Raw genomic sequence first — 288358 nt, 5'->3', positions numbered from 1 at the left:
CGCTGATTTGAAGTATGCCAAGCACTTCCCTCTTGCAGGATTTCCAGACTATTTGTTGAGCACCTTTTAGGTTTTGGTACTAAACCGCATGCAAAGACTTTACCAATGCCTTTACAACTTGGAATGCAATCCACAAAAAAAAAAGAACACACTCATGGGAAGAATTAAGAACATGGCACGTAGCTGGAACTGAAAACCAACAGAAGCAATGTAAAAGAGAAAGGATTTGCTTGGCTTCTGGCTTCAGGTGTAATTGTCCATCGCTGTAAGGAAGGTGTAGCAGCTGGGGTAGCTGCCGGTGTCAGTGGGAATGAATGACATGGTTTGTGGGTACCAGGATGTACTGGAGTACAGAGCTCAAACCAGAAAAGTTATCATCTATAAGTCTCACCCCAGCAGTACATTTCTTGTAAGCAGGCCATGGTACTACAATTTAAATCATCCAAACAGCACCACCAACTGCAGACCAAGTCTTTTTAAACACATGAGCCTTAGAATGGTACCACACATGTGTTTAGGTCTTAGTGGCATGGACAGCCACTTCTGGCTCTGTCTTCCCTACCATCAAAACCTCACCTCAGAATCTCTCCTGTAGCCCAGCTAAGCCTGGTACCTGCCACCTACCTTTATGTCCCATTGCTGTTTTGGACTTCATCCCTACATTCTGATCTCTGTGTTTGTTCCCAGGTACTACAGTAGAGCTTTCCTCACTTCCCTGGACTCATAAGAGTCTCCACTTCTTTTGCAAATCTAAATAAATTGGCAGGTCTACTGACTTCACAGATGCTGACGTTAAACTGCCACTGCAATCTTTCGGTCCTTTCTATGAGTGTGTTCTTTCCTACCAGTTATGTTACAAGTAACAAGGACCTTGGGAAAGTTTTGCATCCTTCACAGTCTCAAGAACCTAATAGGTGCTCAGCCAAAAGTCTGAGGTGAATTTATGTTTACTAATTATTCATCTGTGATATTTGAAGGAAGGGCAATGGAAGAGAAAACTTGAAACACATAATTCATCATCTCTCCCATTGTGTTTGGTTGCAGAATTTTAATTAGAATGACTCTTAGTGTCACATATGACTGTTCAGAAAAATCACAAAGGGATTTTAGCTCATAATTTGCTTTGTCTGAGACTGACAGCAACCATTTAATGGTGTTAAAGCAACCATTTATTGTACCTCAAAAAACTACTTTTGAACCCTGTTCATTAATGCTTAGCACATCTAGCTGGGAAGATGTACCAGAACAGTACAAATCCGACAGTCCATTTTTCACTACCATTTTTCTTCATCTACTGTAAAACAAACAGGAATGTGCTCAGCTGAGTTTACTCTTTTAGTGAAGCAAGCCTGGCAATAGTGGAATTTCTCTAAAAACATCTGTTTCTTCAAAACCTGCAGAACATATTATATCCAAAATCCTTGCACCTGGGAAATGGAAAATGAGACAGAAAGTCAGATTTAATGGCTGAAATTTTGGAACTCTAAAATGCAGCAGACTAAATCGTGAAAGCATCCATTAGGGGGTATTTATTAGAATCACTCAGAGTAAGTTCGGCTTTACAAAAGACTACACATTCTTATTCTATACTACTATACTACACCAAGTCCTTAGAATTTGAATATTTAACAATCATCATTTCATTGCTGTGTCGTATTCATGATGCAGTACAAACAGCATGCAGCCCTTCTCGTGTTACCGCAGTGCACAATGAAACCTATGCTGGAGTGCTTGCTGCTTTTCACATGATTTTGTCAGTTTCACAAACGATTTTTGTCAGGTGGGCACTACAACTGATTTTACACATTAACATACTGTAAAAAGCTTTATGCTGTTAATTTGGGTGTCCCTGGCATTGCCTGCTCTGCTCCAATGCCAGGCAAATTCCCAAGATAAGGCAGCTCAGACATGGGCCTCCTTACTGAGAGTTTCTTTTGTTTGTCTTTGGTTCTTCGATGATGCATCAAGTTCTCCTCTCTTCTACCCAAGCGAAGACTGACACCATCACAGCAGGGGATTCCTGTTATTTTGTTTAGTAACAAAGTTCACTCTGTTGCTGTAAAGCTGTTATCTGATTTTCTAAAGTTCATAAACTAATCTGCATGTTGTGAGAGGAGAGAATAGCAGAGACGTCTATAAGAATTCTCAGAGGAACAACTTCTACATCTCCAGGGCACTTTGGTTTGATTTCCAATAAAGATAAACACTTGTCACCCCCAAAGACTGTAAATCTCCTTAGTAACTGAGATATGACTGAGAATACACCAGGAGTGATGAATCTCTCCAGCTGCCAGGCCTAGGTGGTTAGTTTTGTCTACCTGGTATCTAGGTAATGTTTACTGCCCTAACCCTACCCACCAATCAACTCAGGGCCTGGAGTTGGAAATCCCCTATAAAAGAATAAAGGTTGAGATCAAAGCATCATTGTTAAAGATGGTACGGATTGCTCAAAAGATGCCAGTTCTTTTATGAGTTTGATGACTCCCTACTCTGATGCTACGCCCAAGCATGACATGGCACACATAAGCATGTGCATAATGTATAAGTCAGGATTCTCTAGGCAAGCATAATTAGTAGAAAGAATGCATACACACATACATACATACATATTATATATGTATGAATATATATGTCTGTGTATTATGTATTTTATTTATATATATATATATATGACGGGAATTTATTAGACTGGCTTCCAGGCGGTGATCTGGGTAGACTAACAATGACTAGTTCATAATGCAAAGACCAAGACATCAGTAGTTGTTCAGTCCATGAGCATGGATGTCTCTGGAGTCCCAATCTGGTGTTGGAATTCTGGAAGATTTCTGGAAAGCTTCTGGCCTTAAATCCTAAATAAGTTGGATTTAATACTGAGTGCAGCAACAGGTTAGAAGATCCTGCCAGCAAGCATGAAGGCAAACAAGCAAAAAGCAAATTTCCTTCTGAGTTCTTTTCATGTGCAGCTCAGATTTAGGATCTGTCTCCTTGCTTCAAATGATCTGATCAGGAAGATCCCTCAAAGGAGTGTCCAACATCTCCATCTCGATGTAGCCAAGTTGGCACCTATGACTAGGCATCACAGAATATGTCTCTGCCAACTGACCTACTGCCTTCAAAGTTTTTCTCTGGAGACTGAGAACAGCAAACAGTCGCCAGGCCTTGTCTAGGTTGTATCCACAGTGTAAGAAAACTATTTCCTTCTAACCAGACACTTTACGCCATCGTTGTCAGGAACAGATAAAGGAAAGCTAGAACAAGCGACTATGGGAAGCTGCTTCGGGAAAACCACTTTTTGCGAAAATGAGGAAAAGAGAAAAGCAGTGTCTTACAACAAATGGAGCCGTCACCCAGAAACACATGCAGCTGCCCAGGGGTCAGTCCTTAACCCCTCCACAGCTGTCATCCTATGAAAGGGGAGGCATGGCTCCATCCTGTGGCTTTACACCCATTGCTTCTGGTAACTTCTGGGTAAAGAATAATATAGAAAATATGTGAAAATTGGAAGATATGAACACCTTGGGACCTTCTTTGTCTAAAGAGACTTTTATGTTTTCTGAATTACACTAATAAGCCTGCTTTATCTGATGCAGAATGTGAGACTTATATGGGTTGTTTTTAGTCAGTACAAAAAGAGAAGAAATGGGCTTTCTCAGTATGTTCAAGTATGAAAGGAAGAAGGGACAACATACAACTGCAAATACAGCTTATAAAACTGAACACGTCATAAAACAGGGCAGTAAAAATAACAGGCAGATGAACTGAAGAAGAGGAAAGGAGTTTATACAGCTGGACTCTAAGATAGTTATTAAAGCTGACCCCCTTCTCTAGGTTTCCTAGAGACTGCGTCAAAAATAATTCTCAGCATCTGGAAAAAAAAAAAAAGAAACTTCACAAGTATGAAATCCAGTCTCTTTAGGTATTTTTGCTCTATTAATTCAGAGTTTCATTTTCAAAGTTGTGACTTCTTAATTTAGAGATTTAAGGGAAGGAAGCTTTTCAGGTCCAGATGCAGCAGTGTGGAAGGTCCTCCTTGACTTTAAGCTGGAAATCTCTGGGAGCTAAGGTAGCATTCAGGCCACCAGGGGGCAGTTTAGAAAATTATCCCATCATAGCCTCCAATAGCATCCCAATGGAACAAAAGATTACACTAAGTCTACTCTTTATTAAACTGCACCTTGGAGTCCTGCACTATCGAATGGTGCCCTTCAGTACTGGAATTTACCTGTTTATTATTGGTCTCCATAGAACTGAAAACAATTATCTATTAGGACAAGCTTAAAGCCAAACATTTTTAACCAATCCTGAAGGAGGAAAAAAGGTTATGTCTATGTGAATGAACAAATATTGTGTTCCTAATTTGCTTCTTGCTGTGTAGCATTCAATGACGCTGAGTAAAATAGATTAATTTCTAAAGGTGATTTAGCATTTAATATACACAAAATGATTAATTGGTAAATTGAGATGGATTTTGTTTTGCATTCTAGGTGCCGCGGACTAATGAGACCAATTTACTTCGAGGTTCTAGGATTCCACAGTATAACCCTTAAATCTCCATGGGAATACTAACATTCCTAAGGACTAGAGACAGATTTTCACTGCCTAAAAAGGGAGGCTCCAGGAAATGCTTTTCAAATTGCACTATAAATGAATTACAGTGGAAAATGACTTAAAAGCCCAGCTTTTAGGTTAGCTCTGCCACTTTGTTAACGTGTCAAGTGCTCTGCAGCCCGAAAGACTGGTGGGCACCGTCTGCGTGGTGTAGGCGCTGCCCTGCAGCCCGAAAGACTGGTGGGCACCGTCTGCGTGGTGTAGGCGCTGCCCTGCAGCCCGAAAGACTGGTGGGCACCGTCTGCGTGGTGTAGGCACTGCCATCTTGAGGTTCTGTTGACCGCACTGCTGTAATCTGCACCACACTTGTAAAAGTCAATATTCCTCTATTTGACAGTGAGGGAAGATGGACATTTTATCTGTTTCTTTTCTGCTAAAGAATGGGGAATTTGTTTTAAACGTAACCATTATGTTCAGAATTCTGTATTTATGCCCACTCATTCCCAATGTTTTCGGAAATATATCCTGAAAACAAGATGTACAATCTTCCCACCTTGACTGATCTAATGGGAGCTCACCAAGGCCAGCTGGACTGGGAGTGATGGAGCATGTGATCAAAACGGACACTCTGAATGTGGCAGGCAATGAAGGCTGACTGAGAAGCCAAGGACAATGGCACTGGGTTTTGATTCTACTGCGTGGACTGACTTTGTGGGAGCCTGGTTTGTTTGGATGCTCACCTTTATAGACCTGGGAGGGGGGAGGACCTTGGACTTCCCATGGGGCGGGGAACCCTGACTGCTCTTAGGACTAGAGAGGGAGGGGGAGGTGGGGAGGGGGAGGGAAAAGGGAGGTGGGGAGGAGGTGGAAATTTTTAATAAATAAATAAATAAATAGCAATGTTCCCACCTTTGTGCTAAGTGTTCAGGAGGTGAGATCAGTCTAGTGACAGGGATGTTCCAGAAGTAACTGACTACAGTCCACTTAACCAGCAACTACAAAAACGAAAGGAGCCGATGTATGAGCTGTTGGGGAACAGGGAGTCATGAGAGTGATGCTCACACTGCATACCTAGTAGAATTAGGGTTTCCTGGACCTAGTGAGAAAAGGATTCTGGGAGGAAATACTTTATGCAAAGATGGAGATAACTTTGACTAAGACACACTTGAGGACTGTGTTTGTCTTTCTTTATCACTGTGAAAAAAGTACACAAGAAAACAACTGAGCAGAGAATTTGTTTGAATTTCCGTCCAGAGACGCTTGTCTCATTTGCCATGAGACGAAGCCTCATGACAGGGAGGTTGTGGTGTGGTCAAAGTGTTGCATCTTCTGGCAGACAGGAGGGACAGAAGGGAGGTGTCTGGGACATGGTGTCCCCATGAAAGGCGTATGTCAGCAACCCACCTCCTCCTCACCACCCAATCATCCACTCAGCTACGGATCAATCCACTGATGCCATGAGAGTCCCTCCTGATCCAGTCAACTTCGCCTCCCAGGACCAACCCACAGGAGCCTGTCTACACCACAAGGGCTAAAAGGAACTAAAGGAGGAAAGTGCTAATGGAGAGCTCGATAGGATTAGACAGAACAAAAAGTGACAGTCAGGGCATAGTAGTTTGCTCTCTGGTGCTGTAATAAAACCACTGCCTAAAGACAAGATAGGGAAAGACAGCATTATCTGGTGTACAAGTCCAAGTCGCAGTCCTTGACTGTGGGGAGTCAGGACAATAACTCCAGCACAGCCCTGGAGACAAGCAGTGAAGCAAGTGTCCTGGAAGGCATGCTGCTTGCTGGCTTGCTCCCCAGGCTCACATTCAGCTGCCTTTCTTTTTATTTATTTATTTTTTATTGATTTATATTGAGCTCTACATTTTTCCTCTGCTCCCCTCCCTGCCTCTCTTCTTCCCCCTTCAACCTTCCTGCAAGGTCCCCATGCTCCCATTTTACTCAGAAGGTCTTGCCTTTTTCTACTTCCCATGTAGATTAGAACTATTACCTTTCTCTTTTTTAACATAACATCTTTATTAATTCTTTGGGATTTTCACATAATACACCCTGATTGCACGCACCTCCCAGTCCCTCCATATCAGCACCCCCTGTGACACCTCTCAACTTCAACGAAATAATAACAACAATAATAATAAACAAGCCCGATTTGTGGTACCTATATACTCACTGGAGTCAAGCTCTCCTGACCCTTAAATAGAACTAAGTCCTTCTGCTTCTGCAACCCCACCAGAAATCATCAGTTGTGGAGAGCTATGCCAGCATCCTTATCACACTCTTTATGAATTCTCTTCAAGGCTGTTACTCTGCTTTGTGGGGTCGAGGGTGTTACAGAAGCCTTCCAGGTCCCTCTTTCTCAACTGTGCATCTGCAGTCATCAGTATCACTGCAAAAGTAGTTCTTCCTTGCCCTTTACTGTCAAGGAGAGCACAGATCATGAACTTTCACATGATCTCTGGCGACAGCACAGACCATGACCCCCCCCCCCAACTGCAGTAGCAGTGCAGAAGCAAATAAGGCCTTCAGAGACAGCCCAGACCATGGACATTTACATGGCCTCAGATGGCCACGCAGGCCGCTCACATCAGTATGGCCTGCAGTGGCAGTACAACCTGTGAACATCAACATGGCTTCAGGAGTCAGAACAGACCACAACCATCCATACAGCCTTCAGTGGTAGCGTACGCCACAAGCATCAACACAGAGCCCTGTTACAGCCGGACCTTGGACCCAGACGTGGCCCTCAGTGGCCAGCCACCTTTCTTATAACTTTCAGGATCATGCGCCTAGTGGTAGCCCTGCTCACAGTGTGCTGGATCCTCCCTCATAAATCATTCATCAAAATATTTGCAATTTCCCACAGACTTGCCTCCATGTCCGTCTAAAGGAGGCATTTGTGCCGCTGATGTTCCCTTTTCCCACATAACCCTAGTTTATGTCAAGTTGACAAAAGGGGCTGGGAGTGAGCAGCACGGAGTGAAGGGAACAGAAATTCGGGGCACTGTGGAGGTGAGACTTGCTTTGTAGGAGCTAAAGAATGGAGAAGCTTGGAACATAAGAGTGTAAACACACTTTGGAAAAAAAAAGCCACATTCCACATTTCTACCACATGACAGCTAACATAGGCCCAGCATTTTAAAAACTTGGGTAAACAATCACATAAAAATTTAAAGATGCTTCAAAACGAAAGAAGGTTGGGGCTGAAGAGATGGCTCAGCAGTTAAAAACACATACTGATCTTTACTTATTTTTCTTTTTTTTTTTGTTTTTGTTTGGGGTTTTTGGGGGGGTTGTTTTTTTTTTTTTTTTTTTTTTTTGAGACAGGGTTTCTCTGTAGCTTTGGGACCTGTCCTGGAACTCGCTCTTGTAGACCAGATTGGCCTCGAAGAACTCACACTGATCTTGTTGAGGACCTGAGTCTCAGTTCCCATCACCTATATCAGGCAGTTCACACTTGCCCCACTCCAGCTTCAAAGAACCTGACTCCTCTGCCCTCTGGGGATACCCGCACACATATGCACATCTGCACATGCACATACACACACACACACACACACACACACACACACACACAATTTAAATAACAAAAATCAAATTCTTATAATTTTTAGTAAAGATGAAAAAGCTGTGACACACTCCCATACCTCAATGATTTTGTTCTTAAGGTTTATACACCTGACAAAACATTTAAAATAGTTTAAACTAAGATACATCCTTGGAGGAGAAAAGAATGGACTCCACGTTCTGAATTTCAACTCCTTCTAAAGCCCTAGATGACGTGGAAGTAAGACAATGCCTTACAGATTCCTTTGTGCATACATTCCTTTTCTGCCCCCATCTCACCAAGAAGGTAAAGGAGTCCCTAAAGCCACTCTGCCTTCCCTTCAGGACTTGACTGCAAGAGCAAAGGTGCACTGGGAATTAGAGAAGCCTCAGAGGTCGCTAAGCAACAGCTCTGCAACCAATCAGTAGGATAAACATGCGGAAGGCATTCAGTCCTGTGGGAAAAAATAACTACAAAGTAGCTGGAGGGCAGAGGGACTGTGAGGAAAGAAGCCTGGGAAGATCGCAAGAGAGAAGTTATTGCTGTCATTAGTAGAGCTCAGTTTTAGGGACCATCACAACGATGGTTTGCTGCTGCTGCTGCTGCTGCTGCTGCTGCTGCTGCTGCTGCTGCTGCTGCTGCTGCTGCTGCTGCTGCTGCTGCTGCTGTTGGTGTCATTGTTATTGTGGCTTTGGTTTTAGGGGGTTGTTTTGCTTTGTTTTTCTTTATGTGAAACCACACAGGCAAATGTCTTCTCAGCTTGGCTGAGGAACTTAGCCGCGCTCTGACAACCGTCGTGAGTGGCAGCTTGTCCTCTCCAACAGCTTTTCAGTATTGAGGAAGGTCATCCCTTTAGATATTTCCCTCAGGCTAGAGTTAATTATATTGAACAAGAGCCTGGCCTAGATGACAGTCAGGGCCTCCTAGATATCAGGGGATTTTATGACCTCTTACACATCAGGAAACCTGTCACCCATGAGTGCAGCTAACATCCCTCATCAGACGTTAGACCCAAAACACATACATCAGTTCATTGCGTTTCAGGTCCGTGATACTAGCAGGGCATGTGGTGCAACAGAGGATCTGGGTATCACTCACGGGCATGGCCTCCAGAAGACAAAAATTAAACATACCTTGTTATTGACTTTTTGATCTTGCTCACATAAGCACAACTCTTCCTTCCTTGGGTTATAATAGCCCAGCATCTCCATGAGGCTTGGGATAATTCATTAACATTAAGCAATTTCAACACCAGTCCTGGGGAGAAGGGTAGAATGCATAATAGTATTGCTGTACCTGTACTAAACATAGCCCAAGATAAGAATCTTAGCCAAAGAAACACAGTATATATATTATATAAATATATATTTGTGGTATAGAAAAATGAATGACAATTATTATAAATATCCACATGGATCTTCACACATGCATGCATGCATACACACACACACACACACGCACACACACACACACGCACACACACACACACACACACACAAAGGGGTGAAGATTCTTTGAGATAGCAAAATTTATTTCATAAATTACTTGAGATTAAATCTCTTTGACCCAAAATAGTCCTCAAACTCCTTACAACTTGTTCCTTTGTATTAGAATAAAGTGCTTTTTAAATCTCTCCTACATAGTCAATGGTATTGCGGGATATCCTGCTGTGTGCCATGTACCAGTAGAGGCAACTGAGGTCTTGGTGAGAGGGACCACCTTAAAACAATGACTCGGGGTCCCATGGCTAGAGTACAGAGAAGAGGAAGCCTGGAAGAGTTCTCCACCTTTCTGCTATTGTATTTCTCCACTGCAGCACCCTGCCCCAAGCAACTTAGGAAGAAATCACTTCCATGAAACAGAAGGCCCAACAAATCCAGGTATCACAGACTCAATCAAGTGTCATACCTAACTAAAGTTCTGAGAGTAGAAATTATCTCACCAACTCAATGCTCAGGGCTAAGCTAAGCTTGATTTATCTTTCTTTCATGTTTATTATACCAGTTCATTCTTCCTAGCTATACAGTCATAACCAGCGAGAGTAGAAGAAGCACTCTTTCAGCCAGACCACACAGCCTCTCACTCACCGACTCAAACCCACCCACTTTGTGGTTGGAATGTGTGGGCATTGTGGGTACAATGCCATAGTATAAAATTCCTCAAAGGTATGCCTCACCTGTTATCACTGGGATAACAGACAACGAACATTCGTTCAAGTTTCAAATTGCCTAATTTTATATTTGAAGAAAAGTCTCCATAGTAGACCTAAAATGTCATAAGGATTCCTATCCTGTTTATCTCCTCTCTCTCTCTCTCTCTCTCTCTCTTTCTCTCTCTCGCTCGCTCGCTCGCTCTCGCTCTCGCTCTCTCTCTGTCCTAAAACTCATAAGTTGCTCATCAATATCATGCAAAATACCTTGATATAGGATCAAGAGAATTTTTAAGGTTTATCACAAGGTAAATTAGTTTACTTGTGTTTATGTGTACAGGTGTGTATGTGTGTGTGTGTCTTCATGTGCTCAAGTAAGCACATAAATGTGTGTGTGTGCACATGTGAGGTTCAGAAGTCAATCTCCAGGTGACTCTTCTGACGCTGTATAGGTTATTTTTTGAGACAATGTCTCTCACTGTTCTTGAGTCTCACTGACTATGCTTGATTGACTGCCTTTGGGGAGCCTTCTGTCTCCACCTCCCTAGGACTAGGATTATAAGCCTGTGCACCATTCTGGCTTCTAAAGTAAATGTTTGGAATCAAACTCAGGTCCTCATGTTTGCCTGTTAGGACCTTACCAACTGAACCACCCTCCAAATCCAGGAAATTTGAACACCAATTGCTATGTGTTTGGCAGGGAAATGAGTTGACAAAGAAGTCTTAAAAACAATGGTCAATTTTAAGATAAGAACTTATAAAATCACTCATTTTTTTAAAGTTAAAAGAAGACCAGAAATTATATAAGGAAATGCTATGTTGTGTGAATATAGTCAGTCGTTTTAAATCCTTAGGCCAAGGAAAGTCTGATTGTTTAGAGAATGGTAGGACTGTAGCCAAATGGTTTTTGCATCCCATAAAAGCCTAACCCAGCTCCCACAGAAAGCACTTCTACACCAACCATACAGTCTTCCTTGATGACCCTTAGCAATAGGGTGTCAACATCCAGTAAGAGAGTCAGCCTGTTATTGGGGCAGTCAGTTGCCTAGTGTATTGAGAACACAGAGGATTTCTAGGAAGCCAGGGAATCTGCGATTAAATGGGCAGTCCCAGGCCAACTGTGATGAGTCAATCACTCTATCATCACAGTGGCCCATGTTACTACCCAATCCAGGCCTCAGTTCTACCCACTGTCCCCACCCTTGCTTAGTGGGAGAGAAATAAATACAGATCCCTGTGGTAAATCATCAGATCCAATGACTCCAGTGATTGCCTGGTTCTACAAAAGTCCTCCTACATGTTTGTAGCTTTTCATTACTGCTTCTCATACAGCGGATGTTTCCAAAACTGAAAAGTAGGAACATAGTTCCTGAGATGCACATGTCTTAAAACTGTCTTTCAGTCTGACCGCCTGCCTCATAGCAGCAAGCCACATTTAAACGGACCTCAACAGACACAAGACAGATGTGGCCAGTGCATGCAATTTGTTTTGGCAGTTTGAGCACAAACTTAAATATGATAAATCCATCCTGGTTTTTTTTCTCACTCACCTCCCTTCTCTGAGTGGATCACACTGATAAAGTATGATTTAAGTACTTTTTTCAGTAATCCTAATAATTGACCCGAGGAAATTAAAATAATATTTTCCTGTTCTACTTGTCATAAACTGTTGAAAAATCTTTCAAAACGTGCTACCGTGGGGAAAGAGAAATTTTATACACATATTATTGCTGAAATTTCCTGGTTCTTTGCCTCCCAGAAGAGCAATGCATGAAATATTTATTCAGAAGTGGAAATATTAAGAATTAAATGAGTTTAAAACATCCTAATTATTTTATGGGCATTTCTCCACTGCTTAAAGAATCTCCAAATTATCTTTAGCTCTACATAGGCTGTATAGACTAGAATATTTTACTCAAAAAGGAGAAAAACTCTCGAATACCCAGTTTGACGGATCTGACTCTATTTAAATAACTGTCAGGATGAAGTGACTGGCTTAGGGTTGAAGAAACAAAGTTAAATGTGGTAAGGAATTTTAAGCTTCGTGAGACCAGAAAACATTCAGTATTTCACTGAGCAAGCATTTACTCATCGCTTAGAGTATGCTAAGTGCTTTTCTAAGTGCTCCGAACAACACATCTACCTTCAAGGGACTTCTGTTCTAGCAGGAGTTAAGGATGACTTCCTGCTTCAAGGGGATGGAAAATGAAATGAGGGAAGTGAGGACAAGCAGAACAAGCTTTTGTTGTCTTTTTAAGACTGTAACACCTATATGAGGGCCTAAACTGAGGGAGGAAAACTATGCCTCCAACGGCATTGCCATGGATTTTGTATGTCTGTTTGTTTGCACCTCCCCAGATCTATGAGTGCTCAATCCTCCTCCACATCTGTTGCTGGAACTCTGGAATGTGGACCCAGTGATGTGCTCTGGGAAGTGACCTTTCAGGTGCAGGCAGCACCGACTGCTCTGACATACTTATTCTTTACTCCCTCCTCCATGAAGCCTTCTCGTCTCTGAAACCCTGCACCACATTACAGAGAAAGCTTGAGAGAGGCTCTGACTCCCCCGCTTTGTCTTATTCCCAAGGCTGACCTTGCTTCTAGAGATGTGGCTTGTTTCCATTTGTCTTCTTAAATATAGAAATGTGGCAACTGAGCTCTTGTTCCCCCCACCCCACAAGACAGTAAAGGCTATGACATAAAGAAAACCTCCAAAATGAAATCAGGACATGATACTGGGCTTGAGTAATGGCCCCCAAAGATACTGCCAGGGTCCCAAGACTTGAAAGTGTAAGTATTGCCATCTGTGAGAAAACACATATGATGAAATTAAGAATCTAGAGATGGGAGCTTTTCCAGGATTATCAGAGACACACGAAAGATAACGCACATCCTTGGAAGAGGGAGACAGAAAGAGATTCAGCCTACCAACACGAAAAACACTGTGGCCATGGAGACAGAGAACGATGTGTTGAGACAAGCAAACACAGAACAATTATAAGACGCAGACTAGATTCTTCCCTAAAGCCTCGGGGAAGCTCAGTTTTCCTGAAATGTTGGTTCAGCATCATGATTCTCACTTCAAATTTCTAGCCTCAAAAATTGGTCAAGTGTAAATATCCATTGTTTGAAGCCACCGGGATTGTGGCAATTTGCCATAACAGCTACGGGAAAATGATTCATGGGGTTTGGCAAGCAGGTGAAGAGAGCTTTTTGCAAGGATGCTTCGGTTAGGGTGGAGTGCCAGTGCCTCAGTCAAACCCAAATCTATGTGGTAGGACGAAGGAGATTGGCAGATGTAATTAAAAGCTCCAAATTATTTGAACTTTAGTAAAGCTATTACTCTGGTGAATTAGCTCACCCAGTTGGGAGGATTTAAAAGCACATATGAGGATTTTCCAAGAGATGGGGAAAACTCTGCCATTAGGGCCATCAGCCTTTGTCACGAAGTTCTGCGATCTTGCTGGCAGCCTCTGAACTATAGCTTCAGTTGGTGCAATGAGGGCCTCAGCTTCCTCGGGCTGCCTGTGTTAAAACCTGACTACAATCAGGTGTCCATCCTTCACTCAGCTGACATTCTGGCTGCCCTGTATTACCTAATTTTCACAACAACCTTAATAGGTAGGGATGAGTACGATTCCATTTTATAGGGAAAAGCACTTATACTTAGAGGGTCAACTGAACTGTTCAAGGTCTCAGAGAAGAAAGAAAGTAGAGTTAGCATACAAGCCCAGGCTGTTTTATCCCAGAACCCACTTCCCACCCATACTCAGGTCGTAACTCCATCCTAATTACAGTGGGAAAATAACCTCAGGATTTCTGATCCTTTTATTAGGAAGAAATAGCAAGCAATGACTTGTCCACAAGGAACATAAGCTCCATCATCAATTTGAGACACTCAGAACAGAGCTGGATACTTTAGAGGAACCTTGCTGTCGAAGTTGTTCAAAATGGTCTCCACCCTTCTCCCACCAGTGAGGTCACCTGATGGACTCTCCGTGTTGCACTTATTTCTTGGAACTGAACAGGTACTGAAGACAGCAGGGGGTGGAAGAGCCTGATTTGAAGACGCAGAACTTTAGGAGACAACGCTGGGCTTCCAAACACCTATCATTCTCTCGTGTTCATGAGAATGGAAACTTCATTAGCATTAGCCACTGGGTATTCACTAATATCACCATGTAGTAGGAGGCCACTTGTTCATTCCCGGTTGCCTAGACCATGACATAATCACACAGAAACCATGTTATTTAAATCATTGCTTGGCCAATAACTTAAATGTCTTGCTATCTAGCTCTTATATCTTCGGTTAACCCATTTCTATTCATTTGTGTATCGCCACGTGGCTGTGGCTACATAGTTTCTCATTGACTCCACCTTCTTTCTCCAAGCATTCCGTTTTCCCCACTTAGCTCTATTCTGCCTTGCACAGGCCCAAAGCAGCTTCTTTATTAACTAATGGTAATAAAACACATTCACAGCATAAGGAGAGAATCCCACATACTCATCAAAGTAAGATTTTCATATCTGACATCATACAACTGAATAGAAAATTGGCCACTATAAAAGAAAATGTATGGTTCAGTTGAGAAGCTGGTAAAAATTTACTCAATATTCTTCATGCTAGAGAATTCAGCATAGGCTGGTAGGTTCTAAGGTGGTCAAAGGTAAAGATGAAAACTTCCCAAAGAGGAAGAAGGGCTTTAAGTGGGGGAGTTTTTTCACCAAACTAGTCCTCCCTGCATGGTGGCAAAGAACATGGACTTGGGAAATAATCAGGGCAAGATTCCTGGCTCAGATCATTCAACACAGAACTTTGGAAAATTACTTAAGTTCTATACAAAAATATAGCATGACTGATTTTGGTTTTGCATCATTATGTAATACAGTTTATTTAATCAATTCATTGTAAAGAACATAAAAATTAGCAAAGACATTTTCAAATCTCACAGTACCAAGACAACTGACACTAATGTTTGCTTGGACAAGTCTGCCTGCCTGTTTCCTCCCAAACTAACTTCATCAGTTAAATAGATCTGAAAACAAATAGAGTCTTCCTCAGAAGTGGTGGAGCAGACACACAAGATCAGTCAGGCAAAACATTCAGCACAGGATGTAATTAACGATGCTCCCCTACATACATTCACAATGGTGTGAATGGCCATTGAAGTTTGCTGTGATGCTCTTTGGCAAGAACAGTTCCCCATCCCAGGCAACCCTTTGGCCCCAAGCCCACGGGGATGGTTAGTCAGTACCCAAGGCATCAATCCACAGGAAGAATAGGGCACTGTCATGTTCACAGGAGTGCAACTACACTAGGCAGCAGACAGTGGCTTTAACCACAGGCAGTCATTGTGTGGGTGGCTTTAATTCACTTGCATTACTTGACACAGGTCTGTTTGGTCCAGTTGTACTAAATAGGGAAGTCTCAAAGTCAGCAATCAACTCCAGAAAGTCACCGTCCTTGCCTAGAATTATCATTCACCCAGAAGCAGTTCTGAGCTCCCTTCCTTCCTGCTCACGTCCTCTTAAAGCTGAAGAAATGAGTACAAGCTATCTTTGGACTCACCAAAGCATTTACCTCTCTCAAGAAGCTGAAGAAAGGCTAGGCATTTAGCACAGGACCACCCCCAAGGACCACTGAACCCCAGCTGCCTAATCAGGCCTGAAGGTGTCAATCCAGCCCCACTTCGTTCCGCCTTTGAACCGCTGCCCTCCCTGTGCAGACACAGCACGACACGAGTTCCATCATCATAGTACATGTTCTGCTTTCAAAAAACTCAGCCTGGTTCTGAGTCTCTCGGGATTAGAAGCAGCAGAGATTAGAAAGGTGTTTTCTTCACCACCAGGGAACTTTCTTCACAGTGGGGGCGAGGGAGACTTCCCTCTTGAGAGTTACATGACACTTTGTGAGCCTTCCCTTGAATAGACTACTCAGTGGAGACATGCTGATAAATGTTTCAATGAAATTTCCTTTAGCTACAATGTATCTTGGGCTTTCTAGTTAAAAGCTTGGGCCTTCTATCATCTAAACAAGAACTAGTCAACTTCTTGTGAGTTATGGTCCTTCATCTCCCTTGCTTCCCCATTATTTTTCACTTGGCTTCTCTCAATTACTCTTCTCTGTGCTCTCCTCAATATCCCTAATTATCTTGCCTCCAGTGTATTCAAACCTTTGGACTAACAAGTGCTCGGAGCTATTTGCTGCCTCCTGGGAGACCAACTGGAAAGTCATCTAGTCATTTGGCTCTAGTTATATTTCAAATGAACCCTAGAAAAGCTGAGACCAAGTGAAAGTCTCCAAGAGTCTCTAGAGTCCTGATTACATACCCTTGAGTTTATCGTGCTTATGTGCACGCATGAGTGTGCACACACACACACACACATACACACACGCACGCACGCACGCGCGCGCATGCACAAACTAAGGTACAAATAGCATTATGTCAACTATAAAAACAATTTCATTGTTTCCTTGTCCTCATCTGATCATGTAAAATGTCACCATCTGACAAAGGCTACCTTCATCATCATTTGTGGGGACCTGCTTTTATGAGCATGTGCAAATTCAGCAAGGTACAACATAGCTTTTCAAGGCATAGTGCTAGTCCTCTGTTCCTGATATATCCTTGATACTATGGCTTCCCAGAAGATGCATGAATCCCTATACTACAACAGCCAATACTGACAAATGGTTGCTGCTCCATAGTGTGGGATCACCTGACCATCACTGCCAGGCCCATCTGAATGTACCAGATAGAAAACATTGCAGTGAAACACCTTGCTGGTGTTCTCCTCTCCTAATATAGTTCTTCTATGAGTCCATGGAACTGAGCTAGCCAGACATCAGAGGGACTGGCAGCCCATTCTATGTCTTCACTACCCAAATGACCAAATATGTGTGAGTGGGCCAATATCTTCATGTGCGGATATCCCTTGAGTTCTGACCCTAGGTTTCACCTCAGACATACAGACCTTCAAAAAGCACCTTCATGTCCCATTGCCTGACAGTCATTTCACCTGCCCCAGGCATGGACAAAAAAAAATAGTTTGTGCATCGGTTCTACTACATTGCTCTGGGACAATGGCCTTTTATCCTGTCACTTGTATTATTTTTAATAAAATGCTGATTGGCCAGTAGCCAGACAGGAAGCATAGCCAGGGTAACCAGGCAGAAAGTAGAGGCGGAGCAACAAGAATGCTGGGAAGAGGGAAGAGCAGTCTACAGACTTGACCCAGCCACAGAAAATATACATACTAAGTAGGGCCCAAGCAATACCTATATCAGGATTGGTACCACTGCTTACCAGGCTATGGTTTTGACCAATGCCTCTCAAACCCTCTGCATACTACCATTTTCTCATCACAAAATGATAAGGGCAGTAGGCCTTGCTGCACAAATGTCGGGGACTAAGAAAGACAATCCGAGGGACTTACGCTGAGCTCAAAAAACTCAAGTACAAGAGCTCAAGAAGTGCATACTACCATTACTTAGGTGTAATATTTCTCTTGATGGAACAGAACTGGGTCAATGATGTCAATGAGAAGAAATGAGCTAGGTTAAAGCAAAACGGCATTAGAAAAAAAGCAACACATGAGACTGGTTGAAACTTTCTAAGGCCCATGAACTGGAGGTTTGGCTCTAAATTTTAAAACCATAGGAAAAGAAACCTAAAATGATGTGCAAAACTTAATTGGCAAGGGATCTCTAAGCCCTGATAAGAAATTTGAACTTCACTTCAGGGCTATTTTAAGCAAGAAAATAATGTAATCCAATGTTCATTACATATGTACAGTATTTTCTGTTGCAAGTCAAGTTCTCCCAGGAAACAACATTAAGTTGCATATTAGCTTATAGGGTGATTTGGAATGCCCCTCTATATGCTTTGAATATGTTTTATTACCATTGGTTAATAAATAAGATTATTTTGTCAATATCCAGGCAGAATAGAGCCAGGAAGAAAATCCAAACAGAGAAACAGGGTAAAAAAAGGCAGAGGTGAGGGAGACACCAGCAGTCGCAGGAGGAGGAAGATGCCAAAGCATTACAGCAAGCCAGAGAGTGTGTGCTGATACACACACAGATAATTAGAAATGAGTTCGTCTATGTGTAGAGGTAGCCAGTTAAAAGTCTGAGCCATCAGCCAAACAATTAAAATTAATATTAAGCCTCCACTTATTTCTCGAGCAGCTGAGGGGATGCACGGATTATGGGGGAGAAACCAGTTCAATGGGACCAAGCAGGACACAGAAAAGAATTTCGGCTACAGTAGGGTATTTGTAAATGGGTGCCCAAGGGATCAACTCCTGATTGGACATGGGAGGAAATCAGACTGCAATGCCCTCTGTGTAATGCCACACACAATATGGAACCATTTCAGCCATGTCCCAATTTGGGGCTGAAGTCTAGGACATTAGGCACTGCATGACCCATCCTTCAGTGAGAATCACTCTGAGCAAAGGGACTGGTTTTAGAGGAAACAACCCAATTATCAGGGGCAATAAGTCCTCCATGGAAGGGGGATCTGGGAAAAGCATGTGCATGCCCAGTACATCTTTCCAAATAAACACAGAGAATGGCAATAGCATACCAATCAGCCAGGAAACTGAGCTGAAAGAGTCCTATATTCCTGTATGCATGTCAGTATAACACACACACACACACACACACACACACACACACACACACACACACACAGTGCCTAAAGCAGAATTCCTGGGAAAACGCTTCATCCTTTTATTTTGACTAGGTGCATCCAGTAGTCCCCCATGCCTCCCCAGACTTTTTGAGCCTTTCCTGCAGAGACTATTTTATTTATTATACCTAACCACACCTGCAAAGAAAATCAGCCCAACCATGGAAAAATGAGAAGCTCGGCTAGGGATCTTCAAGGCTCCTCCATATATTTCTTACTCATTTTCTGCGGCAGAAATCTCCGCTTATAAAATTCTTACAGCTCAATTTGTCTTATGTCGTTTTTTCAGTATTCCCATTTTTTAAGTACACACATCCACACGACAAATCATCATTTTTCTCTGATTAATGTGCTCAATTAGTGTCAATATTAACTTGTGCTGCCTGACCCATAGCAGTGAATAAGCAGACACTTCAGCTGGAGGTACCTAAATGTCCCAGTAGTAAATTAGCCTCTCACCAGCATCAAATGGCTAGCGTGGAGGAAGACTTCTTAATGTTTCTTTGCTTGTGATAAAGAAGGCTCAATGAAGCTGATTCACTGAAGTTTGCAAGCTTATCAGAATAAGTAATATCACAAGTGACAGCTCAGAGGAGTGGGACACAGCACCAGTGTCAGAACTAAAATTCCAGACAAGATTGAACTAGACCACAGACCTCAGGAACAGACACTGGGGAGTTGGAATACTTTGAAGACAAGATACCCTCTTCCTTCATTTCTCCAAATGAGGAGAAATTGAGATCAGAAAGGCAGAGTTGATGTCTCAGATGTGCAGTCTGCTCGTGGCAGAGATGCAGGGCAAGTTTCTTGGCACCCTAACTAGGAAGAGTAGTGATGGAGCGTCAGGATATTTACCACAGTTGGAAGCATTTCAAGATACATCTCAGCAGGAAGTTCTCAGAAATGTATGACGGTCGCTTTCGTTTTATTTTATGACTCGCCAGTCAAGTGCTGACCCCACAACCACCAACCCTCTTCTAGTGTATGGATTATTTAAATCTTGGACATAAAGACTCATAAAAAGAAGGCTACTATGTCAGAGAAGGAGAAATAAATCATCCTGTTCCATACAAGACCCAACAGGATGCATGCCCCCACTCACCCAGGCCTTTGAAGAGAATAACCTTATCACTTAGAAACTGAAATTAATGTGATCATATTTCATCATCTCACCCTCTACTATTTCTACTTTCACAAGTGGTTGCTCTATACTGATTACCTGTTCTCATCTCCAAATTAGAAGGTTCAAAAGGACAGAGATGTATGCCTTGGTTGTTCTTCTGTACTCAGCACACAATAAAGTCAAAAAAGAATATGTGTTGAATACGCACATGATAACTAAATGGGCAATTAGAAATCATGATAGTTATTAGCTACTTTGTGTACCATGCTTCTTTGTCTAACCATCAAGGACATTTTTCTGCTTATTCCTGTCTCCTCTCCCCACTGCTCCTGGTCCCCTAATCTTGTACATGATATTTGTGTTTCTTCCCATTCTTATATAACTGGCCAGAGACAGAACTAAACTGAAACACTAACTTTCAGGACTTGTATCTCTCTTCATGTAACCACACTACTTCATATGCCCTCTGAGTAATCTTTTTTAGACATGTATGTCTATTCACATGGTATTTCTTTCTATAAATATATACCCATAATAATTTCCATAATGTGAAAAAAAGAGTAGTCTCAACAATACTTTTGTTTTGTGGGCCATGAAGTCTTACAACGTTTACTAGGAAAAAAATTAAAGCCATCAATAAGTGTGAGAAATGCTACCTACTTTGTGACCCCAGTGGACACTTACAATGTCCTTTAGAACCTTGGGCACCAGGTCATTAAAACTAATTTCATTTTGATAGATCCCATTTCACCAAATTTATGTGATCAAAGGAAACTTTTCCTGAACCAAACATCCATTCATACCACTTATAACTAATATGTCAAGGCACAGTCGAGGTAAAACTGAGACAATAATGTTGTGGCAACTCTTTTGGGAAGTGACTCACATAAACCCTGAGGCTGCACGCAGGAGAAACTTCCACCTCAAGAGCAAAGCTACCTCAGCTCTGAAAGTACACCAGGTTACAACCTTAGTACCTGAGACAAGGGTCAAAATCCAGGCAGAGGGGTAATTTGCTGACAGAAAGGCAACAACAAATCCAGCACTGTCTCTTGGTTCTTAGCCATGATCCTGTTGGGCTAAAGGTGATACTTGCTTGGATCTAGGACTCTCTCCTCCTACTAATCCTTTGGAAATCAGGATATAGCCCAAAAAACTCAAAACCAAGTGGGCTATTATCTTGAAATTTGGACAATGTGTATAATGTGTTTTATATCAAGTGATTATTTTTAAACCAGAACTTCCTATTTCCAAACATCTGGTTTCCTTTCCTAGAACTGCAAAGCAAATGAGTCTTCTAGATTCACAACATATATGTGATGTTTTTAGAACATCTCAGGCTCTCTCCTCCTCTTTTTAGATATGACCTGGGATGTGCTCATCAACTACTATGTGCCACATCTTCTCATCTGTAACATAACTTGTTCTAGGACTATTTATAACATGAGAAGTATTCATACTGATGTCTAGTATGTGTTTATCAATAAAATAGCTATTCATTTACAGCCATCAGTCCTCGTCATTGTTGTACTTACTCTCCCTGGGTGACTTAGTTTCCAATTTTTTACTTCAAATATTCCCTTCAAATGGAACAGAAGTAGCATCCCTCCTTTAAAGACTAAATATCAGAAATCATAGAAAAATTATATATAAGTTAAATATGTATACATACATATATATATATATATATATATATCCTAAGATTTAGGTCACTAGTTAGTAAGAAAGGAGACAAATGAGCAATTGCTTGAAATGGCTATGAAATTGTAAGAGCCTTAAATAATAAATTAATTTGTTTAAAGTTCTCTATAATTGCCAGTTTCTGCCCACAAGATTCATTGGCACCTATAAAAAAATCACAATGGTAGCAAAATGATTGAGTGTAGTCAGATTTTTCTTTGGGTCCCATCTCAAAAAAAAATGACATGGAGAATAAATTATGAAAGCTAGGCCTTAGCTTAGGCTTGTTCCTAACTAGTTCTTATGACTTAAATTGACCCATTTATATTAATCTATGTTCTGCCACATGGCATTACCTCTCTTTCATCTTACACCTTTTTTTCTCTCAGTATCTGGTTGGTGACTCATGTTTCTCCTTCTCAGAGTCCTCTCTGTCCCCAGAAGTCCCACATAACCTCTTCCTGCCTAGCTATTGATCATTCAACTCTTTATTAACCCATTCACAAGGCACCTTGGCAAAGATATATCTTCAGATTGTACAAGAAGATTATTTCACAACAGTTAAGAGCAGAAATTATCTTTAATCCATTATCATCTTTCAGCATTATCTTACTATTCTCTTCAAAACAAAACAGAAATATCCAAATCTCTACCATGCACCATACAGTGGCAATAACAGCCACCAAAAATATTCCTTGGAATGCTAATCTTCAACAATCATGCTGATATCTTGTGTCTGTACTGACCATAAACAACACTAAGCTACACCAAACTAAGCATGCAAGAGGACCACAAACTAGGCCAACATAATATGACCCTCGTGAGGCTCAGAGTCTACTCAGGGAGAGTCAATTAAAACAAGATATTCTAGCAGTGGCATAGAAGCACAGATACCATATTTAAATATATCTGTTTCTATTTGATGAATAAGCACAATTACCTGTCTCGCAGAACCAGAAAAGGCAACCACAAAATTTTTTGAAAGATCTAATCATATTAACCTCTCCTTAAAATGGCATATGACCAGTAATTCACTTTCTCCACCCAATTCTCGCCTTCAGGGAAAAAGTGATCAATAGAATCCATGAGACTAGTGTGCACATTCTATCTTCTGCATTGATGAAGCACTGATATGGTATGCTGACGATCTAAAGTAAGTCTCCCAAGGTCACATTCAAAGAAGACCTTTTATGTATTGTTCCATGGAATGCAGTGCACTAGTGACAAAGGCTACATAAGATGTTCTCGCTCAAGGGGAAATAGGGCTAACCTTCAGATTTTCAAGTCCTAAAAGAATAGTGAAAGGAGGATATGATGACCTTATTTTCCACACCAAAAACCAGGACACAGAATCTAACAAGGGATCTTTTTTTCACTTCTGGGAATTAAACTGTCTGAGAGATGTAGCTTAAATGCCAAAACACTGGCATTTCTGGGACATTGATGGTATATGGAAACAAGAGAAAAAAACAGTTGAAATCAAGACTGCCCTGGAAAACTCAAGAGATAAATACTTCCCTAGGAAAATGTGCATAAATGACCAAACCTTAAGGTCTATGGAGGTTAAAAACAGAGATTGGTGGGTTTCATGATTTCTGAGTTCAAAGAGTGGCCCAGTGGAACCTGATCGTCATCAGGTGCAAAAAGAAAGACCAAAATTGCATTCTGTAATATAATTAACTGTCCTAGTTTTATTCCACTTATCATTCTGAGAGTGCTGTGTACTTCGTAATGAAAATAACAATATAATACACTAATCAACTGTTTAAATGGAAAAGAGTAAACAGCCATGTTTTCTGACAGGCTCTTTTAGCCCCGTGCATGAGAGGGCCACTGAGGTTAACTAGACATGAGGCATAGGCAGGCAAATGTGTGCAGATCGTGAGGACATTCCTCCTACTTTAGTTTCAATACAAACAGAAACTGATTAGGACTAGCAGAGTGCCCAAGCCTCAAACTTAAATTCTCAGGAGAATATCTCATCGTCCTTCTTGTTTTTTTCATACCAGTTCACTCTGATTGTGACTCTTGTAGACGATGCCATGAGCAAGACTCTACTCTACCTACTGTTGATGTGACTGTAGACAGCTTAGCACTGTGACATAATCGGGCAGAATCACCCCTGAGAGAAAGTTACAAATGCTTAAATGTCAAGGACAATTTCATATCTGTCCCTGTACTCTGCGTTCACTCAGATATTCCAGGGGTTCACACAGGTCCCTGCAGGAGACACCAGTCATGATTTGAAAAGTGGTGTTGCCTGTCCCTTCATCCTTGGAGTGAATGATGAACTCTGAGCTCTGTTCTTGCAATATATGGGCTGCTGTATCTCCTCACTTATTCCCTTTAAAATTACCTTTTAAGGTACAATGTGTATTGTAAACTGTTCATACCCAATTCATATTATCTCATCCCTTCTAAGATGACATCAGAACAAAATTCCCACGTGTACCTGTATAGATTCTTGTCACTCACTGTCAACTGACATGTCCTGGCTTCAGATCAAACCCATTCCTCTCTAGCCTAGTGTAACATAGGTCACCAAGAGATAAGGCCTACAGAATTAGCCCCGACCAGTGATGCATGAAAACTGATAGACAAAGATTTTCAGGAATGTGTTCTACACAGTCCCACAGAAGGTTCAGAATGATAGTGAGCCCCAGTTGGCTACAATGATAGCATGCTCACAAATGTAACCTTAATTTTCAGTCTCTCTGTGTCATTTCCTGATTTTTTGGCCCTAGTTTTCCTGTGACACATGCATACACACACACACACACACACACACACACACACACACACACACACCCCAAAACGAAAAAACAAAGAAATCCAAATTTGCACTGCAATTGTTTGCCAAAAGAATACTTTATTTGTCATCCAAAATCTGCTGACATCAGCCCACCTGCTGCAACTGCTCTTACCATAAGGTTTGTTTTGACTGATTCGGATCATAATCCAGACACCCTAATATGCATCGTTATCCATCATCTCCCATAAACTGTCTTCTTCCCCCACGTCTTGAACCCCCTGACTTTTCTTAGCTCAGGGGCATCTACAGTGATCGTGCTAATGTGACGTATAGAAACACGCAGCTGGGGCCCAAATCAGACTGTGGCACTCTGAGCTTCTGTTCCCTCATTTGTCAAGTGACAGCATTAGTAGGACTGCTGAGAAGCTTGAATGAAATCATTTCGTAGTGTTTAAAATAAGTCACTTAACAGGTGCCCAGTGAATGAGGCATGTGTGACACCTTGGGTAGGTGGCAGAAAAGCTGAGTACCCCTCTCCTTATATAAATCAATTTATGTACAAGGCCTAGATGCTTATCCAGCCACTGGAAGAGCCAGTGAGAGCCACCAATAAGCATTATTCAGATTATGCACCTAAGAGATGAATATTGCTCCAACCCTCAACTTTTGCAATCTCTGTGGCTGCACCTGACTCAGAAGTATACATGCTAGTCTTCTCCTTTCCAAGCCTAATATGAGTGTGACTCCTGACAACTTACTTCTACTGTAGAACCTTGAAAGTAAAGAGCTTCGAAGTAACTTCCCTGGATTTTTCATGAAGTAGCAGTGATATAGTAAGGACAGGTGATGCTAGGTTAGCCTCAGATACATCAAAATATTTGATGCACAATGAGCGCACCATAGAAGCCCCAGTTCACACAGAGCAAGGAGGGGAAGTCTGACAGATTTCTAAGTATGAACCATGTCTCCAACTTCCAGTGTTCATCAGATAAACTTTTTCGGTTTTGGTTTTTCAAGACAGATAAACATTTTTTATGAGTATGTGTTTTCCCTGCACGTGTGTGTGTGTGTGTGTGTGTGTGTGTGTGTGTGTGTGTGTGTGTATACACACATCACATGCATGCCTGGTACCCTCAGGAGTTGTAAGAAAACATCAGATCCTCTGGAACTAGAGTTTTGGACAATTGTGAACCACCTTACATAAGTACTGGTAATCTAAACTAGGTACTTGTTTAAAGAAGAGAAGCAAATACATTTCCATCTCTCCAGCCATAAAATTTTAAATGATTCAACTGGAAACACCACTCTATTAAGCAGTATCTTGAGTAATGTTTCAGTCCAATCATCATGTCAAAATATAACATCTTGGCAATAGATCAGATATAATAAATATTTTTGCTTCCTTATCATTAAAACAAGCATGTCAAACAAATCAACTAATGGGTTCTTTCATTATAATGACTCATGACTATTCATTTCTTGTTCATCTTAACAAATGTCCTAGGGAAAAATGAAACATTATATGTGTATCATTTTCATCATTTTAAACCAATATGTTACTGGGCAGTGGTGGCACATGCTTTTAATCCCAGCACGCAGAAGGCAGAGGCAGGCAGAGAGTTCGAGGCCAGCCTGGTCTACAAGAGCTAGTTCCAGGACAGGCTCCAAAGCTACAGAGAAACCCTGTCTCAAAAAACAAAAAACAAAAAAAGACAACAACAACAAAAAAAAAACCAATATATTTAGATTCCTTTAGTTGGTATCTCAGCTACAAGAAAGTTTGGTTGTCTTTGTGCTCTCTGTGTTGTGAACTTTGCACCTAATAGATATTGAGCAGTTACATGTGGCACAGAGCTAGGTAGCTCATATGCACTTTGTTATTTAAATTTCTTCGCTGCCAAAGGAATCGTACTGCTCTGATGATTTTCTGATGAAGATACTGAGATTCCAAGAGTTAAACTGCCCAGCCCAGGAAGCCACTCTTCTAAGAGAGAAAACGAGAATTTAAAACCTCTCCACAGAGACCAAAGCCCATAGTTTTAAGTGCTATCGCATGCAATTCTGATCACAGTACAAAGAAAAGACTGTCCACATACTCTCATCAAAGAGAAAGAGAAAAAGGAGAGGGGAGGGAAGGGAAGGAGAGGAGGGGAGGGGAGGGGGGAGGGTGGGGAGGAGGGGAGGGGAGAGGAGGAGGGGTGGGGAGGAGGGGAGGGGAGAGGAGGAGGGGTGGGGAGGAGGGAGGGGAGGAGATCTATTTTTCTATTGGTTTTGATTCAACAGGAAGCTCATGCACAAAAATAAAGTATAGTCTCATTTATTCTAGGTTTCTGTCATTTCCAACTTGATTTTTCATTCCTATGCTCTTGCTGAAATGTACATGTACAATCCTGATGACTGATGATTGATCATTGCATATTATTAAACAATGCCACATAAGTATAGGTCCTGTCTTTATGTTTCTTAATAGTCGTCTACTTGAAATCATCAACATGTAAAACTGTCAGAGAACAGAGGAAATACTAAGAAGGAAGAAAGAGTCCTCTAATTTCCTGGACAGTTTAATATTTTCCTTATAAATTATTAATTTCCTGATTACTATGCCTATGACTCATGCATATCCAGAGTGTTGCCTCTTAAAAGTATGGTAAGAGAAAAGATATGCATTGTGACTATGTGATAAATAACGCACATTGATCATAAGCACCCATTTCGAAAACCCACCAGAGATATAGATCTGACTTTAAAAGGGAGTCTGTTGCTGATGGGGCAGAGTGAGTCACCACCTTCAAGAATAATGAAAAGAAATGCAAACTACGTGGGTCTCGGAGCATCCCAGAGACCGATGGAAAAGTCTGCGAACTGAGTGGTGTCGTGAAAATCAGATTCCATCCACTTCTATCACTGAGCTGGCGACTTGTAAATCATTAGATAAACCATTTAGATGAAATTGATTGGGCTCTAGGACATCTTGCCTGTCATCAATAGCAAGTGTATCTACAGAAACTGTATTCAAGGAGTGCTTGAAGATATAAGGAGATGCTATCTAGTGACCTTGGGGGAAAAATGTAGCTGTTCCATCCAAACAGTTTTACTGGAGAACCCTGTCACTTTCCGGTATACTCTCCCTATATTCTAAACGTGTTACTCCAACACATTATAGATACATTAAATAGAGAACTGCTTTGCCTCTATCCTCTGTAGCATGGACCCTGAACAACTGCCTTTTTCAGCTTCCAAGCTATAGCTCACTTTAAATTTACCTTGTTCTGGGTTTCACACTCCATCTTAGCCCTTTTCCATTTTCCTTGGACTCCTGTAACCGCTTCCTGTCAATGCTTGCTTTCTCCTTAGCTTATAAACTCTCATTGTACTGCCATTTGACCTGGCACTTTGCCCCAGATGGAACTTCTGCTATTCACACCAGCAGCTAGACTAGGTCCTCAAGGCCCACCTGAGAATCTAGTCTACTGACAGACCACACACTTAGCTGTGTTCTTGGTCATCCATGACCGCAACTCCTTGAATATGACTTCTGGGAGTTCTATGGCTGAAATCTTCCATTTCCCTTTATGTTTGCCTATGATGGATTTCCTCATTGTTTTATGCAAACTTTATCATGTTCAGTTTCTAGATGAACCCTTAACTTTTTCAATCACGATATAGTTCTCTTGTGAGTTTTCGCACTCAATGGGACTGTGTCTTCACACAAAATGGGAATGTGTCTTTCCCGCTGATTGAAAGATCCATCTGTGCCCTGGTCTAATAGACCATATTAGTCACACTATGTACATTTGAATTGACTCGTCAAACTTTCCAGGGGTATCAAAGCATCTCTCTGAGATCCATGGGGACTGCTCAAGTCTACTTGGGTCCTATAAACTCAGAAGCTGATTGTATTCTGTTCTTTTCACAGGATTCTTTAGAAAATACACATCTTTAACCTGTTCCCTGTTAGATACAAATTTACCTAACACTAGGAGTGTTCAATAAAGACATAGAGGAATCAGGTAGTTTGTAAACCTTCACACACACACACACACACACACACACACACACACATAATTTGATTAGAGTTATCATACTTGGAGGACTGCAGGTTGCCAGATAAAAAGCCCAGTGCCAAATGTGTAATTCCTCCTTTTAGTTTGTTGGTTCAAAGAGACCCAGAGATCGCAACAATAAAAACTATTGTAATTTTCCTTGTTTGCCCACCAGAACCTGGTGATAAAACCCTGTTCCTAAAGTGTGGTGGTCTGAAATAAAATGGACCCCAAAGGGAAGGTCAGTATTAGGTGTGGCCTTGTTGGAGGAAGTGTGTCTCTGTGGGGATGGGTTTTGAGGTCTCTTTTGCTCAAACTTCCCTCACGGTGACTTTCAGTTGACTTTCTGTTGCCTACAAGATGTGGCACTCTCAGCTCCAGCACCATGACAACCTGCACGCCGCTATGCACTCCATCTTGATAATGGGTTGACCCTCTAAAACTGTGAGCAAGTCACCCAATTAAATGGTTTTTATAAGATTTGCTGTGATCATGGTGTCTCTTCCTAGCAATAAAAACCTTAACTTGAAAATATGAAGGCATGAAGATACCACATATTTTTGTTATACAATATGGAGAAATCAAGCTGCTTATGACCTGGGAACTTCCTCTGAACTAACTTTCATGACATTGAAAAGCACTGTGCAAGTTACCAGGGAGTAAAAGTCATCAACAATCTTATCCAACAAAGAACCACACCAGCTACAATAATGGTCATTCTAGCAAGCCTATTGATGCAATGTCAGTATGACTGTACTGGGGTATCTAAATGTTTCCGATTAGCTCTAAGGCCCACTGCAGAGGAGGAATTCATGACTATTACTGTAAATACGTCCTAGAACCTGTGATTTTGTAGATCACAGATTCTAGAGGTAAACCTACTGCTATTATTTTCTGCCACTGACATTTTATAAAACTGCCATCTACATATGCGTTTTTATACCCACATATTAGTGCAGATTTCAGTCATCATCAGGGAAGCATCTTTATGTAGTGGAGGACACTGAAACACACAACTGATCCAAGTGGTCTGAGGAATGAATGCCAGAGGTTGGGGAGGACCAGACAAAACCAGTATCTTCTGGACATGATAGGACCAATGCACTCATGAGTTCATGACAGCTGTACCTGCCTAAATAAGACCTACACAAATAAAGACAGTCAACACTCCAGCATGGATGAGAGACAGGGACAGGATTCCCCCACTCCTAGCTAAGAAGGTACGAGCAGTTAATGACTGCAAGGGGAAGGAAAGTCAGTTTTCTTCAGGATTATGATCTCTGGTAGACTGACTGTGCTCCAGAGAAGAGACCCACACTGATGAATAGATGGAGAGCATTAACTAAATTCAGTGGGTTACTAAAAATTTCAACAGAAAACATGAAACTGAGAGAAGGATGTAAGAAAAGGGCTATCAGGGAGAAGCCGTAGGAATGAGGGACAAAACCATCAAAAGACATTTTGGCAAATATGAATTTCTCAAAGGCTAAGTTAAAATATATTAAAATTATTTTGGGTACCCTTTCTCAAATATGAATGTTTGTATTTCACCAAAACTTTAAAAGAGGTAGCAGGCCAACTTTAGTAACTAGAAAGACAGAAAAATCCCTAAATGTCTTAGAAATTTAACAAAAAGATCACTTCTTTTTCATAAGGATTACAGTCTAGATTTGCAGTTATTCTTTTCTTGGTCTGTTTGATCATGTCATGATCATTCTTCCATACAGAGCCTGCTTGTCTGGCTCCTAACACTATCCTCACCCTGCTGCAGATTATTTCGGTGCCTTCATGTCATTCTTGTGCCAAACCAGTGCACCTTCCCTACTTTTAAAGCCTGGCCTACCAAAGAAGCACATTGTAAATAACACTTTATAGTAGACACCACAGCATCTCCTAACTTGGTGTCTGCCATTAGCCTTGCATTTAAAACTAGAATACATTTGATGGTGGTGGAGGAGCTTGATATGGGCACAGGTGTAATGTTGGAAACGACAGAGAAATAACTTTCAGAAACAACAAAGAGCTGCTGGTTACTTGTGTATGAACCTTCTCTGAAAGTCTGGCAGAGCTTCATACAGGCCGTGAGTACCATGTAGTCAGAACTGTAAAATGGAGCGTCCATAGCTTGTACTTGAAAGCATTCACTGTGAGGAATTGCCTTACCTGCTGTAACCAGCTGAAGTACTTCACCTTGTCCCTCACCTGGACAAAGTCAACCCAGTGCCTCCAACAAGTGTAGGCTCCCAAAACATTACTAGTGTTTAAGCTAAAATTTGTTGATAGAGCTATATTTTCATAATCATAATATAATATACTGAACGCATATCTCTTAAAATAATCTTTAAATAGAATCACAGTCTTACTGAATCACATCAGGTCCTAAGGCAACAGCAATGCCATCTTGTGAATCACTCTGCATTAACACTATAAAATCTGGCACAAACTCAGAGATTCACTTGAAGGGTAAACTCAGAGAATCACTTGAAGGGTACAGATGGAGCTTTATGGGCCAGTTCAACAGGATACATAATTCCATGGTTTAAAAAAAATTCAAGTGAAACTGTTCCAGGAAATATTCTCTTTTTTTTTTCTGGTTTTTCGAGACAGGGCTTCTTTCTCTGTGGCTTTGGAGCCTGTGCTGGAACTAGCTCTTGTAAACCAGGTTGGCCTTGAACTCACAGAGATCTGCCTGCCTCTTCCTCCTGAGTGCTGGGATTAAAGGTGTGCACTACCATTGCAGGGCAGGAAATGCTCTTTTCTGGGAATCTGACCACAAAGAAACTAAAGCTTAGTTCTCCTCTACATTGGAAAGAGATATTCTCTGATAGAGAATATGGCATGGCTCAGACACACATGGGAAGGAAAATAAGGTATCTACACCAATCTAACCATGCATGTTAGTCCTAGGGCCTTCAGTAGTGGCCTCTGTGGAAAGAATCTTACCATCCTATACACAAAGTCCTATTGAATCTGATCTCATCTGAACAAACACGTGATTAACATTCACGGTAGCACAACAAGTGGAAGAGAGATTTATAAATACTGATCTGTGGCAAAGGTTGTCAGAAGCGTGCCTCTTGGAAAAGACTACAAGATGAAGATTCTTAATCAGGAACTCTGTTGAAGTGTGTTGTAGTCTGCATATGAGGAAGAAGAGCAAAGTGATATGCAGTCACAAAAGGAGTTTGTCCTACTTTTAAAGGCAAGGAGCTTGTACAAACTCTTAAAGACTTTTCAAACAGAGGCAAAGAAGTCCATTTTTTTCATAAAACATGACTAGCCACTGAAAGATGAGGTGTATTCCCAAGAGTGGAATTGCTGAGTCCTGAGGGAGGTTGGCTCCCAGTTTCCTGAGAAACCGCCACACTGATTTTCACAGTGGTTGCACAAGTTTGCATTCCCACCAACAATGGATTAGTGTTCCCCTCACTCCACATCCTCTCCAGCATAGGATACCCAAGAGATGCCCTATCATACCACAAAAGCATTTGTTCAACTATGTTCATAGCAGCACTATTTGTAATAGCCAGAACCTGAAAACAACCTAGGTGCCCCTCAAGAGAAGAATGGTTAAAGAAGGTGTGGAACATATACACATTAGAGTTTTACTCAGCGGTAAAAAACAATGACATCTTGAATTTTGCATGCAAATGGATGGAAATAGAAAACGCTTTACTGAGTGAGGTAACCCAGACCCAAAAAGAGTAATATGGTATGTACTCACTCATAAGTGGATTCTAGCCATAATTAAAGGTCATTGTCCCTATTATTCGTGATCCTAGAGAAGCAAAATAAAAAGGTGAACCTGAAGAAAATTATGTAGTTTTCCTCCTGGAGATTGGAAGTAGACAAGAGTGCCAGGCAACATTGGGTGCACGGGGGCGGGAGTGGATGGAAGGGGAGAGGGTTAGAGAGAAGGGAGTAGGGGAGGATTAGGGAGAGCTTGGGAGATTGGGATGGGGGGAAGGAGGAAGGATGGATATGGGAGCAGGGAAGTATATATCTCAACTAAGGGAGCCATTTTAAGGTTTACAAGAGACTTGATTCTAGAGGGGTTCCCAGGTCCAAGGAGAGATCCCCAGATTGTTTCCTGGACAGCAGAGGAGAGGGTGCCTGAACTGGCCTTGGCCCATAACCATACTGATGACTATTTTGCATATAACCATAGAACCTTCATCTGGCGATGGATGGAGATAGAGACAGAGACTCACATTGGAACACTGAACTTAACTCCCTAGGTCCAAATGAGAAGCAGAAGGAGGGAGAATGTGAGCAAGGAAGGCAGGATCAGAGGGAACCTTCACCCGATGATGAATGGAGATTGAAACAGAGACCCACATTGGAGCACTGGACTGAGCCCCCAAGGTCCAAATGAAAAGCAGAAGGAGGGAGAACATGAACAAGAAAGGCAGGACCGCGAGGGGTGCATTTACCCACTGATACAAGGGGACTGATCTAATGAGAGTTCAGCAAGGCCAGCTGGACTGGGACTGAACGAGCATGTGATCAAACCGGATTCTCTGAATGTGGCTGGCACGGGGAATGTCTGAGAAGCCATTGATAATGGCACTGGGACTTGTTTCCTCTGCAGGTTCTGGATTTTTGGGATCCTAGTCTGTTTGGATGCTCACCTTCCTAGACCTGGAGGGAGTGGGGAGGAACTTGAACTTCCCACAGGGCAGGAAATACTGACTGCTCTTAGGGCTGGAGAGGGAGAAGAGGGAGTGGGGGGAATGGGAGGGTATTGGGAGGAGGGGCGGAAGTGGAAACTTTTATAAATTAATAAAAAAAAAAAGAAAGAAAGATGAGGTGGCTCTCTTCAGCTAAGGACAGTTTCCAAACAGGAAGGCTTTGAAAGCAGACATCACCAACATTTTCAGAAGCTGGGGGATTGGATGCCTCATCTTGAAAGGCAAACAGGAGACCCAAGCAGCACACCACAGTATGCAAGACATCAAAAGCAAGTGTAGAGCAGTTTTCATTTCAGGGTTACAAGAAGGGTCCAATTATTTCTCTATTACACAGCCCAACCTTAGAACAGTTAGGCAGCTTTGAGACTCTAAAATGAATCACTGCATTTCCAATTGGAAAATGTAAGTTTCAGTTAGTCAATACAACTAATTATCTTTCTTTGAAGGAGATTTCTCAAAATACTCCTCTCAAGAAGTTGGAAATAGGCTTGCGACAGAAGTGAGATAAACTATGAAGCCAGTTCTAAATAGGGTAGTTTTCCTTTCTTGTCAGGATTTCCCTAAAAAGACATCCTCGTGCATATGAAGCCTAAGGGTTTCTCTGCAATAACCTGACATTGCTGATAATTTTTTCTGTTCTTTTGTAAAAAAAATGTCTAGGAAAATCAATTAATAATGTTATTAAACAGAAGCTGTGTCTGTTTCTACGATGAATCTTCTTTATGCATTATCACCCAGCCCTCAAAACAACTTAATAAGACACAGATTATTATTGTCATCATTTTCCAAAAGAGAGAACTAATTTACAGAAAAATTAAAATAATCTGCTTAGTCACATAGAGTATATATGACATAGCCCAAATCCCAAAAAATTCTACCCAAAGTATATGTATAGACAAAGTTATTCTGGGTGACCTTCATCTGTCCTCGTAGACAACCCCCGTCCTTCCTTCTCCATCTGCTCTGTATTTAACATCAGTGACTTCTATGATTTCCATCACCTAAGTCCCATTATCTTCTTGTATTCAGTTCAGTTGACTAACAAACATTATGAGCAAGAAATCAGAATGCAAGAAGAGTCTAGGCATGGAGTATGCTGCCTGTTTTTACTCTGTTCAAGACCACGACTAGCAATCACATCTTTTCTCAAGCAAAGGTTCCTTCTGTGCCTAGAGATGAAACTGGGTTCTGATAAGAAGTCCTCCTCTAAACCACTGTTGTTACTTCTGCGATAATTCTCCAACTCTTGCTCAGTTCCCTTAGCTCTCCCTGAAATTTTATTCGATATGTTTAAGTTTCTTCTTGGACCCGAGCATGGGTCTCAGAGACAATATCACATGATGTCCATATAAAATACTGACTTAAGAATTGATGATTGCAGCTGGGCGGTGGTGGCGCACGCCTTTAATCCAGCACTCAGGAGGCAGAGGCAGGCAGATCTCGGTGAATTCAAAGCCAGCCTGGTCTACAAGAGCTAGTTCCAGGACAGGCATTAAAGCTACAGAGAAACCTTGTCTCAAAAAAAAATTGATTACCATTTCTTTCTCATTGATAATAATTATAGATACAAAATAAACAGAGCAAAGCAGGTGAGTAACCAACCTAGCAAACAGTGTTGGCTCAAAGGTTTGACTCACCACTCCAAGGATTTAGGTGGAAGGATGATGTATGTGAACCCAGAAAGATGGAAATATAGGTGGCGCCTGTCCATGAACCTACTCAATTTGAGGAAGGTTAACTTTCACTTTTTTTCTTGTGACCATTCATTTCTTTTATGAAATGATCATTCATTCATTTATGAAGAGCAATTGTTTCTTACCAGTCTCTTGTCTCTTTAGTTTAAAATTGTATTTATTTTAGGTAACTGACCTTTTTAGATGAGTTCCACCACCTCTTTGCATTCCCTTCTCAGGTATAAGGCAGTGTGATCTGACGTGACATCGTGGGGTGGAATGGAAAAAGTTTTCCTATTCTGATTCAAATGCTTTCATATGTTCATTATAGCTGCTTCAAAATCTGAGAATTGGCATCAATATGAATGAGAGATTCAAGTAGTCAGTGCCCACTGACCTCCTCCTAGGCGCAATGTCAGTGTAAGAACACTCTGTTGTAGTCCACTTCACATCCCCGAGAAACCCTTCTACCAGGATAACATGGAATTATGGGTCAGAAAAGTTTCTTGATATCCTACATGTCAATATAGGCTGAAGGAAGCCTAGGACTGACTCTATTTTATGTCCATTGCCTGAGCATCTCTCCCCTAGCCCCTTTTAAACTTAACTGGCTGGGAGACCAGCTGACCTGAGAGATTATCTAAGAAGCGTTAACTCTTGTCAACTAAGCCAAATGTCAAAGAGTCAAAAGATATGAGTCCTACTCTAGGACTTCATCACTTTTAAAACTTTTGTCACCTTTTAAACTCTGTGTTGCCCTTCTAACTTGGCAGTAGGGAAGTCGAAGAGAACATGGTAACATCAAGTCTAACCACTGTCCTTTCCTGGCTGCTTTGTCAGATTCTTACTCTCAACACAAAGTTTGCCGTTGCCTGCTCCATAACTGCTAAGCGCTCTCATGCCACTATTAAGTCTCATCTTTCCTCCCACAATAGCCGTGTCTCCTACCAGAGTCTATGATTTTACTTTCTCAAATTTCAGTCCCCTGCAGTTATCTGAAAATATTAGACCCAAAAGTTTACATTTATATACTGTCTGACTGGTATGATTAAAATCTAATACCAATCCACTATGTTCCCCCAGGGTATGACTCACTGTTTTTCCATCATATCCACCCTATATAAGTTCTTCAATCAAGAAAATCTCTCAGATACCACACTGATTACGTCAGTGTCTTGGTTGTATCTGATAACACTCATGCACTAGTAATATGATATCTGAAAGCCTATGTGTGTCATTGCATCTTATTTCATCATGTAGGCAATATATCATCTCTCATTAATTCAAGAAGAAAGACAATGGGACACTTTAAAAGAAAACCACACCCTGAAAAATGTTATTATGCTATACTGAAGTAATTAACATTTAGTTATTTTGCCAATGTCTTACTATCTCTAATTTATATGGTTTATTATAATGTGGATATTGGAGAAAAAACATTCTTTATGGATAGTTACTGGACAGTATCAAAACCTGAGAGTCCTGACTATATCTCTGCTAAATAAATCAAATTTTTTCAACTCACTGGTATCTTTCTATGTCAATACATGCTATGGAATAATCTTCTTCATGTACTATGAAGATTTGTCACTGTGATTGGTCTAATAAAGAAGATGACCGTCCAATAGTTAAACAGGATAGAGTTAGGCAGGAAAGCCAAATTAAGAATGCTAGGAAGGGCAGAGTCAGGAGTCACCAGCCAGGTGCATAGGGAACAGAAGATGAACATGCCATTCAAATAAGGGTAGTACCACATGGCAGAGAATAAATAAGAAATATGGCTTAACTTAAAATGTAAGAGCTTATTATTAATAAGCCTGAGCTATTGGCTATGCCTTTGTAATTAATATTAAGCCTCTGAGTGATTATTTGAGAGTTTTGGTTTTCTTTGTTTGGCTGTTTTTTGTTTTGCTTTTGATTTTTTTTGAGGGGGGTGGCCTTTTCTCAAGATTTCAGAACCTTTACTTATAACAAATAGAATAAATATAACTTATCATAAAAAAAAGGAAGCTCACTTCAGTAATAGAGTGAAGAAACCTGAAAGGACCATGACAAAAATCTTTCATTAGTACATAATATTTCCATGATTGCTGGTGTCAGGAAGGAAAAAGTTGCATTTGAGGTCTAAAGTTCCCTACTTGTCAGATGCTATTGCCCAGATTTTTAGCTCCACTGTTGATTGGAATGCTGCCTTCTGCTTCTCATCCACCAAACAAGTGGAAAAGGAAGCAGACGGGTAGTTTATAGGCTGCAACAGCATGCTCCAACTAGAGTGCATGAATGAGTTTGTAACACTGAGATCACAGAACTCTGAGCAAGCTAAAAGGTCTGTTAGAGCTAATGAGGCTGTATAGATGATATCCCAGTGGGAAAATGAGGCAAATCTACATGAGTCATAAAATAGAATGCTACTCAAATACACTTTTCAAGCCACAAACAAAATGTTAGCTTAAAAAGACTCTCTGGATGAGACCCAGAGAACGGAATTCTGAATCTCATATTTTACAGGATGAAGGCTAACCAGCTCTCCAAGTGAAGGATGAATTAGATGTGTTTCTCCTAAGCACCATCACAGACACCTGCCACTCTGCAAACTAGCCAATAGGGCTAGTTCATCACGCTTTTAGATGCAACTTTCAGGCATGTCACTTATAATAGAACACTTGATCCTGCTATATACTGGGATCAGAAATATTATTTGGGATTCCAATTTTGTGTGTATTAAAAAGAAGTTACAGGTTGGGGAATATTCGGACTATTAATATACACAGGGTTTTTATTTTGTACAGTTATTCTCTGTGACAAAGAGATGTACTTGCTGGAGAAGCATATTCCTGGAATTGGCCAACAATGCTCAGAATTATTTTTTTCATATTTAGAACCATTTTGGCCACTCCATAAGATGCAACAGTCCAATTAACTATCTCAGGTTCCAGGACATCCACCTACTCATAGGTCAAGCTACTAAGATAGCAAAAATGTGTAAATGGGAAATACAGAATGCAAAATGCAGCAACCAAGTGATTTTCTATATCCTGTCAAATGTTGAAAGAGAGGGATATCAAACCCAACAAGGCTACTTGAGTGTCAAAGTTTATGACCTAATAGCTCTATAAGCAAAATTTAGTAAACAGATACAACTAGGTTAGAACAATATTTTGGAGATCTTAAAGGAAATACTGTTACTAAGGTTATCTGAAGAAGTGTGCTTAAAAGAAATCCCACACTAGCTCAAAATTGAGAAATAGATGGTTATTTATTTAAGGGTAGACTCACAAATTAGAATCCTCTGCTTGATGGAGAGACGAAGCTGAATCCAGCAGCCGGAAAGAGAGCAGACACATGTTCTACATTGGCTTATATAGTATAAGAGGCCACACCCCAGAGGGTGGGTAACCACAAGCTGTAAGACTTCCTACAGCAATTATCCATTTCCCCCATCCCTTGCTGTTACCTGATACTTATACTGATCCACCTCAATCATTTTTGGTTTTAGAAAATGCAGAGGTGCTCTAAGTTTTTATAAGTTTGTGTTATTTAGGATTCTTGGTTGCAAACAGGGTGATTCATTGTTTAAGCAGATGTTAACCACACATTAAAGGATGCAAAATAGCTCAGCCAATCACAGAAGAACTGGAGAAATAGAAGAAGAACTCTTAGGCAGAAGCAGTGTGGTCCGTAGTATGTGGTCCCTTTATTTAAAATGCTACTAGGTTCCCACATAGAAACAAGAAGGCTCAGAACTGGGCACAGCAGGCTTTAGCACTTTCATCTGACATGACCACTGTAAGAATTTTCAATTCACTATAATTTAATCCCTCATACCATGGAAAGCTAAATAATTTTAAACTCTAAACAAAAAATCATTTGCTTAAATCAATAAAAACCTTTCTCCAAGTGTTGGAATAATCATTTTAATTTATAACAGAAAGTCATCAAAATTATATAAAACCATTAAAAAACTAACAAAAAAGAATTAAACAAATATGAATTAAAATACATATAAATGGGCTGGAGAAATTACTTAAGCATTAAGACATATAGTGCTCTTGTAGAGGACCCAAGCTTGATTTCTAATGCCCACCACTGGATGCACACAATCATCAACTCCAGTGATTCAACACCCTTTTCTGGACTCTCTAGGCATCTGTTCTCTCTCTCTCTCTCTCTCTCTCTCTCTCTCTCTCTCTCTCTCTCTTTCTCTCTCACACACACACACACACACACACACACACACACACACACAATTTTTATACTCTTTTTTTAAAGAGAAAAAAAGATAAAGCAGAAATTTAAGCTAAGAGTAATTCTTACCACTGATCTTTAAAAGTTGTGTTTCCTAGCAGCAAGGCAAAATGGGGAAGTCAATGTGTTACATGATCCCCCTTGCTTATTAAAGGCACTTACTGAGATTTCTAGAGAACAAGACCTACTTCCTAGCCTTAAAGCCAGCAGAACTTAGAACAAAAGTCCATTGAACAACAGCAAACTGGTAGTGTTATTTATAATGATTTTGCAAAAGCTTAGAAACACACGCATTCTATTTATGACCATATTCTCTATTAAAGTTTAAGGGATAATTTTAAACTTTAGTCTTGTGAAGGTGTTTTCAACTTCTGTATAATACATTTCAGTAGGTGGCTTGCTCATGAAGCGCTTTGATACCATGATGAAGCCTAAAGGATCTGATAAAAGATCTGTCTCTAATACAGAAATGGCAATTCTCTCTGCAGGACTTTTGATGAGCAACTCATTACGGTAAGTAGCAATGACATAATTCCATACAAGTTGTCAGGAGATGCTCAAGTTCTCAAATGAAGGTAACTTCTTCATTACACTAAGAAAATGGACCAATGCTGTATTCTGACTTAGATACAGCAGTTCACTGTAGAAGAAGAAAAAGAGGGGTAGAATTTGTGTTCTTTCTCCCAAACACTCATTTTGAATTATGTCAAACTCTCGAATGAGAGTTCAATGATCCTGGCTGGAGTCCTGAATACAAGAAATGTGACAAGGAAGCAAAACTGGACAAAAACAGGCAATTCTAAGTCTCCATCTTCTTGCTAAGTTCCATGGCGCTGGTGACTTGACCAGTTCACCCAGACCAAAGAAAAAGGGGACAAGGCAGTGGCTGACATGCACATGCTCTTCCATCAGACACTATGTTCTTTAACAACTTGCAGATCCCAGTGACTTCAAGCAACAACAGTTATCTCAGAGTTCTTTGGCTCAGAAATGTGGTACAATACTAATTTGGAGTTTCTGACAAGGCTGAAGTGTTTCAAGTCTTACAAGGAAACTGGTTCACTTCCAAGACCACTCATGCTGCTGATAGGATTCAGGTCTTCATGGGCTTTTTGTGAGTGGCCATCTAGTGGCACCCTGTGGCTCTCTGTCATAAAGATTTCTCCTGTGGCAGCCTACAAAACAGGAGCTGGATTAATCTGTGCAAGGAAGGAGAAGTAGGGTCATAACGGAAGTGAGTTAGCATCTTTTGTAGCTTCATGTTAGAGGTGACATCTTCTCACCTTTGATTTAACATTCTTCTTGTTAAAGATAAGTAGCTAGGGTCAGCCTATTATTCAAAGAGAGTGCATAAGAGTGTCAACATCAGTATGTCTATATCACTAGCCAATTCAGAAGCTGTCAACCACAGGCATAGCTCCTGCAGTCTAGAGGCTAAACTCAATTGAGTCAGAAAGACCAGAGTAATTGTCATGGATCACAATACAATGTAAAAGGAAAGAGTCTTCATATAAAATGATAACAATGAAAGCACTTTAACACTGTAGATAAGATACAAGAGGTAGTAGACAACTTATTTTTATACCCTCAATAAGTTGCTCTTATCCTTGAACCAATTGCAGCATAGGCCCAAGAAACGGGTCCTCCCTTTTGACACTCAGGAACTAGGGCAAAGGCTCCCAGAACAGGGTGTTCATCGACTCCCTTATGAAAGATTCTTGAAGTGAACAAAACAGGAATTACTCAGAAATTTATCATCCATTGCCATCCCCTTCTTAGTCCTGTGTCAGCCAAACTAGTATGATTTGACAATGTATTTTTTAATTTTTAAATAAAAAACAAGTATTAGTTGAACATCTGAAAACTACAATACTATTAAAGGCATTTGAAAATAGGTCACTGAAGTTGGATGTTACATGACCATCAAGTCGTGGTCTGCTAAGCAAAGATCTAAGCTAGATCACATCAGCTAGGTGTACTGGTAATACAGCCCTGTGCTTAGGAGGCAGAAGTAGATGTAGCTCTCTGAATCTGAAGTTAGCCTGGTCTACACAACAAGTTCTATACCAACCAGAGCTATAGCACGTAACCCTGTCTTAAAACAACAACAAAAGTTAAACATCTTTCGAATGAGAGAGCCAAGCCAAACTGGCAGCAGAGTGTGTGGAGTTTGGGTTGAATTGTGACACTGGAACAGATCTAGAAATAAAAAGTCTAGAAAACCAGTTCATCTAACAATCTCAGCATGGCTTCAAGGTCTCATTAGTTTGGAAGAAGATTCTTGGAACAATGAAACAGTAAACTACAAGTGGACCCAGGTGACCTTGTTTAGGCAAATCATTTGCCCCTCTGCAGGTTGGAGACATGTGTCAAAGAAGCAGAGTGTAGCATCCCTTCAAGCTTTGTTATTTTCTGTACCCTTCTGAATAGTATGCATCTAATTCAATGGCAATCTTCTCTCAATTCATCTCATCTCATTCTTGGTTTTCAGACCATTCATCTTGTATCTCAGAGAAACAATATCTTCTCACCAAGATTTGGTCTTGTTTTTAAATAGTCTTTCTTAAGCTAGCGTCTCATCACATTTTTGATTTGCACACTATCAGGCATTTTCCATACATGTACTAATCATTTTTGTCTCTTCTTTCAAGGCTGGTCTATTCAGGTCACTAGCCCAACTATTAACATTTTTTAAATGAAATTGTCTGGTGCCATTTAACAGAAAATTTATGTTCTTCTGTCATTTGTATAGAAAAAGAAATCTTCTCATATGGTCTGTTAATACAAATAGAAAGATTCCATCTTACACCTGTAAGAATGGTCAAGATCAAAAACACTGATGACAACTTATGCTGGAGAGGCTGTGGGGTAAAGGGAACACTCCTGCATTGCTGGTGGGAATGCAAACTGGTACAATCCCTTTGGATCTCAGTGTGGCAATTTCTCATAAAATTAGGAAACAACCTTCCTCAAAGCCCAGCAATACCACTTTTGGATATATATCCAAAGGATGCTCAATCATGCCAAAAGGACATGTGCTCAACCATGTTCATAGTAGTATTGTTTGTCATAGCAAGAACCTGGAAACAATCTAAATTCCCCTCAACTCAAGAATGGATAAGGAAAATGTGGTACATTTACACAATGGAGTACTACACAGCAGAAAAAACTATCTTGAATTTTTCAGGAAAATGAACAGAGCTAGAAAACATTATTTTGAGTGAGGTAATCCAGAAACAGAAAGACAATTATCACATGTACTCACTCATAAGCGATTTTTAAACATAAAGCAAGGAAAACCAGCCTACAAATCACAATCTCAGAGAACTTAGACAACAAAGAGGACACTGAGAGAGACTTACATAGATCTAATCTACATGGGAAGTAGAAAAGGACAAGATCTCCTGAGTAATTGAGAGCATGAGGACCTGAGCGGGGGAAGAGTTGGATTGGGGAAAGGAGAGACAGAGGGGGGAGCAGAGAAAAATGTAGAGCTCAATAAAAATCAATAAAAAAATCTTTTTTAATTTATTCCTTGACACAGGGATGGTTCAAGAGAGCATTGCTCAATTTCCATGAGTGTGTAGGCTTTCTGTAATTAGTATTGTTGTCAAATTCTAACTTTAAACCATGGTGATCCAATAAGACACGGGGTTACTCCATTTTTTTTTTGTAGCTGTTGAGGTTTGCTTTGTTACTGAGTATGTGATCAATTTTAGAAAAGGTTCCATGAGGTGCTGAAAAGAAGATATATTCTTTTGCATTTGGGTGCAACATTCTGTAGATGTCTGTTAAGTCCATTTGAGTCACGACATCTGTTAAGTTCTCTTATTTCTCTGTTAAGCTTCTGTATAGTTGACCTGTTCATTAGAGTGAGTGGGGTGTTGAAGTCTCTTATTCTTAGTGTGTGGGGTTTGATGTGTGATTTAACCTTTAGTAATGTTTCTTTTACATATGTGGGTGTTTTGGTATTAGGAGCATAGATGTTAAGGATTGAGACAACTTCTTGATGGATTATTCCTGTTATAAGTATAAAGTGTCCTCCTCCATTTCTTTTGATTGATTTTAGTTTGAAATCAATTTTGTTAGATATTTTGTTTGAAATCAGTTTTGTTGTAGGATAGCTACACTTGCTTATTTCTTGGTTCACTTGATTGTAAATTCTTTTTCCAACCTTTTACTCTGAGGTAATCTCTGATCTGAGGTTGAGGTATGTTTATCGTATACACCAGAAGGCTGGATCCTGCTTTCATATTCATTCTCTTAGCCTGTGTCTTTTTATAGGTGAATTGAGTCCATTGATATTAAGTGATATTAATGACCAGTGGTTGTTAATTTTTGTTATTTTTTGGTGGTAGTGCATGTGTGTTTTTCTTCTTTGGGATTTGCTGGTGGGAGGTTATCTGTTGCCTGTTGTTTTGTGGGTACAGTTAGCTTTTATGGGATGAGATTTTCTTTCTACTACTTCCTGTAGGGCTGTGTTTGTGGATACAGTTGCTTAAATCTGGTTTTGTTATGGAATATCTTGCTTTCTCCATCGATGGTTATTGGAAACTTTGCTGGATATAGTAGTCTGGGCTTGCATCTGTGGTCTCTTAGTGTCTTCAGCACTTCTGCCTAGGACCTTCTGGCTTTGATAGTTCTCATTGAGAAGTCAGTTGTAATTCTGATAGGTCTGCCTTTATATGTTACTGGGCCTTTGTCCTTTGTAGCTCTTAATATTCTTTCTTTATTCTGTATCATTTGCGTTTGGATTATTATATGACAAGGGGACATTATTTTTTATTTTTGTTTTGTGCTTGTTTTTGTTTTTGTTTTTGATCCAGTCTAATTGGTGTTCTGTAAGCTTCTTGTACCTTCTTAGGGATATCCTTCTTTCGGTTGGGAAACTGTTCTTCTATGATTTTTTTTAAAATATATTTTCTGTGCCTTTGAGTTGGAGTTCTCCTTTTTCTATCCCTATTATTCTTAGGTTTGGTCTTTTCATAGTGTCCCAGATTTCCTGAGTGTTTCGTATTAAGAATTTTTTGGATGTAATGTTTTCTTTAACCAATGAGTCTATTTCCTCTATAGTATCTTCAACCCCTGAGATTTTTCCCCATCTCTTGTATTCTGTGGATTATGCTTGCCTCTGTAGTTTCTGCTCATTTACCCAGATTTTCCATATCCAGAATTCCCTCAGTTTGTGGGGTTTTTTGTTGTTATTTCTTTCTTTGTTATTGATTCTATTTCTTCATGTCTTGCACCATTTGCTTCATGTGTTTGATTGTTTTGGGGGTTGGTTTCTTGGGTTTCTCTGGGAGATTTGTTAGTTTCTTCCAATTTTTTGTTTGTCTTTTCCTCCATTTCTTTAAGAGGTTTTCCATTTCCTCTTTAAAGGTCTTCATCATCTTCCTAAAGTTATGTTCAAAGTCATTTTCTTCTGCTTCTTTGGGGTTGGGATGATCAATTCTTCCTGTTGTATGACCACCAGGTTCCAGTGTTATCATGTTGTATGACCACTGGGTTCCAGTGTTATCATGTTGTATGACCACCAGGTTCTGGTGTTATCATGTTGCTTTTTGGGTTCTTTGATGAATTCTTGCATTGTCGCCTACCCATCTCTTCCTTCAGTTGATGCCAGCAGTGTCTTTGTGTCATGGTCCATTCATTGCAGTGGCTGTCTGAGTCTTTGAAACTGTTCTTGGTCTGCTCTGTACTGTCACTCTCTGTGTCTCAGGGAGCCACTGAAGTCTCTCTAACCCCCCTCCCCCCCCTTGGCCTGCTCTCTTGGTCTGCTCCCTTGGTTTTCTTTCTTGGTTCACTCTGTGCAATCACAGCTTGTACTTCAAAGTTCCTCTCTTGGTTCTCTCTCATGGTCCTCCCTCTTGATCATTTCTGTGTAGTAGCAAGCTGTGTTTCAGAGTTCCACCGAGGTTGCCAGGAGATAGGTGAGTTTGGGGATGGAGTGGGACTTGTAGCTTGCAGGGTACAATGTATAAAATGGAGATATGGGAGTAACCTACCTACAAGAAACCCTCCTGCTGGCCAGCTAGAGATGCTGTGGCAGGTATGGGAGGGGCCGGGTTTTGCCCTAGTGTGGAGGGCCTAGAGAGTGGGGTGTCCCACCAGGTGGTGGTCAATCACCTCATGGTCTTCTCTGTATAATAGCAATCTGTGTTTCAGAGTTCCACTGAGGTTGCAGGTGGAATAGGCAAGTTTGGGGGTAGGGTGGGACCTGTAGCTTGCAGGGTCTGATAGATAGAGTAGGGGTGTTGGAGCAGCCTGTCTGCAGGAAAACTCTCCTACTGGCTGGCTAGAGAAGCCAAGGCAGGCTGAGGAGCAGCCTGGGGTATTGCCCCTGTATGGAGGGCCTAGAGTGTGGGGTGTCCCACCAGGAGTCTGGTCACTTACCTCTTGGTCCTCTCTTTGTAGTAGCAGGCTGTGTTTCCCATTTTAGAGTTTCTTACCAGAAAAGCAACTGATAGAGAAGTGATGATACAGATAATTGGAAGTCAGGAGACTGAATCATTTCACATGAATACATACATCAAAATATTGTGTTGTGAATTAAATACATATTGATTTTATCAACTATATATCAATAAAACTGTTTTAAAAATAAAAGTGTGTGGGACCAAAATCTTACTTACTTACACCATGGTGTTAAGAAAAGACACCTGACCTCAGTGGACTCTGAGGTTGCCTTGTCTATAAAATGAGAAGAGTTTTATTAAAGTATGCATTATAGTTCTGCCAAGGTTCTAAGACGTGCAATATAAAGACATCACCCCTTGAAATAATCAATAGTAGTGTCTACCCAGAGGGTTATTGTGAGGATCAAATGAACTCTGTGAAGGATCTTCCAGACATCCACAAACATTCAATTTTTACTGGAGGAAATTCAGGAGATAAAATAGGTGGTGACAAAGAGATATTCCTCTACTGATAAAGCTTACAGTGTGGTCTGAAGATGAATGAATACGAAGAAACTGTATTCACTTAGACAACACTAAGTACTAAGAGGAGGATGTAGCTAAACTCAGCAAAGCTGTCTGTGTAGCTGGGGACACAAAGCTTCTTTGAAGAGGAGAGCCATGAAGGGCCTTACTGAAGAGATGACATTTGAGCAGTGCCCTGAATGATAGAAAGGACCTGGCTATAGAAGGTCTAGAAGCATCACAACCCAGAAAAATAAGCAACAAATGACATTTCAATGGGGTAAAAATTCGACTTCTGGAAACAGGAAGAAAGCCACTGAGGCTGAAGCATGATGAATAAAGGAGAGGGTTGTGCAAAGGGAAACAGACAAACCATAAAACTGATCACAGATATCCTCATGCACTGAGAAAGAGGACATATTAGATAGTGTTTCGTCACTGTGACAAAATATTTGAGAAAAACAACCCAAAGTAGGAAAGACTTGTTTTGCCTCCTACCTCCAGTTCATGATACACCAGCTCCACAGTTTCTGGGGAGGGGTAAAGGACAAGATGGCAAGAGCATGTGGAGAGCCAAAGTTGGCTCTCTTACTGTGGCCAGGAAGTAGAAAGGAGGAGGAAGAATTTGCAGACCAGACACACACAACACAGTCACAATTCCAGCAACACACTTCCTCCAAGACCCAACTTTCTAGTTTTCATCATTCTCAATAATGGCATCAGATTATTAATCAATCAGTGAATGATGAAGTCAGAGCTCTGCTGATCCAATACCCCTCAATGTGTGAATCCATCACCTGATAATCAAGACTTCAGCACATGAACATTTGGGGGGAATATTTTTCACTCAAATCATTAACAGTGATTTACTATTATACCCAGCTCTAATGTTTGCTGGTGGAGGGCTTTGAGCAAGTATCCAAAATAAAACATATACACATTCTTGTAGCTTCTAGGGAAATGAAAGAGGATTAGTAGACAAAAATGCAAAGCAGGCTATGGTCCAGAAAAGAAAAAAGGGCAACTCTGAGATAAAGGGGAATGGACAGATCCCATTTCATATGGGATGTGAGATAGAATGTGGAGGAAAGAAAAAAAGTAATATCTGGTTTGAAACTTGGTCGCGTGGTAGCATGTGATGTCTACTGAACAGAGACACAGCTCTACTTTGAATGTGTTAAGTTTAAGATTTTCTTCAAGATTTTAGCGCAATTTTAACAATGTATATGATTCTGAAACTCATAAACTGAGCTGTTCTGTCTGAATAGAAGGCAGTAGACGTACTCTCCTGTGTCATTTATTTTTTTCTATATGATTATTTTAATAGTAGAGGCACAAATGCTAAGAAATGGGGGCAGGCAAAGTTTATATTTTAACAGTTCTTAGAAAATAAATGTACTCAACCATATATTAATAATAATCCATAACTGTATTGTCTCAGTCATGTTGGTGTGCTTTTATTGATTTAAAATTTTCTAAGTTTCAAAGTCAAAATCTGAGGTTACTTTGACAAATATTTTTGCCAAAAAAATTTTCTATAATCAAGTCTCCTGTAAACCCTACAGAAATCCCCCAGATTGCTCTCTGGACAGAGGAGAGGGTGCCTGAATCGGCCGTGGCCCATGACCATACTGATGTATATTTTGCTTATCACCTTAGATCCTTCGTCTGGCGAAGGACGGCTATGCAGTCGGAGGCCCACATTGGAGCACCGGATTGAGCCCCCCGAGGTCCAGAGGGGGAGCGGAAGGAGGAGGAACATGAAAGACGAAATCAGTACTGCGAGGGATGCTATCACCCACTGATACAAGGGAACGGATCTGATGAGAATTTACCAGGGCCAGTCGGACTGGGACTGAACGAGGACATGATCTAGCCAGATTCTCGGAATTTGGCCGGATTCTCTGACTGTGGCTGGCCCGGGGTCTTTCTGAAAAGCCATTGACTATGACACTGGGACCTGTTTCCTCTGCATATGCTGGATTTTGGGGATCCAGTCTGTTTGGAAGCTTGCCTTCCTGGACCTGGAGGGAGGGGGAGGGAGCTGGAGCTTCCCACAGGGCAGGAAACCCTGACTGCCCTGGGGGACGGAGGGGAAGGAGGGGGGGAGTGGGGGGAGTGGGAGAGTGTTGGGAGGGGGAGCGGAAATGGAAACTTTTATAATTTAATAAAATTTACAAAAAAAAATTTCTATGTATAAAATAACACTTACTCTCTTTAACCTCATCTATACAGCAGAGCAATAGCCATTGATTACTGGCTACCCATTTGTATTTTATCTTAGCAGTAGTTGAATAATGATTGAACAATTCATCAATTTTATTGAATTAATTGATTCTTTAAAAAAACATAGCCTCATGTGATTGAAATAACCTGGCCTAAGAAGAAAGAAAATACTGCTAATTTCCCAGAATGCTTAGCTCTATGATTTCGTAACTGAGATAGGAATACCCTGCTATTGAAAGTGATGTGCTCCAAAGATAGCAGAAGTCTAGAATAAACCCTTTAAAACAGTTTTGCTTTCTTTATAATTTAACAGGGAGGGAAAGGGCTAAGGAAACAGCTACAGTTCTATACTAAGTGGAGGCCATCTTTGGGTTCGGCTGAAATAAGATATTATGTTACCAAGAAATAGAACAATAACAATAGACTGCTTTGGACTGTTCTGCTGGACAGACCCCTGGCAACTCCCAAGAGGCTACAGTGGCTAATCACCTGCAGTCTTTTAAGGGTAGTTTTCTCAGAGAGATTAGGAAATTCATGCAAATTATCTCCTACTATTCATAAAAGACAGGGTTTCATAAGCTGAAAACCTTCAAGTCCAAACCTGGAAAAGGGTCCAGAACCCCAGTTCATTTCTTAAGTGCTTCTTTATTATCATAAAAGATAAAGAAAAAAGAGAAAGTCTGCTCATACATTGCAGCGTTTCCTGTAAGCCACTCTTGCAGTTTGTGATATGTAACTGTGTTCTTTGTTATTATTCAGTAGCAACCATTCTTCCTGAAAGACAAAAAAGGTGAGGCATTTAGGGAGCAAAGAGACTCAGACACATGCTTCAAACATGCTGCACTGTTTTCAGATGGCTCTTGGCTGAGCTGTGCTGTGTCTTCCCTTGCACCCTCCCTTTACCCACTAAAGTAAGGAAACAGCAGAGATGAAAGAGAAGTCAGTGGTAGAAGAAAGGATGAGTCTGGCTTTTTTCCACTTATTTGAAGGCTGAACGCTCTAAATGTGATGCTTTTTTTAAAAAAAAACTCAGGGCTTCAGCAGGACTGGAGGGAATGGAAATGAACCAGATTTTATTTCCTTTTAGAAGAGCCACATAAAGACTATCTCATAACCTTCTATCATGAACTCAACTATAAATAGCAAAGTCTTGCCCAGTAATTATGGAGTTAAAATGCTACAGAAGACAGACAGTGCCTGGACCCCTGCCTCCAAAATACTGGGTTTTAAGTAATGGTTTTCCATTCCCAAGACACACAGTTTTTTTTTCCTGTTCTGCATACATTGTATTATTAATCTTATTTCCTGCAAAAGAGCAACTCTGAAATTGTTCATTTTGAGATTTTTTTATATCTTTGTATCTAAGCTATATCAATCATATTACAATATTGCCTTTGGGCAAAACCTGATCTTCTACTTTATTTACTCATTTATTACTTAGAAATCAATTCGCTAACACATACTATATAATGAGACTGTTTTGTCATATTCATATAAGCTCCTAAATAGCATATGGCTTAATTATTTAACTTGCAACTATTATAAATAGTTTGCTACATTGTATACTACCTTGGGGAATTTGAGGTTAAAGCATAATAGCATTATCAATTTTCATTTAAGTTGTTGTATATTGCTATAGTGCGATCATTTTTAAAACCATGTAAGATCTTACACAAATAAATTTTCATATTTCTCTCAGTGGTCATTAAGTTTCTTCCAATTGTTGTGATAATTAACAGACCTGTTACTAAGTTTCTTCTAAAGTTAAGCCTTCTGCAGGACTTTGCGTAAAAGTTCTTTAGAATAAAACTGTGCTGTTTTATGACATTGGACTTTGTGTTGATTTGGTTAGATTTACTCAGTCAGTATTATACTATTCGCAACAACAACAAAAACATTAAGTAATTAGGGAGCCAAGCGGTGGTGGCGCACGCCTTTAATCCCAACACTCAGGAGACAGAGGCAGGTGGGTCTCTGTGAGTTTGAGGCCAGCCTGGCCTATAGAGCAAGTTCTAGGACAGCCTCCAAAGCTACAAAAAAAAAAACCCTGTCTCAAAAACAAAGAAAGAAATTAGTATATATAGTTTATGCCGCAGCACTGCCACATGGATTTCACTTCGAGCACAAAGACAAGATGAAACCTCTCTCTGCTTTGTGACTCAAGGTGGTATTAATGGTCTTAGTCTCTGTTCTATTGCTGTGAACAAGGTGAATCTGATAAAAAGAAAGCATTTAACTGAGGGCTTGCTTGCAGTTGCAGAGTGTTAGTCCATTATCAGCATGGTTAGGATCAGACAGGCATGATGTCAGAGCAATAGCTGATAGCTTTACACCCTCAGAAAGCAGTGGGAGGCATCATAGGCTTTTTAAACCTCCAAGACCATCTTCAGTGATACATCTCATCCAACAAGGCCACACCCATTCCAACAAGAATGTAGCTCCTAATCCTTTCCAAACAGTTCCACTAATCTCTAAAACCAAGCATTAAACATATAAACTGATGGATAGCATTCTCACTCAAACTACCATATCCCAGATACATGCTATAATACATATCACCATGTGTGTCTCACAAGGTAACATGTGAATGCAAATTGGAATATTGAATGGATACAAGTCAACAATCAGAGACATAATACAGTGATTCCTGCTTAATTCTGGGACAACTTTGAGGTTCTTTGTTAATAATCTTACATAATGATATACAAGCTATAGTCTTAAATGTCTACATGGTATGAATCCACACATACACTCATTTAATTATTCCAATGGTAACGTTTAACTGAACATACTTCTCACTTTTTAATTTTTTCAGACTCTACACAGAGTTGGGGGAAGTCAGCGAATAGGTCATAGTAACAGAGCAGAAGCAATAGCACCAGCTAGCATTCCAAGAGCACTTGCTACCTTCTAACTTCTGCTGTATGCAGCTCTTATTTGTTTACTAATACTGTAAACAAAACAAACCATGAAGCATCATCTTTATCAATGTCATTTATTGATACAAACAGTAAGACACCAAATGTTAAACTCCCTTCCCCTGACTGTACATCTAGCAAATTACAGAAGCGGGATCCAAAGCCAAGAGCTCTGCCTCCAAAGCACATGCTTATATCACCACTGTATTTTATCACTGCAGTGGTCATTTATTCCTTCAGGCTATAGCCCCCCATGGACCAAACCATGCCGTGAATTTGGATAAATTGTTTCCCTCTTTAGGGTTTACTGAATTTTCTCTTCTAAAGAAAGATAGAAGTAAATTTCAAGATCTCAACCATACCTCAAAGCTATGTTATTCCATGCCTTTAAGTATTTTCAAGATTTATATGACTATCATTTTTTCACTTAGTCCTAACCAAATTAACACATGCATATAAAGAGTTGAATAATTAAACATTCATGAGGATTATGCAATGTTATCACTACTCTTAATGTCTAGCAGTCTTGCCCAGAAGTCATCCGTCACAAAGAACACTGCCCAGTAAAGAGCCAGAGGAAGAAAGAAGAGTGTGGAACAGGAAGGGGCTGGAGCTCAAATACTGAAGAAGAAATCAAAAAACTGGGGGACTCCTGCTTGGGGTCTGTGTCCAGAAAACACCTTGTTAACTTACCCAGAGACCATGGAAACCACGTGGAACTTGTCTGCAGCCTGCTCAGCATTTAAACTCAATTCCGTAAGCATATTTACACTGAGTGGCTATTGAAATCCCCCAGCTGTGGAATCCGGAAGCCCCAAGCTGTATTTATGTGGAGGGCTGCTAATCCCTGATCCCAGCTCTTCTCAAGTCTGTAGAAACATTTTGTCTCTGTAGACAAGTCCTTGTAAATCTCTCCTTGTCGAAGGATTTAGTTCACTGATTGTCAGCCATGAGCTACTTCATAAAACAACTCACAGAGGAAAAGAGCCTTCTGCCCTGCCTTTGGCGGGGAGCTTGTTACACTAGATAACCTTTTAATGACTGCATTCCATTTTAACTTGGCTCCAGAGAGAGAAACTAAAAAAAAAAAGGAGAGATCCTTCCTTAATACTGCACTTTTTTCATATTGTATCTACTGCGGCAAATTAGAAAAGATGGATGGAGGTCGCCTTGTATCCTGGAATCCCAGGGCCATATAACATAAAAACGAGCTGGGTACTCACAGATAAGATGACATTTCAGGGCTAAGGAACCACTGAAATATGAAAAGACAAGGTTTCTAAACTGTAAGCAGCACCAAATCCTGCTCAAACTTGTTTTTATCACATATTATCCTACAAGATGGAGGCTTTAAAATTTGTTGCTGTATTTGGCAATGATTGTCCCTTACTTTAATAAATGGAAATTACTATTCAGCAGAGAAATGTTGGATTAAGAGAGTAGAAAAAGCAAATGACTGGGCATATTCTTAAAACATTAATGGGTATTTTAGGCTGTTCTTTCTAGAATCAAGAAATTAGAGGGGGCTATTCTCTCTTCGAAAGCAGGGGAGGTGACAGCAATTATTGACTGATTCCAAACACAGTAGGGTTACAATAGTATATTTCATTTCGATATTTAGTTGGAAGACAGGAGTGAGTGTGAAAATAAAAACAGAGTTTTAAGGATGCAGGCAAGAAAGAATGGTTTGTTTTGTTGCATTTTGGCAGTTTTGCAGTTTTATTAAAGCACAGATTAAATGTGCATCTGAGCTTTCTGTTCATTTTCTTCCTGTGCAGCTCAGCACTGGGGTTGGCTATGCTTCTCTTCCACTGAGCTGCTTGCTCCGCAGTGACTTTGTGGTTCTTGGATATGCTGGTCTTGCAGGAGACATGGGGGATGCCCTCAGCACAGTAAGATCTGGGGCTCAGTAACTAGCAGCACACTCCCACTCCTTGACCTCAAGGACCAAGAACCTGTATGGCAGCCAGCCTTGAGTCATTTCCACACACCCTGTCGTTGCTATCTCTGGGTTTCTACCAGTCACACTATGATTTGCAATCTACCTGGTGCCAGTCAAAACTAATGGCTCCTCTTTGACCGCTCTTACACATCCCAAGGATTCTGAGGATGTGATGCTGAGGAAGAGGCAACTACCTCTTCAATAGGCAAAAGTCACTCTGAAAGTCCTATAACACGAAATCTAAATGAAAGATATGAGATGATAACTTCAAAAGGGTTCCATCAATTTTCTTCATCTGTTCTTCAGTTGAGGGGCATCTAGGTTGTTTCCAGTTCCCGGGTATTCTGAAGAAAACTGCTGTGAACGTAGTTGAGCAAGGAGATGGAGCACCCTTTCTGCACGTGACCAATCTTAATGCAAGGGGAAGTGCCTAGTCTTACTGCAACTTGTTCCGCCATGTTTGGTTGATCTCCACGGAAGGCCTGCCCTTTTGTGGAAAAAAAAAAAAAAAAACAGAGAAGGAGTAGATGTTGGAGTCTGAGGGATTGTTGAGGGAAGGATTGGGAAGAGAGGAGGAAGGGGAAACCGTGGTCAGGATGATGATGATAATAATGGTAATAGTAATAGCAATATAAAATAAATTCAATTAAAATATGGTATTGTGTGCTTAATTTTAAATATTATAACCAACCTGAAGTCACCTGGGTCAGGACATTAAGTAAACTTCTCCATTCCTCTACATGAAGTGAGATAGACAAACTCCCTTATCTAGTTAGGACAGTGCACACTCCTTCCTCCACAGATGGCAACTCCCTAGGAGTTCTCTGTGTTCACCTCAAAACTGGATTGTGTCAGCTTTTGCCCATTAGCATCATTGTATAATCTAATTAATAACAATGTAGTTTGATGACAGTGGGAAAAACCAGTGGAGATTTTGAATTTATATGATAAGGTGGAATTATCAAATTATACATAAGGGGTGTATTAGAAAGGCAACCACAAGTCCTCCCTCAGTATTCTCTCCAAGTACACACACTCCAAGAAAAATATGGGGAAGGAAGCAGACAACGTTTCTGCACTCGGTTTGCTTCTCAAAGACCTCAAGCAGGGATCAGCAAGTGTTTTCTCTGAGCGGCTAAGGAGCAAATGCTGTAGTTTTCACAGGCTCTGGTCTGGGGACCATGGGATCCAGGTCACTCAACTCTAGGAACAGACTGCGATGATGCATAAGTAATTATGCATGGCTGTGTTTCGCTGACCTTTATTTGTGGATGCTGGAATTTGAATTACATGTGAGTTTTACTTGTTGCAAAATATTATTCTTTAAATTTTTTCAGTTGTTTAAAATTTTTTTAAAAGTCATTTTTAGTTCAAGGCTGCTTGGAAACAGATGGCGAGCCGCATTTGACTTGGCCTATAAGATGTGAAATCCTTATCTTGAGTCTGTGCACTATTGGGAAAAGCAAAACACTGGCAGGCTTAGAAGATGCATTTGGGGTATGCTTTGTGTAGAGAAAGATGAAGAACTGGATCCGGTGATGAAGAGTTGGATTCGGTGAAAACCAACTCAATGATAATATACTATAGGTGTATCTAACTGTTAATGTGCAACTGGATACTTTAAGTTAAAATTGAAAGTCAATGTACCATTACTCATATTTCGAGTTTTATACCCCATCACAGTGAATAATCTATACAGTTCTGTGTTTGATGTCTTAAACTGGAGAGACAGGGACTGTGTCTGCTTTGTTCATGCTGCACTCCTTGCACTGTTACACTTACATTACTGGGAACAATTAATCAATAAACATTATTAGAAGCAGTTACTGAGTGACACACGCAGCGCTTTCTCCATGCTCCACGCTGTATGAAACCACAGCCTCTGCTTTCACGAGCTTGTATTTAACCAGATAAACACACAGCTAAACAGATGGTTCTTCCAAAACTAAATGTTTAGTTCAACTACTGTGCAAGCCAATAGTTTACAAAATTAACAGCTTACTGGAAAATACTCCCTCCACAACATATCAGTCACAACTGATAGAACTCTTTTTCCTCTTAACACGGCACAAACAACAATGCATTCAGTTTTCCCTTTGCCTTCTCTAGTCAATACTCAAAGAGACAGAAAGAGAGAGGGAGAGAGACAGACAGAGAGAGAGAGAGAGAGAGAGAGAGAGAGAGAGAGAGAGAGAGAGAGAGGGAGAGAACAATTGCTACTATCCTACTAGCACTTTTGGTAAAGACTGATGTGCTGAATGAAATACCCCACGGCTCAAGCTCTATGAGCAGCTGAGGCTTAACACCTGGATCTCACATCAGATCCATACCCTAACTTCTGGAACCTATGAAGCTAAGCACATAGAACACTGGAGAAACTCCAGCTACCATTGCTGGTGTCATTAGTAGCTTTAAAGATGGATAGGGTCACCACCCAGGCCACACAAGTAGTGTCATCAAGTATTAAAGGACCTTAGTCCTGCAACAGGAAAGAATTCTGTCAATAACTGAGCAAGAAAATGTATTATCTCCTAAGATGTGTAAGGAAAAAATGTAGTCCTACTTGTACCTTGTTTATGGTCACTGGGGCTCTCTTGATAAAGAAGAGTCAGGTGGACTCTGTCCTACAGAAAGTGTGACAAATATGTGTTGTGCTAAACTGGTAAATCTTTGCTCATTTGTCACAGCGATCACTTCCAACTAATACAGGCTGAGAACGCCTTTGAAAACCACTGCCCCATCTGTGGAGAAAGATATTTATGCCAAGAAAATTGAGTCCTCTGTGCCAGGTAATTCATTTAGCAATCTCTCTAATGATAGTATTTTTAAAAGAAACTTGTAATGTTAATTACCACCTAATTATTTCAAACAGGGTGTAATCATGGGCAATATTTCTAGAACATGCAATACAATTAAAGTTACAAAGTCACTTGGATTATGTGAGCAAAGCAATCAGATGATAAATATCATCTTGCTAAATCAAAATTCTCACTTAGACTAATAATGGATTAATCTGCATGTAAATCACATCACCAAATTACAACTTCTACTTGACATTCTGTCTGCTTTCAGGGGTTGGGGGAAGAAAAGCACACATTTTCCTAACAGTAAGAATTGCATTATGCACTTGAAGAAGCATTTATTGTAATTCCCCATGCTGCGGCTTATGTCTCACAACATACATGACTCTCCGTTCATTGTTGAACCTGTTTGTTTGACTTAATGTCATCTCAAGATGTCCAAAAAGCACTATTTTGCTCCACAGAGGAAATAATGGATGACTGTTTACTTTCACCTTGGGATATGTTTTTAGAAGTTTCCAGGTTTCTGCCTCTCCTGAACTTCTTAGTGGTGGTAGTGTTGTTTCTTGCTCTTATTTCTCACTATCACAAAGGAGACCCAGGGACAACTCACACAAGTCATTACTCAAAATGTCAAGAGTTTGTTGAGGAGATAGACATCAGAGGTGAACAGCAAGCCTGTTTGGGTAAAGTGGGAGATAAGATACACAGAATACTGTGGGTGACAGAACCTAAAAGAAAAAGAAGAAAACAAGAAAGGACACTTTGAAGTCTGAGGCCATTTCTAAAACTCTAGAGAGGATCAGAAACTACATGTAAGAAAAGTCTCATTTGTATTCTTTTCTGTTTGTTGGTAGAGGGATTAAAAAAGATTGAGTTGAGTAGGTTTCAGTCTTTCCTAGAAAATTTGGAGGCATTGGAGCATTTGCACGACCTGCTCTCTCTTGCTTGTTCACTCTTCATCTCTCCCTCTCTTTTCCCTCTCTCTCTCCCTCATCCCTCTCTCAAAACTATTTAGTGCACAGCATGCTGCCACCAGCTCTCACAACTCATAGGATAATGTTGGCATCATCATTTCCAAATGCCCATTCACAGCTGCCACGTTGGTAGTTTGAAAGTATTTATAGCTTTGAAAATATGCAGCCCCTACCAATCAGTATACTTATTTTTGGAAATCTGGTAATTATAGATTTTTCTAAGAGACAATATTAGCCCAGGAGTCTTAGTTTGGGTCATCCTTACTTTACCTAGTTGTCATAGCACCAACTCTGACTGTCCTACTCAAAGAACAATCTACACAGTGCTTCTTTGTACACCCCTAGTTTCAGATGCCCCCCTCCAGTATTAGAAGCACTCAGGAAGTCATAAAATTGACTAATGTTCCTATCTTAGCAAACCACATCAGAAACTGGAGATCTCTGAATACATAAAGGATTGTTTAAGTCTGCAGGTGATGCTAATGAGATGTTGAAATTCAGAATCATTCTCTATTCTCTTTTCTACCTTGTTCTTCACACTGAGTACCATTATCTAACATAAACAATGTATGTATTTCTTACCTGCTACAGTGTAGGTTACCTGAAGTCATGGGATAGTGTGATTATTCAAGATGGATCATTTAAATCTAGTATTAAGCCAGACACACAGCATCAGTGGAAGCATATGTGAAGAAAGAAAAGATGAAATGAAGGAGGGGGTAGAAAGGCAGGGCCAAAATGAAGGGAAGAGAGAGGAAGAGTTGGAAGATACAGTGTTGTCAATTTTGAATAGCTTGCTTCTCTGAGGTGATGTTATAAACTGATTTACTACTTCTTCAAGAAACTCTAGGAAAGAGGGAAATTTGACCTACTAGAGATACTGGCCACAGAAACCAACTGTGGGTGCCTTAGAGTGGCATGACCATTTGGGATATACAACATCAAAATAAAAGAACTTAGGTTCAATGTACAAAGTGACAGCTGTTAGCCAAGCTCTAACTTTTCTTCTGCTCTAACACAGACCAGCCTTGTAGTTGGGTTCTTTGATAATTAGTGGGAAGGGTTCTTAATATGTAGGATGAAACAGTACAGGAAGAAGTATCATGGTGTTCAACTTCACAGCAGACCGTTCACATGGTCGATGACATGCAAAGCATCCCCTGGAGTCAAGTGGTACACAGACATCATGATCCGCCTACTGATCTCTGAATAAGAGAGCAAGCTGGAATGTGAATTAAGAACAGAAGAAAAGTGTAGTTGCTGATGATCCCAGCTGTTATTCTTTTGGTCTCTGGTCCCTTTAAGGGACAAGCCACACCCACTCCCAGTGACTTCTGACCTCTTGTTGCCATCTTGTCCTTTTTTTGTTCTCTCTCTCTTGGTGTATGCACACGTGTCTCCTCTCTCTGTCTCTCTGTCTCCCTCTCTCTCTCTCCTTTAAGTAATAAATGTTTAGCTTTATGTCTATTTATTATTCTTGTAAGCCTTTTATCCACCGCCTGCTCACCCGCCCGCTTGGGTGACTCTCCCGGCCGCATGGCAGTACCAGCCTGTCCTGGATGAGCCATTGCTCTGCCACTCACTGCGGGGAATCCGCACCGCTCTGGCAGCCGTCTCTGCCAGGGGCTCACGGCTGCTCTGTGAGCCCGCTGCCCGGAGATCTTGGGCAGGCCACTCAGGGAGCATGCCAGCATCTTTTAAAGAATATTACCAGCAGTGCCTCCAATTGTAACACCTGATTCTGTGTTACCCCCTTGGTACAGTTCCCGCCACTGTACCATATGCAAGCCGGGCAAGGGCCTGGAAATTGAAAGAACACACAAGAGACCTGGGTCGTTCGAAAGGAGATCAGCCAAATGCTGTTTATTCAACTTTGGGGAAAATCTTATATACCTAGCTGCTGCACGAGGATTTCCCCCAGGCAGATGGGAAACTACCATACCAAAGATGAAACAATGCCCTACACCTAATCACCAGGTGGGGCAGAGGGAGCACAGGAACAAATAGAATGTTTTAGCTGGCTGGCCAGAAACTGTCCTCAAGATGCACCCCAGGAGCAGGGGCAGACCTGGGCCCTACAGAAAAGTGACCAAAGATGGGAACAGTAAGTAGCAGGGAAAGTGTGGCTCTCGGGAATTCCCAGGAACTGTTGCAATGGGCTTGGCCTTCTCAGTCAAGTGGCCTGAGTGGAAAGGGCTTTTACTAAGATGATAAAGGAAAGAACAACTTGAGAAAGATAAAACCTCGTGTTACACATGCTTGTTGAAAGCAAAGCCATAAACACACAGACTGACCCAGACTAATGTATCTGCAGCACGATTCATTTCCGAAGGAAAGGAGTCCAAACAATTAGAGGAGTCTAGTTTACAATGAGGAGATATTGAAGGCCAGAGTCTATATCGGGATAAGTGGGGAACTTTATGAAAGGAATGTGTGCACTCCAGAAGTCAGACAATAGCTTCAACATATGTTTTTGTATATTTCGTTAAACAGATAAAGATTTCATTTTTAAAGTGCCAAATACTAAATATTATGGTGATCTCCAGATTCTCAAAAACTTGTTTATATGTCCTGGGAGCTGGAGATTCATAGCAGAGTCAGTGGGTAGTGGATGGGTGGCTTAGCAAAAATACCAGACCATGTGTCAAGAGTTGATCTCAGGTACAGAACATTTTTGTGCACTTTTTCCATATCTACCATTTTACAGAGAAACTGACACACTCAAGGAGCACTAGGTAAGAGGAAAGCCAGCTCAACCTCTAGGAAGAGGCAAAGGAAGGCTGGGAGCTCTGGAATACACTACTCCAGGTGTTTGCGAAGGAGTGGCTCTGGTGAACAAGCTTCCCCACAGCCGAGGCAGCAAAAACGTTCCATGAATAACAGAATCCATATTAGGGTTTGGATCTCTTGAGCCTCCATTTTGTTTGTTTGCATCTGTATTCTTAATGTGACCTGATTGTTCTTTCTTTGTCCTGGATAATCCTTAAAGGAGCAGCAATTTCATTCTGTATTTGAATTAAACAATGAAAGAATAGCTGGGTCCACCCCCCTTGGATCTTGGGAAACCTTTCAGAAGGTAGGGAGGAAAAACTGTAGGAGCCAGAGGAGTTGAGGACACCAGGAGACTATGACCCACAACTAAGCAGGGCTCACAGGGTCTCACAGAGACAGAAGCTGCAATCGCAGAGCCTGTGTGGGTCTGCCCTGGGTCTTCTTATCTATGCTATGGTTGCAAGCTTGGTGTTTCTGGGGAACTCAGAACAGTGGGATGGGGGTGTATCTGACTCTTTGCCTGCTCTTAGAAACCCTTTCCTCCTATTGGGTTCCCTCATCCAGCCTTAATATGAGGGTTTAGTCATAATATGAGGTTTTTAGTCATATTGTATCTTGTTTATGACATGTTCAGCTGATACCTCTGGTAGACCTGCCCTTTTCTGAAGAAAATGGAGAAAGAGTAGAGCTGGGGGAGAGAGATTATGTGGGGAAAACTGGGAGGAACGAAGGGAGGGGAAACATCAGTTGAGATGTATTGCATGAAAGAAGAACAAATTTTAAGAAGAAGAAAAAGAAATGTTTCCTCATGCTGTGTGTCTGAGATAGTTAGGTAGCCTGCAGTGGCTTGAATAGCCAGAAGAACTGGTTGAAATTAACAGATGTGAGAGAAGACAAATTTACAGGGTATCCTGAGATGTGCGCAGTAGTCTACCTAACGTCAGCAGGGGGTGGAACTCTAGAAGAAAGCAGAGAAAGAATGCCGGATTTCCAAAAATTATAAAATGGCCTGTAGATGCACTAGGAAAGGCATTCTCCTCCATAAATAAATAAATAATAAAGTTAAATTAAAAAAAAACGAAGAGTTAGGTCCTCAGAATAAGACCTTAAAACAGCAGGAAACAGCTATCCGGTCAAAGAATTAGAAACCACTTCAAGATGGCCGTAGTTCACATGGACCCTTACCTACCCACTTCTCTCAGCACCCTGAACTTACAAGAGTTACCAGCTAGCTAGGAAGGAAGAATGGAACTGATGAAAGGAGAGACACAGAACTGCAACAGCCTCCGTCCCCACTAACCGATCACCAACCCGAAAGCAAGTTCCCACTGCAGGCAAGGAGAGAGTGTGACAATGAGTTTTCATTCTTTGATATTTTGGGCTTGACTTTCTAATGTCTATGCTCAAGCCTCATAGCTCATGTCTTATGTGACCTGAAAATTTTTCTATCACCTAAAACAGAAGTTAGAAATGTCTTAAGAATAAAGAAGCTGGAAATCTTTTCCTACCAGTGACCTTTCCAAAGGATTATTGGAGACAAAAGTTTGATTTGACTTCAAGTCCGCTCATCAAGATATTATCCATGCCCAACACTGCCTGGGTGACCAAGAACCAGAGACTAGATAGCCCAGTGACCCATGGTAAAACTAAACACTACTAATCTAAAATAATTATCAATAAAATGATTCCTGATGATATTCTGCTACACTCACAGGTCAGTGCCTTACTCAGTCATCATGAGAGGAGCTTCCTCCTGCGCCCGCAGGAACAGATGCAGAGACCCACAGTCAGATATTCCACAGAGAGTCCTTGAAACACACAGCTGTAAATGGTATTCCTCCATCAGTTCCCTCCCCTCGGAGTTCAGGAAATCCCTCAGAAGAGGAAGCAGAAAGAGTGTAAGAGCCAGAGGGTTTGGAGGACACCAAGAGAACAAGGTCCTCAGAATCAACTAAATAAAGCTCATATGAACTCACAGAGACTGAAGCAGCAAACACAGGGCCTACACAGGTCTGCACCATGTCATCTGCATATATATTATAGCTTTCAGCTTAGTATCTTTACGGTACTTCTGAGTATGTGAACAAGTGGGTCTCTGGGGTCTCTGATTCTTGTGCTCGATTGTGGGGTTCCTTTCCTTCAGTTGGGTTGCCTTGTCCAGCCTCAGTATGATGATTTTTGCTTTACCTTATTATGTTTTTATAGTATTTGCTTGTTATCTCCTAGAAGTCTGTTCTTTCCTAATGAGAGACAAAAAGAGAACAGCTCCAGAGCGGAGGGAAAGTGGGGGTACCTGGGAAGAGTAGAGAGAGGGAAAACTGTAATCAGGATACACTGTATGAGAAAAAAAGAACCTATTTTCAATAAAGGAAAAAATAAAGTCATTTAAAATATATTTGTGCTACATTATCATTAACCCTGTTGGAAGACTGTGCTACATTTGGGGACACCTGATCTCCCTTCACAATTATTTTTCCAACAGGACAAAGGTTGAATCTAAGGAAACAGTTATTTTCCCACTGACAGAAGTGTGTTATTGGAAAAAGCTTATTCCTGTACACTGTGACAAAGCCAGAATCATCCTGCAGCGATCTTGGAAAGCCAACTCTACAGAATCTATTGGGAGGATGGTAGACTCTGAGAGGAATTCGCCGGGAGAAGCAGGTGGCCCTTTAGAACCACTAAGATTTATGTGTGTGGAAGAAGTTGTTAAATGAAAATTGAAATAAAAGACCCATTCCCTGTCATGTCACACTAAGAAAATTAGCAAGAATTCATTGCTAGAGAGCCGAAGGTTATAACATAAATACATACACAAAGAGAATAAGCCCCAGTTATATTAGGATGTGGTTTGCAAAGATGATTAAACCTATGATCAAAACTAGAAAAAGAAAGCCTCCCCCCTCTTTTGCTGGGTAGGGATCAGTGAGACATTTTTCAAAATAATATAGAGAGAACTCTCAATGGAAGAGTAAAGCCCGAAGCTTAAAAGTAAAAATCTATATTCCCCTGCTGTAATATGCTCAGTGAAGTGGAGAACCAGGGACAAAAATGGTAGAACTGGAGCCGATGTAGAGGAAATCAAAGAGCTACTGAGAGGTTTGTATGGGCAATGTGAGACCAGAAAGGGGGAAGCTTAGAAACTCAAAGCCTTTGCCCACAGTGTCTTAAACCAGCAGGATCAAGGACACAGAAAGGAAAGAGGGCCCTGCAGAAAAGGACAGGTGGACACAGCAAGGGGAGGAAACTCCAGTGAAGTTTGAAAATGAGGAAAGGTGCACTCCGAACTAGCTGAAGTGGCGCAGAAGTGAGTCCCGACAACTGCTCCAGAATAAAGGTGGTTTAATCTGGGGCAAAGACACACGCGCGATTACTTCAGGTGGAAACCGGTGTCCAGTAACACAGAAATGCAAAATCTTGGGAGGACATTTGAAGTTGTGAATGATTTGAGGTTGGGGAGAATTTAAATATGGGTGCGGGGCTGATGCTTTCGCTCAGCAGTTAAAAGCACTTGTTGCTCTTACAGAGGGCCTGTGTTCAGTTCCCAGTATCCACATGGCAGATTGCGAACATCTGCAACTTAAGTTCTAGGAGATTCAATGCTTTCTGCTAACATCTTCAGGTACTAGGCAAGCATATGGTGCACATTCATACATATATGCAGGCACAACACTCATACACATAAAATTTAAAAATATTAACTTTTTCAAAAGCAAATTAAATTTAAAAAGGAGTGTGATGTTAAATCTGGACTGTCAATAGAATTTAGAATAACCATGGAAACAAGTCTCTCGTCGTGTCTGTGAGGGAGTTTCCAAATGAGTTAGCTCAGGTGGGAAGACACACCCGAAATGTACATGGCACCAGTCAATGAACTGGTGGCGTCCCTGACAGACTGAAATGAAGGACAGTAGCTGAACAGTATCCGTCAGTCTCTGCTTGCTGACTGTGGGTCCAGGAGGACCAGGCACCCCAAGCTCCTCCTGCCATGCTTTCCTGCTACACAAGACTGTGCCTTTGAAACAATGAGCCAAAATAACCTTTCTTTCTGTAAAGTAGCTTCTTACCAGATATTTTTAATACAACAATAAGACAAATAACTAATCAAGTAGAGCACATGCATGACCTTTTGGAGGTCAAGGGCATCAGGAATGAAACCAAAAGCTTCGAAAAGGGTCAACAAAATTGAGAGAGCTCTAATACAGCTGATGATGGTTCCAAAACTATGAGCCTCAATAAGATAACAATTAGCAAATAGATGCTAGATTAAGTCAATTAATACAAATGTTGAAAAAGTGCTGAGTTTCTCACTGCAGCAGACCAGCTACTGGAATCCAGCAGCTCATTGAAATTTTCTTCTGCTAATGCTAAAAGAAAAATTCTAGGAGAAAGAGAGGTGACTCAGCAGTTAAGAACACTGGCTGCTCTCCTGGAGGTTCTGAGTTCACTTCCCCACAACATGGCATCTCACAACCATCTATAATAAGATCTGACGCCCTCTTCTGGTGTGCAGGCATACATGTACACAGAGCACGTGAACTACATAAAATACATAAATAAATACAAAAAATACATACATATTTTTTAAAATGCAAATCCTAAAGATTACCTAGTACAAGTTCAATTCAATACCTTAAGTTAAGTCCTAATGAAAATGTTCAATGAGACTGAATTCGGGGGAATTATGGAAGCCTTTTGAGGGAAGATTATTGGCCATACTACTAATAAAAGTTGAACTAAAAGGCACAATGAGAAGGGATACATATTGTTTGCGGCTTGTAGTATTACATACTCTTTCAGTTGTTCATTCCTCCTTCATTAAGGCCTGATGGGTAACAAGAATAATAGCGTATATTTACCCAATCGACTGATGCTGGGTTTGACAAGCAAAGTGTGGGTGGAATTAGAGTGTCTAGTTGCACAAAGCTTTCAGAAGCATCTCTTTATTGACCATCTCTTAAGAACCTGATGTAGTTCATAAGAATATGGTAGGTGCTTCATTCGGTAACAATATGGAAAGGCAAGTGGCAGATCCAAAACCCACCTGAAGCCAGCCCTACTAGCCAAGTAGCAGCCTGACGTAGAAATGTCTTACCCAACCTACTGGCAGTGAGGAAATTTATTTACAACATAAATCCATTTTTGTAAGAATTCCCAGAGTTTTAAGGCACTTGTTACACAGCATTATTATAGGAAAAGTTTGCTAACATAATAATTAAATTTATTCCAAGCTGGGTGGTGGTGGTGCACACCTTTAATTTCAGTTCTCAGGAGGCAGAGGCAGGCAGATCTCTGTGAGTTCAAAGCCAGCCTGGTCTACAAGAACTAGTTCTAGGACAGGCTCCAGGCTCCAAAGCCACAGAGAAACCCTGTCTCGAAAAACAAAAACAAAAAAAAAAAAAAGTATTCCAAGACTAAGGTAAGGTAATCCAAGTTTAACGCCAAGGTCCTAAGACAAATACTCTTCTTATTCTAATACTCATTCCAAACTATGCATGCATACATTAGTCAATATAATTCTCCAAACTTCATACATAAATTGTAAGGATCAGCAGCATGACAAAGAATAAATATTACAGCTGACCACTTTTAGATCTATAGAAAATGTCAGTTTCTTATACACTAAAGCCTACTGCAACTCCAAAGGCCAAAGACTTTATAGCCCAATTTCTGTTCCTTCCAAGAAATCCCCTTAGTCTCAACTGGAAGCAACTCGGTAGAGTTGAAATCCCTTTGGTAAACGCAGACTGAGCCGTTTTCCACTGGAAAGGAACCTTTATAAGAAGTTCTGAAGTCGAATTTGCCCATCCTTTAATTTTCACAAATTCACGTTGTATTTCTACACAATAATGGCAAATACATCCTAACTCCTAGCATAATTATAAAACAATAGTCCCTAACTCAGTACTTGGAGAACTCTCTCTACAAGAGAGTCAAAGAGGTCTCCAAGAAAGGAGGAATAATAGACACTCCTTTTGGATGTTGGAGTTTTAGATTTCATTATATGTGAGTCTACACTCAAGCAAAGAGGATAGCATTCTCTCCTTCAGACCTCAGCCATGAAATGTTCATTATAATTCTATAATTACCACAAGTGGAGAACATAAGACGTTCTCCAATCAGAGAACAACACACTGTTCAGGCCTTCTTGAAAAGTTAGTCCTAAGTCACAATCTTATTTTATTAGACGTGGTTTTCTATCCTTTTTAGTAGATTTAAATCATCTTAGCTTTCATTTTCCCCTTAAGCCCTGTGTCTGGGCAGCCCACTGCTAGACTGATTATAAACTCGGGCAAATGAGTTATCAAACATTCACAGCTTTGGAGCTAAGATTTCAAACATATTTAAGCCTCTAAAATTCTTCCTCCTCCTCACATGATTATTTTCTGGAGAAACATGTCCAACAGATTCCTGACCTAGCTGTTTTATATGTCTGGAAGATTATGGCCTTCAGAGTGCAGCGGGAGCGAACCATTACACGTTTCAAAAGTGGAGGCTTTGCCTGGTTTTGAATAGCCAAAAACTGGATAACAATTTAATAGCAGCAGAAATACTTTCCTATGTCATTTCTGTCCTCTCAGCACCAGCTGTGCTTCAGGGGTAACGTTGTCTCTTCGAGTTCCCTATATCTTTAAGAAAATTCAGCCATGTGTTTGACAGTTTGTTTTGTTTCTCTATCAAGTACAGCACAGCCATCCTTAGCAAAGAGAAACTGGTGTTCCAACTGCACCCAATCCTTTCAACTGGCCTATGAGCTTTGAGAGTCCTCTACACTTAATTCCCCTTGTTTTACACAAATTTAAACCATTAAGATACTGAAATCATTTGGATACTTGATAATGCAAAATTCATAAGGTAACAGCCAACCCAAAGGTTGGGTAGATAAGAGGACACTTGAAAAGCAGAAAGAGAGTGATGAAAACTACAAATTTTGGAGGCATTGAAAGGCTATGCATGCAGAGTGCTTTTTGCCTTTAGGGTGAGAATAGACTGTTTAACAGGTCTATATATTTAAATAAAACATTTGAGAATCAAATATGGTAACATGACAGTGCTTTGAAAAGTATAAAGCATTTTTATCAAAATAAGGGACTCGTATAAGTAGCCATCACTATTCAATAAGATGTCACTGTACAATAAGATAGCAACTGTATTTAAGGAAAGATGTGATCAGAACTGCCAGCCAACTTTGCAGAAAGCTCTAGGTGAGTGAGGCTAGCCTTCCTTTCCAGGTCAGACCAGCGAGAGTAAACTGGCAATAATTTCAATGTCGACGACTTTGGCAAACAAACACTTTGTCAAAGATAAGACAAGGTTTTCCAGCCCCAAAAGGGAAATGCCACCTGGTCCCTGCCTCTGGCCTAAATTTAGTCGACAGAGAGCTGCCTTGTGGGTTCAGGGTAGAGAAAAATAATGGTGGAGCTCAAAGCTGTCAGAGCTCAGCGCCAAATGACATTCACCAGCTGCGTCTACACAAGGACCTCCCAGTTATGGCCGAAAATAAATCAGACCCTCTGATTCTGAGGCTTCCAGGACTCATGGGGTCGGGCTGGAGGTGGAGATGACCTCCCGATAATGGGGACATTCATCACCACCCCTTTGGGTACTACCAGACCTAGGATTGGATCACCCTCCCTAATCTGTTCTGCCAAGCTACTCTGTGAACCCTGGCAAATATTTTTCAGAGACTCAGTTAGAACAGATCCTCAGGGTGTTCCATGCGCCCTGCGTTCTTTGATGGATGAAGGGAGCACTTGCCAGGTGAAGGGACATCCAGAAAGAACATCCACCAACCCGGGAGCACTCGGAAAGGGCCCAGGGAGAACAAGTGTCCATCTCCAAAGCCGCAGAATGAGAGCCTGGTGGGAAGGCACGGTTGGCCTCCAGCCCCTCCTGGTGGGAGGAAACCACGAAGTCTAACACGACATGCAAATGACCTGCTTTGGAGTCAGCAAATCCATCCATCAGAACTGCTGTGGAGAAATCAGCTGTTCTGGAATTCAGTAGCCGTGTTTCTCCTTGGGATTGAGAAAAGGTAGCCAGGCTAGGTGTAGACGCTCCCATGCCTCCACTGTCTGCGCTCCCCTGCAAGGGCACTACTGAATGTTGGAACTTCTGTTAGGGAGAATCAGCGAGGACTGCACGCGTCTATACTCTCTTTTTCTTATGCATTGCATCGGAAGGTAGACCTTTCGCACAGCACCCATGCACCTGGCCAGTACGAATCAACCTCCAAAGTACTCCATCTCACAGAGGGTACACAGGAACTTGCGAATGCCCTTGGGAAACATGAGAGATCATTCGGGTCCTCACTAAGAAATCCGGGCAGAGACTTTCTACGTGTTCTTACCTCTGCTTCAGGTTTGATCCATGAAGACCTATGGTTTACCCTATTGGTACAATGTCAGTATACTAGAGAAATTGAGATTTCAGTCTTGATGCAATATTTAGGAAGCAAGTAAGCCTAGTTAAATGTTTTCATTCTCTAAACTCTGAAAAAGTAAAAATAGTAATAATTATCTTGCCTGCTTCCTCCCCAATAGAAATATCAAATGGAAATTCCATGACAAAGAGTTTTTTTTTTACTTGGAAACACATCTAAAATATTAGTGAATATAAAAAGGTTTATGTTATTTCTTAGACTACAACAAATTATACCTAAAGATTATAATAAAATAGAAAGAGAGAAGTGAGATGAAACCTTCCCTCAAAACTTATGCCTCTGAAGGTAGTTGCTATCAGTATTGAACTGAAAGTTTATCAGAAACCATGACATTTATTATTGGAAAGCCCATTTGATGTACGGTGTCTTTCAATTCTGCTGTTTCTCTGTTTAGTTTTTGTCCAGATAACCTCTATGTTAAAGAAATCAGAGTGTTGAAATTGCCCATTATTGCTTAGTTATAGTCAATTTGTGCTTATAATTCCAGTAATATGCTACCTATGAAATCAGGTGCACCAGAGTTTGGCGCATATATGCTTAGAATAATAATAATGTCTTCCTGGTTGTTTCCCTGACTTGTTTTGGTTTAAAGTCTGTTTTTTTTTTTCAGATATTTTGGTCCAGGAAAAGGACACTTCCTTAAGTAAACAAGAATTTGAATTCTTTCTCTGAAAAGCCACATAGAGTACTATTTGGGAATTACAGTATTGACTTTCTGGATGTTTCTGGTACATCACAGGGACTGTTTGCAATTTATCCTTTGTAGTTGAGGTCTAGTGATAGAAAATATAACCTAAATTGCACAAGAAAAGTCAAACCAAGGCAGCCTGATGAAGATCGTCTCAATACACTAGCGCTACAGACCTTCTTTGCCATCAAAGAGGCTATTTTCTGATGCCAACTTTATACCAATTTCAAGTAACATGCAATGTCAACAACGTCCTTTGTTGAATTTGATCTGTCACAGAAGTGACTCAGGAGATTAATTACTGGTTCTCACTCCAGTCTTCACACTGCCATGGTCAGCTCAGGGACACAACTGAAGAAGCATCTATGAGCTCCAAGGAGAACATTCCCTTTCTCTCCGGGCGTCACCAGGCTTCATCTATTCAGGATGTCCCTCTGCTCTGCCTTACAGCAGATGTGACACAACTTAGAGTCTTCTCATTCACAAGCACTGCTTAGGAAGTAAGCAGAGGGAAAGACCTCTCCTTCACGGGGCCAGAACTCAGCTGACAAGCTGAATGAGCCACCTGATCTTGCTGTCAACATTGGTTCTCTTCTCCATTTGCCAAAAGGACTTTCTCTGCTCTGACGAAAAGACGCCATTTTCTCACCACAATATTCGACCATCTTCAATTCAAAGCCAACCTACTTTCACACCTTGAGGTCTTAAAGCATCAGTTTACTGAGGAGTCAATGGTCCAACGCTGGATGCTGGCCAAGGGCTGTACTTTATCTCTATAAGCCTGTTTTCCAATGGTGTGTGCTTTGGAACAGGTACCTAAAGAAGGACACACTCAGGTTCAAACCAACACTTACCCTCCCCGAGAACAATTCCATCTCATGAGTCACAGAAATTTGTATCTAAACAATGTACTTGCAAATTACTGTTTTCAAGGCATTTGTTCTTCTGCTATCTCAGCCTGTCACTTAAACTGCTTCGTTTTTATCTCACTTCATCAAGTACAAACATTTAAAATTCCTTGAAAGCAAATTATGTGATACTGTTATCTGTAATTAAGGTATTGGTAGGGTTTCTTTATCAGTCATTAATTTAAAATATTTCAACACACACACACACACACACACACACACACCAGAACAATTATCAAAGCAAAAAGCAAAACAACATAAAATATGCATGGTCCTTATCTCTAGTAAGTTCCATACAGGACAGATGACACTGGCAGAGATGAAATCTGCAACAGAGTCACAGATAATTTACTGTCACCAAGACATTCAGTGTCTATACCTTGGTACCTTGAAAGATAACAAAGAAGAGTAAGCCCAATAAAGCAGGGATATTATGACAATTATTTAATAATCACGCCACAGGAACAGGCAATAACTATCAAATTTGGCAAGGAGAATCTGTCAGGGTAGTGTCATGAGGTGTTTTCATCAGCTGGACTTCATCTGTTGACTGATGTGAAATTAGGATCATTCTATATTTTTTGCATCACTAGACTTCAACCACAAAGGTAAATTGTGAACACACTCCCATAATATATCAGAAATATTCATAAACTCAGCCAATATTATTATTCCTAATGGAATCTGTCATAAACTTCTCTTTCTCCTGCAACTTCTTCCAATTTTGGTCCTTCTGATCACTAAGACAGCCTTTATAGCAAGGAGGAAAAAGAATGAGTCTCTATGCTTTTACTGCCTGAGAATCTATTTCATCATGAGGTCTACAGTATCCAAAAAATGTTTATAGCAGTCCTTAGACAGACATCTGAGCAACCAATCTGCTTTGAAGGACAAAGTTCGCCTAAATTTTATCTTACCTATTAGCAAACTTACAGAAACATCCAAGGAAATACCAATACAGAAAATGGAAAAGCAAAATAGTTGCCGTACCAAAGGCAGAAAGGGTGACCAAATAGATGATGCCTTGCTGATATTCTGTCTTGACAATAACAACATCAGATTCTTCTCCGAGAACTCCGCTTGAAATGAAAAGCTTCACACAGTTAATATGGGACCTCTGGGTGGCTGCAGCTGTTGATACATTTCAGTGTTTCAAACTTTGTCTCTCTCAGATCCTTGGGTAGTTGCTACTAGAGGGTTGTGTTGAGTATGCTCATAAAACAGTCACATTCAAGGTGATGGGGCTATGATAGATTACCAAGGCCAGCTTGACACAGAAGAGAAAGATTAGCTTGGATGTCAGAAGCTTGGTAGCCCTAAAAAATGGAAGTTTCCAAGCACATAGTGTAGATACAATGCCAGAAGGAGCATGATTGCTTGTGTAAAGGTTACCATACATAACCTAGGCCTTCAGGGGACAAAATTTCAGTGTATGATCTAAGAAGCAGTCAAGCAAGCAATGTGGGACACTAAACAACAGAATCTTGGGGTCAAAGAAACTAGAGGCTTTGGTGTCTTTAAGAAACAATGCATGGGAAGTTGCCCAACCTTGAGCACTTGAGGGCAGTGCTCCAGAAATCATAGAAAATTTGAGTGCCATGCAATGCACCTGTAATCCCAGCACTGAGAAGCCAGAGACAAAAGACATTCAGTCTAGCCAACAATGAGCTTCATATTTAGTGAGAGACCTTGTCTCAAAAACATAAGGTGGAGAGGGCAGTGTAACATGAAGGGGCCTACTTGTTGGGGTTTATGTCCTACCCAGTTCCCCACAGACAGCAAGCCCCAAAGAAAATCACACAGAGATCTCCATAAGTTATAAAACTGATTGGTCCGTTACCTCAGGTTACTTATTAGCTCTTGTAGCTTATATTAACCCATAATTCTTATCTATGTTAGCCACATGGCTCGGTACCTTTCACAGTGGGGCAGGTCACATGTTGTTTCTTCAGTCTGAGCTGGACTGGGAGGAATGGGCTTCCTTCTTCCTAGCATTGTCCTGTTTTCATCACCCCACCTCTACTTCCTGTCTGGTTGACCCACCTATACTTCCTGTCTAGCCAATCAGCATTTATTCAAAACATGATTGACAGAATACAGACAATTCTCCAGCACCAGGGTAGAGAGATGGCACAGGAGTTAAGAGTACTCACTGCTCTGCCAGAGGACTTGGGTTTGTTTTCCACCTCCCTTGTGGTGACTAACAACTGTCTCTAATTCCAGTTCCAAGGGAACCAGCACCCTCTTCTGGCCTCCACAAGCACTCCATGTAAAAAGCACATTAGCAAACACAAAGGCAAAACACCTACCATGTAAAATAGATGAAATCACTTTTCAAACAAAATGGAGAACAACCAAAGAAGATACCAGACACAAACCTCTGGCCTATACACGCAGAGAAGTGTACATTGGTACAAACACGTACCCACAGAAAAGGTGGTGCTAACTCATGGTCCAGGACAATGATATACAATATAAATATATGCTAGCCACATCTGTGGCATCGAAGTTTCAGTGTTGAGCCTTTAAACCAGGTAAAGCTTTTCTAATTAATTCCCTTTTTAAAAACATATTCCATTGTGCGCAAATCATCAGAGGGTTCAGAGCAAAATTCAAAAAGCTTTAGATTCATGGAAGTGATGCAGCAGCTGGCTTGTCAGGCTATGTGGTGGACACAAGGGGAACCATAAACTATGTGATAGCAACAGCATTACAAAACAAAGGAGGAACAAAAGACTACACCCAGGGCTCTGGTTCTGATCAAACGTGCTGATAGCAGGGGGAAGATAGCAAGAGTACGCCGAGGGTATCAATGTCACAAGCTTGCTAATAAGACACATCAACAACTGCCTGCTTACTCTCTTCTTATTTGCAGGAAAAAAAAATATGTGATTCTTTTTTTTTTTCTGAGAGGATCTGAGTTGTTCCTTGCAGGATAATAACATCAGGAAGGCTTTACAGTACTCAGCTGGATTAAATCTTTATTACTTTTCTGAGTGTTCACCTTTTTAAAGTGGTAGAACTTTACACGTTACACCAGGGACCTTCATACAATGAGGATTGCTATTCTTTCCTAGTTCTTTCCCCACATCCTGCCCCCTCAGTACCATCTCTCCCCTATGAGAACAAACCAGTCCCCAGTATCCGTGAGGATATCTGACGAGATCGCCAGGGAGTCAGGGTGCTGCAAACAGACAACACGACACTGGACAGAGAACAAGCTTCCAACTTAGTCCTTAATCCAACTGAATCTGAATCCCACTCTGTGAATTATGATCTGGAGAAATGGGTAGTTTTCTGAGCTTCACTTAGCTCAGATCTATGGCTCATGATCTATGTGAGAGAATGCCACCAAGATTAAATGAGAATATGTTTATAAAGACCTCACACAAGACAAAACCAAAAGTACTCTACAATGAGCACATTCTCATAAACAATAAATATCTATCAATGCTTAATGGTTGTCAATCAATATTCTATAGGCTACTGCAACAGAAAAGGAAATACTGTTTCAAATATCAGCAGCCAGAGCTTCCATTTCTTTATATACATCCTCAAAGTGTCAAAAAGAAAGCCTGTGCCTTCCCTGATGCCTGACCTACAAATGAGACACAACTTCTGAAGCCCCCTGCTAGCACCTGAAGACTCTCTGGTCCTGCATCTCTATTTTCCTTATGAGAAAATTTAGCTTCAGGAAATAAAATTGTACTGCAGTCTGAGACACAAAGATGAGTGAGATCAAGTATGGTCTTCGACCAGCTGCCCGTTTAGCAGAGGATGCAGACACATGAAAAGATGTCAGTGGGTACCGACAGTGTGAGAGCAGACTTTCACTGTAGGTGGCCATCACTTGTGATTAAATGCGAACATGTACACAAAGTGCTCAACCCAGAGATTTCCCACCCAACTGCATGAGTCTGTGCTGCTGAACTATTTCTCTAAGTACATTCGTGGGAGTTTTGTGGCGTTTGAAATCCCTTGATTCTATATTAAGGGCTGCAGATAGGCCATCCATCTTGGAGAAACCAAGTTGGCAGTACACCACAAGCAAGAAAAAGGCCATGCAAAGATTCCAACTGAGTGTCCGAGTCTCCCTGGGTCATCAGAGACTCATTTGCATTTATCTGTGAGAGAAATAAAATTAATGCCAGTTTGTAAACACTCTTAAGGATACAGCAAGCTAAGGAGTGGGGAATTCAGGGGATCTGAATCTTCTGGTCAATTGACTCTTGAAGAAAACTACTTGTTATTTCAGAGTTTAATTCTTTCTCCAAAGATTTTATTTTTCCCCTTTTTAACTTAGCAGGAATCTAGTTGAGAATTTCTCATCAGTTAATCACTGCAATGAGTCCATTCCTTCTTCCTTTCGTTTGTTTGTTAAGTGTTCACAAGTTGCTATGGGATTTAGCAGGACTCCATTTTTATGATCTCCAGTCTGGGTCTCAGAAGCAAAGGGAAAGAAGAGGTGGGCAAGGGTAAACACTCTTTATGGCACAGACAATGGAAACTAGAATTGGCCCTTGGGAGTATGAAGCAAGTCTTTCAGGGGCAATGTGGAAGTTACCTAGAGATGTGTTGCTGAGAATCGCGGCCCAGCTGAGGAGGTAGATGCATCCTCAGCTGCCTGCTCCAAAGTGATCTTTAATGGGGACAGTGCTTCAGACCAGAATTGGAAACAGAAACAAAAACATGGCAGACTGACTGTCTCCTTCCTTCAGGCCCCAGAAGCACAGAAAGCAATGCCCATGCCAAGCCTGGTCTGGCAGCTCCAGTTGAGGGATTTCCCCTCCAATCCTCATCCTATTCAACAGATCTGTGCTTTCTAAGATCAAGGGACAACAATGCACGCTTCCCGAGTGGTCCCTGAAGCCCTCTGGCCTGCCATCCTCTGGTGTGGAGGGACATGCACAGCCCTGATAACTCTCCAGAATTCTTATGACAGTTACAGATAGGAGGTCAGCCTTGCTGTGAAACCCACTCCCTGTCTCTTGGCACATCCTGTGTCTACAGCCTGACATTTCACTTTCAGAATCTAAAAGTGATCTTGCCCTTCCAGAGCCTTCAGAGCTCTTCAACAGCACTGGGAACTCTAATTGCATCCTTCCTAACACACACACTGACTAAAGCAACATGAATAACCCCCACGCTTCGTGAATGATCCAAGAGGTGGTGATTCAGGCACCTGAATGCTTTGGCCAGATTTTCAGCAACGACGCAGAACTTGCCCTTTTCATTCCCTGGATGTTTCTGTTCAACTTCCTCTCTGTGTCCCGGTTCTTGCCTGTCTCCCCTTGCAGCCAACTCACTCACTCCCTCCGCACTTGTTAACTGATCGTGAATTCCCTGACAACGCTTCAGTACACAACAACCAATTTAACTCAAACCCACGCTTGTCTGGAGGGAAGCAATGGAAGAACTGTCCAAGCTCTGTTGGATTTATCTAAATATAAAAGAAAAGGTTATTTGTGTTGTGCAACACGTAAGAGCCTGTGAATGTCTGCATGCTTCAACACCTAAAAGGTTCATGAGAAGAATGTATCTTATAAATTTGAAGTAAGCCTTGTTTAAAATAATTTTAAACCTAATTATGCTGTGTATTTCACCATTAATATGTTCAAGGTTGATGGGAAAAAGCTTTCCCCACTTAACCTACAATTCTGTTTATTGCGATTTTATTAAAGATCTTTCATCATTCAAGGACCTATAGAACGTCAAATGAACAGTAAACACCATTTAGTAGAAGCAAGTCTTATACTAAAAAACTATTACTCTAAACATTTAATTTTGGCTGGATACCCTTGATTTTCAACTCATAAATCTGGCAATCCTGTTTCCTGGAACTCACAGTCTGACCATCCATGGCAACTCTCAAATACATTAAGTTTTTAATGACATTAACAGACTGGCAGTGTAATACACTGATGATTGATCCTCACTTGATTCTGAACCCAAGTAATTAATAGCTTGTTCTTTCTGGTTTCCCTAAGGAAGACAAAGTGGTGTAAATCCAGATTGACAAAGATGAGAGCACAGGGCTGTTAAGACATAGTTTTTGCTGTAATTTTATCTCGAGGATTCCCAGAAAACTCTGTAAAATATGTGCTGTCAATGAAAATATCTTTGGCTTCAAGTAATAGGATCTATAGACTGAAAGGAAATGCAGAAATGCCTATAACCCAAAGCACGAATATTTAACAACAGACAAGCCTTAGTCTGATCTGTCGTCTCCTGCTCTTCTTCCTCACTGCCAGCCTCCTCTGAGAGTCTCTGACTCTGGGAAGCCTCATGGCTGCCAGTGACAGACAGAATTAACACTGCCCTGCCCACATTCGGTAGAAGAGGAAGGACAGTTCCCCTTCAACCTAATGGAGCCCTTCTCAGTCAGAACACCCTCCATCCATGGATGAAGAGTTGTCGTCATGAGAACACTATATAGTTATCAACTTAGAATCTAGGGTCTCTCCTGGAGCCATGGATGGGACAGACATCAAACCAAATGAAATTCTGTAGGAGTCGGGAAGGAAAGAAACTGAGTAGACTCCGTTAAAATTGTTAGCTGTTCAATTATTCTATTCCAGGAGGATTGTTGATTTTATCAGAAGTCTGGTGTTTACGTATCTTTGAGAGGGCCATTTGAAGATACTGAGACAAGGCATCAGCACATAGCCCAAGTTGACCTTAAACTTACAGAAATTCTCCTACCTCAGCCTCACAAATGATAAGATTACAAGTAGGTAGCTTCACGATACCAAGAGGTGAATGAACACCCACCCGGCAGGACACCCCACCCTCGAGGCCCTTCATACCAGGGCAAAACCCCAGGCCCCTCCCCCACCTGCCTCACTTTCTCTAGACAGCCAGCAGGCAAGCTTTCTGCAGGGAGGCTGCTCCAACACCCCCATCCCATCGACTGGACCCTGTAAACTACAAGTCCTACAAGTGGGTAGCCTCATGCCGCATCTTAAGCATGTCTTTAAAATTATAAACCTGGGAGACATGTTGGGGTTCTTACGAGAGGTGATAAGGGACGATATTATCAAGATATGGGGCTTACAGGTTTGAAATTGTCAAAGAATAAATAAAAGACATTCTAATTTTTTAAAAATCCTGTGGCTCAATATTTATAAACATCTGCAGCTCTTGCAGAGAATCCGAGTTAGTTCCCAGCATCCACCTGGCAGTTCACAACTATCTGTACTCCAATTCTGTATAGTATGCTGCCCTCTTCTGGCCTGTGTGGGTACTGCAGATATGTGATACTTAACACATAAAGCCAAACTGTATGTACACGTAAGAAATATGTTTTTAATTTTATAAACCTTCTCTATTTTGTTTTACAAATACTGGTAAATAAAACCCAACAAACTAAGTCTGCCTATGGCAAAACATGCTAAAACCTAGTTATAAATATAAGTAAATATTTTAGGAATGTCCTATAAATCAATTTAACTTTCAATTTAGACTTAGAAACACAGAAATGGAATGTTTATTGAAAACCAATTTTTAAAAAAATAATAGTAATCTCTGTGCCCTCCCTTCTTCCTCCACTTTGCTTCAGTTTTTTTTCATTTCTACCACAGGGTGACGTAGATAAAAGGTTCCTCGCAGACGCTCACATTCTGATGATCTTTAAAGTTTTCAGCCTGGAGAACCACACGCCAATTACATTTTCTTTATTGTAAATTATCAACTTTGAAATATTGTGTTAGAGAAACACAAAATGGACTAGAATACCTTCCATACACATCTACTATGAAGAGAACACAGATCTCTGGCTGACTAAACCACTTATTGCCTGCCCCATTTAACTATAGCCAGACTCATCCATGAGTCATGGGTAAGAGTCAATAAAAGGGCTGGAGAGATGGCTCAGAGGTTAAGAGAACTGACTGCTGTTTCGGAGGTCCTGAGTTCAATTCCCAGCAACCACATGATGGCTCACACCCATCTATAATGAGAGCTGGTGCCCAGAACATTATATACATAATAAATAATTTTTTAAAAAAAAGTCAATGAAGGGACGTGGTCCCCTAGATGAGCAAGCAAATCCTGTGTAAGAAGGGTGATCGGATGCTGGGAAGCAAATTAGCATGTGCACGCATGCAAATCCGACTCAGGGCTCCAAGGAACCACCTGCTGTGTCATTTCTCTAGCAGTAGCTTATACCTCCTAGGAAACTGTCCTACCCATGCTGATGAGTCCACGGCAGGTCACATTTGCCCAGGCAATCCAGATGAAGAACAATCGGGAACACTTTCTGAAGTTCGTACTCAACAAAACAGACAACTGCATTCTGCCATCCTTAGTGGGCAGCTTAGGAAAAGTTAACTGGCTGGAGAAAAGAAGGGGAGGATAGGGTGAGGGCTCTCTGCTTCTTCAAGGTCATTTGTGTGGGACACAGAGAAGGGGCCTGTTTTCAGCAGCAGGTCAGAAGCATGTGTCTCTGAAGCTAAAAATGATCTCACTGGTAGAGATGTGTCGTGGAAGAATTCAGGCAGCAAGCAAAACCAAAAGCAGAAAAGCTCAGCCAAAACACAAAGAAATGGGAGCTGGTTATCAATTAAAATGTTGTGCTAAAAAATGTTGTTCTTTGTCTCTCTATGTTAAGCAAGCCACCTCCACATTAAATGACATGGTTACAATAACCATGTCTGGGACTTTGTAGAAGGTCATCTCCACGACTATATTTCAAGGGCCCTCACAGGAGCCTGCCTCATCCACTCCGTTTTCTAAACAACTGGAGATCTTAGCTTGCATGGTAAATTGCCATCTCCCTCCCTCACCTTTTCTTTCTTCCAAGGTATAAGAAATAAGGAAATCATTCCTTCACCCTCTGAGGATGCAGCATCAAGACCAGAGACCAGACCAAGAGAATCAAATAAAATTCTTAAATACACACTACTTACCATAATCTGAAAAGAGCAATAAGCCACATATGTGACAGAAGGCAAGTGAGTTTCTTCAGAGAAAGCAACTAATATTGGGAGATATTTAATAAGACACCAATAAAATCTATGAATATTTAAGACTCAAGGGTTGTGTTACTCAATAATGTTAATATGACAATTTTTCACAATTGATTTCAAGATTAAATGTTAGCTACATCAGCCCCTGAATCTTAGCATCATTTTTAGGGCATTCCCCTCTAATGTTCTAATCTGCAAGGGAAACTAAGGACCAGAATAACCAAAGACAACAAAAATCAAAAACAGAGTGAGAAAACTATACCTGTAGACAGAAGACTCATCATGTCAAGACATTATAAGGGGAGAGGGATTAACAATGCTTATTAGAGCAAGGACAAAGAAGTTAAATAAAGGATGCTGACTCCACAGTGACAACAACAAGTTTACAACACAGTTGGTACCATGGTGCAGTAAGAATAGTGTGAGGCCATTTTGATGCATAAGTCTAAGTCAGCTGTGTACCTATGAAAGGGAGCAAGAGAATCCACATGTAGCTCAAGCTAAGTATTTTCTTAACATGTAAAAGGCACTTGGTTTAATCCTCTGCACCACAAAATAATTAGACATAACACATAATACATTATTTACAAAAATCAGTTGCATGCCTGGCATTGAAACCCACGATGGCATAGATCATTTATAAGAACAAGGCCCTGGACTGAATCCCCAACTCCAAGCTTTGCTTCAAAAATCAGTTTTAGACATGTCACAAATGAAGATATGAAACCAGAAAGCACCTCTTGAGAGGAAAACAGAATCCAGAGCCTCTGAAAACTGAAGGGAAGAATATGAATCTTAAACAGAACAAAACTTCACTATGCATAAGGAAGAGAGTAACAAATTGGAAGTCATGAAAATTTTCATTCAAGGTATGTAAGTCTCATAGTGAGAAAATATGTAAAATATATAGAGCCTGCAAAAGACTCGTGTCAATGGTATGTAATAATACAAAAAGAGACAAATACCTGAATACAAAAATGACCAAAATAAACAAAAACGTGCATCATTGAAGAGTGTATCCAAATGGCCAATACATATATGAAGACATATTAAATTTCATTTTACATAAAATGCAAATTATAAACCCAGAAGAGCTAAAATGCAATACACAGAAATGCCAAGTGTTGATGAGCGTGGGGACATCCAGAATTCTTACAGAATTAGTATGAGAGTGCGTTTAGTTAACATACTTGAAGAATCTAGCTGTTCTCCTACATATGAACACACAGATGACATCTGACACAGGAACTCTATCCCCTGGTAGAGAGGGAAACAACAAAATGACTACTGTGTTCAATGAAAGACATGAGGACAGGGCCAGGAAGATGGCTTAGTGAGTAGAGTGCTTACCTTACAAGTGCAGTATCTTATTTCAACCCCAAGAATCCAAGTATCGGATCCCTGGGACTCACTGGCCAGTCTAGCAAATTAGTGAGCTCTAAGCCAGTGAAAGACCCTTTCTCATAAAAGGTAAAGGTAAGAGAGAAATAATACCAAGTGGTGCGGGAGAATTGTCTGTATTCTGTCAATCATGTTTTAAATAAACATTGATTGGCCAGGCAGGAAGTATAGGTGTGTCAACCAGACAGGAAGTATAGGAAGGGCGATGAGAACAGGAGAATTCTAGGAAGGAGGAAGCCTGTTCCTCCCAGTCCTGCCCAGATCACAGAAGAAGCAAGATGCAATCTGCCCGGCTGAGAAAGGTACTGAGCCATGTGGCTAACATAGATAAGAACAATGGGTTAATATAAGCTACAAGAGTTAACAAGAAGCCTGAGCTAATGGACCAATCAGTTTTCTAACTTATGGAGATCTCTGTGTGATTTTCTTTGGGGCTTGCCAGCTTTGGGGAACCGGGCGGGACAGAAACTCCAACAAGCCAGCCCTCAATGTTACACCCAAGGTGACTTTTCTATCTTCTGCATACACATAATATGCACTCTATACACATGTGAACACACACACACATAGATTGATAAAAGACATAAACAGGAATAGTCATTTGGAAATTATTCATGACTGTCAAAACAAACAAAAACTCAAATACCCATTAAGAAAAGAATTATTATAACAGGAAAATGATAAAGATATCATTAGGATGTCAGTTATGTTTGTGGGGACAGCAATGACAGGAGGCACATGATGGAGACTTCCAAAAGCCTCATAAACAATGTTATGTTTCTGAGCTGGATTTGCTTACATTTGTGTGTTCACTTGTGCAATAGTCATGATCTGTGCATTTTTTGCATACATCTTACACTCAATAAAGGTTTAAATACTATAAATAAAGTGGAGAAAGGGTGAAAAGGGAGAAGCATTTGTAAGCAGCCAGAAAACAAATTAATTGAAACAAATCCAGTGCTACTCAACTTTTTGCCAGTTGAACATGACTTCATGTGATGTGCCAAGCAGAGAGCAGACCCACCCTGAGGCACTCTAACCAACAGAACCAAGCCAGACTGCTGCCCACAGATGCAACCTTCTCTCTCTCTCTCTCTCTCTCTCTCTCTCTCTCTCTCTCTCTCTCTCTCTCTCAAGTTTGAGAAAGATAATAAGGGAAAGAGCCCCCATGCTGGAGAAGAAGGCAATACTAATAACTTACTGGTTCACACTAAGGATGCCTGTCTTCAGTACACATGGTGTTGATTGATAGAATCTTATCTCAGCATTCAAATGACAAATACAAGCTACTGACCCTGCACATAAAAACTCAGTCCAGAATTCTCCTCTGAACTCCAAATTTATACAAATTGACTCATCAAAATTGACATTTTTATAGATTAAAATATTAAATGATTTCAACCAATCCAACTTACAGTTTCCTGGTTAATAGTTCTAAAAAACATCTATAATAAAACTTCCCCAAATTAACCTTGTACCCTACAGCTTCCTCCCTTCATACATAGTATCTCCATGTTTCTTTTGTTCTGATCAAAACTTTGGCATCACCTTTAGTCCATATTTATTCTTAAGCTATACCAAATCTGTCAACAAATCACCCTCTCAGACACACCAGAGCTGCACACCTGCACACCTCCTTCATGTTGCTGCCATAGTGTAAACAGCCATCTTGTGTTGTGTGACTTCCGTCTCCAACACCCAGTTCGGTTCATGTCAGCAGCGAGAATGATCTTCAAGGTATCATGTCACTTCTCCAGTGATTTCTCATTTCTGTCAGAGGGAAAAGTGTGGTTCACAATTCCCTGCAAAGCCCCACCACCCAGTGTAGACAAGTAAAGGTATTCAATAAATTAATAAGTACATTAAAGAAGGAAACAATTATCTCAAGGCTCCAGGGTCCTACTAAAGTGTGACCTTTGTCCTTATGGTCTAAGATGGCTGGTCAAACTCAAACCTCACATCCACATCTTAAGCAGCAAACTGGAAAAGATGCCTCTTCTGTTGGAAGGAGCCATCTCAGGATACCCACGTCTTATGTCTGGTGACATCCGTTGCTCTTCATGGAAACCAGAGTTTTTCACCTGAGCATTATGGACATATGAAGCCAGTGTATTCTTTGTTGTGGGGTCTGTCCTTTGTATCATAAGATATTTAAATAGAACCCAATATCCCACAGCCTACTGTGACCACAGAACTCCTCCAGGCACTGTCAAATATGCCAGAGGGCCTGGGAGGGACATCTCTCAGTTAAGCACAACTGAGAGGCAGTGAACTGTAGGAAATGAGAGGGGGGACCAGGAGATGAGAAAATAAAGAAGATACAAAAGTTTGGGGTTGATTAGGTCCAGGTGCCAGGACAGCCACAACTCTACACGAGGCCACTTGGCCCAGACAGGCAGAAATCAACAGGAACCAATTATGGTAAGCAAGTACAGGTGGGAGAGAGAGAGAGAGAGAGAGAGAGAGAGAGAGAGAGAGAGAGAGAGAGAGGCAGAATGATTCATGTGCTGGAGAGGGGCAGATTTGAAGAAGTGAGCACAATGAGGAACAGGCTGACATGGGTGACCTGCTTGCCACCAGGGTCATGGTGATATTCGGATCTGGGCTACTGCCAAGGACCACGTCTGGGACCATGGCTTAGGGCAGCCAGGATCTGTGTTGATACCCATGCATCCTGTTAGCATCAAAGGTTGAGTCAATGCCTGGGGTCTAGGATGTCACCTTGGGTACATGTTGACTTTTGAAGGCCATGCTGCCACTGGGGCCATGAGGATCTTGGTGACCTGAAATGCCAACTAGGGTCATGATGACATCTGGACCTGGGCGGCCACCAAGCATCATGGCTGGGTCCATGGTCCTGCCACACCCAGGGTCTGTGTTGAGATCCATGGCCTGTGTTGCCACCAAAGGTCACACGAATGCCCAGAATCTGGGCCACTGCCTAGGGTCTTGTTGATGTGTGAGGGACATGCTACAGCTGGAGTCATACAGCCCCAAGTGACTTGTGCTGCTACCTGAGACCATGGCATTTTACAGGCTCGAGATGCACCCTGGCCATGGCATCTTACAGGCCTGAGCTGTAGCCAGTGCCGTATCTGGATCTGTGGCCCTGATGCAGCCAGGGTCTGTGTTGATGCCTGGGGCTCCTGTTACCATTGAGGCCCATGTGGATTCCTGGGCTCTGCGTCTCCACCTGGGGCCATGCTGGTGTTCAAAGCGCCACATTACCACTGGGTCCATGCCAGTCTGAGTGACCTGCACCACTAACCAGGGTCATGGTGACATCTGGGCCTAGGCTGCTGCCAAGGGCCATTATCTGGGTCCATGGCCCTCCAAAAGTCGTGGTCTGTGTTGGTGATGTCCATGTCTCCTGTTACCACAGAAACAATGAAGATGGGGCTGCACGGAGTTGTTCTCACTCCTCACTGGCTGCAGCACTAGGGATAACCAGACCTGTACCTCACCAACTACAGCAGTCAGCCCTGCACCCCTCCTGGGCAGCGCACAAGAGCTGACCCCATTGTCAGGGGGACAATGCAAGAGTGAGAGAGCTGATGCTGCCCCTCACCTGCCACAGGACTCTGGAGAACAGGCCCTGCACCTCACTCAGGCAGTACGGCAGAGCTGACCCAAGAGCTGACCCTGCTGATCGGGGTTGCAGGTGAGCTGTCCCTGAGGCTGTAAGAGCAGAAAAGCTCACCATTCTCCCTCATCTGCCACATGGTGCCATAGGTGAGAGAAAGATGCCTTTCCACTCTTCACCCCTCGCAACCTGCAGCAGGCAGGAGACCCAGCCTTGAGGGCAAGAGAGCAGAAGAGCTGGTCCTTCTTTCAGAATATTCCTATATGCTGTATGAGGGTGTGTCACTGTGATTGTTTTAATAAGAAGCAAAATGGCCAATAGCTTGGCAGAAAGAAGTTAGACAATAGTCCCAGGGTCCTTATCTGGGGATTCATTAGCCAGACATGGAGAAAACAAGATTGGCAATATGGAGTAAAGGTAGCTGAGCCATAAATTTTAAAATGCAGGTTAATTCAAATGATAAGAACTAGTTAGGAATAAACCTGAGCTAAGGCCAAGCTTTCATAATTAATAATGTCTCCATATCAGTATTTGTGTGCTAGAGGCAAAAAAAACACACCTGCCACATATGGTACCCAACATCTGGCCACATATATTCACCTGAGGCCTGAGAAACCTTTTTTAAAATAAATAAATAAATACGGTTTGGAACACAGAGTCAAACACAGCTTCCTGGTGACCATAGTCTCTCGGGTAGGGCAGACAGCACATGAAGGCATAGTTACAGACTGCTGCCTGCAGTAGCCAGCCACCAGAGCCACGAACCAGCACCAAGCACTGAGCTGAACAGCAGCTAACATAGCAGTTTAAGACTTGTCTCTCTCAGTCAGAAAATGCTGCAGGTACTTAGTAAAGCCAGGTCCAGACACAGAAAACCTCTGAAAAGTTACAGCATGTTTAAATAAAGTCTTTAAAATGAATTCAAAGCAATACAAAAATAAACCACACAAGAATGAAAAACATTATTAACACAGGAGTTCAGACCTTATATGGTACTTTATCAATTTTGAAGTTTTGAATACCAATGAACAGAAAAAAAAATAAACACTGTTGAGAGACATTGGATTGTAGAAGGACTGATAGATAGATATTTTAGAATGCTGTAACTTTAAAATGGAAATCAGAAAATGTATTCCTTTGAGGAAAAGGTTATGGTTTTGTTTCCACAAAAAAGCAAAAGGCTGTGAATTTGTTCAAGGTTAGTGATCACATTTGATTGAGTAAGATCCCCTGAAAATCCTAACTACAGACATAAAGAAAGAAACCTAGAAAAACTATAAGACAGCAAATTTATATTTTACCTGATTAAACATAAAATGAAAAAGTCATCTTTGACAGGCTTGTGTACAATACATAATCTATGCTTGTGATGATGTCAATTGCATGCTACCTTTGAAAGTTTGTGTTTTCAGAGCAAGGGGCCCAAACACCTATGAAAACGGGTGGTCCAGGTGATCCAGACTCTCAGAGTGTCTCTCTTATAGCTTCCTCAGAGTTCTACATCCAGAACAGCTTCAAGGCTGCTGACTGAGACGGTCAAGCCTCACAGACTACTCTAGCCAGAACTACAGATAAACTTTGTGCTTTCCCATTGCACAGAGACAAAATAATAAATGCTATCACTAGCTTTTCCAGGACTTGATCATTATCTCAGTCTCCTCATGGTCTTCTAAAGATTTCATTGTCCCCAGACATCAGGAAACAGTCTGGAGAACATGATGCCCATACTCCCATGGTCATTTGATGAGTTCTGAATGTTTGTCATCATTTAGAGGGTGTTGTTTACAAGTTGTTATTGGTCATGGTCAGGAAAGAAGTTGGAAAAAAAATGGAGATTAGATTCAGAGTTGTCTTTCTGAAGGTAAAAAGGGAGATACAATATAGAAAGATGAAATGAAAGAGTGGATTGTTGAAAACACTTATAAACAACTGCTAGTCTCAAATATTTTACATTGGTATGGATTTTTATATATTGATACAAATTTAAGGTTCTTTTAATTATACTGTATCTAAGTTTCTACTCTTGTTTAAGGCATTGTACTTTTGCAGTTCATTTAAAAATGTAATGTAACATTTTAATCCTTGAAAGCTATTTAGGATAATAAAAAGACAGGTTAATCATCATCTATAACAATCAAAGTTATAGTCATGTTAGATATTTCTTTCTCAAGGCCATACAGAGATATATTTTAGATAGATAGGTGATCTTCAAACACCTACAGAACAATATAAGGCTTTTTATGACAGTGAGACACTATCTCACTGTAGCCCAAATTTACTTCAAAAAAGAAAGATGGGCAGCAAAGAATCTCCATATGGAGTTTTTTTCTTTGTGACAAAAGGTAGCCATTTGCATAGTAAATGACCCTTGCCTTGACTGCTGATAGTATGGTCTCCAACCTGGACACACAAGACACAAAAGAAAATGGCTGTTAAACTTTGCCAAACCAGGGGAAGACAGTCCTTCAAAAATTCCAGCTTCACAGAAAAGTCTATCAGATATTCTAGGCCTGTAGGCTAACGATGTATGCCCCAATGTTACAGAGGAACCTTGGGTGACTGTCCAGGCAGCCAAGTATTTCTGTCATTTCACATAGTTTTAAACGTTGATTACTATACACTTTCTATTGACTCAGGTAATAGTATATCCTTCGCAGATATTTGATGGATTGAAGACTAGATAGTTAGAGTTACAGTTTCCCTTAGTCATGATAAAAGTAAATTATATACAAAACTTTGGACCCATGAAGAGAGGATAGATAATGAAGTATTTTCTCTAATTTTGCCAAACACAAATGAACTGGACACTGTGAATATAATTCTTACCTGATAATTGTTCTTATTGTTTAGAGTTTTAATATGCTATAGTTAAAACAAAGTCATTTTTATTTAGACAAAAAGTGTGAGATGTTGCAGAATATTCCTTTTCACTGTGTGAAGATGTATCACTGTGATTGGTTTATTGAGGAGTTGAATGGCCGATAGGTAGGCAGAAAGAGATTAGGCGGGACTTTTGGAAACAGAATGATCAGGGAAGAAGAGAGGCAGAGTCACCAGCCAGATGTAGAGGAAACAGAATGGGCAGTGCAAAGTAAAGGTAACCAAGCACGTAAAAGTACATAGATTTAAAGATATGGGTTACTTTAAACTATAAGAACTAGTTAGGAACTAAGCCTAAGCTAAGATCAAGCTTTCATAGTTAATAACAAGTATACATGTTGTTATCTGTGAGCTGGTGGTCCAAAGGAAAAGCCTGCTACAGGCCCCACTCCTCACCATCTGCAGCACTAAGGAGAGCAGGTCCTGCACACTAGAGTTGACCCTGTTGGTGGGGACACAGATTAGCTGGCCCTGAGGGTATGAGAGTAGGAAAGCTGATATTGCCCCCCTTTATGCAATATGGTGTTATGAGTGAGGGAAAGCTGCTCTCCCCCCACCCAACTCCTGCACCTTGATACCTGTAGCAAGAAGGAGACCCAGCCTTGGGGACATGAAAGCAGGAAACCTGGCCCTGCCTCTCACCTATTACAGCACTCAGGAGAGTGGTCCTACATCTCTGCAAAACAGTAGAGCTGGTCCTGGTGGTATGGTTGTACGTGAGCCAGCCCAGAAGGCATGAGATCAAGAGACCTGGCCCAGCTCCTCTCTTCCTGCTGTACTGGGTGAGCTAGCCCAGGCAGGGCTGGAAAGCACAACCTGGTGATGATGAGGGAAAACTGGCGGGCTGACCAACCCAGCTACCACCCAGGCCCAGGACCAGGGCTGTGAGTTAGCCCATACCTCATCTATGAACTGCTGGAGCACATGAAGCGACTGATCCAGCAGATCCAAAGCTGCAAGATCTCCACAACACAAGGCAACAAGAAGATACCCAAGAGGAGTCCCAGTGAGGGCCCAGTATCTGTAGTATAGCAGAAGCCAGAGTACTCAAACCAGATCAATGATTCATTGCAATGAACACTTGTAAGTAAAGATGTATGGACTAAAGGGTGTACTATGTGACTCACTGGGCCCCACTACAGCTTCCATGCCAAGATTTTGTTGTTATTGTTGTTGTTGTTGTTGTTGTTGTTGTTGTTTTGGTTCTTTTTATTTTTGCTTGTTTTCTCTTTGTTTTCTGCTTTTCTTTAAAATTTTATTTTATTTTATTTGAGGGGAAGGTTGCAAGGGCATAGGGTGGATAGGAAGGAACGGGGAGATGAGAGGAATTAGGAAACATGATGCAAAATCCACAAAAAAAATCAATAAAATTATTTTTAAAAAAGAAGAAAAGAAATTTGGGGTCAGGAGGTTTTGCACAAGCTGATAAGTCCTGCAAGCAAACTTATTAAGAAATGCAGATTCTTATATACAGCTTATAAGGAGAAAAAGGACAACGTCAGCAAAAGCCATCCAACAGTGGGGCAGAGTCAGCAGAAAGTTGCCCAAGCAATGTTGCACAAAAGGAACACAGGCTATCTCCGGTGCATCAGAGATGGAGCACACAGTAGTTTGGGGACTGATAATCAGTCCATTTTGAGGCAAAAGCCAGTTCCCAGGAATCTAAACCTTAACTCCTTTGAAGCCCTGGCTCTAGCCCCAGTCCAGAGCTTGCCAACTTAGTTCCTGGGCAAGAACAGCAAACTAGCATTTTCTTTGTGTTTTTATCAGGGCCTCTGAGAAAGCCTTGGAACAGCCTGGCTCCCAACTGACAGCAATACTGGAAAATCAGGATTCTGTGTTCTGTGGTGGAAGAATGAACACCTAACAAGTAGGTATCAGACTCTGTTGAGAAAAAAAAATACATACTTAAAATAAACACAATTACTGATTCTTAGAGACAATTTTAATGATAGTCGTTGCATATAAAATAAATACTTTAACTTTCTAAAATATTTTTATTTTTTGAGATTATAATACAATTACATCATTTCCCCTGCTCATTTCCTTCCATCAAAACTTTCCATATACCTTCCTTGCTCTCCTTCAAATATAGAGTTTCTTTTCCATTAATTGCTGCTATATACATTTTTGGAAACATACGAGCTTATAACACAAAGTGCAGCCGATCACATACTAATATATCCCTTGGTTTGCTTACTTAAAGCATTTTTAAAAGGATTTATGACCTTTATATCTATAAATTCAAATTTTCTTTTATTTCTTCATAAGAGGCCTTCCTGTTTTACATCTTTAGATGTGGGTTCGAGTCTTCCTTTGCGGTAATTGATGATTAACACTAATTCTGTGTCTATATTTTGGGTTTCTACCCTTTATATGTTATTTGTCCTCATCATTTTAAAAGTGTTCATGGGAATTTGCATTGTACTTTCTCTTGTCTTGTTATCAGTCTGCGTTCCGGTTTCTGTGCTGTGCTCATAGCTGGACTTTTTCTTGTAACTCCCCTGAGGACCGCCTGCTCATGGAGTTTCTCCTGGATCCTCCAGATGTTATGCTTGTTTGGACGCAATTGTATCATTCTGCTATTTCTCATTAATAATTCGTTTGACCATAATCTTTGTGTCTCCATGACAAAACTTTTCCAGAGAGAATTCTTTATCTTTCTTTATCTACCTCTACTTATTCAGACTTTTTCTATATTTACATCTACTTTGAACATATGGTAGTTTATTAATCATTATTTATGACTATGACTAAATAGCTCATATTTTAATAAATATTTCTTGGAAATAGCTAAGGGACTCACCAAGAACATTGAAAAATCCTGTTTTTTATATAAAGCTGTGAGTGATTAATTGTTTCCAACTTTTCGTGCTCCAGTCAGTATTGAGAGCAGCTTGTTGGACTTCTCACAATATGCAGCCCCCCCGCTTGCACCTTGTCTCCTGCAGTGTGCTCCCTAGCAATGTGGCTTGTGTGCTCTTTCCCATTCAGACCTATCTGCTTTGTTCTTCACCAGAAAAGCTAAGCACATTTCCTACCAGTAACTCTCAGTAGTAAGAACAGGCTCAGGTCATTTAGGTGCTACTGACATTCATTCTCCTCTGCTCCTTCATCAGGCGTTATTTCATTAGGGGTAACAGTGTAAACTGCCAAAATGTTGCTTTTCATGAACTACTTTGCAGCTAGTGTGACCCCACAATCAGGTTCTTAGCAAATATCATTAGGAAGATATTGTGGGAGATTCCCTCACAAGAACCTATAAACCTAGAGAAAGCTTGGAATTTCCTACTACTTGGAATGTGTATTTTATGCTTTATGTTCTAGCAGACTCTTAAGTGAGAAGTTTTATCTTTAGATGGTAACCACACAACAAATAGTAATGTCAAAAAGCAGAAACTTCATTTCTAAATAACGTACAACTAACTGGTAACAGCAAAACTCCAGATTCTTCTGTGTAACAGAAGGGGGAAAAGAAGACTTCTATAATCTGTGATGTTCTTTTGGGTGCATTTGAATATATCTAGACCAATAAAGACTTGTCTCAAAGGCATGTTGCTGACTGGGTAACTATTCCAGAGGCCTGTCTGAAATCAGCGGCCCGCATAACCTCTATATGAGGAAGGGCCCACTCTGACTTCTGCTAAGTTTTGCATCCCTTCCTCCACTGCTGTGAGTTGGCGTTGCATCTGTCCCTAAAGTCCTTAAAGACAGGATTTGCATGTTCTCTTTCCCATTCTCACTTTCTTAAACCTAAGTATCAAGGTTAGAAACGCTTCTCTGCTCTGTGATTTCAAGACTAGAGAGGAAAGAAAGCTTTTCTCAGCATTGTTTTTGATTTTTAAGACTTAGAGAGGAAACAGTTTTGAAGCTACGGATGTAAATATGAAAGACTTTCTCTGGTTTATAAGAAAAAGCAAGCATCACATAAAAAGTCTGGGGACTGTGATATCCTCAGGGGGATAGCTTGTTTCTTCAAGAGTAAGAATATGTCCCTTCCAGAAATGTCGAGGATACAGGAACAGTAGCTAATAATGACTGCAGAGTCATACAAAGTACCACAGAAGCGGGAGCTGAAAGGGTTGGGAAGTGTGCACTGTAGATGAGGACTGTGTGGTCAGTTAGGATCAGGATGGGAATAAGTGACCAGAGACACAGAGATTTCCTGGTAACCAAGGAAGAGGTCTGTCTGCTAGCACTGAAGAAAAGTCAGGTTTATCTTTTTATATTATATTTGGGGATGGATGGGATAAATAAGGACGAGATTCAAGTTCCCGTGTAGATTAGCAGTCATTGTGTCCTGAGATTTTAATACCTCTTTGGGGTCTTGATGTTCAGATGTCATCTCCCAAAATTCACAAAACCCTGAGCTGCATTCTTGCCACTCAGTTCAAGGCATTTGGCATGGTACACAATTAGCTAGCAGCTGTAGGAAACAGGCAGCAGGAAAGAGTGTTCTGTAGACAACCCAAGCTTCACAGACAAACCTTCCACGGGAAAGACGCTTAGTGCTGAACGTGTGCCTCCACGGGGAAATGGAGACTACAGAAGGAAACAAGTGACAGCAAATCTCTCCCTCTCTGCACACTGCCTGTCCTTTCACCCGCCAGGCTGTGTCACCCTCCTGTCCCCATCCAGACTACAGCCGACTATGCATTCTTTTCATTTTTTGTTTTCAATACATCTCTACCACAGTTTTCCCTTCCTCCATTCCTCCCATTTCCCCATCTCTCCTCCCTCTCCTCCAGATCCATTCCTCCACCGTTTCCCTTCCAAAAAGAGCCTCCAGGGGATATGCACCAAACATGCCTTAACAAAAGTGGGTAAGACTGGGCGCAAACCTCCATTCCGAGGATGGGTGAGGCAACCCAGTAGGAGGAAAAGGGTCTCAAGAGTGGAAGAAAGAGTCAGAGACACCCTCCCTCCTACTGTTAGGAATCCCACAAAAACATCAAGCTAACAACCATAACATATTTGCAGAAGACCTAGCTGCAGACACACGCAGACTCCAGGATTGCTGCCTCAGGCTCTGAGCCCTATTAGCTCTGCTTAGTTGATTCTGTGGGCCCTGTTCTCCTGGTGTCCTCGACCCCTCTGGGTCCTACATTTCTTCCTCCCTATCATCTTCAGGGTTCCCTCAGCTCTGAATTCCAAGGGGACAGAACCAATGGAGATCTCCAATTTGTAATGTTTGGCTATGGCCTCTATATCTGCTTCCATAAGCTGCCCTTGGTAGACTCTGTCATGATGATTAGGGTAGGCACAGATATGTGAGCATATAAGAATATCATTAGAAATCATCTTATTGATTTTTGATATTTTTTTGGCATAGGTGTCTAGGCCATCCAGCCTTCTATTCCTGGTCCTGCAGGCAATACTGGGTGTGGGCTTCCTCTGAAGGTGTGGAATCAGTCATTGATTGGCCATTCTCACAAGCTCTTTGTCTCTATTGCCCCAGTTTATCTTGTAAGCAGAATGTATTATAAATCGAAGGTTGTGTGGCTGGATTGGTGCCCCAGTCATACCTCAGAAGGCCTTGCCTTGTTATGGAGGGTGGCTGGTTCAGACTCCAAGTCTGCCATCACTGGGAGTCCTCAAGAGTCACACACACACACACACACACACACACACACACACACACACACACACACACCAATGCCCTCAATTCCAGTTGTCTCCCCCAGTATTGTCTCTGTTTATCCCTCCTCCCATCCCCCCTGTTCCCATCACTACCTGTCTCTAGCTCACAAAAACTATTCTATTTCCCTTTTCCACAATATCCATGCATTCCCCCTTCGAGCCTGCCTTGTTGCTCAGGCTTTCTGGGTCTGTGGGTTGTAGCATGGTTATCCTTTACAGCTAATATCCATTTTTAACTGATTTTATTGAGCTATACATTTTTCTCAGCTCCCCTCTTTTCCTCTCCCCTCCCATCTATCCTATCCCATTGTTCCAATGCTCCCAATTTACTCAGATCTTATCTTTGTCTCCTTCCCATGCAGATTAGATTCATGTGTGTCTCTCTTAGGTTCTTCATTGTTGTGTCTGTTCTCTGGGATTGTGAATTATAGGCTGGTTTTCTTTGCTTTATATCTAAAAGCCACTTATGAATTTGTTATATGTGGTAATTATATATTATCATATTAGTCACATATGATAATTATCTTTCTGGGTCTGGATTATCTCACTCAAATTATGTTTTCTAGATCTATCCATTTGCCTGCAAATTTCAAAGTGTCATTTTTTTCTGCTGTATAGTATTCCATTGTGTAAATGTACCACATCTTCTTTATCCAGTCTTCTTCAGTTGAGGGGCATTTAGGCTGTTTCCAGGTTCTGGCTATGACAAACAATGCTGCTATGAACATAGTTGAGCACATGTCCTTGTGGTATGATTGAGCATCCTTTGGGTATATACCCAAAAGTGATATTGCTGGGTCTTGAGGAAAGTTGTTTCCTAATTTTTGGAATCCCCATACTGATATCCAAAGGGGCTGTACCAACTTGCATTCTCACAAACAATGCAGGAGTGTTCCCCTTTTTCCACATCCTTCCAACATAAGTAGTCATTGGTGGGTTTGATTTTGATTTTTCTTACAGGTATAAGATTAAATCTCAGAGTTGTATTGATTTGCATTTCTCTGATGGCTAAGGATGTTGAGCATTTCCTTAAGCATCCTTCAGCCATTTTAGATTCTTCTGTTGAGAGTTCTCTGTTTAGGTCTGTACCCCATCTTTTATCAGATTATTTGTTCTTTCGATGATCAATTTCTTGAGTTCTTTGCATATTTTGGAGATCAGCCCTCTTTTTTATGTGTGATTAGTGAAGACATTTTCCCATTCTGTAGGCTGTCATTTTGTCTTGTTGACCATGTCCTTTGCTTTACAGAGGTTTTTCAGTTTCAGGAGATACCATTTAATTTTTCCTCTCAGTGTCTGTGCTACTGGAGTTATATTTAGGAAGTGCTCTCCTGTGCCAGTGCATTCAAGTGTACTTTCCACTTTCTCTTCTATGAAGTTCAGTGTGGTTGGCTTTATGTTGAAGTCTTTGATGCATTTGGACTTGAGTTTTGTGCATGGTAACAGAAATGGGTCTATTTTCATTCTTCTACATGTTGACATTCAGTTATGCCAGCACCATTTGTTAAATAGACTTTCTTTTTTCCATTTTATATTTTTTGGCTTTTGTCAAAAATCAGGTGTTCATAGGTGTGTGGATTAATATCTGAGTCTTTGATTCAGTTTCATTGGTCCTCCTGTCTAATATTAATTTATAAATGAGTACCAACCATGTTTGTCTTTCTGGATCTGGGTTGCCTCACTCAGCATGATTTTATTTCTAGTTCCATTTATTTTTCTGAAATTTTTTTGATATAATTTTTAAACATCTGAGTATTACACTATTGTGTAAATGTACCACATCTCCTTTATCCATTCTTCAGTTGAGGAACATCTAGGTTTTTTCCAGTTTCTGGCTATTATGAATAAAGTCACTATGAACACAGTTGAACAAATGTCTCCGTGGTAGGATGGAGCATGCTTTGGTTATATGCACCAAGTGGTATAGTGGGGTCTTGAGGTAAAATGGTTCCCAGTTTTCAGAGGAACCACCACATCAATTTCCAACGTGGTTGTACAAGTTTGTACTCCCACCGGCCATGGAGGAGTAGTCCCCTTATTGCATATCCTCACCAGCATGAGCTTCCACTTGTGGATTTTGATCTTAGCCATTCAAGCAGGTGTAACATGGAACCTCTGAGTCATTTTGATTTGCATTTTCCTGATGGCCAAGGATGTTAAACATTTCTTTAAGTGTTTCTCAGTCATTTTCGTTTTCTCTACTGAGAAGTCTCTATTTAGATCTGTACTCGTGTTTTTAATTGGATTATTTGTTTTTAAAATATCTAGTCTCTTGAGTTCTTTATATATTTTGAATATTATCTCTCTATCTGATGTAAAGTAGATTAATATCTTTTCCCATTCTGTGGGCTGCCATTTTGTCCTATGGACAGTGTCCTTTGCTTTACCGAAGCTTTTTAGTCTCATGATGTCCTTTTTAGTGATTGTTGATCTTAGTAACTGTTATGCTTTTCATGTTTGTTGAGGAAGTTGTCTCCTATGCCAATGTGTTCTAGACTATTGCCCATCTTTTCTTCTATCAGGTTCAGTATGTCTGGATTTATGTTGAGGTCTTTGATCCACTTGAAGTTGAGTTTTGTACAGGGCGATAAACATGGATATATTTTCCTTCTTCTGCATGCAGATATCAAATTGGATCAGCACCATTTGATGAAGATGCTTTCCTTTTTCCAGTGTGTATTTCTGACTCCTTTATCAAAAACCGGATGTCCATAGATCTGTGGATATATATCTGCATCTTGAGTTTGATTCCATTGATCAAGGTGTTTGTTTTTATGCCAATAGCATGAGGTTTTATTATTATACCAAAAGACTTTTCTTTGATTTTGGGAGACAGGATTTCTTTGTGTAGCCCCAGCTACCCTGGAACTAACTCTGTAGACCAGGCTGTCTCTCACAAAGACTCACAAAAAACTCACAGAGATTTGCCTGCCTCTGCCTCACTAGTGTTGGGATTAAAGGTCTTTCCCACCACCACCCACTGAGTATGCATTTTATGTCAGCAGAAAAGCAACCACCTGCTTGGTAGAACTGCGTTACAGAACTCTCTCCACTAAAAGTTCTACACTATTTTGGCTTCTTATTGAGTTCTTTGACCTTTGTTCCTTGAGAGGCCTTTCAAGGGAAATCTGAGCTGCAGCTTCAGAAAACAAGGCCTTTTGAAACAGTTTCTGGTCTGTCACAGCAGAGACAGAGACCCCAGCTTTGCATGACCAGCTTCCTCTTTGTACTATCATCCTGATCAACCATATACTCATCCACCCGGAAAACCCCCAAACTGCCTTGGATTGTCCAGGTTGTAGCATTCAGTAGCCCACATTCTGGGAAATCTCTTCATTTTCCATAAGCTGGCATGAGTGGTGACCCAAGCTCTCAAAGCCCTTCCAAAACAATTTGGAAATCACTGCTTCAGAAACAATGTCTTACCACGGACAGAAACGTTAAGTACTTCTACAGAGAGCACTTCAAGCCTCTACTTGTCACTGAAAATTAGTGTGAATTCGTTTATCAGCTGTTTCCATGTGGAACCAGGTGGAAAAGAGAAGAATAAGTACCGCCACCTGGTAGCTTGCCTTGCTGGCGTCCTCAATAGTCAAATTCCTTCACAAGGTTCTCCGGCTGAGTCCCCGGCAAGGAATGTACTGGATAAGTACCTGTCACTCAAACAGGACCTTCAGCCATGAAAGAAAGAAGACAGGTTAAGCCTGAGACCTCCCCACAGCCAACATCCCCAAGCTTTTATTTATAGCCAAGTAGTTTATTTTCTTTCCGTATTTGAGAAGCATAATCCAGGCTGCAGGGCAGGCTGAGGTCCTCATGGATGGAGCTCAAGCCTGGGACTTTGACTTCATTAGAATAGTGCTGTAACCTAACTAAGCAGCCACAGAGAAGCCTGTGTAATTGACTTGAAAATAATGCTTTCAGACACATGAGTTTATCACAGCAGCTGGAACGAACATGCAAACCGGAGAGTGAGAGGCCAGCAGAGAAAGGGACTGTTCAAAGATACGCAGATGATCCTCTTTGTTGGCGAAGCTGTCCAGATGCTCATGCGGCTTTAATTAAGCCCAATTCTAATTAATCTGTGACCTTATTCAAACCAACTGCGCCCCTGTGCCTCAGTCGCCTCTCCAGCTTCAGATGCCCTTTCCCTTCAACTAGAATCTGAAGACCGACTTTTTTATTAAGTTTAATTGAGAGATGACTGAACCATGGTCTCTCAAGAGTAGGGAATTCCCCACCAGTAGAACGTGTACAGTAGATGGGTGACAACAAGGTGTCAGAGATTTGATACAGTATCTATGATTTATACTGATAAAAAGGCTGAGTGCAGTCTGGACTGCATCCAAAACGACATCAGACACCACATACTTAAGATAAAGAGAGAACAGCACATTGTGGTTAGAGTGAACAGGCTCAAATAACAGCAAGGGGGCCATGGAGAGATAGAGGAAAACTATATAAAGAAACGTAAGAGAGGCCAAAAGGTACCAACCACCCCATCCTCTCCTCAGAGCATCCAGGCACACTATGTGCTTCGATCGGCTTGGAATTGCTTCGAAATGCTGAGCCCCTCATCACTGCTGGAGCATGGAGAATGCAGACCGCTTGTTTGGACTATGAGTAGCCTCCCTCATCTACCTGATGTTGTAGGTCTATAACTATCATGTGCTATGTTGAATGGTTTTCAAATATCCAAGTGATGGCTAGGAATTCCGTTCGAAGCACTGACATAAACCTCTTACCCCATCTGCCCCTGACTCCTTTACATCACTACAAACACTCTCACCAACCCTAACTATCAACATGGTGTAGAAAATGTAGACTGCTCTTTCCATCTCGATATGCCTATGAGATACTTCAAGTCTGCTACCTACCCAACACTTCTAATCAAGATACTCTAATAACTTCCCATAACCCTTAGTGGAAAATCAAAGTCCTTATGAAGGGCGACAGGGTCTTCTCACGCCTGATTTCTAGTGGCAGCAAAGAGTCCTGGTAGATGGGGACAGAGTGTAACCTAACTGAACAAGGCAGGAAACAAATGTTCTAGAGGATAATGTGGGAGCAGCTGAGAGAAATTCTGTTCAGACTGGCGAGGAAGCTGCATATCAAGACAATGGCCAGCCTCACCTCAGTCTCCCCATGAAGACCTCCTGACATCTCCTTTCACATGGACTCCCCAGCTCAACCAGCACCCCCACCACTGCTGTGCTCCACAGTCAATAGACCTGCCTGCATGTTCTCTAGAAATGAGATTCTGCCTCGCTTTGCTCTCTTCTGGCAAGAAGTCTCATCAGGGTGGGAGCTGCTGATTAGCTCTGCTTATATAATGCCCGTGTCCTGGTTAGGAACAAAGGCAGGAAAATAGGCACTCTAGTGCCAAGCTTTGAAATCACCTAAGTGTAAGAAAAATAACCAAAAGTAGTAACGCTTAGAAGTGCTAACAATTTCCTTTTGCTCCGCTCTGAGAACGACAACTCGCCTCCCAGCCTGACCATGCCAGGCTACTTATCGCTTTAGCTGCTTTCATTTGCGCAAACACTCATGACACCACTTATGACTGACAGAGCCCTGCACCCCAAGGGCATCCCTTTCTAGTCTCTGCAACCTTAAAGTATATTGCCTTCCATGTCAAAATGAATTTTGTAGCTGGAATTAAGAACATTGAGGTGTACCAACTATTCTGAGCTGTCCCTGTGAACCAAGAAAGTCCTGGAGAATCAGGAGGGTCAGTGAGAAAGGAGGAAATAATAATGATGTAATCATAGAAGCAGAGTTTGGAGTGGTACAGGAAGAAGCTGTGAGTCTCAGGGAGAGGGCAGTCGCTAGGAGTGGCAAAGGGCAAGGAGTAGATGCATCAACGCAGCCTTCAGAAGTATCACAGCCTCCCCACACCTTAATTTTACTGCAGTGAGAAACATTTCAGATTTCATAGCTCCAGAAATAATATTTGCATTATTTTAAGCCATTCAATGGTTATCTCTTACAGGCTGTGATGTAAATGACAATTGGCCCCCCATAGACTCAGACATTTGAATGCTTGGTCCATCCTTGGCACTTACGGTGTGGAGATATTACAGGGCAGTGCAGTCTTACTGGAGGAATAAAATCACTCAGGGGAAGACTTCAAGAGTTTAAATTCACCCCATTTCCAGTTATCTATCTGTTTCATGCTCGCTATTAAAGACACCACAAATCTCTCAGCTTCCTGCTTCAGCCTCCATGCCTGTTTGCTGCCATGGCTCCCTGACATGATGGATTTTTACAGACAAACAAATTCTTCCGTCTCTAAGTTGGCTTGGTCATTGGTCATGGAGTTGTAACACAACAGACGAGTAACTAATACAAGAAGCCACGGGAAATTAATCGCTTCTGCTTTTGCACATGCTCTTCCTGCTACCTGGAGTAACAGCCCTGAGTGCCTTCGTCTTAGCTCATTCATGCCTTTTAGTAGAAACTACCTCTAAGTTCCCACAGTCAGTTTCCCTACTACTGTGTCTTACAGATTTAACCCCTTTTCCATAGCACTTGTTGCAACTATACTTTTGTGTGTGAGTAAATAAACAACTCTTCCTACTGGCTGTTTTGATCATCACCGTATCTTCCCCAGAATGGTAAATAGCACACAATAAGTGCTCAAGTAAGGTTTGTTGAAAGGATGAGTGGATCGATCTCTCTCTCTCTCTCTCTCTCTCTCTCTCTCTCTCTCTCTCTCTCTCACACACACACACACACACACACACACACACACAGAAAGAGAGAGAGAGAGAGAGACAGACAGACAGACAGACAGAGAAAGAGCTAAAAAGCAGCAAAGTACCTCATTTGTCTCTAATAATTTGTTCATTGAAAATTCCAGATTCCAATTATAAAAGTAACGCATTGAAAAGTGAGCACTTAATATTCAGTGGATTACCATTGCCTAGAAGCATAGATGTGAAGAGACGACTCTGAACACCTAAAAAGAATGAGTGGCTTGCCTCATGATCATTTGCATATTCAACAGTCTTACTGGAGAATATATTTACAAGAATAATATTTTGGTTTATAGTTGCCCAAAAAGAATAGATGTTGCCTGTAAGCCCTGATCCTGATGTGCTGAGTGGTACCCACACATGACTGTCATCCCATCCCGTCCTTTGCTGAGTGCATCAGAAGACCTTGCCTGGGTATCTGTTGAGTGGAAGACATTTCAAAGTCACCAAAAAGCAACAGAAGATCAAAGGTCTCCTGGCTATTGAAATCACAAGACACTCTTCTAGAACAGCATGCCTTGCTCATTTCATTCAAATCTCACACACATTGTAAAATAGTTCATTTCCTCTCTGCCACACCAGGTTGTCAGACCATCTGTGTGGGAATCCAGTTCTGGGCTCTATTCAAGATGCATGAGGTGTGGAGGGGGTGTGCATAGGACACTATCTGTTGGCATTTTTAGGAAACTTTCTGACAGGAACATGGCACTGCAAGCCTCTTTGTGAAGAAGCGCTGCCGTTTGCAAATGAGAGAACTATCTTCTCCTATAACATGAATGGTTGTATCAGAGAAGTTGTAGTCTTTCTGGAAATTTCCTCTGATTCCTAGCAGGTTAACAGGCTACCTCTTTGCAAAACTGAGAAATAGATGTGTCTTTTGTACCGTTCTCCTGCCTGGTATCTGTCTTTATCTCTTCCCAGATCCAGGTACCAATCTATATCCTATTCTTGACAGGTTGTGTGCCCAGGGAAGTATACAGGGGTTGGCACTAACACTTTCAGCAACATTTAAGTGTTGTGAGAGTCTTAAAGTATTAAAATATTACTCTAAGATAAAAACAATTCAAAGTCTAAGGATGAAGATTTGTGCATAAGGCCTGATGAAGAGGTTTGATCCGGACCACAGATGAACTCCGTAATCAGACCACTCAATTCCATGCATGCTGTCACACTGTCCACTCGGGGGGAGGGCTGGTAGGGAAACATGGCTGAGTCCAGCTGTGCGGAGAAGAGATAGACTCAGAGACGAGTTAGAAGCTAAATTACCCAATAGAAATTCACTAGAAATGAGCTCCAGTGCCATACACTGACCCTTCTGAAGAGGAGGCATATGTAAGCAAAGGAGGAACACGAAGGAGAAGGGAGAGGCATCCAGAACCACATCTGGCACTTTCAGATTGCATGAGCAGCTGGGGCCCTGAGCTGCACGGGGATGAGACACAGTTTGACTGGGGGGCTCATCCTCTAAAGTTCTTGAATATTTTAGGTTTTCCGGGCTTTTATATCTCTACATTCAATTGTAGTGTGAAAATGGACTGCTGTCATTATAACAAGGCCCTTTTAAATCCAGAAAGAACTGCCCCATCGGTCAAGAAATCATTCTCATTAGTTTCTTTCTAGGCTACTGCCTCCAGATTGCTGCAGGCTGGCAGCAGAGATGTAGGGACGACAAATAGTAAAGGATTGCTACAGATACAGACTGGGGCCATGATGGATACAATTAAGATTCACACGTAAACATGTGTATGCATCTCCCCTCCTTTTCAGCATTCAAGACTCCTGTCATAAGAGCTTTCTCCCCCCACCCCACCTCAGAAACCCAAACTACTGGTTAGTATGGTGGAAACTGCTTTAGTACCCAACTCAAGAAGGAAACCTAAAAAAACTCATCTGAATATGATAAACCAGATGCTCAATAATGTGTGATGAGATAAAGTTCAGGTGTTAGACAAAACCTGACCAAATGGGCATCTCCACTGACTAGCTGCGTGATCTTGGATGATCTCTAGAATCGTGTGTGTGTGTGTGTGTGTGTGTGTGTGTGTGTGTGTGTGTGTGTAAGTGTTGTGGAATCAAACTGAAGCACTATATTTGGTAGGCAAATACTGGGCTATCTCCACAGCCTCAGGCTCCTCCAGTTCTGGTTATCTTATCTTTAGACTAGGACTAATATTTATTTTGGCCGATGGTACTGAAGATTACAGAAAATACATTTAAAATGCGCGTCCCAGAGCTTGTCACCTAACAAATGGTGGTGACTGCTAACAAGTAATGAGGAGCGTACCTGTGCTCGCTCCTTCCTCTGCAGCACTCGGAAGCTGTAGCCACCATAGCTCTATTGCCATCTTTCCCTCTGGATTCCCACATGCCCATTTGGTCTCTCAAAAGGAATTTATCAACTCAGACCAGGCGCTGAGAGCAATAAACTAGGTCATGTTCGAGGTCCCATTATTACTGCTGTCAGCAATAACTGATTTCGGCTTTCTGACATAAATTTGGCTGTTTTGTGTCCTGCCACCATCAGGGAGCAATCTTACAACAGGGACCTTCCCTCCCTAATGGGCACATTTAGGGGAAGTGGGAGGGGAGTGCTGTGTAGTAAGCACAGGCAGCACAGCTCAGAGGAGCCTCCCTAATTGACAGCTTCCCGTGTTATGGCAGGTTTGAGACTGACTGTGATGGCAGAGTAGAGCATTCAGGGACAGAACAGCAGACAGCGTTTTCTCAAATGGAAGCTTCCAGATGTAGCCTCTGCCCTTCACCTGGTGGTTTGCGGTCTTTCCTGGGGACTCCCATGGACATAGATCACTGTCAGCTTGACTGCTGAGCCCTGCTCTATACAGGCTCTTGAAGGAAGGAGAGTCAATGAGAGGGAACAGACAGCAGGGCTGGGGGTTGACGAGCTGAGCTCTGGCGTCTGTCCTAGCACTGCACAGACTTTGGCAAGTGTTTTTGCACCGCGGGCCTCTACTTCTGTCAGTACAAAGGCCAGCCTGAGTTCCTGTCCTTCCCACGGAGGAGTGCTGGCAATGAATTCTGGCTTGACTTTTCATATTTTCAAACTTTGTCTACATTACAGGACATGTCGTTTGTGGAAACATGTCCCTATGAGAGGAAGAAAAGGAACTACAATACAAAGCTAATATTAAATGGGTGTTTCCCACATGCCAAATAGTGTGCTAAAAATTTTTCTCATGGAAAGAAGCCCAGGGGGCACATGCCGGCCATGCACCGTCTTGTAGTCCCTGCCCTCTTGCCTAGATGTCCCCTGAGAAGACACCTGCCTCCTTGTTTGTCCTCACTGACCTGCCTCATCTCAGAGAGTCGGTCTTGATTGACTTGGAGACAATGTAGACTCCTCCCTGTGTAGAGTGACTGTTTTAGGGGCAGCACAAATATCTGCAGTTGTCTATGGAATCTCTGGAACTCACCAGAAACACAGACATACAGCTTCATTCCCAGGCAACAGATGCCCCATCTTGTGCTGGTAGGCACTGGGGACACACAGAAACTATTTTTCCAATATGAGTGCCAATGTTGAAGACACAGAGTCTAGAAGTAAACAGTAAAAAAAAAAATCAGGAGCTTAAGAAGTTAGGTCAAACATTCCCTAAAATTACCTGACTGTCCTGGAACTTACTCTGTAAACCAGGGTGGCCTTGAACTCACAGAGATCCACTGGCCTTTGCTTCCCAAGTGTTGGGATTAAAGAAAGGTACGTACCACCACTGCCCAACTTGATTTAGATTTTTTTTCAGTCTCATACGACCATAATTATTCTCATAGATAAAGGTCATCATTGATAATCTCACTAGATAAAGAAACTAAAACACAGTGAAGCTAAGCAATTGGCCTGAAGTCACACAGCAAGTTCCAGTGAGAAACATCATCTGAACTGAGGTTCATTTCAGCATTCTACTTTCTGCTACAGTGAAGTAATGAAAACTACCAAGTCATCGATAGTAGGAAGGTTTTCATGAATTAAAAAACCTTATTGTTTCAAGAGCTGGTTTGTAACTGTTTCTTCAACCCCAATCTAAATGACTTTTATTGGTACTTTCATTATAATACAAATTCTTACGACTCTAATGTCACATGAGAAATCAATGTCCATCATCTCCTGGACAGCTCCCACTTCCCTGTCCTGGTGACTGCTCCTAACAGGTGACATCCGTACCAAGTCTGTTCCTTCACTGTCATCCTACTCACTCAGAAACCCTGAAGACATTACATATCAGGCCCCTCAGCATTTCCCTTTAAGGTAGTTGGTGGCTATCCCAATGTATTAACTAAAACCAAAATTTCTGCTGTCATCAATATTCATTTGTAAGTGATGGAAACATAAAGCTTATATTACAAGCAAAAGAGAGGCTTGAGTGTCATAGGAAGTTCCAAAATTAGTCTTCCGACATGGCTGAACCCAGGAGATTCTACTGGTCTTTCCTCCTACCCAGTGAGCAACAGCAAATCTGAGAGAAGACTCCACTAAGGCTTCTGCAGCCACACTCCAATGAACAGTCCCTATGATGGCAGAAAGGAGATAGGATATCATTAGCGACAGTGCTATCAGAGTCTCAAGGACGTGGAGAAATACTTTAAGTGTCAGAAAATGAAAATGGGAGCCGTATGATTGAAAAACAAAAGCAAAATTGTGGGTACTTCAATCTTCCTCACCAGTCCAGCCGTCACACAACTAACCCTCAAGATTTGTATTCTAAAAGTAATAAACTTCACAGCGTCTCCCCTTCATCATGGTATTTTTAACCACCTATGATTTTGTATGCTCTACACTACTTCTGGGAACATAGAAAACGTTCTGTGTTCTGTTCTATGACTGTCCTCCAGCCCACATCTGGCTCCAAAGATAAACAGGCATCTCATCCCTCTTTAGAGCTCACTCTGAATCTTGCAGTGCTTCCCTTGTAGTGGTCATACCATAATCTATAGCGACGTGCTTACATCATTATTCCCAGAAATAAACTCCTCAAAGACCAAGACTGTGCTGTTTATTTTATCCCCAACACTGAACAAAATTATCTACACAGAAGAGGCAATGAATTCCTGAATGTATGATTAATTACATGAATAAAAAGAAACAATTCTCCTCAAAGAAATGATGAGTATAGTTGAAGAAACACTGACCTGAGATCCGGAGGATCTACTCCTGTTCTTTTACTGTGAGACCTTGACCATGTGGGCTGACATTGATTTCTGGCCTATTGTTGTTCATGTTTAGGAACTTGTTTAGTAAGGTAATTGGTGGAGGGTGGCGCTTCTGACGAACCAGAATTGCCATGGGATGTTGCGACCAGAACTCCCTTCCAATCTGTAGTTATGAGTATGTGGTCAACTAATTGCTGATTCCCCAGTTATGCCCACATTCACATTCTTGGAACCTTTAAACGTCGGAAAAAACTCTGCAGAAGTGTCAAGGCTCTTGGGAGATTTATTTCTGTTAAGTTGTATGGATGACCCTGATGTGATCACGGAAGTCTTAGGTCATTACAAGAAAAGAAGACAGGAAACAAAAACCCGGATTTGGAGTGGTGCTCGGATATGAAGGATGGGAGAATGAGCCAAGGCACCCCAGGAACCTCAAGAATCTGAGAAAGGTGAAGGAACAGATTCTCCTCAGTATTTCCAGGAGAAACCACCTTATTTTTAGCCCAGGGTAACTATAGACCAATAAGCTCCAGAAGAATAAAATAATTATTTTCCATCGAAGTAAGTGAGTTTGTGGTCATTTCTTATGACAATCATAAAATACTAAGCTGTAAGTCTAGGAGAAAAGATGAAGCAAAAAATAAATTACTCTTTTACTAACTCTGTAAAGGAAATAAAAGTGAGATTTTCAACTTCATAAAATGTGAAGAGACTTGAGAAGCTGTAGTTCTTCTCATGGTAAAAGGGCATAAAGAATTGAGCCAAACTGAACCCAGAGGGAGCTAGATTAGACATGTTAATCAAGTTAGTAAAATCCAGATGTGGGTGTTGGAACACACAACTTTAGTCCCAGCACTCAGGATCAGTGGCAAGCAGATCTATATGAGTTTGAGGACAGGCAGAGTTATATAGAGAAGTTCTATATCAAAACTAAAAAAAAACAAATAAGAAATAACTAGAATCCTCCCCTTCTCCCTTCTCTCTACCCATCTCCCCTTACATCCACCCCCATCCCCCCCCCGTGCACCCAAGTTTCCCAGGCAATCTTGTCTACTTCCAATATCCAGGAGGATAACTATGTGATTTTCTTCAGGTTCACTTTCTTATTTAGCTTCTCTAGGATCACAAATTATAAACTCAAAGACCTTTAATTATGGCTAGAATCCACTTATGAGTGAGTACATACCATATTCCTCTTTTTGGGTCTGGGTTACCTCACTCCGTTTTTAGGATGCTCACCTTTAAAGACCTGTATGGATGGGGGAGGACCTTGGACTTACCACGGGGCAGGGAACCCTGACTGCTCTTAAGACAAGAGAGGAAGAGAGAGGTGGGGATGGGGAGGTGGGGAGGGGGAGGTGGGGATGGGGAGGTGGGGAGGGGGAGGTGGGGATGCGGAGGTGGGGAGGGGGAGGTGGGGAGGGGAAGGGAAAAGGGAGGTGGGGAAGAGGTGGAAATTTTTAATAAATAATAATAAAAAAAGAAAGAAACTATGATGAATTTCCAAAGCTAAAAATAATCCATTGGTGGGCTTCCTGGACAACAAGAGCTAGTTATATGTGCTGTAAGCAGATTGGTGATGAATTGTTAGGTCTTTCAATGCACGATGAAGTAAAGGAAGCCACCAGTACTGGACTTCAGTCTAGGAGGCCAAGGAAGTCTCCCTGTGGTTGAAGCCATCAATTCTCCAGCAATCAATTCTCAATGGTAGGGGTTCACTCTGAGTGAGTAAGCTGAGCTATGGGCTTCTCTTTGTCGACTAAAAGAGATGAATCATCTACCTAAATGAGAGAGGTTGTAGCGTGTTTGAGAGAAATCTATAATTTTCTCAGATTTCAGAGTCTATGGGTGAGCTGTGGCTCATTATGTATGAAGTGGTTCAATGTGAGCCCCTAGTGGTCCAGTAATACCATCATATGAAGGTCCAGTATACAGGCTGTTAAATTCAGAGCCCTGAGTTTAAACTTCAAGTCCGTCACTTATTCAGTGAGCAACCATAAGCAAGTTAGCTTATAAGTAATTTAGTTTCTTATTTGCAAATAATAAATCTTTATTCTATTAAGCTATCCTGGTGATTAAATGATATACAGTCAGCCCTCAATATTCACAAAAGTCTGGTCTCAGATTCCAAATCCTGTAGGTACTCAAATTCCATATAAATGGTGTAATATTTGCATACATTATATGTCTATACAGTCTATATCTTTCAACATGATTTAAATTGTTTATCATGCCTATCACAAAGTAAAAGCAATATCAAAACTTTTGTGTTGCATTGTTCGGAGAACAATGATGGGAAAGGAACTGCACCTGCTCAGTACAAATATTTTCAAATGTTTTCAGTCAGTCATTGGGTGAACCCACAGTTGGAGTCCCCCTGACATCAAAGACCACCTGCATCGCATATAAAATATAATGTCAAGAACTGACTAAGAATTCTTTAAAGAGGTAGCTTTTTTCCAGTATGATCAGGCTAGCTGTGAGTTAGAAAAAAAGACATCAGTTTAGACTACAAGGAGTGTAGGTTAATGATCCAGAGAGGAGAAGGAACCTACAGAACAAAGGACGCCTGTAACTGAGCAGTGAAAATGAATCACAGTATCGATCCCAAAAGCACCAGGCTCGGGTGGAGACCAGCAGCTGGAGCTCCTTGAAATACCACCTTCAACTGCTAGATCACCCCCTCCATCATGGAACAATACCATGGATAGAGAAACAACTTTCTAGAAATTGAGCCAGATCCACTTGCTGTACCTAGAGGCATTCTATGGCTCACCCTGCAAAACATGCCATTCGTTTGACTTTTATGACATCATCTCCTTTCCTCCAATGTACATCCTCCGCCCCAAAAAATTGATGTGCAAACTATCATCCTAAGTATAGCAGTAAATACAAGAGACATGAACCTGTCCCTAGTCCTCATAGCAGATAATGCTAATCAATTAATGGCACACTCCCACAAAGTCCTGGAGCCCCATCAATTCCTTCTCTGTGTAGTCTATTTCTCCAAAGAGCTACCACCAATCAATTAGAATTGGCAGAGGAGATGAAAACTCAGTCATTCCTGCAAAGAGCTCCTGTGGCTGCTGAATGAATGCACACTGATCCCTTCCTTCACAGACCTATGTCACAGCTATCTCACAAGCTGTTGCTAACAGCAAAATGACATCCCAAAAGCAACAATCACCCATTAGACATTTAGAATCTGATGACATTATGTTTCGACTACTTGCCCTGAAAGGGTGCTGAGTACCTCACTGAAGTATCCACTTATTATCCTGATCCCAGCTACTCCTCTGATGATCAACTGATGGAATGTTTATAAGCCATAATCTCAAGTTCATTTATGATATTTGTGATCTTTTATTATATAGCTCCAGTCCTAGCCCTTCACTTACCATTGCTTTTCTCTCTCTTTCTCTCTCTCTCTCTCTCTCTCTCTCTCTCTCTCTCTTGCATGCGTGCATGCATACACACACATGTACATGAGGATATGGAATAGGTTTCCCTTGTGTAACTGATAGTCACATGATAAGATGGAATATAAATAATGTAGGACCCATTGCCAGGCTGTTCTCCCACAGATCACTATTTGGTCTTTTGAACCTATTTTTTTCATCTGTAAAACATGACTAACTATATTTACATAATATGTACACAATAATATTTGTGTTAATAGTACATAATCACACGTGTGTACTAATAATACATACCTAATTTCAGACTCTAATGACTTCTAATGACAGTAGACATTATTGTCACTGAGGCACTAGGTGGCAGTATGTCTCTTCTTACTTTCTCACCAATGCCTCGGGACCATGAACCCTTGGACCAACAGTCACCACCTAGTGGCAGCAGAAAGCCCATAGAAGTCTATTTAATTTAATCCCTGAGAGGAGAGAAAGAACTGGACTAGATAAAAGGCAGTTAGCAATGTCTCTCAAACTATGACGTGGGAAGCCGACTATCAAACCATAGACAACTAAAAAAACAGTGTAGTCACTGGATAGAAGGTAAACATGAAAGGAAATCTGCAACTCCAGGCCATCTCTAGGGAGAGAAACTTTCTCAGTCTCAGCCCCTGTTAGCAAAGGCGTGTTTTACCCCCCTGGCTAAGTTGCTAATATGATAGGCGATTCATGAAGTCCCGCAGCTGGTAGAGAGTTTAGCCCAGGACCGAAGTCTCCTGATCATTTTAATTCCCACAGACTTGCCTCTTATTCCTCTCTCTTACCATTTTCTCAGAAAAGTATGAAGCACATGGGGAACTTCCCAGTATTAAATGAGAAATCAAAAGGGAAAAACAAAATTTGTAGTATCACTAACTAGTAAAGGTTACTATTGGATTAAGTACATTAATTTAAATCAAATTAAATATTTACTTTCTCCCTTGTACTTGCTCAGTAGCTACCCAGATGTATGTATCAAAGAATGGCACTTACCAATATATTAGTCAGCTTCTTTCCAATGCTTATGGAGCACTAAATTATGTAATTAAAAAATAAAAAACAAAAATAAAACAAGAGGACTATTTTATGGAAAATATATTAAGATTTAAGAGAAAAAGATTAATTAAAATACTAGGGCAATATATTAGTATATTTTATAAGTTGGTTTGAGTGGACAAGATATAATTTAAACTCAGTGTAAAGGAATTGAAATAACAACAAAATATGTGGAATTGAATTGTTTCTCAACATACATCAACACTTTTCAAAGTAAAAAAAACCAATAAATTATAGAAGGTATTTATTAAATGATGACTGTTTTACAAAACAGTGAATTTATGGGAACTTTTTAAAGAGCCCAAGTCAAGCAAGTATCAAGGACTGAGTCTGTGTGGACTTTACCATCTCATCTTCCAAATGCTGAACCTGGTTCCATATTTGGGGTGCACCCCTGAGAATCTGGCTCCTGTGTTTAGGGTGTGCCCTTGAGAACCTGCTTGGTTTGGAAAGCTGCATGATAGGGTATCAGGGAAACAGCCAGAGGAGCACATGTCCTCAATGTGTCCAAGGCCACCTGAGCTGAACAAGCTGCCTCATGCTATTTTATTTCTCGATCGACTTGCCAGAAGAAAGCCAGAGCCAGACTGCAGCAAGCAATTTCATTTGTTTTTATCTCCTGAATTTCTTTGTAATAGATGGTATCTTGTCTTTGATGCTCTTTGTATGACATATAAAGAAATTCCTGGGGCTCTTTCCAAAGGCATAGATTTCTAGATATCTTCCCAGGCCTTCTGATTTAAGCATCTAGAGACAGAAACCTGAGATTCTATAATTATTTTTGATCCACTAGACTGACTTTGATGCTAGGACTGAAAACTATTGTAATCACACTCTTACATAGCTCCAGTGTACACATAGGCATTGTGAACACAGTTTAAAGTTCCAAGTAGCTCCAAACTCATTCATCTATGAACTGTCCTTATTAACCTTACCAATTTTCAACTTAGAATTGCGACACTCTTTTTCTTTTCCATTGTGTGTGTGTGTGTGTGTGTTATGTGTGTTGTGTATAAACTGTATGTGTATGTGGCTTTGTTCTCTGTGTGTGTATTGAGTGCATGAGTGTTGTGTATATGTGCTCACAATTGTGTGGGCATGTGTGTGCCTGTGTATCCAAGAGAAGGCCTGGACTCATCATTGCTCTTATTCAATGAAACACCAAATCCCATTTAAGGCCAGAGCTCCCTGATGTCGCTAATCTCAGGAGCAAGCATGCTGTGGAGATCCAACTTCCCAGGCTGGAATTACAGGCAGCCCACCACACACACCTAACATTTTTACTTTGGATCTGTGAACCCCAAATCCATTCCTCATACTCGAATGGTATACTCTTAGTTACTGAGGACTTCCTCCAAGCTATTTGGTTTGGGCATTATTTTGTTTCATTCTGAGAAAAAAATCTAGCTGTGGTAACCAGGCTAGCCACAAACTCTTTGTGATTATTCTGCCTCAATGTCTTGAATGCTGGGATAATAGGTATATTTCACCATGGTTATGTGGGACATATCTATTCAGGGTCATCACATTAGCAATTAAAATAGAAAAACTTTAAAATGTTCAATAAACCCTTTATCGTTGACATAAGGTTTATGGAAAACAGCTAAATCTCAGATTCAAAATTTATTGAGAAGAGTAGAATTGTCTTCCATATTTATAAACTCCTCGCTATATGGTTTAATGACAGACATCTGGAATCTCATATCTGCTTTCATTTTTAATCCAGACTGTCACATATTCCGTCGCTTCTGAAGAAACTCAATCAAATTTAGAAGAAAACCAGGACAAGAAAGAAAAGTGATGACTTAGTATAACTGAGAAACGATTCTGAGTTTACAGAGATTCCCTAGGAAGAATATGAGAATCCAGTAAGGAGCCCAGCCTCAGTTGAGGACTGCGCAAGTTCTTCTTTCAAAGCACATTCTCCTTGCATGCAGCTCATTTCTCTTCCAAAGCTGCATCGTCTCGTGACTTTTTATTGCAGCGAGTGTTTGATGTATTTTCCTAATCATGTATACGTGAGTGAAAATCAGTAGCTTTAAGAAAAGGAAGTCCCACAGTGCTGTGCATATGGTTGAGACCTCCTGGGCCTTTCCCCTTCTCTTCGGAATGTCTGTTGATGTTGTCCCTGTTCAGCCCATGCTTGGACAGTCATGTTGCTGAAACCTAATGGGTTACATTCCTGACATTACTAGAAGACACATCTCACAGCAAACTCCTTGATCTACTGACTCTTGATCTTTTGCCCTCTTTTCTGCAATGTTCCCTGAGCCTTAAGTGTGGGACTATCTTGCAGATGTATCCATTAGAACAAGGCTCCACAACTCTTCATTTTGATTGAATACATACAGACTTCTACAATCATCTCTGTCTATTGCAAAGTGAAGTTTTGTAGTGGCTTTTCATTTGTATTTTAATAAATAAAGCTTGCCTGAGGATTAGAGAATAAAACAGCCCCACTGGGCAGCCTTACAGACTAGGTAGTGCTAACATGCACCTTTAATCCCAGTAGCCACACTAGTTTACCATAGAAACAGAGCTGATATGAGATTCCCCTCTGTATGCTGTGAATATATTTTGTTGCCATTGGTTAATAAAGAATCTGCTTTAGGCCTGTGGCAGCACAGAATAGAGCAAGGCAGGAATTCCAAGCAGAGATAGAAGAGAAAAGAAGGTAGAGTCAGAGAGACACCATGTAGCTGCCAAAGAAGATAGACACCAGATGGAAACTTGCTGGTAAGCCACAACCACATGACAATACACAGCTTAATAGAAATTGATTAATTTAAGATGTAAGAGTTAGTTAATAAGAAACTTGAACTAATGGCCAATAAGTGTTGTATTTAGTACAGTCTCTGTGTTATTATTCAGGTCTGGGTGGCTGGGAAACAAACAAGCAACCTCTGCCTATACCAGATGGTACAAGCCTTTAATCCCAGTGGTGCATACTTTTAATCCTAACCTTAGGGAGGATTATAAAATGAGAGGAAACATCTCTCAAACTTAGTCTCATTTAAGATTCCTGGAGGGTGAATCACCATTTTCAAAGTAAGAACCAGTGGCTGACTGTTTTTGTTTCTCTGGTCTTCAAGTCGAATTCCAATTTCTATCCCTGAGTTTATGTTAATCGTGCTTCAAAGATTCCTTGATGAATGGGGAATACTACACTTGTCTGTAGGTATAAGGACAAATGTTGAGGTCGTTGTTAGATATTATGCTGGACAACTAAGGAATGCTGAGGACAGAAGAAATAGTCTCATCCAGAGAAGAGTCCAACAATCAGTTATCCAATATCAAATATCAGAGTCAACCCTGAAAGCATACATACATAATACTGACTGAGCAGATTCTATACATATTCAACACATATATGGGAATATATATATACATGTGAACATATATACATACTATAACAATTGATGAAAAAGAAACCAAGAATTTGAAAGAGAGTAAAGAGAGGTATATGGGAGGTTTTGGAAGGAGAAAGGGAAAGGAAAAACATTGCAATTATAATCTCAAAAGTAAAAAATAAATAAATAAACAGAAATCCTCTCAAAATATCTCAAAGGAAGATTATGATAAATATACAAATAAAATTGATAAAATTTCACTGGGGTAATGGCCCCACTATGATTTTTCTCAGGCTCCACAGCTCTGCCCAGAGATACTCTCTGTGTTCTCCACATTCTACACCATGATACTCTTGGAAGGCTCTTTCACCAAGCAAGCCTATGGGCTACAGAATGGCCAGCTCACGTGAATGACTTTGACATTACGGTCCAACAACTTACCATCAAGGCTATGATCTCAGATTCCCAAATCCAGAGTGACTTGAATATGTCTCTAGGGTGGGTAGTCTCTGCATCCTTAGAAACAGACTAAGCAGGAAATAGTATTCTTTTTTAATCCTTTCAAGATGAGCTGTTTCATTTCTTTTATTTATTTATTTATTCATTCATTCATTCATTCGTTTGTTTTACAACCTGGCTGCAATTTCCCTTCCCTCCTTTCCTCCAAATCTCTCCCCTTCCCACCTCTCCTCTGTCTCTCCTCCCAACCCACTCCTCCATTTCTGTTTAAGATAGGGCAGGTCTTCCATGAATATCAACAAAACATGGCATATCAAGTTGCAGTACGACTAAGCACCTCCCCATGTATTAAGCTTGGGAAAAGTGACCCAGTATAAGGAGTAAGATACCAAAAGCCAGGAAGAGTCAGAAACATCTCCTATTCCCACTGTTAGGAGTCCCAAAAGAAGACCAGGCTACACAACTTTCACGTAGATGTGCCTAAGTCAGTCCCATGCAGGCTCCTCATTGTCAGTTCAATCTCTGTGAGCTCCTATGGGCCCAGATTAGTGGATTTTGTGGGGTTTCTTGTGTCTTTGACTCCTTTGGCTCCTACAAATGTTCCTTTCTCTCTTCGGTAGGATTCCCTGAGCTCGAACAAATGTTTGACTGTGGATCTCTGCATCTGTTTCCACCAGTTGCTGGATGAAGCCTCACTGATGACGTTTGAGCTAGATACCAACTTATGAATACAGCAGAATATTACTTTGACACTTTTTCTCTAGTCATGTTTGGTTCAATCCTCAGTCTCAGGGTCATCCAGCCTCTGGGTCCTGGTGCCCCAGGCAGTGTCAGGGTTGGGTTCATTCTCAGGGCATGGGTCTCAGGCTGTACCAGCCACTGGTTGGCTATTCCCACAATCTCTGTGCTACCCCCACCCAAGCACATCCCATAGATTAGACAGATTGAAGGTTATATGGCTGTGTTTGTATCCCAATCCCTCCACTGGTAGTGATGCCTGATCACAGGAAATGGCCAGGTTAGGCTAAGTATTCTGTTTTGCTAGGAGTCTTAGTTGGGGTCATCCTTGTAGATTCCTGGGAGTTTCTCTTACACAAGATTTCTACCTGGCCCTGAAATGACCTCCCCTTCAGTACTCTCCCACCCACCCCATCCCCACCCTTCCCAGTCCAACCATAAAAATCTCTTCTATTTCCCCTTTCCAGGGAGATCTGAATGCCTCCCTTGGCCCTTCCTTGTTACCTAGCCTCTTTGGGTCTATGGTTTGTAGCATGGCTGTCTTTTATTTTACAGCTAAGATCCCCTTATAACTGAGTACATATTTTGTTTGTCTTTCTGGGTCTGGGTTACCTCACTCAGGATGGTTTTTTTTTCTAGTTTCATCCATTTGTCTTTGAATTTCATGATGTCATTGTTCTTACCAGCTGAATAATATTCCATTCTGTAAATATACCACATTTTCTTTATCCATTCTTCAGTTGAGAGACAGCTAGGTTGTTTTCAGGTTGTGGCTATGATGAATAATGCTTCTATGAACATAAGCAAGTGTCCTTGTGGCATTACTGAGCATCCTTTGGATATATGTTCAAGAGTGATTTAGTTGAGTCTTGAGGTAGATCAATTCCCAATTTTCTAAGAAACCACCATATTAATTTCCAAAGTGGCTGTACAAGTTTGCACTCCTACCAGCAATGAATGAGTGTTTCCTTTGCTCCACATCCTCTCCAATGTGAGCTGTCACTGGTGTTTTTTATCTTAGCTATTCTGACAGAAGTAAGATGAAATCTCAGAGTCATTTTGATTTATATTTCCTTAATGGATAAGGATGTTGGACATTTCTTTCAGTGTTTCTCAGCTACTTGAGATTCTTCAATTAAGAATTCTCTGTTTAGGTCTGTAATCTATTTTTTAATTAGATTATTTGTTGATTTGTTTTTTGATGCCTGATTTCTTGAGTTCTTTATATATTTTGGAAATCAGCTATAGGCAGAGGCTACTCATTTGTTTCCTGGCCTCCCAGACCCGAAATAATCACATAGAAACTGTATTCATTTAAACATTGCTTGGCCTATTAGTTTAGGCTTCTTATTAACTAACTCTTACATATTAAATTAACCCATTTTGTGCCTAGAATTTCTTTTAAAGCTCTCTCAGGTTTTATGTGGATGTAGTCAACCCCACATTGGGCACAGATGTAGATGGACACTATAAATTAGTCCCACACTAGCTCAGAATTGAGTATAATAAAGGGTTGTTTACTTGAGAGTAGATTCACAGATCACAGTCCTCTGCACAAGCTGGGAACAGGAATAGAGTCCAACAGCTGAGAGAGTGAGAGAGAGAGAGCATGCAAGCTTTCTGGCTGCATTTACAGTACACGAGACTACATGTTAGCTTCTGCACTTTTCTGTGGATACCCAGGCCTAATCCAGGAGCGCGCTTTCCTGAACCAGGGCCACGAGAATGGACGACTGTCCTAAGGGTTTAAGTAGACAAAGACACAAGAGACCTGCTCGCTTGCCAGAGAGTAAAAAAGCCGCTGTTTATTAAACTCAGGTCGGGTATATATACCAGGAGGCAAGCGGGTTCAAAAGGGCATGGCCCCCTCCCATCAGGAGCAGTAGAATAGATTGATACATTCCCAGAGCCTCAGGCAGGGTCAGCTATGGGGGAGGCAGGCGTGGGAGGTGTGTAGGGCCCGCAGCTGCAACCTTGTTTACAGGTGAAATTACCATAACAAAAACAGCCTTGTTCTTTCTAAGCTACCCTCAAGCCAGTGCTAATGCAGAATCTCCAGGGGCCAGAGGTCAAACAGCCCTGCGAAATGTCAAGGAAGAAAAGGGAAAAAGACCTGGGTACCTACAACCACACCCAAGTGAGCAGGTATCTTAAAGGCTATTGGCTGAAGGAGTTCCTACAGCAATCGGCCTTCTGTCAGATGTGGAGATGATGACGATATTGATGACGATATTTTCCCATCCTGGGAGCTTCCATTTTGTCAAGTGTCCTTTGCCTTATAGAAGCTTTTCAGTTTCATGAGGTCCCTCTTATTAAGTGTTGATTTAAGTGTCTGAGATATTAGTGTTCTATGTAGGAACTTGAGAATTAGACAGTATTCTAATGCTGGCTTCCATCTTGCAGTGTCCAACACAGGTCTAAAGAGATGGAACAATAGAACAAGACTAAGTGTGGTGGGCTGTGTGCTTTTGACTGTAACTGGGTATGGGTATGAAGTAGTACTGGGAAGACAGTCAACATTTTCTGGTAGAAGAATTATAAGTGTGTATATTTAAAATATTAGTAATCACATGTATAGTGTAAAAATAAAGCAGATAAATTAATTTTGTTAACATATTTTAACTCAACATATGCAAATGTTATTACTTCAACAGGTAATCAGTATGAAAGACATTAATGAGATTTTTTACATCCTTTTGTAATCAGGTCTTTAAACTCAGTGTGGAATTTGTACTTATAGTACCTCTTGATTGGTACACTAAATTTTCATCAAAAAGCTATTTTCAGTGCAAAACTCATAAAATTTATAGCTGAACTAGTAGATCTGTATAGATCCTTAAGTAAGGTACTCCAACTTACTTAACGCCTCCAAACAAAGAGTCAGTTTTCCAAGTTTAGCTATAATTTAACTAATTTAAAACCTGGGTTCTATAGTTCCACATTTCCAAAGCTAAATTATCCTATGTAGTGAGGTCTACACTTCCCCAGATTAGTCTAGACTGAGAGTTAGAACCTGACATCTCCTAATTAGTGTCCAGATCCAGTACCTGCAGAACTTACCCTAGTACAGATGCCAAAAAGTGCATATCTGATAAAAATATCAAGTTATAACTTCTCATATTTAATTGATAAATCCTTGCAAGTTGCATGAAAGGTTTTTCTCTAACAAAAAAGGCATCCTTTTAAGTGCACTCAAGAGGCTTGCTGGTTAATTCCAGAATGTTTTAGCATGCTCACCAAATAAATAACGTTTCCATTCTTTGTTTGAGATGAGAGATTTGCTTAGATGAAGTTCATTTGACGTGGCATGAGGATGCATAGAAAACCAGCTGAAGACGATTGTACAGATGAGTGGCCCGGGAAGTCGCTTTTCACCCTCAGGAAGCTGAAGTGGGGATTTCACAGATGCTTGACAGCCTTTACAAAACGATCAACGTGGTGCGGATTCTATTTGTTGAGCTAATACCTAAGTATGCTGGTCCCTCGTCTGTTACAAACTGTGAGAGGAGCTTTGAGGAAAGTCTCATCAGTGGAGGGGCAGCCTTGAGTGCTTTCCAGCGGGTGACACTGGGGTCAAAGGGACTTTATAAGACCTCATAATTCTACTAATCAAGTTTCTCCAGCAATTATGATCTCTAATGCTTTCACATCTGTAAATTATGCTTGTAAATGTTGGCTTGTACACACTGAGGTCATTTTAACTGAATGGCGTTATTTTAAGCCCTTCTTTATCCAACTAAATAAGTATGTGGCTATTTAGCCTTAGCTGAACAATCTGTTCACTTCTTTATTCATTCATTCATTCATTCATTCATTCATTCATTCATATATTTGTCAATCCATTACCTATGGAGTAAGGAGTACAAAAGAGTTAGATAAAGCATTGTAAAAGATAGATATGATTCTACATCAGGAGAATGAAGGATAAAACTAACACAGAGTTATTTGTATATAAATACTCTGCATATGAGTACATAAAGCTGTGTAGAAAAACCATAGAGACCCAGTACAATAAAGGGTCTTGAATTGTAACCACAACCATCGCCCACAAGTAACCCTGACCTATTTTACATGTACTTTACCAGCATACTGCATAAAACCACAAGTCGCTGCTTTCTGACAGGAGTCATAGAGACCCACTGAATTTTGTCAGCTAATCCTTACAGTAGCATGGATTGAATGCCCCCTGAATCATGTGTTGAAGGGTTAGTCCCAAATTCATGGCTGCACTGGGATGTGGTAGAACCTTTAGGTGGCAGACTTCATGGTGTGAAACCAAGACACTAGACGTGTGCTGTGAAAGGAGATATGGAGACCGTGTGACTCCTTCCAACTAAAGTCAACAGTTTCCTCTGCCTAAGGACTCCATCACAATGTTCTCCCTGACCACAGACCCAAAAGCAATGATGCCACCTGACTATGGACTGAGAGTATATTAAGACTTCCTTTGCGCTTCACCCCTCCAGATCACTACAGTGGCCTCATAGACCTCTCTTAGTTTCTTCAAATATTTCTAGCAAGTTCCTATCTCAAGCAAATTGCTTATGAATATCTTTATTTCAAGTAAAATCCTGTCACATTCTGATCTATTACTGCCATTGTGAGTTTCTGCTGTCAACTTGACACAAACCTAAAGGAACCAGAGAAAAGGTAAATTAAGTGAAGAATTGCCCCAATCAGATTGACCTATGGCCATGTCTGTGAAGTCTTTTCCCAATTGAGAATTGATGTAATAAGTACCAGTCCACTGTGGGCAGTGACATCCATGTACTGACGAGCCTTAGCTATAAGAAAAAGATGATTGAATCAGGCAGAGGGAGCAATCCAGTAAGCAATGTTTTTCTATAGCCTGTTTCAGCTCCTGCCTGAGTTCCTGCCCTAACTTCCCTCAGTGATAGACTGTGACCAACTTCATGTGCTCATCACAACAACAGAAGCCAAACGAGAGCCTAAGCCTGCTTCATTTCTCCACAGAGCATTCAAGGCCAGGACACGAAAGTATTACATGGTTATTTCCCCATAGTAACATGGCCTCCTTAACAGAACAGATAACATCAGAGTGGGGGTTCTGACCTATTTTATTCACTATAATATCACCAGTGCCAGGAGTAGTTCCGACACGAGATGGGCTCTCCGGAATCATTTGTGGAATAAATAGAGAATGTACTGAGGCTGGGGAAATATGCATATACCAAGAGACTCTAAGTATCTATCATAATGTGGCTACTTCATAGAGATGAAGGAGAAAGAAAGAGCAGTTAGAAATGAGGATTGACAAACACTCAGTGACTGGATCCCAAAGAGTCCTATACTCCTAACAAAGAATCTCAGTGATATTCCAAGGACACCGAGAAGCTAGTGAAGCAGCCTATGTAAGGACAAGTCCCATGTAAATCTGCACATTAAGAGATGATTCAAGATGCATATGACTGAACCGAAACTCCAAGCAAAAAAGATGCATTAGGATACTTTTCCATCTCCTCCTTTTCCCCAACTATAAAGTAAAAATAACTATCTTCATCGTGGGCAATAGTGATGGTTAATGTAAAAACACATAAAGATCTTAGCATATCACCTGGCACCTAGGATGCTATCAATCAATGTCACTTTATAACCATCCATATTACACTTCTGCCCAGGTAACGGCATGGAAAGTCGTATCTCTGATCCCGATAGACACTTTAGAAGGTAGAACTCATTTCTGAGATCAGAGAATAAATTCTATTTGGGGAAAAGTGCAGTTTGAAATAGCTGTGGCATAGCCGGTTGAGATCTGTGATACGCAGCTGTTATAATGGTCTAAAACTCAGGAGGGAAGCTTAAAGCAAAAATATAGATTCAGAGGAATCCCTTCACTTATAATCAATTGTACAGCTCCCTTGCAAGCAAAGCACTGACCAAAGTAAAAAACTCAAGGAAAAAAATCATCTCAGACATCTGAGAAAGCTGAAAAAGAAAGATGCCATTGTAGAAACCGGCTGTGCGTCCAAGCCCCGTGGCATGCCTTGGCAATGCTCATACAGCTTCCTTTTGCAGCACCTCTGGACACTAAGAAGAGTTCCACAGATTTGGGGATTTTTACCACACCCCCCTTCTCTAGTTTCTTATATTCCTCTACAAAGGAAAGCTAAATGAGTTCCAGAATTCTAAATATGATAGCTGAGAAATCTCTTAGCTTTGACAACATTTTTTTTTCCTGAGCTTGGTGAATTTTACACACGGTCTTCTACTCTTAACCTTGCTTCGGGTATCTGAAGATGTCTGTGTCGTGCCCAGTGGGGAAAGCCAGTGAACAAGCATTCATCAAGTTTCCTGGGGCCAGAGGGGCCAGAGGGATAAGAACAGCAAGCGACAGATGACTTTTCAGCTGAGGCAGAAGAAATGGCTTGAGGGTAACATTTGAGCAATCAACTTTGGCACCATGGAAAGGGCACTGAAAAGTCCTGATGTTCATTCATTCACCCATCCATTTATTCCTCTAACAGGCCCTAATATATGTACCAGGTACTGTGCTGAATACAGAGGAAACAACAATGAACAAGACCAACTTTATACCCTTTGGATATGTGTGTGTGTGTGTGTGTGTGTGTGTGTGTGTGTGTGTGTGTCTTGTTTTCTGTTTCCCAGAACCCTGGATGATGTCTAAAATATAAGAGAAAACATCTTAATTCTCATTCATCCATTGATCGGATAGAGTGTTTGCCTTCAAGTTGGTGTGATGGAGACAATTTCTCTACTATATTGCCCTCTTCTCAATGACCCTAATTTGTATAAAGTTGACAACAAACTAACCTGAATACCTGGGAGACTTGTGAAAATGCAGTGATTGACTCTGTTCTAAGAACTTTTGACCCAGCTACCCTGGATGGAGGACCAAGAATCTGGTATTCTAGAAGGACACCTGGGAAAGACTGATGGTGCTAGTCTGGGTCTACTCGGAAACTGTCTTAGATAAACATTCATCTCATTTCCTCTCTTGTCCAAGGAGTCCTCCATGTTTCAGGATAATAGTCCCAAGAGAAGTCTAAAACAAACAGAACTATATCTTGCATTTTCTTCTTCTCTTTAATTTTTGTCATGTGTAGTATGTGCACATGTGTGTGAATGTAGGGAGGGTGCACATATCCATCATATCCATGAGTGTGCATAGGGAGCACAGGTTCTCTCTGCATTAGGTGTCCTCTCAGTGAACTTAAGCTTATTTAATTGACTACACAGGCTAGCTAGTGAGCTCCAGGGGTGCTCCTGTCTCTGTGCCCCCAGCTCCCCACTCCAGCCTTCAGGTTCTAAGCATTTTGCACCACACCCAGCTTTTTACATGGGTTCTGAAAATCTGAACTCAGGTCCTCATGCTTTTGTAGCATGCACTTCACATACTAAGTCATCTGATCAACTCTCTCTTCCAGTATTCTTAGTGTGATAATTGGCTGTCTGTACTTTAAGGAACTGGTAAGTTTTTAAAGCAAGGAATCAACCTAGGCATCTGATTTCAAATATTCTTCTACGTGGTTTCAAACTGTATTGGATATATCGCTGAGCCTGTTATGTTGTCCCTGAGGCAATGTGAGGATACAGAGTTAATAATTATCACATACTAAAGTGCCAGCAAATACTAGGTAAGCGGTGATAAATGCTAGCTGCTAAACATTCTTATTCCACATATGATTCATGTAATTAGCTGCTTTATGGTTTTCATATAAAAAAGGTAAATTCAACAATATCAAAATCTGTGTTCTAACTCTTCAAATATGTAGGACTGCAAAGTATGCATTTGAAGGAGAAATTTCATTCCTAACCTCAGGGATATTTTACTTTTTTTAGGACTCAAAAACCTTGTTTCATTTTATTTCATTGTAATAAATTATTACAATTCTCTGTGTGCCTCTTTAATTGCGTGGTTAAAGAATGTTAGTCCTGTGTGTAAATAAATAGGTTCTTAATTCGTGTACGCAGCCCTCCATGAATACTTGGTGTTTCAGTTTTCACATCACAACATCTTCATTTCTTCAAGACCTGGCTTGCTAGTGCCCTACCTCATGACGCCTCTTATCTTACCATATGCAATGAGTGTCACCCACACATAAAAATGCAGTTGTTACACCCGTTCTCTCAGTCAACTTTCTATCCTATTAATTCTCATAATAACAGAGATTAGAACCCATGAAATCAATCTGCTGCAAAGTTTGCTCCCTGCTACAGTTCACACGTTTAATTTCTCCCAAAGCTTCATGAGTGAATAGTTTGGTCCCCAGGACAGGGACACTACTGGGATTTTTTGGAACGTTTAAGAGTAGGACCAAGACCAGGATCTGTCCTTGATGCATGAGCTTGTTTTTTGGAGCCCATTCCCTGTGGTGGGATGCCTTGCTCAGCCTTAATGCTGTGGGGATGGGCTTGGTCCTGCCTCAACCTAATGTGCCAGGTTTTGTTGAGTCCCCATGGGAGGCCTTACCCTTTCAGAGGAGTGGATGGGTATGATTGTGGAGGGGGGAGGGGAAGGGAGAGAAGGATAACTGTGGTTGGTATGTAAAACAAATTAAAAAGTTAAAATAAAAAAAAATAGTGGGAAACAGTAAAAGGTTTCCGGTTTGTTGAAAGTATGTCTGAAAGCTGCTATGGGACCACAGGCTCCTTCTTTCTCTTTCTTTGCACCCTCATGAGGAGCAACTGGGCCTCCACCAATGTCCCCATCATGGGATGGTGCCTCACCCAGATCTAAAGCAGAGCAGCCAATAAATCATGGGTTGATATCCTGAGAATTACAAGCCTAGAAATAAAATCTATTCTAAGCCGATCATCTCTGTTGTTTTGCTGCAATGTTTAAAGGCTAACACATACTACTTTTCTGTTATGAAAATGGTTTTGAACAGAGCAGAATCATTAATTTTTTTCAATACTCTTGCTGACTACTTGAGGATTCCATATAGTCTATTTCGATCATACTCACCTCTCACAGTTTTTCTCAGACAGCCTCACCTTCTTGTTACACTCACTCATTCAGAAGTGCAGTTGAGCACCTTGTGTTTGACTGGAGTGTGCAGGGCATTAAGAAAGTAACGTTATTCAAAACTAATTTTTTAGGAACTTAGCACCTAGGAAACAAGTTCATAAATAAACAAGGTTTTGTCATACTAAAAGATACAAGTTATAAATCCTAAAAGACAACCCCGACAACATCTGCTGTATAACTGCTATATGCCAAGCACAGTTCTGTGCATGTGATGCAATGATACTTTTTACTCTCCTGCAAGCAGCACCATATCACTGCATTACTAGTTCAGAAAACCCAGGTCTGAGGGCTCCAAGGTCATACCACAAGAGGAAGACCTTTCCTCTAGGAAACACTTTCTAAGTGTCTCTGTGATGCCATTTTTCTATAACCGATTATGAAGGAGAATCGGAGGGGATATTTTGAGGGAATCTTTGGACCCAGTGATACAAAAAGGGTGTATAAAATAATTAAGAAGAAAAGAGAAGGGCAGGACCTCTAACAGAAAAGACTGGGTATCAGAATGAGGTAGCACTCTGGCAGGGATCCGGCTTCCTCAGAGAAGGCTGAGTAAGCAGCCTGCAGTAATGTGGTAATGACCCACAGAGCCGTTGGAGGGTGGCCACTGTAGCAAATTGCAGTGCCAGCCCCCAGGAGACCCAACAACCCCACACAGGAAGCAGTTTTATGTAATGGTCAAAATCAGTGCTTTCTGTAGACAATTCATCAGCAGAGCTGGAACTGTGAGATTTAAAGTCTGACGAGGCATAGTCTTTCAGAAACAATCGATTTTGCAGACAGGTATTGTTTAAGAACTCTGTACCTACTGGAATCTTGTCTGATAATGTGGAAGAGATGTATAAGATTCCTTAATTCTTTTTCATACCTAGATTAGAGTCCTGCTTCAATTACCTATTGCTATCTAGGAAACCACTACAGAACCTAGTAGCATAAAAATAAACATTAGCTATGGGGCTCACAACTTTTCAAGATAGCACTACAATGAAGAACGAGTGATTTGATCAGCTGAAGACAGCCAAGATGGCTTGACTAGGATTGTGTATTGAGGGGTCTTGGTTCTGGTTTTCAATCAAATCCTTAGACTCTCTCTTCCATTGTATCATTTAGGAATTAAATTTCTAAGATAGCGTCTTTATTTCGCCATCTACTCCTGGCTAGAGTATTTAGAATAGCCAAGACTTGCTCGGTTTCTTTCTTCTTACACCCTCTTCACACAGCTAGCTTGGGCTTCCTCAAAGCATGGTGGATTTAGGGCAGTCAGACCCATTGCATAGCATCTGGCTTCTCCTAAATCAGAGTTCCAAGAGAGGAGTTAAAGTTTAAATGAAGCACCACTTCTGCCATATCCTATTCACCAGCCCAATGTCACAACCTGCAAAGATTCTAGTGGAGGAAAAACATACCTTTTTCCAATGCTAGAGGACTTCAAAGAATTTGTGGGTAAGTTCTTCCATAACAGAGCCCTTCCTGCAATCCAATTGAGGCACTGTGCTTGCTTTTCCAAGACATTTAAACTGAATTTTAACATAGAATTGTGACCCTGACATCACAAAATCCTCAACAGATATTGGTAAATAGAAGAATTACTGAAAGGTAGGAAGATGCACCTTGCATTTAGACATCTCCATGAGTTTGAGGAAAACAGGAAAAACTAGCCCAGATATATCACCTGAATTTAGTCACAAACATTTTACTAAGGTATCAAGATATGTGCATATGCTTACGACTTCATAATAGTCATATTGTATTTGTATAACTGTTACAACCCTATAATACGCCAGCAATAAATATTATTCAGTGCTTACTGAGCTTGTCACTCTAACAAGCCCTTCACAAGAATTACCTTTGTACATAAGGTGATATCTGTAAAGTCTGTTAAGGGTTAAATTGTGCTCCTCCAAAATTCATAGAGTAAAAATTCAACATACTGTACCTCAGAATGTGCATTCAGACAAAGGACTATTTAAGAGGTATTTAAATTAAAATAAAAATATCATTGTGAGACCAAACCCTATTTATTGGCTTCCTTTTATGATGAGAAAAGACAGGCAAAAGTGGAGTCTACAGAAAGACAAAAGGAGAGAATGACCATCTGCAAATCAAAGAGGAAAACCTCACAGAAACTCAGCCCAGACAAAACCTTAACCTCTTTCGGTCTAGCCTCAAGAATTATGAAAAAATACATATATATTATTTAAGGCACCTAGTCTGTGGTGCTGTGTTATGCAGCTTCAACTAACATGGTGCCCTAGGAACTGTGGGTCAGAAAGCCTTCCAACAGCATGGGAAGTTACCTAACTCTGGTTCATAAGCCTTGAAAATGAAGGCAGAGTTGTGGCTTTTTCCCAGAAGCACAGAACTGGAAACCGCTCACAGCAGCAACAAAGTCATCTCATCAGATCTTCCAGAATAGGCAAAAGAAGAAAACAGTCAAGCACAGGATCAGGCACTTCCCTGCAAAAAATATTAAGAAGGATACAAAATCCTGAAAATAAATGCTATCAAATAGGGAGTTGTTTTGTTTGCCTAGGGTCTTGAAGACTCCAAGATAAATATGAGATACAAAGGGGATTTTCTTTGCCCAAACAGGAGGAATTTTGCCAATGATACTCGTGTTTACAAAAGAAACAAACTCCAAGACCCTCACCCTTAAATCATAAAGTGCCAGAAAACCAACTTTTCCTTGTTGTGACTCAGAGAGCCCCACCGCCATCTTGCTTACTACCATAGCCTCACTATGGGAGCAAACAGATGGGAAAACTGATGACAGAATTCGGGAATACATTGGGTATCATTTGCTGCTATAACAACACAGACCCGATAACTTAAAGTGATAGAAATTCATTCCCAGTTTTGGTGACTAACAGTCAAATTAATAATTGACAGAATGAACTTCAAGTGTGAGCAGAGGGCATGCTCCTTTGAGGCCCTCATGGAGAATCTCCTTCAATTTAGGGAGGTGACTGGCGTTCTAGGACTTGGGGCCATGTCAGTCTCATCTCTGTCTCTGTGGTTACAGTATCTACTACCATTTTCATCCCTATAATCTAATACTCTTCTGATTTTTACTGATAGAGTTTCTAGGGCAGGGCCAAATATCTAGAAACCCAACCCCTGATTCAAGATCCTTAACTACCACATTTACAGTCTCCTTTTATAGTTATGACATAGTCTATAAATATAAAAATTACAAAATGTTAGTAAATATTCCATTTGTATCCATAAGGCAGGCAACATCTACAGACTCTGGGCATTAAAGCAAAACTTTCAGGGGCCATTGTTGAGCCTGCCCCAAGCACCTGCCACCTTTCCTCGGCAAACAGAGAGCTAGCAGCTCTGGTGCTTCATCATCAAGACCATTTCTGGGGCTCATTGGGAACATCCATCTTAAGCATAGATGTAACTGTTTCTTTTTTCCATTGGCTGAACTAGAAAATGCCATATTGCCTAATGATGTGACTCTAAATATATTCCATTTATGTCACATCTACATGTATTGTCTTTTCATTGTTTATTACTGACAGACTGTCTCAAGGACGTATCTCGGAGTGCACATTTTCCCAACATGACAAATATACTCAGCTTTGATGATTTGCAACCTTCTCAGTAATAAAGTCATTGGAATTCTCTCAGAAGTCTACTCAAAATGCACAGAAACTCAAGTGGAGCCAATGCCCAGCGCTCTGCTCTGAAGCAGCAGGATGGAAAGTGTGCTGAATGAGCAATTCACAATGCATTAAGGTGCGTCAGGACATACTCCTGTTTACTGATATCCGGAGGCTTCTCCACATGGATCTGAACTAGATCGTCCAAATGTAAAAATTACAGCAGTAATTAAGAAGTCAGAGTAATGATAGACATGGTGACAGGTACAGATGTGGCTTCCAGCTGCTCTTTATGACACTGGCTCTACCCAACAAGAGCAACTCCAGGGTGAACTTAGGGTAGGGAGCTTCCTTAGCTTGCTTTGTTGTTCCTCTCAGCAGCTGCTCAGCACAGGCTGTGCAGTACCCTGCACATGATGACCTAACACCAGTGCTGAGGCTCTGGGTGGCTCTCCAGCTTTCTTCCTGTCCTTTTTGGACATTCAGTTTCTCAGTTCTTCCAACCTCACAATATATAGTTTAGATGTCTAGGGTTAAATTAATTGTTTCCACAATATCTTAGTTGCTCAGTTGTTTTCCTTAAAACCAAACTGATATATTAAAATAACTTTTGCTATGTACAAGACAATTTGTATAGCATTGAGCCTGGTAAATTCTCCAAAATTTGGTTTGATACTCTCTTCCATCAGAAAAAAAATCCAAGGAGACTTTTAAATAACATTTTCTGTACTTTGAAATGTACACATTAAAAACCCAGTATTTGCCCATAAAACCAAGTTCTCTAGTACACCTAAGCTTCATGAAACACTATGTTATGTTAGGGGCACAAAAAGTGCCATTTAATAGCACTGTGGCCACAGGCTCGTTTACACTTCAGATTAATAAGACGTTATACATTGTGTTTTGGTCATTGTGTTTCTGCCTTCACTGGGCACCGTTGGGAGTCACCAGGCTCAAGCAGAGTTTAAGATGAATGTGCCAGTTAAGTCCTAGGATCTTGCAAGTAATTTCCAAAGTAGCAAAAGCTCCCACAATTGTCAATGAAAAAATAAGTTCAGAGCAGAAGCAAGGCTCCCAGAGTTGGCAAACACCACCTCAAACTCCCATTTACCCCCACTTCCCCGAGAGTGATTTGTGACTCATTCTGCCATTTTGCAAGTTTCCTGGAAGCTGGACCATCTGGTTTATTCCTTCTTCCCTCATACTACATGGATGGAAGTTTTGATGTTAATAAAATTGAAACAAAAAATTCTGGGCTTTACTTCAGACCTCCTCAGTTACAATCTCCAGTAATGAGGTCTTCGATTCTCCATTAAACCTGTTATGTGATATTTGTATACATACAACTTAAAACAGTTACACAATTACTAAGATTTAAATGCTTTTCATATCTTTGAAAACAGGAGTTCCATATATATACTAGTAATACGTTAAAGACTTAAAAAATTTCATAAAGGATAGGCATAGCCTGAGATCATATAACAGTGAAAATTTGCCAATTTGTTGATTTGCTGATTAACTGCTGGCTATCTGTTACGTGCTATGACATGAAGATAAAGGTCATGTCTTGCGTCAAAGCCATGTATATTTCAGTGTGGGAAGTGTGACTATGACTGTAACAACACCCAGTGTTTTATACATCATTTCATTAGCAACCATGCAAGAAAGATATTCTTGAACTGGGGAGACCACTCATTTGGCAAAGTGAGGTTTGAGTTCGATCTTCATAATGTACCTAACAAAAGTGTGTATAGAGGTGAACAGTTGTAATCCAGTTCAAGGAAGGCAGAGCTATGCACATCGCTGGAATGGCTGGCCAGTCAGATTAACATATCTGATGAGCTTCTGAGAACTTGTCTCAGAAAACAACTAAATAAGTAAATAGTAAATGACAGATGGCATCTAGAAAACATCTGAGCTTGTCCTCTGGCCTCCATACACACACATGCACATTCACAGTTGTGTAGGTATACATACACAAAGGGAGAGGGACTCATACTCATTTTTCAGGTACTGACACGCTCCCACTTGTGTAGATATACAAAGGAGGGAAGGGGTGCGGCAGCAGGCTGCTTGTTCATTCCCAACTGCTCAGCCCCGAAATAATCACACAGAAACTATATTAATTAAATCATTGCTTGGCCTATTAGCTCTAGCTTCTTATTAGCTAACTCTTACATCTTAATTTAACCCATTTCTATTCATCTGTGTATCGCCAAGTGTCTGTGGCTTACCCGGTAAAGTTCCCAGCATCTGTCTCCAGCAGGCTACATGGATTTTCTCTGACTATGCCCTTCTTTCTCCCAGCATTCCGTTTAGTTTTCCCTGCCTAGCAAAGCTATAGGCCCAAAGCAGTTTCTTTATTCATTAACGGTAATTACAACATACAGAGGGAAATCCCACCCCATACTCATTTTCATGACTCATACTCATTTTCTAGGTAGGAAATGAGAAGGTTAATAACCATTGAGATCAACAGCAACCTTAGCCTCCTCACCCCTATGTTGTTCTGTTCCCTGTGGAATAATGTGAGTTGGTCATGTTTTGCAGATGCTATGAGAATGACAGGTAAGGAGCAGACCAGAACAATGGGAAGCATAAAATATAGATGTAAATTAAGCCATAAAGTCATCTGAGACCATCATGAATTCTGGCCCATGCTCTCTCTGGCCATCATTTGGTAGTAGTAAAGTAGAATTTTTCATTGCCCTAAAATCTTGCAATTTATTCTTTCTGTATACAGATGTGACTTGTTAAGTGGCCCTGATCATGCCCGGATCTCACTATTAGATGTAAAGGGTAGGCAGTTTGGACTTCCAGAAGCCTAATACACTTCTTAGCTATGGGAGGCATGAGTTGGTAGCAATCCAGATGATACTTTGCTTTGACTTGTCATACTATTAGCATCCAAAATCTTTCTATTATTGGACAGGAGAAAAGACTTTTATAATCTCTATAAACCTGGCTCAAAAAAAAAACTGATACATCACAATACTCTCCACATTTCTTGACATTCTGATAACAACAAAGGAGACAGTTACTAGGAAATGGACTCTTTGTTTTTTTCAGGTCATTCTGAAAATTTTCAGAGGTCATAACTGTGAAGAAAAAGGTTAAGAACAGAGAGGAGTTAAGAGGAGGTAAGTGAGCTTTAGAAACTTGGGGTTCAGGTGACCTGCCTATCATGAGGGTCCTGTACATCTATATTCCCAGGATCACGCTCATTACCAAAACATTCAAAACCTGCCTATGTCCATCAAAGCCGGGCTTCTCCAGACTTCCCATTGCCATAATAGGTATCTTAGAGACATGTTAGTATAATAATACTAGGTTTCCTGTTACCCTCCCCAGCACAACATAAGTTTCGATACATGATTCTAAACCCACCTGATGTCGGCCTTATATCTGCCTCTTGTTCCTACTTAAGTGAAACACTGAATGACACCTCGTCTTTTCTGTTTGTTCTTTCATTGATACCTTGCAATCCCACTATATAAGGCTCATCTTACCCATATGAAACACAGTCAGAAACATGCCAACCGTGCCTCAGAAAACTCAGTGCAACCTGGGAAGATAGTTCCTATGAATTCCTAGATTTTCGGTTGGAAGATGAACTCAGATCAAACCCATAGATCCCCTCCTCCAACCAAAATAGTCAAATCTAGTTCAGGGAGCCTGAAAAGACCTGCACCAAGCCATCTACCTCATCCTCAGTCTTGCCCTGCCTCTTGCCTCAACCACAACTTGCCTTCCCTTTCGTGCACACACATAAGATTTCGTGAGCATCTGCATATGAACACTGAATTGCAGGGGGTGGGGCTATCTGAGCCCACCATCCCCACACACCACCCTAGGAACCGGTGCATTTCCCACCAAGTTCTCTGTAACATTAGAAGAGAAAGAAAGAAAAGAGAACCTATAATCAGTTACAGATATCTGCATTTATTCCACTTTCAGCTAGTTGTGATAACTATTTTGACCGGATTTCATATCAAGGATCAAATCTCTTGATGGATAACCACAACAAACGTTATTTCTCACTGTGTTGGAAACTAAGCCTGTCATAGAGACTCTTGCCTTTCTAATACTCGTCTTTTTGGTGCTGGGGCTGGAATTCTGCAAACTCTGTTCTGCTTTGACAGCTGTTTCCTGCAAGCCCTGTGAGTAGCAGGTGCTGGAAGGAGATTACAAGGGCAGACCAAAGACAGAAGATTTGCTCCTTCATGAGCTTATTTTGCTTGTTTGGGATTCTTGAGAGTTAGTGTTATGGTCTACCAGTCAAAGTCAGCTGAGCATGACTTGATCTATTGGTACCTGCTGGTTCACCTTTCTTTTTCTCGCCTTCATTCCAAGAATGGGTTTCATCAGGATCCCAGAAACATCAGTACCACTAGTCAATAGCCTCTCTTCAGAGGTCTAAGCATGACTACACTTGATCCCTTGGAAAACACTGGGAATGCTGCAGGCTAACAGGTGGCTGTCCACATGCTCATTTGGATCCGTTGACTCCCCCTTAACCTGTGACTCAACCATCACTAGGCTCTGGAGTCCTAAGTGGGATGAATAGCATCTGTCTCACAGATGGGAAATTGTAGGAAGGAGTAGAATATAAGAAATTTTATGAGCCAGGACAACAACGGTGAACTAAGCTCAATTCCACCCTTCCCAAAATCACATCTCACCATAGGGATACTGGCAACTGTAGTGTGTCTGTGGCTTTTATAGGATGCAAGCAGTCACTACCACACAGTGTCCTTTCTATACTCGAGTGTGAAAATTGCCTGTTGATAAATTGGAGTGATGGTGGCCCACACCTGTAATCCCAGAATTTAGGAGACTAAGAGAGTAGAGTGATCACCACCAGAAAAAAACCAAATCAAAAACACTCTGAGATTCTATCTGACACCTCTCAGAATAGCCAAGATCAAAAGCGCTGATGACAACTTATGCTGGAGAGGATGTGGGGGTAATGGGAACACTCCTCCATTTCTGGTTGGAGTGCAAACTTGTACAGCCTGTTTGGAAATCAGTACGGTGATATCTCAGAAAATTTTATATAATCTTCCTCAAGACTCAGCAGTACCACTTTTTGGTATATACCCAAAGGAAGCTTATTCATACCACAAGGACATATGTTCAACTATGTTCATAGCAACATTATTTGTAATATCCAGAACCTGTAAACAACCTAGATGCCCCTCAACCAAAGAATGAATAAAGAAAATGTGGTACATTTATGCAATGAAGTACTACACAACAGAAAAATAATGACATCTGGAAATTTGCAGGCAAATGGATGGATCTAGAAAAAAACATATTGAGTGGGTTAACCCAGACCCAAAAAGACATTCATAATATGTAGTCACTCATAAGTGGCTTTAAACATAAAGCAAAGAAAAATCAGCCTACAAATCACAATCCCAGAAAACCTAGACAACAAAGAGGACCCCAAGAGAGACATACATGGATCTAAATGGAAAAGATAAAAAGACAAGATCTCCTGAGTAAATTGGGAACATGGGGGTCATGGAAAGAGGGTAAACAGGGAGAGAGGAGGAAGGGAGTGGATCAGAGAAAATGTATAGCACAATCAAAACAATAATGAAAAAAGGGTACAGTATTGTCTGGATTTGTTGAGCTCCTAGAAGAAACTTTTTATTATATCTTAATTAAATATTGACATATTTAATGACATACATAATACATAATGACATCACTTTTCTTCCTCTCTTTCCTCCCTCTGGCTCCTCCCTCCTTCAAACCCCTTTCATGCCTCCCAACTCAAGTTGACAGTCTCCTTTTCTTATTCTTGCTACACGTATGTATGTGTGTATGTATGTGTATGCACAAATATGGGATAGATCCCCTGATTTGCTGTCCAGTGAAGAGTGACTACCCCTGAAACCATATGCACACAGAGAAGAAATGTTTTCTTTTAGTAAACAAAGAGAATTTTTAGAATATTTGTAAAGACAGTTTTGATGTACAAGGATGTTTCAGCTTCTGTTAAACTTGTTTCTATCTCAGTTGCTTCTGCTCGCATATTTGAGCTTGGCTTTCATCTTTACAGCCATGAAATATCTTGTGAAAAGGTTCACTTAGCATAAATTACTGTGCAATCCATATTTGGTATAGTAGGCAGAGGTCACTAGGAAGGTACAGGTCATGTGACCTTTAGAGGGCAATGCTAACTGGGAGACCTGCTGAGGATGCTTTCCTCTTTGCTGCAAAATGAAAACAAATGAGCTTAGCATTCAGTACCTATGTCTATAAAGATAATTGAATCAGAAGTTTCCAGGGTAAATAGGCAGAACCTTCGTAATTTATGTGGGAAGAAATCTTAAATAAAATTTAAATCAGGATTGATTTAAAAATTTTAAAACATTTGAAAATGGTTTCAGCAGGATTTTCTCCAAGACAATTAATGTTTTCCAAACTTTGTTACAACTCTCAGAAAGCCAGGATGTACTGGATTGTGACTGTCTATATAGTTAGACAGTCTTTCACTCCAACAGAGCCTCCTCAACATCCAAACCAAAGTGTTAAAAACCTCCAGCAATTTACAGCTCTTCTACTGTGTGTGTGTGCCTGTCTGTGTGTGGTATGTGAGTGTGGCATATGCTCATGTGTGGATGCATCTCTGTGTGCCTGTGTGAACACATGCAGAGGCTACGGGAAGACATTACCCAATGACTTGCTGCCTTATTGCCTTCAGACAGAGTCTCCTACTGAACGTGGACGAATTAGGCTGTCAGTCAGCAGATCCTGCCGATACTTCAGTGTCTACCCTTGTCACACAACACAAGGTTACAGATGCATGAGCAGCCACCCCTGGATTTTTACACTAATGCTTGTCTGTGAACTCAAGCATTCACATTTGCACAGCAAGCGCACTTGCTCGTTTAGCCATCTTGCCAGCCCACATTCTTCTTTGTATTCAAAGACTCCACCTGACATCTAAATCCAGAAATCCTAGCACCTTTCTTGGTAATATCCTGTGTACTGTGTCTATAAACGTATCTAACATTCTGCATATGATATTGTTTAGTATTTATTAATGTTGTTCACTTTTCTCTTTTGAACTTCTTAAACAACGGAACCAATCTTTGATTTCACAGTTAAGAAACTTAGTTAGCACTAAGCCAAGAATTGTGAACCCTTCTTCATCCTACCTCTTTGGGGGGCTCCAAGTCCAGTCTTGTGGATCATTTTCTCTCTCCAGATTGTACTTATGTCGTCCTCTCTTGGAATATCTGAAATTTTCTATTAACAGCCCTAACTCTGAGAAGATATATTTGCAACTCTCATATCTTCCTGATGGATGGTTCCCTTAGTAACATGAATTATCATATCTATTTCACAAGTTTTGACTTGAGAACTAGTTTATCAGAAGCACACTTATTCCAGCTTGATTTGAGCTGTCACTTTGTCATGGAGATTTCTGTCCCTTCCTTCTAGTTTCTATGTATTTGCTAGTAAAGAATGTCATTCAACAACAAATATTGCATCCTGTTTTTTACGCACTCCAATGATCTGTGTCTTTTAATTGGAAAATTGACACCATTTACATTTAAAATTATTATTAAGAGTTGTTTTCTAGTTCCTATAATTTTGCTAGCAGTTTCCTGGCTCCTTCAATTGTTCTTTATTCTTTTCTTTCTCTCATATTTATATTAGGGCCTTGTTGATTTCCTGAGATTGACATGATCAATCCTTTTCCAATTCTCCTTCATTCATCTATTCTTTCTATGAAATTCTTTCTTTCTTACACTCTCATGTCTGAGACTTTCTTCTTCCTCTGTGTGTAAGATTCATTTGTATCTTCTGCAATGAATATTTGGTCATAAATTACTTTGAATCATGCTTGTCTTTAGGTTTTTTGTTTTTTATCTCCCCATCAGTTTTTAAATGTAGTTTTACTGAGTAGAGTAATCTTGGCTGCAAATTATTTACTTACAGGCTTTAAACTATACTGTTCTATATTCCTCTAGATTTGAAGGTTTCTCCTGAAAAGTCCAATGTTAGTTCAGTGCATTTGTTTTTATAAGTCAACATTTTTCTCTTGCGTCTTTTAATGTTATTTCTTTGTTTTGTAGTTTAATCATTTTAACTACAACATTTCACAGAGAAACTCTTATGCAATTGTGCTTAACAAGGGTTCCAAAGGCCTCTTATGCTTAGATGTCCATTTCTTTTTCTGATTTGGTAAATTTTCAGCTATAGTTTCATTGGTTAGATTTTCTACATCATTAGTTTTTAATCTCAGCTCCTTACTCCCTGCCATGGACTCTTGTGTTGGGTCTCTTTTGCTTACTTCAGAATTCTCAGATGTTGTAGCCATTCTTACTGGGTTTTGATGGTCATGTGGGTTTGGTTTGGTTTTCTGCCTTCGCTGATGTCCAAAGGTAGAATTTACTCAACCTTGACTTCTGACTCTGCTATTCTCTCTTTTGGTAGATATAGTTTATTGCTAATGCTTTCAATTGTATTTTTTATTTGATTGAGCTTTTCGATTCCAATATTTGTTTGGTTGCCTTTGGTTTTCAAGTTCTCAATTCTATTGTTGATTTTCTCATCCATGTGAATGAATGTCTCTTCTGTACTGCTGCGTTTGTTATGGACATCTTGAAATTATTTCCTTCCTTTATTCATCTTTGTAAATGTTTCATCTTTGAAATCACTGAATATTTTTAGAAATAAACTTTTTGATTCTTGGTCTGACATTTCAACTATTTTAGTATCTTGGCTTTTGTAATCGAGGAATTAAGATCTCTTGGAGGCATTGTGCTGTCTTGCTTTGTTTTCCTATATTATGATTAGTGTATATGTTATATTGAATATCTCCTAAGATTTTATTTGAATATCTTCACAGTAAGCAGCCTACTCTTAAGGCACCAATCCCTAGAGGAAAATTGGCCACTGGAACAGCCTCAAAAAGACCAAAATGAACATGACATAGACAAACACTTTAAATAAACTGAAGCCAACTCATACACTACTAATATTCATAGAACACAAAATGGCAAATATATATACAGAGAGTACGTGTGTGCTATAATTTTTAAAGCAAAAACCAAACATAGTAAACTAATGAAATTAAGGAAGAGTCAGGGAAGAAAAACAAAGAATATGCAAGTTCAAATTAAGAAAGGAAGAATGGGCAAGAATATTAAAATAAGGAGAGAAAAGAGCAAGAGTATTTTTTCAAGTTCTTCTTTCCAAAGACAGAAAACTTTATTAAAAATTAGATAAATACAGTGAAAAGAATAAGAAATAAACATTTTATTTTAAAATAACAAAGTAATAGAACATCAATAACCACGTAGTGGAAATAAAATTCAAAGAAGAAGAATAAAAGAAGTTTTGCAGTGGATTCTTTCTGGGTCTCTGAAATTGGGCTCCTGTCTTTTCTATCATGTAGGCCGTGGTTGAACCCAGGCCCACCAAGTGCCAGGTGTCTTCCAGAGTTCTCTTCCGGCTGGAAGTTTCCTTCTTTGCATACCAAACGTCCCTGCTGGCCATACTTAGCCTTGCAGTCTGTGAGGCAGGCAGGCTTTCTGGTGCTCCTCAGGCTCCCCAGTCAGGACCCTCAGGGTGGTTAATCTTCTGTATGTGCAGGGTACCCGAAAACATTGAAATACATGAGCCGCACAGAACACTGAGGTCCCATGCAGGTGCACCTGTTCGTTGTTAAACAGCATTCTGGCAGACGAGGCTGCGGGAGCCAGGTATGCTGCTGAGACTTCAGCTTTCTGGACTATCAACCATGAGCTTCGTGACAGCTTTGTGGCTCCAGAGGGTGGGGTACGCAGTGATCTCCACAGCTGTCGCTGGCTCTATAGCTGTCCTTCCCAGCCACTGAGTGCTGAACTGCTACATACCTTTGCTACTTTGATCTCTCGCCACCTGAATTTTTCGGCATGTCAGCTTTTGTCGGTAACCCTCCTCACCATAGGTTATTCCTGGCTCCCTGACTTGTGATTATTCCTGTTATCATCCTCCAGAGTAATTCAGAATCAAACAAAAGACTTCTCACGACGCTACTCAGCCACGGGTCTGGAGATGTGGAGAATGACAAGGGACTTCCTGACTACTGCTGACCTACCACACGGTAGGAACCTTGTTGGAATCCTAACACCCTGCCCCAAGTCGTACTGGAACCCTGGATTCAAGGCGTACTAGAACTGTGGGCTCAGTCATGGGTGGGCCTGGAAGTGCCTCTCCCAGGAATGCTTGGGTTGCCCTTGGAGTGAGGCTTTGATTCCGTCCACACGCCAGGGAGCCATGCTGTCATATTGCTCTGCACTATTCAGCTGCCCTATTACCCAATGCTCTTCTAATATTTCCTTTTTTTTGTTATCCTGACTTTTTATTCACTGCCTTACAGGGATCCAATGTCTAATCTATCATAATTACATTTTTGCTCTCTTTAACATTCTTAAACTCACATTTCCACACAAGTAAAATAAAAGGTAACAATAATAAGTATTGAGTAGAAGCAAAATTAATAAACAATATTCTAAGTGGCTCCCATGATATTTTTTTAATACTAACACCCCCCCCAAAAAAATACATAAGTACCATAAATTTTCTTTAATGAGGAGACAGAGGTACATCTAGCAAATGATAGCATTAGCATGGAGAGGTAGCCTTAACCTTTCTGTAACCATGTCAGAGATTTTTGTAACTCTAAAATAAGATCAGATGTCTGAAGCTAGCGCAGAGACTAGGACACAGTGAGTCCTTAACATGGCTTGCCTGCTAATAGCCTCATCGTCCAGAACAGTAGCAGGTATTTAGATAAACTATGAAATAATCTGCTCACCAGCCTATGCCGGCTGTCAAACCAGAACTGTTCATTGATCTAGAGCCTCGGAGGTTGCACAAAGGGAAAAACATGTGGCCACAAAATGAGAATGTAGCATGAAGCTCCCTTAAGAGGAAAGAGTGCATCAGAAAATAAGAAGCAGGGTGTGACTCAAGAAGAGAGCTTTAGGAAGGGCCGCTTCACTGCACCTTCTTCTCTTGTCTGCTTCACAATGAACTGGATCCTATGACAAAGTGAAGAAGGCCGCAGACTGTTTTCTGTGGGCTTAGACCCCTCAATCCTCTGTGTCCACATAGGTACTAACACCATGTTAGAGAAATGCTATCCAAAACCCCAGCCTCCCTCAATCCCAGGCCTGGGTGTTCCTAGAGGGGGTACCCTCTTGAATTCAACTGCCTTTTGTGTCTCACCATGTTATCACACATGTCAAAGATCCTGGCTTCTCGGTAGCATTAGCCAGCAGAACCTCCACAGCTAACACAGGACACCACCACATAAGCCTTCTGTGCTCTTGGAGTATTCGCTCTACAGGTGAGAAACGGAAATTTTAATCTCACTTCATTGTAATGCATTCAAACAAGCACGCAGGGCCTGTCATATGGGACTCTGTGCCTCCACTAACCGCTTATATTCATCGTTACAAAATCGTTAATCAGCAGTCTGGATCTGACCCCAAACAACACCAAAAAACTGGAACTCACAGGAGGCCAGTCTTGTGAAAATAGCCCGTGCAACTGGGACACCAAACAAGATGGTCCTCAGATCTGCTTCTGGAAGAACGGGAAGACTAATACTCAAATGGGCGCTAGGCCACTTAATCACTATTCTGCTCAAGCACATGAAACAATTACTTCTATCAGTTTTAAGTAAAGATGGGCTGCTGATATTTAAACAGCAGGAGAAATTGGAGCTGCCTACTGTGATTGCAGTAAGTACTTAAAGGACAAATTAAAAATCAAGCATCTCTTGAAGAAAAGCAAAATCATTTGTCTCTATATTCCTTACAAAAACATACTCCTACTCATGCTTTGGGCTAGGAACTAGAGAGTGACGGACTTTCCTACGAGATGGATTTGCCGAGGAAAACAGCAAGCTTGCACGGCAAGGAAAGAGCTAATGGAACTCCAGGCAACTACGAAATGCTGAGCTCGGGAGAAACACTTGTCCCAGGGAAGGGCGCATCAATACCAAATGGTCTGCCCAGAAAGCATACATACAGTAACATCACAGAGACTTAGCAGGTTATATTTACGTATTTAGGAATATATATGTATATGCATATACACATATGTATGTAACAAAAATTAATGGAAAAGGAGGCCATAAATTTGAAAGAGAACAGGGGGAGTGTGTCGGGAGTGGGGGAACTGCTGTAATTGCATTATAATTAGAAAAGAAAAAACTTAAAAGAGTTAGCGCTATAATTTTTCCAGAATGTGTGACCAAAAGCATGTGGAGTTGGATTTTAAGATCCATAGGAAGTTGCTGAACTAATTGGAGACAAAGAGGAGAGGGGACCAACTGGGGGCTTTATAAGCATGCTGTTGTTGTCTTATGAAAAGTAGTTTGTGGCAGGGCCAGAAGAGCATGAAAAACAGGGTGTCTTTACCATTGCACCAGTCAAAGCAATGATAGTAATACCAGGTGATCAGGAAAGCCGCAGAGGAGTGCCAAGACTTAGAAGATACTGTAGTGAAAAACTGACCAGACTCCATGGTTAGAATTTTCTTGAGGAGAATGGCAAGCAATGAGGCAGAGGGCACAAGGCTTTGAAGCCCAGCAGAGAGCGGGTGCTGTTTCCCAAGGTGACACCAGGAAGAACCAGGTCTGCTGGGGTGAGCGTCATTTTGGACACTTCTGTTTTAAATGATTGACAGAAACAGCGAGATTGACAAGTGGGGGTTTCAATGGGGTGGTTTGGTCTATACTGTTAATCCTTTCTTAAAAAAAAAAAAAGTTTGATGAAATGCCTCACTCTCCATCTCATTGAAAGTTGATTCTCTGAAGAATGTTAAGTCAAGAAAGCAGTACTCCCTCGAGTCAGGAAAGTCAGGTTAGGGAGGCAGTGACTTCACCCTCCACAGTAGTCCAAGTTGTTCCGTTCCTCTAGAAGACATGTCTGTAGTCATAATTTGCTCTAAGCCCATTATGGTACTTGGTGGTCTCCTATACCCCCACTCAATGACACCTGCTTTTGCCACCCTTGCACCCTACCACCACTAATAAGACTAAGATGGCTTTAAAGTTCTGGCGCTTGCTGACTTTTGAAGCCATCTCCTGATCTCTCCTTTATTTTATACCTATGAAGCCTGGGTCATGTACTCCAGTAGCCACTGGGATCGGGCTGGGAATAAACCATCCCCAACCTCCACGCTGTTGTTGTCAGACAATAATGTCCATGGAGCTTACAAAAGAAGCCAAACACAAGGTTTTTCAAAATATTATGTGATCTCTCTCTATTCTTAATTATTTAGCTCAAGTATTTCCTGATTACCTGAGCCAAACAAAAACTTCACAGGCCTTGATTGTGCCAGAGGCTACAAGTTTCTACCTTCTAGTCTCGTGTCCAACAAACACTTGCTAATACATGTAAAAAACATCCATGAATCCATTCATTAATCATCCTTATTAAATATTTCTCCGTTGAGAACCTGAAATCACCCTCAATTTTTTAAGGAAAGCATTTCTCTACAAAATTCTCCCAAAAGATGATATTCCAATATTCTTAACTGCATAGGTTGAAACTTTCTTGACCACATTGCTTGTGTGTTAGCCACTGCTATACCTTCATGAGCACATCAGAAACCATCCCACATAGAGCAAGACTTTTCTCCTAGAAAGGAAGAATGCTTTGCAGCCCACATACAGATGCTGAGATCCTTGCCGTGGCTGTGTCTATTGGCTCAAGGGCCGTGAGAGTCTACAAACTATCTGTATTTCCCTTGCACCTTGACTTTGGCTGTGACCTTTTAAATGCCACTGCTGTTCAATTGCATCCACATCTTCTTCGGTTGGCCTTCACCTCTCCTCTCAACTTTTTATGGGTCTCAACAGTATTTATCCTGATTAAAAGTATCTAGACAGCTTCCTTTACATAATTCTCTCATATGGTGATAATTGATGAAAATGCCTTTATAAACTCAGCCCTGGGGCCTCAAGGGCAAGTGGGGGAACCTGCAAGGCCCTGACCTTCCTGGGAAGGGACTCACTTCATTCTCACCTGATTTGGAAGGAAGTAGAGAAAGAACACTCATTCATCCCAATTAGGAGGGGGAAAAACAAACAACAAGAATCATTTTCCTACCTAGCATTAAAGCTTAACAGGCATTTTCCTTAAGAGGACACGAAGCTGAATGAATATCTTTAATTTATGCCAATAGAGGCATTAGGAAGATGTCTTCTTCTAATGGTGTACTCACTCAGGGTCTTTGAATGCCAATTATTGGCTTACGTTTTAGCCAAAATAAAAGACCAAGCAGTTTCACTGTTGGCTTCATGGATCACCATTTAGGAAAGGCCAAGCAGTTACTCCATTACTGAGTCTTCTTCCATGGGAGCAAATGGAGGGATGGATAATAGCCTCACAACTTCTGTGGCGAGCTTATCAGTTTATTAGAGGTTTCATAAAAGACTGGGTGACTTAAATGAAGTTTATTACCTTGTGATTCTGAGGACTAGTCACTTGAGATTTGGATGTCATGGAGTTGTATTCTTCTAAGGGCACTCACCTTGACTTGTATGTGGACACTCTCCCCATTTCTTCACAAAGCTTCACATCTGTGTCCCTAATGGCTTCTCCTAAAGACACAATGAACACTAGATTATCCACCCACTGTGACTGCACTTCAACTGCCTTCACTCTCCAAAGACCCAGACTACAAACATATTGATATTCCTAGGAGTTGGGGCTTCATCACATGCATCTGAAGGAAGCACTTTAGCCCATAACAGCAGTTGTATGATAATCTTTACCAGAGCAAAGAATCAGTTTTAACAAGAAGTGATAGAAACTCACGTGAGTGAGAATAAAAAATGTAATAACGATAATAATAATAATAATAAGCAAGAGAAAAAAATGGCTCTAAGGCAAGCTTACAGCCTTGCCTTTGGAAGGCACAGACACCACCAGGAAATAAAGAAAATTCTGAGGCTTTTTCCTCTCCCTCTGCAAGTAGGCTCATTCTCCCTCCACAGATATGTTTCATCTTCTCATTCTACAAAGGAGGAAACGGTCCCCATTGGACAGTACCTGCCATGTAGCCATAGATCAGCTGGAAAAACTCCAGTTCCAAATTGAAAGGGACAGAATCCAATTATCCCAGCCTGAGTCAGGTGCTCACCCTGGTCTAATCACTTTCTACTGGGAAAATGTAGTCACTTACTATAAACAAAGTTGTTTCATGTTCCCCTCCAAGAATCAGGGTGGTTCACCTAGGAAAAGGGGGTGAGTGAAGGTTTTTCATCGCTGGCTACTGACTGGGATAAACACTTTCCAGTGCATGAATATATAGTTTTAATTTTTTTCTGCATACCTCACTCCTTCTTATCAGACCTCAGTACCTATTTCTCCTGCTAACTAGTAAGGCTAGATCTTTTCCCTCTTGAAGCATAGACAATAGGTAACCATAGCAACTGGTTGCACAGGTAATTGCTACGAAACACTGCCCAAGGGTTAGAACGCCATGGAGACACTGATCCTTACATTCAACTGAGGCATTAGTTCACAACTAAGGTGAGTTTCTTGTCTCTAGAAAAATCAATATTTTAGCTTTTAAAATAAAGGAAAGTGTGTGCAGCACAAGGCTCTCTGAAAACACTTGCACTGAAGTGGGCCCAGGAGATGCAATTTCAAACAAGGTTCACCTTTTCATCTCCCAGGTGCATGACTTGGTGAGGTCTCAGTTGCCTCTAATTCTCTCCTCTTTCATCTTGGCTTCCGCTACCCACCACTGCCAGGAGCAGGCTGATGAGAGCAGGCACAGGTTCACTGACATCACCTCTAGATACAATAAGACACACTTCGGTAAATGCAATCAGTTCATCCCAAAGGTCCAGCCAGCACATTAGGCATCCCAGAATCCTCCTGTCCCTGATACTTTCTGTCCCTGCCCATTGTTCTCACCTGGAGTTCATGAGCAAGGAAAATATCCTTCCCTTTCTACTAAGCAACACATTGCACTGGAGTGATTTCCTTTAGAATTTAGAAGATAAGGAAATACACATAATTAGAAGATAAGGAAATAAACATAATCCAGGTATCTGTGGGCTCATTTCTTCCCTTATTAATGAATTTTGGGGTATGGCTCAGTGATTTACCATGTAGATTCTCAAGCCTGGATGCTTAGATTGAAAGTAAAGGTCTGCCACTTACCATATGACTTCATTTTGTTATTAATCTCCTAAGTCTCATTTTCCTCAAAGAGTTGCTATGAGGATTAAATGAGGTACTGTCTTCCAATGCATACAGGAATACAATTTGTTGTTATTACTATTACCACTGTCATAAAATCTAGCCTGCATGAAAAATCTAGGGTTGGTCCTTTCCACTCACAATTCAGGGCCACATGGCTTTCTCATATTGCATCATGCCACTACTGAAAGCATTTGGAAGCCTTGTGTAAACTCCTTCCACCAGCATCCAGGAGAGCATGCTCTCGGGAGAGCCGTGATCTCGATGTCTTGTGCTCCATCCTTCCCTTACTGCCATCTCTATTCTGTCTTCTCACAGTGGTGCCAGCAGCTAGTTCCTCACATGTTTTCATTACCATAGATGCATAAAAATTCAAAATATTAGTAAATGATGCTTGCAGAGCCAAAGTCCATCACAGCATTGGTCCCCAAGGCAATGCTGAAACTGAGCAAAACTTCCAGAATTCAGAAGGCACAGTTCCTTCCTGTAATCCCATATGGCCAGATTTGCAGCCCAATCATATTATTCCAACTAAGTACTTACCTCCTGGATCTTTGAGCTCACTCCAAACCGTCCTACAGTCTGGTATGCTCTTTTTTCTGTCCAAATCTAAGCATGTCACTCCACATATAAGAGTTGATGCAACATCCAAAACACACCCTACTATGCTGAGTTAGGTTGTTAAGTAAGAGCGGTAGCATACCAGAGTTCATTGCACTTTAATGACCTGTCTGCCTCTGAATGGATTATGATGTACAGCATCAAGGATCATGTCTTTTCACAGTAGGGCTGGTGTCTTTCTCTCATGTTCTCACTATTATCAATAGTATTGTTAATGTATTATATCCTTACACTAGGAGCCCCCACTCTCTAAAGGTGCCACAGCCTCATAAAGCCTCACTCACCGCCATAGAATAGCACTCAAAACAAGAGCCTATGGGAGTGCATTTCAGATTCCAACTTGAAGGATTGTTCTTCCTCCCACTGTAGTCTTTTGTCCCTCCATCTGGATAACTCCTATCTATTCTTCAAGGCCCACCTCAATGCCTCTTCCAAAAGATGTCCTAGGAATGCTCAATCACTTAAATACATCCTAACATTCTGTTTGTTTGCTAATGTGTCCTTTCTTTAATCTCTGGGAAGGTAAAAACCATTTTTTGTCAATTTTAGCATTTCCTTCAATATAAAATCCAGTACTCAGTACTCAGAATAAAGCATCGCCTATATTAATCATTTCCAGAATGAGGGGTGAAGAAGGCTTTCTTTACAAACAAAGGTGCTATTTCTAAATATGTTTCCCAAAGATGGGACACGACCATACAGTCCCATCCATATAGCCATGTAAGGGCATTCAACAATGCCTAGAGGCAAAGACTCATCTGTGAAGGCACTTCTAGGCTAAGTGTCACTCATCCCTCACTCCACAGCCAATCCTTGTCCCTCCCATAAGGTCAGCTTGCAGTACAGCCTGGCATAGGATTTAGAAACGAAAGGATTAATCTCCAACTCGCATTGAAATTAAAACTGTATGTGTGCCACATACCAGTGGGTAGAAGTCTCCTTTCCTTCCTTCTTTCAGTACAGAATAGTTACTGATGTAAGCTTGAACCTAGAAACCTCAATGGCTAATTACATCCTCAGCTCATTCCCTTGCTAATCAAGGACAAAAGCTGTGGATACATACACAACCCTCAGAGAGGTTTATCACTTAATTAGTATAAGACGGCTCCAGAGGTTAATGCATGCTTGATCTCAAAGGGGTGGCCAGGAACCCTTGTGTTATTTATATCAACTTCACAGTTAGAAACAAATGCAGAGAATGCAGACCTAGAAATATGAGATGATGTCTTAGCTAACGAAAGTGAGGAAAGTTCCCCAGGCCCCTACCGTCTCTCCCTCAAAATTTCACCTTCCATTTTCCTATGATCTAAAATTCTAGAAGCAGGAAAGTATTCTTTTGATTTTTTTCCTGTTAAAATGCAAATGTCAAACAGGATATATCATATATGACACCACAGTCAATTATGTATGCCTTAGACAGAATAAATTTTGTCATTTTCCAGGACAGTAGTGTTTACAGGAAATCAAAGGGGGGGTACCTAGAGGCAATGACCAGAGCATTGGGAACAGGTCCATAGCCAAGGATAGAAGGCAGGCAGAAGAAGAGGAAGGGGCTGAGAAAGCAATCATCACAAGTTACACATATGTACTTGCTTTAACATATGTACTCGCTTTAACAAAATCACAGATGAGTTCATTAAAGTCTGGGAAGCCAGATATATCTAGAATCCTGTTTTGAGCTCCCAAAATCCTTTGCTTCCAATTTTGTTTGCATCACTGGCCTGCTAAGGATGAAGCTCCATGAATTCTAAGTCACTTTCTTTTTCTGTGCAGTGTGTTTCTGGAAAGCTAGGTAAATAATTTTTCAAAATCCAATCCCAATATAGCTTTGTCATGTGGGAGTGGCTGAATAGATCACCTCAAATGGTGAAAATGTCTTTGGATATTTTTGTGTAGATGTGTAATATACAACAAGGTTTCATGGCAGCTACTGATACAAAATTTATAAAATGTCTCCTTTTTGGTAGCAAGTTCTGCTCAACTCCCCTGACAATATATCTGTATGAGATATGCAGAATAAGAATCTCCAAACTAGTAAGGTATTTGCTAGTCTTATCAACAGGTAGAGGAAGAGATGGTCAACTTCATGGGGCTAGAAACATCCTTGGAAATGTCTTCAGTATATAGACTAAACTTCTTATATGAGCAGTTCTTATGGTGAGAATAACTGACAAAAAGTTTACTTGAATAAAAAGCCTCCATTTCGTTGAAATAGTTGAAAGAAACTCAAGAATAATGATGTACAGCATCAGGTTATATGAGGTTAGACACGGAAGTTGCTTGCGACATGCATTAACAATCTAAAGGGCATTGTGAATAGAAAAAAGCACACAATGGTAGCTGAGATCATTTTCACAAACAGAAATAATTGGCTTTTTAAAGCATATCTGGGGCAGAGTGAACCAGGCTCCTGAAAAACAGAGAAAGGCAGGTGTCTACTGACAGACAGACAAACAATCACCACTGAACAAGGTGGGACCAGAAAGCATTCCCTGCTCTATATGGAAATGTTTGCTGATTGGAACCCCACCTTGACCCAAAGGAGATATCCCCGCAAACCACCTGCTTTGACTCTGAATCCCATCCAGCAAACCACCCATTGGTGGTACAGTGCCAGCTCGAAGCGGAGAAAGAAGATCCTTCTCCTTTGAAAAACTCACATCGGCATTCTGGTTTTTTCATCAGTTTCATGTGACTCAAGTTAGTGAGTAGCTATCACTTTAAATCGGATCAATTCTCAGTATAAAATGGGGACTCAGTTTCTGGTAGGAACACGATCAGTCTTTTTGTGACTTTGTCCTTTCCTGGACTGTGGATCTTCTACACTTTTCACAATTGTTTATCAAGTTTGCTTCCTTTGTGGTAGGATTCATAAGTGGTGTTTGCCTAACTCTGAAAGAACTAAGTGATCTTCTGCACAGGGGCAGTGAAATCTCACCCGAGAATGTTAGCATCACAACAAAAACGCAAGGGCAGACTTGAGTACGCTCTCCAGAAAACCCTGAGGTTAAAAATCTTTAGCAACACAGTTCACAGTCAGAATCTGGTAAAAGCTGTGGGTCCTCACCATAAAAATATGTGACCCACTTATCCTACAAAAGAATGAGACTTAAGAAGCCTGGCCTCCTTCAAACCCATTTCACAGAAAAGAAAACCACGTCTCTGTGAAATGAGAAGCCCAGGTTGTACAAATACATATGGGCAGAAATGTAATTGGGTCTTTAAGATCTTCAAATCAAGGGCGATGTGATCTGGAAATGGATTCAAACGATACCATGACTTGAATCACATGGATTATCTAAGCCAAACAGCATTTAATCAACTCTCACTATTTTGTCTCTTCAAAGAGTGCTATGGGGGGGGGGGGGCACTGGTGGTGAAGCTCAACCACAGAGGAATTACCTAGCAAGTGGGGAACTCGGTTCAATCCCCATCTTCACAGAGTCAGGGTGAGGAAATTACAGAGAAGAGCAGGGTTCACTCTGCCAATCTGGAAAAGGTGCTGGAGATGATTCTGGGAGTTGTCCAGGGCTTTGGCCCATATTCTAGGTGTATTATGCAAATATGGGGTGGCTTTAATCAAATAATAGTGGGGAGAATACAACCATCTCACAGATTCGGGAAGGCTTGTCATGACAAATTTTCTGTAATGTTAACTCATGTAGCGGTACTGCTTTATCTTGTACAAGGTGATCTCAGGTGTACATAGAAATTGAGAAAAAGAAAGGGAAGAGAAAATCTTGAATCAAAGAGCCTAATATCAAATATTTTATTTCCAAAAATACTGGCATAATGGTCTTTAAAAATATATTTTCTATTATGTGTATGAATGCACTACCTGGATGTCTGGTACACTGGTTGCCAAAAGAGCACTTCAGATTTCCGGGAACAAGAGTTACAGATGGTTGTAACTGTCACCATGTAAAGGCTGGGACTCAAATCTAGGACCTCTAGAAAAGCAGTCGGTGCTCATTTACTGCTGAGCAATGTCTCCAGACCCAATAATGACTATTTTTTTCAGCAAGAGGAGAAAGATTGAGCAGTTAGGTCATTTGTGGAAGGCCCCCATGTTAATCAGGAGAGCAAGGATTGAATTCCAACTGAGCACAATCCCACGTTAGATGTTTGGCCTCTTAAATGACCAGCTTCTCATGTGTGCAGCCGGTGTTTGAATCCTCATGTTTCAACCCTGATACAAGTCCTCACTCCCTGAATCAGAATGTCTCTCCATTCCATGCAGAGACTTTCAGTGAGAATCAGCAGCTTCCTCCATTTTGAGGCAAGGTATCCCTAGGCCCAAGGTTCCCATGACCTGGGAACTAGTTCACAAGGCTCACTCTCAGGTCATGACTCTGCCACACAGGATCACAGGCTGGGGCCTGGGGCCCAGGGATTTGTTTTAGCAAGTCCTCTGTGTGATGTAAAAACCTGGTAAACTTGGAGATGCTCCGAGAGTGGCACACATTCCCTGGACTTCTTACATAAATCCACCGCCCTCACACTTAGCCATTGGGTGGCACTGAGCATCCGATCTAAACCCGTCACCCCAAGGAAGGCACCAATCCCTGTGACATTTGAGTTAGTCTCCTTTTTCCAGCAGGATTAGAAACCAAAGGACAGAAATTGGAGCATACGGTCAGAGACAGACTCCTAATAGAGAAATGATCCCAAACATTATCATTGATATGAGAAGACTTTACAATCCTGAACAGAATACCTGCATGCAGAAACTTACACTGACAGAGATTTTTCAAGAGAACCCACTAATATAAGTCGTAAGGCCTCATTTGGGAGCCCAGCTTGGCAAAGGGAGGTTGAGTGGGATTTTGACCGTTTCTTTATTTCTGGGTTGATGGTTTGTTGTGTGACACTAAGTGTTCTTCTCAAGCAGGTGTTGGCTGGATGGAATAAAACCAATTAGTCTAGCGGGGGAAACCAGGCAGGTCTGTGTGGCCTGACGTCGGACTGTGTCCATGTTTGCTACTGGAATTACACAAGTGTTCTAACAAGGGGTAGAGATGTATTCTATCACGGAGAAAACACAATCAGCACTACCAAAAGTGAGCATAATGTTCACTTGTTAAACCAACATCATCTCCCAATTTATTGCCTAGCAATTGAATTTACCTGGAATCAGGCAGCAGGCAAAGGGCTGGTGAGAAATGATGCAACAGTGCCACCATGTGGTTCTCTCCTGAAAATGGTCCAGGCAGAAAATGCCATTAAAACGCTCATCTCCGCAGGCCTCCTGAATATTCAGACTTCCCCTCTTCAGTTTGTAAGTCCTCCAGCAGAAGAGAAAAGGTCTACTCACAGATATTCACAAGACCTTAGGTAGCACAATAGCACCTAGGTAGCCTGGTGCCCACATGCTCCCATCCTCACCTCTCCCTCAGTTCACTCTGCTTACACATACACACACACACACACACACACACACACACACACACACACACACTTCCTCTCTGGTTAGTAGCTGCTATAAAACTCCTGGTTAATCACCTTCTATGCTAACACTATTCTTGCATCCCAAACACTGCTGTTTCCTGCTCCCATTCTGACTCTGAAGGTCTCATTATCACAAAAAAAAAAAAAAAAAAAAAAAAATCAAAAATCAGGAACTAAGCCCTATCCTGGTCATTAAAGGAACAGGGAAAAAACAGGAAGATTGTGCAATTCAGAAAATTCTAGCAATGATCACTCTAGCAGGAGAAATGTTGTCCCTTTACATCTCTTACTTTTTCATTGCCAATACAACACTGTGTGGTATAACTAGTGTGAATATCAAATAACCTCATGAGCCATTTATGAGGTTTTAAAAAAAACAGGGAGTTTTCTAAATGAGTCAATGTTATACTGGTAAATATATTCATATATATATATATATTTGTATATATACACATACACATATATCTGCAAGGCACATTCCGCATGCCTGCATCAGTGTGCTTTCTGGGTTCCAGTTGCCTATGGTTACGCCATCAACCAGTGACAGGCTTCAGCATGTCCATCCAGCATTCTGTGGTGTGTATTGGATAAGGACGATAAATTGTTAAGCTACTCAGGTAGCTACAACAAGAGATCGTAAGTCCAAGGCTTGCCCAGGCAGGTTAGTGATACCCTGCCTTATAAAAAGAGGGATAGAATGCTTGCCTAAGACGCACAAGGCTGTACGTTCAGTTCCTGGTATGGAAAAAAGATATAAAGTATCCATATCCCTGGCAACCATCTTGTTCAAAGTCCAGAGAAGAGGAAAAATCCTTTTCTAGAAATAGAAAAGAGGAAAATACAAAAGAGATCTATTCCGCATAGAATGATCCTTGCGGGACTTTTTTTTTTTTAAGTTATTCCTCTTCCTTCCTTGAGTCACCAGTGTAACATAGGAAACAGAGTGGGAGTCATGTGATCATGTGTCAGGTCTAGCTTTGAATCTCAGCCACACTCCCCATTCACTGCAGCCTGGGACAATCATCTTGATTTTTAGAGACTCGGTTCTCTTACAAATAAATTCAATCTGAAATTCTCTGCTTCGCAAAGATATTAAGGGAGATGGCATAATAAGATATGTGAGTTCCTAGCAAAGGGTAACAGATGGCCCATACCCATGTCCCCTCGGCCACATGATTCTAAGAACAGGAGTCAGCTGCTGGCTCCTCCCATGTAAGTTCCCCCTGTAGCTAGTGCGCACCTAAACACTGAGGACTCAATGTCCACCCAAGAGAAACCTGCTTGTCCTGTTTTCCTAGTCATTTTCATATTGTTAGTGTTCTACATGGAAGGGCTTAGCTTGATTTGCTGTGTCTAATTCTCAAAACGTCTGCTTTCGGTCACGGCTTGTGGAGTTGTCCACATTCTGTCCTCCTGCCTGCTGAAATACTACTGGATACTAATGAGCTCTGGGGGAGGGGCAGCCACTGGCTTGAGTTGAGCTCCCACTGAGGAGCCCATCAGGCTCCGGTGAACAATTCCATACCCATGGTCCGGCAGATGACCCCGGTTAAACTCAGAGGGTCTCAAAAAACAAGACCAAGAACCGCAGGAGACATGAATAGGATCAGGGAGGAGAATAGAGTGAGTAGGAATTACAGTAGGGATCGGGATTCCTTTATACATGTATGAAACTGCCAAAGAACAAGTGCAACAAAGGTTCTTAAATTATTAACTATTATCTAAAGCTGAATAAACACACACACACACATAATATCTTGGAAAGCTCCCTGTTTGCTGGGAGTAGAGACTTTCTTTCATTTCCATAGTTGCTGAGGACAGCTTTGGTGTTTCTCAATTGCAAAGTCAAATTCAGGATGGCTTTTACCATCAGCTCTGGAGACACCTTGAAACATTTTAGGTTGGCCATTGAGAGGCAGAGATACAGTAATACAGTAATACAGTAATGTTTGTGCAAATCTGCTCACTAGAAGCTCTGATCCAACCAACAAGAGCTCTCCCCTCGCCCCTCAGCTCTCTGTGATCACCCACAAGGAGTTCCTATCCCATTTCCTCTCCACTGTAGTGGGGTAAGCCTCTGCTAACCTAGTAAAGGCAGATCGAATTTGGAAGCTTCCTAAGAAGCGTAGGAAATATTCATTCCTAAAGAAGTTAAGGGAACAAAAATCGCACACTGAAGCAGGATCAATATTCACTTACACTGTCCTCAGATGTACAAAAACAAATAGTCTTTTTATTCTTCTGTAATTGATCAGATTTTTCTCGCAGGCTTTAACCTAATTGAATGAAAGAAAAATTTTTAAAAAAATGTTTGTTTAACCTAGTTACTCGGTCTTTTTGGTATCACATCTTTGCTTGGACTATGTCATAACCTCTCCATGGGTCTAATCGTCCAAAGTCTGGTGTTTACTCTGCTTCTCCTAAAATTTACACCAAAGGATAAGGAAAGAAGGAAGGGTGTAGCTGTGGATCATGTGACTTGGGTAAGGTAGGTGGGAGAAAGCCACTGGGGTCCTTAAAATGTAGCTGTGACTAGCCTGTCTCCTAAAGACCACAGGATTATGACCATGCTTCACAGGCGTTCTGTGGATGGTCAGGTCTGTAGCTGGCATCAATTGGGTTGGTCAGCCTAGCTCATCATGAATTCCTGCAGGCAGAACTGAGACCCAAGCAGGGATCCCTGCCCTGCTGGCCTCTGCAACGTTAGGTATGCTTTCTCCACTGAAACAAGCCTTGTCTTTCAACTTGAGGTTGCCCCTAGAGACTTGAAGATGTCTCTGAACTTTTTCAACCACTTGAGAATTAAGAGAGATTTGGGAAGGCTAACCCGAGGCCTCCTCAAGTTAATCATGCTCCAAGGCCAACCTGTGAACTAAATCATAGCAGAATCCTCGACGTGCATCACACACATGTGCACACACACTTCCCATCTACAGGGGGCATGGTAGAAAACTAAAAGAGATCAAAACCAGTCCTTCTTCACCTCCCTATCCCTGTCTTCTGAGGATAGCCCCTCCGTGACCCCCACCAGTAAAAGAAGCAGACTGTCTGCTTCCTCTGTAAATGTCCCTCTCCTGGTCACAAGTCTTATGCCCCACCCATCGAGTATGGGGGAAGTCTAGCATGCTTTGTCAGCCTCCTGACACTTTGGGAAGTGGGGAAGGGAACGAGTTTGGAGGAACTTCTTCCTCTCTTCATAAAGACCCTTTTGACTTGACACATAACTGAAAGGAAAAGCATCTCACTTTAAATATGCAAATTTGAATTGTAACTTTCGCTTTGCATCCCTCTCATCATCCTCCTAATTGGGAGGAAGACACCACAAGTAAACTATAAGACAAGATTACGTGTAGGTAAATGCAAAACAAAGCTGTATTTCTAGAGTGTCACCCTATATTATCAGCACAGCTCCTCAGCTACCTTCTCCAGAGCCCACTATATCCTCACCATCTGAAGCACCTTAAGATAAGACAAGGCTGGTAGCCTCCAGGAACCTTCAATCTAGTGGGAACCTTCAACCCTGCTCTCTCTCAGATAAGGAACAAATCTGATCGCACAAATAATTGAAGACAATGAAATGGTCTAGCTAGAGGAGCTCCAAAGGCACTCCGCCAGCTCCCATTTCCCTTCCTCCTCTGCTATTGTGGAGTTTTTATTTTTTAAAAAAAAAAATCCGTCTGCTGTTTGGAAGGAAAGCACTGAAGCAAAGAGAAAGCCAGCAACTGCCACACAGTGCAGGCTGCAGACAGCCCCATTGTCAGGAAGCAGGGATCCCCTGGGGTATAAGCAGAGTGGATGCAGATGCCTACTGGGTCCAGATTTTGCATATGCAATTTGTGCCCATAATTATTTTTGATTACTTCACGGGTCACATCAGGCTTTACCAAGCAAACATCCACTAATTAAATATTATGCAAAATGTCTTGTTCCAGTGTAGTCTTCTATATGTAAAACAGATTCTGCTGGGGAAGAAAAAGTCTTCCCGTGGTTTGCAGAGGTTTGCTTTTGTTTCAGTAAGACCCCTTGAGAGTGGCAGATGATAATTTAAAAAAATCAACTGATGTCCAGAGATTTGATGGGCATAGAACTAAACGCTGACAGTGTTTCTCTAGATTGCATGTATTTTCTCCTTCCTTTTCAAAATTAGCCTCAATACTTAGTAAACCTAATGGAGAATTAAATAACACTTAGAATTCAAAGTTTCTACGTCTCTCTCTTCTAAGCAATCACTTAAATCTCTGCTGGATTTAGGGAATTAGGCAAGAATAGGTTTGAAAATATGAACCAGGACAGCAGGCCCTGGGCCAGTAGTATTCCACCTCTGGATCAAGTGGATGCACAGCTGTCCTTCTGCAGACTGATCTAGAAGACCATGGCCTCCTCTGAACCTGCACAACTCTCTCATACACTAGCTTGAAGTGTTTGTCTTCTATGAGGTCCTTCTTGATATCTCTAGGAAAATTTTTCAAATCTTAGAAGGAGTCCCTCAACACACTGCTCAGTGAGTCTTCAGACTGTCCACAGGCTTCAGTCACCTCTGTTTCTCAAACTGCTTAGAAGGACTACAGGTCTATAAAATCCAGGCTTGCATTTTAGGAGCTGCCCCAGCCAGTGTTAACATTGTCTTTGTTGAGGTCTTCGTTTCTGAGCCTCCTTTCATTACCTGAACCCACGATTATTCTCCCCACGGCCAAGAATCAATACTTCCAGCAACTCAGACTTGTTGCCCGTGTCTAATTCTTCTTGGCAAGACTCCAATCACCACTTCCAGGGCCTTGTCATGGTACGGCAGCAGAGGACTCATGGTCCCAGAGCTCTTCAGAAAGTGTCAACCATGGCAACAATTGGAACTCTAGAGAAATCAAGCTTTACCAGCTACACCTCAGGCAGGCTTCCAGGGACGACTCAACTGTGTTACAAACGGCGTTCATCTCAGCAGCCCTGGAGAGCCAACTTCCTAGGGGTATTTCAGGAACAGATCAAATCAGTGTTCCAAATTCTGTTCACCAAGAGAAGACTTCAGTGAGATACCCAGAAGGCTCCAAATAACTTGCCCCATCCCTAGTGCCCAGGGCCTGGCCTAGAGGCTCCTCTTAGACATCCTTAGATTTTCCTCCTGTGAGAGAGGATACCATCGCCTTAGGACATGTGGGCTCACCTAGTAAACTCACTGCTTCCCCTCACCTACTGCTTTTGGTCTCTGCTATAATTTTGTCCTTAGTATATTTACTCAAGAATTCCCAAGTGCATTCAAAAGTGAGAAGTACTGATGAAAGACACAGGCTGTCTCCAGTGGAGGGCAGATGAATTAACAGTCCAGACGAGAAAACAAAGCAATCGTCCCATTTTTCTCGCGTTGGTCTTTTATAGCTTTAATTTGGGTGTGTCATGATTTAGCAAAAGAATTAGCCAACTCCTCCTCATATATAAAATTATAAAATACACTCTACAGACAAATGAAGACAGTGCTGCCTATATGTGTGTGTATATGTGTATACTTATGTATATGCGTGCAGATGTACATATGTGCATGTATAGATGTATATTTGCACATATGCATGAATATGTTTGTGTGCAGTGCATATGTATGTACATGTGCTTATGTTTATGTGTGTATTATAGACAAGCATGTGCAAGTAATTTTGCTACTATCTTGACTCTTTTATTTGCTTTTATTGAGCTATGTATTTTTCTCTGCTCCTCTACCCTCCTCTCCTCTCCTACCCTCTCCCATGATCTCCATGCTGCCAATTTACTCAGGAGATGTTGTCTTTTTCTACTTCCCATGTAGATTAGATCCATGTATGTCTCTTAGGGTCCTCTTTGTTGCCTAGGTTCTCTAGGATTGTGAATTGTAGGCTATTTTTTTTAATGTCCAAAAGCCACTTATGAATGAGTACTACTGTCTTTACTCTTAAAGTAATTATCTTATATGCAGGATATCTGATACGCGACCCAAAGGTGCCGTGACCCGTAGGTTGAGAACCACAGAGTTTCTGGTACATCTTGGGACAAGATGTAAGGGGAGAGAGGGGGCCGTCCTCCCATTTCTTTGAGCATATTCCTTGGAGAACTAATAACTGTGCATGTTTTCTTTGCCGTTTTAAAATGTCTGTGTACCCTTTGAAAAGAGAAGTAAGTCTCTTTGCCAATTTTACAACCAAGATGTTGCCTCAGGACCAGGGAGCTGTCTCTTTGTAATGGAGTCGTCAAGGAGCAGACGGCACTATGTCCCACGTCGCTGGGAGAACGGGAGCGGAACTTCCGTGTCCCACGTCGCTGGGAGAACGGGGGCGTAACTTCCGTGTACACCTGGAGCCCAACTGCAAACCCACCATCTGCCACAGAGATGTGAGAACCACGTCTTTCCTTCAGCTAAAGGCAATAGTCAGGCACAGATGGTCACCTCGATTCCCAAGCAAACCTGGATGAACTGTGTAGAACACAATGTGTTCTTAAGTCCTTTTATGTAACAACTAGTTACCATTTCTCCTGAACACACATTTATCATTTGCTGCATATGCTTGGTCTTAGAAAAGGGTAAGAGTCTTTTTGGGGGTTTTTTTGTTTTTGTTTTGCTTTCTGTCTTTGCCATATCACATTCTGGTTAATGCTCATTCAATAATAAAACTATCTTATTTTCTTATACTTTTATTAAATGGGCATTCTGGGCTGACAGAATTCTTGTTCCTTTATACTGTGCGTGTGTGTGTCTGTGTGTATATATGTGGGGGTTCTGTGTGTGTACATGTGTATCTGTGTGTGTGTACATGTGTGTCTGTGTGCATATATGTGTCTCTGTGTGTATACATGTGTGTCTGTATGTGTGTCTGTGTGTGTGTGTTCCAAATACTCTGTGTTTAGATACTTTATGTGTAATTTTTGCTTTGTTTTTTGTTTTTGTTTTTCTAAACACAGTTTCCCTGTGTAGCCCTGGCTATCCTGGAACTCGCTTTGAAAACCATGTTGGCCTCGAACTCACAGAGATCCACCTGCCTCTACATCCTGAGTGTTGAGAATAAAGGTGTGTACCACCACACCTGGTTCTATGTGGGATTTTAAAGAATTTTAATATGCTGTGGAATTAAAAAGAGAACTAACTCCATCCGAATGCCAGTTAGTTGCCTCAGATTAAAATAAAACCCAATCAGAATCAAGTACCTGGATGGAAGAAGAATTCTGAAGAATTCTGGATAATCTTTAGCATGACTAATTATTATACACCTCTGGCTCCAGGCTTTCTGGTTATCACGAAGCTTTCCTGAGAGAGATATCTCATTTGTATCGCAGGCTCTTATTTTAAAAAAGGGAAATAGGAAGAAAAAAACCAGCCAAGCTCAGGACTTCACCGGTGATTTTTAAGTAGTAAGAACACAAAAGAAGATAATTTTCTTTGATGACATCAGTTTAAAAACACATTACGGGTTGTCTTTCCAACTGTGAAAGACACTGAGCACTGAGTTCTTAGAGGAGACTATTTATTTTATGACCTTACACATCCAGGCATCATCCTACAATGGCAGGCTCTCTGAGAAAGTACAGGGAACAGTTTTTAATCTGCAGCGCCAGCCCCTTCCTCCTTTTCTTCATTTGCCAAGTAACAGGAGGGCAGAATGTTACATCCGTCTAAGTCTTCCCTTTGTGACTTCGTCTTTTTATCAACCAAAGCTAGGTGTGGGTTCACTTCTACGTATTGCATCCATTTATTTTAAAGTTGATGAGGCATATATATGACCTTGCCATGTGTGCAGGTCTTCAGGCTAGCTACGCTGCTGGTGATTTTCTACTCTGCACTTTGAGAGCAGCTTAGCAGTCACCATGGGGAAGACCAGCTACGCCGGTGGACTCAAGAGGAGTCTTCTGCTTGTCTCTCTTTGGACATGAGCTGTCTTGAGGCTCTTTTCAGAATGTTCCATTAGACTTTGTTTCCTGTATATCCATAAAATGTGCAGATTTATGACTCATAGGTGCTAAGTTATTTCTCATTTGCTTGTGACGGGGCTTCACTATATAACCCAGCTGGCATAGAGCTCATGATTCTCCAGTCTCATCCTCCCAAGGGCTGGGATTAGAAACGTGTGCTACCACACCAAGCTAAAACTTGATTTTCCTGATTACACAATATGCTTGAAGTCCTAGAAATACACTGTTCTGACTCCCAGAAAGTACTTCTTACACTTCTATGCAGATTTGGAGAATGTCAAAGCAACCATCTCATCAGAAAGCTGAGCTCTGAGCCCAGACAGCATGAGCCAAAGCCCTGTCGGACTTCAAATCACCTGGTCATTGACAATGAGCATGAAATGCTTATTCTCATCAGGACCTGCAACACACGCCTGCTCTAGCCTGTCCCCTGTATGATATGTCAGGAACTGCATGCACATGAGCAGATGGCTGAGGAAAGAACGGCCTTTGTTCTTGAGGTCTGTAGAACTGGGAAATACCATCCCAGGAGCTGAAGATCAGATGTGCTATCAACTGACCACACGCCTCCACCTGTGAGAGGTGCACAGCAGTCTGAGATCACTTATATCTTGTATGAACCACTCTTTCATACCACCACCCTCTTCTGATCTGCTGGTTTATCATAACGGGGATCTTTCTGACCTACCATCTTGACTTTCAAGTGTTTCTTTCCCACATGCACCTAGCAGTGTGAACCTCTTGCACATTGCCAACGGCAAAGATCAATAATAAGTTTATTGCATTAAGTCTTCCATTAGTGCTGAATTTGAACAAAGCCATGTTGAGAACACTCAGGAATAAGAGAAAGAAGAGGCTACAGGAACCTAAACCCTTGTGTTAAAATTCACAGGTGGGCTGAGAAAATTTCTGGGTGATTAAAGCACTTTCCACACCAGTGTGAAGACTGGAGTTCAAACCTCAAGATCCCATGTAAATGCTGAGTAGACAAGGCAGCCTGCCTGTCACTTAAGCCTCATTAGGCAGAGAAAAGGGATCTCCAGAACAAATTGGCTGAGGAGACAAGCCATATTAGTAACTCTAAGTTTGGTTAAGATATCCTGCCAGCTATTGAGGATGATGCCCCACATCCACCATGAGCTTCCCCTAGTGCGCATGTGCACACACACAGGAATGCACATACATGTGCACTCAACACACATACAAGTCTATGAAAATAGCTCTCACAGGCAGGGCATTTCTGCATTCAAATGCTCTACCACTGAGTTATACTTCTGGACTAAACCACACTACTGAGTTTGCCACTAACAGCACAGAAACCTCCGAATGCCTCAGTGATGTGGAAGAGGAAAGCACCAGACACAAACAGTTAGGAACACTCACCTTCGAATCAAACAGATCTGCCTTTGAAACCAGGTTCAACCGTTAAGTGAAAATGTGAATTTGGTCTGGATACTTCGTCTACCTGAATTTCCATGAAGGAAACTTTCTGAACAAGCTGAAAACTTAGCTAAAAATAAATGAGCTAATTCTTCAATAAAAAGTAGCTGCTTAGTGTCCTTGTTAGGATGGCCCCACCTAGTTTTGTGCTTCAAGTACAACAAACATCTTAGTGTTGCCTATGCCAGGCTTTCAGTTGGAAGAAATGAAGAAAGGGAAGGAAATCAAAGAGAAATATTTCACAAATTATCAGGTAACCGAAAGGCAACAAAGCCTGACCTGACAAGATATAGATTCAACCATTTGTCTCTTTTAAAAGGTCAAGCTCTTAGTCCACCACTCAGCCAAAGCTAAAATGAAAATCCCAGCTACAGCTCGTTCATACGAAGGAAACGTATTGCTTTCAACTCAATTTATCATTCCATGATTCAAATCAACATCACAACGGCATGTTTCAAATTAATTAAAACACATTCCTTTCCATCCAAGTTATAATCAAGGTAATTTACTCACAAACATAATCAAGAAATTGTGTAAAGGAAGATTAACCATATGAAGAACTTTTCATGAGTGAAGTTAATTGATTTTCCTATCTTTTTTCTCAGGTTTAAGTGAGAATTCTTAAAAACTGAATTTTCCAAAAGATTTCAACTCAGCAGCATTTCTGAATATGTCCTCAAAGGTGATCATGTTTTGCACTGTAAGAGCACCCAGGCTCCGGGTCTCTGGGATGCTTAGGGAGGGAATTCCAACTGAGCATGCCAGCAGCTGTATTCCAACTTCCCAAAACTCTTGGCCAGAACTCCTGAAGATTGGAAATCATGGAGTGGGTGAGGGGAGATGGAGGAGTGACACAGTCTTTCTTTCTATAAGACTTAGAGCTATGTATTTCAACAGTCCAGGAGAAGACGTGACATCCGCTATTCTGTACAGGGGATAGCCGTGGGAAAAAAAGCATCTGTTCATGTTTGTCCACCTCCAGCTCTGACTTACAGAAAAGAAAATACTTGCTTGCAACAGTTACCTTCTTAAAGAGGATTGGTGCCCTCTGCTGAGAATCTCATGTAGACAACAAACTGTCATAAATAGAGATACTGAAAGGTTTCCATGAACCCAGATCTCTACTCTAGCACTCCCATGACCCCCTTAAGTTTCTTTCCAAATCACTACAGGAACACCTATTCTTACATGAGAACATGGAAAGCAACTTAGGGTTCCATGAGCAGTGGCCACCACCCACCTTTACCCAATAATTACATGGTTGAAAACTCACTAGTACATCTGCAGTTTCCATACTCTAAAATATCTTACCAGTCAAACAACCATTGGGGGAAATTGGCTTGTGTTAACTGCTCCGAGACCACCAATAGAGTCTGGCTTTGGATCGGAGGGCAGAGTCCATATTCAACTGGCCAGAGTGGACCATAGTGCTCCATGGCTGAGAGGAAGAGAGAGAGAGAGAGAGAGAGAGAGAGAGAGAGAGAGAGAGAGAGAATATTCAACTGGCCAGAGTGGACCATAGTGCTCCATGGCTGAGAGGAAGAGAGAGAGAGAGAGAGAGAGAGAGAGAGAGAGAGAGAGAGAGAGAGAGAGGCGCACATAGAGGAGGAAGAGGAGGAGCCGAGGGGTAGCTCAGCCCTTTCAATCTGGAAAGTGGAGAAAGAATGGTGATCATCTCTGTGTTGCTCCCTGGATCTCTCAGTTTTATTCCCTAATATTTACTTTCAAGTTTTACTTTTTAATAAAATGATAAAAGAAATCACAATTTCTTAATAAATAACTGATGCTTATTGATACTCTTTTCTTTCTCATCAAGTATACTGTTTCTGGGTACATCATTTTATTTGAAAACTCAAGAGATTTGATTTGATAGAAGCCAAGCACTTTGGAGAAGAGAAGTGATGAAGTGGCAGGAGAAGCCAATCGATCCCATCAGGTTTCTGAGGGTTTGAGGATTTACTCCCCAGCTGGTAGCACCGTTTGAGAATCATGGAAATGGTAGGATGTGGGCCTACCTGCCAGAAGGCCGAAATTTCTGTCCACCTCCAGTTCTAGCTCTTTGCTTCCTACTCCACTGTGGGAACAACTACCATCTCACACTCCTGGTGCTACCAATGGACGTAGGCCAGTGGCCATGCCTTCCCGGCTGTGATGGGTTCACCTCTGAAGCTGTACCCAGACCCGTGACCATGCCTTGTCCCCTGTGGTGGGCTCAGCTCTGAGGCTGTACTCAGACCAGTGCCTTCCCGGCTGTGGTGGACTCACCTCTGAGGCTGTACTCTTTCCTCACTTGTTCTTTCTGTCAGGTATTTTAGTGACAGGTGAGAAAAGTTACCAAAACATCCATAATCTAAATGTAAGGACAGAAAGTCAGAAAATGACAGTACCCCCATCTTTCCTGTTCACAAACTACCCTCCTAACTCTGGAAAACATGAAAGACTTGGGTTATTTGAGCTTCTTACTAGCTCCCAGGTAGTAACATTGTTTCTTAGGCTGTGGCATTGTTTCTTAGGCTGACTCTGAAGACAGACATGCCCTTTTCCTTGCCAGGTTTCAATATTGGCTCTATGGTAACCAGAATGTATTTCTTGATCTTTAAAACAGAGATAATATTAACCTTTACGGTTAAATATGTGATTCCTCTAGAACAGGGCCCGACATGCGTAAGACTTAACTATTACCTTTACTTCCAATCACAAGAAAATTAAAATATGAGCTTAGACTAGGATTGTAGTTCAGGAGTAAGGAGATGCTCGGCATCACAGTAAAGGAGGAAAAAGTACAGGTGCCTCAGTTTCTCGTGAAACAGTGGCTCAGAACCCACACGTCACTGTACATCATTCTGCATACAACAGCTTAAGAAACTATAGTAGTCAGAATTCATTTGACACGTGTTTTCAGCTAAAACACATCCAAACTGTTCCAGCAACAGAAGGAGGAGCTTGAGGAGTTGAAACCAGTGAGTCTCAATCCAAGTCAGTTTTGACCCCTAAGAATGCACACCAATTTCTGGAGAATTCTGGTTGTCACAATAGGAAACAGGTACTACAAGCACCTGATGATACAAATCAAAGAGGATTATCAATGTCCCCCATTGCACACTAAAGCTCCTTGAGCAAGAATCCTCGGGTTCCAGACATCCTTACAGCTGATGTTGGGAAACGCTGTTAAACAAATGAGCGCTTCTCATGTCTGCGTGCGTACGACTCAACTGGGATGGCTTGTCAAAGTCTATATTGTGGCTCTGCTGACCAAGGGTAAGGCCTAAAAGTTGGATTCTGTAACCTACATCATTGAAGAGCTGGCTAGAAGAATCTCATGCCCTACCTGAGAACTTCTGGGCCAGAACCTGTATCCTATTAACACCCCGCTGTTGCTGCTCTTGGAAAGCCAACTAGACTTTAACTAATCCACACAGAGAAAGCTAGATTTCTCAGTGGAATCAGACAAAGGTTAAGACCAGCTGGTATTGTCTAAGCTGTGTTCTTCTCATTTACAGATGCTGGGAACCTAGAGGAGATCACCGGTTGCAATCTCTGGGTTGGATTGTTCATATAGCCAAAGTATGTCTTAATAGTCTTTAGTCAAACCCAGTAAAATCCCAGTGAATCCTGAGAAATGGAAGAAAGGAAGGGAATAGGAGAAGATGTGGAGAACGGAGGACTGAAGAAAGAGAGGAGAGGAGCAAGGGGAAGAGAGAAGAGGGAATGGAACGGAGGGGAATTGGGGAAATGGCTTAAGCTGCTTTAATCATAAAGATCTTCACCTCAGGACTTCTCAGAAATGTGAATGCTTTCATATGTATTTTGAAATTCCAAAGAGAAGTATTTTCAATATTTGGCTGCAGAAGCTTGTAGTATATCTCAGGGCCTTAACAATCTAAGGCACAGGTTCTCATTTTACGTCATAGGGGTCGCATATCAGATATTTACATTTCAACTCATATCAGTAGCCACATTAGAAACCAGAAGAGGCACTCGTAAAGAAAACAGCAAGTAACATTTTTATCCTTTAGCACATATCATGACATTTACTGTCCATATTTTCATTCTCACAGCAGTCCAACAGGGTAGGAGTCTGTCCAATTCACAACTCAGAAAACTGAGGCAGCAAGGGAGAATCTGGCAGCAAACCATGACCTAAGTCCTTGACTGAAGCCTTCTGAGGCTTGCAGATAAGAAATGGAGACCCAGAGACCAGATCCAAATCCTGGCCATCTATGTCTGCTCTCCCAGCAAAAGGATCTCTATGCAGTAAGTGTTTATCTCAATTGCCAACTTACATCTCTGTCTTCTGTTTCCCACATCCTTACTGCAGCTCACTTTCATGACATAAATCTCCTTTTCCATGAATGAACTCACAGGACAGATACCTACTGCCTTGTTCTAGGAGGTCCAGAAGGCTTTGGGTTCACAGACAAGTATTAAGGGAACCTGAAATGTTAAACACACAGAGTTGTTCCTTCAAAGAAAAGGATAACACCTGTTATCCACCACAAGGCTGAAGCACACTAATGACCTTTGTTCTGTTTGTGTGGCCGGAGATTTTTCTGGCAATGGACCATCCCCCAGATCTATACCATAAGCTTGTTTTTCTCGGTCAATCTACAGGACCTAATTTATGGACTTTACAAAGAATTTCAATATAGTCATGTCTGATCTGTATTTAGTGTACTTTGTTCCTCAAGATTTATGTATGTGTGGCTGTGTATGCAAGATTGAGTTAGTTATCACCAGAACAGTTTTCACCAAATTGTTCTGGGCTTAAATATGCGTAAAACAAAACAGGTTCAGACTCCCGAAGTTTGAACAACACCAGCTACTGAGTCATGTTGAGCCGACTGCCTTCTTCCCTCCCACAGCTCATCTCTGTGCAGCCTCTTAAGGACAAAGAGACCCCCTTTGCTTGTAGGCTAGGCTTCTCAATCATTGTCTGAATGGATGGGTCACCACTTTCAATGCCCTGTGTAGAATGCAGCCCATTGTGGCGGTTTGAATGAAAACGGCTCCCATTGACTCACAGGGAATGGCACTATTTGGAGTTGTGGCCTTGGAGTAGGTGTGGTCTTGCAAGAGGAAATGTGTCACTCGGAGTGGTCTTTGAGACTTCAGAAGCTCAAGACAAGCCCAGCGTCAGTCTCTCTTGTTCCTGCCTGCTGATACCAAAACCACACAAAGACTCAACAAAGAAAGAGAATTATAGACCAATTTCATTCATGAACATGGATGCAAAAATACTCAATAAAATACTGGCAAACTGAATCCAAGAACACATCAAAGAAATCGTCTACCATGATCAAGTCGGAGTCATCCCAGAGATGCAGGGCTGGTTCAACATATGAAAATTTATCAATGTAACCCATCATATAAATAAACTGAAATAAAAAACATATGATCATCTCATTAGATGCTGAAAGCATATGACAATATCCAACACCCCTTCTTAATAAAGGTCTCGGGGAGATCAGGGATACAAGGAATATATCTAAATATAATAAAAGCAGTATGCAGCAAGCCAACAGCCAACATAAAATTACATAGAGAGAAACTCATAGCAATTCCACTAAATTCAGGAACAAGACAAGGCTGCCCACTCTCTCTATATCTCTTCAACATAGTTCTTGAAGCTTTGGCAATAGCAATAAGACAACAAAAGATCAAGGGGATTCAAATTGGAAGGAAGAAGTCAAACTTTTGTTAATTGCAGATGATATGATGGTATATATAAGTGACCCCAAAAAGTCTACCAGAGAGCTCCTACAGCTGATAAATACCATCAGCAATGTGGCAGGATACAAGATCAACTCAAAAAAAAAAAATATCAGTAGCCCTCCTATACACAAATGATAAAGAAGCTGAGAGAAAAATCAGAGAAACATCACCTTTTACAATAGCCACAAATAGCATAAAATATCTTGGGGTAATATTAACTAAAGAAGTGAAAGACCTATTTGACAAAAACTTTAAGTCTTTGAAGAAAAAAAATTGAAGAAGATACAAGAAAATGGAAAGATCTCTCATGCTCTTGGGTAGGTAGGCTCAACATAGTACAAATGGCAATCCTTCCAAAAGCAATCTATAGAGTCAATGCAATCCCAACACAATTTTTTGTAAACCTTAAAAGAACAATAATCAACTTATGGAAAAACAAAAAACCCAGGATAGCCAAACAATCCTGTACAATAAAAGAACTTCAGGAGGCATCACCATCCCTAAAATCAAGTTATATTACAGAGCTACAGTAATGAAAACAGCTTGGTATTGTCATAAAAACAGACAAGAGAACCAATGGATTCAAACTGAAGACCCGGATATTAATCTACACACCTATGAACGCCTGATTTTTGACAAAGAAGCTAAAATTATACAATGGAAAAAAAGAAAGTATCTTCAACAAATGGTGCTAGTATAACTGGATGTCAACATGTAGAAGAATGAAAATAGATCCATATCTGTTGCCATGCACAAAACTCATGTCCAAATTGATTAAAGACATCAATATAAATCCGACCACACTGAACCTGATAGAAGAGAAAGTGGGAAGTAGTCTTCAATGCATGGACACAGTAGAGCACTTTCTAAACATAAACCCAGTAGCACAGAACAACAATAAATAAGTGGGACCTCCTGAAACTAAGAAGCTTCAGTAAAGCAAAGGACACAGACAATAAGACAAAAAGGCAGCCTACGGAATGGGAAAAGATCTTCACCAACCCAACATCAGACAAAGGAGTGATCACCAAGATGTATAAAGAACTCAAGAAATTAGACATTAAAATTCTAAATAACCCGATTAAAAATGGGGTACAGAACTAAACAGATAATTCTCAACAGAAGAATCTCAAATGACCAAAGATACTTAAGGAAATGTTCAACATCCTTAGCCATCGGGGAAATGCAAAATCAAAACAACTTTGAGATACCATCTCACACCTGTCAGAATAGCTTATATCAAAAACACCACTGATAGTTTATGCTGGAGAGGATGTGGAGTAAGGGGAACGAACACTCACCCATTGCTGGTAGGAATGCAAACTTGTACAATCACTTTGGAAATCAGTATGGTGGTTTCTCAGAAAACTGAGAATCAACCTACCTCAGGATCCAGCAATTCCACTCTTGGGCATATACCCAAAAGATACTTAATCATACTACAAAAGCATTTGTTCAACTATGTTCATAGCAGCATTATTTGTAATAGCCATAATCTGGAAACAACCTAGATGCCCCTCAACCAAAGAATGGATAAAGAAAATGTGACACAGTTACACATTAGAATACTACTCAGCGGTAAAAAGCAATGACATCTTGAATTTTGCATGTAAATGGGTGGAATTAGAAAACAATATCTTGAGAGAGGTAACACAGGCACAAAAGGATGAATATGGTATGTACTCACTCATAATTGGATACTAGCTATAAACAAAGGACACTGAGCCTCTAGTTCATGATCCTAGAGAAGCTAAGTAAGAAGATGAACCCAAAGAAAAACATACATAGACCTACCTGGAAATTGGAAACAGACAAGATCGCCTGACAAAACTGGGAGCATAGGGATGGGGGGAGAATGGAGGGTGAAAGGGGAAAAGGAGGGGAGTAGGAGAGAGTTGAGGAAAACGTGAGGGAATGGGATAGTAGAGATGGAGGAAGGACATAGTTGAGAGCAAGGAAAGAGATATCTTGTTTGAGGGAGCCATTATAGGGTTAGCAGAAACCTGGCTCTCGAGAAATTCCCAGGAATCTACAAGAATGATCCCAGCTAAGACCCTAAGCAATAGATGAGAGGGGGCCCGATTGTGACTTGCCCTGTAGTCAGACTAATGAATATCTTAAATATCACCATAGAACCTTCATCCAGTAACTGATGGAAATAGAGGCAGAAACCCACAGCAGAGCACTGGACTGAGTTCCCAAAGTCTGGTTGAAGAGTGGGAAGAATGAGAATATGAGCAAAGAGGTTAAGACCATGATGGGTTCACCCACTAAAACATTTTATCTGAGCTAATGGGAGCTCACCAACTCCAGCTGGACTGGTAAGGAACACGCATAGGATCAAACTAGTCCCTCTGAATGTGGTTGACAGTTGCATGGCTGGGGAAGACTGAGGGGCAGTGGCACCAGGATTTATCCCTACTTCATGTACTGGCTTTTTGAGGTCTTATTCTGTTTGGATGTATACCTTGCTCAGCCTAGATCTAGTAGGCAGGGCCTTGGACCTTCCACAAAGCAAAGTGCCTTAACCTCTCTAAAGATTGAATAGGGGTAGGTTGGAGGGTGTGTGGAGGGAACTTGGATTGGTACTTTTTAAAAATCTAATTAAAAAATTAAATTAAATATAAAAAGAAGAAGACCATCCACTCCCAGGTGGGTTTGCAGTGAAAAAGATCATCCACAAATACATTAGTCTGGGCTTCTGAACTATAGGATTTTGTGTCTCTAAACATTCCTTTAGGATATCAGTTACTTTGTAAAATGAAATCATGGAGCTAAGTAGGTTCAAACGCCAAATCACATAAACCCTTGAAGTAATAATGCAATCTCAAATCATACATTAGAAGCAGTTAATGAAATGTTCCTTGGAAAGAAACATGCTTACATGCAAGGTTTACACTGTCTATTAGAGGTCAGTAGTATCCTTTCTCACAGTGTCCACCTGGAATCGCCCACCCGCTCCACATTTGTGTGTGTGTGTACAAGTGTTGTGAACCGGGATGCATTTAATCTATGCATGCTGCAGTGTGTAGAGGCCAGAAAGGGACCCATTCCTCTCCACCTTGCATTTTGACACAGGTCTCTCACTGAGCCTAGAGCATAGTGATGAGGCCTGGCTGGCTGGCCAGTAAGCACCAGGAATCTGCCTGTCTCTGCCTCCCCAGAGTTGGGATTAGAGGCTTGCCACCATACTCAGCCACCACGCACCTTAATAAGGGTGCTGTAGAAGAGACTCCGCCCTCGCCTAGCAGGCTCTTTACTGGTTAAGCCATCGCCTCAGGCTCTTCTTTCTGTGTTCATGAGCCACGCAGATGTTAAACTCACCAGGGCCTAGATTCCCTGTCACCCACTTGTGTTGGAACAAGCCAAAGAACAGAAAAGCAGGAAACGCATGCTACTTCTCCAAATGCCCTCAACCTGTCATAGGATGTCACCACAAGTAGCCTTTCCACATAGAAAGGCAGTTGCGAGGTATGTTTTCCTCAACTGTGCTCAAACTACCTTGGGTGAAAAATTAGGCATTTATCTATCTTGTTTTTAATTCTCAAGTTAGGGTTCCTGTGACCGTGATAAACACCATGGCCAAAAGCAACTTGAGGAGGAAAGGGTTGGTATCAGTTTCCTTGAGGGTAGTCAGGGAAGGAACCTTGAGGCAGGAACTGAAGCAGAGACTGTGGAGGAGGGCTGCTTACCAGCTTGCTAGTCATGACTTGCTCAGATTGCTTTGTTATACTGTCCAAGACAACCTGTCCATGGTAGCACCATCCATAGTGAGCTGAGCCTTCCCACGGTGGTCATCAAACAAGAAAATAGCCTACAGGCTAATCCTAAGGAAGCGTTTTCTCAATTGAGGTTCCTTCTTTCCAGATCACCCTTAGTTTCTATCAAGTTGACATAAAAACTAACCAGCATGCAACCCATCTCAGATTGACATTGAATAAAAAGAAAATGATAAGGAAAATAAAATACTATTTGCATGTCACAGCAATTTTAAAATGTTACAGAGATTTTCAAATGTTTGCTCACCATTTTTGAACTTCTCTTGTGATCTTTAGTAATGTATCTTTCATTATAAACAGATCACAGAACCAATCACACAGGACTACAGACTCCAATGAGGACAACTGTGCAAATCAATAGTCCATCTGATTCCAGACATTTACTGGGCAACCACTATGCCTACACCAGTATTAAGGCCCTGATAATATTCAGAGAGAACTGGCTTAAATTTTTTTTTAACCTCAAGTTTAACTATAGAGATTAGGAGCACAAAACCTCCCACATCTACCTTCCCTCCTCATACCAAATCTCTATGTCTTCATCACCTATTTTTCCAAAATAAGCCTGATTCATCCATTTCTCCTCATTCTCACTATAATACCCCAGTCACACCTGGTTAACCTCATACTGGGATTGCTGCAATGCCTGCCTCTGAGCATCTCCAGCCTCCTCCCCAGACTCCATCTCTACCCTATCAAGCAGAGTTAATATCTTAAAACAGAAAATTCATCAAGTGTTTAACCAAATGGCTACCCACATTGCTGAGAATACAACACCTTGCATGACCAGTCTCATTTCAAACCATTCATCCTTCCTATAGCCATGTAGTTCTTCCTCGGGTTCCTTTGGGCCATCAAGCCTGTTCCAATTTTAGGGTATCTAACAGCTGTTAGCTCAGCCAGGAGAACTGTGAGTCTTAATGTAACTGTAACATCCTGAATTGGACTCTTCCTTTCCACCCAAAACCTTTATTTCACCTCACCGAGATTTCTGTCATCACTTGGCTTACTGCCCATGAGCGGAAACCTGCCATGCCATTAGCATTTGACAAACATTTACTCTCTGTAAGGAAAACTCTGTAAGGAAATTCAGGAGTCTGTATTTGGTTGCTTCTTAATGATATGAAAAAGTAACTAATTTTCTCAAAAGAAAAGAGTCCAAGTAAAAAAAAAATATTGAGGATTTCTTTGCTGACTTACTTGAGATTTAATTATGTGAAAAATCTTGATTAAAAAAAAGAAGAAGGGAAAATATTATTGTGCACAATGGTGTTAATGAGTGAGCTCTTATTGTTTGCCCCTATCTCCTTCCTACGGTTTTATTAATGAGCCAACTATCTCGTATGCAATAATGTATTACAATGAGTTCCATTTGGTTGCAGGTCAAGATAAAATAGCACAGTGTAATTTAAACAAAATGATGTTTGCTTGGTGAATGGCAGACTCATTTAACACTAGCTTCTCTCTTATGCACTTTATCTGTGCACTCACCAGCCTCCCTCCCTCCCTCCCCTATCCTGGGAGGAGGCAGACAAGCTCAGCAATCTAATTTGGCCTCTGAGCAAAACAGGAACCAAGGTGGCCTCTCAAATGGCCATGTATCACAAAGGCCAGCCACCTTGCCTGGCAGTCTTTGAACACTAGTGGGAATTTGACAGCCACCTGTGAATTTCTGAAAAGCCAGGCAGGTATTCACCACCTGGTTACTTCTCAGAAGCAGCTCTGTGGCCCAGGACACAAAACTAATCCCAGAGAGGTAGCATCTCCCTTCAACAGACAGCCTTCAAAGGGTGGGTAGTGCCTTACGCCCACCTGTGTTAACCGTCAGCTACCCACAAGGGTACAGTGGTGGGAATGCCCCTGTTATCTATGGTTTTCATCTCTGTGGTAGAGAGGTGCTGCTTTAGTGGGCTGCAAAGGTGGGTTTCTGGGGTGGCTTTGCTTGTGGCGACAACACTTCCCCATCACACAATGAGCATGTGCCATCTGCAGAGCAGAAAGGCACCTGACCGGAGAGCAGGACAAGGCAGAGAATTTGTACAGGCATCGTCAGTGAAGCATGTGCTCAAACCCATTCAGCTTGCTCCAAAAGAATACTGAATTCAAGTTCTAGAAAATACAAGAAATGCCTATTTATTTACCAGTTCTCTCGGCTATAAAAAATACATACTCTGAGTCAATGAGCCAAACTAATATAGCTCCAAGTCACCACTAGGTCCTCAAAGTATTGCACTGAACAGTTGGATCTGGGCCAAAATGTGACTATCTGTGATGTGTAATCATTTGTTCATTTATTTTTCTTCCCAAATCTCATTTTAAGGTCATTTTGGAGATGTGGTAAATACCCAGTCATACTATTTTCTTAATACTGTCTACATTCATCAATTATCGTTTTTAAATGGGGAGACTTTGCTCCCTATTTGGAACAGAAGAGGACATGGGCGGAACTTTTGAACCCCTTACTGTATCTCTCCTTCCTTTGTGAAGCCACCGAGCCGTTTGTTTGATATGCAGCATATTAGAGCTTAATTACAGAAGCATGTAACGCGATCACTTCGGGTGCCATCTGTGTGAAACTCCTTGTCATTCTTGCAAATTGAGGACAACTAAATAAGATGTAGTAGGCTCATTTAGACTCACAAATACACAGGCCATTATGTGTGTGGAAACACTTTTAAAAATTAAATGCTATGACCGGCAGTCCGTGCTGTCCCTGACATACAAGGGCCCCCACATGCCCTGCTTGTTTATGAACCCAGAGCATCTTAAGTCCAACACCCAAGCCCTCATCCTCAACTTGCATGCGCTCTTTGTTTGGCCCTCAGTTAAAGCCCTCCTGAGTTCTGTGCACCTGCACAAGAGCCACCAGGTGTTCAGCTGTTTAAATGCAAAACAACAACCAACACGTATTTGTATGTGGGACATACTTGGTAGATTGAGAGAAGCAGAAGCCGACTCTACAGACAAAACCCCCAGCCAGAGCAGGAGAAATGAAATAAAGTTGACTGAAAACAAATGCTGCGTGTTTTCCCCTGAGAAAGGTCAACAAATCCAATTTCAGAAAAACAAAAAAGGCAACACAGCTTACCGATATTTGAAAACAAGTTGGATTCACTACAAAAACCTAAATATCTACACACCACAGATATGTAAAGTTTGTGTATATGTGCATGCATGGATATGCTGCAGGATCAGGAACCATTAGTCAGTGCATCAAAACAGGAGACAACAACATCAAAATATGTAAGGAAAGGCACAGAACAGTCTCAAAGAACTAAAGCCTCTTCAGGAACCAGTTGCTGGTCACTTCCCAAACACTCTTAAGGGATTTAGGAAATCATGTTTGCAAAGACATTTGATACTGTGATTTTTACAAAGTCCTTATTTGTGTATGATTCAAATCCTTTGCAGGGCTTCTCATCCTCAGGAAAAAGACAGGGAAGATGAGAATAATTAGTGAGTTTTTCCTGTCTGGTTGTTAGACACCCTAATTACGTCAAGCACCATTACCGCCATTTTCACAAAAGTCATCCTTTGAAAACACTTTTCAATCTAAACGAAAATTGATGCTAATTTCTTTCCAAGAATATAGCCAGTATTAACACAATTTGGAGAGCCATTGGATTTACTTTTTAAATCTTAACAGGGATGTCAATATTATAAGAGCACACAGTAGAGATAATCTGCCCCATCCGAAGTGGAACCAACCAGAAGCTCTTCAGGATGACTACACACTTTGGCAGACATAGAAAGTGCTATAATTATATATCATGTACCATAACTTTTACTACTGGCTTGCCATTATTTTGGTACTAAAATACCATCCTATATTCCTTCATGCAAAATTTCCTTACATTAGAATTATAGTGCTGGGCCTTTTATTCTTCCCTCTTTTGTGCTGGAGAGAATTACTTTTTCTGATTGTTATCTCAATAAATCAACATGTTGGTGAAGCTTGTGAACACATTTTTCATTAGTTTCTTTGTCATAAATTCAATGGATTAATAAATCATGACATTATTTGTTTCTAACATAAACTATAACAAAGGAAGCAGGCCCTAGGTACATATTAGTTGAATGAATAGTTATGTGTTTCATCCTTGTGGCAACCACCTGGGGGCTACAGGCTAAGGAAGTTGATGATCAGAAACAGTGCTCAAGAGACAGTCTTCACTCAAGATGGAAATGAATGTGATTTGGTTGACCCCTGCTTTGGGGTATGGGACAAAGTGTATATAACAAACATTATAAGATAAAATCAAATGCAAATGGCAAATGTTGCAAAACTATATGAACAGTTCACGGATGATAAAGCTATACCTGGCTGAGAGAATCAGAAAGGCTGCATGAACGATGTGACCCCTGGGATGCATCTTAAAGGATGACTCGAAACTCACTGGGCAGAAATGAATAGCAGCCATCCAGACAGAAACAACTATAAGAACAAATACCTGCAGGCAGAAGGAAATGCACAGGAGTCAAGGGTAGTCAGTTTGCTTGTGTCCTGGGCACATGAGAAAACATTCTGAAGAGCTACATGGAGACAACCTTAGGAAGTCGAGTCAATGAGTAGCAGATGGCAATTTTGAATTAAGATAGGAACATGAAAAGTAACAGAAAACTAATGCATACAACAAATTGGAATTGTGAAAATAAAGGCAAAGAATTAGAAAGTAAGCATGCAATGGGAAATAAGTAGAGGTGAAGAGGTGAACAATAGCAGAGGAAGTGCAGAGGAGAGGTTAGAAGCAAAAAGTAATGGAGGTGCTGGGAAGATGGCACAGCAGGTCAGAGTCATGCTCTGTAAGTGTGAGACCTGAGTTCGAATCCCCAGCACCCATGTGAAAAATGTCAGGCATGGCTGAATACTCCCAGAAGCTAAGAACTGGAAGGGAAGGAGGTAAGTGGATCCTGATAACTCCATAGCCAGCCTACCTAGTAAATAGCTAGCTTCTGGTTCAATGAGGGACCCTGTCCTCATGGTGGTAATGTAGACAGCTACAAAGAAAGATGCCCTGGCCTCCAATCATATGCGCATGGGCTTGTATGTTGTATAGTACACACATCAACACAGGCACACACACACACACACACACATTCTATAGAGGCAAAATGAACAGATTTGGCTAACCAATGTGGCACGTAGACAGAAGAAATGTCAGAAAAAGAAAGAACTGTGTTGGTTTAGGGTAGTAAACACATGGGGAGAGACTTGGAACCAGGCCTGTTCAGACAGGCACAAGCCTAGAACCTCTCTCTCTCTCTTCACTGCCGCATACTGTAAAACTCACCTATGATTGACACGTCACCCTGGAAGCTTCCTCCAACAGGGCAGGACTGTCCAAGGCTCTCCTCTATCCCACTCCATTTCCTGCTGCACATTTTTAGCATAGTAAACATAAGCCCCAAACTTCAAGAGTCATGTGCTCAACATTATGAAGGGCAGATCCTGAATTGGCCTTCCCACTTCTAGTAGTCCAGTCCTGGTGCAGCACTAGCAGAGAAGAATGTTTTCTTTGTACTTTCCTTTTTCAAAAAGTGAATTGAAAAATGATGTAAAACTCAAAATCCTAAAATAGCCGACAAATTGTAATTAAAAATGTAGAATAGAAGGCAGGGTGGTGGTTGTGTCCACCTTTAATCCCAGAACTCAGGAGGCAGAGGCAGGTAGATTTCTCAGTTTAAGGCCAGCCTGGTCTCCAGAGTAAGTTCTAGGACAACCTAGGCTATACAGAGAGAACCTATGTTGAAAAACCAAAAATTAAAAAAAAAATGTAGAATAAAAAAAATCGAGACAATTTCCAGAAAAACCGAGCAAACAGAAATATAAAGAATAGGTGAGTGAGTGCATAGCACAGAGCATCATTCCAGGAAGTCGAAGTTACAGGGCAGGTCCCTGGAATGTGAAGGAGAGAGTGTCCCAAACTGACTGAAAGATACACAAGCCCCAAAAATCTGCTGAGAGTCCAATATGAAGCATGGAAAGAGGCCAATGATGAAATATTCACCACGTTTTCAAAATCCTGGCGATTTCCAGACAGAAGAAAACAAAGACTTTCACCACCCAACACAGCACACCCCTCCATCTCACCTCACCCTACTGTAGGGGTGCTCCTCGACTAGACACCAGAGCATCTCCCAGAGTACACACACATATGTGCACACAATAGGACAAAAAGAAACCATGAATTTGACAGAGAGCAAGCTGGGGTACATGAGAGGGTCTAGAGAGAGGAGCAGGAAGGATTAATGATGTGACATTACAATCTCAAAGAAATACTTATTTTTATAAATAAAGATCTCTCATGGTTTCCACTGCATTTCAAGTATGAGGAAAATAAAGTAGCACGATGTCTCAATGAGTAAAGGCATTTGCCTCAGAACCTTAAGACATAAATTTATACCCTACCCTTGAAAGCTGCATGGTGGAAGAAGATAACCAATTCCCACAGGTTGTCCTCTGATCTTTACTTGCATACACACACACACACACACACACACACACTACACATATTTTATTATAATAGCAATAATAGTTAATAATAAATTAGACTTTAACCTTGTCTCTTAAGTGACAACTCCCATGTGCATTACTATTCGTGAGCTAATGCACAGAGCATCCTGCTTTCGACGGCTAACATGGAATCGTCTTCTTCTGACCTACATCTTTAAGCCTTTTCTTTCCACTTCTAGTTTCCTTCAGGGAGCAGTTTACACTCTTGGGGGGCAGAACACTGTTGATACCTATTCCGTAACTTATGAATTCTCCCTAAGTGGGATTACTTTTACTTTTATCTAGGTTATATGTATGTGCATGCTTGTCTGGACACCGTGCCCACAAAAGTCAGAAGAAGGCCCTGGGTTCCCTGGAACTGGAGTTGCAGTCAGCTGTAAGCAGCCACACAGGTGCGAGCAATCAAAGGCAGGCCCTCCACAAGAGCAGCCAGTGCGCTTGCCCCTTGAGTCATCTCTCCAACTTCAAAGTGAGAACTTTAATATGAGAAGTCAGAAGACAGATTCAAAAGAAAAGCTGAGAAATAAGTGAAGTTCTCCAAGAGGTCACGGTGAAGGAAAGAAGGGGCATGCTGGACATGAGACAACTGTATCCACCAGGTGCTCCATGATTTGCACTGACCATTCTAGGAAGAAGCACACTACCTGAGCCTTGGATGTAAAAGGAGCTCAATAAATATCTAGCCAGAATTTGTGACATAGACTCCAAATTTTTATGCTAATAAGCTATACTTTCAGGTTATGCAATAGAAACTTATAAAATAGGTACTAATTGCACACCTATTTCACTCTTGATCTTTTTCATGCGAAGGTGGATAAACTATACAAAGTCAGGCTGAGTTCACATTTCTAATACTGTAGTCTGAATGTGCACCTCACTTTCTAACAGGAGCAGATAACAAAAGAGACATGACAGAACACATAGTGACAAAGATTAGATGAGAAGAAGGGGTACACTTTAAGTAGGATTGGCAGGGAATCGATCTTCAAAAGCACCCAAGGTCACATGATGACCAGAGGAGACCAGGAGAAGGGAGGATGGCACGAAGGGGCTAAGGTAGAAGTAAAACTGAGTGTTTGGGAAGAGTTACAAACCATCTAGAACACAGTGAAAATGAAGAAAATAGTACAAGATTGGAGAGGCAGCTGTGAGCCTTCAAATTGGAAAGGCTGGTTCAGCCACAGCAGGGGGTAGGATCTCTCACCTACACTGCAGAAATACCTTTTCTAGAATATTCTCAGACCATTTTATAGGACCACCGAGATGGCTCAATGGTGAGACACTTGCCGTCACGCCTGACAACCTGAGTTGATCTTCAGGCCCCACGTAGTAGAGAGAAGTGACTCCAAAAAGTTGTCCGCTGACCTCCATTCACCTGACGCTCCCCACACAACACAAAGTAAACAAATAAATGCAATATATCCTTCCATATCGTTTCCCATGCCACTGTACTCACCGTCAACTTCTAAGAAACGAAATAATTTTTTCTTTAACTGCATTTTCCCATTTTCATTCCATCATATAGTTTGCACATAAGAAGATGTTCCTTTTCAATGTGAAGACTCGACCGTATCTCATTTGTGGAGGAAAAAGTATCCCTGACAAGGGAGTTCAAGAACTTCCGTATCAGGAATGAACCATTTTGCATCCTATGCTTTGCCAACCAAGCTGGACACTGGAACTACAAAGTAAGATCACTGTGTGTCATTGCTCTTCAAGGCCAGGACTGACCTGCTGCCTCTTAGTTCATTTCAATTGAGTGTGTGCTGCAACTATTCCCTTCTTTCAGGACACTTCAAAATGCTTTACCTTCTTCCTTCTCAGCTTGATGTCTCTCTCCTCCTGCCCTCCTTGGCTTTACCCTTTACTCACCATAGTTCTGTTATTACTGCCTCATCCAGGTAGGGTAAAGACAGCTTTGTTGCTTAAGACTCACAAGCCCATGCAAAACACCGTTGCGATCAGGACAAGGAATTGCTATAAGGCAATTATGGAGCAGCAGCTGCTGGGTAGGGAGAGAGAAATGCTACAGCAGAGACAAAGCAATTCAGTCCAAAGGACTGGGAGAACTCATTTCTGATGGCCCCTTAGACATGCTGCACAACTGTGCCCAACAAGAGCAGAGATCAAAACATGACATAGACTGACATATCTGAAGTTTACGCCACAGATACATCCACCTGGCACCTGTCCCACCTAGGTAAACAATGAAATATGCTACTGAAATGTGTTGTAAATACTGTGTTTAAACACTGTGCTTCTTTTACAAAACTGAGTCCATAAAGGGGGATTATCTTTAAGATGGTAATACAGCACACAGCCTTCAATATAGACCTGACCTGTATTTCTAATCTTCCAGTTAGTCACCCCATTCATCCTCTTTAAAATTAACATATAAAATAACAGGATATATATATATATATATATATATATATATATGGTTTTTATTGACTTATATTGAGCTTTACATTTTTCTCTGCTCCCCTCCTTTTCTCTCCCCTCCCCTTTACCAAGGTCCCCATGCTCCCAATTTACTCAAAAGATCTTGCTTTTTTCTACTTCCCATGTAGATTAGATCCATGTATGTCCCTCTTAGAGTCCTCATTGTAGTCTAGGTTCTCTGGAATTGTGGTTTGTAGGCTAGTTTTCTTTGATTTATGTTTAAAAGCCACTTATGAGTGTGTACATATGATAATTGTTTTTCTTGGTCTAGGTTACCTCACTCAAAATGATGTTTTCTAGATCCACCCATTTGCCTGCAAATTTCAAGATATCATTACTTTTTTCTATGGTGTAGTACTCCATTGTGTAAATGTACCACATTTTTCTTACTAGTCTTTGGTCGAGGGGCATTTAGATTGTTTCCAGGTTCTGGCTATGACAAACAATGCTGCTATAAACATAGTTGAGCACATGTCCTTGTGCAATGGTTGAGCATCCTTTGGGTATATACCCAAAAGTGGTATTGCTGGGTCTTGAGGAAGGTTGTTTCCTAATTTTTTGAGAAATCACCATACTGATATCCAGAAGGGCTGTACCAGCTTGCACCCCCACCAGCAATGCAGAAGTGTTCCCTTTACCCCACATTCTCTCCAGCATAAATTGTCATCAGTGTTTTGATCTTGGCCATTTTTACAGGTATAATATGGAATCTCAGAGTTGTTTTGATTTGCATCTCTCTGATGACTAAGGATGTTGAGGATTTCCTTAAGTGTATTTTAGCCATCTTATATTCCTCTGTTGAGAGTTTTCTAGGTATGTTCTCCATTTTTTATTGGATAATTTGTTCTTTTGATGACAAATTTCTTGAGTACTTTGCATATTTTGGAGATCAGCCCTCTGTCTGATGTGGGGTTACAGGTTTCCTTTTGATGTCTTCATACATAGTTGTATCCTTCTCTCCACGTTCTGCTCTCCCATATCCCTATTACCCATCCCCATTTCTTACCCTTCCATCCCAAGCATCCCCATTCTACTTTGATGTCACATATGTTTATTGTCCTCCCCACACTCCTCCCTTAGAACCTCTTTTTTCTACTTTAATGAACCTCTTTCTAGTTTCCTGATATCAACTCACACTCACTCCCATGTGAATATATTGAAAATTATGTAAAAATATGTAAACAGGTCAAAATTAAAAACTAGAATCCACACAAGAGGAAACATGATCTTTGTCTGAATTTGGGTTACTGAACACAGTATTTTCCAGTTGAGTCCATTTTCCTACAAAATCTTTAAATTCATTTCCCTTTATTGATGAATAAAATTCCGTTGTATTTATGTGAAATATTTTTATTATCTGTTGATGGACAGCTAGGTTGATTCCATATCTTTTCTATAGTAAGTACCTCATAGGCTAGAATCCCAGACTGGATAAGAAAGGGCAAAAGGAGAAAGTCGGCTGAGCAGCAGCTGTCCTCTTTTCCTGCTCCTAGCAATGGCATCATTTGTCACTATGTCTTTTGCATACTTTCAAATATTACAGCCTCCCACTTTGGTGTGGAAAGTTCTTCTGTATATGTGTTGTTTTTATTGGTTAATGAATAAATAAGTTACTCTTATAGAATATAGTCAGGCTGGAAAAGATACACAGAGACAGTAGACAGAGTCAGGGAGAAGCCAGGTAGCCACCCACACCAGATGAATGCATCAGAACTTTGCAGGTAAGCCACAGCCATGTGGTCATACACGGATTAATAGAAACGGGTTGATTTAAGACATAAGAGTTAGCCAGAAATATGCTGAAGCGATTGACCAAACAGTAATGCAAATAGTTTCTATGTGATTATAGCAGTCTAAGTGTCTGGGAATGAACAAGCAGCCTCCAACACCACCACTTCACTGACTTAAAACCTCCTACTGACTCAAGACCAATAGACATAGTTGTACAAGTATCTCCATGGTAGTATATCTTTTGGATATTTTGCCCAAGAATAGTTTATCTAGATCATAGACAGTTCTATTTTCAGTTGTTTGAGTAGCCTCCACACTGATTTCCAAGGTGTTACACTAGGTTAGAACCATCAATAGTAAATAAAGATTTATTTCCTCACACACACACCAATCTTCGTTGTATTCAGTTCCTATATGGCAGCCATTCTGCCTAGAATGGGATAGAATCTCAAGGTAGTTTTAATTTGCATTCAAACCTATGATGTCTAAGAATAAGGGAAAAACACTAAAAGTATATAATGACCATTCATATTTCTGCTTTTAAAAATTGGTTAGCACACAAAGACATTACTAAGAAAGAAAATTATAGACAAATCTCACTCATGAACATTGATGCAAAAATACTCTATAAAATACTGGCAAACCGAATCCAAGAACACATCAGAAAAATCATCCACCATGATCAAGTTGGCTTCAACCCAGAGATGCAGGAATGTTTCAACATACAAAAATCTGTCAATGTAATCCACCATATAATCAAGATTAAAAAAATGATCATCTTATTAGATGATGAAAAAGCCTTTGAAAAATACAACAGCTCTTCATGATAAAGGTCTTGGAGAAAGCAGGGACACAAGGAACATACCTAAACATAACAAAGGCAATATATAGCAAGCCCACAGCCAACATTAAACTAAATGGAGAGAAACTCAATGCGATCCCACTCAAATCAGGAGCAAGACAAAGTTGTCCACTTTCTCCATATATATTCAATAGAGTTCTTGAGGTTCTGGCTAGATCAATTAAAAAAGGATATCAAGAAAATACAAATAGGAAAAGAAGAAGTGAAACTCTCCCTATTTGCTGATGATATAATAGTTTACATAGACAACCCCAAAAATTCTACAAAGGAACCTCTACAACTCATAAACACCTTCAGTAATGTAGCAGTACACAAGATTAAGTCAAAAAATCAGTAGCCCTCCTGTACACAAATGATAAATGGACTGAGAAAGAAATCAGAGAAACAACACCCTTCACAAGAACCACAAATAGCATAAAATATCCAGAGTAACTCTAACCAAACAAGTGGAAGACCTCTATGACAAGAACATTAAATCTTTGAAGAAAGAAATTTAAAAAGACACCAGAAAATGGAAAGATCTTCATGTTCTTGGGCAGGTAGAATTAACATAGTAAAAATGGCAATCTTACCAAAAGCAATCTACAGATTCAATGCAATGCCCATTAAAATACCAGAAAAATTCTTCACACACCTTGAAAGAACAATATTCAACTTCATACGGACAAATAAAAATCCCAGGATAGCCAAAATAATCCTATACAATAAAGAAACTTCTGGAGGTATCACCATCCCTGACTTCAAACTTTACTACAGAGCTACAGTACTGAAAACAACCTGGTATTGGCATAAAAACATATAAGGGGACAAATGGAACCAAACTGAAGCCTAGATATCAATAAATACACCTACAAACACATGATTTTTGACAAAGAAGTGAAAAATATAAAATGGAAAAAAGAAAGCATATTCAACAAATGGTGCTGGCGTAACTGGATATCAACATGTAGAAGAAAGAAAATAGGTCCATATCTACTGCAATGCGCAAAACTCAAGTGCAAATGGATCAAACACTTCAATATAAAGCCAACCACACTGAACTTCAAAGAAGAGAAAGTGGGAAGTATACTTGAACATTGGCACAGGCGACCAATTCCTAAATATAACCCCAGTAGCACAGACACTGAGAGAAACAACTAATAAATGGGACCTCTTAAAACTGAAAAGCTTCTGTAAAGCAAAGGTCATGATCAACAAGACAAAACAACAGCCTACAGAATGGGAAACGATCTTCACCAACCCCACATCAGACAGAGGGCTGATCTCCAAAATATACAAAGAACTTAAGAAATTGGTCATCAAAAAAACAAATAATCTAATAAAGTAATGGGGTACAGACCTAAACAGAGAACTCTCAACAGAGGAATCTAAAATGGCAGAAAGACACTTACGGAAATGCTCAACATCCTTACTCATCAGAGAAATGCAAATCAAAACAACTCTGAGATTCCATCTTACAGAAAGGGGTCAACATCTAGAATATATAAAGCACAGCAAGAATTAAACACGTGAGCTGTGTCAGCTCAGCGATATTCCTGACCAGCAAGGGGCACCGACTTCTAGCAGACAGCCATCGGAGGGGTGAGTTTGCTTCTGGCCGGCGACAGCAGCCCAGCGAGGAAGAGCTCAGGCTTTCCCTGACCCCCTAGACTCACAGGGCACCCTGCAGTGGTGGCTCTGCCCTGCTAAGCTCTCCCGCCTGCCATTCCAGCTTCCATCCAGGAACACCTTCCTATATTTCTCCCTTCCCCCTGGGGCCATAAAATTTCCCCAGCTCAACTGCCTTGCACACTGGGCCTGGGCTGTAGGTACAACCTGGAAGGAGGGAGTGCCTATGTTTCAATAGCCTGCCTGAGGAAAGGTAGGCCTTCTGTCAGTGAAGTCCCTGCCCAACAAGGGAACCTGACCCGGTACCAAAAGATCCAATAGAGAGCATTTGAAGGAAGAGATGGGCAGACACCAAGGCAAGACCTCCTCCAACAATCTGAAAAACAACAAGAAAACACCAGATCCCAACAACCCTACAATAGAAGGACTTGAACAACTTAATCCAGGAGAAGTGGGAAAAAGTGCCATTATGAAAGCATTAGAGTCCCTTAAACAGGATATGAATAACTCCCTTAAAGAACTGGATGAGAAGTATAACAAAAAATTTGAAGAAATGAGTAAAGAAATGGATGAGAAGTATAACAAAAAGTTTGAAGAAATGAGTAAATCCGTGAATGATACCCTGGGAAACCAAGAAAAAACAATCAAACAGGTAAAGGAAACAGTTCAAGAATTGAAAACTGAAATGGAGGCAATGAAGAAAACACAAACCGAGAACCGGCTGGATATGGAAAACCTAGGTAAACGAATGGAGACTACAGAATCAAGCATAACCAATAGAATACAAGAGAAAGAAGAACGAATCTCAGATTCTGAAGATACCATAGAGAAAATAAACGCTCTGAAAAAAGAAAACGGCAAATCCAACAAATTCTCTTCACAAAACATTCAAGAAATCTGGGACACAATAAAAAAAAAACCAAATCTGAGAATAATAGGGATTGAAGAAGGAGAAGAATTGCAGATCAAAGGCCCAGAAAATATATTCAACAAAATTATAGAAGAAAATTTTCCCAACCTAAAGAATGACATTCCTATGAAGGTTCAAGAAGCATACAGAACACCGAATAAACTGGATCAAAAAAAAAATCCCCTCGCCATATAATAATCAAAACACAAAACATACAGATTAAAGAAAGAATATTAAGAGCGCAAAGGAAAAAGGTCAAGTAACTTATAAAGGTAAACCTATCAGGCTTACACCGGACTTCTCTATGGAAACCATGAAAGCCAGAAGATCCTGTATAGAGGTACTGCAGAAACTAAGAGACCATGGATGCAAACCTAGATGACTATACCCAGCCAAGCTATCGTTCACTATCAACGGAGAAAACAAAATATTGCAGGATAAAAATAAATTTAAACAATTCGTAGCCACAAATCCAGCCTTACAGAAAGTAATAGAAGGAAAATCGCAACCCGAGGAATCCAACATTGCCAACACTGCCTACAATAACCCAGACATCTAGTGACCCTTCACAACCACAACTCAAAGAAGAGAAATACACAAACTCTACTACACACACACACACAAAAAATAATAACTGGAATCAACAACCACTGGTCATTAATATCACTTAATATTAATGGACTCAACTCACCTATAAAAAGGCACAGACTAAGAGATTGGACACGAAAACAGGATCCAACATTCTGCTGTTTACAAGAAAAACACCTCAACCACAAAGATAGACATCTACTCAGAGTAAAGGGTGGGGAAAAGGTTTTCCAAGCAAATGGACCTAAAAAACAAGTGGGTATGGCCATTCTAATATCTAACAAAATTGACTTCAAACTAAAATCAATCAGAAGAGATGGAGATGGACATTTCATACTCATAACAGGAACAATTCATCAGGAGGAAGTCTCAATCCTGAATATCTATGCCCCAAATATAAAAGCACCCACTTATGTAAAAGAAAAACTCTTAGAACTCAAGGCAGTCATCAAACCACACACACTAATAGTAGGAGACTTCAACACACCTCTCTCACCAATGGACAGGTCAATCAGACAGAAACTCAACAGAGAAATAAGAGAATTACTAGAGGTAATGAATCAAATGGACTTAACAGATATCTATAGAACATTCCACCCAAAAAGGAAAGAATATACCTTCTTCTCTGCAGCTCATGGAACCTTCTTGAAAATTGACCACATACTCAGTAACAAAGCAAACTTCCACAGATACAAAAAAATATTAGTAACCACCTGTGTCTTGTCAGATCACCATGGAATAAAGTTAGAATTCAATAACAATTCGAACACCAGAAAACCTACAAACGCGTGGAAGTTGAACAGTCAGCTACTGAATCATCCCTGGGTCAAGGAAGAAATAAAGAAAGAAATTAAAGTCTTCCTTGAATTTAATGAAAATAAAGACACAACATACTCAAACCTATGGGACACAATGAAAGCAGTGCTAAGAGAAAAGTTCATAGCACTGAGCGCCCAATTAAAGAAAACGGAGTAAGCACACATTGGAGACTTAAGAGCACACCTGAAAGCTCTGGAAAAAAAGAAGCAGACTCACCCAGGAGGAGTAGAAGACTGGAAATAATCAAACTGAGGGCTGCAATCAACAAAATAGAAACACAGAAAACAATCCAAAGAATCAACGAAACAAAAAGTTGGTTCTTGGAGAAAATCAACAAGATCGACAGACCCCTAGCCAAACTAATCAAACGGCAGAGAGAGAACACTCAAATTAATAAGATCAGAAATGAAAAGGGGGACATAACAACAGACACACAAGAAATTCAGAGAATCATTAGATCTTACTACGAAAGTTTATATGCCACAAAGTTGGAAAATGTACAAGAAATGAATTGGTTTTTAGATAAATACCATTTACCAAAGTTAAATCAAGGCCAGGTGACCAATCTAAATAGACCTGTTAGTCACGAAGAATTAGAAGCTGTTATCAAAAACCTCCCGACCAAAAAAAGCCCAGGGCCAGATGATTTCAATGCAGAATTCTACCAGAACTTCCAAGAAAAGCTGATACCTATACTCCTTAAGGTATTTCACAATATAGAAACAGAAGAGTCATTGCCAAACACTTTTTATGAAGCTACAGTTACCCTGATACCAAAACCACATAAAGACACAACCAAGAAAGAGAATTACAGGCCAATCTCACTCATGAACATCGACGCAAAAATTCTCAACAAAATCCTGGCAAACCGAATCCAAGAACACATTAGAAAAATTATCCATTATGATCAAGTAGGCTTCATCCCAGAGATGCAGGGATGGTTCAACATACGCAAATCTATCAATGTAATCCATCATATGAATAAACTGAAAGAAAAAAACCATATGATCATTTCATTGGATGCTGAAAAAGCATTTGACAAAATTCAACATCCCTTTATGATAAAGGTGTTGAAGAGATTGGGGATACAAGGATCATACCTAAATATAATAAAAGCTATTTACAGCAAGCCGACAGCTAACATCAAACTGAATGGAGAGAAACTCAAATCCTTTCCATTGAAATCAGGAACACGACAAGGCTGTCCACTCTCCCCATACTTCTTCAATATAGTGCTTGAAGTTCTAGCAATAGCAATACGACAACATAAGGGGATCGAGGGGACTCGAATTGGAAAGGATGAAGTTAAACTCTCGTTATTTGCAGACGATATGATAGTATACATGAGCGACCCCAAAAACTCTACCAAAGAACTCCTACAGCTGATAAACACCTTTAGTAACGTGGCAGGATACAAGATCAACTCCAAAAAATCAGTTGCCCTCCTATACACAAAGGATAAAGAAGCAGGGAGGGAAATCAGAGAAACTTCACCTTTCACGATAGCCACAAATAGCATAAAATATCTTGGGATAACTCTGACCAAGGAAGTGAAAGACCTATTTGACAAGAACTTTAAGTCTTTGAAGAAAGAAATTAAGGAGGATACCAGAAAATGGAAAGATCTCCCCTGCTCTTGGATTGGGAGGATCAACATAGTAGAAATGGCAATTCTACCAAAAGCAATCTATGGATTCAATGCAATCCCCATCAAAATCCCATCAAACTTCTTCACAGACCATGAGAGAATAATAATCAATTTTATATGGAAAAACAAAAAACCCAGGATAGCCAAAACAATCTTATACAACAAAGGAACTTCTGGAGGCATTACCATCCCTGACTTCAAACTCTATTACAGAGCTACAGTATTGAAAACAGCATGGTGTTGGCATAAGAACAGAGAAATCGATTAACCCACAAACCTATGAACACCTAATTTTTGACAAGGGAGCTAAAGGTATACAATGAAAGAAGGAAAGCATCTTTAACAAATGGTGCTGGCATAACTGGATGTCAACCTGTAGAAGAATGAAAGTAGATCTACATCTATCATCATGCACAAAAATCAAGTCCAAATGGATTAAAGACCTCAACATTAATCTGACCACTTTTAACCAGATAGAAGAGAAAGTGGGAAGTAGTCTACAAGACATAGGCACAGGAGACCACTTCCTAGGTAGAACCCCAGTAGCACAGACAATAAGAGAATCAATGAATAAATGGGACCTCCTGAAACTGAGAAGCTTCTGTAAAGCAAAAGACACCGTCAGTAAGACAAAAGAGCTACCTTCGGACTGGGAAAAGATCTTCACCAACCCCTCATCAGACAAAGGCCTGATCTCCAAAATATACAAAGAATTCAAGAAACTAGACACTAAAACTCTAATTAACCCAATTAAAAAATGGGGTGCCGATCTGAACTAAGAATTCTCAACAGAAGAACTTCGAATGGCCAAAAGACACTTAAGGTCATGCTCAACATCCTTAGCGATCAGGGAAATGCAAATCAAAACAACTATGAGATACCATTTTACACCGGTCAGACTAACTAAAGTCAAAAACATCAATGATAGCCTATGCTGGAGAGGATGTGGAGAAAGGGGAACTCTCATCCATTGTTGGTGGGAATGCAAACTTGTGCAGCCACTATGGAAATCAGTGGGGCGGTTTCTCAGGAATCTGGGAGTCAACCTCCCTCAAGACCCAGCAATTCCACTCTTGGGAATATACCCAAGAAATGCCCTATCATACTACAAAAGCATTTGTTCAACTATGTTCATAGCAGCACTATTTGTAATAGCCAGAATCTGGAAACAACCTAGGTGCCCCTCAATAGAAGAATGGTTAAAAAAGGTGTGGAACATATACACATTAGAGTTTTACTCAGTGGTAAAAACAATGACATCTTGAATTTTGCATGCAAATGGATGGACATAGAAAACGCTTTACTGAGTGAGGTAACCCAGATCCAAAAAGAGGAATATGGTATGTACTCACTCATATGTGGATTTTAGCCATAATTAAAGGTCTTTGAGCCTATTATTCTTGATCCTAGAAAAGCTAAATAAGAAGGTGAACCTGAAGAAAATCATGTAGTTATCCTCCTGGAGATTGGAAGTAGACAAGAGTGCCAGGCAACCTCGGGTGCATGGGGGTGGGGTGGGGGGATTGTCGGAAGGGGAGAGGGTTAGAGAGAAGGCAGTAGGGGAGGAATGGGGAAAGCTTGGGGGATTGGGATGGGGGGAGGAAGGATGGCTATGGGACCAGCGAAGTATATATCTCAACTAAGGGAGTCATTTTAGGGTTTTCAAGAGACTTGATTATAAAGGGGAATCCCAGGTCCAAGGAGAGATCCCCAGATTGTTCTCTGGACAGAGGAGAGGGTGCCTAAACCGGCCTTGGCCCATAACCATACTGATGAATATTTTGCATATCACCATAGAACCTTCATCTGGCGATGGATGGAGATAGAGACAGAGACCCACATTGGAACACTGGACTTAACTCCCTAGGTCCAAACGAGAAGCAGAAAAAAGAGAACGTGAGCAAAGAAGGCAAGACCAGAGGGAACCTTCATCCGACGATGGATGGCGATACAGACGGAGACCCACATTGGAGCACCGGACTGAGAGCCCCCAAAGGTCCAAATGAGGAGCAGAAGGAGGAAGAACATGAAAAAGGAAATCAGGACTGCAAGGGATACGATCACCCACTGATACGAGGGGACGGATCTAATGAGAGTTCACCAAGGCAAGTTGGACTGGGACTGAACGAGCACATGATCCAACCAGATTCTCTGAATGTGGCCGGATTCTCTGAATGTGGCTGGCCCGGAGTCTTTCTGAAAAGCCATTGACAATGACACTGGGACTTGTTTCCTCTGCATATACTGGATTTTTTGGGATCCAGTCTGTTTGGATACTCACCTTCCTGGACCTGGAGGGAGGGGGGAGGAACTTGAACTACCCACAGGGCAGGAAACCCTGAATGCTCTTAGGGATGGAGAGGGAGGAGGAGAGGAAGTGGGGGGAGTGGGAGGGTGTTGGGAGGGGGGCGGAAATGGAAACTTTTATAATTTAATAAACTTTGAAAAAAATAAATAAATAAACTTTTATAAAAAAAAAATTAAACACGTGAATACTGGGTGTTCTTTAAAAAGCCAGTTTGCCACACATCCCTGTCTTTTCCATGTGGGATGTAGATCACGTTCCATGTGTTGTTTTAACTCACTGAAATGCTGGTCCTGGTAGTGGGGCTTTGCTCTCCTTTCCCATTTCAAACTCAAGCATGTTTGCCCAAGTTACCTTGTGTAGACATGGGCTGTCCCCGAATTCTATGACAAAACTCTCCATGACAGCAAGGGTGGCTTACTCCATGATGCCAACCAGGAAGCAGAGAAGGGGATATTGAAGCTCAGTTGGCTTTTCCCTTTTATTCAGTAGGGGACTCCAGCCATTGGGATAGTGCTGCTCACATTCAGGATTTGCACTCCATGTTTCTTACTTCAGTCATGCTGACAACTGAAATTAACCACCATAGGAAGCTAGGGAATTGTCACCACCAAAAAGACAACATTTGAGTTTGGTCATGAATCAGTGGGAGGTTTAGAGTCAGACAAGCAGGAGGACATTAGAGTTGGAATAGCATGCTTTCTCTTTATAGTTCAGAGAATGACCTATAGTCATATCTTCAGTTATGAATGAGTGAGGTTATTAAGTACACAGCACGGATCAGATCGATCTAAGATGGCGACTGTGGAACCAGAAACCACCCCTACTACTAATCCCCCACCTGCGGAAGAGGAGAAAACAGAATTCAGTCAGGAGGTTGCTAACCCAGAGCACTATATCAAACACCCTCTCCAGAACAGGTGGGCACTCTGGTTTTTTAAAAATGATAAAAGCAAAACTTGGCAGGCAAACCTTCGATTGATCTCTAAGTTTGATACTGTTGAAGACTTTTGGGCTCTATACAACCATATCCAGTTGTCTAGTAATTTAATGGCTGGCTGTGACTACTCACTTTTTAAGGTGGGAAGATGAGAAGAACAAACAGGGTGGTCGATGGCTAATTACACTGAACAAGCAGCAGAGACGAAGTGACCTTGATTGCTTTTGGCTAGAGATACTGCTGTGCCTTATTGGAGAATCTTTTGATGACTACAGCGATGATGTATGTGGAGCTGTTGTCAATGTTAGAGCTAAAGGTGATAAGAAAGCAATATGGACTATTGAGTGTGAAAACAGAGACGCAGTCACACACATAGGGAGGGTATACAAGGAAAGGTTAGGACTTCCTCCAAAGATAGTAATTGGTTATCAGTCCCATGCAGACAGGGCTACAAAGAGCAGCTCCACCACTAAAAATAGGTTTGTTGTTTAAGAAGACACCTGAGTGTTCTCACAGGAGACTGCGTCACGCAATCGAGATTGGGAGCTAAACCAAAGCCTCATCTAAGCAGAGTGGACTGCACTGAAGTTTGATTCCATCTAAATGTTGCTAAGATATAAGAGAAGTCTCATTCGCCTTTGTCTTGTACCTCTGTGTTCATTTCTTCCCTTCCTCCCCCCGATTTTTGCTAGTGTGTCCACTATCCCAATCAAAGAATTACAGTATATGCCACCCCAGAATCCACAGGTGTGTTCCTGGCCCACACTGTAACAGCTGGGTAGAATTATCATGATACACACATTTATTTGCCTTTCCACAGTATTCGAAAAAGAACTTGCATTTCTGTTACCTTAGCAGGAAAAGATCTGTTTCTGCTGCACTCCGTGCAGGAGCATGTTTTGCTGGTGAGAGTCTGCGTGCAGTTTTCTAGCAACCTCATGTCCTTCCACAGCATTCTCCTTGCTGGCCTCTTGTTGATGGCTGCTAGAGTTTAATTTATTTGCTTCCCTCCTTGATAACATTACTGATTCTGATTTCAGTTTTTCATTTGTTTTGCTTTTGTTTTTTTCTTCATGTAACATTGGTGAAGGATCCAGGAATATGACAGAAACGTGGAATAAACATTAAATTTGTGCATTCTTTGGTAATTTTTTGTTTTTTTTTTTGTAACTACAAAGCTTTGCTACAAATTTATGCATTTCATTCAAATCAGTGATATATGTCTGTGTGATCCCTAAACATAATTGTGGACTATAAAAATGTAACATCATAATTACATTCCTAACTAGAATTAGTATGTCTGCTTTTGTATCTTTATGCTGTACTTTAACACTTTGTATTACTTAGGTTCTTTTTCTCTGGTTACAAATGGCTCAAGTAGAAAAGTGGTCCCATTCATATTAAGACAGTGTACAAAACTGTAAATAAAATGTGTACAGTGACTTGTCTTTTAAAAAAAAAAGTACACAGTACACAGCACTCCAAATAAGAGAGAAAACAGCTAATGGTATAGAGATGACAAACCACATCAAACCATGCTCTTGGGACTTCCAGCAGAAGTTAACTATGGGGACTACTTAGAAGCACTCACCTAGAGTTCCCAACAGAGACAGTCCTGAGCAGAGCAATGTCACCTCTGGTGGGCCTCCCAAGACAACAAAAGGCAACCACCAAATTGGGCACTCAGCCTCCAGCAGAGACCAAGGAAGGTGAGGCAGTTAAAGTTTCCAACTAAGCTTTCTCTCTATGGCTTAGCATCTCATAGTGAATCCCCAGTTTCTCTTTCCCACTGCAGGCATTTTATATTGTAGAATGAGCAATAATAATCTCTATTGAAAAGGATTTACCTTTCACCTGTTTTCAAGGACACGGTATTTTTATTCTTGGACTGTTTTGTCTTCTTCCAGGACTGTGATTATTTCGGGAGTCTGGGCGATCAGGAAATAAGCAAGCAGCCTCCTACTACAAATTGGTACCTAATGTGGTTGACTAAATCTATGTAAAACCTGATAATGATTAAAAAGTAATTCTAGACACACACACACACAAATATCCAGAGTTAAACACAACTTAATGCCATGGCTCCTTTAAATGAGGTCTTACTGATTCAGTGATAGCAGAAAAACACACAAGCAAATGTGGTTTTGAAACAGCAGCTTCCTGGGCTGTGCTGCCAGCATGAACTCTGACTCTTTCTGAAGGTCCAGTTTTAGAGCATTTAAATGAGATTTGTGGGCAGCATGCTGCAAGTTCCTGGTGGCATCATGGGAGAACTGGTTGTCAGAATTGAGGTGGTAAGGACAGCTCCCACCTGGCAGTCTCAAAGGCAGTGAACAGACTTCCACCATGTTGGACTGGGCAAAGCAAGAAGGCAGGCCATATTTGCTCTAGCAATGCCATAGTTTAGGTTTTTAAAAAGTGCTTAGCATTTTAAGAAGCAGTTCTGGTCAGAAAAAAATTATAAATACACAATAAAGACAAATTTGGATGGAAAAGACCTCTAAATGAGTCACAGTGTTGGAAAAAATGTACATAGGCTTGGGAGAGGGAAGAAAAAGAATATAGATAGCTATAAAAAAAAGAGGTAAAGTCTTTAAAGAGACAGAGTACAGACAGTCATAGATTTTAAAAATTTAAGAAAGAATAAGCCACATTAAGATGGAATATACATAGAGAGTCTGGATTATGTATACTATTGTGTTTTCTTTGAATTTTTTGGCTGCAGACATTTGATACTGGAGGCTACTAAGCCAAGCCAACATATATACTTTAAAGGTATCTTGATTCCAAAATATGGGTCTAAGGATTTGTTGCTTTGGAAAAGAGGTTCTTCTTTTGTTTCCACAGAAAATGAGAACCCATGGATTTCTTCTAGACTTAAAGCAGTTTGATAGAACAAGATCCCCTGAAAGGTCACCATGAACACCCTCCAAAAGTACTTTGACCAATAAAAAGCAGGAAGCAGTTTTGAGAGAACTATGCCCAAATTCCCTAAATGATTATTTATAAATGTTTGTTTACATTTAAAGAGGGATATGATATAAACATGAATTCACATTGCTATGAATCCTGGTTTATTGGTACAAATCTAAGATCAATTTTGTGATATATATATATATATACAATATATATATGTATTGTGTTTGTCCATTTCATTAAAAAAATTAATGGATAATTAAGAAATATAGGTTAATAGATAATTATCTATAATAGCCAAGCTTATAGTCATATTAGTTAGGTTTTCTAGATATATAGAGATATATTTCAGTTAGATAGATTTTCCTCAAACATTTCAGAGACCTTCAGAATATGGCATTTAAAATGTTTTAAGAGATCAAGACTTTTCATGACAATGAGACACATTTGCTTCTGGTAGCACCAATAGATTCAAGAGAAAAATGGGCTCTATATGGAGTTTGCTAGTCATTTGGGCAAGAAACTACTCTTGCCTGGACTGCTTGATGGTATACTGTATGAACTGGACATGCAGGACCCACAGAGAAATGACTGCTGAACTTGCCTAAAGGTGAGACTATCCTTCAGGGTTCCTGTTTCATGAAAGAGTCTGCCAGACATTCTGCAGGACACAGTGGAAAGTGACTGACAAACTTCCAATATAGGTGGAATTGCCTTTGAAATTTCCTGCTTGGTGAAAAAGTCTCCTAGATACTATGGACCTGGAGGCTGAAGATGGATGCCCCAGTGTTGCAAAAGAACTTTGGTTGACTATCCAGGCATCAAGATGTCTCTGTCAATTCTAGAGCTTTGGAAGTTGCTTACAATGCATTTCCTTTTTACTTAGGTAATATATCCTTCTGTGGTCTTCAATGGAGTTGAAGAATTGATAGCTACAGTTTTCTTTAGTTATGATAAAAGATAAAGTATATATAAATATTGTAACTATAATTCTTGCTTGCTAACTCTTTTGTTATATGTAATTTTGCTGTTAAACTTTAAACCTTCCTTTTTAAACAAAAAAGGGGAAATGATGTTGGAGGTCCTTCTGTCTATGTGTTGCTTTTATTGGTTAGTGAAATAAGAAACTGCTTGGTCTAATAGGGCAGAGTAGAGTTAGGCAGAAAAAAACCAAGCTGAATGCTGGGAGGAAGAAAGTGGAATGAGGAGAAGCCATGGAGTGGCCACCAGAGACAGACATATTGGAATCTTGCCAGTAGGCCCTGAGCCTCATGGTAAAATATAAATTAATGAAGATGGGTTAAATTAATATGTAAGAGTTAGTCAATAAGAAGATAGAGCTAACGGGCCAAGCAGTGATTTAAATAACAATACAGTTTCTGTGTGGTTATTTCAGGGCTGAGCAGTTTGGAAAAAACTACAAAAACTTTCCCTTCTATAAAAAGGGAAAGCCAGCTGAGCTCTGACATCCCCTTCTCTGCTTCCTGGTTGGCATCATGGAGGAAGCCACCTCTGTTTTCATGCCTTCCACACTATCACAGAATGCGTTTCTCTGAACTATGAAACAAAATAAGCCTTAAATTATTGTTGGGTATTGACAAAAGCAAAATTAATTGATTATTGATTGATAAGCTCCCCAGGCAAAAATACATTCAACTTGCTCTGCTCCACTACCCCTTGGTACAACTTGATTATGGCACAGGTCACTATATGCTGTGGTACCACTAAATAAAAACATGACTATGGTGTGCATAATTTTATGCTTTCTGGTAGCCTCATTTAAAAAGTAAAAAGAATATGATAAATTTAAATAATATATTTCATTTAGCCAGGTAATCTACGTCACTCAAACACATAATGCAAAAGTGATTTAATATTTTTGCATTAACTTATCAAGTGCCAATGTATATCTTCAATGAAGCATATTTTAAATTAAGACTCAACATTGTCATCAAAAATAATATTAGTACATACATAATTATTAATCCAACATTTTGATTTCCAAAATGTACAGCTGAAAAAGCAGATTCACATTCCAACATTGTTCCAAATCTACTTGAAAGCTTTCTGATAAGTGAGTTAAATATGTTCTAGTTTTATACTGAAATAAAAATCAAATAACGAAACTCATCTCCTTGGTCACAGTGGCTGCATCTCTTTTCCACACACTAGGATGCAGCTAATGACTGGTACACTGGGCACTGAAGCTCTGCCAAAATTGTCCGTGCATGTATCTCTCATCCTCACTAAAAGGCTCAAAAATGCTTAGATCTTCCTCACTGCCGATTGTAAATAAGGCTGGAGTCATAAATGGAGAAAGCTTGTTGAGTCAATGAAAATAAATATGCAAATCACGTGAATCTTCTGAAAGATGAAACTGAGAGAATTCTTTTGTGCAGTCTATAAACAGCATTTTTATGAATATAAACACACACAACTCCTCACTCATCCCCAAGCACAACTGCAGTGTGACTCACAAGAACCAGGATATAGAAACAACCTAAATGTTCAGCTGATGAATAGAATGGTCTATGTATAGAATGTAATTCTAATCAGCCTTTGAAAAGAGCAAATCCTTCCATATGTGGCAACGTGAATGAATCTGAAAAATATTATAAGTCAAATACATGAGTCTCTTAAGGGCAGATATTGCATCTCCACTTCCATGGGGTGTCTCTAATAGTCTAGCTCAGAAGAGAAAGCAGCTACTGTCAGAAGCCGTGGAGATAAGTGAATGTGGTTTCAGCAGCATGTGGGCAAGTCCTAGAGATCTGCCACAATATTGTGTACAGTTTGTAACACTGAACTGTGTGCCCAAGCGCTTAGGACGCTGACTCTCAAAGGGATCAAGCCCATGATGGAGAAACCCACAGAGACAGCTGACCTAAGCTGGTGAGAGCTCACTGACTCTGGACTAACAGCTGGAGAGCCTGCATAGGACCGAGATAGGCCCTCTGAAAGTGGGTGACAGTTCTGTGCTTGGGCAATCTGTGGGGCCACTGGCAGTGGGACCAGGATTTATCCTTAGTGCATGAACTGGCATTTTGGAGCCCCTTCCCCACGGAGGGTTACCTTGCTCAGCCTGGATAGCAGGGAGCAGCCTGGTCCTGCCTCAACTTGGTATGACAGACTTTGTTGACTCCCCATGGGAAGACAAACTCTTTCTGAGAAGTGGATGGGGATGAGTTGGAGGGGAGGTGGGCGGGGAGCAGAAGGAGAGGAAGGAGGAACTATGGTTGGCATATAAAATGAAGAAAAAAATCTTTTAAATAAAAAAAAGATGCTGGCTTTCATGTGAAGTGTTCTTATCTCATATGAAGTGTGGTGTGGGAGAATTGTCTGTATTCTGTCAATCATATTTTAATAAAACGCTGATTGGCCAGGCAGGCAGTATAGGCGGGAAAGCCAGACAGGAAGTAGAGGTGGAGCAAAGAGACTGGGAGTAGTCTGGAAAGCAGGAAGCTCCCTCCACAATTCTGCCCAGACCACCAGAGAGGAAAGAAGTAAGCTGCCCCCCGCCCCCGCTGGAAAAGGTACTGAGCCATGTGGCTAACGTAGATAAGGATAATGGGGTAACATAAGTTATAAGAGCTAATAAGTAGCCTGACCTAATGGGCCAATCAGTTTTATAACTTATAGAGATCTCTGTGTGATTGATTTTCTTTGGGATATGCCGGCTGTGGGGTACCGAGCAGGACAAAAACCCCAACAAGCCGGCCCACATGTTACAGAAGTGTTCTTACCATGGGAGAAGAAGAGCAGCAACAACAGCAAAGAACCAAACAAAGCAGCAACAAATATATTCTGTGGTGTGTGGTGTTAACCATGCGGAAGCAGAGAAAGGGAATGTATGGTGAAAATGTAAAGTCTACTTAAAAGAGAAATAAGACCAAGTCCATTTGTTACTGATTTCTTCAGTAATAAATATGATTCCATACATATCACCCCCCTTATCGCCTCTTCTCTATCCCTCCACCCATTCCCTTAGCAACCTTGTGAGTAGTCCGCATAACTACTATTCCATAACACATTTATAATTTCCATTTATTCTTAGTGGGGGAAGGGTGTGTATGGGTTGCATGCCCTGGCACCCACATGGAAGTTGGGGGACAGCTCTATGGAGCCATTTCTCTCCTCCCACCTTTACATGGCTCCAGGGACTGAGCTAAAATCAGGTCTGCCCAGCAGGCACCTTACGGAGCCCTCTCACCAGCACCCAGGAAGGATATCATTTCACACTCTCTAGTTGCTCTGCTTTTCCAACGCTAAACTTCTGAAGATCACTCACTGTATTTTGTGGCCACCATACATGAATTAATGGTAAAGTTTTTAATCCCAGAATTCCATGAAGCTTAATCTCTCAACAACCACACAGATAGATATCACCATCTCTGGACACATAGGACCAAAGACCTACATATATAAGTGATTCTATTAATTATAATAATGTTTGAAACAGGCAATTGTCCTGAACCTATAATAAGAACGGTTCTGTTCCCAGTCTTCAGTACAACACGCACAAGCCCTTGGACAGCACCCTCATCCAATGCAGATTCAGCAACCCTGAGTTCCTGTCCCCATTTCCCTGTCCCACCTTGCCAGCCAGTCACAGGACACAGCAACGGACAGACGAGAATTCAGAAATGCAAGTGATACCTTCAGCCTTGGTCGCTCTGTGGCCTGGTGATAAACAACAAAGACAAAAGAATGCAGATGTATACATTTCCACAGAGGGAATCAGTTGTTGTATGCTTTATTCTAATGTTGGGTGAGTATAGACAAAATAAAACTAAACACAGAGACATCTATTGACTCAGCCATGGTGTTCACAAAAGTCTGTATTGGTATCCATCATCTTTTGCTTCGCCAGCTCTTGGATAGACGCTATCTCTCCAGCAGTGAACTTGGGAGTGAGAGTCACATTGTCATAATCAAATTCTTCATCAAGAAAGAAGGGCTGTACTTCATCTCCAAATATCTGAAAAAAATATACCAAAGGAAAAAGAAACACAGTCACTGAAGTGAAGATGAAGTTGAAAACATAAACAGCCTATTAATATTTAATGAAACTTTTTTTAGACTTTCGGCACTCACAGCTGATTAAGCTGTTTTTAAGTAATGAAATAAATTCAATTATTCAATTTGACCTAATTTAAGACTCTTAATATGCCCCATTTGTATCATGCTGTATCTGAATGAGTATCATTAACTAATTCCACCCCCAAGGCAAGAATCAGGTCTACTTTGCACACATTCAGTTCATTCTTTGCCCACTGCAGTGTCAGAGATGGAGGCGTAAGGACCCATTAAACAAGAAATACACCTTAAGGTTTTGACCAACCTTTGTGTCATTTGCTAAAAAATATCTGTTAATGAAGTAATCTTTTTAAATGATACTAAAAACACCCTGCATTTACCATACTTGAAATAACAGCCATACCCCTGTCTCATAACAGGCAAAATTAAAACACATATGATCAAATTTAAAAGTCCAGCATCCTTTTACTTCCTTTTTACATATTACAGTTTACCTGTAAGTTGGATTACCTGCAAAGAAAGGAAGTAGTTTTGTACATGTTTATATACATGCATGAGCTTTAAAGGCCTTCTAATGGATGAGCCACTCAAAGCATAGTTCCCTAGCTGAGGGTGAAGCTCAGTCAACAGAACACTTGCCAGGCACACACAAGATCCTATGCGTGGTCCTCAGCATGGGGAAAAGGTTTGTCTGTTTGTTCATTTGTTCGCTTGTTTATCAAGAGTACATGTTCCAGTAAACAGAAAAGAATGCCTTAAATCTCATTAGCTCACCCCTGAAAAATCCCACTTAAAGCCAATGATATGAGACACAATGAAATCACACAGCACCTCATCAATTCTGTATGTATGGTGGTGTGGAAATAATTGAAAACTATAGCTTATGCAATAAATGAAAAAATGCCCTGCAGCTAGCTAGTGTCAGCTTTAAACATTCTTGCATGGAAGATGATCTCCCCGAATAACGTCTGCAGTGTGTGTGAAAATGGAACATGCTGCTCGGAGGCTTGTGCTGCTGCTACAGTGGGAAGATGATCAGGAAAGCTCGGCTTTCCCGCCTCGCTGTTCAGAGTCCTATTAGGGAGCAAGGTGTACAGTGCTAACAGCGGACTCGCAGCTGCTCATCGCCCTGCAGCGATAAAATCAGCTGCTGTGATCCAACAATTTCCAGAGGTCTGATCTTCTCCTCTGTGCTTTCCTAGGAAGGAAAGTCAACGGCTGCCAGTGAATGCGTTACTATCATGGGCCTGCCCTAGTACAAGGAACCACATGGGTATCAACAGTATCCTTCCATACATCAGCCCTGCTAGGATCTACTGAAAGGATCAGTATCAGTTCAGGACACCCCAAGACCAAGTTCTCGGCATACAGGAGACTTATTTGCCATAGAGGGTCAAAGGACAAAGAGGGGAGACAGAGGATGAGGGAGAGAGTGAAGGGAACAAAAGAGAGAGGGGACAGGATTTGTCCTGAAGGAGGGCAGAGGGTTGCCTCTGGATAGAGAGGGGACAGACATGGCACATAGGAAATGGTTTATAAAGGCAAACAGGGAAACCTCGGGTTAGGATGAGGTGTTTAATTTTAATTTGGGTGTGTTAATTAGGATAGCCAAAGTGATTGCTGAACTTTAATACATTGATAGCTATACCTCGGTTGTCAGCCTCAGGAGGAGGAAGTGGCCAAATAAAGGAACAGACCTTGGTGGCTAGCTTTAGGAATATAAGCTAATGGTGTTTAGCAAGGCAGAGGGAAGGGAGGAAAAGAGCAAGGCCTTCTAGAGCCATGCTCACTATGCCCAGGCTGACTGAAGTCCTGATACTATTGCTTCCCAGTCATGAAGCTTTGAAAGGTTTACTTGCCCAAGGCTAGTAAATAAGATAGGCCACTTTTGAACCCAGGACAATATGCTTCAAATAAAGCCACATTTGTAAAAAATACAAACAAAACAAGTTCAAAAACATTGATTCTTTGGAAGAAAAGTCCTTCTCTGAATAAGCTGCACAGTTCCCACAGCTACCACTGAAAATGACTCAAGGCTATGACTGTTTTCAAAGGAGCAGCTGCGCACACACAAATTAGCCTGCGGAAGAAAGTGGCTGATGTGCCACAGTCGCTCTCTGTAATTAGATATATCTTCAGCACAAAATAACAGAGGGGCGCTATTGATAAGACTAGCTCCAATGAAGAAACACACACACACAATGACACTTGATGTTCATGTCCAGAATGCAAGCATCCAAGCCGACTCTGTGTAGAAGAACTGAAACCTGCAGACCAGGCCCTAGTCCATCCTGCCTAACTATGTAGACACCTGATTCTCCCTGATCCTGGCCTAGATGTAGAGGAAACTCTGTCTCTGTGACTGTTTCGGTCTCGGAGGATTTTTGAAGCTCTTTATGCTCTCGTCTAAAAGCAAGAGAGAGCACATCTACTGAGTTGCAGGGATATGGCTTATGTCCTGCACTACGATTCAGAACCTCATCCTGATTCTCTGAACACATTCGTGCTCACCACATGCGAACACCTGACCTTCATCTGCATCCCACAGAGGCTGGGCTATCACTTTAAATTAAATAAGTCTCTCAGCTATGGAAATCCCTCTGATGTTACACCATGCCCTTCCTACTCCCTGGTACATAATGCACTTCCATCTCTCCCAACCTTTACTTATTCATCAGTAAACACTTGCTTAGCATTAGGTACTGGGAACAGAACAGAGTACAGCAAAACCTGGGTCTCCAGGCTTCCCTGTAAGGAGAAGACAGTAACAAGGGATGTCACTGACATGTGGCATGCTCCTCACTAGGAAAACTGAGAAAGACAGAGCATGTCACCTGCAGAACATACCCCCAGCCCCCACATCCCCTCTCCTCACTGTCCACCATCTTGTCTTAGTGGTCCAGATAAAGTAAGGCTCATAGCTTAGACTTCTCAGACTTCTGATCAACGCCAACTCCTACGGCTAAGTTAGTTCTTCAGAGATGGTCCCATCCCATGCCTTCTTATGTGCCTCCATTTTCCTGAGATTCAGTCCACACTGTGGCTGCATTATGATACTACTGATGAAGAAATTCTCTCTTAAATAAAAAAAGGATTTTTCTTTAAGGATTTTTTCCCATATAGTTGAATTCTCATTGTACTGCATATTTTCTACAGACATTTTGAATTAACCAAAATAACAGCAAAAACAGAGACTTCTGAAAGCTAGAACTTGCCAATGCAAGAAACAGCCACTTGCAATGAACTCTAAAGTTTGTCATTAGAGCGGATAATTTTCTTAGAATGCGAACAAAATGCTGAAACACAACAGAGGAAACTAAAAATGTTTGCAAAGTCAGAGTGTGATCCTCAGAGTATTTTAGGCCATTTGGGGACGAGCTTCTAGTATGGCTTTGTTGAGTCAAAGTGTAAGACTAGTCCCCTGCAGTCACTCAGGGATCTTTCATTCTTCCCAAAATGTTCGTTTCCCTACATTCCTAGCCACTGTGTGAGGTCCTAGAACATAAAGAAAGACCTGTGTGAAGTCACTAAGAGACTGTGTCAGCAGAGACACACCCTAAGAGTGACGTGTGGGAGGGAAGAGCTTGAGTGGTGACAGGAGCATCTCACATAGACCAGACTGGAGTGGGCTGGGAAGGCATCAGAGACGGCTGGATCCCTAGGTAGAATCCGTCAGCAGGCTGAGGGAGGAACAGCTCTGCAGACAGGAGGGCTTTCAGGAGCGTGTTATGAACACAAGGTGCAGGATTTCATATCTGAAAGCAGTTCAGTACTGTCTGAGCATAACTGTAAGGACGGTGCAAGAAATGACGAGGTAGCAGCAGCATCTTATAGATGATGAAAAGCTCCTGAAGAATCTTTTGAAAGTAGGACAGACACTTGGTCTTAAATGCACTTCCTTCATTTCGTCAAACTTTTTAATGAGTTTAATGAGCACATATAATGAAGCAGGTATTAGCAGCACCAAAAAAAAAAAAGGAAGAGGAAGAAGAGGAGGAGGAGGAGGAAAAGGAAGAGAGGGAGGAGGAGGAGGAAGGGGAGGAGGAAGAGGAGGAGGAAGAGGAGGCCAGTTATATTGGAGATTAGAATTAAATAGCTCACACTGTAGCTTAAATAGACAGTATATTCAAAGGGATGGGCCTGGAGTCAGAAGGCTCCTCAGAACTCTGCTACAGTAGTCTAAGCACGAGACAAAGACAATGAAGCACCAGTAGAAAGAAAGGAAAAAAGCAGCTCTTGCAGCACTTGGTGACTGACGACATCGAGATGGAAGAGGAGAAAGCACAGGCAGGGACACTCAGCTGTCAACACAGTGCATCTGAAGATCCCTGGAAGACATAGAAGTAAAAAAGCAACCAAACACGCAAACTTTAAGCTCAAGGGAAAAAAGACCTGAAGCTAGACATGCCCATTTAGAGATATAAGCCTAATAGGAAGAATATAGGATGAACACTGCTTCAAGCATTCAAGGAGGGAAGAGTCACAGGTATATGATGGACCCCTGAGGAACACTGACTTGTTAGGAGTGGGCAGACAAAAACCTCCAAAGGAGGATGGAAGGAACAATTACAGAAACACACAGAGAATAGAGACAAATTGTGAGAGCCAGTAAATCAAGAGACTAGGGAAAGATTTCCATGGCAGGACAGGCATGAATGTACATGCTCCATAAATGTAGAAAAGGAAACACCAGACTCTCTGGCGGGAGGCTGCTTGTTCATTCACAGATGCCCAGACCATGAAATAATCACTCAGAAACTATATTATTTGAAATGCTGTTTGGCCAATAGCTTAAACATATTTCTAGATTGCTCTTATATCCTAAGCTAACCCATCTCCACTAATTTGTACATTACCACGAGTTCATGGCCTACCAGCAAAGTTTTGGCAGGCTCCAGCGGAGGCTTCTGTCCCTGTTAGTGGCTACATGGCTTCTCCCTAACTCCAACTACTCTCTCCTCCTCTATCTGCTTGAAACTCTCACCTTATCCTTTTCTGCTAAGCCACTGGCTGAAACAGATTTATTCATAAAAGCAACACATAGACAGAAGGACTTCCCACACCAAGACTGGGCCACTGAACTATACCTGGTTCCCTCGTTCTGAACACTTTCAGGTAGGCATCCACAGCAAAGCAATCTGCAGTTCATTGCAAGAGGAAAGAAAAGAGAAAAGACAGAGGCACTAATGGAGTTGGGCAGAAACCAGAAGGGAAAAGAACTCAACTAGAAGCACTAACAAATTTGAGTGGAAAAGGGGAGAGGAACAGACCACAGCCAAAGAAAGGTCTAAGGGACGCGACCTTTTCCTTCTTTTGTTTCCTTTTTGTCAAGAATAGGAGGGAAGATTTGATCATTGTGACATGTTGTAGGAAAGGAGCTAAGAAAGGAGAAAAGAGACAAGGACACTATATTAGCTTCATTTCGAGTTATCATGCAAAAATACCTCACAAAAGCAACAAAAGGGGAAAGACTTTTATTTGGCTCAAACTTTGAGGGCTACAGCCCATCATGGTTGGGAAAGTATTGGCAGCAGATAGCTCCATGGTGGTGGGAGCATATGACAGCCACTTCCTTGCATCTATGTGGGCCAGGAAGTATAGCAAGGAAAGGATGTAGACCAGGCTAGACAACCTTGAGCCCCATTTCCAGTGATCACACTTCTCTCACTCTCTAAAGGCTCCACAACCTCCAAAAACAGTGTCACTAGCTGAAGACCAAATGTTCAGACATTAAGCTATATGGTGCATTGTACATTTATGCCAGGATATTTCCTTTCTGGTTCCATGAGCTCTTGATTTTTTTTATAATGCAAAATAAATCCTGTTCAACTTCAAAAGTCCTATAGCCTTAAGCAGTTTTGCAACCATTCACACATGCAAAAGCAGAGTCACTTCCGAGACTCGGGGTGTCTCTAAACCATGAGCCCCTGCAAAATCAAAATATTACACATTTGCAGTAGTGTCAGATTCCAAAGAGAAGAAAGGAGACACAGCAAGGGAAGGTCAGCTTCCTTCCTTTTGGTGTCATCACGTGGGACATGTTGCAGTGTATGTTCACAGCTACACCGAGCAGGACAGAGGAGGGCAGACAGGCTGGGCCAGTCAACCTCCAGTGATTCACTTCCTCCAGCTGGGGCCCAACCTCCAAAACTTCCCCGATTCCCCGAAAATAGCACCTGCAGTTGGAGGCCACGTATACAAAGGCATGGGTCTGTGGGGGACAGATCATATCCAGACCACGACAGACTTCAAACCATGTCACTATAGCACAAAGTTACTCCTAGTTAGTAGGAAGAACACACGTATTTGTTTACTGAGTAAATAGGTGTTGCGTGTCTGTTTCGTTCTGAGTTCATTCTGACATTTTATGTTGCAATAACATAAGCTTATAGAGGCACACAGGAGCGACAGACACAGATACATGATTCCGAGTGTAATGAGATGTGCCACTCCATTCAGAAAGCATCATTGTACCCCTTCAAACACAGGCAGACTGCGTGCTTGCTCCACCATCCAGCTGTTGATTGCCATAGCAGCCTAGAAGCTTTCTTCTTTCAAGGTGGGTTTACTTCAGCATCTTAAGCTCTACTGCGACAACGTTTCAACTACAAATTGAAATTCTGGCTTATTTTGGAGAAGGATCGTTGCTATACAACACCAACTCCCCTGCTGCTAAACAAAAAACAAGTGTGAATTAAGTTATTAACTTGTTATTTTTGCCTAAGGAGCTGAGAGAAATGTGTGGATTTCAGGTATCTAATTTCAAGTCTAATTGAAAAATTTTTGTGACCACTATGGGAATAGAATCTGTATACTATTAGGAAACTGAGTTTCCTTAAAATTGCTCATGTGACTGATTCTTACAGGGACGCTACTAAAAGAGGAGACATTTTCATTCATAATACCACATGGGCAAATTAAGGAACACAAAACTAATGCTCAAATCAATAACGGTAGCATTTAGCTATAGGCTAGAACACAGAGTGATGTGGCGAATAAACTAGCTTGGTGGAGAAATGTTTAGAATCCCATTGTGAAATGGAAGACAGGGAACCTCGAGCTTCTCTACTGCCCTCTTCCATGGCTGTCTCTTCAAAGGAACCATAATCTCACTCTCACTATTATGAACTTAACTTGCTCCAGAAAGCAGTTCAAAACCTAAAAAATGTATTAAAACAGAGGATGAAGGCAAAAATTTATTGACAAATAATAAGCCAGAAGTGTTAAAAAAAAAAGTCTCTCTCTAAGAGACAAATGCACATACATAAACTAGTAACAAAATCATGAGGAAAAATCAAACAGACCCCAACCGTACCCGAGAGTTGTGGGTTCTGAGAAGGCAATTCTGAGGAAGCAGACTCACAGAACGCATTGCACTTCTCAGAACGAAGCCACTGAAAGCAGCTACCAGCTCCAGACGCAAAGGCTCCTTGACGATCCCTCACAGGACACGGCCGGAAACTGATGATTACATTCTTTTAATGTTTTAGGTGGGGAAAATAAGATTTGTTCTATTAAACCAAGGAAGCATTGGTTCAATGTTGTAATTCCAGGCGGTTCTAAAACAATTCTCCAACAAATAATGATTACACCTATAATCTTAGCTCTCACTAGCAGGAAAATGAACATGTTTGAGGCTGACCTGTGCTACCTAGTGAGACCTGGTCACAAGCAAAGCAAACAAAAAGAAATGAAGCTTACATACAAAATATCGGCCTTGAAAACTTACATACAAAGTATCAGTAGTTGGGAGGTTGGGGCAAGAAAACTGCTAGCCTAAGCTACAGAACAAGTTCAAGAGCAGCGCAAGTTACACGGTAGAGATGCAGTCCAGGAAACCACTGTATGTGAAACTGGGGGGTGGGAGGGTGAGGTGAGGGAGATAGGGGGTGTATCCATGAGAAGTCAGGGGCTGAGGGGTGAACATAATGAAAATACATTTCATGAGAGAGTCTCAAAAATTAATTTTTAAAATGGGGGAAATAAATGCTTGCCTAATAAATGCAAGGCCCTAGGTATAATACTTGTAGTTGTAATTTGAGTTTTGTTGGCTATGGGATAGATCCCAGAAGAAGCTTCTTAACCACTAACTGAAACTAATTTATAATAACTTCAATTACTGTCTCAAAATACATATATTCTGTAACTGACATCAAAGTAATTGCATTTCTTAGGGTACTAGATGCCATGCCTAACCTGTATGGTCACAACCTAGCCAAGAATATAAACAAGCCTTAAAATGAAACGGATTCCTGTATAGAGAAGCCCTGTAATTTTAGTTTCTTACAGCTCAAAGAACATAATCTATAATTCAAAAGGTATATTGGAAAGTAGCTGTCCAGACTTATTTGTCTAGTAACCAATTTGGGAGTTCAATGCAAGCCTGAAGCATTTTGGGTATACTTTTCAGTACAGTAGACAAAAGTATTATAAGAAAAAAGACCACTAAAGACTGCAATGTGTATGTCCTCTCTGACTAAATGACTGATTCCATAATGGAATATACCGTTACAAGAGCACCGGAATGATTAAGGAAACCAAAGAGGGACCCTAGAATTTGGCTAGAAAGCGCTAATAACGAGCCCTTAGCGACGCCTGTGTTTATCCCTTCTATGTTAAACAGGGCAAAGGTTACTTCCCAGCACCACCTGCAGTGTATTTATTAATGCTGGTAGGAAGAGTTGTTAAAAAAAAAAAAGGATTGCAAAAATGGCTCTCAAGTAATACGTTAGGAAGAATAAACTATAGCAGAGATTCCGTTCTCCCACTTCTGAAAATTATGCTTAATGACATTTCCCAGCCTTCCACAAGCCTGGCTATGAACAATTACTGAGCAGTTGTCAATGAATTCAAGTCAGAGCCTTTTAATCTCTGATAACTCTAAGGAACTGACCTGTTCACTGTACGACTCTCTACAAATGCTTAAATACAAGAAATGAACTTCTGCCTCCTTTCAGGAATGGATTTCAGACTGGGATTTTGTTTACCTTCTGTCCGTACCTTTCCTAATACAAAGGTTAACAGGACCTCAGAAATGATAGAGAAGGCACAGCCAGGCCAGACCAGGAGAGAGAAGGGAACTGTCCTTTCCTGCTGAGCAGACCCTACGCAGAACTACAGAGGTAGACCAGATTTCTATATGCAAACACTGATGCTCTATGTACGTCAGGGACAGATGGAAACGAGCAAGACCAACTAAACAACTGCAACTCTAAATTATCCCAAACCAAGGAAAATGCAAAGGGTGCAGGTACAGGGCTTCCCTGAAAGGGCAAAACCCACATACTGTCACGATGGAATTCCCTGGGAGTACCTCTTCCATTTGCTTCAGAGTTCTTTGCACGATGGGTTTTGGCTTCACCTCAGAAGTGAGAGGCAGGTTCACAGAAGGAACGTAAGCAGGAACACTGGCGCTTATATCCTGTTCCACTTCACCTGGAAGTAGCAGCCGATCTGTTGGATACAAAATATTTCAGCTGATCCTCCTGGGAAGTTCAACGTCTCCCCAAGTCATCTATAAGCCTGTAACAATCAAAATGGGCAAACATGCTCAGGAAAGCTGACCCCTTGCACAACTGCTGTCCTCATCTGTGAACACGACTTAAAGAATTTCCCTTTCCATAACACAGAAGCTACCTGTGTATTGACTTCTTATCATGTTGTAAGGTTGCAGTCCATTTGGAAGGTTGGAGGAAGGCATAGGGAGTGATGATCCTTCCAACCTAACTCCCCTTCGCTTAGAGGGTGATGTGGTGGTCCTCCCGGGCCTAACTCCCCTTCGCTTAGAGAATGATGTGATGATTCTCCCGGGCCTAACTCCCCTTCGCTTAGAGAATGATGTGGTGGTTCTCCCGGGTCTAACTCCCCTTCGCTTAAGAGAGTGATGTGGTGGTCCTCCTGGGCCTAACTCCTCCACTACTAGAGGAAAATAAGGCAGGAAGGTGTTCCGTTTGCCTTGTTTTCAGTTGCTTTCCTGAGGGGGCGAAGAGAAAGAAAATGGAGTGCAGATTTCATTCTGTAACAATGCAGCAATATTTCAAATATATATATATTTTACAAAATGAGGATGCCAGAAGGAAAATACTTTAGCTTTCAGCAGAAAAATGAAATACTCTGTCATATGAAGAATGCACGGACTCATTTTCAAAACTTGCAAACAACATGTTTCCTGCTTGTTTAGCACAATCAGAAAAATTCAATAACCAATCTCAGTTTCCCCATGGATTTATTTTGAGTGGTTATGCTGGCTGTTTTCACACATGTGACACCTCATGAATGTAACACAGATGCCACTGGACTTCCGAAACCTTCTTGAGGCGAGCAGACAGACACACAGAAGCATAAGACCTTCCCTCCTCAGCCAGAGGAACTAGGGAGAGCTGGCCAATAGCGTGGAACTGGCACAAGACGCTACTGCCTGCTACTCAAAGATGATCCTAATTAAGCCACTCATTAAGTTCTCCATGGAAGTGGTTAATTAGCATCAGGCATATCTGGGCTAAAGGCAATGGCAGCATATATAGGAAGATAACTCTGCAGGTCTGATATTCAAAAACCGCGAGTATTCTGAAAGGCATCCTTCACCCCCATAGACATCTCACTCATAAAAGTGAATCACTGTTGTTTTTTAGATGTTAAGAAACAGAGCACAGTCGGGTCATCTGGAAACCTGAGGACTGGAGGGAGACAGTGAAGAGGGTAGTTCTATTGAGATTGAGGACTGGAATTTCAGAACATCTCATAACTGGCATAAATAAAAGCAATAATAGCAACCGACACTAATGTGTCCAGTATTTTATGAGGACCAGTACCGCTAATCCTCCCAGCAGCTCCTTGTTCTGTTCTGTTTCATTCTGTTCTGTTCTGTTCTGTAAGCAATGAGCTCTACACACTGAGAGAGACCTCACTCAGGATCCCACAGCTAGAAAGGCATAGCCAAGCAGTCTGCCCCCAGAGCCAGGACCTCAGCCAGTGTCACATTATACGTTCTATAAACAAGCATTTTATTACATGTTTAATTTTGCTTCATAATATGGAACATCCAGGAAGTGTCACCTGTAGCTCCCGAGCATAGTAGATAGCACTAAGTACATTTTGCAAACATTTGATGCCTAGAAAGCAACATGTTTAAACTCATTAACACTGGAAGAGAAACTGGCCTCCTAATGTAGCCATTTATTTATGAGTTCCAAGCCAAACTCCTGTACTGAGCTCCCGCATGCAAGAGCCTAAGGTATGTCAAAGGCTGGTGAGGGCCTGCCAACAAGAACTAGAGAAAAGGCTCAGGCCTCTCGATGTGAGGACCAACACCATCTATCAGGTCAGTTGGCTGCTGGTGTAAACACTGGCTCCCATGTGAAAACAGAACACGGTCTGCACTCCAGGCTTATGTTTAAGACCGTGGTCTGTCTGACAAAATGTATGGCGGCCGGACAAGTGTCGTGTCCCTTACTAAAGTTTTTCAGCCCTAATCTGTTCTTATCTAAGGAAGACATTCAACTACAACAACAATGTTTCTTTTATAACAATTCTACTGCCATGGGAACAATTATTTCAAAGCAAAAAGACTTTACATCCTCAGCATCTTAAATTGCTGTCACCTTTTCTCTGGAGGAAAGATAGAATTGAAGAACGCATGCTGTCAGGGTTAGCACAATCCCTTACGCATGGTGAATTCTCAAGCAGTACTTGGAACAGAAAATTAATTTCCTATATTACAAATTTAAACTGGGCAGCAACATGAAGATCCTGTACACCAGCTGGACACTGCAGGTGATATAGAAGATCCTGTACACCAGCTGGACACTGCAGGTGATATAGAAGGTCATGTACACCAGTTGGACACTGCAGGTGATATAGAAGATCCTGTACACCAGCTGGACACTGCAGGTGATATAGAAGATCCTGTACACCAGCTGGACACTGCAGGTGATATAGAAGATCCTGTACACCAGCTGGACACTGCAGGTGATATAGAAGATCCTGTACACCAGCTGGACACTGCAGGTGATATAGAAGGTCATGTACACCAGTTGGACACTGCAGGTGATATAGAAGATCCTGTACACCAGCTGGACACTGCAGGTGATATAGAAGATCCTGTACACCAGCTGGACACTGCAGGTGATATAGAAGATCCTGTACACCAGCTGGACACTGCAGGTGATATAGAAGATCCTGTACACCAGCTGGACACTGCAGGTGATATAGAAGGTCATGTACACCAGTTGGACACTACAGGTGATATAGAAGATCCTATACACCAGCTGAACACTACAGGTGATATAGAGCAAGCACAGTCCATCCCCTCAGAAGCTGAGGGTTGTTACAGGGATATGTTTTCCACATAAAAAAATCAAAATGAGAGAAACCAAAAACAAAATTGAATTGTTATGACTCTAAGCATTACAGGGCTATAAAAGGAAAAGCAATACTGACAGAAAGAGCCAGGTAGGATACCTGTTAGGAAAGAGACTTTCTCCTATCTTTCAGCCATCTCACAGTTATTTATATATATATACTCAAATTTCCCAGAGGCTGGGGGACGTAATAGTCACTGATGATAAGAAATGGATTATTCACAGTGACCTTTAAAAGTCTAAACCTAGAGTGTTTCAAGATAAGTATAAGATCTCATTTATTGTCTCAAAACAACCCAAAGGTTTCTTACATTTTGAATGCCCTTGGCACTTAGTATGCACAGTAGTCAGGGCAGCTTCCCAAAGTGGCTGACTGACAACTTCAGTGACCCACTGTTGCTGCGGGACAATGGTCTGTACCCTGTCAATTAAAATTTAATAAAATACTGATTGGCCAGTAGCCAGACAGGAAGTATAGGCAGGGCGACCAGGCAGGAAGTAGAGGTGGGGCAATGAGAACAGGAGAATTCTGGGAAGAGGAAAGGCTCAGTCTGTAGTCATCACCCAGATGCAAATGATGCAAGATGTGACTGCCGAAAAAGATACTAAGCCACGTGGCTAACACAGACAAGAATAATGGATTAATGTAAGATGTAAGAATTAATTAATAAGAAGCATGAGCTACTAGGACAACCAGTTTATGATTAATGTAGACCTCTGTATATTTATTTGAGACTAAATGGCTGTGGGACCTTGTGGGGCAGAAATAGCAGTCAACATACTGTTCTAGCTAGTATTAATTTAACCCTTCCTCTGATAAAAACTAGAAAGGCCAGAAAAACTCTAAAAATCAACTCTTGGAAATCACTGGAGGGCTACTAGGGCAGCTTGTATCTTAAGAAGTTAAGATTCCCCAAAAAGGAAAGATTTGAGAAATAAGTCTAAGGGTCATTGTGGTTTTTTCAGCTCAAGGCTTTTTTACTGGTTTGCAAGCAGAGCCTATAAAGTCAGGAAACGAAAAGGATTTAAAACATAACATTGGAACTAGAGAGATGGTAGAGTGGTTAAGAGCACTAAAATTCATTTCCCAGCACCCACATGGAGACTCATAATCGTCTGTAATTCCAGTTCCAGGGTATCCAATGCCCTCTGTCAGCCTCATGAGCAATGCACACACTGTGGTACAAAAATATACTCACAGGCTAAACACCCATACATATAATTTTTTTAAAATACATCTTTTAAAAAAATTAAGTAAAAAGCATAACAGAGCTGCAACAGGGCTATGAAGGTGGGAGGTTCTCAGCACTCTGATGTGTCCTTACAGTGAAGAGTGCTAAACAGGGACGCTCAGGGCTTGTTCACAGTGTGTGTGAGAAAGTCACAGAGAAAACCCAACACACAACTCCCAACAGCGTGAGCCTCATAGTAGAAACAGAAGGACTAGCCAACGATCTGATGAGGAAAACTCTTCCTTTCCTTGCATGGATTATGAAAAACACTAGAATTATCTTCCCTTTTCTATTCCCTTCTCAGGAAGAAGATGAAAATTTCTTTAGGCAGTAATAAGTTTGAGGGAATAGTGTTTTTCTCTGGTTAACATGGCTTCTCAAATACACCTTCATAGATGGTTAAGTTAGCAAATATAAAAGCCAGAGTAGCTAGAGGACCACTGTAAGGAAAAAAATAATGTTTCCTTTCTTATGTTTTAGTAAGCAGTGAAGCTATCAAAGAATGATACTTTAAATTGGTTGGAACATGCCATTTTCTCCGAGCCTGGGACGCTCCTGTATAAAGTTCCTTATGCCACAGCATCTTAAACTATAAGTTTGCGAACCTGTATAGAATCATGTAACCAAATTTAGTACTTGTGAAGTTTGGCAAGAGGAAAGGTTTCTTAAGACACAATGACAAGAAATTAAGCCAAATCCCAAGGTATTCCTGGTCCTCACCTGTGTTACAACATGCAACTTCACTGCAGCATTGGTCCGAACATAGAGTGTGTACACTAAATACCATACATGTCGTCAACCCCACCGTCCCCATGAACACTTCCCAAAACACCTCCATTCAGACTGCAGACCACTAGATATTATGAACTGCACTGTTTTCCTTACGCATATAAAGTTTTCAGTTCTTATGGAACCATAAATAAGTGTAGAAAACAAAGACTTTTAATAATTCCCTAGCATGTCCTCAACATGTAAGCAGCAAATTAGTTTACCTTTGCACTGACTGCTCTAAGCTAGAACGGCTGACTTTAAAAACAGCTGTTTGAGCTTCAGGCTTGAATTTCATTTTTTAAAAAACTCCAATAAAATTCTGACTTAGGATTAGAAGAGAACTTCCAACAAATTCTGAAATGGCCCTAAATATAATTCTGTTACTTTGTACTACATAGCTGTGGGAAGAGGAATGTACAGCGCTGGCAACTATAAAATCAAAACATCCATCTACCCTAAAAACCGATGAAGACGTTCTGTATCCTGCAGCATCAAATATTCACCCAAGAGTTAAGTCTTTAAGTCATCCAAGCATATCTATCTCATTAATATGAAAATTTGTTTTTATCATTAATACATAGTAAAGTTATATGTATACCAAAAATCATTTTAAGATACTTTCTTTATGACTCTCATAACTTCTTTAAGTGCAAATACATAGAGCTGCACAAAGTTTCCTTGTGTGAGAAGAAATCACAGGAGGAAAGGTTTCTAAGAAGCCCCACTTTACACCATTCCTATGCTCGCCTGTCTCCCTCCTCCTCACCTCAGGCTCCTCTTTTAGCTAGTGGGTTTCACCCTGTAGGTCACAGGCTCTTAGAGCGTTTTCTCTGATTCCAATACAGAATTCAGTTCTCTTACCTTGTGTGCTCGTGAGACCTAGAACAATTTTTAATTATATATGTGTGACTCTATGGGTAATACCTAACTCCTCCAAAAAATTATTAATCACACGAGAACAAAAGTCTGATGTGTTAGAACAAAGGTCTGATGTGTTTGTCTTCAATTGCATGCCAGGAACAAGCTACAGCTGTCAAATATTTGTTGACTGAGAATCACTGGTCACACCTCCAGCAGAAGCCTCCTATCCCACCATGGGCCAGTCCAGTTCCCTGAATCTAAGATAAGACTGCATCCTCCCACCTCCCACCCCACACCCCCACCTGTATAACATAACCCCAGCCATCCCTCCTCTCCTCATCACCAAATCCCTGCCCACACCTCTGGTTGAAACCTCCTACCCCATCAGAGGCCAGGTCAGTTCCCTGAAAACCAGGTAAGCCACCACCTGCTCCACCAACACCAACCAGGATAACCCCAGCGACCCCTCCTCTCCTTATAACCATATCCCCACCCATACCCCTCTGAAGCCTCTACCCACCAGATGCCAGGCCAGCATCCTGAACCCCAGAGAACCCCAGTAAGATCAGAGGTCAGACATACACATAGCCAGAACTCCAGTCCCAAACGTGGGTGGCAAACCCCTACTGGACCAGAGACCAACCAGGTCATCAGAAGTCCAGTCCTCAACTTGGGTGGAGATCCTCTATTCAACCACCCATCACTCCAGTCAGAAGACCAGAGAGGAAACAGAAACCAAGGAAGAAAACACCCATCCAACAAAGATCTAGACCTAAAATCATTCCCAATCCAGCTGCCTAAATGCCAGTGTAAGAACACAATCAAAAGTAGCCAGGAAAATATGTCACCTCTAGACTCCAGCCATCAGGACAGAAAGTCCTGAATATTCCAATACAGCTGAAGTAAAAGAAAACAACTTTAAAACAAACTTTATGAAGATGATAGAGGTCCTTAAAGAGGAAATGAATAAACTCCTTAAAAAAATCAAGGAAAAGACAATCAAAAATTGGAGGAAATCAATCCCTTAAAGAATGTCAAAAAACTCATGAGAAAAAACTGTTCAAGATCTGAAAATGGAAACAGAAGCAATAAAAGAAAACACAAACTGAGGGAATTCTGGGAATGGAAAATCTGGGTAAGAAAACAGGAACTACAGACACAAGCATGACCAACAGAATATAAGAGGGAAAAGAAAACCTCAGGTGCTTAAGACATGATAGAAGAAATAGATACACTGATCAAAGAAAATACTAAATCTAAAACACTCTTAACACAAAACATCCAGGAAATCTGGGACACTATAAAAAGACCAAACCTAGGAATAATAGGAATAAAAGATTCCCAGCTCAAAGGCCCAGAAAATACTTTTAACAAAATCATAGAAGAAAAATTTGCTAACCTAAAGAAGAACATGCCTATAAAAGTACAAGAAGCTCACATAACACCAAATAGATTGGGCCAGAAAAGAAAGTTCCCTTACCACATAAATAATCAAAACACTAAACACACAGAGCAAAGAAAGAATATTAAAAGTTGCAAAAGAAAAAACCAGTATCAGACAGAGGTAGGCCTATTAGAATTATACCTGACTTCTCAGGGGAGAAGTCAGAAGGGCCTGGAAAGATGTCCTGTAGACTCCAAGAAATCAAATATGCCAGTCCAGACTACTATTCACAGCAAAACTTTCAATCACCCATAGTCTGAGAAAACAAAATATTCCATGATAAAGTCAAATTTAAACGGTATCTATCGACAAATTCAGCCTACAGAGGTACTAGAAGGAAAACTCCAACCTAAGGAAGTTAACTACACTCTTGAAAACACAGGCAATAATCTCACACCAGCATAACCCAAAGAAATGAAACACACACACACACACACACACACTATCAACAACTACAACAAAATAATAGGAATTAACAATCATTGGTATTGCTATCCCTCAATATCAATGGATTCATTTCCCCAATAAAAAGACACAGACTAACAGAATTGATGCTAAAACAAGGTCCATCCTTCTGCTGTATACAAGAAACAAACCTAAAACCAAAGATAGATATTACCTCAGAGTAAAATGTTGGAAAAAGATTTTCTAAGCAAATGGTCCCAAGAAGCAAGCTGGTATGGCTATTCTAATGTATAAAAAATAGACTTCAAATCAAAATGAATCAAAAGAGACTAGAAAAGATACTTCATTCTCATCAAAGGAGAAAATCCACCAAGGTGACTTTTCAATTCTCAGCATCTAGTCCAAAAATGCAAGAACACTCATATTTGTAAAAGAAACATTACAAAGCTTAAATCACATATTGCCATCACACATTAATGGTGGGAGACTTCAATACCCCACTCTCACCAATGGACAGATCACTCAGACATAAACTAACAGAGAAATAATGGAGTTAATAGAGCTTATGAGTCAAATGGATCTAACAGTTATTCTGTCTACAGAAGATCTAACAAAAACTTGAGGAAACATTCTCCAAAACTGACCACATACTCGGTAACAAAGCAAGTCCCACAGATACAAGAAAACTGAAATAAGCCACTACCTCCTATCAGACCGCCACTGATTTAAAGCTGGATTTCAATAACAACAGAAACAACAGAAAGCCTACAAACTCAGTAGGAACTGAACAACTCTAGACTGAATGACTCCTGGGTCAAGGCAGAAGTAAAGAAGAAATGAAAGACTTCTTAGAATTCAATGAAAATGAAAGCACAACATACCCAAACTTATGGGACGCAATGAAGGCTGTGCTAAGAGGAAAATTCATAGCACAAAGTGCCTGCATAAAGAATTTGGAGAGATCTCATACTAGCAATGGAACAGCACCCATGAATGCTCTAGAACAAAAAGAAGCAAAGGCACTCAAATGGAGTAAGTGGCAGGAAATAATCAAACCGAGGTTTGAAATCAACAAAATAGAAACAAAGAGAACAATACAAATATTCAATAAAACAAGAGTTGTTCTTTGAGAAAAATCAACAAGATAGACAAACCCTTGTCCAAACTAACTAAAAGGCAGAGAGAAAATATCCAAATTAACAAAATCAGAAACAAAAAGGGGAACATAATAACAGATACTGAGGAAATTCAAGCAAACATTAGGTCATGCTTCAAAAACCTGTACTCCACAAAATTAGAATACCTAAAAGAAATAGTCAAATTTCTTGATAGATACACTTACCAACGTTATAAATAATTTAAATAGACATATAATCCCTAAGGAAACAGAAGCAGTCATTAAAAGTCTCCTAACCATGGGGCAGTGCTAGCACACACCTTTAATCCCAGCACTTGGGAGGTAGAGGCAGGCGAATCTAAGTGAATTCAAAGCCAGCATGGTTTGCAGAATGAGTTCCAGGACAGCCAGAGCTGTAACACAGAGGAACCCTGTCTTGAAAAATAAATATGATGCGGGAGAATTGTCTGTATTCTGTCAATCATATTTTAATAAAACGCTGATTGACCAGGCAGGCAGTATAGGCGGGAAAACCAGACAGGAAGTAGAGGTGATGCAATGAGAACAGGAGAATTCTGGGAAGCAGAGAGGTTCCTCAGCCATTCCTGCGCAGACCACTGAAGAGGCAACATGCAAGCTGTCACGCTGGAAAAGGTACTGAGCCATTATGGCTAACATAGATAATGATAATGGATTAATATAAGTTACAAGGACTAATAAGAAGCCTGAACTAATGGGCCAATCAGTTTATAATCTTATGAAGTCTTGTGAGTGATTTTCTTTGGGCTTGCCAGTTGTTCGGTACTGGGCGGGACAGAAATTCTAACAAGCCGGCCCCTCATGTTACATAAATAAACAAAAACATCTCCCAACCAAAAATCATCCAGGGCTAGACAGTTTTAGCACGGAATTCTACTAAACTTTCAAAGAAGAGCTAATACCAATACTCTTCAAATTATCCCACAAAACAGAATCCGAAGAAATGTTCCAAATTCATTTTATGAGGCTACAGTCACCCTGATACCCAAACTCCACAGACTCAACAAAGAAAGAGAATTACAGAATAGTATCTCTCGTCAACCTAGATGTCCCTCAACTGAAGAATGGATAAAGAAAATGTGGTACATTTACACAATGGATTATTACTAAACTTATAAAAACAAAAGACATCATGAAATTCACAGGCAAATGGATGGAACTAAAAAAATCATTCTGAGTGAGGTAACCCAGACCAAGAAAGACAAACATCATATGTACTTACTCATAAGTGGATATTAGCCGTTACCTAAAGGAGAACCATGCAACAACCCAGAGACCCAGAGAAGCTAAACAAGGAGGGATCAAGGTGGGGACACTTGGATATCCCTGGGAAAGGTAAATAGAATATATTTTGTGGGTGGGATGGAGGTGGATGGGGATGGGAAGAGCAAAGATCAGGTTGGGATATGAGGGAGAGTACTGGAAGAGACATGATTGGGAAAGGGGGGACATTTAAGGGTGAGGTAGAAACTTAGTGCAATGGAAACTCCCAGGGATCTGTAACAATGACCCTAGCTAAGACTCCTACTAAAAGTGGATTCATAGGCTGAACTGGCTATCTCCTGTAACCAGGAAAGATTTCTAGTGGAGGGACTGGGACACCAACCAGCTGCATAACCTTCAACCTACAATGAGTCCTGTCTACAAGATGTGTTGGGGTAAAGGTGGTGCAGAAACAGATGGAGACCATTACAGAAAACCACAACCAATGAAGCTACACCTCACTTCTACAAAGCATTCACACACCTAGGGCACAGGGAATACTGCAGTAGAGGACACAGACAGATTGCAAGAGCCAGAGGACCTGAGATTTTAAGTGTGACTGTGTCTGCCGATAATGTCAGAAGCTACAGCCATAAAGTCTCAGCAACATAACTTCCTAAACATGAACTGAACAAGGACAACAATAGACATGCCAAAGTGGACGTGTGTGTGTGTGTGTGTGTGTGTGTGTGTGTGTGTGTGTGTGTGTGTGTAACAATAAGGAATAAAAAGAAGGACATGAGCTTGAAAGACAGCAAGGGAGGGTGTATGGGACTTTTTGGAAAAAGGAAAAGGAGTAATTATAAGCTCGATAAAAATAAATCATTTTTTATTTTTAAAAAAAATCAAACAGGGCTGCAATTGTTAAGCAGGAATCAGGGCCCACTCTCACCTAACACAGTGTAAATACACCCACTCCTACAGTCTACATATGTGTGATTACAAGAACTGCACCTCCAAAGCCCAGTCTCTCAAGCCAGCTACATGGAAACTGAGAGACCAAAGGAAAAATGAACATTATTCCTACTCTGCTGACCCCAATGCAATGACTGCAGCTATCCCAAATTATAATTGTGTTGTATAGCAATTTGAGCCATCTTGTCCGAGGCAGGGCAGTCACCAGGTTAACTATCCTATCTTAAATTCAAAAGAGGTAAAGGTGCTAATTGTAAAGAGGTGACAGCCAGCCCTCACCTGATGGCACTGTGTTTTTTCCTGCCCAGAAATGAACTACTCTATTCCAGCCATTAGAGTGCTCAGACCTGAGTAATAATTTACATAGGTCCCCTGTGATGACTAAAGAAACTTAATATGGAACCAGGCATCCCTTAAGGGCCATTGGCCTTTGCTCTGGAATGCCTGGAAGATCCTAGTGGCCTGCAGGTGAGCTAGAATAGGATAATGGGCTGTGAGGTATTAACAGCTGCCTTTGCTTCTGTAAAACCTTATTGCTATGGAAAGGGGGGGTGAAATGATCTTTTATTACTATAGAGAGAGAAGAAAAGGACAACTGAGGGAAACAAAAACAGTTTTCTTGCCCAGTTGTGAATTCTATGCTGTTTGTAACGCATGCCTTTCTGATATCTGCCCTTACCCACACCCCCTTAACCACCACTTCTAGAATAGTATAAGGTAGCAGTCCTTCTGCTAGGCAGGAGAGCTGGCCCCAGGGTCTTGAGAGTAGGACTCTGGTCCTACCCCTCACCAGCTGCAGCCTCTCAGACCAGCAAGCCCTGCACCTCACCTGGGCAGCACAGAAGAGCTGATTGGCAGGGGTGTGGGTGAGCAGGCCCTGAAGGCATGGGAGTGGGAGAGCTAGCCCCACTATCTGCTACACTGGTGGGGATGAGGGAGTGATGGCACCCTCACCCCCAGGTGCCTTGCCCCTCGCTACCTCCTGTAGGCAGGAAAGCTGGCCATGGGGCCACGAGAGTGGGAGAGCTGATCCTGCCCCTCACTGGCTGCAGCACTGGGGAGAGCAGGCCCTGCACCTTGTCCAGGTAGCACAGTAGACCTGACCCTGCTGCCAGGGGCACAGAGGAGCTGTCCTATGGGTATGGGTGCAGGAGATCTCACCCTGCCCCCACTCATCCGCCATGTGGTAACATGGGTGAGGGAAAGATGCCCTCCCCATCCTACCCCCATCCCCTGTCACCTGTGGCAGGCAAGAGAGAGGCCCCAGGGTCACAAGAGTAGGCGAGCTAGCTCCGCCCCCATCAATTGCAGCACATAGGAGAGCAGGCTCTACATCTTGTCTGAGCAGCACACTAGAGCGGACCCTGTCGGCAGGCACAGGTAAGCTGACCCTGACGGAATGATAGTGGGAGAAATGGCCCCACCCTCCCATCTGCCATGTGGCGGTATGAGCAGGGGAAAGATGATCCCCACCACTCCTTTTACCTACTGTGGGACAATGGTCTTGTACCTTGTAAAGATTTGTCACTTGTATTAGTTTAATAAAATGCTGATTGGCTAGTAGCCAGGCAGGAAGTAGAGGCAGGGTGACCAGAATAGGAGAATTCTGTGAAGAGGAAAGGCTCAGTCTGCAATCGTCACCCAAACACAGAGGAAGCAAGATAAGAATGCCTCACTGATAAAAGGTACAAAGCCTTGTGGCTAACACAGACAAGAATTATGGACTAAGATATAAGAGTTAGTTAATAAAAAGCCTGAGCTAACAAGCCAACCAGTTTATAATTGATATAAGCCTCTGTGTGTTTCTTAGGACTGAATGGCTGTGGGACCAGGTATGACAGAAACTTCTGTCAACACTGGCCACCTATGGAAGGCACGAGAACTGGCCTCAGGAGCATGAGGGCAGGAGAGCTGGCCCTGCCCCTCACCAGCAGCAGCATTAGGGAGAGTGGATCCTGCACTTCACCTGGGCAACTCAGCTGACCCTGGTAGCATGGGTGTGGGTAAAGATGGCATGAGAGCAGGAGAACAGGCCCGCCCCTTGCTGCCTGCTGCACTAGGTGAGCTAGCAGGGGCAGTGCTGGAGTGTTAACCCTGGTGGTGAGGACCAAAGAGAACGGGAAGGCTGACCAACCAGTTACCATCCAGGCCCAGAACCAGGGCTAACAGTTGGCGCAACCCAACATCCACCCCGTCTATGAATCGTGGGAGCTCATGAAGGGGCTGATCCTGCAGACTCAAAGCTGCAGCATCTCAGTGACACAGGGCAACAACAGGATATTCAAGAAAAGTGAGGGCCTAGTATTGATAGTGTAGCAGAAGCCAGAGGCCTTGAACCAGGCCAATGACTCACTGTAACGAACACTTGCAAGTAAAGATGTATGGACTAAAGGGTACACTGTGTGGCTCACTCTGTCACATCACAGCTTCCGTGGTGAGATTTTTTTTTCTTTTAAATTTTATTTTACTGGGGAGGGGCTGCAAGGGCAGAGGGCAGATACAAAGGGACAGGGAAATGAATAGGGTAGGAATGATGATGTGAAATCCACAAAGAATCAATAAATAGTTTTTTTTAAGAATAAATTCATTTACTCTAAATTTGAATTGAGTCTAACTCTCTGATTTCTCCAGTGGATTTGAACACTACGACACTAACATGTTATCAAATGAACAGAGAATACCAAGCCTTATAGCACCTGGGCTACTCATATCAGTACATCGTGTTGATTCTGCCAAAAACTGGACTCTAAACTTTACTCCTTGATTGCCAAAATCACAGGCACACACTGGAAAAGAACCGTGCTCTTGAATCTTGAAGAATATTTGTGAAGGTGAATATAGTGAACAAACAAAGTCAGTGGTAGAAAAAACCATTTGTTGCCCCAGGCAAATCTGTTGCTTAAACAGTAACAACAGAATCTAATCAGTAAACTTCCCAGCTGCCAAAATTATAAGAGCAACTTGCCTATTTAAAAATGTCACATTTCCCATCTGATATAAATATTTGCCTTCTGCTTACATTCCTGAAGTGCACTACAAATTAGGCCACACAATGAAATTCACCTTGGCACAAAGTATTTAATTTTTTTCTTCCTTTCAAGTGACCCAGATTGTACATTATGAAAATTGGGACCCCCCTGGTGGCATTTTGGTGATTAGAATAGATCACTGCAGACTGAACCGACTGTCAGCCATCAATTCACACATCATTTCACACAAGAGACAGTCTTAACTACTTCATTCAAGTCCACTGAGACTTGGTTCAGCCTCAGTAACTGTTTATATACAAATGGAAGACCTCCTGCTATCTAGTTTCTGGAAACATGATACTAGTGAGATCTTTTTATTCATTCTTTTAAAAGAAAGTAATAAACCTGGTAACTGAATAGCATACTTGAAAAATGTTTTTAAAAAAGCAATGTCACAAAAAATAGTAAAAGTTGATGTAAAAAAATATTAAATTTGCTAGCCACATTGGTTTATTAGCTTATCATCTCTCCCTGATATACTTGCCTGGTGTTTAGCACTGTTAAACAAATTAACTATTAGCATTAGTGATACACTTTCTAGGTTCTTGTAAGCAATCCTGATCATCTTCCTGTAAAGAAAGATGTTGGGTATGGGACAATGTGACTCCCTAATTAACTGCTGTTATCCCATGTTACACCGGCAGCATTCACCATTTGACTTGAACACAGTCAGGCGGACTGCACTGATGCTTTTACGGGCTGTTCTCAACCCTCTACAGACAGCTTGAGAAAAATCCACAATAGCTGCACAATGAGCAGCTCCTGAAGTACATCCACTCTCCAGCAAAACATTGTCAGTCTCACTGGAAGAGCCCTATAGAGCTTTGAAGCCTGGAGGGCCAAGGCTCTTGGATACCTTCAGCCCTGGAGATACAAAACTGGCCCTGCCTGGGCCTACACTTATAAAACTAAAAGTCCTGGTACCCTAGGCCCATACAAGAATGGCTGAACCAACAAGTGGAGCAAAGGGACCCACTCATCAGAGCCATCAGGAGAGTTACAATTCTAGAGGATGCTACATGCTGCTGCTCCCTCCTGTCTGTGACTGCAGCTCACTGCTGTCAGATGCTAAAGGATATAAAAATTGCCAAATACCACCACTCACAGAGATTCTCCTCAGCTATCCAATGTGTATTGGGAAGAGCAAAAGAACACCAAGCCACACGACTGGTGACAAGTACAGACCTTCTCACTGCGAGCAGGAAGTGAGAAACTGTACCACAATAATGCCCAATACAGGCACTCTCCTGCCCATCTATAACACTGATTTTATCTTGTAAATGTTTTGTATAGACAAGAACCAGTAGTCTCAAAGTGTCAGCTCAAACAATAGCAGAATGGCTAAAAACGCAGTGCATTTCACTGATGACTAGGGATGTTGAACATTTCCTTAAGTGTTATTCAGCCACATTAGATTCCTCTGTTGAGAGTTCTGTTTAGGTCTGTACTCCATTTTTTTTATTGGATTATGCGTTCTTTAGATGATCAATTTCTTGAGTGCTCTGTATATTTTGGAAATCAGACCTCTGTCTGATGTGAGGTTGGTGAAGATCTTTACCCATTCTGTAGGCTTGTCTTTTGTCTTGTTGACCATGTCCTTTGCTTTACAGAAGCTTTTCAGTTTCAGGAGGTCCCATTTATTAATTATTTCTCTCAGTGTCTGTGTTGCTGGGGTTCTATTTAGGAAGTGGTCTCCTGTGTCAGTGCGTTCAAGTGTACTTCCCACTTTCTCCTGTCTTTTTCTACTTCCCATGTAGATTAGATCCATTTATGTGTCTCTTGGGGTCCTCTTTGTTGTCTAGGTTTTCTGGGATTGTGATTAGTAGGCTGGTTTTCTTAGCTTTATGTCTAAAAGCCACTTATGAGTGAGTACATATGATATTTGTCTTTGTGGGTCTGGATTACTTCACTCAATATGATGTTTTCTAGCTCCATCCATTTGCCTCCAAATTTCAAGATATCATTATTTTTTCCTGCTATGTAGTACTCCATTATGTAAATGCACCACATTTTCCTTATCCATTCTTCAGTCGAGGGGCATTTAGGTTGTTTCCAGGTTCTGGCTATGACAAACAATGCTGCTATGAACATAGTGGAGCACATGTCCTTGTGACACAGTTATTTAACAGTTTAATTTATTCCAAATTTGGGGGGAAGGAAAGGGACAGCTCTATTTCACTTAAAACAAAGGTTTTGTAAGTTTCAAAGGGCTTTTAAAAAATTAAATAAATGAATGAATAAATAAAGGGCTTTAAAAACTGAGTAAAAGTCTTTACTTTTCAAAAAAAAATTTCACAACTTCAGCTTTTCTTACATCAAGGGAGGTAAGGTAAGGATTGCCAAAAATAACAAAGCAACAGAAATCACTTGAAGTTTCTAGAAAGCGGTTACACAGTATGAAAAAGAGAGAGAGCACATACCCTTGTTCATCTGGGGCTCACTCTCTTCCTCCATGTCCAAATCTTCTAAGCCCAAGAAGTTGTCTACCTGCAAGAAGATTGAGATTATCTTGCATATATTAGACACAAAGAAAGGTGATGTAGTCAGGGACCCATGCACACAGCTGCAGGTTAGACCTCTTTCCTGTGACCTCTCAAGGTCAAGCCCTTGTACGCATATGCTTTCCCACCTGTAGGAGCACAACATTTGCAAGCCCAAGGTTTTAAAACGCCACAGCCTGTTCTCTACAGAGAAAGAGAAAACAAGCTGGGGTTTCTTGTGAGTGACTCTGTTCTAAATTTTCTTCCCAAAATGTTTAACACTACTATCAGAGGAGACAGAGGGCCCGGGGTTTGTGTGTTACTGCTTCTGAAGACACCAGTGATGGAGGTGGTGGGCCACCACCCTTCCGCACAACAAGCTCTCTGACAGCACTCTGGAGACCAGACAGAGGAGGCTAAGGAGAGCAGGAAGGAAAAGTCCATTCAAAACAAAATCATGCTGCCGGGGAAATCACAGGAGAGGTGAGCAGGGCAAAATATCAAGTGTTCTCTCTTTCAGGCAAATAATAGTGAGAATTACTTCAAAGGTAAAAAGCACAGCATATGACCTTCCCAGACCCAATAGCTGCATTTTAATAAAGAACTATTCCACATGGAACACCGCTTCCCACTGCACAGTGACAATGAGGCATTTCAGGGGACTATCAAAGCGTGTAAATAAGAAAATGTTGGCACATGGCATGGAAAAAAGACACAAGGTTGCTATTCGTTTTATGCTCATAACCTAAACATAGACATAAAAAAATACCTTAAAGTTACAAACTGAGATTCCTTAACTGCATTCAAGGCAAACTGTGTCTTTCTGTCCTGAGCTGATTATGGACCGTGCTGACCCCACAGAAAGCGAAAACGGTAGCTTCTATGCCTCTAACCTGGTGACAATAACTATTACTCGGCGGGCAAATGCAAAAGCAAAATTCACCTTCCATGTGACAATATTAAAATTTGAGAATTAGTTACATTGTAGCATCTATCTTCTTAATGAGTATGCTAAAAATCCCTTCCCATTTGTTAAACCTTAAGGAAAAAAAGATCCAAAAGCCAGTCAAGCACAGCTTAAGATGTTCCAACACCAATTTAAGAGAGAGAGAGAGAGAGAGAGAGAGAGAGAGAGAGAGAGAACCTTTCAAGACTAAAATCTGGTGAATCTTCAGGTTTGTGCAAAGAAAAGCAAGAGTCTAACGTTTGTCTATTGGTTTGTACAGTAGTTTGAATAAGAGCTGTCTCCCGTAGGCTCTAGTAACTGAATACTTGATGACAGTTGTTGATGCTGCTTGCTAGGTTTAGGAGGCAAAGCCTTGCTGGAAGGAGTCTGTCACTGGAGGTGGGCTTTGTGACTAAAAAGCCTTGCCTGCTTCTAGTTCACTCTCTGCTTCCAGCTTGTTGCTGAAGATGTGACTTCTTGGCTTCCTGCTGCCTGCTGCTTGTTACTGTGCCTCCCCGCCACGACAGACTTTTATCTATACTCTTTCTTTCCAAGTCGCCATGGTCATGGGGAGACATCACAAAGTAACAGACAAGTTGCAAATTCAGTTCATTTGTTTGTGTGTGGTCATTCCAAGGCAGATAACTGAATCTGGCCTTACCTTGACCTTTCCAGCCTGGGTCATGTCACCTTGAAGGGAGCTGCCAACTTGCTGGCCTTCATCAATCACTATCTGAAAGCACAGTAAGGACACACAGTCAGGAAATAAGAGTTTCTATTCCTAGCATGATCTGAAAGATTCTCTAAGCTACAGTCATGGTGCAGGAATAGATTTCAGCAAGTCTAAGTGTAATTCTGGTACCCTAGGCTCATCCAACATCTAGCAGGTGAGCACAGGCTTAACTCCAGCTCGTGCACAAAACAGACAGCTGCTCCACCTCCGAAGTCCTCCCGGCAATGAACCTCTGATACACAAATCAGAGACTGCTACTACAATGTTGTCAAGCTACAAGAGGACAGGGCAATATAAAAATTCTAGGCCTCCCTATATTTAATATGATCTCAATCATCACTGTAGAATGTGAATCATTTATGGAAAGCCTCTCATCTCTCATAGGCATCACTAGAAGCAAGCGCTAAGAAAACGAATTGTAAACCTCTCTGCTATATTTCTATCATGGAGACTTCTGACCTTTATAAAACCAAAATCTAGTATAATTTTGTCCATAATATCACATAGAAAACACTGCAAACAGAAAAAAGAAATTCAAATGACTTAAAAAATTAATCAAAACTCAATGGTTTGGAAAGAGAACACTATGAATTATCATTCCTTGATAATTAATCATGATAGCCAAAGAGATGAATACTGTTGACGACATCAGGATGATTAGGAAACATCATCTAATATCTACAATCCAAATCTTAGAAATAGCAAGATAATGGCTTCTACTTTAAGTCTAACTGTGATAAGTTTAGGACAGGAAAAAATAAGTCCAGTTTATACAAAGAAGTAGAAAATGGAACTCTCTTGTTAAAAACAAAATATATAATTTTATAAAGCATTTATACATGGCATATCCCTAAGAAGTTTTTACCAAAAACTGAGGATTATCAAACACTGGCATGTAATGATTGATTATCAACAAAATGCTGTTACAATGGCTTCTTTTCCTAGGAAAAAAACCCTCTTCTTCAAGTTGTTTCTATAAACATAAGATAGAAGTACCTGGTCATCTTCTGAGCATTCTGATGAAGTATGAGGAATGACAGCTGTATTTCTAAAATGATGACCATGTGATTCCTTTTTATGGGTCAATTTTTTAGTAGTAAATATATTTTCTGACAAATCAGTTCCACATGCTCCCCTTCTGGCCACATTATTCTCTGAAATGGTAAGTTATGAATTATTAAAAACAGTCACTGTAGTCAGATTGTTTCTTTTGTGCTTACTAAAAATCTTTTGTCCCCCTCCCCCTCAAAAAAGAATACTTCTTAAAGAACTATGTAAGTAGGAGTTACTTATAGCCATAACTACTCTTAAATACAGATAATACTCCTTCAACATCTGATAATATTGTCTGCTACATACCCAGCACTATATCTTACCATTGTTAAAAAGTTCAAGGAAGCACAGTTTCCTCAAGATTGAAGACATTATTTAACTCATTTTACCTTAGATTTGGAAATTTTTCCTCATATGAAAGCAATGTATGTATATTTTTTAAAAATTATGAGAAAAAGAGCAAAATATGAAACTCATCTCTTTAACTCTACACAGCAGAGTAACTAAATAAAATGTTTAGAGGCTTATCTGTTCATCTCTTATGTATCCATGTACTTCTAAAACTCAAAATATAACATATAAATACTATGGTTTGCCAGTAGTTTTGTTATGTTATTGAATATCATTCTACATAATTTTAAGTTATAGAGAACTCCACTATCTAAATGTAAGATAGTTTACTTAATCAAAGTCCATTCTTTTTTATTGTTCATTTTTTTCTAGCCCAATAACAGTTTCCCCTCCCCCAGTCCTTCTCCCCAATCTTCCTTCCCTCCCTACCACTTCCTCCTTTCTCTTCAGAAGAGGGCACGTCTTCCACTGGATATCAACCAAACATGGCAAATCGAGATGCAATAAGACTAGGCACCTCCTCTCCTATTAAGGCTGGAGAAGGCAGCTCAGTAGGAGAAAGGGGTCCCGAAAGCAGGCAACAGAGTCAGAGATAGCCCTTGCTCCCACTGTTAAGAGTCCCACATGAAGACCCAGATACATAACTGTAATGTATGTGCAGAGGGCCTAGGTCAGTCCTATGCAGGCCCCTGGTTGTCAGTTCTGTCTCTGTGAGCTCCTGTGAGCCTGGGTCAGCTGATTCTGTGGGTTTTCTTTTGGTGTCCTTGACCCCCCTGGCTCCCACAATCCTTCCTCCCCTTCCACAGGATTCCCTGAGCTCCCCTAATATTTGATGATGAGTCTTTGCATCTGCTCCCATCAGTTGCTAGGTGAAGCCTCTCTGATGACAAATGAGCTAGGCACCAATCTATAAGAATAGCATAGTATAAAAAAAAAGAATAGCAGAATATCATTAGAAAAGATTTCATTGATTTTTTTTCACTAGACATGTTTGGGTCTATCCTAGGACTCTGGGCCGACCAGTCTCTGGGTTCTAGCCCTCCAGACAGTGCCAGGGGTGGACTCCCACTCATGGTATAGGTCTTTAGATGGACCAGCCTCAATGTCCATGTTTAACTATTTATAATTATAAGCAATACCTCTTGCTAGGTGGTGGTGGTGCATGCCTTTAATCCCAGCACTCAGGAGGCAGAGGCAATCGGTTCTCTGAATTGGACGCCAGCCTACAAATGAATCTACAGAATGAGTTCCAGGACAGCCAGAACTACATAGAGAAACCCTGTCTTGAAAAAACAAATTACATACATACATACATACATACACACACATATACATATATAAGCAATATCTCTGTGTTACATTCATGCACTGCACAGTTCTGGCTTTTCCTTAGGATAAGAAAAGAACTTAAGATTAATTCAAAATTAGGACACTGAAAATTCTATTGTGACACCATCAACAGAAATGTGGGGGGAACAAAATAGAATAAGTCAAGTAAGAAATTATAAATCTAGATCTTGCATGTTTCATTTGTGGTATTTATGGAAGAAATGACCCAAACACAGCTACAAATGTAGACTGAAGTGTGGAAGGAATACCACAATCAGAGATGACTACCTAACTGGCTATCATCTACACTGAGGCAATAGCTTAAGACAAAAAGAAATATTTTACTATTAGTATGATGGTTTTATATATATATGGAAATATATATATATGATGATGATAAAGGATTAAAAAACAGTCATATAGTAGATATCAAGCCATCCCCAGTTGGGTAATCCTATGCCATACCCTTCACTAGACTATGATGAAATTGTCTCAGAGATGGAGGAATTATTTTATCTGTGACCTGAGATAGGTCTGTAAAAGCCTAGCATAGCAGAGAGCAGAGCCACCATAGTTATTTCTTTTGAGGTGTTACTTGCATGACATAAAAATCTGCCATTGTTGTGATGCTCACAGTTTGGTGAGGAACCAGCTGGAACACTGTTGTAATAGTTTCAAAGAAGATGGCCTGCATAGTTTCATATATTTGATGCTTGGTCACTAGGGAGGGGAATTACTTGAGAAGGATCAGAAGATGTAGCCTTGTTAAAGTAGGTGTGGCCTTGTTGGAGGACCTGTGTCACTAGGAGTGAACTTTGATGTTTCAAAAGCCCACACCAGACCCAGTTTTTCTCTTTCTGCCTGTTCCCTGTAGATCAGGATGTAAATCTCTCAGGTACTGCTCTAGCACCATGCCTGTCTGCTTTCTACCATGATGATAATGAACCAACCCCCTGAAGCTATAAACAAGCCCCCAGTTAAAGCCTTTCCTTTGTTTTGTTTTTGAGTTCCAGTGGTCGTGATGTCTGTTCACAGCAACAAAACAGTAACTAAGACAGAAGTTGGCACCAGGGAGTGGCATATTGCTGTGACAGGTCTGAGCATGCTATTTTGTTGGAGGAAGATGAAAGATTTTTAGACTTTGGGCTAGAAAAGCTGTTGAATGCTTCTAAGCAGGGGTTTATGGGCTAACCCGAGTAGCAGCATGTAAGGCAGTGGTGCTGAGGGTGATGTGGACTGTGGGGAGCCATCTTAAGCAGTTTCAGCAAAGAAGAATATTATCAGCTGGCCTAGAGACCATTTTGGGATATTCTGGCAAAGAATGTGGCTGGATTTTGTCCCTGTCCTAGAACTCTTCCTGCGGCTAAACTTGAAGAGTTTAGGATTAATGGCTTTTACAGATAAGATTTCAAGAATCCTAGTTCTTATGCAGATCTACAAAGAAAAGAAACAAACAGGGCAAAGAGAAGTACAGAACTTTAGTTGAGGGGGAAAAAGAGCACCAGGAAATGTAATGTGGAGCCAAGTCTTGTGTTCCAGGAGATGAAAAATTTAAAGAAAAGATTGATGCTGAATGGAATAAAGGGAGTGATAACCTCAAAACTAAACCTGACCCAGCTGATTCTGCAAACTGTGAAAGGAAACGTCCTGAGGATTTCATAGTCCTAAACAACAACAGAAATCTTGTGCAAATGTAATTCAAGGAGGTGCCCAGGTTCTAGCCCCACAAGCAACACAGAACCTGGCAGCTTCTGACACATGGTTCTGGATTTAGAGCCAAGAAGGATATAGGAACTGACTTGTGGAATCTTCCTCCATTTTTAAGAAAAGTCACTGCATGGCGGCCTGGAGAGGAGATTGCATGAAGCTCTAATGGTAAAGCCTGGATTGTCTTGGAGATCCCAAGATGCTGGAGATGCCAAAGCCATGGGATACCTGCCAAGGACAACTGCTAACAGGAGGTGGAACCAAGAGAGCAATGTGTGTTGCAGTCAACAAAGCTGGAAGGGAAGAGCCATCTAATAAATGCTTTAATATTAGACATGGGATTACAGAATTTGGAGTTTGCCCTGCTGGTTTTCAGTCTCGCTTGGTCCAGTATTTTCTCACTATGCTCCCTTACTCCCCTTGTTTGATTCTGAATACCCTATTAAAAGTAAAATTTCTCAAGAATTAACAACAAAATTTTGTTTATTTGTGTATATGGGTGCTTTGACTATGCATAGGTCTATACATCTTTGCATGCCTGGTGACTGAGAAGGTTAGAAAAGGCATCAGATGCTCTGGGACTTGAGCTCTAAAACTGGTGATTTAGAGCCACTATGTAGGTGCTGATAATTGAACATGGGTCCTCTAGAAGAGAAGTCAGTGTTCTTAACTACTGAGCCATCTCTTTGACTCCTTTTTTTTTCAAACCCTGAAATACTGTTATAGAACAAAGTTAAGGTAACAGAGCCCTGTGATAATAATTCACATCAAATGAGTAATTTTCTCTTTTAAAAAAGAAAAAAGGGCATATCCATATACTCTGAAACCATCTCTCCCATTACAGCCTACCTATCAGCAATTCCTAACCAGTCACTATTGGAAAGATGACCTCTGCCTTCGGTACCAACAAATTCTGGCCAAAATCTCTGTTGCGAAGTGCAAGCGTTGGATGCCAGAGGTAGAAGAGCTCAAGAAGTGGGTAATGTGCTAGCAGGGTTGCTAAAGCCACTGCTGGGATAACAAACAATCTCAAGAGTCAGACAGTGAGGATGAGATCGATTTATTCTCCTAGACCTCTTCCATCTTAGAGTCAGGTTCCCCACGGTTCTCAAGGTAACAACAGTAAGTAGTGTGGAGGGACACGGTGATACTCAGAAACAAGATAAGCTACTGAGGGACGGGCAGATGCCTCAAGCTCCATCAGAGTCAGAAGGGACGGCTTCCTGTGGCTCCTGCCGTTTCCCAGCGCACTGACGGCAATAAAGGGAGCAGTTTCCATCCTCCAAGATATCTTTTAAGTCAAACAAACCTAAATTGGTATTTACCAAGAAAATCATGCACACCCAACCCAGCACTGCTACACTAGTCAATCGGCTTAAATACTTGAAAAGCACAGTGGACCGGAAAAGGGACATTCTGCAATGACAGGTTATGTATGTTGTCGGATCAATTCCCAATTAAATGCCAGGGTACCTGATAGGTCACCAGATGAAACTCCTTTGAAATACAGTGAAGTCTAAGCTCCTGATGCTGTTATTGAATTACTGATAACAGTCTCAGCTCCAACAAAAACTCTACTCTTTCAAAGTTCACCCTCTTGTAAATGTGAAGTTTTTATCTTTAAAACACCAAAGACTCAGAAAAGTATGCCCTCTCTGTGATTAAACTTAAGTTAAAAATGCTGTCCTAAGCCTTGAAATTAGTTTCACAAGCCTATGTATTATGACCCCACAAAGACACAAAAAGTGTTCTTGCATACAGGCATTTTTATTGGTTTTTAAATCTAGTAAATAATAAATCTCTTGGCAGAATGAGATGAGAACAAAGTTCCTTTTCAATATGATAATGTCAAAATGGCAGATGCTGGCACAGCCCAGACTTGGAAGTGGCCAGTAGCCTGATTAGACCAGATGCTGCTTCCCAGAGTGAGCCTGGTGGCAATGCGCACGTGCCACCCAACTGTTCATCTCTTCGGCTTCTGCTTTTCATCAGAGTCCTTTCTACCCTTTCATCTCATCCCTAACGCTCTGCGCTTTGAAATGCACGTGAGGCATAATACAATGAGGAAATCTAACACAGTGTTTCCGCGAACACACAGGTTACAGAGCCCTGAAAGAGCATTTCTTTGGGCATTTCTGAGTCAAACTTCAATAAAGATGAGAAAAAGTTTTTTTTAAAGGTTTTCAGAGATTGCATTATTCTGAAGTGATGGAATTTCAATTTCCTTTTGATACCAAACAGATAAGCTTCCAACAGGTCAGGCTTACGAGACCATCTACACCTTCAATGTCTAGCTAAATTCAGACCAGAGAGAAATGTCACACTCCTTGAAAAAGTGGAAAGCTGGGATGCCAAGGTAAATTACACTTTACAAGGTAAAGCACATGTTGATTACACCTTCCAGGTAAAAGCAATTATTTGGAGACAGCTCATTTTTGAGGGAAACTCTTATAAAAAATAAATTCAAATTCTTCTATCCAAAAGCCAGAGCAGTGTCTGTGTACGAAAAAACACTCCCCCAGATCAGCACAAGCTGTGTCAGAATCGAAGATCAAATCCTTCCAGACACCTCGAAGTACTCCTTCTTCTGCAGTGAGGCCAACAGCAATATAAATCAAGAGCACATTCTCAGTCACAACAAGATACTGAATACATTGCTGGAAGGAAAGAAAACCCGAAGTGGGAAACGTTCTGTGCAACACTGGGCAGCTACAACCACCCTGCTGCAAAGAGAACGGGGGATAAGCAATCAAGCTTGTAACAAGGTTGGGTACTCGGAAAGTCGGAGGTGATTTTCACATTGCACTTTGAGTCCAAGGCAATGTTCCTCTGGACAATAATACAGTCTTTTGATCTGTCCAGCCAAACCACTCCACACCACTGCTTTTCCCTCACATGCTTTTCTTCATATCTGGCCTCCCCGGGAGCCATAGTCATTAGGATTAAATAAGCAATTTAAAAACCAATCAATCATTAAATCAGAATAAATCCAAGGCAGCTAAATTCAGCACACCAGTGTTTTCTCTAAATTCCCTTTGCAGTGCTCTGAATTCCAACTGTTTCATGTTCTCCGTCTGAAAGGGCACAAGGAGGGGAGGACTACCACAGCCTGGCCAGTCAGGAATGAGTGTGCTTTCCCTGAGGCTGGCTGGTAATTGACTCATTATTCACGGCCATAGCTATCAACCTGCCAAGGCACAAATGCACAAGCCAGGCCCAGCGTGGGGGTGGGGGTATATATATATATGTGTGTGTCAAAAGCCCCAGATGAGGGACCCTACAGCACTAAGATGAAATCTCTGAAATGTCCAGTGCTAAGCACACCTGGAGAGAAGGAAATGTGGAGCAAGTGTTAGGAAGCTAAAATTTTATTGTTTATGTTCAAGAGGGAAATCTGCTATTAGTAGGGTCCTGAAGATGAGAAAGTCCAAAAATGACATTCTGAGCATCAACTATGTGCAAGACAAGAAAGTCTACTAAGACACAGTCCCTGCCTTTACAGAGTAGCCAGGCTAGGAGGTTAAGTCACGTATGTAAAGCACCCCACGAAAAGGAAGGCATCTGTGACAAACCGCACAGGAGAGGCACGAAGTCAGAGCTTGGCAAATGGTAATTGGCTTTAGGAATCATGAAAAGCTTCAGTAGAAATCAGTTGTATGAGGTGGGCTTTGGAGGAAGTTGACGAGTTCAGCAGGTGTACGTATTCCATGGGGGTTGGGAGGTGGTGAAATAGTGAGGCTTCCAGGGCCAGAAGGCCAGGGCCTGCGGCAGAGCAGTGAACCTTCCAGCCAGACTGTCACACACCTTCTGTGACCTGTCAGCAGGGTATATTTAGAAAGCTCAACTAAACCTCTGCACTTGACAAGGGAGTCGGTCACAGTCCAGCTGTGCTCTGCACAGGGACAGAGTAGAGTGGACAGGTTAGGTCCTGGAGGCAGGAGAGTCACGTGACAGGTGAGGCACACACTGTATTGTCTCCCGTGCAACTCGGGAGAAGTAAAAGAAGCCTCAGCTACAGAAGAGGCAGAGGTTCAAGAGAAAAAAAATAAGCCTGCAAAGTGAGTTCTTTTTGTTTCTAAAACAGAAAAATGGCACCATCTCCCACTGGTTACGTTTCCTCCCTCTAGACAGCACAGAATGCTCCTTATCTTCCCGTGGCCGTCTGGCCACACCAGTGTTTTACATTCCAATCAGCATGCCCTTGGTAACTTCTTAGTCTCTGTGATGGAAGATATAGATAACACCATGTGCTTGTAACCTGTCAGTGAACTAGAATGTGGTACAGAGGTCACACACGCACTCCTGACAAGCTGAGATATTCTTCCCAACTGGTTTAGGCAGGATCACAGAATCATAACACATTTCACCATGCAAGCAGATACATTATTTGAATGTTGCTTCCCACAGCTTTGGTCTCCATTCGAGTGAAAGCTGCTGGTGACAGTGTCTACAGGCGACAGCATCTACAAGTGACAGTGTCTACAGGTGACAGCATCTACATACAACAGTGTCTACAGGTGACAGAGTCTACAGGTGACAGTGTCTACAGGTGACAGAGTCTACATACGACAGTGTCTACAGGTGACAGAGTCTACAGGTGACAGTGTCTACAGGTGACAGAGTCTACATACGACAGTGTCTACAGGTGACAGTGTCTACAGGCGACAGCGTCTACAGGTGACAGTGTCAACAGGTGACAGTCTACATTCGACAGTGTCTACAGGTAACAGAGTCTACAGGTGACAGCGTCTACAGACGACAGAGTCTACAGGTGACAGTGTCTACAGGTGACAGAGTCTACAGGTGACAGCGTCTACAGGTGACAGCGTCTACAGGTGACAGTGTCTACAGGTGACAGAGTCTACAGGCGACAGAGTCTACAGGTGACAGAGTCTGTCTACAGATGACAGTGTCTACAGAAGGTAGACTTGATGACATCTGAGAAGTTCATTTGTTGAAGACACAATCCATTTGTGTTAATTGTTCAGATTAGCATACAAAGTGTGAAGTTCCTTTTAGGCACTGTCCTTATCGCTATGAAACAACTAAGTTAATGTATAGTTTATTCCCTTGGTATGGAATGCTCACACACAAGCTAGACTCTTCTGGTTCTTGAGCTAAACCCATGGTGTCATACGGTGAAGAATTCAGAGTAGGAATCCAAGTGTTCATGAGAAACATCTGGATCTCTCCACAGATTTATCCAGTAGTAACTTATGTACCATCAAATCCACTCAATTTAGAACAGTATCCAATAATTTCTAGTAAATATGTAGACATGTAACAATCACTGCCACTTAATTTTTCATTTCTATCACCCCAAAAAGGTGCCTAGTGTCAATCTGAAGACTCCTCCCCATTACCAACCCCAACAACAGACAGAAGTTCATATAATTTTTGCTGCTACTGGTTCATATTTACTAGACATTCCATTAAAGTCGTAAACACATAATTCCTCTTCTGTAGTATGACAATGAGATGCATAAGCTCACAGGTAAATAAAACTGAATTATTAAGGGTTGCAATGAAAAGAGATGAACTCACAAAAGGGCAGAAGCCATCGCCATCCTGGATCTCCCCTCATGCTAAGTGAGAGCCAGAGCAAAAGAATGAGCATGCCTTCTCTTGCCGCTATCAGTGGGCACAGAGCACATCAGACCAAGCCCAAAGGGTCGGTCCCCCAAAAGCTAATTGGCTGCATGGATTCCCACAACACAGCCATGTCATGGTATATACCTGTATTTCTCTCCTTTTATTATCAGATAATCTTCCCCTGTGCCTTGCTTCTCGCTTCACCTAATAATGGACATTGGGATTGTCTCCATGATTACGATACAGCATTTTCTCCATGGACCAGCATCACTAATTCAGTTCTGTACAGTGTGAAACATAATGAAATCAAACCAACAGATAACTACACTCGCAGCCGCCTTCCACATCAGATGAGAGATGTGTGTGTTTCCTAAGGCTATGACTCTCCAGGCACTTTATACTATCACCATAGATGCAGAATTGCGACTGCATCACATGGCCCTGAGTTTACAGAAAATTCTCAGAAATTTCCTTTATAAATTGTTAACTGTTTATGTCTTCCTACTCATGTATAAGCCTAAACAGAGCAAGGCGCTCACTTTCAAGAACTCACACGTGGTTCCTGGAAGGGAAAATCCTCTCTCCAAAGAATCTGAAACAAGACTGGGAAGTAGACTAATAGTCAACTCTCAACCACAAATCCTCACTGGCTGCTGGGCTGCAGGGTGGATGGAAGGTTGGGAAGGTTATAAGGCATACCAAGGATATAACATTTACATATCTCTCAGCTAGCATATCATCTATTTTTTTTACAAAAATAATGATTAAATATGTGGGCAAGGGTTTCACTAAAAAGTCAGTAACATCTCTTCTATTTCCTTAAAATTTCATTTGATTGATGCTATAAATTTTGCTTGCTTCTGAACTAGCATTTCCACATATGTTTCCAAAGACCACAAATAAGAAAGCTACAAAAAGGCAGACAGAAAGAGAAAGGTGAGGGAGGGAAAGAAGGGGACAGAGGAGAGAGGGGAAGGAAGGGGAGGAGAGAAAAAGATGAGAGAGGAGAGAGATGAGGAGGCCAAGGAAGGCTAAATCTTGATGAGACCTACAAGGCCATCTATCTGTGATGGCCTCCCCTACTTACATGTCTTGACCTTTACCTTCACACCTCTGACTTTGTTCACATCGTACAAGGCACCCTGGCATTTTCAGTGCCTAAGGCAAGCCAATGGCTCATCACTGGCTCCCCTGGACTTCAAATATTTCAGGCTTAACTCCCTCTCTTTCTAATCTCTAACAGATGGAATTATATTAATTGTTTTGTATCTATTTCCCCTTTCTAGAAGGCAAATTCTCTGAAGGCAATAATTTTTATCACTTTTGTTCACTTTAATGAGCAGAACTTAGCAAAACGATGATGGCAAAACAAACAATGGCGCACGCATACACCTGAACTCTGTGCAGCCATCCACACTGTTAAGTAATATTTATTAGGATAAGAAGATATTCATTTTTACAAAGCAAGTTTCAACAAAATTATGTACAATATGATCTTGTTTCTATAAAATTACAATAAATTTATCAAATTTATAAATGAAGGAAAACAGTAGACTGAGCCTTTATAATTTAGGCATCATAAGTAAAAATAAATATGCATTTATGCATAGTATATGTATGTAATACTAATAAATCTATTCAATAGAAATTATATATTTACTGATAATAAAAGTGAAACTTAGAGTTTGCAACCAAGCAACTTTCCCAGGACTACCCAATTAGATAGTAATAAAGATTGTATTCAAACATCTTGATTATCTGCAACTCACCTGTTCTTAAATAATCATTGGACATGTAAGTACATATTAATAAGTATAGAAAATTCAAAAAGATACATACTATCAAGGTTTCTAAGACATATGGCTTTTTATATGTTTAATATAGTTTTGCCTATATGAAACAGATACTTAAGTTAGCAACTACCTAAATGAAATGAAGGTTTATTTTCTGTTCCCATACTATATAAATGTATACAATCAGGGGCTAATATGGATGCTGTGCTACACGAAATTATCCTAGACCCCACCTTCCTAAGAACTCCTTCCATCTTCCTACTCAGCTACCTCTAGAGAACCACCCTCTCCACATGGTCCGGCATGACACACCACCACATCCCTGTGCAAAGGACAAGCGAAGAGTGAAGGAGGTGGAAACACACTTAAAACTTACCATTACTAGTTACAGTGCAAGGCACACGCCTTTAATCCTGGCACTCTAGAGGCAGAGGCAAGCAGATCTCTGGGAATTGAGGCCAACTTAGTCTACATGGTGAGTTCCAGGCCAGCTAGGACTACATAGTAAGAACCTGTCTCAAAAATAAATAAATAGATTTTTGAAGGTGATATGTCAAGGAAGACCAAAACTAATCGGCACCAACAGGGATCCAACCAGGCCAGGATGCCGTGTGGGTTTTGCTCTATGAAGTGATCCATGAACCAGGTTTGGAAGATTGCTGCGGTACCCTGAGGACATGGCTCCCAATTCCAGGTCTATGAGAATTATTCTCATAAAGTCAATTCCCAACTAGGAGAAAAAGAATAAAAAGATCCTGTCTTCAATGGAAACTTGTAGGAAATTACAAGGATGACTCTAACTAAGACTCCTAGCAATGAGAAATATGAAGCCTGAATGGGCCACCTCCTGCAACCAGGCAAGACTTCCAGTGAAGGGATTGGGACACCAACCCAACCACAAACCCTTTGACCTACAATCTGTCCTGCCTTCAAGATGTACTGGTATAAAGATAGCAGAGAAATGGCAGGAGTGGCCAACTAATGATGGTCCCACCTGGAGACTCACACCCTACTGATGGTCCCACCTGGAGACCCACACCCTGAGAGGGAGTTCAACCTTGAGGGCCAGAGCCAGAGGTTGGATACCCCAGAGACCTGTGATATAACTAAATACGAATGGGAGGGGGGAGGGAGGGAGGAAGGGAGAGAGAGAGGGAGAGAGAGGGAAAGAGAGGGAGAGAGAGAGAGAGGCCAATAGAATGATTGCTAATGATATTCTGCTATTCTCATAGATTGGTTCCTTGCCCAATTGTCATCAGAGAGGCTTCATCCAGTAACTGACACAGATGTAGAGACTCACAGCCAAACATTAGGCAGAGTTTGGAGAATTCTACAGGAAGGGAGGAGGAAAGACTGTAAGAGCAGAGGAATCAAGGACACCACAAGAAAACTCACAGAATCCACTAACCTGGGCTCATAGGGGCTCACAGAGACTGAACCAACAATTAAGGAGCCTGCAGGGGACTGACCATGGACATACTTTACAGTTGTGTAGCTTGGTCCTCTTGTGGGACTTCTAACAGTGAGAACATGGGCTTTCTCTTACTCTGATGCCTGCTTTTGGGGCCCATTTCTCCTACTGGATTGCTTCAGCCAGCCTTAATAGAGGATGAGGAGTCTAGTCTCACTGCAACTAGATAGACCTTGACTGGCTGATATGAATGGGAGGCCCGTCTATATCTGAAAAGAAACAGTGGAGGAGGAAGGAATGAGGGGGAGAGGTAGAGAGAAGGTGGGAGGAGGAACTGGGAGGAGGAGAAGGAGGGAAACCTTTGGTTGAAAGTAAAATTCTTAAAAACTTAATTAATTTAAAAAAATAAGTATCTGTCTTAAGGATGTAACTCAGAAGTATTTAAGCTGTAGGGAAGAGTGAGAAGTGTGATCTTTATCATGGATGATGACAGAGTAGCTAAGTTCTGCTAAGGAGTACACCCACCCCACGCTGCACACACACATGCACGTGTGTGTGTGTGTGTGTGTGTGTGTGTGTGTGTGTGTGTGTCTACGAGTGTGAAGGGGGATTTGTACCTTACAGTATTTTCTAATTGTTCTGCCATGACAAAGAAAGTTTAAAACAAACAGGCATTTTTAACTTTGCTGTTCCTCTTTTAAATAACAGCTTAATCTGGTCAGGAAACTACTCTTAGGTAATTCCTTAAAATGTACTAAACACCTCCAAGTATGTAATACACAGCCGAACAGCAGAGCCCACCAGAAACCACAGAATTATTAGAGAGACACTTCCTGGAGGCTCAGGCAGCAAGACGCTCCACTCCACACTCCAGGGTTTTCATTTTCTTCCTAACAGCACGCAGCTATCCTGGCAATACTAGATTGTGTGGCAAGGACATTTTTCTGTGGTGGAGTTCTTGGGCCATGGACAGTGGCACTTGAGACAGAATTGTGTATAACCAGAGACCACTCTAAAACCGCAGAGATCATCAAGACCACAGAAAATTATTCACATAATTTGCTACATTTCCCTGTCCGAATGTCTTTATATAAAATGGTAACATTAAACAAAAAGGCATATATAAGACAAAATAAATTATTGTTTCTCTTTTTGCAGTACATCAAAACTGTATGAAGGCTATATAACTTACTCTTAAAATGCAATCTGTACCAAAATGAGCATAAGTTTTTTGAAAACTTCATGTATTTCCCTTTAGCCATCCCTCTTACACATGCACATATACACATATATACATAAACACACATACATGCACAAACACACATGCATATACATACATACCTCCATCTCATTTAAGGCATTTTTTTTTATTTTAAGGCTACTCGGAAAGCCAAGGTCCCTAGGATGCACAAGGAAACTAGTTGTTCAGAATTAAAGAGTCCTGAAATATGCATTTTAATCAGTGCCTCCCATATGATTTTTGTTGAAACATAAGGTAGAATTCCCCTGTCAAGGTTTTCTGAGGTAGAATTATACAGTTATGTGAACACATAGTATTTAGTCCATCCACCAGGGGCCAGCACAGAACAATTTCCTGACTTTTATAACTATACACTATGCCATACACCATATACAAAATCTACCATACATAGTTGATTTTAACCACCTCAAGAAATAGCACAGAAACTGACTCATACCGTACATTCAAGGTTTTAACATTTAACCTTGATATTGCTCTTTTAACAGAAAAATCGGTTCCCCTAACTACACAGCCTTGAAGTCTTACCCAGGACCTTCATGAATACCTCATCCAGTTCTCAGCCCAAGTGGAGGAGCTGCACGGAACAGGAGACCGGCTCCTGCTCTGTGAATCTGAAGAGTAAACGCCTGGATTGTGGTCTTGGGGAATGACACGCCTGGACTAGTTCGTAGGTCTTCTGATGAGAAGACGGAATAGCGCCCTTCCCGCTACGCTGGCCTTGCCTACAACAAAAAGACCCAGAAGGGCAGCACTGTGAGGGCTTCACAGAACAGCAGTGCGCCCTGAGACCATGTCTGTCTAACAACTTGCATCAAAGTTCATTTTGTTCAACTCATCCAAGTTAGAGGATCTCCTCTTCTTCACAAATAAGTCTTTGCATACATTTACAATAATCTAACACTCAAACATGGCATGTGGCCCTAGGGATCTCCAGTTTTTAAGTTATAGGAGTGCTGAAAATTCTTTCATTTTTACAGGGTACATTAGAATTTTTTTTAAAGCTAGAAGTAAAGAAAGAAATGCCCACACTATTCTAATTATTATTACTACTTTTTATTTTTTTTTTTTGTGGGGAAGAAAGTTTGAGACAGGGTCTCACTATATAGCTCTGGATGTCCTGAAACTCACTCTGTAGACCAGCCTGGCCTTGAATTCACAGAGATCAGCTTGCCTCTGCTTCCTGAATGCTAAGATTAAAGATGTGTGCTACTGTGCCTAGCTTGCTTTTGTTTCTTAACTCATAAAGCATTCATTCAATCAAAATCTGAGATCCCAATATCAAAAGCAATATTCTGAATATGATTTGTCAGTACTAAGCAAGCCAAAATTAATATGGCCTCACTAGTGAGCACTAACTGTCTAGTCCATAAGTGACAAACATGAATTGCTATCTGCTTTCATACATCTAAGCCATTTAGACTCGGACCATCTTTCTAAAGCAGACAGCAACTGAAGAACTCTTCTAATACAGAGACTCATTCTTCTGTCTCTGCATTGCCAGATTTCAGCTCAATCCTTACAGCACGGCTACTAGAAAAATGCTTTCATGTGCCACATTACCGAGAACAGCCCATGATTCTGAAATGACGCCCACATTAGCAAGCACTGGGCTGGCACTGCATTTAGAGACTACAGCCGGAGAACAGGATTAGATGTCTGCTTGCCATCCTTTTTGTCTAATCAAGAGCTCATAAGACCACAAAACCTAATGCAAAAGCAGACTAAGTCCAGAAAAGCCCATGAAAGCAACATGATAATTCTCCCTATTCCCCTATTCCAAGGGAGCAAGGGGCTGCAAGAAGACCAATCTGGCTGCCATCACTTAAATCTGTCTCACTGGAACAAATCAAACTCGGTGGGGGGGGGGGGGAGGCACAGAAATCCTGTACTAGAGAGCTGTGGTTTTCTTATAAGAAAGACACAAGGATGGTTACAACATGGTTTCCTGTTTGTATCCCTTTGGGCTTAACCAAGCATTTCAAAGAAAATATTATTATTTCATGGCTGAAAGAACACTTTGCCAAACCATTCTCATCTGAATGCAAGCTTATTCAACTGAATCAACACATGGAGTCTTATGACAGCCTCGGCTTCACGTGGAGCAATTTACCTTTTCCTCCAGGTAAGAGTACACTTACCAGCAGTGAGTAAAAATAACACCTCACCTTCAAGAAAAATAAACACCAAGCAAGTTTTCACCTAGACAATATTGCTTAAACTGTCTACAGGTTGGAAATGCCATTTGAATTAATTTATCTCACTATTAGTAATTTTCTATATTTCATAAAAGTTTAAAATCCCCTCTGTTTGTTCAGTTCTTTAATTCATACACGCACATGAAATGTGCTACATATAATGTTAAAAACTGAAAATACACAAAATTGAAGAAATGATTCTTTTAATTATGATAAAACCAAAGTTCTTTTTTTAAAAAAAAAAATCCCTCTCCCCTAAGAAGCATACCAAGAAAAGATATCATTGTAACAAAACAGTGTGCATTAAGAACACTGCCAAAAATAAATTTAATGATCATAATTCAAAGTGCTATACACACTTAAATATTGTCTTTCTGTACCCAATTACATCTAAATTGCAGAAGACACACAAAAAAAACCTAATGATTATCTATGAACCAAATACTCCCATTTGAAGTAAATATGAATTGTAAAAACCTCTGCTGAAGATTTATGCTAATATACCTAAAACAAAATGGCTCCATCAGCTTGAAATCTGTCATAATTTGAGGAGGGAAATTTCCTTCTGCAACTGAACCAGCAGTTTTCTGTGTTTCATAATTTGTCAATTTGTTCCCTAAGTGTAGTGATTTAGTGACGATGAAAGAGACTGAGAAACAAATGAAAACTGTTTAATTACAGTTCGCAGATGTTCCCCCCAAAGGGAAACCGGGCTGATGCCGTGAGTGCTGGAGGATTCTTCCACGGGCTTAGTGGAAGCCAGCTCCCTAGGCTGGGGACTTTTCCTCCTTGGTGTTCTATGTGACATTTGATGCTATGGCGAAGAGGTCACAGATAGAGGGCTACTCACCTACGATCACTAGGAAACTCAAGCTTATTTTGTCCTTTCCTTCAGGGATTCTAAAAGCACATCACAGAAAGCCGTAGGGGCTGGAGAGATGGCTGGGGGTTAAGAACACATGTTACTCTTGCAGACGACCTGCGTTCAATTCCCAGCACCCACAATTAGCCACAAGTCCAGCTCCAGGAGACATGATGCCTCCTTGTGACCATCAAGGCCACCAGACACTTATATGGCACACAGGCATGCATGCAAGCTAAACATGCATACACATAAAATAAATCTAAACAAAATTTAAAGAGTAAGTTTCTTATTCCCTCCTTTAGAAGGTTTTCTCCTTGACTGTCTGGTTAATTTGATTGGGAAGTCCTCATGTGATGCCCTGCCAACGGCCCCACAGGGTTAAGCCCATTTCCTCCATTTGCTGTGTTATTTCTTGATTGTGCTCTTTGCTGTTAAACTCACATTTGCAAAAGAGCTCCCCGCGTGGCCTGACTTTTTTTTTTAACTTTTTCTTCTTAATGTGGCTAACAGAAAAAAAAAAGAAAAAGGAAACAGAAAGACACTCCAAATGGGCTATGAACTAAAAACACCACTCAATATTCAGTAGGGAATTAAATGACTGATAACAACAGCAAAGAAGATGTGTGCCACAGCCACCTGGGAGCTTGAAGCTGGTCAGTCCGTTTCCAACTTCCTCCAGCAGGCAGTCTGCCAGTTGCAAGAGTATCAAAACAATGTTAAGCCCTCGGGTTTCTGCCTAATACTCGACAGAAAATAACTTCGAAAGGCTACACAGCAAGGATTATTTTTCTTGTTGTGTTTTCTTTTATGAAAGAAGGCTGGTTTTCTGCTCTACTGAAATTCCTCTCCTGCTTAGAAATGGGTAAGAGGGCCAGCTGCTTGCTGTATTTTTTTCTCTGTGGTATTTTTCTACAGCAGATTTTAAAATTCATTCTTCAGACTGGGAAAAGCCTCTCTTTGTACCCAACCCCACCCGTGGAAGTTTAAAGATTCATTTCTAACGTTCAAATTCAAAATAGCTTTGGGGACCGAAATGTGTCAGCTTTAGAAGCGTGTTGTTTCACGTGCTGTCTCCAGCTTCATTTTTAATTACATTTTTTAGAAGTTGTCAAGTATGAGTAGTGATATTCCTTTGGCTGAACTGACAAGTCAAAATTTATCAGTCCAGAAGTGTAAACCAAATCCCAGCTCAAGATGCAAAGCTCCTGACAGAACAGACGCTCAATAGAGAAGCAAATAATAAAAGACTCCTCAGATGAGAAGCACGTGGCTTTGAACAAGTAACTTGGCCTCTGCAGGCCAACACTGCCTAGGCAAAGTACCCCTGACTCCCCCTTAACTGCTTCATCTCCCGACCTCGTCTGTCACCTGCTCGGTGCTGTCTGCCATGCCTTGCAACACCTCGCGTGTACTTTGTTCTGTTTCTTATTCCACACCCAAGCTCAGATCTCCACCCTGACACCTCTGCTCGGCCTCCAGGCCAGTCTCCCTGAGTCTAGGGGATTCTTCCTTCTTTAGCTTCCAATTACTGTGTATATCAATCTAACCTTGGAGCACCATGACCCAAATGTGGCTATTCCTCAGGGTCGGGTCTGACAACCTATCAGCCATTCAGTTGTTCTTGTTTTCTCTTTAGTCCATCCTTTAATAAATATTTCCTAAGAATACACTCATCCCATATCACACGATACCATGTCTGGTGCTAGAGTGAGGAGGAGGAACAGTGAGAAAAATTGACCAGAAGCAGTTCCCATGGGGCTTGTACACAAGAAAAGGCAAAACACATATGTTCTGACATCTGTTCCAATGGCTCCTATCCACATCAGTGCCTCCCAGACCTTGAGAAAAACTGTCCAGCGCTGTCAGAAACAGAGGAAACATATCCTTGAGAGCGTGGCTTTGAAGTCACTCCAAATAGACAAACAACACAACTGTACCATCAACTTGTCACATGACCTGTAACAAGTTGGCCTGGGCAGCTACAACGAAATACCCACAGGGCTGACAGTTTAAACAGCAAAAATTGTTCACAGCCTCGGAGTCCCAATTCCTAGGTCAAGGCTTGGCTTCTTGTGAAGACTGTAGTCTCAACCATCACAAGGCCACCTCCTCACTGTGTTATTTCAGGGTACATGTCTCTTCTCTCCCCACTTCCACCCCCACCATTCCCCAAAGTCAAAGTAGACTGAAGAACTATTCTGGACTCATTAAACCTAATTACTTTTTAAAGGCCCCCTCTCACCATCTACTCCACATTATGGTTAACACTTCAACATAACAATTTTAGGGTTATGTAGTTCAGCCCATAATGGTCAGTTATTTAACATCTTAGACCTTAAATTTGTTCATCTTTAAACTGGTAATAATAAAAATCAAAGCCATTTTTAAAGACTCCACTAGGCTATGCAAGACTAATTAAGATGATCCATGTAACATGCAAAGTATAGCACCCAGTAAACACTAAGTGTCAGCTGTGGCCTGCATGTGAGCCTGGTTTTCTCACACACTAATACTGGTGGTGTCTCTGTGGGGGAAGCGTGGTGGTCAGCTGTCTGGAATTTCAATCTCTGACCTGACACCAAGCAGATTTCCAATGTACAATGGCTTTCTGGACCTTATGGCATAAACATAATGGTAAAGACTATGTCTTCATATTACTGTGACAATAAATGATGAGCAAACATATCAATAAATGAATCCAAAACAGAGAGCAATGGGCTGTCTCTTCCAGCTCTACAGTTTAAACAGAAACAAATTTAAACAATTACTGGACACAGAGAGAACATGCATAGCCTTGTGACTGCAGTAAGGGCCTCTGTAATGTCATCTAGGCCATGGTCCTCACAGTCAGAGAGACTCAGCGCTGCCACAGGATCATCTACAGAGACCCATAAAGAGAAAATCCCCTCAACTCCTCACGATAGGGACTCACTTCATAAGCCCAGAATAGACTTTGAAATCTATGTTTTCATGAAGAATAGTTCTAAGAGGCAGCGAAGCCTAAAAACTATTGTTAGGCATAAATGCAATGTGGCATGTGAATTTCAATTTTCAAATACTCATGTTTGAAAGAGATAGAAAAGAAAAAGTGAAGTTGACATTCATGTTTTTATTTAAGTCCATTTCAATATAGTATCTTAATGTTACTAACCATATCAAATATAGGTAATAAAAAATATCATCTATATCCCTTTTTTTGAGACAGGTTTTCTCTGTGTAACAGCTCAGGTTGTCCTGGAACTCACTTTGTAGACCAGGCTAGCCTCAGATTCATGGAGATCTATCTGCCACTGCCTCCGGAGTGCTGGAATTAAAGGAATTCACCACCACACCCAGCAATACATTCTATTTTTATATTGAATCTTCAAAATCAAGTATCTATTTTACAGTTAAAGCATACCGCAAATCAGAAGCCAAATTTACATTAAAAATACTTATTTACTTTGATTTCCAAACATTTGCCTTTAAAAAAGGACTCACATAACCAATTTGTCCCAAACACATTCAAACTTTTTTCCTAATAAATTAACAGAATGTGGTTTATCATATTTATATTTGAAAGAATTAAAAGTAAATAAAGATTGAGACCCAGATTCTCAATGGCATTAACCACAGTTCAAGTACTCAACGGTCATCTCTGGCTAATAGCCAGTGTGCTAGACAGGGCAGTCCTGTGTGAGCACAAACCACAGGATCGCCCGCCACACATCCCTGAAATGTGCCATCAGCTAGGGAAGCAGCACAGCTCCTCAGGTAGCCACATGTGAGTGAAAGATACAGATGTGGTCCTCTGGGATGGTACGAGATATGAAACTCTGAGCAAAATGGAAGCCTATTTAGGTTTTGGAACTCTAAGGTCAGAGCACCACCATTTGTCACAGACACTCAAACACGGAATGTTCTGCAACGTGTGGAAAGTCCTTTCCTGAAGATATACCACAAGAAAAAGAGTGTGCTAAGAAGAAAGAGTGGCAAATGAAATGAGAAAACACAGAGAAATGAGAGAGCTTCCAACAAAATCTGAAAAAAAATTCTTGATTTCTACTTAATAAAAATAAAGCAGGTTAAATGTTTCAAGGAGCTAAAAGAGTCCCTTGGGGAGCTGACCCGTGGGTATTTTAAGAAATAAAAAGAAAATTAGGAACAGATTAATTTAAGAGTTGTTAATCATAAAATCACAGTACAGTCTCTTCAGTCTCCTGGGAGCACTCACAACGAACCCCAGCACTCAGGAGGGGGAGGCAGCAAGAACATAGGTCACAGTTGGCTGCACAGCAAGCTTGAGGCCAGCCCAGGCTTCATGAAAGCCTGTCTTGGAAAAACTTCCATTTTAGTTTCCAAACTACTTTAAGATGAATTGTGGGCAATATAGGAAACTTTCATGGAAATTAATAATGTTACCTAAAGCACAAAATTAGAACAACGGCTGTGATTGTGCATGAGTGCCTGCACAGGTAAGTGTAAACACTGGAAACTGAGAGTGCACACACGGGTAAGTGTAAACACTGGAAACTGAGAGTGCACACACGGGTAAGTGTAAACACTGGAAACTGAGAGTGTATGCACAGGTAAGTGTAAACACTGGAAACTGAGAGTGCACACACGGGTAAGTGTAAACACTGGAAACTGAGAGTGCATGCACAGGTAAGTGTAAACACTGGAAACTGAGAGTGCACACACGGGTAAGTGTAAACACTGGAAACTGAGAATGCATGCACAAGTAAGTGTAAACACTGGAAACTGAGAGTGCATACACAAGTAAGTGTAAACACTGAAAACTGAGAGTGCATGCACGGGTAAGTGTAAACACTGAAAACTGAGAGTGCATGCACGGGTAAGTGTAAACACTGAAAACTGAGAGTGCATGCACAGGTAAGTGTAAACACTGGAAACTGAGAGTGCATGCACAGGTAAGTGTAAACACTGGAAACTGAGAGTGCACACACGGGTAAGTGTAAACACTGGAAACTGAGAGTGCATGCACAGGTAAGTGTAAACACTGGAAACTGAGAGTGCACACATGGGTAAGTGTAAACACTGGAAACTGAGAATGCATGCACAAGTAAGTGTAAACACTGGAAACTGAGAGTGCATACACAAGTAAGTGTAAACACTGAAAACTGAGAGTGCATGCACGGGTAAGTGTAAACACTGAAAACTGAGAGTGCACGCACGGGTAAGTGTAAACACTGGAAACTGAGAGTGCACGCACGGGTAAGTGTAAACACTGGAAACTGAGAGTCAGTGACGACTGTAACGCTCTGTGGTGGTCCAAGTTCTGTTGCTGTACTAAAATGCCTGGGGTTGGATGTTTGTTTAATTCATGGTTTTGAAAATTCAAGGGCACAGGGCCAGTATCTGTTGAGGGTGATGCCAGTGACCTGGGAAGGGCTTCTTGGTGTAAGAACACAATGGGGGAGGAAACCCAAGTCAAGTTAGGAAGCGAAGGAACAGGGAGAGACCAGTACTGCTCTTTTTATAATCACCCATGTTAATTAGAGATTACTTACTCCACAGACAAACTTCAGTCCCTTGTGAGGGCAGCATCCCATCAGCCTAATAACCTCACACTAGGTCCCATCTCTTAAAAGTTCCAACTACCCACTATCATCAAATAAATATTTATTTTAAAAATTCACATTTTCAAAACCTTTACAATGATGTAAATTGACAAATGGGGGGAGCCTCTTCTACCTAGATATTCTAGGAAATTCTTAAATTAAGAGATACAGAGGCCGGGCGGTGGTGGAGCACGCCTTTAATCCCAGCACTCGGGAGGCAGAGGCAGGCGGATCTTTGCGAGTTCGAGGCCAGCCTGGTCTACAAGAGCTAGCTCCAGGACAGGCACCAAAGCTACAGAGAAACCCTGTCTCAAAAAAAAAAAAAGAGAGATACAGAGGACTGAAACTTAGTACTTATCTTTATTCACAATGTTGACAGCATATACTATCTCTTCCAATGGGAAAAACAAAATTCAGCACTCTGATTTTCTAACACATATCTTCCAATTTAATTTATCTTCTTGAACTGAAGATACTATTTGTTTAAAATTAGTAATTAATATCTCTAAACATTTTGATAGAACACTGTATTTATAATCAAATATGTACCAATGGTTTAAAAATCTTTTTTTTTGAACTGCAAAAGAGAAAAAAACTCTCCAAAATATAATCAACTTCAGTGTAATGTAGTGAGAATTATGTGCGATATTAACAGTCTCCAGCTGCTTTCCAGGGGTCTGAAGCAATAATGTGAATTTCTCTCAAAAAGCCTATAGTTTAATTTTTCCAGAGAAATAAGTTTAATGGGATTACTGACCCTCTTAACACTCCTCTAAAGAAAATGAATCCCATAAGCATTCTGGCATATAACTACTATAAACATAAATAGAACAGTCAATCAATAGACATAGTAATGGACTTGAGAACTTTAACATACTGAGGAAATGTACCTAAGTCTGCCTGATGACCATGTTAGCAGAAAGATTCATGCAAAAGAACCAAACATACTGAGACAAATGAAGGGCCTAGAAACAGGGTGGGGAGGCAGAAGCTTTCAGAAAACAACCTAATTTCTTAGCCTATCTGCCTGGATCAACTATCTAGGCTATCACTCAATTCCGAGCCATGTCCCTAAGTACCATTTGGTCTTTTAGGAGGTATTTAAATGTTTCAAGGGGAGGGGGAGGACAATTACTGATTTAAGACATATTTTTGTACATACAATTCTTTGCGCTTTAAGAGGAATTTTTCAGGTCATTAGTTTCTAATGTGAACAGGCACCTAGGGATATTTTGAAAGGAAAAGGCAGCTAGCATGCTTGGAGCTGCAGTCTATGTGGCTCACATCGTCGTTTATTTCAGCTCAGTTTGGGGCCCCATGCTGCACTCAAAAGGAAGTCACCACATGTGAAGCAGTTTCTTTCTCGGCATGCAATGGCCAAGTCAGAATCTGAAGACAGACTAGATAAAGGGGAAGCTAATGCTAAGATTTCTTAATTCCATGATACAAAAATAAAATCAGCTACACAAATAATATCTAAAGTAATACAGATTCAAACTTCATTAATTCTTCCAGTTTTATCTTTATTTGGATCATATCAAGTCAGCCATTCATACTGCCTTGTTTAGGTCTAAAAAGCAAGAACTAACTCACTCGGCTCAGAGAAAGCAAGCAACTTCCTAAACCCAAGTTCATTAACAAAAAGATGCCATAATCCCAAGTTCACAGACTAATGGTCATTCTGACGTGATCTGCAGATCATAACGAAACAGTTCACTCACATGGTCCCCAAATTAATCAGCACATCTAAATTCTTCACTGCCCTCAAGTATAAACAAAACTCACAGCCTACATGTTTTGTTTAAGTATAAACAAAACAGATAATGATATTATTTTGGCTATCGGAGAAATAGAACACAATACTATATTGAGAATCCAGTACTGTCAAAATTGACAGCAATTTTTTAAAAGAAAAAAGAAAACAGTAGGGTATGGGAAACCCTAACCTGAAAGGGCTTCAAATATTGAACTTTTTTCAGCAGGATACAAGATTAGCTCAAAAAAATCAGTAGCCCTCCTGTACACAGATGATAAATGAGCTGAGAAAGAAATCAGAGAAACATCACCCTTCACAATAGCCACAAATAGCATAAAATATCTTGGAGTAACTCTAACCAAACAAGTGGAAGACTTGCATGACAAGAACTTTAAATATTTGAAAAAAATAAGTGAAGAAGACACCAGAAAGAGGAAAGATCTCCCATGCTCGTGGGGAAGTAAAATTAACATAGTAATAATGGCAGTCGTACCAAAAGCAATCTATAGATTCAATGCAATCCCAATCAAAATCCAGAAAAATTCTTCACAAACCTCGAAAGAACGGTACTCAACTTCATATGGAAAAACAAAATACCCCGGATAGCCAAAACAATCCAGTACAATAAAAGAACTTCTGAAGGCACAACAATCCCTGACTTCAAACTCTACTACAGAGCTACAGTACTGAAAACAGGCATAAAAACAGACAGGAGGACCAATGGAACCAAATCGAAGATCTGGATATTAATCCAGGCACCTTCAAACACCTGATTTTTGACAGAAAAGCAAAAAATATTAAATGGAAAAAAAGGAAGCATATTTAACAAATGGTGCTGGCATAACTGGATATCAACACATAGAAGAATGAAAATAGATCCATATCTATCACCATGCACAAAACTCAAGTACAAATGGGTCGAAGACCTCAACATAAAGCCAGCCACACTGAACCTTACAGAAGAGAAAGTTGGAAATACACTTGAACGCACAGGAGACCACTTTCTAAATATAACCCCGGTAGCACAGACACTGAAAGAAACAATTAATAAATGGGACCTCTTGAAATTGAAAAGCTTCTGTAAAGCAAAGGACACAGTCAACAAGACAAAACGACAGCCTACAGAATGGGAAAAGATCTTCAATAACCCCACATCAGACAGAGGGATGATCTCCAAAATATACAAAGAACTCAAGAAATTGGTCATCAAAAGAACAAATAATTCAATTTAAAAAAATGGAGTACAGACCTAAACAGAGAACTCTCAATAGAGGAACCTAAAATGGCTGAAAGACACTTAAGGAAATGCTCAACATCCTTAGTCATCAGAGAAACGCAAATCAAAACAACTCTGAGATTCTATTTACATCTGTAGGAATGGCCAAGATCAAAAACACTGATGACAACTTATGCTGGAGAGGTTGTGGGGTAAAGGGAACACTCCTGCATTGCTGGCGGGAATGCAAGCTGGTACAGCCCCTTTGGATGTTAGTGTGGCAATTTCTAAGAAAACTAGAAAACAACCTTCCTCAAGACCCAGTAATACCACTTTTGGGTATACATCCAATTATGTCATGCTCAACTATGTTCATAGCAGCATTGTTTGTCATAGCCAGAACCTGAAAACAACCTAAATGCCCCTCGACCAAAGAATGGATAAGGAAAATGTGGTACATTTACACAACAGAGTACTACACAGCAGAAAAAAATAATGACATCTTTAATTTTGCAGGCAATTGGATGGAGCTATAAAACATCACTTTGAGTGAGGTAATCCAGACCCAGAAAGACAATTATCACACGTACTCGCTCATAAGTGGTTTTTAAACATAAAGAAAAAAAAACAGCCCACAAATCACAATCCCAGAGAACTTAGACAACAATGAAGACACTAAGAGAGACATACATAGATCTAATCTACATGAGAAGTAGGAAAAGACAAGATCTCCTGAGTAAATTGGGAGCATGGGGACCTTGGGAGAGGGTTGAAGAGGAAGGGAGAGGCAGGGAGGGGAGCAAAGAAAATGTAGAGCTCAATAAATATCTATTTAAAAAGAATATTTTAATATGTATAAAATGAGAATGGGAGGAGAAAAGGCCCAAGTTAAAACTTGATATTCATTTGTGATTTATATGCTTTAGTCTGAAGGTAAAGTATTCAACCTGTACCTTGAACAATCAAACAAAAATGTCAGATTTCCTTTTCCTTCTCTTCATTAAAATGTCCTTGCTTTTGCATTTGTTTAGATCCTAGGTCATGACTTCAAATCAGGAGATCAGGTTTATAAGAAAACCCTTATTCTCAACTATGGATATACATTAAGTCACCAGAGGAGCTTTTACAAAATGGGGGCTCCTTGGGCCCAGCTAAGCTGCAGAGTGGGCTCTGTAACAACAGATCCAAAAGCCTCTCAGAGGAGTCTAATGTGAGGTTCAGATATGATGACCTTACATAGATCCCAAATGTGTACTGATGGCCCAGAAAGGGCCAGTGTTGAAAGCAAGTCAAGACGACTGAAAGCAGAACCTAAAGTGAACACAACTCTACTGCACTGTGACCAGCTCTGCACAGTGTATCCTTAGTCTTTAGCATCCTTCGAGGGAGCTGCCACGATTGGTCCCACTTCCTGGTAACTACCCCTATCCTGGTAACTACCCTATCAAAGTCAAGTAGCCGGAAAATGATCACACCAACCCAAACGCAGAGAGTATCTTAGTTTTAAATGTGCTTTTAACAACTTAAAAGATAAAATGAAGTGAACAGCTAAAATTTTCTCAGCTCATCTGCAGTTATCAAGTATCTCTGACTCTACCACACAATTCTTGAACAAATAAACACTTAGGAGTTTATACCTATCAGTCACTAAGTCTCTAGCAGGAATGATGTGCTCTAAGGAGTTGAATGAATGCTCATGAGTCTTCTGAAAAGACACCAAAGGCACAGACTTAAAAAAATCATTTATTTGTTGCTGTAAAATGTTACTTCATGTAGCTCTCCAGGTGAGGAAGGACTCAGCTTTCTTTACAGGGCTGGCCACTGCAAGTTTGACAATGCTCCAGTGAGTATATGGGCAACACAAATTGGACTTTTTCTTCTTATTTTTTTATGAGGGAAGGGGGTATGGCAGGACATCACAAGGGTAAAGGGGTTGGCAGACCTGGGAGGACTAGGCAGTGAGTTTTCTCAGGGCTCATGATGTACAATTTCCAAATAATCAATAAAAACATTATGAAAAAAGTTTACTTCAATATTTTACCTTTTGAAAGATGAGTAAAAGTGCTCAGAAATTCTTCATATGTTTGTTCAGGACAATTAATAAACTTATCCAAGACTTCTTTCATTAACTGATCTTCATCCATTATCTCTGATCTCGGTATTTGGGCAGGCATTCCTATTCACGGGCCACTCTACAAGACAAAGACAAATAGAAGCTAGAGAGTAAGGCAGCTTCAGCAACGCTATGGAGAGGAATTCAGGGCTCCAACAGGCAGGCGAATCACTGCCAGAGCAGTGAACTCCAGTGTAAGAGCTGGAAGCTTCAGCACACTCTGAACTATTGAACTAACTACCTATCTTGGTTTGGATTTCATTTTTCTCAGTATATGCTTAAGTCACAAGAATAGTGTCACATAATTCAACTAGAAACTAAAAGTCTTTCAATGTGAGAAGAGTCTCAGAAGGACATCTATGGACCACCATCACCATCACCACTACCACCCCATGTAGTAGCAACAACTATTGGAGCTGGTATGTTCTAGGTGCTTCAGTGTTAGCTTCCACAACCACAGGTAATTCACAAAGCCAAACATTCCTGCCCAATTCCTGAACTCAAGCCCTTAAAACAACAAATCACCCTTCACTCTACCTACTGTGAGCACAGAAGTACTATAGCTAGCAAGAAGTGGCCCTATCTGTATTTTAGCACATGCAGGTCTTAGAATCCTGACATTCCACTGAAACCATTGGCAGTCCTACTAAAAATCCTAAATATAACCTAAGTCTGTCTCCCTAACCTACCCCAAAGTGCTCCTTGAGCTTGTGAAGGAGAATAATTTTAACCCCTCTAGTACCTGACATCCCTGAACAAAGTCACACTGAGCCATCTTAATCTTCTCATTTTATTTGTTGGAACACACTTATTTTCCAAAACTGAGTTCCGAGTTGAGGTTCTCTGAGCCACCCACACACACATACCCTTCTCTACCATGGGAAGGACTGACTTTGACTTCTCATGCCACTGTGCACTGTGTATTTAGTACATTCTCTAAAAAGAGTTATACATACTACTTCGTCTGCTTTTATGCTCACAATCAAAAAGACAGACTCCAACCTCTCATTCTTGTATCCCAAATACGTAAGACCTTGGGGTGTGGTGTAGAGCTGGTAGCCTAATGTTGAGCTAAAGATGCTCATTTGAACAGGTACAATGGTCAAAATGTCACTAGACTTGACAAGATCAGCTGAACTTGGCCAATGACTTTACCTGCCCTTGGAACCCTATTCAAGCCCTCAGTCAATGGACTGGGAAAGATTTGATACCACATCACCTGTATGTGTGTAACTGATAGCAAATCACAATATGACACACTGGAGCTGAGACTCCAGCATGGTCTGGGTGTGGACAAATTATCACATTCTAAAGACTGTGCTTGTTCTATTCAACTGAACATCACACTCACAACACCACTGGCCCCTTCTCACAGAACTCATTTTTTCATGCCGCCAACTGTTTCATTCTTGCAGTTTGAACTTAAGTCTTCATTCATGATATCATATCTGGTTGAATTCCATTCATTCTGTATAAAATATTATTTTATAAAGCCTTGGGAAAATTGAGTATCTACATTAAGGAGAAGAAAAAGAAGAAACACTGCCAAAGAAATACATTCAGAATAATAAAAAGGGGATAAGGGACCACTACACTATATGGTAAGAAATGATAGCACCAAGTTTCTTTTTATTTTTCTGAAACAAGAATAAAAATCTGGAAGTGGGGAGAGAGCTCCATAGTGGTGCTCTCACAGAGGACTAGAGTTCAGTTCCCAGCAGCACATCTGGAGGCACACAACTGTCTGTAACTCCAGCTCCAGGAGGATATGACTCTTCGGGCCTCTGCAGGCACACACACACATGCACATGCACACACACGCGCATACACACATACACACAAGCACACATACACAAATACACATGCATACACATACACACACAATTAAAAATAATAGAAAACCATCTTTTAAAATGATCATCTTTGTCCTCTACTACAGCTATCATAACCCTTTACAACACAACACAGGAATGTCTAAGGTAAAAAGCGTTAAAGGTGTTAATTAGCCCCAACCCCACAAATCCCACCTGCAAACTCTGTCAGAAGTATAGCAAATATATTTCTAAACCTGTCTCTATTTTTATGATTACAGACATTTTTACAAAAACAGGGAAATATAAGCTATTCTCTACAAATAGATTTTTGTGTGTGTATGAAAGAATAGCTTTTTAACATAATAAGATCCCTGGCATCCCACCACATTAGGAATTAGAAATCTAGCCAGTTCTTTCAAACAGCTTCACAGTCACAGTCCTTGTATGTAAATTTAGGAAAGTTACCTGATATCTCTGGACCTGTTTCCTCTTCTCCTGGAAGGGGCACTGTAATGGCTCAGCCTTGTTTCCTAAACTTCAGTTTTGATATTAAATACTAAGGAAGTAAAAGTGTTTTCTGAAGATGATGTTCAAACTCATTTACTGACAAAACCTGACCTGAATTAACATGAGAGTATCTCTGCTTCTTATTTTTTCTACCCAGTATGACTAATCACATTTTCAAAACAAAACAAAACTGCCTTCCCAGACCACCTGGAGATTTGTACAATGCATGTTATATGTACCACCTACCTTACTAACCCAAAGTATGCTGAAACACATGTGAACCTACGGGTTTTACAGAGCCATGAAGCTCTATTAAACTCACAAGACTGCTCTACGAATAAAATGTTTGTCCACCTTAGGGAATGTAGCCTTCTTCATGATAATGAAGAAGACGATGGTAGAGAATCACTTTGACTGTGAACACTCTGGTTTTGCACGCACTGATGGTAATACAAGAGATCACCTCGGACATTCCAATCCCACATGAAGCATGATGCTAGAGGACCAAATGAAAACAACAGTCCGGGTATCAACTTCAAATTAAAGGCACTGTTTCAAGCTACTTGTACCTGAAAATTGGATACCTAAAAAGTCACCACGTACAACAAATCCATCTATAGCAATGTGCAGGCTTCAGCAATGGAAAGGTTATTAAGGTATGCTTGTAGCTGAGAGATAGTAAATACCAACAAAGAACCTCATCAGCGACTACCATTTCACTATCAGTAGGACATACATGAAAACAACAATCTCAACATCTGCCCATTTTCCCAGTACTGGAGCAAGCATAATACCAATAATCTAGTCCTCAAAGCATTCAGCTGGTCTACTTCAATGCACCAAAAATGACCATTTGTGGTTTCTACTGCTGCAAATGTCTTCTCAAAGTTATGTTTATTTTTTATCATGTCACAGACATGTCTTTAGGTCTCCTTTCCAAAATTCCAATTGGTATATTTTGATTATTTACCCTCAATATAGCTCAGTACTAGCAAAGGCAAATGGCAAACAGGCTATATACGGCACAGCACTGAGGGGGGAAAAATCTTTCAAGGCTTCTCATTTTCTTTCTGTGTTTGTAACAATCTAGGCATTTTGACTTTTTTAAGATTTTCACAAACTGTCAACTGTTGAAGAATTTAAAAGTACCCATCATCCAATTAGACCTTTCATTACCTAGAAAAGCATTAGGAGCCTAATGTTAAAGGTCCCCAGAGACTGACAAAGCAGATCTCCCTTTAGCAGACAGTCTGGTGGTTTATGCAAATGCCAGTGGTTTTCTAGATGGAAGCATTGCCTTTCGTTTACCACCCACATGCTACTGTGTTTTTATCATGAAACAGTTTTCTAAAAGGAAAAAGAGATAGAGAGGCTTGCCTAGATAACAAGATTCATAGTTTTTGTCTTGGTTTTGTTTTATGCTTTGAGCACCACATGAAAGGCGTAGAACATAATGGTAAGTAAAGGTATATAAATAGCTACTGGTAAATCATAAGCAACCCTTCCACCATCAGAGCCTTGGAAAGGAAATAAAGAACATTCACTGCTCTGCCCTGACTACTAATGTCACTTGGAAATCAGGTGCTTAGGAACTGGCTGGCTTTTCCCCTTGGCTCTGACTGAGAGACAGGAGAGGAAAATCCCATCACCTCCCAGAGGTTATGTTGTTTATTATCAAGTAATAAAGCCAACAATCATATAAGCAAGCGCTGTGTGCACGAAAATGTCTACTACAATGAAGTGTGGAATGTGATGTATCACCATCAACAGCACATCCTCACTGTCTATCTTCTGATCTTCATGTGATGAACTCACCCAACAAAATGCAACTGTCCCAGACAAGAGCGGTAAGCCTTAAGACACAGACCCCTGTGGACTAATCTTCTTCCATGGTGCACTGCCTGATTTTCTAACAACACAGAAGATTATATGTCTGTAAAAATGTCTTAAAAACTGTGATGTGTCCCACTGCAACTTGAAAACAACAATAAACTTCTAAGGAGCGGTACTGGCTTTCTCAGGGCCCGCATTCTGCACATTACAGTACTGGGAAGTAAAACTTTACTGAAGGAGAGGAAGGAGGACAGGAGGACAAACCAGCAATGTAATTTACTTTACCTAAGGAAACAGAGCAATCAGCCTCGGTATGTCACAGGTTGGCTGTCCTTTCATGCTGGTATAAACAGTCAAGTCTGAAAGACTGAACTGTACTGTAAGCAGGTTATTGTGACTGGTTCGTAAGGTAAGGAAAAGCAAGTGTGAGGAGGTGGCCTCCTGGTTCATAAGGTAGAGAAGAGTGTAAGGAGCCGCCAGGATGTCGCCTTGGCGAGATAGTGCCAGCGGTCCTACAGCCTGGAGGTATACAAATCCTTTGATGCTGCCGTGCAGGCCAGTGTGCTTGGGGCCTTGTTTTGCATTTCAGAGACTTGGTTCCCTGACCTGTCCTGTGGCCTTGGGCCCTAGCAGAATGGCATCAACCAATCAGCATTCGAGCCTTTCACCCTAGAAAAGCAGCTGCCTTTGGGTTTTCCACTCTCTCTAATCTCTCTCGTCCCTGCGCTCTCTCATCTCTCTCTCTGGCTCCCTGCTCTCTCTCTTCCTCTCTCCCTTGCTCTCCCTCTCTCTGTCTTTTCTCTCTTTTCCCTTCCCCCAATTTTCCTCAACCGAGTGGCTCCGAATAAAGACGTGATAAGGGAAGGAATCTCGATTTCGTGGCCGTTCATTCCTGCTGGTCAGGAAGCGCGCCGCAGAAGAGCAAGTGCGAAGTGTGGCCTCCTGGTTCATAAGGTAGAGAAGAGCAAGTGTGAGGAGATGGCCTCCTGGAGTCAACTACAACCACGCAGCACTTGCCCACTAAGACTTCCCAGTGTCTTTTACACCATACCAAGAAGAGGAAAAGAAACAGCTTCTCTGGGCTGGAGTGGTGGCTCCACCCAGGCTCCAGAGGACCTGAGTTCATTTCCCATACATTAGGCAACTCACACACACCTGTAACTCCAATCCCAGAGGATCCGAAACCTTCCTCCAGCCTCCTTGAGCACTGGAATCACAAACACATACCCACACAAGGACAGTCATACATATACAATTTTTAAAGATTTTTTTAAGAATTTTAGATTCTCAGAGTTGACTGCTACCTGGAGCTTACCTAGTACAATTGAATGAATGTGAACAAATAGGGTAAAGGGACTTCATCTGGAGTTTTGTCAACTGATTCCACTGATGAGTTATCACGTATGGTTCTCATATGATGAACCACGAAGAGATGCTTATGATCATGAACACAAAGAAACCAGCAGGAATGTAACTAAAAAGGAATAGAATTGGTGAAAAAAGAAACTATAAATTTGAGGATGAGAGAACAGGAGAATATCAGTAGATTTGGAGGGTGGAAAGGGAAGAGAGAAATGTAATTAAATTGTAATATAAAAGAGAGAGTGTGTGGTTGTCAACTTCCATAAGAGAGGGAAAACAAAATGTGATAATGTGTTCAGCTCAGAAAATTAAACAAGAGTAAAAGTGATTGGTTGCCTTCTACTGTAGAGTACTGCTGAACATGGTAACCCTCTTCTGTAGAGTACAGCTGAACGTGGTCACCTTCTACTGTAGAGTACAGCTGAACGTGGTCACCTTCTACTGTAGAGTACAGCTGAACGTGGTCACCTTCTACTGTAGAGTACAGCTGAACGTGGTCACCTTCTACTGTAGAGTACAGCTGAACGTGGTCACCTTCTACTGTAGAGTACAGCTGAACGTGGTCACCTTCTACTGTAGAGTACAGCTGAAACCCTGCTTCCACTTGGAATCCTTCTTGCCTCTGATAAATGATTGTTTCCAGAAGGAATAAAAACAAAACAAAAAAGAACAAAACTAATGTTAGATGTGTAGACTCCTGCTTCCAAGGACAATCCAGCCAATTTAAATTCAATACACCTAGAAGATGAGCATGTACATACATTCTAGAGACCAATAAATCTATAGATCTCTATATCTAGAGACCTACAAATACACCCAGGGAAATAAGAGATCAGAGGACAGCAGAAATATGAAACAAAACACAGCACAGACTAGAAAAGAACTTGCAGTTCTCTACTGTGCTTTCATCAGGATGAGATAAAAGTAGACAACTCCAGCATCAAAGGATACCCCACACTTCAAGCTGCAAACTTTTAGTGACATGCCTCTGCAACACATGAAAGCCAGAGAAGGCTTCATTAACACCCAGGGGCTGAGTTATAAGCATCTGGGCCTAGATCCCCCAGGCATAAACCTCTGCAGTGAAAATTAAAGGAAGTGTTTGGGGGAAGGTAGGAAAGGCTTTGGGAATACAGTTGACCTCACAGTTTCAAAACAGATGTACTATCTTCTAGGCCCAGGACTGAGAAGTAGATATATCTTAATCACTATCCACTCTCCCTGACATACATATCATCTTAAGAAAAGAGTAAGAGAGCATGCCTATACTAAAGATTGCACACAGTATAAAGAGTGTGCACTTAGTAAGTGCTTTACATGAATGTAGATATCACAATGGCTGCTTCAACAAACACACATCCGGTTCCTTCTTATAGACGTTTAAAGGTTCCTTATTCTATACAAGACCCCATTTTCCTAACAGGAATGACTATTAAGAAGCATTTGATGATGACCTTAAAACTACAATAAACTCAATGAAAGGATGCTAAAGTAAAGGAAGAAAGAGGGATAACAACAACAGGTCAAGGCAAACTAGAGTATGTTATAAAGAAAACAGGAAAGATAGAAAATCTCCAGGTCGTATGACAAGGAAGAAGTAATTCTTAGACTTGAACCCAAAAGCATGATCCACAAGAGATAAATCTGACTAATTTTATTAAAAGCAGAAAATGTCCTTCTGCAAAGACCTATTAAGATGTAGAGGAAAACTGGAAGAAAATATTAACAAATCACATATCCAACAAGAGAGCAGCATCTGGAATATGCAGATTCCTCCTGAAATCCAGCATCACATCAGTTTAAAAGGACAAAAGACATGCATGGACACTCGGTCAAAGAAAAAACACAAATAGCACATTAAAACCATGAAAGATGACTGATACAATAGCTATTGGAAAAATACAAACGTATTTTCATACACGAACTTGTACACTAATGTTCACTGCAGCTTTATCCACAACAACCAAACACTGAAAACAATCCAAACACCCTTCAAGTGGTGCTGGTTATACAAACTGCGATGTAGCCACACTAAGGAACACTCTTCAGCACTAAGATGAAAACAAACTGTTGATTCATGCAACTTAGCCTTCAAAGGAAATGTGCTGGGTGAAGCCAAGGTTAAAAGGTATGTATATATCCTATTGTTCCATTTATACGCCATTCATAAAGTGTATAATTGTAGAAATAGAGAACACAGTAATGGTTACTAGGGTCAGGGGTGTGGAGGGAACAAGGATGAATTAAGTCTGTGGTATGCAGCTGAATATCACTGGGTGGCAGTGAATTTGAAAATTACACAATATAACAGAGACACATATACACAAATGGGTGAATAAATAATGAAATCCAAATATATATATTGGCTCATGCCAATATCAATTTCTGAAAATTTATATTACTTATGCAAGATGTTAACTTTGAAGAAGGCTAAACCAAGGATGCATGGAACTTCTCTGTTCAGTTCTTTGCAGCCCCCTATGAATCTATCCTATGATAGAATCTAAATTAAAAGGTTTAGAAGAGCAGATAAGGGTAAGGCAATTGAAGCTGAAGAGACTCGAGGATGGAAAAGTAACTGCAAGACTTCTACCAAAGACATGGAGACGAGACTGGTGTGCCGACTTCTTTCTTCTGCAGGAGCACTTAGGGGTAGGAGTAACAGTAGTGTGCAAAAGAGCAAGCCTAAGCAGAAACACTCTGCTTACAAAGTTTGCTTTCTCTTCCTGCTCATCCACCCAAGCCACTGTCTTAATGCTTCTTGGGGCGACCATTCATTAAGCCTTTCTGCTCATCAGCAGATTGCATAAAATCAATTTTATCTCCCCAAAATATGCTCTTCTAAATATAAAGTATTTTTAACAACAGTTACCAGTCAACAGAAACAAAGAAAGCACACACAGCTGAGCACTTAGTCCTTATTTTTAAAAAGTTGATTAACTGTACACCTGCAGGAGACACCAAAGGGGACTGTTCTTGCAATCAGGAAGGCCACCTTTTCACTGTCCTACCTTTCTCAATTCATATTTAATATACAGCTATGTAGAATCACAAAAAAAACACCCTAACCTTACCTTTGGCTGCACTCATGCAAGCAACTAGTGATCTCTAGACAGTGCATTTATCAAGAAAAGTCTGCACACATCTCAGCCATATTCAGAGCCATCGCCCTAACCTCAGAAATGCCATCAACTGCCTTCCTGACTTAACAGAAGATTCTAGTATGGTTCTGTGATCCTTTTACTCAGCGCCCCTGGTAAAACTTCTAATCCAGAGGAAGTACCAGCACTTTATAGCTCCCGCACTGTACAATGTTTCAATAGTAAGAGATGTTCCAGCTCAAATATAATACCAGTTCACTGGTATGCAATGTCCTGTTGACATGTATGGCCTCTGTAATTGTATGACAAGTCTGAAGAGAGATGCCCTGCTTAGTTAAAGCTGTCCCCTCTTTAGGCTTTCCTGAGTCCGCCAGTCAGCTGCACAATGCACAGCCTTTTGCAACAGCAGAACATCAGCTTTAAGTAAAATCACACAGCTGGTCGGGAGCAGGTGTAGACCAGGGAACTAAGTCAACACGGCCTGCAGGAATACATTTCTGAGTGTTTCAAAATGCCAGATCTTGCAAATAAAATTGACCTTTTCACTTGGCATTCTCTTAAAAGAAATAAGATTTTTGAGACGTGCATTTGAGCTATTTTTAATTCGGACTCCTATGACTGGAATAACAAATGGGCTTTAAGAAAGAGCGCAATGCTTCCATTTGCAACTTTGCCAACATGTACACAACCGAGCGCACTGGTGCACGCATACAAACTGCCTTTGCCAACACAGTCTCTAGCTAGATAAAATACCACAAATGCCTCTTTCTCTAAAAATGAATTGTTTTATGATTTTTTTTCTAGCACATTACAAAACTCTGTCGATTTTTGCCACTTTATTTTAAAGCAATGATCTCACACTGAATCACAGAGAAGGGAACTTCTAGAGGAAAATACTAGACCCCTGCTCGGGGGGCCTTACTTAACTGCTTTAAATAAAAAGTGGCAAATCATTTGACATGCCCTGCTCTTGACAGCCCATCACCCTAACTGCAGATCGCATCCTTTTCTACTTCCGTTTCCTTCCTCTTTTCTCCTTTGTCAGTTTCAAACGCGGCTCTAATTTGCAATTCACAGGACAAGTCAAACTTGCCTGTTTCTATTGCTTCCCTAAGCACCGGTGCCTCATTACTCGATATAGAACATCCAAGCCTATCTCAGTGCTATGAGAAAATGCCACTAGCCTTGCTCCCTGTTACCATGAAGCTGCTCTTCCACTTAGAGCAGAGGTGGACCAGCCTAAAAGGAGCAAAGTTGAGAGTCTAGTTTGGTGTTCCTCCTCGGCCTTCCCCCAGCTCACCAGCACACAAACCCTGCAGTCGCTACCCTTGGACAGTTAGTTAACTTTCTGTCCTTAAGTAGCTTGGATATGAAAACAAAGGCACTGGACTTGAAGCTGTCTTTCATCTCTTTTTTTTTCCAATTATGCTTCCTTGGCTGTTCAATTACAATGTCATTCTATCGTATTATTAAGGCTTTTATCTCTCCCATGAAATAAAGTTATTTTTATTCTGTAATTAAGTTGGCTGGTATTCTTTAGTTCTCCACTCTTTTTTTGATTTAAGAAGGATAAATCAATATATTTCAGTAAGAGTTGGAATCTGGTTCTGCCTCGAGGTTTTAAAATGGACTAAGTAACCTACGATTGTGATTTCCTGATGAACATCAAAGAACTGTGAAGAAAAGTTCAATGTGAGAAAAATAAAAGGTGTGTTCACTGGCAATCAAGATCAAAAATGGTTGCCACAGATTGGCAAGATGGCTTAGCAGGGAAGGGCACTTGCTGCCAAGCCTGACAACCTGAGGTCAATCCTTGGAACCCATGTGACAGGAGAAAAGCAATTCCCCAGATTATCCTGACCTCCACACACATGCCATCACATGCACACACATATGCCATCACACGCGCACACACGCCATCACATGTGCACACATGCATCATATGTGCACACACATGCCAACACATGCCATCACATGCACACGCGCATGCCATCACATGCGCACACAAATGTAAAAACACTGCCACTTCATCCTACTGTAATACTTGCTGCTTACGTGCAAGGTCTACGTTTGGAAGGGTTTGGGGTTTTTTGCTTTGGTTTGTTTTTTTATTGGCTTGTTTGTTCCTAATCCATCACATGACTGAACATGGATTTAAGTCACTAGTGCCCCTTAATCGAAAGTCTATGTTCAAAACCCTCCAGGGGATGCCTGAAACTGCAGGTGCATCCGACTATGTTTTCCTATCCATACTTACAATAAAGTTTAACTTACGAATTAGGCAAAGTAAGTGAGCTTTTAAAAACACACAGCAGAAGAGACCTAGCTCTGTGCCATTTTAAAGTCTGTGTATGTATGATCACCTTCCTCTTCTGGTGATAGAGAGGCTCACTAAAGACAGCACTTTACAGTTTTTCTTTGTCATATCCAAATTTCCAGTTTCACCTGACCCTTATGCTTTGGGGTCGCAGTTAAACACAAACAAGGGTTACTTGAACACTTCCATGTGGTCAGTTAACAAAAGAGGCTACTGAGTGAATAACAGGAGGGTAGCTTATACTGTGTGAACACACGGGACAAAGGGATGCCTCAGGTGCCAGGCAGGATGCAGAAGAAAGTTACCAAACATCACTATGCTATTCAGGGCATTATACAGCTTAAAATCTATAATTTGCTCATGTCTGGGACTTTCTGTTTAATATCTTTAGATCCCAGAAGACCACAATCTGCCTCCACATAACAGACAGACATACAGGGAAAGTGGAACCATGGCCAAGAGAGGATTATTTCTCTAGTCTCCGGCCACCTCCAGAGATAAAAAACCTATTCAAAAACTAAGTAAAAAAACGCCAGGTTCATGATGTTATTAAAACCTAAAGGCTAAAACCCTCACCAGAGCGACATTAAGATTAAATGAGTTCCGTTTATTAAGAACTGCAGGACAGCTAGGACACCAGCTTTATGAATGCTGCCAGCACGGCTGTGATTTCAGACATCACAACCATCACACAGTGGTATGAATAGGAAAACAGCCAACTGCCCTTTTCCAGACAAACAAAAATCATCATGGAAATAACTAGACACTGACATTTAAAGAACTGACCAGCATTTTCAGATGAGAAGAATCAACCAGGGAATTGAGCTCCACATGTATTAGAAAAAAAAAAGTCGACCCTGAAAACAGATCTTAACATTTTCCAAATAAAATCAAATTAAGTAGCTGTTTATACAAAGGAACCCATAACATCACTCACCCTCAGAAACAAGATTTGTTGTGCAAACCCTCTTTCCCACACATGGGCTGTCCAGGAACACTCGGATCCTTGTTTTAGAGATAAGAAAATTGAAGTTCATAAAGGTCACTCTATTGTGAGAGATGGAAGCAAAGACCCTACCAGATCTGTCCACCCTAGTCACTGTGGTCATCTCAGCCTCGCGGAGGCGGATTATAGGACAAAGCAGAGCAGTGCTTTCGTAAATGCTTCTACACAATGAAATCCTACGCAACGACCAAACTTGCAAACGCCATATGAAGTCGCCGTGCCGTCCTGACTGAGGACCATTCATAAATTTCTTCAACAATCACGTGAGGTAAGCAGGTGTTGAGGGTTAAGATGACTCCACTCGGTGAAACAATAAATCCTTTCTCCCAAACATCACACTGGACATTACACCACAACCACCTCAGAAATTAGAGTTTCTTAGTCCACACTAAAGAAAACTGGGTCACAGAAGAGACATTCTGAGCCTGGCTTCAGAACAGATCATGTCTCATTTGATTCACTAGAGTGTTAGTTTAAACCAAGCTACTTTCTGTTTTTCTAAAATGTTCTTAATTTTAATAAATTAAGTTTCAGTTAGATTTTGTCTTTACAATTGACTGGTGACTCAGGTCTTATATTTTCAGTATGTCAGTAATGAAATGGTTAAGCTTGAGGGTAACACCCTGGTGGATATCTCTCTTTTTCAAGCACCAAAGGGTTGGGGGTGGGGGTCACAGTCAGTTACTCCCGTTACACCACCGTTCACTGGAACATCTGTAGGCACATAAACACTCTACCCTTCAGCCTTCAGCTTGCCACAGTCAAACTAAACAGTCACTGACTCTTCCCCAAGTCCGACCTTAATTCCTGGCATAGCCGCAGGGATTCAGAGAGGGATAAGCAGCCCCTCTGGCCTTCAGGTAGGTCCAATACCTTTATTTTTAGCAAAGCTAAAAGACGGGAACCTATGTCTATAAACTTTAAGGGTCTGTTGCAGCCACACTAAACCAGTGTGCTGACTACAGATGAACAGGGCATCTGGGTAGGGAAGAAGAGATGTAGATTTTGGAAGGATGGGGTCTCCTGGTCTCAAGCTACTGCAAGAATTACTTTTGATTCCTTCAGGGTAATATTATTAATCTTGGGACATAAATGATCCTCTAACATCAGCATGGGAAGATAGGCCTAACCCTGGTTTCATTGCCAGCAGAAATCAAACAGCATATGCCTCTAACTTGATAAACCGTACAGTGTTCACTTACACACTAAGTAGCTGCGGTGCATGGGGTACTAGCTATTTTGGAGTCAGGAAACACGAACAATGCTGATCTGTAAGATTTAGAGCAACAGAGTATACTGCCTGTCTTTGGAGAGAAAGTCAGTTCAGACACAGGAAACTGCAAACCCAGACCTCACACCATTAGTTCTCTTCTGATACTCAACTATGCCCTGGCTTCAAAGCGAACAAGTGAAAATTGCCCTGCTGGGGAATGCTAGCACAGGGCTGAGAAAACTGTGTTAAGGGTATTGGCCCTGTATGTCTTCCTTTTAAAAAGAATCTTTAATGTGTTGACTTTGAAATTTCCCTTAGTTGAAAAGCAGTCTTTTTTTTTTTGAATCTGCCTGATATTTTTGTCTATTTAAACAGAAGCTTTCAGTGGGTTATTTTAGGCCTAGCATAATTTTTAAACAATTTTTAAAACCCTAGATGTAACTAATATAGTTATATTAAAGCCCTGGGAAAGATACAATCATCAACTCCAGTAAAAATATATTCCCGCCCATGAACCAAAACTTCAACAACTAAATGGTGTCAAAAATGCTTAAAACACCTCCAATATTTCTATTATTTAAATATACAAATCATCTGACTAAGACAGCTCCTCTAAGACTTAAATGGGCAAGCACTTGTCTATGTTCCAAGAGGAGACAATGGAGCTCCCTTTACTGTTTTTAGGGCTCCAAGTTTGCTACAAAATGGATCATCTCCCCTATGCAGTGCTCAAGAAACTGCTTCTTATTATTAACCCATAATATTCCAAATCCCTATGACGACCTTCACATGGCACAGTGGACTACAGCGAAAACTCTTTCAGGCTAGTGTTCTTCTCTCTCTCTCCCTCCCTCCCTCCCTCCCTCATTCCCTTCCTCTCTGAGTCACCACCAACACCTTTGGCTTAACAATTTAACCAACTATTATTAGTTTGAAAGTTTATCATTTACATATCCCCTCTACTGCTCAGAGAATCTCTTGAAGGAAGAGAGGGAGCCAGAAGACAGAGCAGCCATGAAATACTCCTCTTTAAGGTGTGGCACAGACACTGCAACCTGAACTTATAGTTGCTACGGCTTCCTAGACTGGGCCTGCACAAGACTGGCCCTATCACCAGCACACCATGGTTGGGAGGGGAGCTCAGGAAGGCCGACTCCACTCTGCAGTGCTACTGACTTCTGATGGATTTGGGAGAGAAGGAGACATTGCCTTCAGATAAGCATCTGGTTGGGCATACTCCAAACTTCCATAGACAATTCCAAACCCATGGTCACTCAGACGTCTCTGGTTAAACTCAATGGGACACAAAACAAAAAGACATCAATGTGGAAAATATGGGGAAAGGATTTTTAGGAAGGACGGGGGAGGTTGGCAGGGGCAGGAGTGACATAAAAGAGGGCAGAATGATAGTAAATCAGAATGAACTATATACATGTATGAAACTGTCAAAGACTAAATTCAATTTAAGAAAAAAAATCATCTGTCTACATCTACTGACCAAATCCCAACATCCTATAGTCCCCTCTAGACATCTCCAGCACCATTCACGTGTGCTGCCATTATCAGCAGATAACTGTGCCCAACCAGCTGCTGTGTTATCTGGTAATTCAAGGACAATGGTAACTAATACTGTGTCTGAGCCCTGTTCTTACTCCTTTACAAATCTTAAATTACTAATCATAATTGACATCAACCTATGTGGGTAAAACCACCTCATTTTACAGATGAAGAAATCGAGCCACAGAGAGTTAAACAGTTTGCACAAAGTCAGGTTTTTAGTTACTAAGTGATGGCCAGGATTTGAGTCGAGGCTGACAGCACTGAGTTCTAATCCTGACCGTTGTTTTATTCTGCTTTTTAAACAACTTACTCTAAAAAAAAAAAAAAGTCAATCTTATTTTGTTTCAACATGTAGTGCCAAAACAGAGTGTTTCACGTCTGCAAGCAGGAAGAGTACTACTTCACCTCTCTCTAAGGTAGGTAATGGTACAAACTTCCCAAGCTTATCTTTATCTGATAAATATTTCTTAACAGCAGTACAATACAGAAAGGAGCCTTTTTGTAGTCAATATAAAATTACTCAAGAATCATATCACTTTTCGTAGGCTGGAAATGATCTGAAACGGGACAATTCTATTTTCCTAGGTGTTGGGGCATGGGGAGGGCGGGCGTGTAGTTTAGGAACTGTCTCTGTTTCGCTGAAAGACTCCTCAAAACAAGAAGGAAAGAAAGTTGCTGAGCAGGAAGGGGACGGGGGTCTTCTAAAGTGTCCCTTGTAACTGCCTAATTACTACACTTACGTTAGTAAGTGCAGAGTGAAAATTTTAAAAATAATAATAATAAAATCATTTTCAAGCTGCTTCTCCCCTGCGTGCTAGGTATTCTAAGACTCGTCTTTTGGTTCTGAAAGACGGTCAACTTTCCTAACTCCCTGTCCCAGCAAGCGACAGGTCCTCAGAGTGCAATTCTGGGTCTCGCTTCAATAGATCCAGAGTGGAGTCAGTAAAGACGACTCAACCGTGGTTTCCCCTCAGACTGTGGTTTCCAGGCAACCACACTTGGGCGAGAAGCATTTGTGCCTCCAACCGGGACACCCTACTAAGAGTCCCAGAAGCCGCAGCGATTCCTGAGTACCGGTTTGCAGGCGCCCCTCCTGGTACTCTTGCGTCCAGCGCCCCATTGTCGGCAGAGGGGCGCACTCTCACCTCGGTTCCCTAGCTGTCCGTCACCTTGGCGCCCATCTAGTCACTTGGCACTTTTGGAGTCCTTTCCAATCAGCCTAGACCGCTCCAGTCCTGAAGCAACAAGAAGACAGGCTATAGAAAACGGATTCTTGGGAAATGTAGTTCTGTTAGCTCGCATGCAAAGGCGCTCTAGGAAAGAAGGACTACAGTTCCCAGAAATCAAAGCGAAGAGAGTGCGCCACTAAAATATGTCCCAGCTGCTAGACTTGAATTAAGTAGGAAAGGTCTGGGGCTCTTCGCTTCCTTATTTGGGGACTTACAGTTCTAGCACAAGCATGTCAAATGACTTTTCTTTTAAACAAACCTTTTACATGTGAGGACATCTAAACATAATGATGTATATAAAAAGATATTCTAAGTTTTGTGTTTTATACTTTCAGATAAAAGACCTACTCACAATCAAAATGTCACTGCAGATGGTAACAGTGGGTCATAATATAGCCTTAATTCAACCAGGCTTCTCACTGATGAATTTTGATGGTCAAGTTTTCTTCTTTGGCCAAAAGGGCTGGCCCAAGAGATCCTGCCCTACTGGAGTCTTCCATTTTGATATTAAGAAAAATCATCTCAAACTGAAACCTGCGGTTTTCTCTAAAGATTCCTGCTACCTCCCACCGCTTCGTTACCCAGCTATTTGCTCCTACAAAGGCAGCTTAGAGTCTGAAAAACATCAATATATCATCCACGGAGGGAAAACACCAAACAATGAGCTTTCCGATAAGATTTATATCATGTCTGTTGCTTGCAAGAACAACAAAAAAGTTACTTTCCGTTGCACAGAGAAAGATTTAGTAGGAGATGTCCCCGAAGCCAGATATGGTCATTCAATTAATGTGGTATATAGTCGAGGGAAAAGTATGGGTGTTCTCTTTGGAGGACGGTCATACATGCCTTCTGCCCAGAGAACCACAGAAAAATGGAATAGTGTAGCTGACTGCCTGCCCCATGTTTTCTTGGTAGATTTTGAATTTGGGTGTGTTACATCATACACTCTTCCAGAACTTCAGGATGGGCTATCTTTTCATGTTTCTGTTGCCAGAAATGATACTATTTACATTTTGGGAGGACATTCACTTGCCAATAACATTCGTCCTGCCAGCCTGTATAGAATAAGGGTAGATCTTCCCCTGGGTAGCCCAGCAGTGAATTGCACAGTCTTGCCAGGAGGAATCTCTGTCTCCAGTGCAATTCTCACTCAAACAAATAATGATGAATTTGTTATTGTTGGTGGTTATCAGCTGGAAAATCAAAAAAGGATGGTCTGCAACATTGTCTCTCTAGGGGACAACACAATAGAAATTAGTGAAATGGAGACCCCAGATTGGACCCCAGATATTAAGCATAGCAAAATATGGTTTGGAAGCAGCATGGGAAATGGGACTGTTTTCCTTGGCTTACCAGGAGACAATAAGCAGACTATGACAGAAGCATTCTATTTCTATATGCTGAAATGCTCTGAAGATGACATGAGTGAAGAGCAGAAAACCTGCCCAAATAGTCAGACATCAACAGAAGATCCCGGGGACTCCACTCCCTTTGAAGATTCAGAGGAATTTTGCTTCAGCGCAGAAGCAACCAGTTTTGATGGTGATGACGAATTTGACACCTACAATGAGGATGATGAGGATGACGAGTCTGTAACCGGCTACTGGATAACATGCTGCCCTACTTGTGATGTGGACATCAATACTTGGGTTCCATTCTATTCAACGGAGCTCAATAAACCTGCCATGATCTACTGTTCTCATGGAGATGGGCACTGGGTACATGCCCAGTGCATGGATCTGGCAGAACGCACACTCATCCACTTGTCAGAAGGAAGCAACAAATATTACTGCAATGAGCATGTGCAGATAGCAAGAGCATTACACACTCCCAAAAGAAGCCTGCCCTTACAAAAACCTCCAATGAAATCGCTCCACAAAAAGGGTTCTGGGAAAGTCTTGACTCCTGCCAAGAAATCCTTCCTTAGAAGGTTGTTTGATTAGTTTAGCAAAAGCCCCTCAGGTTCAGGTGCCTGATTCTTAGACCTACTTTTTAAATCGTAATAGTGATATAAATTGTATTTTGATTTTTGTTTACTGAAAATCTCTTGATGTGCTTTGTTCATATGAGTTAAGTGCTGGTTTTAATGTAATGTTAAATATAGCTTTTTAATGTGTACTTTTTAACATTTTATTCAAAAATTTCTTAAATGAGAAATGTTATCTAATTTTACTCAGAATAGCAGTGATAAAGTGTACACAGAACTCTTTTGTCATTTTGTCACAATCTACATGTTGAATAGTAACGAAATACCAATAAATAAACTAATGGACAAAGGAATTAAATTGTCTTGTATAAGTAGCCTATAGTTGATTTAAAAAGTTAAAACCAAGATCAACTACATCCCACATTTCTTCTCTTTATAAACTTTCAGTCAGCCCCTTGGATTATACCCATGAACAGAATAATATATATGTTGTAATGGAGGTTGCTAGTTAGTTCCCTGCTGCTTAGCCCCAAAACAATCACATAAAACTGTGTTAATTAAATTACTACCTGGCCCATTAGCCCTAGCTTCTTATTGGCTAACTCATGTTACATACTAGTTTAACCCATTTCCATTAATCTGTGTATTGCCACATGGCTGTGGCTTGCCAGCCAAAGTTCTGGCATCTGTCTCTGGTGAGGATACATGACCTCTCCCTGACTCTTCCTCCTTTCTCCCAGCATTCAGTTTAGTTTTCCCTGCCTACCTATGTTCTGCCCTATCAATAGGCCAAGGCAGTTTCTTTATTCACCACTGGTATTCACAGCATACAGAGGGGAATCCCACATCATATGTGTGTGTGTGTGTATGCGTGTGTTAATGTGTGTGTATATTGTGTTACTGGGATACACACACACACACACACACACACACACACACACATCTATATCAAGCCAGTAATGATGCCACATGCCTGTAATCCTGGTACTTGGGAAGTAGAGGCAAGTAAATCTGAGTTTGATTCTGGCCTAAGCCAGAATCTGTATCTGAAAAACCCAAAGACCATCCTTGATAGAAGACAGAACACGGGTAGCATTGTCACCTATTGCGGTGTTTTCAATGAAAATGGTCCCCATAAACTCATAGGGAGTGGCACTGTTAGGAAGTGTGGCCTTAATGGAATAGGTACGGCCTTGTTGGAGGAAGTGTACCACTGGGGGTGGGCTTTGAGGTTTCAGATGCTCAAGCTAGGTCCAATGTCATTCTCTTCTCCTGTTGCCTGCCAATCCAGATGTACAACTCTTGGTTCCTTCTCTAGCACCATGTCTGACAGCATGCTGCCATGCTTCCTACCATGATGACAACAGACTAACCTTCTGAGTCATAAGCTAACCTCAGTTCAGTGTTTTTCTTTATAAGAGTTGCCATGGTCATAGTGTCTCTTCCCAGCAATAGAAACTCTAAGTCACCTATGACCAATGTCCTGAATTCAATACTGTGGTACATTTTCGTGAATTATCTACATGCACTTGAGAAGGGTCAAAACATATTCCAACAATATGCTTTTGCATGAATCACTTTGGGGGTGCACTTTCAATCCTGTCCAAATCAATGGTTCATCCCTTTGCAATTGCTCAACTCTTGTCCCTCTTCTCCATTAGACTGTTATCATCTCTGGAAACAGTTAAATTTCACTCAAGGCCCAATAGTGTACAGCCCTGAAAATTGTATCATCATTTTAAAAGAAACATGAACATGAGCTTATGCAATGATATTGGTTCTCATTCTTAGAAGGTATCTAGTGGTAGGTCCTGGACAGCTTTCAAAATAGTATAAGAATGATATCAAGAAATATGTGATGGTTAAAAAGAAAATGTTCATATTGCATGAATGAAAATTCTTAATTTCTTGTATGAAAAATCACCAAATCCCTCATTGAGGCTGGAAATGATTCTTTGGTTCCATCCCCCTCTTCCCTGAATCTTCTATGTGCTTGAGCCCCATCGTTGTCCATCATCCTTTCTCAAAAGGAGAAAAAAAAAACAGTGGTTGGCACCTGAGAAGAAACAATATTTGAATTTCAATCCGGTCTCCACATACACATGTGCATATGATTCTACACACTCATAACCATGCACATATATGGACACACACAACGTTTTTAATTTCAAGATCCACATTACACATGGGATCTGCAAAAAACAATAAAACTCGTCTCTAGAGAATTTGCTGTCTCACTGTAGAAAGAGGCCAAGGGCAGGGAAGGCAAGGTATAAAAGCCACATCTGTATATACTTGAGCTGCTTGCACAGGAAAGGCTGTCCATGCAGTATTAACTCTTTTCTAACCTGATGCATGCTGATAAAATTACAAAATGGGATGAAAATTTCTCAAATATAAGATAGATATCAACCTTTGCCGAAGAATTGCTGTGGCAAAGATGTTTCCAAAATGTTGGTGATACCATTTGAAGTGATATACAAAATATATAGTGACCCCTCAAAAAAGAAAGAGGGATCTTTGTTGCAAAGAATGACCAAATCATTTGCAACAACAAAAAAAATATGAACTTCTTAAAGACAAAAGTGGAAAGACAGTTATAGAAACTGATCAATTCATTAGACTTTGATCTGATCTCATTATAGAAATACACAGATCTTGGCCTTCAAGTAAATTAGGATATATGTGTGCATACATATATGTGCCTGTGTTAGTGTGTGTGTGTGTCTATCTGTCTGTCTCTGTACACACATTTCTCTGTGTGTGCATCCACATGTGTGAGGGTGTACTCCTGTGTATGAGTGTGTGAGAGTGTGAACTTGTTCATGTGGAGGCCACAGGACAACCAGATTTTTGTGGCTGAGTCTCTGTCTGGCCTGGATCTGTTCGAATAAGTTAGACTAGCCGGCCATCTGAAATTGCTTTGTCCACCTCACCAGCACAGTTATTAAGAGAAGATTTCACCGCTTGTCTTTTCATGTGTGTTCTGGGAGTCAAACTCAGAACCCCTTACATGCAAAGAGCTAACAATCAAGTTATCACCCCAGGCTGAAATAAATTGGTTTTTGTTTTGTTTTGTTTTGTGTTTTGTTTTTAGTCAGAAATACATTGTCATCATCAGGAGAGGATAAAAAGCAATGAAAGTAGAAAGAAAATGTCCATGGGACAGAAGAGGAGAAAACAGGGGAAGAAACAACTTCATGAAAATAAGAGACTTTTGAGTACTACTAACTCTGCTTTATCTCTTCCCGTGCAGACTGGGCACAGTTGTCCGAGAGAGTGAGACAGTAATTTGTAGACAATGTACCACTGGAGCAAAAGGGGACAGGTAAACTTGTCTCCAGTTCCTTTAAATGTACACACATAACCTCTCTCGTACCTGGACAGAGTCCTTTGAGCTTAATACTTTGCAGGAGCATCCCCGTGTGCCTGGTTTCAGCATGGTTTAGATTGACTACATCATGTGATCACCTCAGACTCTTCGGCGGTTTCCTTTCACACACAGGGTATGCCCACTGGGTCCTGCACAATAAAGCCTCTGCCTGATTTACCAGCAGTCCACGCCCCCTCCTCAGTCTGCTACGGTCCACTTGTCTTTCTTAAATTCCTAAACACTCTGAGTGCTTCCCTCCCCGAGTTTCCCCCATCGGTTGTCTGTTCTAGGTAACTGGCCTGACTTCATCCCTCATTCAATCTGCATATAACCCTAGAACTTCATTCAATCTGTCTCCACTTAAAAACTTTTTCTTCCCAGGTGCTTTTTTCGGACACCCCAATGTAAATTCTACTGCCACATGTACTTTATACCTATCTATTGTAATCGCATCTACTGATTTTCCTCCTCCACACCAACTAGAGTATACTATCAAGCACTCATTAGTCTTATTGGTGATTTAATATCTTGCTTCTTATAAACCAAAACTAAACTACTTGCCACTATATCTCAGTATCAAACATACATTCCCTGCTTAGAAGAAGCAACCCATAAATACTTAAAATAGAGGCTGATACACTACCAAAGGAGAAAAGTTACCAACAGTCTTATATAGCTGTAAAGCCTCAACAATGATGGTAACCAGCAAGATACCCCAACTATGCAATGGTAGAACTTAGGGGAAACTGACAGTTGTCTAATTGGATCTAATGCCCTCTCAGTTGGTGGACACTCGGGCCTGATACTGTAAACCCAGCCAGAAGCCCATGTTTAGAGTTGTCATTAAGCCTAGAAGAGGATCTACTGTCACAATATTACAAAAGTAATATAGTTTCCAATTGCCCTCTAAAGGTCCACCCTTAGACCCATAGATCACTTCAACTTTCACTCCACATCAAAAAGCTTCTTTCTGTAGCAGACAGAAACTATTAGAGATATCTTTAACTGACCAAATGCAGAGAATGAGTGACCTTGGGCTGCCTAGCCCATGAATGGGACATCTACAACACAACCCTGAAACCTAAATCTCAGGGGAAATCTCAGAAAAGGAAATGGAAAGATTCTAGGTGCCTGTGAACCAGAACAACTGCTACATGAGGGCTTCTTCTGGACAGGACAGAGATGATTCTCCCAGGCCTCTCAGTAACATGACGGCCCACACGAGTCCTGCAAAGATCACACCAATCAACACATTAACAAAGATGAGAGAAAATCTCAAAGTTCTGTTCCCCACACATGAGCAACAGGCAGTCAGTGGCTGCTGAAGGAGGAAGAAACAGTTCTATGTGGTTTTGTTTTAAGGTGGTGGTGGTGGTGGTGGCAGTGGTGGTGGGTTTTTTGTTGTTGTTGCTTCAGGGATAAGACCTTGGTCCTATATTCTCAGCCTTAAACACATGAAAATAAGGGAAACACTAATTATATTCAGTAGGTTGTATGTATGTGTACATGTATACATATGTGTGTGGATATAGATATTTATATAAATTTATGTATCTTTATTTTGTTTTAGATATATAAAACAAAGCTTTTATACATAAAAAACTATGTATACTTATAAAAACAAAAATAAAGACACGAAAAATTATATATTTGAAGGAGACAATTGAAATATGTAGGAAACATTAAAGGAGGAAGTGAGATTGAAAATTATGCAAGTACAGAGTATTCATGTATGAATCCCCAAATAAAATAAAATATGAAACAATATAGCAACAATACAAATGACACCTGTTATTTTCAAATCTTAAAATTTTATTCCAAATACTTAAACACAAAATTGTGAATAATAATCATAATGCTAATGGGTAAAAATATTAAAATATAAAAATAAGTACTGGAACTTGTTTTCTTCCATTTGAAAGCATTTAACATGAAAATAAAGGTTCTCAAATCAAATAACACATTGCATCCTGGTGTCTAAACTTCCCCTAAGGGAGAAGAGTAGACTCTTGGGAGTCACTAAACAAAATATATCACTATATGTAAGAAAATAAAGTGAAAACCAATATCACAAAATGCCTCTGAAAACTAATGACTTTGAGGTACGCTTACATAGATACTTAAAGAAAAAATAAAGAGAAATGGGCAAAATGTATCAAATTTGGCTTAGAATATCTTATCATAGAAAAACCAGAACTGTCATACAATATCTAAACCATAGATATTGGTTACATACATATGTAACCAACACCACATACAAAACAAGTCCAGCTGGCATAGACCTGTCATCCCAGTTAGGCAGAAGCTGTAGTAGGAGGATTACAAGTTCAAGGTCAACCTGGGAAAATAGTGAGACCTTGTCTCAAAAACTGGTTAAAGAAAGCTAGGGATAAACCTCAAAGGTGATACGTTTGCTTAGCCTGTGCAAGTCCCTGGCTTACTGTTAAAGTCCTGCCTCCTAACTGTGTGGACTTTGACGTCTACGTGAAATCATATGAAACCCATCCTTTCAAATCACCCCTCCCACAAAAAAAAATCTGTTTTCATGCATACTTTGTGAAAACAAATTGAAACAAAACTAAATTCCAGTCCACCTGAGAGAGAAAGACATCTTTTCCGGCTGCTCTGGCATCTGTGCACATGTTTATTAATCCCAAGACACCTCTTAACCTCACACTGACCATTCATCAATTTTCATCAGCTACCATCACCGGTGCCCACAGTGCACCACAGAAGGCTGGCAGGTGGACCTGTGAAACCAAGCTTCAGAGGAGAAAAATGTTCTGCACTTTTCCAACCCTCCTCTGTGAAAAAAAAAAAAAAACACACACACACACAAAAAAAAAACCTCCACTCATTGCAGTGAATTTCTCTAGAGTATGTGCTTGCATTTGCAATAGGCATTGTTAAAAAATAAAAGTAGAATATTAAACCAGAATCTCGGATATTGCAATTCCCACAATGAGGGGGGAAAGAAATAGCCATCGGCGGCACTCTACATATTGAAATCCTGTGACCAGGTGTTCCTGAGGTTTATAAGAATGTGATCTGATTAGGAGAGTCGGGAGAAGGTAGGGCTATAAATCATGTCCTCAGTCAAATGCTTCTGAGATTGTCCTACATGCTAGCAAGGGGAATTTAATATTGGAAAGTATTTACAGTGTTGTCAATTGACTAGCAGAGTGAACGGGGGAAAACAGCTACCAACCAGGGCCAGCATGCTCCGGGGAGCAGGATGATGGTGGGAATTTAGCTGTTTGTTAGTGCACAGACATCTGTATGGATTAAATAAGATGAAAGGACTGGTGGTTTGGAAGCCTATTCATTACCAAACTACAAAACAAAGAGAGGGGTTTTTAAAATAACACTTAAGCGTGTGTATGTTTTTGACAACTAAATTATGAATGTCTTTGGTATGCTCCATACACAAAGCAAAGAAAACTGCTCCATCTTTCAGTGAAAAACACTAAATTGAATCCCCTCCTATGCACCAAATGTGTGTCATTTAGGATAATGTCACCGATGCACACTTGACAACTAGATTACAAAGCTCTTTGATATACTGTGTATGAAGACTGACAATTATGACCAATAAAATCAAAGGAAAAAAAACTAATTAACACTAACATATCATTATGACTCACTAGCATATAAAATCCCATGCCTGCTCTTAAATTGCTAGTGTCTGGCAAATGCGGAACTCCTAAAGACATGAATAGTTTCCAAATAACGGCATCCTCTAGAGGGCTTCTGGCTTCCTTAGAGATTGGCCCAATTTAGTCTATCCAAAGGCCCAAGACAAACAGATGACTTTAAATTCCATCCTGAGAGACAAAACTCTTAGGATTATAACCTGTCGTTAGGTGTGAATCCTAATTAAATTCTGATGCTACTGTGTAAGCAATATGTATGTATGTAGTGTGAAGAACACAGAATTAAGAGACAAAAGGCTTTAGTTCAAATTCAAAATCAGGCATTCATTATTCCTGTAACTTCAGGAAAAGCATTTAACCTCTATTCAGTGTTCACCTCTTCACAGAGCTGTGGTGAGGAAAACGAGTGTAAGAAGAAATCCGAACGTGGTAAAAGTAAATAATGTACATATGTTCAGACCTCTACTCTAGTACGAGCAGACTCCACCCAAACTGAACAAATGCAGAAAGTACAACACTGCCCCGCTACTAAAACCTGGACACACTGATTATGGACAGGCTCATGATCAAAAGAATAACACAGTGCAGAAGAGGGGCCTTTATGAAGCCTGCACTTACCTAAATTGAGTAACTCGTGTTTCATATAGAGAAAATCGGATTGACATTTTCAACAAGGCATTAAATCTGTTTTTAGGCAGTAAGGAAATATGGATATAAAAAATTCTGTGACCTTGAGAGTGTATGGAAAAACATTGAGACTATAAATTACTTTTAATTAAAAAGCAAAAATAAACAACCAGAGTTGGCTATAAATAGCTAAGCAAATATGAGTTTATAAAATTCAATGGATAGCTGTAGCTAGCAGGTGCATTCTCTAACTTCATTATTAAAAATTTAGGATACCAGATGACCTCCTAGACACTGAAGGTGACAATAGTGATGCCATTTATACCTAGAAAAAAAACTCATTTTTCTGAAACCTGTCTTGATGTAATTTATTTCTGCATAAATGTGCCATACAAGAGAATGCACTGAGCCCCTGGTAAAGGTCACCATGTCCTACAAATGTGGAGTGTTGTTAGAGAACCCTAAAAGGCTCCTTTGAACCTTGTAAAATAAAACAACAAATATGAAATTTACAAAATAGTCCTACAAAATCTGAAATGGAAAAAAAATCGCATTATATCTCAATACAAAACATAATAAATTGAGGTTAAAAAAAAAAAGGCATGCCCAAGACAAATTCCTTTCCTAGCATGCTCGACTGTTCTTTGACAGCTCTGGCTTTGATTTTCATGACACACAGTGCCATGCCCACGCTGTACATCCTTGTCCCCTGCAGTTACCACTGTTCTCAGTTATTGAGCTTTCAAAGAACGGATTTCTCCTGCTGCCCTGCTGGACTCACTAAATGGCTCAGGCAATCATCTCATCGACTATCCATCCCTGACCTGGTGACAGCACCTCTGGCCTGTCACTCCAACCTGCCACCCCTTGGGCGGAAAGACTCACACACACAGTGGTATGACAGGTGCTAGGAGAAGACCTCGATGCAACCCAAAGGAAAACAAATTTGCAAACGCCACCTTCTTTGTGGTGGTCCTATTTAAAACTCCATTGAATCTTGGGTTTCCAGAGAGTCCTCAATGCCCAAAGGGTCCCCTAAGGTCTCCTTTGCGTTCATGGTAAAGCCAGAGCTTTTTAATGCATTGTGAGCGTTCATAAACTTCTGGAGGTATTTAGAAGTATACAGCCAGTGGTGTTTCAGGACATCCTCCATCTCATAGCACTTGGACTGCCTGGCATTCATTTTCCGGAAGCGCCTAAACAGTTTATTACCGGATTCATTCCCTTCGCTCGCCCATGCCCCAATAGAACCATCCCTCTCAATAATTTCAGGGACGTGTGCCAAGGTTTTGTGAAAGTAATTAGTGATTTTGCCCTCGTATCTATATTTGAACTTGGTAGAGAGGAGCTCAGCAAAACGCTGTGAGTTGAAGCTGTACTGGCAGAGGGACTCCGGACACTCTTTAGCAGGACACGACGAGCGCCACACGGGCTTCATCTTCAGGTAAAGGTCCATCAGCTCCCGGAGAGCTTCGTGCCTCTCCTCAGAAGGAATTAGCTCACAAACTGCATCTACAGTCTCTTGGGTCATCAGCTTCCGGGCAAAGTTACCGTTCATCCTCATGATTGGTTTTAGGTTCATCCTTTTCCGGAGATGTTTATCCAGTGTGGCCTGCCATCTTTTCCTTTCCTCCTTAGAGGCATTGGGATTTTTATACACTTCCCCTATCTCCAGCTGGAAAATCTTATAGAATTCAGCCGCATTGCCAATGTCACAGTGGAGTGCATCTATGGAAGGGACTGTCTCGATGAAAGGTTTGGCAGAGACCCCTTTCACCCTGTCCCGGAGTTCTTCCACGGACTCATGGTAGGGATTGGACCGCCAGACCTCATAGCGCTCCAGGTTCTCAGCGTGGCTTCTGGTTATGGAGTGGAAGACAAGATTTTGAGAGGCTTCCAGACGAGTGGCATCACAAAGTGTACAGATGTAGACTGAGCCAGAGGCTTCCAGGCCTTCTACTTCCCGGACAAGTTTTTCATCATATCCAGTGCCCCTGAAGATGAACTTGAAAGTCCTGAGGATGCCCCCCATCTCCAGCATTAGCTCACTGCTCTTCATGGCCTCCCTTTCAGCAATGAGGGGGCTTAGGATGGCGGTCAGGGTTTCATGGTCAGACTCATCTGCCAGCATAAGACACAACGGCTTGCAACACAGTTCAGAATTGGGCTTGGGTTCCTCAAACACCTTCACATTCTGCGAGCCGTGCTCTATCGTAATTCTCATTATTGTGAATGAAAAGCGAACTGCCTTTTCGGGGACTGCAGGCCCACTGCCATGCTTCTCACTCACGTCTCCCATTCCATCACAAGACTCCTTCACCACAACAATGAAGGGACCATTTAGGTAGTCATCAAGATCTTGGGATCTCATTCCTTCCAAGATGTCTTCTTCCATGTCCATCAAAGCAGACACCAAAGCAGAATCGTAGCGGAACCTCTTTGCGATGGTGTCCACCGGATATTCATCCACAGAGGAGGCAAGTCCAGACAGCCCATCAATAATGCCAACATCCGTTCTGGAGGACACATTCTTCAGAGGGGGCTGCCACTCAAAGGGGTGGTAGCCTGGCAGAAGGATTTTCTCGGCATTTCGAAGAGCGTGCAGAGGCTGAAAAATCTGCCTCCCGGTGATGGCTTTCACCGTCCTGTACATCTTATGGTACTGGCTGCAGCTGAGGAAGGTGTTGACGCGTATGGCCAAGCAAACAGCTGGCTGCAGACCAGAGCCCCGCCCCTGCATGATGGCCTCTAGCTCATCCGCTTGTCTGTGCTCATTCCTGGCCCTCAGTGCCAGCAGGAACAATGTCAAGCACACAGACTTCACATCTCCACCTTCTTCTTTGTCAGCAAATTCTTTGACTTGAATCTTGAGTTCCCTCAGCCTATGCTTCTGAGCCCTGCGTGTCAGTGACAAGAGGTGTTGCCGAGGCCGGCCCCCTTTATTAATGTGCACCAAAGTCTCTTTGGACTCTTTGTGGCTTGAGACATGGTGGTTATACTTTTCCAGACTCACCTCCTCATCACACTCTTGCGCAGGACACTTCACCATCAGAGAGTTCAGGATGTTCAGAAAGGACTTCACGGGACTCTCCAGGTCAGTAGGGAAGCACGGGTATCGGCAAGAGGGGCAATAGCTGCCCATGACTTTGAGACATCGGAGAATGCAGATCCTGCAAAATACGTGCTTACAGGTCGTCTCCACGGGATCAGCCAGAATGTGTTCACATATCTGGCAGGAGATGGCTTTCACAAAGGCTGCTGGGAAGTCCACTGCAAGAAGTTTGGTACTCAGATGAATCTTACTGCAGTTGGAGATCTTCTTCATGACTTCCTTACTGCTGACCCTAGCCTGAGCTCTCTTGCGCTGACGGTCCCGTCTCGCTTGGTTGAGCACAGTTTTTAGTTTCTTGCTGAGCTGCACATTGGGCTGATGCATCTTCCTCTTGAGTCCCTGGTGGCTAGGGAGGCAGATGTCACAGGATGCTGTGTGGGGATGCCACTCCATAGTCGGGTTCCTTGGGAAGTAGACCTCACAGGGGGCACTACTGAACTTCCTGTACATAATGCTCCAACAGTTGTGGCAGAACTCAGTGGGGTGAATCGAGTCAACATCCGCCTTCACATCAATCCGGAAAACTCTGGCAATGAGAACTGGCCAGGAAGTGACTCTCTTTTCCTTCTTTCGGAAAAGGCTTTGGGTTTTGGCATCCACAGGCCCATGGACTGGGTATCTCCTGTTGTGTCCATCGCCCTTGAAAGGATTCCCGCAGATGCGGCAGAAGTGTCTAAGCCTGGCTTGGTGAACTCTTTTGTCTCTTGACTTCCCATCAGCATGGAATTTCTTTGAAAATTTGGGGTGTAGTTTCAGTGCTCGTTGAGTTGGAGCTGAATTCTGACCACCAGACTTGTCTGGAACTACTGGAGACTGCTCTAGGCAAGGGTTCCCCTCTGAGGGACCCTTCTCCTTTTGGGCTTCTTCGGGTGCCTTTTCGAAGGATCTCACCCTGAATAGCTTAAATTTCCACTCAGAAAATTTCATGTGTGGGTGCTGAATTTCATCAGGAGCAGGACTGAGCCTCAGAGTGGGTGGCAAGGAGACAGCCATGTCGGCTAAGCTTCCTAAGAATGGTGAAGAGAAATAGTCAAGTTAAGAAAATATCAATATCTGATCTCTGTATCTTGGAAATAATTGAGATTGACACATTCAAATTTTTATTCGTTAATTCTTTCCAAAAGATATTTACTAAATCTCCTGCTGATAATATAGCCAAGAACAGTCAATTACTTTTCTAACAGTATTTGGGGCCCCTAATACTATATGTACAAATGATTTTAAATGCTGTGTATATGTAAAATTTAATTCCCTTATCACAAAAAAACCTTATCTTTGATGACAATATTATTGGGTGATTGATTTTATTTCCCAATATCCCTGGTTATCATTAGGTGCTCAATATTGTCATGAGTAAATGCAATAATCAATTGGATACCAAACCAGAGAAAACTAATATTTTCTACTTTGTATTAGCCTCATTACACTAACTGGACAATATATTTCCAGGTTTTTAAAACATTCTTCTGGGAGATTGGTTGTTGATTTCTTCCAAACAGTCATAAGGAGATGGTAAAGCTACAAACCCAGAGAAACTAATTACTCACTACTTGAAAGGATGAAGTGAATTTTGAGCTTTACGGGTGCAAACTAATAATAAGTATCATGGATAGCAATTATGCTTACAATTTTAATTAGTGAATGCTATTGTAAATTAGAAGGCTGAGTCTACATTAGAAACAAAACCACAGAGCTCTTTAAACCTGCAGCAAACCATAGTGTGAGTCTAAGATGAAAACTTCAAGTAGCTTCAGTAATCTCACACAGCTCTTCCTGAAAGTCACTGCAGACCAAAGGTCATTAGCACAACAGTATGCAATAAGTAGAGATACAAGGAACAAACAGAGGGGGAAAATGATGTGGTTGCGTTATAATCTCAAAAAGTAACAGAAATAATTTTCTTAAAAAATTAAAGATGAAATGACATGTTTCCTAATGATATTCTGTTGTACGCAAAGACTGTTGCCTAGCCAAATTGTCATCAGAGAGGCTTCATCCAGAAACTGAAGGAAACAGATGCAGAGACCCACAGCTAAACAGAGCTCAGGGAATCCTGGGGAGAAGGGGGAAGAAAGATTGTAGGAAATATAGGGGCCAAGGACACCACAAGAAAAACACAGAATCAGCTAACCTGGGCTCATAGCTAGAGTGCTTGCATGGGACTGACCCAAGCCTTCTGCATATGTTACAGTTGTATAACTGGTCTTCTTGTGGGACTCCTAACAGTGGGAGCAGAGGCTGCCTCGGACTCCGTTGCCTGCTTTGGGGGACTCTTTCCTCTAGCTTGATTCATCCAGCTTAAGAGGAGAAGAAGTGCCTAGTCTTGTTGTAACTTGTTATACCATGGATGGCTGATATACACAGGAGGCCTGCCCTTTTCTGAAGAGAAAGGAGGAGGAGTAGATGAGGGTGAGAAAGAGGGGAGGTTGTAGGGAGGTGCTGGGAGGAGAGGATGGAGGGAGAGGAAACGGATTGAACTGGAAATTATTAATTAACTAATTAATTAATTAAAAATGGAAGCAAGCGTTATGGCGCATGTCTGTGATACCAACACTAGAAGAATGGGAGCTGAAGAATCAAGGCAAGCTTGAGATCAGCCTGGCCAACCCTAAAGAGTTCCAGTCCACCCTGGGATACAAAATGAGACACTGTCTCAAGCAGTAATAATAGTAAAAGCAATAATAAACAAAATTAATATGCCAATTGTCATATATATATCAGTCACAAGATAGAAGAAAAACAAATGATGCCACCTGAGTACTCTCTCAACCTAAATTAGACCAAACTGCCTACGATTAAGTCCTTAGTTCATAATATACCTTCCCATACATGTTCCCCAGATGTACCTGGCTTAACTCTTTGACCAACAACCTATGTCTCAAAACCCATTTCCCCCCAAAAAAGATTAACCATCTCAATGAATTTTATAGCCACATTTGAAGACAATTCCTCAAATACTACATTTTGACCAGTAGTGAAACTTGGGCAAGGGACGTAATAGCGGTAGAGACTAGCCAGGGATGCTGCTAGCAACATTGCTTGTGAATTCTTCCCTTTAAGCTAACACACTTTGTTCCACGTCTAAGTGCATTACACATCAGAGAAGTTGGTATTTTTTTCTCTTTAAAATTAAAGGCAAATTTTTAAGACTTGATTGAAAGTGAAACACAGTTTGGCTGTTCCTCATGCGGGACTATGGAAGCTAAACAATTCTAAAAACATTTCAAAGGTCTCAAGAACCCCAAAGGTATTTGAAGTTCTGCCAAACAAAGTCCTCAACGTTACTTTCTGATCAATTATGTTTCTTCATTCTTTCTTGTAACAAATGCTAGGCCAGTCTCTGTGTTCCTTGCCTTTGGCTTGAACCAAATGCCATTTTCACCACATTAAATACTGACCTTTCACATTCAGTAAGTCAACTTCCCCTAACTCCCACTGGCCTGAAATACTGACCAAACCCACCAACACATATGCTGAAATATTTCCATGGAGTAATGTAGTGACTAGCTACTGCCAGTCAAATCGGGGTATTTATTAGGTTGCTTTGCAGCACAAATCATAAAAGCTTATCTAAACTTCAAAGCAGAGGTGGGAAGTATGTGCTAATGCTTTAAGGTGATATTCAGGAAGATGCTCAGGGGGAGTTTCTTTGGCGGTTACACATTTTATGAGGTTGAGAGACTATAGAACTTCTAAAAATCTGATTTAGTAAGTCCTTGTAATCGCTCCAGTTATCAAAGACTAAAACTATTGGTATCATTTAGTTTTAATGAAAGCATGGAGAAATTAAAATACCTTCATATACCCTTGAGAGAAGCATACATGTAAATTATCATAAAAAGTCTAGTGACACTTGCATAATGTCTTTCAAAAGTTAAGGCGTGTTGTCTTTCATGCAATAAATTTCCTTTGAAGAAGACATTCTATAGTTAACCTATAGAAATACTTCCAGAAGTATATGATGACATTTATATAAAGCTGGGGAAGATTTATTTAAAAAGTAGCTAGATACTTTGAAAAACAGAAAGTAATACAGATAATCACCAAAGGGGCATTATTAAATAAATTGTGGCCTAAACATAGAATAGAAGCTACCTTGTGTATACATTACACAATGAATAATTTCTATATACAGAAGTAAACAAAAGATGTTCCTTGCAAAAAGAGAAGAAACAATAATAGAAAGTATAAGAGGATCCTGTGTATGAACACACGTTCATATTTTATACACATTAAAAATACAGGAACTTTAGAACCTTATGTACTAAAATCTTAACAGTGCAGAAGCACTAGAAAGGAAAATTAGAGCTAAGAAAAGGGTCTCTTGATTTCATTATTTTTTTATTTGAAGTCTCCACATAACACATGTATTTTTTAGTTTTATCACCAGTTCAGTTCAAATAAACCTTTTTCCAGACTAGACTTGTATGTAGTCATGATACTTTTATATTCTTTCTTTTTAATTTTTCTCCAAAAAGACCTGACTCTGTCTTAAATCTGGCCAGCATCTTTATTCTTGTTTGTTTGTTTTCTGTTAAACATATCTCAAGGGGGCTAAAATTCAACCTGTAGGAACCTGAAGCTAGGACGGTGAAGGCTGATTTTGCACTCGTGATTTGAAATCCTTCAAATGCTCCTTGTCTTCTCTTACAGCAAAATGTCTGAGAGTACACACCTCGGAGTCTCAGAGGCTGAGGGCCTAATGCTGGCTCAGCTCTATTGTAGTAGACACTGTCACCTGAGGATTGCCAGCATCTGCCACCATAGCTGTGACAGTCCCGCCCTCCACAGGTCATTGACTCTATGAGCCCAACCTGTAGTGGCGTAGTGAGGCAAAGCTGTGGCTTGTAGTGAGTAACCATTAGTAACACTGGGTGTCTGGAAAGCCCAGCAGCAGCTCATTTCTATCTCAGCCCTGACAGTAACACATGCATCTCCCTGCTTGGCTCACCATCTCCTGGCAACCGCTACAGCATCACCACTGACTGGCAAGTGAACCCCAGAGACCTACCTGTCTCCTTCTCCCTGGTACTGAGATTACAAGAATAGGACATCACACCCAGCTGTTTTACAAAGACTAAGGGATCTGACTTGGATCCTCATGCGCATTATCAACTGAGCTATCTCCCCAGCCCCAGTCACACAATTTCTGTGTGCCCAAGTGTGGGTCTTCTTTGCCACACCTTTTTTACTTTGTTCTCCGCTCAGATACTACTCTGTCACACAACGTGCACCAAAATATTTCTAGCATCTACAGAAAATTCTTGCCCTTCTTCCAGGGGACCCTCTCATTGAACTACTTTAGAAAGAAACACACAGCTACAATTCTTTGTTGCACATCCCAAGAGATTCGCCTCAGAGTAAGGTCTCTTCCATTGACAATTCTCAAAAGTAATATGAGTCGGAATCACCACAGCGACTGTTTCCCAAAGCCTGCAGACCATTAGCTTGCAGAGAGCCTGCCTATTTGTCTAGGTGGAGACCAGAGACTGCATTTTTAGACATTGCAGTGGTCCTGATGGAGCGGCACACAGGTCCCATTTTCAAAAACACTGGACTTCTCAAGTCAAGAAATGTCGGGCCACACTGGCAAAACCTGAGAAATTGCATATTTCCTTCCAGCCTGGAATTCGTTGCTCCTGATTATTGTTTCTTGCCTGAGCTAGCAGTGCATTCGTTCATCTCTCCTTTGCAGCCATTCAAGCAGCTCTCCTTAAGCCCTCCTCTGCCAATAGCGTCCGTTTGTATCAACTCAGATGTATTCCATCTGCTCCGTAAGCCTGCCGTGTCTCTCAACTTGGCCTCTTATTCCTTTTCTGATTTTCCTTCATTTCAAACAAAAACAGAATCAATGCCAGCTTTCCTCATTCCCTCCCTTCACTGCCTGCAAGGGAAACCTCTCTCATGGTTCTGATTAGAAACACAAAGAATATAATAAATAATTTGACTCAAGGCATGAGAAATACAAGAGTTACCTTACTCCTCCACAGGCCTCCTGGCCAGAACGTTGGGATGTCTGTAGTTTCGATGTTATTATTCGATACCGCAGAGATAGCAATATGCTCTGTCTACTCCCTCCTTGCTCTCTTGTCCCTTCGTACACAAGGCTGCATTATTTATCAGTCCCCACTGTCCTCCCCACCCTCCCCCAACACAGAGGGCTAACCACAGATGATGGGAGCCAATCACAGGCCACCCCCCCCACCAGCTCCAGCTGACACCTGGCTCTTCAGGAAGCTTAGCTGGAGGACCCAAATGTAGAAACATTCAGGGTGTGTTCTGGAGAGCTGGCTGTCAGTTTACTGCCTGAGAATGCCTGGGGTAGACATGGTCTTGCAACTCTGAGCTCTGGTTTCTACCTGGGTTCTAAAGCTCCGTGCTTCAGTTCCTGCCTCCCAAAGTCAATAGGAGGTAGCAGTGAGAGTTTCTATAGGAAAATTGTTGGGATGGTACATGATTCTTAGTAAATGTCTATCAAACATTAACAAAGCTGTGAAATTTTATTTATTATAAACAGCCCCAAGACACTTCCACCTGGTCAAGTCTTTGTTAGGACACTTGATACACCTTGAAAGAAAACCAAGTTTAAACATGACTATAGTCTTGAGAACAAGAGGCCTAGATGTAAATGACTCAGGCCTTAGATTCCTTACTTACATGCTGTAGGTTTCAATCTGGTCACCCACAACACAAGGTTGGTGTTATTAGATCAGTGGGCTAGGTCTCTGAGTGCTTTCTGCTTACTTAATTCTCACAACAATCCTGTGCATCTGATAGTATTAGCTCGAGAGAAAGGTTTCAAACAATAGAAAAACTGGCCCATGGTCACTCAGCCACTAGATGTTGAAGGTGGGTTGGAGTTGTGAAGCCTTTTCCACGTGCCTCTGTCTCTGTCTGTCTCTGTCTATGTGTGTGGTTTCTACATGTTTATGTATAACCACATGTGCAGGTGCGTGTGCACCTGGATGCAGTGTGCACATAGAGGCCAGAGGCCAACATCATTGTGGTGTATTGCTTCATTGCTCACTGCCTTGTGTTTTGAAGCAAAGTTTCTTGTTGAACCTGAGGCTCAACAATCCCAGTACACAGGCTGTCGAGCAAATTCCAGGAATCCTCCTGTCTCCATTTCCCCAGTACTGGGATTATTGGCAATGCATCACTGTCCCTAGTTTTTATGGATGCACTCTGAAAATCAAACTCAGGTCCTCTATTCATGCACTGGGGACAAGAAAGAAGAACCGCTGGATGACACACGTGGAAGCAGGTACCTTCCATTCATACCACACTCTGCAAAACGCTGCAACCCGACTAGGATCACAGAGAGGAAAAGAATAATTTGGGCATTCATGCTTCATCTTGAAGAAAAGAGAAAAACAGTATTACCTCACAGATCTGGAGCAAACCAGCAATACCAACTATCCCAAAGTCGGACTTCAGTTCTCTATGAACATTGGACATCAAATGATACTAAGGTGGCTGAGCCATCCTTGCTGGCCCTGGATTCCCCTGGGCTTTGTATCAAAAGTATAAGGCAAACAAAACCAGTCTCACTGTCTGGCTCCAACCCAGAGCTGGAATAATGCGCTGGACTTAAATATTTTTAAGTCCAGTTCTTTTCAGCTTTCCTTAGAAAATTGGAGTTAGCAAAAAATTATGTAGCAAATTGTTTAGGATAAGGGCATGAGGGTCAGACCCAATAATTAAGTGTTCTCTCTCTCTCTCTCTCTCTCTCTCTCTCTCTCTCTCTCTCTCTCATATGTGTGTGTAAAATGATAATATATTTATGTTTACTTTTATTGGCCCTGTAACACTTTATAAACAGAAAAATTAAGAAGTATTACAAAATTAACCCTAATGAATTAATAAAATAGAAAAATATTAGGTACATACAAAAATGACCTTAAAATGGTTTAGTCCTACAACAGTTTAGATGTCTTTTTATCAAATTCTTCAAAGTCAAGGGCACTAATACTCCCCCCATTTTGCCCAACAGTCTCTTCCTTACCACCCACATCGCAGTCATAGTGTTCTTTGTTTCCTACTGAGAGCTGAGACCACTTTTGAGACACATGGAAAAACAAGCTAAGCAAAGGGCCCGGGTCCTTTCCCTAGCGACTCAACTTCTATTCGCTATCCTTTCAAGTATTTTCAATGAAATAAGCCCCACCTGGAGCAAGCCTTGACTTTCATCATTAAAGTGCAAAGTCAGAGCTACATAAGAGTCTGTGTTATTCCAAGCAAATTAAAAATGGAACCTGCTGACAGGTGTTGGCCAAATTTTGCAGAAGGCAAAAACTGAAAAGGGTGAACTAGCATCTCGACAACGTGATGCCTGCTTCCAGCCTGCAGCATAGCCCTCTAGCTGACTGATTATCTATAGAAGCCAGAAGTGCCCACATGTCCTTTGCTCACGGGACTTCTCCAAACATGCCTTCCTGCTGTCCTTCCATTCAGCCTGCCTGTCCATCCAAGTCCCAAACCCTCCTGTTGCCTGCACTTATTCCCTGTGACTTCCCAAAGGCCCTTTTAAAACACCTTTTCAAATTCAATTTCTTCCCAGACAGCAAAGAGCTCTAGTTGCTGATACCAATCAGAATCTCCCCTGCGGCCAGGGTCTGTGTAGGTGAACACTGTTTCCCAGCC

The 288358-nt window shown here is 41.1% G+C and overlaps 3 protein-coding genes and 1 pseudogene across 5 annotated transcripts; 2 read left to right on the top strand and 2 right to left on the bottom strand.

Annotated features, from left to right (window-relative positions):
• Window positions 1-187186: 187186 nt before the first annotated feature.
• On the top strand, window positions 187187-188068 carry LOC125406525 (eukaryotic translation initiation factor 4E pseudogene; annotated as a pseudogene).
• Window positions 188069-194965: 6897 nt separating this feature from the next.
• Iftap (intraflagellar transport associated protein) lies at window positions 194966-267089 on the bottom strand. Of its 3 annotated transcripts, XM_085696661.2 has the most exons (8): window positions 266940-267089; window positions 251010-251160; window positions 223875-224032; window positions 222807-222878; window positions 221140-221206; window positions 204598-204737; window positions 202600-202759; window positions 194966-195225 (listed from the first exon to the last, which is right to left on the bottom strand). In XM_085696661.2, exons 2-8 carry the CDS (start codon window positions 251140-251142, stop codon window positions 195212-195214), a joined length of 744 nt encoding a protein of 247 aa, XP_085552787.2. In that variant the 5' UTR covers window positions 251143-251160; window positions 266940-267089; the 3' UTR covers window positions 194966-195211. The 3 variants fall into 3 exon arrangements, with proteins under 3 accessions (XP_085552787.2, XP_048299562.3, XP_048299563.3); XM_048443605.3 differs by lacking the exon at window positions 202600-202759 and having other exon boundaries at window positions 204571-204737; XM_048443606.3 differs by lacking the exon at window positions 202600-202759.
• Window positions 263716-269308, top strand: Rag2 (recombination activating 2). Its single transcript, XM_048443601.3, has 3 exons — window positions 263716-263881; window positions 266150-266210; window positions 267359-269308. Exon 3 carries the CDS (start codon window positions 267383-267385, stop codon window positions 268964-268966), a length of 1584 nt encoding a protein of 527 aa, XP_048299558.2. The 5' UTR covers window positions 263716-263881; window positions 266150-266210; window positions 267359-267382; the 3' UTR covers window positions 268967-269308.
• Window positions 269309-275169: 5861 nt separating this feature from the next.
• On the bottom strand, window positions 275170-280708 carry Rag1 (recombination activating 1). The gene has a single exon (XM_048443556.3). It carries the CDS (start codon window positions 280706-280708, stop codon window positions 277583-277585), a length of 3126 nt encoding a protein of 1041 aa, XP_048299513.2. The 3' UTR covers window positions 275170-277582.
• Between the last annotated feature and the right edge of the window lie 7650 nt (window positions 280709-288358).

Source organism: Myodes glareolus, chromosome 10 (assembly GCF_982192425.1).
Source record: "Myodes glareolus chromosome 10, mMyoGla1.1, whole genome shotgun sequence".
NCBI classification, from domain to species: Eukaryota; Metazoa; Chordata; class Mammalia; order Rodentia; family Cricetidae; genus Myodes; species Myodes glareolus.
Note: the sequence above shows the minus strand (reverse complement) of the source record. Positions and strands in the feature narration are given on the sequence as shown.

Coding starts and splice junctions, on each gene's coding strand:
- Iftap (XM_048443605.3), bottom strand. CDS start 251,142: ATGCCTGCCCAAATACCGAGATCAGAGATAATGGATGAAGATCAGTTA. Junction 221,207..222,806: donor CCCAGGCTGGAAAGGTCAAG/GTAAGGCCAGAT, acceptor ATCTTCTTGCAG/GTAGACAACTTCTTGGGCTT. Junction 195,226..204,570: donor CAGGGAATTCCATCGTGACA/GTATGTGGGTTT, acceptor TATTTTTTTCAG/ATATTTGGAGATGAAGTACA.
- Rag2 (XM_048443601.3), top strand. CDS start 267,383: ATGTCACTGCAGATGGTAACAGTGGGTCATAATATAGCCTTAATTCAA.
- Rag1 (XM_048443556.3), bottom strand. CDS start 280,708: ATGGCTGTCTCCTTGCCACCCACTCTGAGGCTCAGTCCTGCTCCTGAT.